Genomic DNA, 268874 nt, shown 5'->3' on the forward strand with positions numbered 1-268874 from the left:
TCTAAGCTTCCCAGTTTAACTCCAGCTTTAAATCATGAAATCTTTGAATGAAAATCAATTCTGTAAAATTCTTCTGAATTTATTAAATTAAGAATTACAATGAAACAAAATTTTGTCCAGAAACTGACTCAACTTATTGACTTTGCATGACTTCAGTTGAATATTGCTCACAAAGAAGCTGAATTCTGTATCATTTCTAGAATTTTTTGTTTCTATTTTCTGAATAATTAAAATTTTCACAGAAAAATTATTATATCTTCTGAATAAGTTTTAGAAATGAAGAAGATCGAAAATTTGAAAACTCAGAGAAACTCTTATCGTAAATTATTGGGTGCAATTTATTCATGACTTCAAGTTCGTTATGGTTGTGTAGCTTCAACAAAAATCGCAATTTATTCACTTGACATTGAACCATGATTGTGGTGAGAATTGCTGAAAATGTAAATTTTTTCCATTGAAATTCGTTCTATCAATGAATGTTGATTTCAATGAACAGGAACAAGTTTAAAGGCACAAATCAAATGATGTTTTGTTTCTGAGTGAATATAGTTTGACCATTATTTGCTCATTGTCTTTTGACCATTGATCAGAACTTTTGAAAAGAAAGAAAAAGATTTCAAAGTTTGACTGAGCAAAAGTTAAGGACAAGGTAAGACGAGAAAAGATGCTGAAGATGCAGTTGAAGATGAAGAGGATGAAGAATGAGTTTTGTGAAAATTGTTCCGGTCAAGCTGAGGTTCTGCAGGTTCTTTACCTTCAACTTTTCATCTTGAAATGAATTTAACGAAATTGACCTGAAAATAAAGAGTAAAGTGGATGGTTGAATGATGACCTGAGTTGGATGAGGTAAAATAAAAGTGGAAAGGTAAAAGTGAAAAATGGGTTAAAATGTCTAAAAATTTGGTGATGAATAAATGGTTTTTATTTTCTCAACTTTTCCTGTTTAAAGCAATTCTCTCTTTTTTTCTTGTTGTTTTCACTCTTTTTGACTTTCACTTCACATTCAACTAATATATATGAGTTTTCATCTTTTAACTTGAAAACTGTTTTTAAAAGTTAACTGTTTAAGTCTTTGTTGGACGGGAATAAAGTCAATCAGTTGGAAATGGTTTTCAAGCCAAAGAAACATTGTAATGTGTCTTAACAATGATTATGATGATGACGATCATCATCATCATGTCAAGACCCATGGGTCATTCAAAATGAGTTAAACTCAATCCTTGGAACCGTTTACATTCAAGTGTATAACTTGATTCCTTATAACCTATTATATCATATTGATTGAAAAGCCTTGTTAACTGTTTACTTCACTTTAAACTTATCAAGTTTAATAGTGGATAACAATATAATAACTACAATTTTCAAAATGATCAAAGTTAGTTGCCCATAAAATATCACTTTCCCGTCTTCAAATTCATCGTCAAAATTCAATGTTTTCTTCAACGACAATTTTTCAATTTCCAAGGTTTGTGATTAACAATTGACTCGCAAAAGATGCTTTACAAGAAAAATCTTGGACTTTCATTTTTGTCACACAAAGAAGGTCAGTTTTTAACCGTCATTCAACTCTGCTCAGATGAAAATCAAATTAATTGTTCAACTCTATTGATCTACAACTTCATTAAGCAACAATTGGCTGTTAGACCTCCAATTGTTTTATATGAGCTTACACGAGACTTCAAGAAGATACGTGATTTGAAATGAAATGCTTGGGATGAACCACTTTAACAAGATTGAACATTATAAAGCAATTTGATTCCTTTATGATTGCTCTTGTAAACAATTTTTAAATCAACTGACTTGACTTATTACCGAATTGGCCTTTTGCTTGTAAAAAGTCAATAAAAGGTGAAAAGATTGTTTTGGTAATTTCAATATTTACTGACCAATAATCATTGAGTTTGGACAATTTCAGGATTTGGTCTTTCAGGTTATTAATCAAATTAACATTGTGTAAGCATTGTTGATTAGCAAATTAGGGTTGGTTAAATGGTAGATTGTAGTCAATCTTTCAATGAACTCGATTCACATCTATAATCTTGTTCATTATTTATCATTATTTATGATTATAGAGAGAAACTGTGATATAAATAATAATCTTAATATTTTCACTCCTTCAAGGCATTACCAACTTTATTATCAACGATAAACCAAGAAAAATATATTATGATATTTATTTTTACCAGAACTTCGTTTTGTTTTGTTTATTCGTTCAACCTTTATATCCATTATTCCTGCGATTTTTTTGCTTCTCTCGTTGCCTTTCATCGGAAAATATTTACTTCAATATTTTCCTTTTTTTCCCTCTTTTCCTTTCATTAAATCAACAACAAATGTCAAATTCACTTTTCTTAATTCAATATGACTGTTGTTACTCTCTGGTAAAAATTGCTATTCATTTATTAACTGGAAATATTGATATTCATTGTAAAACATGGAAATGTTTGAGACTTTTTTTCGGTAAATTTTTTTTCCTTTTTCTCTCATTTTCCCATCTTTTTGGTAAACTGTTTCTCTGTACTTGTTCAACTTGAACAGGGATTAGCTTCGGGCAATTACAACTTTAGACTTTCATTTTGATTTGAAATAAACTTGAAAGCTTGTATTAATTTATTTTATTGCAAATAATAACCTTTATTTGAAATCTTACCTTTATTTGGGTTCTTTACAAGTTTCTTAAAAGGTAAGTTTAGCTTATTTGCTATTGAAGATGAAACTTCAGCTCAATGGGTTTCAATTGTTAGGTAAAATAAAATTTAGATAATTTCTTTAAATCAATATGATTGTTCTTCAACTAAAAATTTTCAAATCGATCCGATAAGTCCATGAAATGTAACTCAAAGTTAGATGAAATGTTGCTGGTGTTTCATTTGACGCGAAAAATGATGAAAGTTTAACCATTTGAGAAAAGGAATCTGAGATTCTTGAAGCGCTTAATTTACAGATGACAGCTTAACGACACAGTGAGAGATAATTGGCTGATTACAATCAAACTAAATTTAATTCAAAACCAAAAATAATGGAATCACAATGAATATTTGGATGTTTAGCAGCTGTTAAGGCGCCCCAATGAACGATATTTATAACGGAGAGAGTAACGCCATCTTTTGTTGGATTGTAGGTTGGAGTCATGTTAGCTTTAAATCAATCAGTATCACTTTTTGTACTTTTATTTATGTTTACATCGAGATAATTAAATCAATCAGCAAATTAATTTCTTAAATGAATGTTGATTTAATTTTGTTTATGTACAACCAGTTGAACAGTGATTTGGTGAAATTAATTTAGTTTACTTTGGAACTGTTTTGCTATTCCTCATTTTTAAACGTTTATGAGGCTTTAATTCTTAAAAGTAAGTGAAAATAATTTTTTGAGCTAATTTTTCCTCTACCATTTGTTGATTTTTTTTCAATGCGATTTGTTGGGTTGGTGAGTAAGTTCATTTTGTCTTTAAATTCACAATTCTTAGAGATTTTTGTGGGCTTGGCAATCAGCGTTCTTTTTCAATTATAGCTCACAATTAATTTGAGCCATTTTGAAACCTCTAATGAGTTCAATTTATTAAATATAGATAGCCAAAAAAGATTCATTTTTTAAGGCTATTTTTGCCAGTTTTTAACCCATCGTTTAATGTTGAGTTAGATGAGAGTTAAGAGATTAGCTTTTTACATGATCTGGTCCATTCCTTTGGAAGTCAGTTCAATGTTGTACATAAACTCATTTGGTGAACAATTTCCAGGTCCGCATAAAGGTTTTTGATTGCATTTCTGAAGGCACAAGCATCTTGCTCTACTGCATCAGGATCTGGATCTAAACCATATTCTTTTTCTAATTCACAAACTTTCACTTTAATAAGATCTAACTTCTTCTCCAATCTCTCGCGAACATCCAAGATGTGCTTTATTAAGTTTTGTCTCCTTGTTTGGTCTTCCTCGACAACTGCAGATCCTGATATCAGTCTTTCAAAGGTTGATGGCTTTAAATTTGATAGCTCTAGCGTTGATATCCCAAGGTTTGGAACCTCTAATGATGGTATCTCTAACGCTGGTAACCCTAATGTTGATGATGTTAAGGTTGGTGTCTCTAAGTTCGGTGTTTCTAAATTTGGCGTTTCTAATGTTGGTGTTTCTAAGGTTGGTGTTTCTAAGGTTGGTGTTTCTAAGTTTGGTGTCTCTAATGATGGTACTTCCAACGTTGGTGCTTCTGAGGTCGAAGTCGCCAAGGATGATGTTAAGGTCGATGTTAAAGTTGATGCTAAGTTTGATGTCTCTGGGGCTGATGTTTCTAAGATAGGTGTCTCTTGAGTTTGAATCTCTAAGATTGGTGTTTCTAAGGTTGATGGCTCTGAGTTCGAAGTCGCTAATATTGGTGCTTTTGAAGTTGATGTTTCTTGATTTTGGACCTCTAACGTTGATGCTTCTATTGCCGTCACTAAAGATGTTTCAGGTAATGGTGTTTCTAAATTTGATGTTGCTAATGTGTCCATCATCTTCGATTCTAGAGTTTGATTCTCTGGAGCTGGTGTTTCAGCAATTGTTTCTTCTTCTTTGGTTCCATTCATTTCACTGTAGGAGGAAGCAATGAAATCAATTAAATCAGTTCCTTCAGCTATTTCATTTTCGAGATCATCAGGTACATCGTTTTTATCATCAGATGTAACAGTTTCCAAAATATTTTTAGAAAAATCCAATATATCATTAATCATATCATTTTCATTTGCTTTTAAACCAACAAAGTCATTATGAACAATTTCCTGTTCACGAGGTGGTACTATTTTTGCTTCTTTTGAAGCTACCCATGACGTGTTCCAAAGACTTAGATCACCATTTTTCAGATCTAACAACTGGATCTTGTGTTTTAAATCATGGATTATATTCAAAACTTCTAAAGCATCATTCAGGAGTTGATTGGTTGCCACTATATTCTTCTTACGCAAAAAGTTAGAATTTAATTTACTCGAACTAGAGTCAAAACCTGGAAACAAAGGTAAAGTTCCATTTCTTAACCAATTCCAATCATATTTATAACGACATTTTTCACGAGATCCTCTTGGATTCTTGCATATAAAACAAACATAAACATCGGGGAGATCTTTGTCAGCTTTGATACCAAGACATGATCCATGTTGCCAAGTTAGACAACATTCGCACTGAACCATGAGACCAGATTCCTTTCTCAAATCACAGATACAGTTCACCAATTCATCAACATCATCACTTTCATGGATCTCTCGTATAGTTCTCGGATCACTGAACGGAAGAACAGGATTTGGAATAGGGTTTGATTCTTCCATGAACATCATCGATGGAGAGACACTAGAAACCTTTTCGACAACACGAACTTTGCTTGTTTTGCTTTCTTCTTTTAAACGCGCCAATTCATTAGCTTCTATTTCTGATTTTCGTTTTCGTCCTCTTTTTTTACCAGTAGGCGGTGGTTGATTTAATTGTTGCTGTGGTTGATTATTAGTTGATTTAGGTTGCGTTTCTTTTTTACTCTGTTGATTGATTTGCTCCTTTTTCACAGGAGAAGGAGTGAATAGAGTCATTGGCGGATTTGAGGTCGCTACTTCACTTGGCATTTGGATTTCCAAGGGCTTATATACATTCAAATTATTATTTAGAGGTTCATGATTGGTTTTAATTGGAATTGGAGTCTCGTCAATTTTTAATGGTGTATCCAGTGGTTTAATCGAGCTACTCTTAGTTTTATCATTTCCTTTGACATTAGATGATTTGGGTGACGGTTTGTGACAAGTATTACTTTCCTTGTCTGTGACTGGTGTATTATGTGAATCATTTTTGTCCTTTTTACTTTTACTAGGACTTTTATGTGAGTCTTTGGATGGCATTAAATTTGTCTTTTTCACTGGTTTATCTTCTATTGGCGGCGCAATCACCTCTTGAATCTTTGTTGACGTTTCTTTTAACAAATTAGATAAATCATTTTGTTTGCTAACTGGCGGTTTACTTCTCCTTTTAGATTGAGAGTTCAATTCTGGATGGTAGTGTTTAAGGTGTCCAGATAGGGCTTTCTCTTTTCTAAATGCTTTTGTACAATTTTCAGCCGGACATTTGAAATGGTTGTGATCTTCCTCGATGAAAAACTCTTTACTTGGATGTGTCATTACCGCTGGTACTACCGACACTTCCATTTTAGGTGCTTTATCGCCTTCAATTTGAATAGGAGCCGTTGTTTCCGTCACTGGCACTGATGGAACAGAACTCGGAGGTACCAAGGTCTCATTATAATCTTCTGGTAACGGTGCAATATATTTAGCTTTCACTTTCTTCCTGTAACCATCATAGAAGATGACATTATATGCCCCGTCGGGAAAATATGATGATACAATTCCCGGATAATCTTTACCATCTGACCATCGAGCTAACACTTTATCACCTAATTTATGTTGAAAAACAGGAGGCTGTGGTTCACTACTCTCCAATTGGCTCATTAGGATGAAGATTAGATCAAGTAGATTATTAATTTATTATTTAACTAGAGAACCGTAAACGTCATTGACAAATGTAACATTAATTAATTGACTAATAGGTAAACAAAAGGCTAAAAATCATCAAGTCAATTGATTGGTAGAAGGTAAACCAAGAAAAAAGGCCGTGAAAAAAAATGAATGGAAAAAAAATTTCCTTCTAAAAAGATAGTCCTCCTTGACCGATAGATGACACTATAATCGCAACTCAAATAGAAAATTTTCGTTTAAATTACTTTTTTTCTCATAGATGGAGCTTTCAGAAATTCAAAGGTAAAACAAATTGTTATCAACAAATTATAGAGCCAGTAATACTATTAAAAGCTATTACTGTAATAGCTTTTAATAATGAATTAAACATCGCATTAGATTGTCATTTTGCTCTGTTTAATCCTTGGCGAACTCATCGCCTTGGTCAACTATATCATCTGTTAAGCTCTTGGCTAATAACTGGCAACAGTCGACTACCTGTAACTGTCCGACGAAAAATGAGCGAGATTTTAAATGGTGATGGGAATTGAATTAATTGAAGTTTAATCCATGATTTCGTGTGTTGATTCCACCACAAATTGTTTATTTATCACTATACATATGTAAACACATGAGCAATGATTTGCTGTTATTTTTGACTTGATTCTTCTAAAAAATTGTAAATTTTGATAGTTAAGATATTATTAATTTTTTAAGATGGGACTTTAGCCAAGGGAAAATTTGAGACAGTCGACTGCATTATAATTTGTAGATTAAGATTATACGAATTAAGTTTCTCTACAATTAAAGCAAGAAAAAGGCCAAGAATAAACGTTTACAATTAGGGATAAAAGACTAGACATGATGGTTGCATATGAAATGTTTTGTCACTGGAGTCAATCAATATTGGACTGTCACTATTCAGCCAAACATCAATGCAATCATGATCGAGTTGATGATTGATCACTAACCATCAATTTGAATTGATCGACACCATCTTATGTTAAATGATCAGACCAATAGATGACACTAATATCTTTGTTCGAAGAAAAATTGTTTATAGAATTAATTTCACGTTCATAGATGGAGCATCCATAGAAATCTTCTTCATGTTATGAAAAATTTTGTTTTGTTTTCATATAAATATTTGAACTCAAGGGTATTAGGAATGAATGATTAAATGTAATTCTGTTGTGTTTTATTTGTAACTAAACTGTTCTTTATCAGTTTTTCTGACAATTTATCAATCTGATAAGCTATCTTAATCATCTGTTCACCTCAAGGTGAATATCTAAGATATTTTAGCAATGTCCAAGTTGCGCAAGGAAAGAATTGCCTCTAATTTAAACGAAGAAGAAGTCGCTGAGGCCTTGAGGATGGCTAACTATTCTGAAATAATCAGACAATTAGACCATTTTTATGGACAAGGTATGTTTCTTATTTAACTGTTTATTTTCCAAAGTAGTTGGTTCTCTTGCTCTTTTGTGAAACTTCTGAAGATTATGATTTTTTCAGTTGTTTAAGACATTTTTCTCCTAGTGTTTTGCTATTCTTATATTTTGAGTTGAAGTATTTACTTTTTTATTATCTTATTTGGTTTGCATTATTTATAGTCAAGAGGCAACTCCTTCAATTTCAATCACCAACAAGTGGACTATTTCCTCGTTTATCATCTGAACTACGTGAAGCTCATGTTCGAGACACTTTATACTGTTCAACTGCAATATGGGCTCTTTATCAAGCTTACACCAAACGAATTGATGACGACAATGGAAAAGCATACGAACTTGGTCAATCAGTTGTCAAATGCATGAGAGGAGTACTTTTTGCTTGGATGAGACAATCTAAGGATAAAGTAGAGATGTTCAAAACAAACCAAAATCCTGGCCATGCAATACATTCGAAGTTTGATTTGAACACTGGATTACCTTTAACTGACTGTCCCGACTATGGTCATTTACAAATTGATGTAGTTTCGTTATATTTATTGCTATTAGTACAAATGATTGCTTCTGGTCTTCAAATTATTTATACAATGGATGAAGTCAACTTTGTTCAAAACCTTGTCTACTATGTTGAAAGAGCTTACAGGACTCCAGATTTTGGAATGTGGGAAAGAGGAAGTAAATACAATGATGGTACACCTGAAATTCATGCTTCTTCAATCGGTATGGCTAAATCAGCTCTAGAAGCAATCAATGGTTGCAATCTTTTTGGTGAAAAAGGTGCTTCTTGGAGTGTTATTTATGTGGACATTGATGCTCATTCACGCAACAGAAGCATTTTCGAAGCACTTTTACCTCGAGAATCTAGCTCTAAGAATACTGATGCAAGTTTGTTACCAACCATAAGCTGGCCATGTTTTGCTACTCATGATCAATTATTGTATTCTAATACAAAAAGAAAGATTCTTAAAAAACTTAAAGGACACTATGGCTTGAAAAGATACCTTCGTGACGGATATGGTACGGTTTTTGAAGGAAAAGGTGAGATTTATTAAATTAATAATTTTATCCTTTTGCTTTAATGTTTATATCTTAATCTTTTTTTATAGATAAAACAAGACTTTATAAACCTGGAGAAACTCAACAATATGAAAATATTGAATGTGAATGGCCGATGATGATTTGTTTTCTTATTATTGATGGACTGTTCGCAAACAATATTGAGCAAGTTAATGAATACACTACGCTTTTAACCGAGAAAATTGTACATCGCGATCCAGTTTTTGGTGATTACTTAATACCTAAATATTTTTACACACCACCAGAATATATTGACGCCGAAAAAGTTGAACCTCACTCAATGCCAAAAATTGCTAGTCAAGAGGGAAGCGATTACAGTAATCTGTTTCTTATGGGACAAGCTCTTTTCATCATTACTCAACTGGTTTCTTCAGGTCTTCTGAATATTAATGAACTTGACCCTATCAGAAGGTATATGCCAAGCTACAGTAGACCCAAGAAAACTGGAAGATACTCTGCATTTCAGGTCCGTTTGTCTTGCCTTTTTTTATTAATCCTTTTTCATTAATCTTATACCTGCAATGCTAACAAAACTCAGTTTTCCATATTACCACTAAATTTCAAAACTCCTTGTCCTGCTTTGCATGATTTGCCTAAAAGATGGTCATTCTATTCTTTGCATGTTAATAGCATTAGTCCTCTAATATTAGTGTTGACTGCATTTTTTATTGTCTAATGTATTGCTCATGTTTAACATTGCATTTGACAACTTTTAGGTTGAAAAACTAAAAAATCTGGTGAAATGTAGTTAGTTTGATGCTAATTTTGTGAATCTATCAAAAAGTAATATTGAACCAGACAAGAGTAACATTCACTTTTGATATAATTAACAACTTAAATATAGTAAAAAAAGCTAATTCGATTGACAGGCAATAACAGAAAAACTTGAATTAATCTAACACATCAAAGATTATTTTCATGAAAGAATAATTGAGTTATCTTTTCGGATCTTTTATTCTGGCAAATTCAGCGCAAAGCTTCTGTAAGTCAAGTTCGCGTGTTTATTTTTAAACTACTGTACTGTAGTATTTTTTTATTTTGTTATCTAGCTATTTGGTTGACCTGGAAAACTTTGGATTTGATCTTCACAAATTGGACAAGATTATTATAAATACACTTGATAATAATGTGAAATTTCAGGATACAAAGTTTTCCAACTCGACTATTTCTTTTAAATTTTGTCAATATCATGAATCAATTTATATTTACATTTATTGTTTTGTTTATTTAGGGTACAGGCTGTGATATTGTTGTTCAAGTTGTTCTCATTGCGGAATCAATGAGACTTCAAGCAATGATGGCTACTTACGGAATACAAACTCAAACTCCACTAGAGGTTGAACCTGTTCAAATATGGCCTCCGTCCCAACTAGTCCAAGTTTATGAATTTCTAGGTGTTAATAAAAAATTAGGATTAAAAGGTCGTCCCAGCCGTCCAATTGGAGCATTAGGAACCAGTAAACTTTACAGAATCTGTGGACAAACAATTTTGTGTTACCCTTTAATTTTTGAGATTTCCGATTTTTATCTTTCTCATGATATGGCTTTACTCATTGATGACATCAAAAATGATCTTCATTTTGTTGGTAAATATTGGCGTATGTCTGGTAGACCAACAGTTTGTCTTCTTATTCGTGAAGAGCATCTGCGAGACGTTCATTTTCGTGAAATGCTTGACTTGTTGGCTCAATTCAAAAAAGGAATCCTTGACTCGTGTCTCAAAGTAAAAACGGGTCGCCTACAAAATTTAATTAGCTCATCATGCATCGAACATCTCGATTTTCTTCATCTTTTACCAAGTGATGCTTTACCAAAACTCGAATCTTTTCGACAATTGGAACACACTTATAACATTGGCTACCAATCACTTGCTGATATACCTAAAGCTTTGGTTTACAACGAACCAATGGACGTAAATATTAGGAAAATGTATGAAACTTTACCAACCTGGCCTGATATTATGGAAGCATTGAAGCACAGTGATACACTTTACTCTCAAAGTCAATTGCTTGGCATAATTTGGGAACGAGAAGGACCCTACTTTTGTCTACATGATGGACACACCGTTAAAGATAAACTTGAACGCCTTATGAGACAAGCCGGAGCCTTACGTCATTGGTCTGTTGTTAGATATTGTTCATCTGTATTGAAAAAATTGGTTGATTCTATTTCACCTTATATCACTTCAATTTTGGTTAATGGTAAACAGCTTACAATCGGAACATTTGGTGGAACAGAGCAAATTATTGACCATCCATTGACACCAAAGGAGATTCATTCACTAATTTACAGTACCATTCAGGATCCTTATGAAGCAGTCTTGCAGCAAGAAATAACTCTTTACATTGGTCGCCTTATGTCTACTAATCCTCATCTTTTTCAAGGAATCCTTAAAATACGAATTGGCTCAGTAATAGAAGCAATCAAACTCTATCTTGATTTTAAAGGAGAGAAACACCTTCAACTCGAAGCCCTTGCTCCAAGTCACCTGAGAAAGATTCTTTTCCGTTTGCTTACCGATGAAAATCTTACTGTTCAGGAGAAGAGGCAAATCGATGGTGCCTTTTGTAGGGTTCCCAGAAATTTTTATGATAAAATTTGGGAAATATTGAAACGAGTACCAGGAGGTCTTGTCATTTGTAATCATCAATTACCTTCACATCCAACTTTATCAGAAATGACACAACATGAACTTAATTTTGCATTATTGGTTGAAAAGCTTCTTGGAAGGATTTCTACGCCCGAATATCGGCAAATTTGTGTTGAGGTGATTAATCAATTGATTATTATATCTCTAAATCAATTACTAATGTTAGTCTTTTTATATTTTCAGGTTATCATTGTTTTGTATATTGTTCTTGAAAGAAATCCTGAAATTTGTTTAAATTCTAAAGTTTTTCTTGATATTGATAAGGTGAGTTATTATGAGAATCAAACATTTATTTCAATGTTACTAACATGAATTTTTTTCTTTCTTTTTTTTCAGATTATTGATGAATCTGTTGACAAGTACAAAGAAACTTGCAATAAAAGTTTGAAAGATTTTTATTCCGAGGAAAGATCTGTTACCTCGTCTTATTTTGCTCGAAGCATTTTGGACATTTTACTTAAAGTATCATCATCACAATGTAATGTCTATTGATCTTGATCTTCCCTAAAATTAAAAATCATTATCATGGTTATTAGAATCCATTAGGTCAATTATTTATGATGTAAATAATTTTAATTATTAATTAAAGAAACCAAATCATTAAGTGCAAGTTGTCACAATTAATTATTGAAATCATCTAATTTTGAATGATTTCCACTAAAATTGAAAAAGGTGAAGACCCTCACCTATTCGACTAACCAGTCTAACAGTTAAGTTAGCTAGCTAGCCGGGTGAGAGTCTTCTTGTTTTTTTTGAAACCGGTTGACTGCTTTAGTTAGGCAAGGAATTACACATTTGTAATCCTATTCTATATATCTCATATTATCATCGTGATAATACGAACTTAATACAACTTATCACACATTGTGATTTCGCAAATTTTCATCATAGTCAACTAACCTGGTAAGAACCTCGACAAACGTGTCTAGTCTCCCTTGGCATTAACAGTTGACTTTCAACATCATGTAGATTTATTCAACTTTGAACATGGATCTACCGTTAACTCTGAACAAACCAGTGTGCCAGAATCCACTGACACCTGGATTTGAACCTGGTTCCTGCTCGCGAGCTGAGAGATGTACATCGGCCTTAACAACCGTGCCACCTCAGGAACCAAAAGTTATCTATCTTAAAATCAATATAACCTTAAATCTTGTAATCTTTCTCACAATTAAATCCAAAGAAATGCTAATTGGGATGAGTTTCATGCAATTGACTTAATGATGCTGTTGAACTTATCAGTTTTTAGCTTTAATTTTGAAAATATAAATGTTATGATATATCGATTCAACCGATATAGACATCGATAATTCCTTTTGATTAGATATTAATACTGATATAAATTAATTTCTTCGCAACACAAGTAGTAAAACTCGACTGCAAAATGCTGTGCATGCCGGTATAGTATTCAATGAATTCACAAGACGAATCTATTACGTCTTCCTCATGTCCATAATTTATAGACACTTCAAATTTGAGAGCTTCCAATCCATGAAATTATTCGTTTTTTGTGATCACTTTCCTCAGGTCAAAGATTATTTGCTATTATATTTAGAAAACAAAAGAATTACGGTTAAACATGAGAATATACAGTTCTTGAAATCATGAAAGATTTCTATCATTATTCAGTTTTTCAATACAAAATGAAAATTTTTGATATTTTTTGATCTATCGATATTTCCTCTTAAATATCAGGAACATCGATATGAAAAATAACGATCATTTGTTCAAAATTAAACTTAATAAAAGTTTGCCCATTTGTTAGACCAAATTTCTCATTAATCTAGATGTTAGATCTACAATTATAATTTCGTTGTTGAAATAGAGTCGCTCAGATTGAATAATCAGAGGAAATCTCAATGATACGTTGAACTCAATTGGATAAATGATATTTTACTTTGCTCACCCTAGATGGAGCTCATTTATCCAGTTTGTAGCAAACTGTTTGTTTACCTTTAGCAATCTAAAAAAGTGGCTCAGGCTTCAATCAATTTAATTCAATTGAACCAACTTTCATTTTTATTTTTTATTTGTGTTACCAGTTGTTTTAGAGTATCAGGATATCCAGTGAATTCATCAGGTAGTTTTTTCCTAAAACTATTGTTACAAACGGTAACGATTCTAGTCACTCTTATTCGGTAATGGTTAGAGTTTATTGGATTGAGTTTCATCTTTAGTCATTATTTAATATAATTTCAATGCGGGTTTGAACAGTTTCCAAGAATGACAATCTTGACTGCTATCTAAACCATTTCATCAATGGCGATTCAAACAGAAGAAAATTGAAATCGAATCAGTGATAGAAGATTTGTAAATCAGTTATCTGCAGAGATGAATAAGCCAGGTAGCTTAGACGATCTGATACTAGTATGAAGCGCTTGAGAAATTGTTTCAGATTTTCAAGTCAATGATCATGATTTCTCGGAATTTCGTACCCAAGTCGATATAGTTAGTGGCTCAAAAAATTCAAACCAATCTGCGTTTTGTAAGAGGTGAAACATCAAAAGTGACAAATCTTGAGTTATATTTCATTATAAATTTCTGTTTTGGTATTCAGGTGAATTTACTCGAAAAGTATTTGCATTTATCAATGCAATTAATCTCGTTGGACGATCTCCCATTTTGGATTGATTCTGAATCGACAGTTCTTTCGCAAAATCTTACATCTTTGTATATCTATGCGGTCATCATGCAATTTTAGCCAATGATTTGTAAAGATGATTATTCATTTTGTATGAAATAATCTCGAGATGGAACCCATAAATGAAAGATCAAAATTTTTTAAGCTTATGAAAGATATCTGATTACTAGATCTCATTTCTTGATTGATCAGCAATTTCAAAATTTATCTTTATCCGAGATCGTTTCTCATATAACAAATCCTCAGTTTTGGCTCTGTGATCAAAACTTTTGATAAACTTAAAGTTGAAAAAAGATATCATCTTGTCATTTCAATGAACATTCATTTAAAGTAAGTGTCGATAATTGAACTGATTTTATTCTGATGTATAAAAGTCAAACCAATATACATGAAATTTTAACTTCAGCCATTATTTATATGAATAAATCTCTAATTTTATTTTAAATATTAAATATCTCTGACATCAATTAATATTATAATTTCAAAAATATAATTTTCATGCAACTTCCATCAAACGAATCTTCCACCAAAAAGCTTTGCATTCAAACAAAACATTCAATTTCATCTAATTCAGCTTAAATCTAACCTTTTATCCCTCATGTAGAAGTAAATCATTTCTTCATAAATCATAAATCAATTATATGAATCAACACTTAGACATTCAAATAAAAAATAATGATTATACATTTGAGACAGTCATATGAGCAAAAAAGCCAACATTTGCTGTTCCACAGTGAAGTATCTTTAAAGGAGCTTCACAATAACCTAAATAAACCCAAAATAAATTTTGAATTATAATGAATGTTGGATCTAATAATTAGCAGATTATAATCAATCAAAGTGACGGTAAGATTTTACCTAAAAAGTGGTCAAATTGGAAACAAAGTAACCCTTACTTGAAGCTGAAATGAGATGAAATCACTTACTATTTTGAATGATGTAAAATTGTTTGATAAAATTGAGCAAGTAAAAGACAATCTTGTACAATGAAAGCTTACAATTAAAAACAAAATGGTGAATGGGTTTAATGAAAATTTGGTTCAACGTCATTTTAAAAAAGCTGAAAAAACTCAATTATTATCATTCAAGGTCGCAGTAACCAAAGAAACCAATGTTTCCATCATCATCTTCATCATCCCTTTAAACAGTGAAGTCAAAGAGAGAGGAAAAGTGTAATCGGCGGATTAAAAGAGGAGAAAGAAGCATAAGAGAGAGAAAGAGAGAGAGGAAAGTGGGTATTGTGAAGGTAATACAAAATGAGAGATGATGAGGGAAGACAAGAGTCATCTTTAACATTCACATTTAACCATTTAACTTGTATCTTTGTACAGCAGGGTGAGTATACGGAGGATGCTCTATGCAAGTTGGACTTTCTTCCCTTTCATCTTCATCATCATTCCTCTCTTTTTTCTGGTTCCTTTCTCTTTCCTGGATAAAAAGTGGAAAGAAAGGGAAACTCGAAAGAGGCTCGAAAGAGAGGTTCGAAAGAGAGACTCGAAGAGAGACCTGGAAAGAGGATCAAAAGAAAGAAAAGAAAGGGAAAAGAGAGAAAGAGGAAAGCCAAAATGGCGTGTTACATTGGGTTAACATACAAAAATAATATCAAGTAGAGACTGATTTTTTTGCCTAATTCCTTCTCTGTGATTATATATACAAAAATATATATCTTTTCCTTTCTTTCTTGTTGTTGTTTAATTTCAAGATGAAATTAAAATTACATCTGTGCTTGATTAACAAATATATTATTGATAAATAATCATCTTGTCAACGAACAGTTTTTTTAAAAGTAAGAAGTGTGTGGAGTTATAACTCCAAACTCAATAACAACATAACAATAACAATAACATACACACAGTAAGACGAGACAAGAAGAAGAGGAAAATAAGAAACAAGGTAAACAAGAGTAAGTGTTTCGACTAGTTGATGTACATTGTATCAACGTCCTCATCGATATCGTCATATTTTTGGTTTCACTCGTCCTTTGGTTTGCGGTATAAAACTGGTTAATCATCATTTGAATGGTCCCGATCAACATCAACAGTAACAACCTAAACAAAAGATATCCACATTTTAGGTTGCCAGTCTTGTCTGTACCAAACCAGTGTGTAACCAGATCATCAGCAATAGTTCATATTTTCTGTGTCTCTCTGTGTTTCCATTCAGTTTAACAGGATTTCAAATAATCAACAACAATCTCGACTTAAGGTTTGATCTGTTTTGGCCATTGATAATCAAACTCTGTTTTTACTCTCTCACTCCCACCAAACTTTCTCACTCTATCATTCCTCCTCCTTCTTATTCATTCCCATTCTCCTGAATAAAATCGTAGTTATTTTCTCAATCGATTGGCGAAGAGTAAAACCCACACAATAGTACCAGCCCTTACTTCGATCGTTTTCTCCTCTTCGATCGAAATAAAATCTCTTACTTTCTTCCCTTTCTTTTTCCTTCATAACTCTTCCATGCTCGAACATTTCTTTATCCTTCTTACTCAGATTCTCACTTTTTCTTGCTATTTTTTTTCTCATGCCTCTCTCTCTTTTGCTAACATACTCACACTCTTTTCGCTCTCTCTTTCTCTCTCTCTCTCGTTCTTCCACCAATCCAATCATATCGACAGATAATCTACAGGCAAATAGGTAACTTTGTCTTGAGAAACTTTTCTTTGGGACTTTTCTCCTTCCAACTCCTCATTCAATTTGCTTCCTCCACCATTGAGTCCTGGTTGCTTCCTCCACTTCTTCAACTGTGGCAATCAAGGAGTGAAAAACTTTTTTGAAGTCTCAATTGAATTCCCCTGATCCAACAAGCTTCAGGTAACAAAAACATCGTTTCTCATTGACAGCTGAATCTTGAAGAGCTAGAAAATAAGAAAAAAAGATTAATAATCGAGAAGCAGAAAGATAACAAACGGAGCTTGATTGATAAAGACATAGACAACAAGAGGCATTAAAATTTCGTTTCAAAGGCCAACAGAAAGAAACAACCCTTTTAAACCTCGCATTTGTCTTTAACCCTTGATTGGATAATAAAACAGTTCAAATGGAAATGGAACTGACCTCAGATTCTCTGGGTGATGGCGCCATTAACGAAGAGGAGGTAGGATTATTTGATTCAGCCTCGAGATCACCACCACCAGACATAATAAATTTAACCGCAGCTGTAAGCAATCAAAGCGAAACAAACCCAGAAGAGGTTACTTCACAAGTATCCCTACTTGGAGATGACGACGATTATGAAACTGTAACCACGGACGTTGTTCATTCAAACCAACAATCGTGTATAATACCGAGAAGTCTAGTTGTTGTAACACTATCAACAACCCAACCAATTATCCAATTATCACCGAGCATCGTTAAATCTCTAACCGATTCCAACAGTAGTCAAACACTTTGTAGTAATAGTCTGCTTGGTAATGGTAGCGAAGTGAAAAGGAGTATCAGCTGTATCATAAATAATAACGGCAGCACAGTTAATAGCAACTTAACCAATGAAATTAATGCACTTGGTCACATTAGCAGTAATAATGGTAACACTTCCAATAACCAGATAAATAATATTGACGATAATCATAATAATATTAATGAAAATGAAGAGGTAAATGGTAATCACATTGAAAAAAGGATAACTGTTATTAGTGAAGGAAACAGATTTAGTGAGGGCAGCAGTGTCGCTGTTACCAGTGATATTAGTCGAGATGATGCAAGTGGAGTTGTTAATGTTACTCAAGAGATTGAGCGAGTAACAAGACCATCATCAATAACTAGAACAACTTCAACAATAGTTACTTGTTTATCATCATCATCGTCATCATCATCATTAGTATCACGAAGAGAGGAAGAAAACCAATCACCAAAACAACCATCTTCAATTGGTGCGACAACAACAAGAGCAACAACTTGCACTGGATTAGTTGGAGAGGAGGAAGACGAGTTAATTGGTGTTGTAGGTGAAGACGAAATAGCAGAAGTAATAGAAGAAGTTATATCAACTGAGAGAGATATACCAACAGCAACGGTAAACAACTTTAGTGAGACTGGGCTACAAAGGATCTCTGTTGTCAACAGCAACTTACATCGTATCAGTAGTTTAACATCAACAGAAGGAGTAACAACAACAGGACCAGTGACTCGATCAACAGAGACTGTTACACTACAACCACAATCAACTTCAACAACAACTGTCTTAGTATTACCGGTAAACTCGGTTGTTGTTCAAAGGCATTCTCACCAACAGCTCAATTTGCCTACAACCTCTCTAAGCCATCATAATCTTTCCCACCATCCAGATCATTTTCAAGATCACCATAGTCATCATCAACAGCAACTTTCTCAACATTTAGGTGATTCCATTGTCATAGTTGATCCTATTGATTGTTCTGTTGGATCAGTTGATTCAGTATTAGAGCCACCGGAATTATTACCCGCTCATGAGATTGTCTCAGAAATAGCAGCGGTTGCCGCTGCAACTGCTGCTGGTGGCTCATCGTCATCATCAACCAGTGAACTAGTTCAAGTAACATCACCGCCATTATCTTCAAATACAACTTCAAATAATCCAATTACCAGCGAAAGTGTTGTGCTAGTTGTTGACGGAACTGATCCTACCCTAGATGATACATTAGATAATACATTAGACGCCACTTTAGATGCTACTTTGGATGCTACCTGCGATCCTTCAGTTACTATAACTAGTGTTAGTGCAACCCATTTACCTGTGACAACAAACACCAATCCAACCTCTTCTACCTCTTCATCATCTGGCCTTCTAACTGGTCTTGATTTAGTTGAAGAGGAGGAGGTTAACGAAGAAATTGTCGGCCATATTGGCGAAGAAGGTGATATTTGTGATTCATCAGTGTTAACTCAAGTTGGTGAAGTTATTGTAGCCGTTGAAGAAGAAGAAGAAGAGGAAGAAGAAGAAGAGGAAGAAGAAGACGACGAGGAAGACGAGGATAATACTGTTGTTACACTTGACCCGACTGTTATTGATTCAGTGATTGATTGTACGCGATCACGCAATTTAACTGAATCATCATCTGTAACAACATTACCAAGAATATCTACTTTGCGTTCTTCGAGACGTCAAAATAAAAGTACCAACAGTGCTTCAGGAAAGAAAAGGCAAACTGCCAATTCATCTAAAACAAAGAAAAATACCCGAAAAGATAAAAATAATAATTGCATTACAAGTAATCGATCAGGTTCAAACGGTGACTCAATTGGACCAGTTTCATCGCCTTCGTCATCAACCTCATCTTCACCAATTGTAGACGATCAAGCAAACAGTAATACAAGTGAAACAAACAACAGAATGATTGATGCAACAGATTTCCGTGGTGTCCTCAACAATGAGCCCACTTATCAAACCCTAAACGGACGCATGACTCCGCCCGGGTTTCCAACATCATCCTCAAGCTATGCCACTTTAACACCTTTGCAACCCTTACCACCAATCTCCACCATGTCCGATAAATTTAGCCATTATGGTCATCATCATGGAAATGGTGGATTCTCATTGATGCAAAATGTAACCAGTACAGGCCTTGGGATGGGTTCAATGGCTTCAAATTCAGTTTATACAAGTCAATATGATAAGATGGTTGCCGTTGCTGCAGCAGGAATGACAATGTCCTCACCATTGAACCATTCACAGCAATCTTCACCCACTGGAAGTCCCATTATGACCGGTGGACCCAACAACAATTCAGCTTCTCAACAACAGCAACATCACCATCACCACCACCATCATCATCATACTTCACCTTCACATCACTCTAACCATTCAGCTGCAGCAGCTGCTGCTGCTGCTGCCGCGGCTGCCGCTGCCGCTGCTGCAATGATGACTTCAAGTTCATCCAATGGACTATCGGGTTCCTCTCCACCTGGAGCTGCCACAGCGGGCTCATCTTCCTCCCATCATCCTCACCACTCGAGTCACCTGCATCTTGCCAGTTCACCATCCTCGTATCATTCCAATGGGCTTGCCTCACCCACCGAGAAAAGTTTATCACCCACCAATGGTTATGATTATTCACATTCAACCCGAGGATTGGGTTCACCTTCAAGTCCATCCTCTGTAAATTTACATTCACCCAATTCACTGATAACCTCTCTTAATGGACTTCCCTCCAGTCCGACGCCACCGTCATCTGGTCACCACCATGGTGGCCAAATGACACCCTCATCACCTTCCCATCATCATCAACAGCAACAGCAGCAACAACAACATCAACATCACCACCATCATCAACAACATCAGGTTAATTCGGTTGCTGTTGCTGCAGCAGCCGCAGCCGCAGCCCTTTCTAGTGCCCAGCATCTTACTCTAGCCGGTATTCCGGTAACATCATCTCAACTCAATCATCACCATCATCATCATCATCCACACCATCAATTATCATCAATAGTTTCAACTCCAGTGGCCGTTGTTGCCACAGCAAATTCCCTCCGATCGGTAAGTTTAAAAAATAATCTTTAAATTTCATTTTATTTTTCATTTAAATTAGTTTATCTAACCTAAAAAATGTAGAACAAAACTATTCCTAAATAATATTTACTAGCCATTCATTTACAATTTACCTTAAAATTACCCTGCACTGTTCAACATTCAAACCTTCCCTTCATTTCATTAATCAAAGTCCTAATAATAACATTTGATATTTACTTTAAATTAAAATTACTCTTTTATTTCAATTGATTCCTGATGATGAGACTTTTGTTTTTCATACAATTAAACGCAAAAATATTTTTAATTTCAATTTACCATTTTGTTTTTATCATTTCCATAATTATTTCCTATTCAATTTTGTATTATGTTATTTTTTTCACAATATTTCAACAACTTAATCAACGATAAACTGAAAGTTAAATGTCACAAAAAGGTTTTTTCAAAATTGGTCCTTTTATAATACATTATTGTTGACCATTTGAATGTTTTTAATCTCATTCCCTGTTAACACGAAACTAAACCTTTTGTATGAATCATTGATTACCTCGTACATTATCATTACCTTAACCTAATGGTCTAATTTTCATCATGATCGCCATCAACAAAATTATCATTTCAGGCATCAGTTACTCCCATCCCAGCGGCAATTGCACCAACTGGTCATACCGTGACAATTGTACAAGCTTCATCCTCCGAATCAGTTGATAGTGATCTTGGTTCAGCTTTAATCTCTGCACCCGTTGCTGTAGTAACAACAGCAAATGCAATTGAAACGGTAAGCATTTAATAACCCAAAAATGACCAAAACAGTGAAAACAAAAATGGAAATGGTTAGAGGTTAAAATTAAATCAGTCGCTCATCAATCAGGAATCAATTTTTGCACCAAAAACACTTTTTAATTTTGCGCTTTAGCATCTAATAATAACATTTAATATCTATCATTAGTTTTACCGGAAAAATTATCTTACAAAATGTTCTTGAATTAACTTCTCGTTTAAATGTCAATTGTTTGCTTCAAATTTTAAAAGCTTTTTGATCTCGATTTGACTCTTTTTCAGGATTAGTTGTAAGAACTGAATTGGGATTAGATTTTTTAATCTTGATTCTGTTGATTGAATGAAAATTCAAACTTGAGTTTCAATGTTTGAAAGGGAAAAGTATTTTCTGTTTCATAAGTTGCTGGTTTGAAACTATTGAATCCAAAATTAGATTGTCATCAAATTAGCATAAAATGTTACCAAAGCATGTCATAAGAAAATTTTTCAAACCAAAATCATTTTCGGAAAATTAAACTTGAACTAATTTGTAAAATAATTTTTCCACCTAAATTACTGTTAAGATTTACTTGTAAGAATTTAAAGTTGACTTGAATTTAGAACTGAATTTTACTCCTTTTCTTGACTCATGTTCATCAGGTTGAAGAGAAAACTGTTATCCAACATCATTCCGGTAATTCTGTACAAATTAATGCAACCCTTTCACCGGTTCTTGTGACAACTGGAAATAAACGTCAAACCTCATTAAGTCTATCGATAAGCTCAAAGAGTGACAACAATAATCTTTCAGGGACTGTAATAGCACCAACAGGACTTTCTGTATCAACCTCAATCTCAGCCTCTTCGTCTACGTCAACCTCTTCCTCATCCAATAACGCCAATGCCAGTTCATTAAACAATAATAATAATAACAATAATAACAATAGTAATAATAATAATAGTAATAACAATAATAGCTCCAACAACAACGCAACTAGTAATAATGCCGTTATAACCGGTAACAATAATAACTCCAGTTCAACGGCAAACAATAATGGATCGCTTAACATTCAACAGCCCGGTTCAGTGGCCAGCTCTTCAGCTGATGAAATTGAAGAAATAAACACCAAAGAACTTGCTCAAAAGATTAGTGCAGAACTTAAAAGGTACAGCATACCTCAGGCCATTTTCGCCCAACGAGTACTTTGCCGATCCCAGGGAACCCTTTCCGATCTCCTAAGAAACCCCAAGCCTTGGAGTAAACTCAAGTCAGGCCGTGAAACTTTTCGTCGAATGTACAAATGGCTGGAAGAACCCGAGTACCAACGAATGACTTCACTTCGGCTTGCAGGTAAGTTTCACCTTCTAGATATTTAAATGAACAATTGAACAATTACCAAACAATTACCAAAAAAAAAGATCTCTAAAAAATCTCACAAGGGAAGTGACCTTGCTTGTACGATCATTTTCGATTTTTTTCGACTTTATTTTGTAGAGGACAAAAAATAATTAAACACGTATTTTTGCTTTTTTTACGCCGGTGCGCGGTTTTTGATATTTAGGTACTTGAAGTGAGGATATTGCATTGAAATCTATTGGAGTCACTGAAAAGTGTTTCACAATTTTTATTAAGATTTTTCATTTTTCTGTTTTTCATTGTTTTACTTGCTTCTCAGTGACTGCAATTCATTACTATTTTCAATTAAAAGTACCTAAATATCAAAAACCGCGCACCGGCGTAAAAAAAGCAAAAATACGTGTCTAATTATTTTTTGTCCTCTACAAAATAAAGTCGAAAAAAATCGAAAATGATCGTACAAGCAAGGTCACTTCCCTTGTCAAAACAAGTCAAGAAATTTTTTCACATTTCAAGTCAAGCTCAAAGTCAACATCGGATTGCTTCGCATTTTAATTGCCAACCAAGCAACCAATTTAAGTTAATTTTGATAACAATTTAGCTCAACTATCATTGTAATCAAATCTGTTATTTTTGTTAAATTTTTTTTGTTCAAATAAACGTTTATTTTGTTTTATTATTTTATTTTTTTCCTTTTTTTTATTTTTATTTTTTACTTTTATTTTGTTTTCCTTTTGAGATTTAATAACTGTTGATATTTTTAGCTAGCGAATGCCAATGTTGACCCTGAGGTGAGTCCATCTGACCTTTTAAAATAAGTGTTCAGCATGAGTTGAACCATGATTATCACATTAGATGAACAATTGTCTCTAATGAAAACAATCAAAGCAAAACCCTTACATTACCTTTTTTTACCCAAATCTCTCTTTTTTTTACCTAAAATTATATCCAGCAGTGAATAATATCCATTGCATGAAAAAGAAAATAATTTCACATGATTGAAGGAGAGCAAAATTGTCATCCAAGCAGAACTTATTAACAGATTATATTCTGAATGAAATTTCAGGACAAGTGACCCACTCAACTTTACATAACATCATTAGAGTCTTTTTTTTAATTCACCAAATTTTCGAATGAATAAATGTCCAGAACGATCTGAAAGCTTAGCATTTTTCATTTCAAATCCATCAACCAATCATTTCAACAAAATCTTCAACAACCTTCCAAGTTGATTAAATACGCATTTTGATTGTTTGATTTTACGTTTAAAATGCAAACCCAATACCAAAGCTGCAACAGTTACCTAATGATGAAAATGGTAAAAATAAAGCAAAGACTGTAATCGAGAAATGAATTTTTTCCTTCATGACAATACTAATGATGAAAATATAAACATTTGTGTATTAATATATAATCTTGATGATCATTTTATCGATCATTTTCATCTTCTTTTCATTTCTTGTTTCAACTTGAAATTTCAAATCCAAATTGAGCAACAAATAGCCTAAGAGGTTTGTCAATGATAATAATACAAAAACATAATGATTTAGTCTTTTCGTTCATTTAATTCTGATAAAGATTAATAGGAAAATGAAACAATGAATATTTGTACAGAAAAGTATCAACATTTTCAAGTCAATCGGTTGTAAACAATTTAATTACGTCTTTACAAATTAAATTTGAATGTTGAACAATGTTAATGTCAGTGAAAGTAAATGAAAAAAAGTTAACTCAATTGTTTGACTTATGGTTTACAATTACAAGAGTGAAGCACGCGATTTAATACAACTATTATTGGTGCTTCATGATGATGAAGATTATCGTTATTTTTGCAAAATATTAACCAGAAAAGCCTTAAGGGTCCAATTAAATGGTATACCTTTTTGGATGAAAATAAATGAAACATTTTTTACTCTTCTTGTTACCAGAAAACCAGAAATTTTTAAACATCCAATTTACCTTTTCACTTGATTCACTTGGTTCACTTAATGGTTCATTCATTTGCTTCATCTAATTGGTTTAAACTGTTAAATTGTCTTGATTGTCACATTTACTTTGTTCATTATTTAATCACATTTCTCAATGTTTCTCAGTGTTTACATTTGTCTGGTTAAATCAGCTTCCAAGTTATGTAAATGTTACATTATTTTTAATGTTTATATAATTTATCATTTATTATTGAATCGGTAATTATATTTGATCAAGTTTATCTTGGTATTTCAAGTTCATGAGCACCTGATTTTACTTTTAGTTTCTCGTTTTCACATTAAACTCAAATTTGAATGGTTTTTTGTTTATCATCAGATTGAATATCAATAGCTTTCAGTTTAAAGTTCAGTTCAGTTTATTTATTCAATTTTTGATTTCACGTTTTCTTCTGCCAACCATTTTTTCCTCCGTTTTTCACTTGCATTTGAATAATGTTTTTATCATGTAATTTGGGTTTGCAAGAAAAATAACATTAAAGTGTTGAAAGGTGAACAGGAATGGAAAGTAAAAAATAAGTTCATTGGAATAAAAGATGAGAAACAATGGAAAAGAATCACAACTTTCCTCACCTCTAACAAATCTTCCTTCAGGGTAAACACCAAACAAAAGTTTAAGGTAAAGTTCCCTGATTAACAGAGATCATGAAATTCAAGATTAAACTCTTTAATGAATCATCTTCAACCTTCAGTTAAACCGTTAAGTTATGAAATTGAGAGCTTGGAAAATGTTAGATTGAAATCTTTCAAATTACGATAAAATTAGTTCGAATGAAAATCAAGTCCAAAGTTTTTTTTTCGAATAATTCTTTGAATTTGTTTTTCCATTGAATAATGAGAGTTTTAGCATTTCATTTGAGTCATGGAAATGGTAAAATCGTAAAAATTTCCAATTCTTTCGAGTTATCAAAAGTAAATCGTACAAGAATAAGAAACACTCCCAGCTTTCACTCCTACTCTTGATATACACCTAATGAGGTGAAATAATTTGTTTCAATTCTTCTTCTCCTTCCAATGATGCTAATAAGTTGACCATTTACAGTAATTTATGGTTTTCTCAGTTTTCACCTGTAAATGTTGAATCCTGTAATCTTTGATTCTTTTAAACAGCAACTAAAAATGATTGTTTGTTAACAATAACTTTTACTTATTCTTGTCTTCACTTTGCCAACTCTTTTCATCATTCCCAACAATTGATATTAAAGTAAAAAAAAATGTAACCTTTGTTGTTGTTTGCTGTCGTTATTGTCATTATTATTGTTATTTCCAGTCTTTTTAATAATATGCATTTACCTTATTTTCAGTTGCTTTTTACATCACCATCAACTCTTTCCTACCTTTACTCTCTCTCTCTTTATATGTTATGTTTCATGTTATTGGTATCCATTGGTTTCCATTGTAAATTACTTGTTTAGCTGAAGGTTGAGAGTTGAAAGCAAAACAAAACAAAAAAACAGGTAAAAATGAACCCACAGACTTACAGGAGTAATGATGAATTGAAATGCCCATTTGCCGGGCTCAGCAAATGAATTTTTCCCCAATCAAAAAGAGTAAAGAGAAAATGAATAAAAAAGGAAAAAAAATTTTCTTCCAAGTTTACCTTTTATCACCTTAACCACCTTCATGATAATCTTATCATTTGCTTGGTAACGTAGTTAACACAACATAATGAGAACGAGGTTGAACCTTGGTTTATCCTTCAATCCTTTACTTGAGTTAAATGGTCAAAAGTCGACTGGGAGTGAAAATTTGATAACATTGAATAAACACATTTTTTCTGTTCAATTTTGTTCGCCTCATTGGGAGTGACTTTACCTTGTTAATGATAAGGTTTGACTTCAGCTGCTCTTTTGTTCATTTTTATTTGAGATTAATTTTCGAAGGGAATTTCGATGAAGGTTCATTGGAATGGTTGGTTTTGTGACGAATTTTGTTTCATCGAATTTTGAATTTTTAGGAATTTTTAAATTTCTTTTAAAAAGATTCTTAGAACTGTTCAGACACGTTTGCTGTCAGTTCATGTCTGGTTATCTGACCTTGAATTTGATCAGCTCAATGATAATGTGAAACCAGAGGGAAACTCATGAATGAATGAGTATGTGATGAAATTGATTCTGAGTAAAAATATAGGTGAACATGAGTGAGTTGTATGAAGATGTTGAATAATCGAACATTCACCTGGAGTAAAAAAAGAATTTTTTCATGGAGTGAGAATGATGATGATGATGATGATTATGATGGTCGATGGGATCGATGTGGTTGGATAATCGATATAAAGAGTTATCCTGGAAAACTGTAGCATCATCTCTCAGGGAATCTCTCCTTTAAAATTCATTCACTGTTATGATTATCATCACTTTCTGTTAACCTTGTAATTCACTTTCATCAACAGCTGATAGTCAACAACATTGTGCAAAAACCCATGTGACTATCAAACAGGTTATCCTAATTTCACAACTTTTGTTTATTCTATTGATTTTCTTCCATGACACACATTCCTATCCTGAACACACACATCACCTTTCAATGGATAATTTCAAGTCCTTTCAACTTCAAACATCTTTTCACAAGTGAAGTCAAGAATCTCAATAAATCCAAATTTACAGTTGTTAACCCAAAAATGACCCAAATTCAAGATCTTTTCAAATCGCAAATCTTCAAAAATACAACTTCGATCAAAATTAAAGTCAAACTGAAACATTCAACATCAAGAAAAGATTTTGATTTTACTTTCATAAAAGTTACTCTGAAAATCTCAGTCAAACAATCCGTTCAAATTAGACCAAAAATTGACCGAAATTTTGACTCTGAAAAATTGGATTTCGGTTCATCAAGAAATGAAAGAGACTCAGTTGGAATCAAGAATGAAAATGAAATTTGGTAAAAGTTAAACTTGAATGTTCATTAGAAGTGACTTTAAATGTTGTTGCATTTTGATTGTTTAAAATTAAATGAATAGTTTTGAATTAATTTTCAATATTTTGCTTTAATTATTTATATTGACAACAAAAGGTTGTTAAAGTTAAAGTTTATCAGTGTAAATGCAGCCTAAAAAGTCGGTAGACCTGAAAACAAGGGCAAAATGTTAATCTGTTTGTAACCTATTCTTGAATCTTATTAAAAGATTTACCTCTGAAGCCATTTTTTTGCACAAAATGTAGATCAAAATTGTGACTCTTCAACATTAATTGAGTTACCTTCAAAGTTACCATGAAGCAAAAAAGACTATCAAATAGTAATCCTGTTGAATTGAGAAAAAAAATATTTCCTTCTTTTTTTGTTACTGTCCCTGAATACAATGATACTTTGTTTAGGTTTTGAAAAGGCAAGAAAGAGAACAAGAAAAAATGAATTTTTCCCAAAAATTGTCTCACTTTTTCCTTCTCATCATCATCTTTTCAATTATAACTCTAACTAGCAAAACTTACATAAATACTACAAGTTAATTGAACTAGTTTCCTGTCAATTTTCATCTTCTTTTTCAACTTTCTATTCAATTCAGTTTCCCTGTTATCAACTCTTTCATTAACTTGAATACATTAAAAATGTAACTTGAAAAGGATGAATATAATACAAGAAATTGTTTCAATTCCTTGAGAATGAGAAGAATGGTGAAAATGAATCAAGAAAAGTAGAAAGTCTTTCATGTTCACATTTACTGTAAATTGTAACACTTATTAATTCAATTAATGTTCAACATTAGAAGCAATTTTTGCCATTAATTTACTTTTAGGCCAATAATTATTGACCTACGAAACATTCATTTGATTAACATTTTTTTCACTTTTCATTAACTTTTACATCTTGATTGGTCATCAAAGATGACAAATGGTTTACTCATTACTTGCATCCATCATGTTATTGTTACTGTGTTTTGCATTGTTTTTCAGCCTTTTGTTTCCACTGATGAACATTTTTGCTGAATCCAAATTGTTATTGAACATTTATCATGAAAGATCACCTCGCAACTTGATCTGACAAAAGATGAAACTCTTCTATTATCATGATAATCATCATGTTTTTTTCCTCTCCTCTCTCTCAATGGACCAATCAAGCCAATAAACTGATTGGTTTGATGGTTCAATTGATCATCACCAATCTTTACACTTTCCCTTTGATCGACTCATCGCCCATCATCATCACTTTCAGATTATCTGAGTTCATCTTTCATGTCGACTCAGTTCTTTCCATCAGCATCATCTAATTGTTTAATTGCATTTGAAAGAAAGAAGAAGAAAAAAGCGGAAAAAATTAAACACTTTAAATCCATTCCATCAACAAATTTAATAACAAACTTGCTTCTTTTCCTAATCAATTGATGGTTTCTCATTAACTCAAAAGGCTGATTCAATTGTTTCTCAACTGTTTCTGTTGACCAATAAAAATCTGTTGACTTTACAACAATCAACTCAATTATCTGAGAATGAAAATAAATTGTTTCAAATCTGGCCAAAGACAATTTACAACATTTTCATTTGAAAAGTTGCATCAATCATGATTATCAACTGAAACATTTGGAAACTTGAAAATCATCTTTTCATCATTTTTTTCCTGCCAAAGAGTCAAATCTTTACAAAACCAAAATGCTAAACATTTGTTGTTACTTCAACATGAATTGACCGAAAATGAGCCACGTGGACTGATGAATGCTTTAAAATGAATGTTAGTCTTTTTTTAGTGAAAAAAGTCCAATTCTCACGTACTGATGATCCTTTCAAGCAAAACTAATCAGTTGTGAATCTGTTTACTCACCTAAACATATTATCATATTAATCATTCCCAGGCGAGTTGAGAAGCTATTGCAAAGTGGGTTAAAAAGGTTTTCTGTGATTTCATGTCTTCTCTTGAAATTTAATCAAATTAGCGTTATTAATGATTTAAATTTGGACCAAAATTTTGGAGCAGAAAAAATTGAAAAATGCAAGAAAAAAAATAAAAAATGTTAACCTTTTTTTTCGTGCAACTTGCCTATTAACTAAACTCAAGCTGATAATAACACAAATATATATTTATATTCAACGAACAGTTTTATGCCATTTAATATACACAATTGGTTTTGAAGAGGAAGAATATGTTGCTATAGCAATCAATGTGTAATTTGTATCCAAGGCGATCATGATGATCATGATGAACTGTTTTCTGGTTTGTTGTTGATGAATGATCACTGCAAGAAACTGGATAAGAACGAAGACATTCCTTGTCTCTTTGGTAACGTCAACTTTAAAATATAATAACAATGTTAATGATGGAAACTTTGACCAAATAAACTCATCAATCGACTCTAAATTCAGCTTCTTTTCTCATTCATTCACCTCTGAGCTTTTCCTCATCAGAAATCTTTTTTCATTGAAACATTTATAACTTTTATTCAATAGTAATGTTTGAGCAAAGTTTTACAAAAGATTTTTGATGAAAATTTGATTCTATTCTTTATTCGTATCTTGCAAGCAAACAATGAGTTAATTATGTTGGTTCAATGTTTTCAATTATTACAAGTTTCCATGAAAATGGATCAACAATTATTTCGACGAAAAATGTGATTTTGATTTTTGCTTGAAAATGATTTTTGGTTGAGTTTAGCCATTTTGGTGAAGCTCATGTTGTTTTTAATGATGATTATAAAGGAAACTAAAGATCCCTTGAGATGTTTCATGATGATTCAATGATCCTTCATCTTTTTTTTCAACAACTTTTTTCTTCTTCTCTTTTCACCTTTTTCATGGTGAACAAAAGGTTGGGTGAAAAAAAAGATGCTGATGGATGAAACGTTTGAAGATGGTTAAGGTAAAGTCAAGTCTGGTTTCTATTGAAAAACAACACTTAATGTTGATGACAACAGTTGCCAGTCAAATGACAATTAACAGTTGAAGAGATGATGAAAAGATGAAGCCTTTGCAAAATTATTCAAAGAGTTAACACTTTTCATCTTGTTTATTGCACTAAACCATTGAACAACCAAATCCAATATAAAATTACCTTGAAAAGTAATCAGTTTGAAAAGTTTCATTAATCCGTTGAAACTTTATCAACGACTTTGCAGTTGATTTGCTTTCTTATTGTTGTTTTGTATTGTTGGTAATTAATTGAGGTTATTGTTTACGATAATCACCAATCCATCATCATTTGAGTTTGCCAGTAAATTTGCTTTTCTTTTGGTTGCGATCATTTCTGATAATTAACTTTTCTCTCTTCGTTTTCAAGCGATTCACAGATATTCCATGTATCATGTAATATATATTTTCGGTGATTATCATTATGATGATCATCTTGTTAACCAATTGTCAATGTATTAGAAGCAAACAAAAGGAAAAGATGATGATGATTACTAGCATGATGAGTGGAACAAGAAATGAAAAGGAAAAGTAATGGCAATGATTGACATTGACATGATTTGTTATCCATTTGTAACAACATTATTATCAATATTATACGAATCATCAATTGTTTCATTTCTAATTAACTAACTTGCTAATTTGGTCATCGTAATTGATATACAATCATTGTTAACCCTTCATCCCAAAATTGAATCTTTTACACTCAAAGAGACCAAAATTGATCTCTCAAATTAACTCTGCAAGTTAACCTGACAAGTTGAGGTTGTATCAAGTTGTAACTCTTCAAGTTTACAAATAACTCGATACTAAACAAGTAACAGCTTCTCATGTTACACTTTCATCCAATTTCAATTGTATCCATTTGTCGGTTAAATGTACAAATTTTACTGCATTTTGACCTAAAACAGTTTTCATCGAAACTCAACTGAAAAAAGGCTTTTCTCAAGATTTCTGTTGCTCTTGATGTTTGATGGTTTAGTGAAGGTTAAGATGGTGACATAAATGTATTGAGATTGGGTTTGGGTTTGAGTCTCTTTGTGCTTCTTTGGCCATCCTTGTTATCAGACAGGTTATTGAGCTTAGCAGCCCATGAAATTGTCTTTAACCTCCCATGAGATGCACCTAGGCCCAACAGTTATAAAGATTGAGAAAAGGGAATGGAAGTTCAGTTGAGAAGGAGAAGGAAAAAAGTTGATGTAAAAGTAACTTGTATAACGGGAAGAGCAATAACAATAATAGTAAAAAGTATGAGACAAACAACAGTAAATATCAAGTGAATATTCAGATTACTTGCGCACTTTTAAACCATTATTATTGTTACTCTCTTTATTAGTATTATTTTCATCATTATCATTATTTGGTAGGATAGGTTTGACCAACCAGGCCAAAGATCAATCAGTGTTTATATTTATCAGAATCATTACCTTTGTGACCTTTATTTTCCTTTTCCTAACAGATAATATTATTACTTATTTTCCTAACAGTAAATTGCAAGTTAAAGGCTAACAAGGAAAGAAACACAGTTGATGAGGATAATGAAGATGATAATGGATGATGAGCAAAAAGAGAAACTTTTCTTTTGATAAACACAGATAATCAGTTTCAAGTTTCATTCATGAATCACACTGGAAACTCTGACAACTCACAAAATCTCCAACAATCATTACAATCTTTGCACAGGTTTAAAGTTGAATTTTCAATAGCAAACTTGACCAGCTTTTGTCCAAGTGACTTTGATTAAAGCAAATTATTGATAAATAATGAAATTAAACAGCAAATGTTTTGCCATTTTCCGTTCACTTTTCCTCATCTACTCAACATCATTACTTTGCTAGTCCTTCATCATTCCTGTTGATATTTCATATCCAGTGAAGCAACTAAGCAAGACACAAAAAAAGGAAGCAAAGTTTAAACCTTTGTCACTTTTACTGATCCTTTTGGTCACCTCGATTAATCTGTAATTAAGGGAAGCCTGAAAATGGTTCAATCTGTTTTTATGTTGTTAACTTAATAGCAATTAACTTTCATCTGAAATAAACTTTTCAAAGTGAACAGCTTTTCTTCCAGGGACAACAAACCTTTCCAAACAATGAATGTAAACCTTGAAAACTAATAATATTAAGCTTAACAGTGATAATATTAACATATAAGATGGACAGGGAAAGTGGCTAAAGTTGGCAATTTGGGTCAAAGTTTGATATAAAAGTTAAACTTACTGATCAAGTTATGAAGAAGAGGGAAAAAAAGAGATGAATAAGAAGATGTGAGTGGAAGAAAAGGGAAAAATTGTGAGGAGAAAAAAAAGGTTGATGGAAGATGAAAGCGGACCAAAAGTGATTTACAAAACTGTTCACTGGCAGCTTATTGAAGCAATTTATTGTTGAAACTCATTTATCATTTGTAAGTTAATCACAGGCAATTCAGTGATGAACGAGTCAAACAGCAGTTTTTTTTTCTTGCTATTTGCAATTTATAATTGAGATTAAAAGTCCAAAGAGAAATGTGAAAAGTTTAATTGTTTTCCGAATGGCAACAACGGCAAGTTTAAACTCATTTATCAAAACTCACTCTTACCTCCAATTAATCATGATAATTTAAACATTATTTGATCTGGTAATTGATTGTTCAATTGTTTACTTGTACCTTTCAGCCTGCCATATTCGTGTATTGTTATTAACTTATTGTACTAAATGATTAACTTTGCGTTTTTCAATCTTTTTTTTCTTCTTCTTTTGCTGCCTTTTCCTCTTCATCCTTTTTTCACTTTTCATTTTTACAGGTAAGGATTTGATTGCCTCTCTTAATGTACCCGATATAAATTGGGACCAATGTAAGTCGTTTTTGATATTTACCTTTTGCTATTTCTTGAACATTACCTGGTTATTGATATTCATAAATGTATATTCAATACGTGCTCACAATCATTATAATCATTATTATTCAGTAATCATTTTTATCTTCTGTTTTTTGTTTTCCATCTCAAATGGTATATTTAATATTTTTTAGGACTTAATTATCGTTGAGTAAATACGTAAATGATGATTAACAGAAGTAAGATCATTGATCTTAATGGATATCATTTTTTGGGAAATACAATTTTCTCCATTCTTTTTTTTTGCTTCTCTGATTAGTAATTAATTTTGTCAACTTTGGCCAAGATTCAGGGATTGTCAGAATAGGTTCAAATTAATGGGATAATTTATGATTTGCACGTTATTTTGTGGTTTTGCATTTTTTGGGTGAATTTGTTGACTTGGGCAAATTTATTCCTTTTAAATCAAATTTCGATCATCAATTTGATTAAACAATATGTTGACTGAATTGAAATAATTATTGATTTTGTTGTTTACCATTTGTATTCAAGAATTGTAAGAAGTTGGATTTCTCAAATTTTTTTACCTTTCTCATGGAAAGAAAAGTGAAAATGAATATAAATTTAGCGTGAAAATTGGCTGATATTGAGCAACATTTGGTGGGATAAGAGTGACTCTGTTAGGTTGACCAGTTGGCTTCATCATGCCTTATTTAACCCGCTTAATCGGGTCAAAATTTATGATCAAAGTTTGACTTTTTTTTACACGTAAAACTGTCTCCTGTTTGTTACACTTGATGGGCTGAGAGTGACTCTGTTAGGTTGAAGGTTGATGTCTTGTGACCCAAGATTTGATGAGAAATGTGATGATAAATCAGGGACAGAAAATGGAAAAATTAATAAAGTAAATGATGAAGGATGAGGATAATTCGGTAACAGCAGCAGAATGGTGATGATAAAAGGAGAAAAGGATGAGAATGTTGAGAGAAGACCAAAAAAAACTGGATGAAAGATGAGGAGGAAAATGATGATGAAAGAGCAAAAAATGTATTAATTTCATTTGATAAAGTTAGTTGGCCATTGGTAAAGATGGTTTCAAAATAAAAAGGGAAAAATTAATTTGACAATTTTCATGATATTAAAAGAGTTTCACTTTATATTTGAAAATGCATTTATCCTTATATTTGAACTTCTTTTTTTAGCTTCATCTTTGATTCCTTTTTAAGACAAATGAGCAGATTCTCATCAGAATGAAGATTGTTTTTTTCTCTCTTTCTCTTTCTCTTCATCTTCACTGTGATTTTCAATTTTTCAATCCTTTACCATCTTAATTTGTGCTCTTCCCTGTCTGTAAATGTCTGTCTAAGTAAGCATAGCAATAGGATGATAATGATAATGATGATGATGCCAAATGAAAGTGTTCATCTCTCCATGGAAGTCTTAATGGTTTGGAATGAATTGCTTTGCTTGACTGTGTAATCACTGTTACTCTTATTTAGTCTTGATGATTGAAGATGATGATGATAAGAATATCGGTTGAAGAAAAAAAAAAGTTAAATAAATGGTGACAATGATGATCAACACAGTAAAAGTTGAACATTTTTTGGACGCATTTCATTTCCATCTTTAATTTGATCGGAAAACAAAAAAACAGAGTTGATATTGAGTTGATAATGATGAGCAAAAAAGTAATTCAAACATTGACTCGATTCAATATTAGATTCAATTAAACAGCACGAACTTGACGGATCCAAAAAATGATCTTTTTTGTCATTTCCATATAAATAGCATTTTAATGTTCATTTAAAGGTGGAAATGAAAAATTACTTTACTTTTCATTGACTTTTCACTCAATTTAACATTCAATATTGACTGTTACAAGATTTTGGTTGAATGTTTAAAAGTGAAAATTGAATCAACAATTAACATCTCTTGAGATAAAACAATTTGTCCAAAACAATTGTCGAATGAATTGAATCAAATTTCCTTTTCTTGTTACACATTCCTGCAAAGGGAATCCTGTTGATGTACTCATATTTGATAATTGATAAACATGAGTCTAAACCATTGGTTAGCAATTTGATTGTTTGGTAATCAAATCGCTTAATCCATTATCATTTAGCAATGTCCAGTAAATGTGTGACTGTTGGTCAAGGAGATGAACGAGATTCATCCCTTCACTCCTCATCACTTGTGATCCGGGTTTTTTGTCTTCTCAGTGTTGGTGTGCCTCTGCCTTCACCCTCTCTTGTTACTAGTTATAGGCCTTGATTCCCTGATTATTATTATAGGCAATAATGGACCCAAAAGGTTGTTACAATTCACTAATAGATTCCCTTTTCTCATTCCCTTCATCCTCATCTTCATCCTTCTCTCACCTCTGTTCAACTCAAGACCCGTTAAAAACAATTGCAGTCTAAAGAGACACAAAAAAACACTGAAACAATCTGTTTAATCTTAAAACAGATAAATGTTCACTTTCCAATATCCTAATATTCAATTGTCAAGTTTCACTCCCAGCATTCAATCCCAGTTGCTCACTCCCTGATCATTGTAAAGTATTAAGAGAATAACTTTTTTTTTCTCTCGTTCTCTTTCACATCCATCAAATTGATATTAATTGCGATTGAGGGTGAAAAGGATGTTCAACGGTTGATTCAAATTCATGATGAAAATGATGTTAATGTCGTTGATTTGATACGGAAGTTGAAACAAATATCTTTCTTGAAGCTGTTCAACATCCTTCTTCAGTTGCATTTTGTAATAACTTTGCCTTCCATTTGTTTCCATGTCAGTGAATTAACAAGATACTTGCATGATTATGATTATCCTGATTATGTTGATATCATGATATTATTAGAATGAGGATGCTGACAGAAAAAAAAAGTTTCTAAAAAATTGCCTTTTTAATATAATTTCATTTCTTTTTCTTTCTCTTACCCATTGAATGGTGAATTGTAAAAATTATGATGAATTTTGTCAAGTATGACATTTTATCTGGCTCAGGGATTCTCAATCAGTCAACATGGATAAAGAGTTATAACCATGATTGTCATTATCATTATGATTATTGTTGTTTTTATGACTATTGTTATCATGATGACGATGATACTAATGATGATGATAATGATTGAAAGTGAAGGGAGTAGAGAGGAAAGAGGAAGGAAAAGAGGAAAAGGGTGAAATGTGATGATTGATTCATTGATTACGCTTGAGCACCTATCGATTGATTATTATTATTATCGATGAATTATTCTTACATGAGCATCATCATCTTCAATTGCATTATTATCATTGTTTTCCGATTAATAACAGTGAATATTGTTCAAAAGTCTTAAAGCCTCTTTTATGGGTTAACTGACAATATTCAACTGTTCAACGAATAATCATTTTCAGATTATTTTTCATTTATTAATACAATCTGAAGCTAAACATATTTGACCATTTCTATAATCAAAGAGGACGATTAATAGATCAATAACATCTTTATTATGACCTCAGATTTGTCAAAATTCAGACTCCAAGAATGAGAAATTTTCAAATTCGCGTTTAGTTGTGAAGGAATAGACTGGGATGGCAATATTTATAAAGTTTGCTGAACGTGATATTTTGATAGCTTTGTCAATACAGGTTTTGTTGTCCAAATATCGGTATCGACCTCCACAGCAAATGTAAAGAAATCTTGGAGAACCAAGTTCTAAGTTTGGATTATAACCCGAACAGAAAAACTTTTTAAGAACTTCAGTTTTTAGGCCTTAAATAGCTATAAAAGTGAGTTCTTGGGAAAACTCGATTTCTGGGACGGACGTGATTCGTCAAACACACAAAGTCTCGACTTTTAACTGGAAAGAAAGTTTTTGCGTAAACTCTTTTGCTGTAAAGGCTTTTCTCATCCAGGATCTTTCAATTTGAACAAAAGCTAAAGATTTTATTTTGTGACGTTGTACTTGACGATGGTTTTTTCATCAGAATTCAGGTCTTTTCGACTGATTGTGTCCAACTCAGTAGAGAGTTCGGTCATGATCGAGGATTCCGTTTGTTGATTTAATTTTCGGCTTTAAATTGTTTCATCCTTTGATGCTACTGTGAGCTTCCCATAATTGCACATTTGACGGTAACTTATACATATTACAAAAGTTTTCAACATAAAATGGATTTTTGAGGATTGTATTGTATTTCATTGTATAATTGCTTGAGACGATTTAACATTTATTTAAAAAGCTGTTTTGATAAAACATTGAAGTTGAAAATTTTCTAGATTTTAAATCATTTTTTGGGTTCGAATAATTTGTGTTGATATTTTAAGATTTTTACATTTTTAGTAGCTAGGAAATTTGGAGAAAAATTTGTTTAAAATGACTAACATTGGAAGTCATTTTACTTGGTAAACAGTTTTTAATATTTTTTCATTCCTTCTCATGTTATTGTGTGTTTTAAGGCATGTTTTATTGCATGTTTTTTTGATACTGTTTGTCTGAGTCAAGATAAAGAGCTGGGAGTTTTGTTGATGACCAAATGTTTTGCAGGAGAAAAGAAAGAAGAAGAATAAGAAGATAAAATGATGAAAACACTTTTTGAAACCTTTTTATCATCATGGTTTTTGGTGTGTTTCATATGGTTTCTTTCTCACAGGCTTCAATCAGAACCTTTAGTCTATGATATAACTTACACTCCAGTTTCACTCCTACCTTTGCTTTCTTGATATTTTTGTCTCTCTCTCTCTACTCAACCTTTTCACCAACTTGCAAGACTGATTCAAATACTTAACCATTTCAGGTTAGTATTTATAGTTGCAAGGTTGAGTGTTTCAAAAATGCTGTACAATAAATGGTTAAACATTAATAGCAGTTTTGTTCAACCTTTTAAAATGCTTTTCAACACAACAAATTCAAAGCAACTTTGTGTTCATTTTAGACGAGAAATGTTTGCTTAAGTTGATTCACTTTTACCTGTTAATGTCAATGTTAATGAGACAATTTTCAAGATGCTTTTCCTCTTCAACATAAAAGATGCCAAAAATGGGTCCAAAAAAGCAGGCAAAGGACAATATGTTAACCATGAAAATGATGAAAGTGGATGAAATGAAGACGAGTAAATAGTGATGAGTGGGTGAAGACAGTCTAACAATATCTTTTTCATGTGAAGAGCCTTTTTATTTTGTAATCATCTTTTACTTCACACTGATTAAACATGTTAATGTTTATATCAATTGTAACAATTTGCTCATGTTAACCCAATCATTTTATCATGTTCACATTGGAACAGCAGGAAAAACTGGTGAATAATGAACACATTAAAAACACTGTCAATCTCTCGAGTTAAACGTTAACCTAATTTAATATTCATTGCCATTAATAGTAATAAAATGTAATTGAAATACAGTTAAAGTGAATAGAGTCGTGAAAACATTGACTTTACATACAAACCTTACAATTAATAACATTTTAGTGACCACAAAATGGCAATCACTTAACATTACAATGAAGAGTTGGGTTGAGATTTTGTTTTCAATCTTTTTCTGCTTTCTAAATCATTTTGAGTTTCATTTTGTTAATAACCTTTTCAACATTTGATAATCCTGATTTGATTGTATTCAACTTGAAATTAAATGATGAATGATGACGAAAAGGATTGTAAAGATGACTTAAGTATTGATAAATTTAAATTTTATGCTTAGGTTAGACAATAATTTGAAGATAAGTACAAAAATTGAAACAGTTTTTTTAATATGAAAACTGCTTTAACCAGCAAACTTTGTCTATTGAATGGATTAAGTTGGATATTTTAATGATCACAACTTTATCATCAGTTAATAACAATCATTATTATTTATTCATTTGAAGCGTGAATTCAATTGAAATAAATTTATACATTTCTTTCATTTTGGAGAAACATCGTCTAAATGATTTTCATCAGGTAAAGTCGAGTGCTATTGATAGCTTTATTTTGCCCAATATCATTGTTAATGATTGTTTAATTTTAATCTTTCAAAATGAATTGATTTTTTTGGCTGGCAATTAGTTAACATTGATTGACTTTAAACTTGTTGCTCTTTTCAAATATTTCATTCATTTAACTGATTGTTTCTCACAGATCAATTATGATAATTTGTTTGAATCAATGATATTGAGTTTTGACTCTTGTTAGATTTAACCTTTTCACAGCTTGTTATTTAATACAATTGATTCATTGATTTTTGTTTTAAGGCGCAACAAATTAATGGTTGGATATTTCACTTTCATTTATTCATTGGCAATTGGCAACAATAAAGAGTGACAATTCAATAGTTAATAATGATAATAACTATAGTAATCAGGTGAAATGTTGATATGAATTTCATTGGAATGAGAGAGAAAAAGAAATACATTTTAATACCTTTTTGAAGGTGTTACTGGTTATTATTGTTAATGTTGCTTTAACTTACCAATGATTAACTGGTTTTGGTTCAATATATTGATCACAATTGATTAAATAGTGAATCAATTTCATTGCTATTTTTTTATAAAATTGTATTGTTATTTGATTCATAGTGTGCAATTGGGTCAAAAAGAGTTGAAAGGAAACATTATTATAAATATCAAGAAAACAATCAGAATGAGATTGAATATCCAGTGATGAGTTATAAAGGAGAAAGATTCTGAAAAAATATCAGGAAAAAGTTGACTTTTTACAGGAATCTAACATGAAGAAGAAGAAGTCATCTTCATGATTGAATATGTTGATTAATAATCAACTTTGGTTGACTGTGATTAAATCATCATTAACTTGACGACCCATAATCTTGATTATTGTTTGTTTCTCTTTTCCCTTTGCATCACAATTAATTGGTTTCATTTTGGACTTCGTTTCATGACATAATTAATTACCGATTCAATGTTGATTTGATCATTTCTTTTGTTCAGTTTAAGACCAATCTGCGAATGAATGAAAAAAAGAAGTTATTATTGACTTTGATAGACAACAAACCGTTTTCAATTTGGTTCTGGTTACATTATTGATTAACGCAAGGTTAACATAGGTTTTAATTGAACGATGAATGGTTAATTAGTTGATTGTGATCATTAATAAATTTATCTTTTTGTTGACTTTTTTATGATTCATAAACGATTTTCAATGATTGTTCCAATGTTTCCCAGTTAGACAATCAAGTGTATAGATTTGATTTCATCTTTCAATTGGTCCATTGGTAAAGGGTTTCTAGAGTGTTCAAAATTAAGATATCGGAAACCTATATCATTGGATTAATGATGATTAAGGAAATCAGGAAGAGGGTGAGAAAAAGGAAGGAACTATTAGCAGTTGATTGTTTTTTCATCGTTTAAAGTTAAATAATATATAAGGTCAAGATTAAGTGATAGATTGTAGGTTGTTATTAATGTGGTTTGTGTGATGTGAAGTTGTTCAAATAAACAAGCTCGAAGTAAAGTTTAATTTTACTTTTCACTTTACCGCGATTAGTGGAATTCAGGTTTATCATGTTGACAGTCATGGCTATTGTGAGCAATTTTCCAGTTTTCACTCTGCTTTTTTGCCGTGCAATGAAATATCACCATTGGTAAAAGATATTTTGGCCTTTTGTTCCTCTTCTCGGTGTCAAGTGCCTTTTTGTCAACTCTAAATTTTGATACTTTTGCTTTTCTCCTTTATGATTTGATTCTCATCTTTTTTCGCCTTTTTTTCGTTATAAATGTTGATGTTTGTGTTGGTTTGCCTTTCAATTTCCTCGAATTAAGGTCTGAAAGAAATGATGAAAAAGAAAAGAAAAAGTTATATAGAGGGAGAAAAAAGACGTTAATGAAGAAAAAGATGGGAAGATGATGATGAGGGAGGAAAAAGAGGAGGAAAATGGTATAAAGAAAAGGTCTATGTTTGGTTTATAAGACTCATTTAGATTGAGAATCTTGATTGATTTTAAAAGTTGAAATTGAATGAAATGAGTGAGAAAAATAATCGGTATAATTCTGTTCATTACATTCTTTTTCTTCTTCTTTTGATTTCTTTCTACTTTTTTGTCTACTCTGTTTTTTTTCTTGCTCTCCTTAGTTTCATCATCCTTCTTTTTTTTGTACTCATCATTGTCTTCTTCCAAGTTACGAGTTAACAGAATTAACGGTAAATATCAAACCCAGATTTGAACCAAGGTCAGATACTGATGATAATGATGATGGTGATGATGATGAGAATAGTGGAGTGATGAGCGTTTACCGTCACTTTGTTTAACCTTTTCCCAATGTTGTTGTTACTGTTGAATAGAAATAATGAAGAGAAGAGAAAAAAATAACCTCGTTAATGTTGAACGACAAACTGTGGTAGAGTTAAAATAAAAAAAAGTGAAAGAAATGAAGAGATTTTGTTTGGTTGTTGATTGTATTTGAGTGAGAAGGATGATGATTACGGTGATGTTTTTTAAAGAAAGATGCAAAGAGAAGATTGAAGGAAGATTGGAAGAGCGTAAGAGTGAGTAAATTTGATGATCTAGGAAATGAAAGTATCTAAATTGTGTACTATTTATCACATTACGCATCACTTTTTTTATATAAAAGAAATAAACACAGACAAACACAGAAAATAACAGTGAGAAAGAGATGAAGAGACAATTGTAAAGACTTGTTATAAACACTTGAAGATGATGATGATGAAGGAAGGAAGAGAGTAAGAAAATGATGAGGATGACAAGTCATCTTGTAGATGTAGTAAAGCAATCACAAAACAGTGTAACACATTCACATAACTTATTAAGAGACTCGCTGTTTATTACTTTCTCCTTTGCTTTTCCAGTCGCCTTTTTTTCACTTTGAAAATGTTTTATTTCTCTTCTTCTTTTTTCTCCAAGTGTTTCTTTTTCCCTTTCCTTCGCTTTTGTGTGTTTGAAGGATTTTTTCTTTAAAACGCAGCAATGATGATCACCATGATGAGCATTGATGATAATGATGCTGCAAGAGAGTAAATCCAAGTCGATTAAGATAATCTTACAAGATATTAGAGGAGCAATCGGAAAACTTCAATTTGACAAACATTTATTTCACCTTTGAAAAAAATAAATAAAGATATAAAAAGTTAGTAAAAAAATATAATAAATTGTTGTCACACTGAGAAAGATGATGAATAAGAGTAAAGAGAGAGAGTTATTCCTCTTTATCATTGCCAGTAATTTCGATTGAAATACTATTTCTACTGATTTGGCCAATTTAATTTCAAACATGCTCGGCTTTCCTAAGCTAACTCATGAAAACACATTTAGCCAGTTTATTTTTTTCCCTTTACTTTTATCTTTTTTCATGTGTCTCAGTTTTCGTTGGCTTCTCTCTCAACACTTGTCATCATAATCATCCTTTACTGCATCATCTTAATCAGATTCTACTCAAGTTGACAGAGGAAAAAAATACTCACCTTCATCTGCATCCAAGTCAAGGTGTTACAAAGTTTCCAACGATGTTTATATTCACCTTTTTTTGCAACAAAGTTTCCCATCCTGTCTCTTTATCTCGAAGTCTCTCATTTACCTACATTCAGAAAGTTACAAAGTTTTCAATAAATTTGTCTCTTTGAAGAAAATTTTTAACTGTTAATTGGCGAAGCTAAAACTATTAATAGAGTGACGATGAAACTATGTTTCTCTCAATTTAGTCAATCTTTTTGAATTAACAAATGAACTGGAAAGTTTCTCATGTTGTTAGTGGAAACATTTTTGTCTTTTGTTTTTTACAATTTTTAGATTCTTACTTCATTCCTCTGGATAATTCATGCTGCAGCGACAATGCTGCAAGATTTGCTTCTAGTCAATCGTTAATGTTGTTAAAAGAATGCCAACCATCTCTTTAAAGTGTTAAGAACGAATTTCAATGCTTAGTTGATGAAAGCTGAACAGTAAGCATTTTTTGTTGGAAATCTTCATTTCCAAAAAATTATCAGCATCCTCAGAATATCCTAAACAGCTCTTTGGTTTGGTTTTTGCGGTTTCAGTGGATAATGAATTTTTTAATGTGTGAATATTTGATGCATGATTCCAGTGTAAAGATCACTACTATTATCTGAAATTAAAACAAAAGATAAAACTAGTTTAGTAATTGAGAAAAAATACATTAAGGTACATAAAAAGTGGAAAATTGAGAAAAATCGATAAAATTCAATTTAATTATCCTATTTTGCACGAATTGGTTGTTATTTTCTTATTCCTAGTCAATTCGTTGACGTTCACAAATTTTAGTTACTTTCCATTGTTTCATCTTCTCAATTTCTGTTCTCATTGTTGAGAATTGCACTTTTTTTTCTTCATACGAACCGGAAGGAAATCTCACAGATACTGATTGAAAGGTATCCTTGTCTTATAAATGCTTGTCTAAGCGGTTGATGTAACTATTGTTGGTGTAGGTTAAAGCTGTAAAAGGATTGCCAGATCGGAAGCTGTGTACGAGTTAAGATGGATTAGTGTAGAGTGTTTTACATGTTTTTGTTATGCGTTATATCCAAATTAAGGTCAGTAATGAAGATAAATAGCGGAAATGAGGGAGATTCTATCCCATCAACAGAATTGACTTGACTTCGATTGGTCAATATTGAAGTCTGACCTTCTATTCTTTCACTTTCTTTTGTTTCCCCTTTATTTCTTTCTTATTTCTTGAGCTGAATCTTCTTCCCAACCATTGGTCTCATCCTTCAATTTTCCATTAACTTTTACATTGTGAACAAAATAAAAGGCTTGATTGTAACTTAGCTTGCAAATAAAGTGAACCAAACCAATCAACTAGTGATGAATCGACTTTTCAGGCTTGCAGATCACTTGGTAATCGACATACGACATGATTAAGAAGAAAAGACATGAAGGAAGCTGAGGAAAGGAGAAAAAAAAGAAATAAAAAGAAACCTTTTTAGTCCTCAGAAAACTCATTGAGCTTACAATCTTTTGTTTTAAATGCAATTAGATACTGAATAGTTCGAAGAGGGTTAATAAAAATGGAGTTTAGTTGATTAGAAATAGAGAAAGTGAAGGAAGAAGAGGAAATATCCTCATAATATCGAAACTGTGAATTAGTGGTGAATTACAAGATTGTAAGTAGATTAGTCCAAACAAAATATACTCACATCAATCTCAATTGTTTTGGGTACAATTAAAATTTACAATGTTGACCTGGAAGACAAGGAAATTCTGCTGTTTTCATAATCATTATCATCATTAAGATTTGTTACAAAACAGGCAATATCAACAAAAATCTATATCCTTTTGTTGCTGTACACTTTTGATTTTCACAGAAGTGAGGGAAAAAACAAAGAGAAGAAGAGTTTAAATTACAATTTAACAGAAGATAGAAATACTTTAATACAGAAAATAAACCAAACAGTTAAACAGAAAGGGTTAACAAATTGAGATGTAAAAAATAATGACAAATCATTAGGAAAATTAACGGAAATTTTTGTAACATTAGCATTAGTTAATTGAGCATAAGTTGAACAAAAACGTTTATCACATGATGTTAAGTTAACGGCTTTTAGTGTGAATAGCCTTGATAAGTCTATTCTCACTACTATTCTCACTACCGTTTGAGAAGCAAAGTTTATTTAGTAAAGCTTTTAATATCAATTTATTTTGCTAATTTTCTTGTATTTCGGCAGTTTATTGAATAATATTCGTGTTTAATTTGAATACAGCTTTTTCTCTGAATTACCTTTCATTATTCTTGTTGCATTTATAACTGTGAAAAGTGTGTTGAACCTTTTGGACATGTTTTATTTCTATTCGTTGACAATGTTTTTGTATATTTACTGTGAACACAATAGTATGATTTAACAATTTAGTGCCTTGCCAATCATGATGGTCATTCAATCATCCGAAAGCCAAAGGGAAACTCGATTGTTGCCAGCAAGGAATAATTGATGAACCTGTTATTTCTTTTTGATTACATTGTAATGTAAAGTTACCAGAAACGTATTGTTACCACAACCATCCCTCTAGTACACACAAATAATACAAGGAGAAGAAGAAAAAACAAGGCAAAAGAAAAGGAGAAAACAATTTACTGCTATTAGCCTTGAAAGAAAATAACTTTTACTCACTAAATTTCATCCTCGTTTGGATTCTTGGTTGTTTACATGAATAGGAGAGAAATGTTACTCATGGAAAGATCATGCTACCTCTTCATTTGGTTTACTCCTCTATTTGAATTGACTCTGAAACAGCAAACGAAAGGTGAAATAATAACCTGAATGTAAACTTGGTTTTCTCGCCATCTATTTAAAGCAATTTGATGATGGAAAATGATAATTACAATTATTACCTCTATCAAAGTGTGAATTTGCCCTGCCATGCTATCCTCGTACTGCAATACTCACACATTTTTTGGAAAGGAAAAAATGAATGGAACAGTCAACACACAACAACACCTACACTGTAGATCGAGGAAAGAGAGAGAACCTGGCAATATGTTACTCTACCTTCCTCTCACACTTTATACCTTTCACTCCTACTTTCCGGTAGGCATGTGTCTCCATAGTTACCTGAGAGTTTCAAACAAACAATTCTGACGCTCCATTCTCGCTGGGAAAGCATACATTTTGTTTAAGCAAATAAAAAGACTGGATGGCAAGACTACTCTGTACGGCATCAGCTCATCACATCTATCAAGCTTACAAAAAAGAGAGTACAAAAAGTATGGAGAGCTTAAAAAAAAGTATCAAGAAGAAACTCGAAAGAGAAAGCCTGTGAATAAAACAAATTGATGAAGTCTATGGTTAAAAACAGAGGAGGAGACGGAGTTGGAGGTTGTTCGTGAATGTACTAAAAACAAGCATTGACATTATAAACAGTATATCTAGAGTCAACCTCTTGTTTTGACTCAACCATCTACCTTGTTCAGTGACTCTTCTTCACATTTTTCATCACAACACTCTTTTCTCACTCTATTACTCGTCTTTCTTTTGATTTTATTTTGCTTTTTTTTCTATTCGTCTCTTTCTTTTCTCTTTATTGATAGTTTACTCTTGAAGAAGCAAGAAATGGCCATTAGTGTACAAAAATCTAAAGAAAGTCAAAACTGAATTTCTTATTTGAAGAAAGGTTGCCAGTTTAACCAACTCGCAGGGAAAACATTTAGTCCAAGTTGTTACTTAAGAATCCATGATAACCACTGGCAAGATGAAATGAAGAAGGAGAGATGAAAAAAAAGTTTCATTGGAATCAAGACTCTTGTGCTGAATTTCATGTTTACGCCTTTATTCTTAAAGTTTCATGAGCTTTATTGTAGGTTGTTACTCACTAGATATCATCAAACTTCAAACAAAAGGATTTCAAGGAAAACACAATAGGAAGAGATGATGGAAAACAAAAATGCAAAAAAGTTCCACAAAAAAAAAAGATTCTTCTTGGTGAACAAACAAAATTGATGGATAAAATTGTAATATTTGATAATGCCTGCCCATGATGAGTCTGGAATCAAATGATAAAGTTTTCAACTAACCAACAAGGTTAACGAACTTGACATGGTTTCTCCAAAAGTTATTATCAGTTGAATTGAATTGAATCTAAGCTCTCACCAATTAAGATGATTAATGCATCTACCAAGCAAAAGATATTATTTATTGGTTTAAAATATATTCTGACGACTCTACCGGTGGCAAGCTGAAAAGATGTTATCATGGAAATGGACAAATCCAGAATAAACCAATTGACTCGATTCAACTTCAATTTATCGCAACTCGCTGCATAAATTTTAAATTGTGACCATTTAGTATTTGCATGATTATCTCACCAGATATAAGTCGAAAGAAAAGAGCAACTAGGAAACGTTATTTCATTGTTAAGTTGAACCAGTTCAACTATAATTATTGATTGAACCCTCATCATTTTCCAATTAATTTCACCCTTAACCATACGGGACTCGATATTTCATCTCAACTTCATCAAAGATTTTCTCTTCTCTCTCTTTTTGTCATCCTCTCAGTCATCATAAAGTAAAGGCTAAAGACAAGGAATGAAGAGTGCAAAAGTAAAGTTCATCATCATTTTCAATTTAATCATGTAGCACTACTCAATCAACATTTTCAATCTGGCCGACTTTACCATAGAAATACATTGACCCAACAATAATTAAGACGATACGATGTTAACCAATCCATCTAATTAGATTAGCATATTTTAATCTTCACTCAGAAAGTCAAGCTGTTTTAATTTAACACTTAAATCATGAATAATACTGGATTAATGGCTGACTATGTATCAATATTAATCCAATATAATCAATTATGAGACCAGCTGATAGACAATCTTTGACTTTACCGTTTCCATCATCTATGATTGAAAGCACTTATTTCTTGTCACTTTACCATATTGATCAATTGTGAAATTGACAAATTGTTAAGATTAATAGTTATTTGATCATCGATTAAGATAAATTAAATTTTAAAACCAGCTACTTTGTTGACTTCAATATCAACAATATTGGTTCAACAAACCATTGAACAATCAAAAGAATTGGAAACAATGAAAATAGCGTTAAAAGAGAGTCAAATAGTAAAAGGAAAATGTTCAATCTTTGAACAAGTTGAATCTCAAAGGAGAGAGAAAAAAAAGATCAGATTATTTCTCATGTCAACCTAATCCTGAATCATTCTAGAATCATTTCATGATTTCAAGTGTAACCACAGAATCAAGCAACAAAAAAAGTATCACTTTTAATCTCCTTCATTGTAAAATATCCAATCCAATTGAGATGAAATTGATCCAATAATTAAACATTCATTATGTGTACAAAACATGAAAACAATTAGATTCAGCAATGTCAAGCTTGATCAACAATTGGCTTCTAGATGCTTGATAATCATGATTGTGTTGATGTATAAATAGCAAAGCATCAATCTGATGTTTGATGGTTAAAGTTGAAAACAAAAGGCAAAGACGATTAGCAAGTGACTAACTTGTTAATAAACTGTAAAAAAAGTTGACCACTGAATTGATAGATGAAATGATCATTCATCCTGATCTTGATCATCTTTCAACCCAATGGTAATTTATCAATGTAACACCATCCAAAGAATCAATCTTTTTCTCTCTTCTTTTTACTGAACAATTCCTTCTCCTCTCTACCATCAATTCAATGAATTGTACTTTTCTTTCTCAATCATGTTTCACGATCAAATCAAGGTTTCACTTGCAAATGTGATGATGATGAAGATTGAATCTCTTAATCAATTCGCATAACCGTCATTTAATCTTGATCCTCTTTTAATACAACCAAAGGTATCATTGTTGTTATTGCAGAGCCATTTAACTCTTCAAATGAAATGCTAAATCAACAAAATTGTCAATCAGAATGGGACAAAAATGATAATAATGAACAACAACAACAACATCATCATTAAAGGTTAATATTAGATTGACAATGGCAGAGTTTTGACGAGCAAGAGGATAAAGAGAAGAGGAAATAAACGAATGATTCAATTTGAATTTGATTCAAGTCTCATTATTTTTTCATCCTTTATTCAAATTATCCTGATGAGAGCAATGATGACAGTGTTTATGATCATCATCATGATCATGATGATAAATAAAAATAAGATTTCACAGTTTTTCCTTGAAATTTTATAAAAGCAAAATTGAAAAAAAAGAAAAGGTTTCTTCGTCTAAAATTGATGAGATTTAGGCCTTTTTTTTGGGAAGCTCAAAAAAATGAGTTGAATTGACAATGAATTGTATGTTTCACTTTTCCCTGTTTTTTCTTCATGATTATTTTATATTATTATTATGATAGTTACAGTGTTATTCATTACAGTCTTTTCACACTTATTTTGACAAAAAAAACAGCGCCGTCTATTATATTGCCAATAGTAAGACGAAAGTACTAAGCTAGCACTGTTGATGCTAGGGCTAGAGTTTCGATACCAATAGATGGCTCTGATTTTTTTGTCAAAATAAGTGTGAAAAGACTGTAGATGAAGGATAAAATAATATAAAGTTTGTACATCAAGGCAATTTAATGGCTTAATGAGGTGTGAAACAGGCAAGTCAACTGTTTCCTTTTTTTCTCAGATTATGGTGGATGAAGATGGCTGAAGATGGTGAAAAAGAGAGTCAGAAAAAGATGTGTCAAGGAAAGGGTTAGAATAGGTTTTTAAGTTGATGATGATGAGGATAAAATTGATATTTTCAATGCGTGTTTATTGTCAGTCTTTTTTTTCCTCGTCTCTTAAGTGTAACACTTATTGTCTAAGACAATATCATTTATTGATAAACATTGATGACTGTAATTGTGCTTTTCAGATCAATTCATGTTCATCATGGAATAATATTCTTGTTGTTTTATCCTTTTCATCATCATTATCATCATCCAGTGATGTGAACAAAAATGAAAACAGTTCAACAGTGAATGTATAACTTGTGATAATTGTTGTTTAAATGGCACTAAATGTCTTTAGCTTTTTTTTGTATTCATTTCTGTTTGTCTTGTAATTATCATGGCAAAAGATGATTACAGTTAAAGGGTAAATCATCAATCATCACAATATGGATGCAATTAACTGGTATTGTTTATGGATAAATGTTGCACTTTTAATATTAATTTATTTTGCTTCTTTCCTTTATTGTCTTCAATCAGTTGATTTTTATAAATCAATGTTTTTTTCATTTTTAAGTCAAGTTTAATGTTAGGCACTTTAAGAGTCATTTCTGGTTTAAATGGGTTTCCAATTTAGTTTGAGATTTGGGTTTTTAATACTTTTGATGAAACAGTTTGGTCTCACTTTTATACTCATTGTTAACCCAATTTACCTGTTAATTTTACCTAATATCTGATGGCGGAAAGGGAAATTGTAATGACTTGAGGAAGAAAATTGTTGATCAGAAAAATATTGAATTAGATGTTGCATATGAAAAGATGTGTGAGAAATGGCTGATGTGAGTTAGGGATAAGGATGAGGATCAACCAGATGTTGCATGATATTTCTTTCAGTTAAAATCAGAGTTTTTTTTCTTCTTCTTCACTCATCTTTTGCTTTTTGCTGAGTGAGACAATCAAAACTCCATCATTGGTAAGATGATGATGATGATGGTAGATGAAGGAGGATGAGAGGAGAAGAGGTAAGATTTGTTGTAAAGTGTTTTGATGTTTGGTTGAAATGGCAATGGACGAGTCAACATGTTGCCATGGATGTTGACTTTGAGTTATAAAAATGAACCCAAATGAATAGATGAAGGAGGAAGAAGATGAGGATGAAGAAGAGACTCCAGTTTAAGATGTGAATTGAAAGATTAGCTTCTTCAAATGTTACTCTTTTTTTTGCCTTCCCTTTACTTGATCACATTTTTATCCTAAAGATGCCTTTCCATACAAGATGATGATGGAGGTAATTGTAAAAGATTGATTGCTTTTCATTTGTGTATGACTTGTGATATTGTTCAACATTTACCAGGTAAACAGATTTTACTAACGATAAAGGTTAACAATAAATATTGTTATCATTTATCATGTAACTTACATTCATTAAACAATTGCAACTCCAAAAAATATATTCATAATAGATTTACATTTCACTCTTAACAATCAAAAGCTAAATAAAGTCTGCTCGAGATGAGATAACCTTTAACAAGAATCTGATAATCATGAAATTACATGGAAACTAAACATTATTTTAAAAGAAAAATTCCTAAAAATCGAAAACAAAAATTTCTGAAAAGAAATTTCAAGTCAATCAAAAAGATCAAAAGATCGACCTTTCAATTCATCGAAATTTTCTGGATCTTTTTGCCATCTAAATGAGCTTTTCTGGTTCATCTGATTTGGAGTCAAGATTTCGATGATTTCTCAGTTCTGGTGTAAGAATTTAAGAAAATGTGGCGAAAAAATCGAAAGCGAAAATTCCTCTGAAGAAGTTTCAGATTCAATCAACTTGATCAGTCATTTTGAGGCTTTTAGCTTACGGAAATTTTCTGGTTCATTTGGAGTTGCGATTTTAATGAAGTCCTCCGTTCTGGTTCAATCTAATTAATAGTTGTTGTTGTTGCTTATTTGAATGTAATAACTTGACAAAAATAATCAACTAATAATGATAATAACAGTAATGATAATAATGGCTGGTAATAATAGCTTGATAGTGTGACTTTTGACACAATTGAAATGTATTATATTTAATTTTGTATTGCACTTTCTTTTTGTGGACAATTTAGATGAATTTTTGAGTAACCCAAAGTCCCATTTATATGTTTATAAAATTATTATCAAAATAATATCATTTTTTTATCAAACTATTCCCTGTGAGTTTCTATGGTGATTTTCATGTTGTTTTATTGATGTGAAAAAAAAAACACAAGCAAAATATTGTTATCATTATTAGTTTATTTTTAATATTTTTTTTCTTCTTCTTCTTCTTCATTTTACTCTGACAATTAAATGTAAATAATCAAATCTATTTCTTGCCATTAATCATAATAACAATCTGAGATAATCAGCATTAATTCAACTATTCAGGATTATTTGAAAAGAGTAAAAAAAGAAGTTCAAATCCCAGTTTTCCGATTGCTATTAACATTTAATTAATATTGTTAGACTTCATGTTTTGTGAGTTTTATGCTGATTATTATTGTTATTATATTTTATATATCAAGTAAATTTAAAAGGTAAAAGCCAAAAAAAAAGATGAAATGATCAAAAGCACTTTGATTCAGGGAAATACAATAGAAATGATTTTTTCTCCTTCAGGGTAAATGAGTAAGAAGCTAAACTAAGCTGATTTAGCTTGAACAAAAATAGGCTTGATTGGCTTGATAAAACAGGGACTTTACCATGATTCAGTAATAGGAATAACAGTAATAATAATGATGATATGGATAATGGTTAAGATGAAGAGGAATCTTCATTTTACAGACATTTTCTTATCTTCTCCATCATCCCTTCCATCATCCATTTTCATCCATTTTTATCGTCATTTTTATTCATCATCTAATTAGGATTTGTTAGGCCATAAGTTAACAATCTTGTAACCTAATAAAGTGCCTCTTGTCCCATCAGATGTAACACATTGAACCCATTTTACATGTCCAGTACTTTGTATCTTCACTACAACTTTCAAATGGATGATCAAACCTTGCAAGGAGTAAACCTTTTGGGAAAAATGCTTAATTATGATTAAGCCTTTTCTACCTTTACATCATTCCATTGAAAATATAATTTAATTTAATTTCTTAATTAAGTATATCCTCTGTTAATTAAGACAATCAATTTTTTCACCCGAAAAGTCAAACATTTTCAATTCATTGTTTTTGGGTTGAAGCTTTTTTTGTGTGCTTTGGTTTTGCTTTCAAATCTGGTTAAATTGAGATTAGTTTTTGGTTTTGTTTTTCGGATAATTTCTGGTTAATTTGATCAAAATTGGTAAATCTGAATCATTTTTGATCATTTTTGCTTGCAAATGCAATAATTTAGTGAACCGCCCAAATGAAAACAATTAACATCAATTTGAAGGATTAAACAAATCAACTTTAATCATTATTGAGAATCAGCAATTCTGCACATCGTTCAATCTAATGATATATATTTAACCCAAAAATGGGTGGATATTATCATTATAATACAAATGTATATCGTTTAAGTGAAAGTTAAATGTTGCGACTTAAAGTGATTATAAATTGTCACAATTAATTCATCTTATTTATCATTTGTCTTTACATCTCATCTTGTAATATTAATACTGGAAATATGATAATTTTTACTTCCATGTTGCCATTTTACCAATATTGATAATTGATTGTTTAATCATTGAAATCAGTTGAACATTAAGTGAAATGGCCATTGAATTGATTGCCATTTTTCAATTGAATGTCATTTGCCAATATTTATCATTATTATCCTCTTAATTGTCCTGGTTAATGAAATTAAATGTAAATATTATTCCTTTGTTTCTCAATGATCAAGAAAGGCAAATGATGCTTCAATTGTTTGCCTTTTTACATTCCCATTTGAATGTTGATGTTATTGTTGATATTTGATTTCTTGAAATTATATTAATCACAATCATTTGTCTTCTGGTTTACCTGGTTCAATTTGATTCCCTGAAGGTGAAATAAATCAATAAGTAACCACGCTTTTATGGATAATAATAGTGATTGTTGCTTGTTCATTGTGATGGTTGTTGCTTTGGAAAGTCAAGTTAGTTAATTGTTTTTCCCTTGTATTTTCAATTATCATCACGAACAAAACAAACTCAAAGAGGTTATCAGATGTTCATGATGAAGATGGTGAATGTGATGAGAAGATGAAATGTGAAAACTTAAATGGTAGTGATCTGAAAAGCCACAAAGTTCCGACAAGAATAATGGTAAACCATTGTAAAGATGAAGTCTTTTTCTTCCAGTTAAAATATCATGTAGAGAAAACTCTTTTTTATCCTTTTTCTTTTCACCTTTTATCATCATTTTATCTTCATCTTCTTCTTCTTTTTCCTCCTCATCATCATCTTAGCATCGTTAAATGTATTAAAGACAAACCATAAAGGGAGAAGATGAAAATGAATGAAATGATGATGAAAGTAAAATGCATTGCATGATGATGTTTCATTATGAAGTTTAGTAGCTTTTTTATTGGTTTTGTCATGCTATCCTAATTATCATCAACTTGATTATTATTATCAGCATCATCATCAATAACAACAACCATCATATGAGTAAAACAATTAACAAAGTTCACAATTTTCAAACAATTTCACTTGAATTTGAGAAGAGAGTAAATAATGGATAAGGTTAACATTTTCACTTCGTTCTTGTTTGAAACCGATCTCAGTCATTCCATTTTCCGTAACGTTTCCGATTTTGATTGATACATTATCTAATTTTTAAATCATCATCAATTGAACAATAAAGATAAATAATTAAAGTAAATTAATAATGAAAACAGTCAATTATTTTCCAAAAAAAGTATGATTTGGTGAAAACAGTAAGATCCATTTGTCTCATTAGATGGCATTGTTTTTGCTTAATAGTGAAAGTATGGCAGACGATCAAAGGTTTAGAAATCTGTTGAAAAAATTGTTTAATGATGTGATTGTAATTTTGTTTTATCATTTTATTGTTTCAAGTGAATCTTTTTTCTCATTAATTTATTAATTACAATATATTAATAAGTAATGTATCTAATGTATAGCTAAAAAACACTCTATACAGTTTGTATTAATCAACTAATTGTTGTTTTTCTTGTTTCTTTTCATTACATGTGCTGTTTTATATATCTGCTGGTTTTAACACACTTACACTCACACACCTATACCTTTGTGCAAAAATAATATCAACATTGTCACCACCACAACGAACACTCAATTTTCCCTCCTTCTTTATCTTCATCTTGATGTTACTTAACAACAAACCCAATCATTTCAATCATCTTTTCAACACCTAAATCACTCTATATTTTTTTGGGGATACTAATGGATAAATATAAATGAATGTCCCACTGCTGATTTGTATCATGGTTTGCTGTTGTTTTTGGTTTCAAATTATTTAGCTTGCAAACGAAAAGAGGAACCTACTCCAGTAACTAGTAAACAAGCTTCAGCACCCAAAAAACCTCGTCTAGTTTTCACTGATCTTCAACGTCGAACACTTCAAGCAATTTTTAAGGAAACAAAACGACCTTCTAAAGAGATGCAAATAACCATTTCACAACAGTTGGGTCTTGATTTATCGACAGTGGGTAATTTCTTTATGAATGCTCGTCGTAGATCACAAGATAAATGGATGGATGATGCCTCAGATATTTCTAAACACTCATCACCCCTCAACTCAGCCTCCAATTCTCCTGCCTCATCAGCCTCTCATCACATTGGTGGACCCAGTGGTAGCTCATCGTCGAGAGGCGGAGGTGGAGGAGGAAATAGTCCAACACATGGAAATAATAACAACTCTGTTGTAATTAAAGGAACCTCTTTATCTGGTCAACCCACTTCTGTTGTTACATTAGGGGTTGTTACATCGACCACATCTTCATGCACATAACAGCAGTCTTTGGCTAAAAAGTCTTTTACCTCAATGAGATTTGAATAATATCTTCAATAATCTTCTTCTTTTTATGTTAAAGGTTGAAAATTATTTGCCCCTTCCCTCGATATCTGAGGAAATGAGAAGAAAAACAAATATTTTAACCCTTTCTTCTTCTTTTTACATCTTCAAGTGCTACTAAATAATTAGTAAATTAGCTAATTTAGACTCCGCTGTAAATCTGGTTCAACATAGAGGATAAAGCGACAACAAAAGGTTTCCAGCTTGCTTTTTCATCATCTGATATGGATCAACCTAGGAAATAAAGTTTCATCTAGTCGAAATCAGAGGCTGACTTCCTCGTCTAGTCCTAGCAAGTTGAATCGTCTATTCACCGGTGAAAAACGATTGTTTCAATCAAAATTGACAATATGGTTTCTCCATCACTTTGATCACCATCTAAATCACCTCCGTTTCCTTCTCTCAAACATTCTCTGGTCTTTCTCTACTGATTTGCTGAGCTTGACCCAACCAGCAGCATCGCAATGTAATATAAATGATATTATAAGGATCGATTCCTGATCAACTGTGCAACTTACCCAAACCCTTGAAAAAGAAGATTTAATAATACAAAAACAATTATGATAATACAAAGTTATTGGTACAAAAAAAGAAATTTAAAGGCAAAGACAAGTTATATTCAAATTATAAATTCAAGTTGGATTTAATCTGTTACTCTAATCAGAGCTAACGTGAGCTGCTCAAAAACTAAAATTGAAACCGGATGAAATGGATGATACAAAAGAAATATTTAACAACCAATTTTGATTCTTCTTTTGATTACATCAATGGAAATTTAATTAATTAACTCTACCTTTCCTCTCTCTCCTTTTCTTTGTGGTTATTTTTCACCTCATTACAATTTGGAACACAAAAACCACTCACTTACATTTATAAACGCAAATCTCACAATTAATGAGAAAAAACAAATTCACCAAAAGACAACCAACATTTCACCGGAAAAATGATGATAAGAACACAATCATCTTAACTCCTCATCCAACTCATCCTCATAGCCATTCTCATCCTCATCGCCATCATTATCATCATTATCTTCATTTACATTTGTAAGCTGATAATTAATGCAGCTTGAAGTTGATTGAAAGGAAAACCAAAACATACAAAGCTGGAAAAAGATGGAGAAGTTACAAAACAAAGCAAAAAGGATAACCAGAAAATTTTAAATTATAATACGAATAATAATAATAATAACAATAATAATAATTAATTTGATTATTATTAACTTGTAATGATATATTGTATTATTATTATTGTTATGGTTTCTTCAATTATGGATGAGGGCTAAGCAAGAAGACGACAGAAAGAATCGACTTTAATTATAAACAATTTCTCGATAAAAAAACATTAGTTTTAACTTAACTAATCACTATTACTATTATTGCTATTATTATTTATTATTATTATTGATAATTATTATTATTATTACTATTATGATTCTGTATCATTGTACTTAATTGCTATTGAACTCTCATGTATATTATCTGTACGATTGAATATAGCAAAACAAAGGTAAAGCAAACCTTAACCTGGTCAAGTCAGATTGCAATCAATCTGAATTGACTAATTGATACTCAATAGCACCACAGATCGATTCTCCTTAATTCCCTTCAAACCTTCAACCAATTCCCAAATCACCATTTGATTCTTGATAATTTTCTCATTCCTTGATCTCAATTTCAATCATTCCAAGATGTGAATCCTCACTATTGTCATATTTTTTGCTTCACTTACTTTGATTAATTTTAATCACGTATTTTATGTCAACCAAATCTTTCAAAGTCACACCAATGTTCAACCATTGTTATTCATTTCCAAATTTTACCTTAATTTTGTTTCTAGTCATATGTTTGAAATACCTTTTGGTTGTATCGTTATTTTTTGTTTTTATTTTGCTGTGATTTCATTTAATTTTACCAATGTTTTCATCTTTACATCTGTTCATCATTCATCATCATTTCATCAAATTGGGATGATGATAATTCCCACTTGTTCAACATTCTTGATGATCATCTTGATTTGAGAAAAAAATGTTTAATTTTGCTTTGATGCAATAGAAAAGCAAAGACACATTAATAAAAGAATCAGAGTTTCAACATTTTATTTCTTATGATGATAAATCTAATATTATCTTTCTGTTACTCCTAATTCCGCTGACAAAGAATAAAGTTATAATACGAAACAACAATCAACTCTTTCACCTGATTTAAGTACAATCAAATGTTTCCAGTATTCAAATGGCTCATCTGTAACCTTTTATTTACATTTTAAGTTTTTCAAACCTTTGTTTTTAAATATTTATTTACATCTTTTTTTTTGTTTTTCATCTTATTTTGTTTTGTTTGTTCTGTAATGATGTGTTTAGTAGTGATTAAATTGAATCTGAGAGCAAAAAAACCAACAAAATGATAGCTTTTTGCTTGGATCGGTGGGATTTTGACCTCATAGCTTGAGTTGCAATTAATGGGTAAAACTGACCATTGAGTTTTTCCCGTCTATTAACGTCTTTCTTCTGGTGATTTCCCATGAAAATTTAACTCTAAACACGACTCTGGTAGATTCAGAGAGTAACAAAGAGATGATGTCTGATAATTCAAGGAGGAAGAAACAACTGAATTAGTGAGTTGATTTACTAGTCTATTGTTAGTGAGCTTCATCTGAACTTAAAATTTAACCATAAAAACCATTCAAAATTAAACTTCAGTGTAAATCGTTGTTTAACCCTTGATTTTGATTTAGTGAAAGTAACATTACACAGAAACAGTAACTTTACATTGCTAACGTGTTCAGAAGATGCTTTGTTATTCAACCAAATTCATCATTATTTTTGCGCTTATGGTAAGTATGCTATTTTGATTAGTAATTTTATGTAATTTTTTGAACTGAATCGTAGCTAATTTTTAGCTTTTTTGTTGAATTCAATATCGATTCAACATTTTTTTCATTTCTATTTTATGCATAATGTTGTAAAATTTTGGTAATCTCGGTTTATGTCAGATTTATGTTTTTATCTGAAATAGAAGGCTGAAGTTTGAATAGCTTGGCGATCTCATGTACTACAGTGATGAGCATATTGTAATTATAGCGATGATGATAGTCATGAAATAAGTGAAAGGATTTTCCCAAGTCTAATATTATTGTTCCTTTGTTCAAATAATCCCATCACACAATCTGACCTTGTCCACAACATTAATTTTAGTCTTGTCTTAATGTTTCGTTTTGTTTTACACACAAATTATCAAAAGTTTTACAATCTTATTCAACATTTAGCTCATGATTAACAACAAAATTTATTAACGAGAAAAAATTAACTGTGTTCTTATGAAAATTTGTATTTCTAACTGAAATATCTGGTATCTTATGTGTGACCATTTTGGTTGCTCTTAATTTAGGTTACTGTCTCAGGACGAACTTGGAACTTTTTTGCCTTAAATTCACCCAAACCATGTCAATCATCAGATGATTGTAGACGGGGTGAATGTTGCGCTATTGGTAAGTAAACAGTCTTTTATCAAGGTTATTCTTATGATGATTCAGTCCATCAATGAAACCATCCTCAACAGTTTAAATTGATATCTACTAATTACAATGTATGTCTTTTTATGTTTAAACGTTGGTGTCTTTCAATGGTGTTTCCCATATTATTGCTTCCATATTTATCAATATTTTAACCATTTTATCCTACAAAGAAAAAGATATTTCAATGATTAATAATAATTTATTTGTTATTTTTTAGGTTTTGCCAGATTCAGTGTTCCAATGTGTAAACCAATGGGTAGGATTAACGATTGGTGTTATCCAGACAATGAACCAGAAAATATGACACTTCATTATCCATATGGATCAGAGACTTACACCAATGTTCATCGGAACTTTTGTCCATGTAAACAACCTCTCACTTGTGAACATAATATTTGTAAATTTGAAAGATTCAATTATTATTAACTTTTGTTAAATTCAAATTACATGTATACATAAAGATAAATTTCATCTTGATTCTAATTTAGTTTTCTTTATTGCTCCAAAGATGGCGTAGTTTTGAATGCTTTTTGTTTTATTAACAGATTCAGAACCACTTAGGCTCAATTTTATTAAGATTAATATTCAGCGCAAATTATTACATGGACTTGTCCGCACAAATAGTTATCGTAACCAACGGAATGTTTGTTAATCAATCAAGCTGGCTCAACTATTGAAAAAGGCGCTTTGAATGATCACTAAATGCATTGTCCAATCAGTGCACACTTATCCACACTGAGGATTGCATCATTTGCTCTTTTTTGTTTTGGTCCGAAATGATTATCCCATTGCTTGTCAATTGTGAAAATTCAATGTAAATCATTTTAGATTAACTTATTTACGTCTAGATTCTCAAAAGACGCTTTTTTATCATCATGTTTACCTATATTTATGATACTTATTGATATTCTTTGGAAACATGTAAATGATCTTGATTAACCAAAATGTTTATACTTATAAATTGGTGTATATTTTTGTATTCGACTCTTCTATAGATGTGATGGTCTAATTAGTGCTCGAATTTTGAAAGACATGCGGTAAATATGGAAACCGATGGAGAAAGCTCGTCATCATTGAAACAAATTCCCTATTACAAGAAAATTGTGGGTACCAGGTTTGCTATCGATGCTTTCAACTACAAGGAATCGCCAGAAATCACCTATTATTTACTATCACACTTTCATTATGACCACTATATAGGTTTGAATGCTAATTTTACTGGTAATATTTTAACATCACCCATTACTGGAAGGTTGATTGTTGATCGAATCGGAGTCAAGACAAACCATGTTATCATGGTTGATATTCATCAACCTATTGTAATCGATGGAGTTACAGTTGTTCTGATTGACGCATTTCATTGTCCTGGCTCAGTGATGTTTCTATTTATTTTACCTGATGGTAAACGTATACTGCACACAGGAGATTTCCGGGCCTCCCCTGAAATGGAGAAAAACAATTTTCTTACTGAGAAACCAATAGATCATATTTACTTGGATACAACTTATTGTCACCCCGATTATAACTTTCCAAAACAAGGAGAGACTCTTCAAATGGTCATTGATTTAACTCTTGAGTATCTTGCCAAGGAACCCAAGCTATTAATTGTTTGTGGTGCTTACACAATCGGCAAGGAAAAAGTTTTCAAATGTTTATGTGAAACTTTGTGCATGAACCTTTGGGTCCCATCATCGAAGTTGCAAGTACTTCTCAGCATGAATGATCCCGTTATCCAACAACATTTGGTTTTAGATAAGGATGAAGCTCAAATTCACGTTTTACCCATGACAGATATTAACCATGAGGTTTGTGTAATTTTATTCTTTAAATTCTTGAAAATTTAGCCAACCCAATTTGTTCTTATCTTTATCAGTTTCTGCGAGGTTATCTTAGAGGCTGTCGCGATCGATTTGCTTCAATATTAGCTTTCAAACCTTCAGGTTGGCAAAACTATGAAGACTCATCCTCTGCAATCGTTCCAGCAATACAAGATAATGTGTACATCTACGGTAAGTGATTAGTGTATAATCTCTAATGTATCATTCTAATCAAAAGTTTGTTTCATTTCTTATCCTTTTTCCAGGGATTCCATACAGTGAACACTCAAGCTACTCAGAGTTGGAAAGATTCATTAAATTTTTCAAGCCTCGGATGATCACGCCGACTGTCTTTCACTCTGATTCCAAATTTCGAGTAATGATGCTCAGAAGTATAGCCCAATGGAAGTCAACTTATCTGCAAAATGGCGACCAACAGAGTTCAGCTTGATTATTGTTCAATGGCAATCATTTTATTATATTCTTTATCAATGATCTTAAACTTTACTTGAGTCTACCTCAATTAATCAATTTCTAGCTACAATGTGCTTGTCTTAATTAAATTATGGTCTGAGCTGATTCAAATTTCGGACTCAGACTTATATAGTCTCTGAAATTTGTGCAATTAAATTTGGCTACTAAATTTTTTAGTCAATCAATTAAAATCTTTACTTTACCTTGACTCTAAATTCTCAATTGAATATTGATTGCAAGTATTCTGCAGTCGAGTATCTGCTAAAAATCCGCTGAATTACAGCACTCCGATTTCAGCTTATCAAATATTTAGGGCTTAGATTTATTATGAGAAATAATAGGTTCAAATTTATCATTCCAAAGTTTAAAGTTTAGGTTTTTTTGACTTAATCAGAATTAGAAAATCATCAATCGTGGTGGCAATTAAAATAATTTAAGATATTATAATATTATAAAGGTGAAAAAATCGCAAAAGATTTTGATTTTCCCTCTTTTAAGTAAACTGTTACTTGGTTACAGAAGCTCACCGAAATACTGTAACTTGTTTCATATGATAAGGCTAAGTCGCTTAGGCTATTTTAAACTTGTTATCAAAACCTCTCTGATAATGAATCGAATTTAATCGTTTACTGTTAAATCGATCAGATCGGTTCTCAATCTAACTGTGCACGGATCTATTCTGAATCTATTTTTGCATTTCCCATACACTTTTTGCATTCAATCCCTTCCTCAATTGTATTGTTTAATCAAGTTTTCTATGCGGTGATTGTGATTCTTCTAAAGTCTTCAAAAATTCAAAAACCACCGAATTAAGGTGAAATGGATCTAACACCCAGCTGTCTATTGAATGTTGATGGTATCAACTATAAAATTGATTTAAAGCAGAAAAACGGGGAAAAGAAGATTGATTTGAACTGCTTACACAGACTTCTTACCGAGATTCACGAAGAACTTAAAGATTTAGATCTATTAAATAAAAATAAATACATAATAGAGGTAAGTTGTTTTTCTATTAGTTTTGCTTGTATATTTAATTTCAATTTTTGCTTTTCCCATTCAGATATTTGATCATCGTTTTCAAGAGTATGTACCAGTGGATGATGAGACTGAAATAGTCGACAAGGCTAAACTAAGGGCCAGAAGCTTAGAAATAGACTTAACAACCTCCTTAAATGGTACTGATTATATAGAGGATGAAGTACTGATAGTTAAAGATTTAGATGACAAAACCCAACTTGTCAATATTGTCTGCCAGCTTCACATGGACTTCATCAGTACACCAAACCGCAACAGAAGAAGAAAATCCAACCATGTTTTAGAGGAAAATCTCAGAATGAAAGAAAAATTCTGGGTCTCTGTTTCTGAAGAATTGGCCATTGCTAGGAATCGTAATTTCAAACCTGAACAGTGCATGACCATGTTCTTTGGCCTCCTTTCTCAATATCAATATGTTTTGAGGAAATATAAGCGATTGACTGAAGATAAAGTACAAGAGATGTGGCCCTTTTTCAAAGCTTTCCACCACAAAATTGATTGTAAACTATTTGCCAAAGTCTTACATAATCTTAAATCTGGTTTTGATTCTTGCAAGAAGGATTATAGAGGAAATAAGGATCCAAGACATCATTCAAAATCTGAGTGTTCACGTTTAGAAGAAGATTTCAATTTAATCATGTCAGTTGTTAATCGCCTCAGCTCATTTAGAAAGCCTCCTCGAGTTGCTGCATGGAAAACTATCAGTGATGATATGGCTGATTATAATTCACCTAATAGTCGGATGACCGCTTTCCGCTGGCAAAAGCGTTTTCATGAGCTACTCACAAAATATGTGCAGATTTCTAGTCGAGACTCGCAAATTGAGAAAGAAACATGGCCACTTTACAATTTATTTTCTCAAATTGATATTGACCTTTTTATGAAAGTTTCTGATAAAAACCCCAAAGAGCGAAGACCTACAAGATCTCCTATCCCGATTGACTTATCTGATAGTGAATCCGAGTTTGTAGTTATCGATGAGATTACAGCTGAAAGTGACCAAGAGGAAACGCAGATGGTCGATCTTGAAGAAGACGAAATCAATGAAGTTGTTCAAGAAGTCTTAGACTATCTAATTGATCAGGTGGAACTGGAAGTGTGAAGCGCAATTGTTCATAAAGATTTTCACCATTTTTTACTTGGTACTTTCAACTTGTCAATTTTTGATTTCATATTGTCATATTGGCCACATTCCTGTTATTCATTCATCTGATCCATATGTATATGTCCAATCTTATAATAATATCAACACCAATCGTAAACTCAATTAGGATGTCGAATATATTTTCATATGTTCCTACTTTAAAATTTAAAGAATGCCTGTAATCTATTACCAGCGCATCGAAGAAAATTTTGTTCACCAAATACTATTTCTAAGAATCTCTACTCAGTGACCGACCGTGCTGCACTAAATGACTCAGAATTTTGTTACCTCAATCCTCATTGGTATTAATTTAAGGACAAACGAATCTGTTTCGTGGCATGTGTCAATTCAGATGGAATCAACTAATACTAGGCATGATGGATTAAAATCACAGCGATTTCCTCAATTCTTCAAATTTGGTCAACAAAAACAAAATCATTGCATTCATATTGTAATCTTCATGATATAGTCATAAAAATATTTATCAATCAGCAAATGTAAAATATATTTAGCATCCTAAAATATTTTATAAATGCTGAGCACCATCCTTTGTTAATTCTCTTCTATTATCACTCTTAAATCAATCTTTGAAGTAAATTTTTTTCTAATTGATTAATCATGTGAAGTCATTATTTATCAGTTTCAAAAAGATTAGGTTTTTGATGTATCGCTGAAGTTAATCAAGAGAGTCACTTTCTCTTGTTTGAGTGTAAGCTTTGTTTTTGTTCATTACTGATTATAAAGAGTCAATTTCATTTGAATAAACAATTGCTTTTTGTTTTGCTTAATTTTTAAATTGTCTCTTAATTTTTATTTTTTCTTTTCAAATCCTGGCGCTTTAACTTTTGAAGCATGTGCAAGTACACATGAATGAAGCCGCCTTGTGTCGCCAGAAGTGTTGGTTACCATTTTGTAAACAATTTTCAGCTTAATTACTTGCTACGGCAAGAAAAACAAAATCATCTAGTTTTATTATGGTTTATTAATAAATCCAGATTATACCTCTTATTAAGCCTGAGTAAATTGGATTCATCACAGGATAAAAAATCATCATTACTTGTGTCAATCGTGCAAAGCTTCTTCTTTTTGATTCATTGGTTATGGTAAAAGAATCTGGACCAACATGCCAACAATTATTCTACTTGATGTTTCTTTATCCATGTCTAAAACTGTCGTTCTTCAGGACACTAATGAAGTACAATCGTTGAAAAATCTAGCCGTACAAGGTTTAAATCTTCTGTTAGATTATATTTCGAATAACTGCAGACTAGAATTGATTTCGCTCATGTTATACTCGTCACTTTGGGAACGCAGCTTGTCGTTCACTCGTGATTATGACAATATTCGCGCTGCTCTCAATTTATCGGATGAAGTGTTTGATAAAACAAATACCATAAACGCTCTCAGAGGAGTCCAAGAATTAGTTCATGAAGAATGGGGTAGTAATGTACCTTGCAACATTTTACTAGTAACTGATGGTAGTCCAGGCATATCATCCTACTCAGAAGCTGAAAACTTTGAGAAATGCTTGTTCAAATTCAATTTTCCTGCTAAACTTCATATTGTTAGTTTATGTTCACCAAGCGAACCTTTCGCTCAACATGCTGTTTCTTATTTCAAAAAGATATTGGAAACAGTAATGCCAGAATCTAAGAATGACATAAGTAAGTAGCATTAGATGTAGATTAGTTTTCCCCATTTCTGGTGGAAAACTTTTTAATCATAAAAATTTCAAGGTTTCATGCTAAACAATATTTTTTTCATATTAATTTTTTAGGTAATCATCTTTGGATGCCAGAAACAATGTCAATGAACTGTATAAAAAAGATTTTTCAAGATTTGGCTGAATCTAATTACACTCCCTATCGTGGAAGACTTCATTGTGGAAGTTTGAGTGGTCCAATCATGTTATTCCCAACTTTAGAAGGATATGTTCAAAATAATGATTTTGAGATAATCAATATTCAACCATCTAGTGATATAACCATTTGTGGATTCATGAATATCAACGAAGTCTCAAGTCCACCGGTTCATAGTCGCCATTTGATCTTCAGTACTCCTTTGACTAAGGATGAATTACAACGATTCCATTCAATCCTAACATTTAAAGATAGCGCAAATTTTGATTTAAATGCTTCAACAACTTTTGACATGGAAGAAGCTCTTAATTCAATACTAACCGATGAAAGCAAACAACCATCTTTATGTGTATTACTTCATGGAGCTCTTAAAGTCGAAGGAATGGTTGCCATATGTAAACTTGCACCTAATTGGTATGGTATGATCTACTCTTGGGCTGACAGTAAAAAGAAATCAAGTTTAATGTTTTCAACATTCAATGCTGGAACAGATTGTGTCTCTTGGCTTGGTAATTTATCAATGTTAGGTTTACCTCAGTTAAGTGTAAAAGGAGCAGTTCAAGAGCCTAGTAAAAGCAATGAACGTAAAAGTTATTCTTCATCGTGTGTTGTTTGGATTAAACAATCAAACCTTCAATCTGATATTCAAAAAGTTTTACGATTGGCTAAAAAATTACCTGAAAAGACACCAAACTTTTATAAAGAGCTAAATAGATTTAGAAAAGCTGCCCTTGTAACTGGTTTCTATGAAATAATTGACGGTATGGCAGCTATTCTTGAAAGAGAGTGTACATTATTACCTGGTGGATCTAATCCTGAAGCTGCTTTACAATTAACCCATGCTTCACAAGCACTTAGAGCAAATAAGGAACCAAGTTCTTACGATTCAGTGATAACCCCAATGAAAACAAGGTTCACATCAAACTAAATCAAAAAGGCTTAAATTTTTTCAGTTGGTTTAGTTTGTTGATCTTCATCATCTTGTAAAATTATTGGCTTTTTTCAACCATTCAAGTTAAATCTCCTCTTTTCCAGAAAAACAATGTATCAATATTTCTTATATTTCATAAATATTATTTTTTGTTCAAAGATAAAATTGTAAATATGCAAAGACCATATAAAACTTTCTCATTCGCTTACATGAGCTATTTGTCTCTTTTTAAAATTTTACGGAATTTTCATCGTAATACTTTCAATTTTATCAACAAAATGTAAGTATTATTTTTAACTTATTTTTCCATTTTCCATGCAATATTTTCGTCATACCAATTGGATAAATCATGAAGGATATTATAAATACTCATGAAAATAAGTAGGCAGAAAAAATCGTGTTGAATGCATTTCTCCTACTTAAGGATCTATCGTTAATGTATCAAGTAAACTGTGGGTGAATTCCCGCTTTCCCGAAGATCCTGTGAGAACAGAAAAACAAAAGATAGCTGTGATTATCATGAACAACAATGAATAAAATATTGTAAGGAAGGAAGAGAGGAACGGAGAGAGTTAACTTACCAGGCTATGAGCAGTCAGTCCTTGAAGCTTCTTCAGTTAAAATCATTTAGCACATGCGATATTCAACAACAAGTTTATCTTCAATTTAAAGACTTTAAAGTTCAACATCAACATTATCTAAATATTGTGTCTTAATCTATGACAATCAACTGTTTGGCTTAAATATAATAGGTTTTTATTATGGATCATTTTGGAATACGTTTTGTTTTGCTCTTATTTTTAATGGTAAGTTGTCTGTAACTCTTGTTTATTTGTGACTTCTCAATAACATATGATATGCAGCGGAAACTTTTCCGATATTTTCAGGGAATCGACTTTTTCCCATCATATCTACTATTTTTTTCCACTGCGTTGTCCACTTTAATCCCCTAAGCTCACCAAATGTACCAAACTGTAACCACTTTTTGTCTATGGTCAGTATGAACTTTCCTATTGCCAAGAATTGAATTTGGAAAGTGTTGGATTATTAATATTTGGTGAATGGGGTCGGGTGGACAATTTGATGCAAAAAGTGGTGGATGTGACGGAAAAAAAGTCGAACTCCTTTCCGCTAACATTGATTACAGAAAGTTTATTTTATTTTTTGAAGCTAAATGTAATATCAGTGTAGAAACCTTTAACCAAAGTCAAAAGAAATAAATATCAGTAAAGACGTAAAAATGTTTTACAGATCTTGAGCGGCTGTATCAAAACTTACGAGACTCGAAATTTCTCATATTTAGTGAACAATACTGTGCATTAAGTCATTGAATGCTTATCCTTTGATTTAAATACATGTATTTTACGCTCTCCAAGATTAAAAAATGAAAATTTCCCTTAATAGTTTCAGTTGTTAGGTGAAAGAGGCCAAAAATAGCCAAAATAACATTAAACTCAAAAATGGACTCTAATCTACAGTCAAAATATTGGTAAACAGAAACGAACTTTGTGAAATATTATCAAATCACAGATTATTAGATAATTAGATAGCTGGTTGTTGGCTCGAAAGCTATTAAATTGCATACCGTAAGTGAATATGACTACTGTTTTGACTAATGTTTCAAAACTTAATTGAGTCAGTTAGGCTAGACTTACAGACCCCACTTAACCGTTGAAATAAAGGTGGACTTGTCAGTTGCATAATGCCTGTAAGTCTAGTCTAACTGTCTCAATTGTGTCTTGAAAAATAAGTCCAAAACATTAGTAGTCATAATATCATAATAAATTGATGAACCTTGAAAAATCAACAATAATGTTTAGCTGTCTTCTAGATAATAACTCTCAATATTTTATATCTACTATGATCTCATGTACTACAGTGATGAGCATATTGTAATTATAGCGATGATGATAGTCATGAAATAAGTGAAAGGATTTTCCCAAGTCTAATATTATTGTTCCTTTGTTCAAATAATCCCATCACACAATCTGACCTTGTCCACAACATTAATTTTAGTCTTGTCTTAATGTTTTGTTTTGTTTTACACACAAATTATCAAAAGTTTTACAATCTTATTCAACATTTAGCTCATGATTAACAACAAAATTTATTAACGAGAAAAAATTAACTGTGTTCTTATGAAAATTTGTATTTCTGGTAAGGCTTTACTTTTACGGACAAAGGCGTGAACTTTAAAAATCATCCAATGGTAGACGTCTTTTAAAAGCGCTCTTTATGAACAATTGAATTAAATGAAGCTAATTAAGGCCCCAGGCCGACCTAAGCCCACCCCAACCTTACCAAACCTAACCTAACCGAACCTAACCTAACCTGACCGACCAACCAACAGCCCCTTGATCTAACTTACCTAACCAAAAAATCATATGTTTTAGTGTTCACGCCTTTGTCCGTAAAAGTAAAGCCTTACCGTATTTCTAACTGAAATATCTGGTATCTTATGTGTGACCATTTTGGTTGCTCTTAATTTAGGTTACTGTCTCAGGACGAACTTGGAACTTTTTTGCCTTAAATTCACCCAAACCATGTCAATCATCAGATGATTGTAGACGGGGTGAATGTTGCGCTATTGGTAAGTAAACAGTCTTTTATCAAGGTTATTCTTATGATGATTCAGTCCATCAATGAAACCATCCTCAACAGTTTAAATTGATACCTACTAATTACAATGTATGTCTTTTTGTGTTTAAACGTTGGTGTCTTTCAATGGTGTTTCCCATATTCATCAATATTTTTACCATTTTATCCTACAAAGAAAAAGATATTTCAATGATTAATAATAATTTATTTATGTTATTTTTAAGGTTTTGCCAGATTCAGTGTTCCAATGTGTAAACCAATGGGTAGGATTAACGATTGGTGTTATCCAGACAATGAACCAGAAAATATGACACTTCATTATCCATATGGATCAGAGACTTACACCAATGTTCATCGGAACTTTTGTCCATGTAAACAACCTCTCACTTGTGAACAAAATATTTGCAAATTTGAAAGATTCAATTATTATTAACTTTTCGTAAAATTCAAGTTATACATAAAGATAAATTTCATCTCGATTCTAATTTAGTTTTGTTTATTGCTCCAAAGATGTTTTGAATTGAATGCTTTTTGTTTTATTAACAGATTCAGAACCACTTAGGCTCAATTTTATAAAGATTAATATTCAGCGCAAATTATTACATGGACTTGTCTGCACAAATATTTAACGTAACCAACAGAATGTTTGTTAATCAATCAAGCTGACTCAACTATTGAAAAAGGCGCTTTGAATGATCACTAAATGCATTGTCCAATCAGTGCACACTTATCCACATTGAGGATTGCATCATTTGCTCTTTTTTGTTTTGGTCCGAAATGACTATCCCATTGCTTGTCAATTGTTAAAATTCAATGTAAATCATTTTAGATTAACTTATTTACTTCTAGGTTCTAAAAATATGTTTTTTTATCATCATGTTTACCTTTATTCTTTTTATTTCTGCCATTTGTATTTTTTGGCTTTATGTCGCTTTATTTGGCGTCCTTTCTGATAATAAGTGTTCAAAGTGTGATCAATGTATGATTACTAATGTAAGTATTATCGTTAATCATCATTTTCTGTTGTTATGAAAACTCTAAATTGGAACTTATCTATTATAGCTTCTCCGTAACCTCGTGGAAACATACCAACAATATCCATATGAAGAAAGAAAAAGAAGCATCATGTTTGAGCTGCGGAGGCAGATGCTGTATATACCGATGCCTATTAGATGCGAATGTAGTTCTAGAATACTTTTAAGTATTGCTAAAATAAATCAATCAAACGCTGACTTCAACCAGAATTAGCTCTTTGCAATGAAAAATTCAATTATTATTAACTTTGTTAAATTCAAATTTTACAAAGATAAAAAGGACATTTCTTCAAAGTCTGGAGCCCTTTTTGTAAAACGGTACTTTCACTTGATTCGGATTGTTTTGAATGTGAACAATGTCAATATTTATGGAACTCAGCAATGATGTCAACAATTATTTCTCGATGCATCCATTAATCCATACATCTCCATTACTTTATTAGTGCTATCATAATAACTTCCTTTTTTGCCCACTTTTCCATTGTGATTCTCTCTATCATCTTTTGACTCTGTTTCCTGTACAAAAGAGAGATCAAGGAGAAAGAGAAAATGAAAGTGTTTTTATCCCGCAACATTTTAATACAATAATGCTTTGTACGAACCATTTCGCGCTGCGAACCCCAACTATGTCTCTACAAGCTTATCCTCTTTTCCCTCCTAACCTTCATCTTTCCTCGCATAACCTTTCAAGATTTTGTTTCCTCCAATTTTGGTCTATCTAAATTCATCATAATCACATCATAGCCAGCATCTAAATGTAATTCCTATTAACCTTGATCGCTGAAACATTCCCGGTTTTCATCACATCCATTTAACTCAAAGATTATTTCAAACCAAAAGTTGGACTTACTGTTGTTTTGGCAGCTAATTATTCCCAGTTTTGGCTGCCCAAAAATTGATTCACCTTTTAGTCAACAGAAATCTCAAACATATCGGACTGATTCCAAACAATAGATTTCATTAAAGATTATATTCAACTTAATTAAAGGCAACCAGCGTCTCAACCTAAACCAACTCAGGACTACATTGGTGTTGTACATATCGGTGTATTTACCTGCTACTGAAACCAAGCCTATCTTATTTTGGCCTCTTCTTTAATATTAAAATGGGTGAACTAATAATTTCCGAATTACACCTTAAAATTTTCTTTGATCTACTTCCTCCTTTTATGCATTGGTTTATATGTAGCTACAAGGAAAAAACAGGAATATCTTTAAGAAAGGTTAGGTCTTCCGGAAGGTAACCTTACAAAAAGGGCCAAATAGTACAATATGAGGCTATGGGCTCTTCCCCTCTTTCCGTGATCTATCCTTCATCTTCTTCGTCATCACATCTTCGTCCTCTTCTTGCTTTCTTGAAAATGCAAGAGACAAACGACAGTCTAGTTAGGATGAAGAGAGATATCCTCTTTCTTGACTTCCTCTCTTCAATCTTCAACTATTTTCTTCATCTCATTTTTTCTCCTCTTCATTGACTTATTTCCCGGTCGGAAGGACTAACCTAACTCTCTCTTTCTCTGTCTTATGAATCTGGACGGAAGTAAGGTTGACCTCTTGAGGCTCGAAGATATTTACATCCTTTTGCGCCTCTAACGAACCACTGCATAAGACTTGAGTCTATCATTTGTTAATAAGGCTCATTAGTGGTTAAAGTCCATCATCAATATGTGACATCCATCTTTATGCTCCTCGTTAATAGAGTATTAATTACATTGAGTAATTGTAATACACATAATTAAAGATCCAATTATCTGGTAATCTAATTAATAGCCAGGCCGTATATCAATATCAACTATTGATACATCCATTAGTTGGTGTAATAAGGCTCAACATTTCAAGATCACAAAAATGAATGTCTTTGAAACAATATTTTGTGTAAAAAAATAAAAGGCAGTTTCATTACTGAAGTTGTATTTAAAATTTTGATTTATTGGTTTATTAATGGATTTACAAAACGATGATTTAAAATTTTCATGAAAATCGGCGTTTATTAAATAAATAACTTTGAAGATGCTGATATTTACAAAAGATGAAATATTAGAGTAATTTATCGGGGTTGAAAATCAGATTTATCGCACCATTGAATGCATCTCAAATAATTGAATTCAAGTTCAATTTCGCTTACTATAACCTGAAGATATACAATTTTTTTGTACTTTGGTCTTTACAAATGTATGATGGACCAAGTTAAATGGTCAAATCCAAATCCATGATGATTGAAGTTTAGGAGTGTTTAAACAATGTACAAGTTTTCATGGACAATAGGTGGTCACTATTTTGTTGAAAGTTTCAGCTAACAGCAATGCAGATAAAATTGTATATTTTATTATGGTTTTTCAATCAAACCAGATTATACCTCTTAAGAAAATTGGGTTCATCACAGGATAAACATTCATCATTACTTTGGTTTATTGGTTATGGTAAACCAACATTGGTTATTGGTATCTGAATCCATGTCTAAATCTTCAGGACATTAACGATGTACAATCGATACAACGCCTGGCCATGGTTTAGATCTTCACTTAAATTATATTTCGATTAACTGCAGACTAGAATTGATTTCGCTCATGTTATACTCGTCACTTTGGGAACGCAGCTTGTCGTTCACTCGTGATTATGACAATATTCGCACTGCTCTCAATTTATCGGATGAAGTATTTGATAACCTTTTGCTCAACATACTGTTTCTTATTTTAAAAAGATATTGGAGACAGTAATGCCAGAATCTAAGGATGACACAAGTAAGTAGCATTAAACGTAGGTTAGTTTTCCCCATTTCTGGTGGAAAACTTTTACAATCATAAAAATTTCAAGGTGTCATACTGAACAATATTTTTTTTTCATATTACTTTTTTTAGGTAATCATCTTTGGATGCCAGAAACAATGTCAATGAACTGTATAAAAAAGATTTTTCAAGATTTGGCTGAATCTAATTACACTCCCTATCGTGGAAGACTTCATTGTGGAAGTTTGAGTGGTCCAATCATGTTATTCCCAACTTTAGAAGGATATGTTCAAAATAATGATTTTGAGATAATCAATATTCAACCATCTAGTGATATAACCATTTGTGGATTCATGAATATCAACGAAGTCTCAAGTCCACCGGTTCATAGTCGCCATTTGATCTTCAGTACTCCTTTGACTAAGGATGAATTACAACGATTCCATTCAATCCTAACATTTAAAGATAGCGCAAATTTTGATTTAAATGCTTCAACAACTTTTGACATGGAAGAAGCTCTTAATTCAATACTAACCGATGAAAGCAAACAACCATCTTTATGTGTATTACTTCATGGAGCTCTTAAAGTCGAAGGAATGGTTGCCATATGTAAACTTGCACCTAATTGGTATGGTATGATCTACTCTTGGGCTGACAGTAAAAAGAAATCAAGTTTAATGTTTTCAACATTCAATGCTGGAACAGATTGTGTCTCTTGGCTTGGTAATTTATCAATGTTAGGTTTACCTCAGTTAAGTGTAAAAGGAGCAGTTCAAGAGCCTAGTAAAAGCAATGAACGTAAAAGTTATTCTTCATCGTGTGTTGTTTGGATTAAACAATCAAACCTTCAATCTGATATTCAAAAAGTTTTACGATTGGCTAAAAAATTACCTGAAATGACACCAAACTGTTGAAAAGATGAAACAGACTTCGAAAAGCTACCCTTGTAACTTGGGTTCTACTAAATGATACATTTATTTTACTTTATGGACTAGTTCGTATACAAATTAGCTTATGCAATGTGGTCAGTAAAAGATTCTAGAGAAAATCCTGTAAGGTTTAGAAAGAAAAGAAATAAGATTATTGTGATAATGATTATTTAATTATGAAGATGAATGCAAAAATGACGCTGATTGAATAAAAAACTTACAAGTTTACTGATGAAGAAACTCCAAAACTATTGAAATTAACACACAATTTTACAGTAAAAGCAAAGTTGTTTCATTGAAATTGATGATATTATATAATATGCACAACAGTAACATGGTAAATGTAACACGATTAAAATTGATTGATGACAATAGCTGTTGAATGACAAGAAAGGTAATGAAATGCGTTCACTTTTTTCACAATTCACTTTTTAGACGTTTCAATCTCTTTTTGCTACTGTTAGTTGATTTGAATTTTTTATCTTTCGGTGGACGTTGCTTTTTAGCCTCTTGAATAGATGCTTCAATCCATTGGAATAGGTACATTTTTTCCTGTACTTTAAGGTGTTCACGAATATTAACAACCACCGGATCTTCGGGAGATAATCCTTCATCCTCAATCAAATAGTTGATAGTTTCATTGGCACATGAACGAAATCCTTTGATAAACACTTTCATTTCTGCAAGAGAAAGATTTGAAAACTTTTTGCAAGACATTTGAACCATTTGAACTAATTACGGGTAAAAATGAAGACGCACAAATGTATGATGTTGATGGTAGGTTGAGTACAACACATCTGAAAGCGAAATAATACGCCAAAAGCAGATCCTAAGGAGAGAGACGGAGAGGGAAAGATAGAAGACGGAAGATAAGAAGAAGATAAAAGAGGCAGAAAATAGAAAGAAAGAAAGAGAAGATAAAAACAGAAGGAGCAAGAGTGGGGTGGCTATCCAGATGTCGGTCGTCTCTGTTTAAGGCCTAGGAGGGGAGAAGAAGCAAGATGAAGATTGAAAAAAAGGTAACTTTTCCTTGCATTGCTTATTCTGTTGACTGGCAAACTCCTTCTCCTTTATTTCTTGTGCCGTCTTTATGGTCATATGGTCTTAAGTTTAAATGGTTCAAGAAACCTAACAAGAAGATGAAGAAGAGAAAGAAAAGAAAAGAAAAGGTCAAAAGATGAAGGAACGTGCATAAGGTCTTAATGTGCACGCGACAGACGCGTGTTACAAACCTTTTTAAAAGAAACAAGTCTAATGTTTCGTTGAAAATGACCTTTGTTGGTTTAAACTTCTTCATATCATATGGTCAGCTTTGTTAGGTCTTGCGTAGCCTTAGTCTTTGCTTTGCATCTTTGACAATGTTTTTCCATCTTTGTCAACTCTAATTATCCAATGCCTTTAACTGCTATTCCGTTTTAATTACATTTAGACGGTTGAAACATCTTTCACAATTGACTTGGCAATATTTAAAATATGAAATTTCTGCTCAAATAAAAGGTGAAAATTTTTTAGGTTAGATGTTAATGAAGAATAGCCAGGGACCGATCAGAATTGTGCTTTAGAAGTGTGGATAAGTGTAACCATGAATATATGTATAGCTGGATTGAACGCTCCTTAAGCTTAAAATGGCCTTGATGGAGATCATTCGAGTTTAAGATGTTGCAGAGTTTAACATCTGCTCGAGTGTCCACAGGAGCAAGAAAAGAAAGAGAAGATGGAGAAAGAGAAGTGAGAGAAGAAAGATGAAAGAGAGATGAAAATGACTTGATGTGTGTTCATGTTGATGTTGCTGTTGTGTTGATCACCATCATCATCATCATCTAACCTAAACTTCTGCTGCTGCTGGCACTGGATTAGCTGTTTTTGTTAGCTGATTTCTGCTATTGCTTCAGCTTTTTCATGCTTCTTTCTTTCTTTTTTTCTTTCCTTTTCTCTTTCGGTGTAAATTTGAATTAGCTCAATGATATTGGTGACAATTTACTCATTTATTTATTGATCCCATTCCTTTTTATGCTTGTATGATCGTTTTTTATGCAACGGCAATTGTTTTGATTGCTAATTATCAGACACATTTGGGCTTTATAATGCACTTTTGCCTTGACTTTCGCTTTAGATATTTAACCTGGTCCAGCATCTGGTTATAATTAACGTCTTTGGCTCTTTGGTAACCTGCTTCTCTCCATGCACAATTATTATTAAACGTATTCCAATCTCTGTAGTGGTTTGCGAAACGAGAAAAACATATTATTAATGCTAGATTATTAACAAAAACTCCTCTGTTGATTATGAGAAGTATCAATCTTCTCGCATTCTCTAGATTCTAACACAAACTTTCCAAGAATCAACAGTTGACCTTTTCATGCACCTTTGTGCCAGTTGTATGAATTAAATATTTGATCCTATGAAAGCTACATGTAGTAATAGACTTGAGACCAAATTGTTAGGTTTGCCAAGATCATCGATATTTTGAGAACACGTAAAGCAATCGAGTAAAACCAAACTGCTTTCGATAACCTGGACCCAATCGAGTAATACTGCTTAATGCATTCATCTTTAAAAATCTCCTAAATGTTGTCTTGACACCAGGATTGAATTTCTGAAATAGAATAGATTACACTTATTCAAATGCATTACATAGCAGACTGAAGGAAAATATTACCTGATAAGTAAAGATGATATTTTTAGCATTATTACCAGTAAAGCTGATGGTCAATTAACATTATTTTAAAATACTCTGTTAATAAACACTTAAACATATCGTTGATGGTAGAATCGATAAGCTTTAATAAATAAACAAAAGACATTAAAACACAACTCAAACCTATCGTTTGGAAGCAAACAAATGAACTTTAAACTTCAATGATTTTAACGGTTAAAAGATTGACTTATGATGCAATTGTGCAATTTAAATTTTGAAGGATTATTTAAATAATAGATGGCAGTCATTTATTTTTCAATTTCACTTGTCCAATTAGAAACCCTGGAAACGGAAAGTTTAAAAGTAAAATCGCCAAACGATTTGCGAGGCTGCAACATTAACCCTCTCGCTTTGTTGAGTGCCCTGTCGTTCAGTGTTAATTAATTTTGTTCAATTCAGTTTCCTTTCTCTTAAGTGTTTTTTTGATTTTAATCAGAAAACTATTACTCTTTAACATGCCTCCAAAGAAGACCTACTATAGCGGTTATGTCCGAGAGATTCAAGGACCTCCAAGAGCTCAGCAATCTACCTCTAGAAGTGTTGTTTCCAGAGGACAAGCGCCAAGAGGAAACCAGTCTGGTATGGTTGTCTGTACTCGAACGACTAAGGTTGAAGTGACCACTCAGGAAACTTTCATCCAGTACCGTTAAAATTACCTTTTAATGGACTTGTGTTTTTCATATAGTTTCTATTGTTTCTTTGCATACTTTACCTTCTGCTTTTCATTTTCATGTTCCTAACTTGATCCAGTTTTAATTTTGTACTCTGAAGTGAGATTTTCTTGTAAATTATAATTCGTGGAATGCAGCTGATAATCACTATCACTATTATTTCTACCTCTTATTCTTATAAGTTAATCTCTGACTCTTATAATAATTGCTGTAAATCTGATTTTGTTCATCATTAATTCTTGTAAAATCTTTAAAATGCCTATCTCATTTCAACTAGAAACTCATATGAAAACCGTATTTATAAGCGGTTAATGTTGTCCAGCTTTGTTAAATGAAAAAAATTGTAATGTTCTTGAGAGCTTATTTCCCTTAAATAAACCGACAATTTAATTGTTCAGCATAAAAATTGGTCTTTTTTCAAAATTTAATCCAGGATCGGAATTATTCATGCAAAGGGTTATTCAAGTGTTCTAGTGTTATCCATGACCTTTGCTCATAGTCATTGACTAATAACTGGTGGAGATGCCATAATCATTGTCTCCTGACCAAGACTTTTCACAGCAGAGTCACAAGTCCAACGGTTTTTTGACGTCATTTGATCTCGGTTTACTTGAGCAAAATCTGTGACTAAGCATTCCATTCAAAGTGAGATTTCAAGGCACAAATGTACCAAGACTCAATGTCACATTGGGATTCTTCCAGAGCTGGATTTAATTGTAACATCTTTGCGAGCTATTTTTTCAAATCAATCAAAATTAAACAATGGTGATTGGTTAGCTCAAGCCTGGTTAAATGCAACAAAAAATGACACGAAAGCGAGTTGCATCTTAAAAAACTCAATGTCCATCTGTGTACTGATTTGGCGCTGGAAATTTGACTTTACCCTCAAAAGCTTTCAAATGTAAAAACTAAATGAAGAGCTTATAGCTTAATTGCCACATAGGAATTATGGTTAACACAATCTGTTTGGATTTGGTATCAAAATGTCAACGGCTAATTTAATCTCAAAGTTGCATCATGATCCTGGGATCGAAACTGTTGTTTTCAAGGATTATAAAATTGATTGACATTTCAATCGTTCAGCACATGAACGCCTGGTAAATGGAAAAAATATGTCAATCAGACAATATTCAACACAAAAAATGTAGCCTTTCGAAGCAAACGAAAATTTGTATAAAAAGAGTCGCTTTTCCATCGAAATAATCATTCATTGGAATAATCCAGTTTAGAATTGTTCATCGAACGGAATTCTCATCCTCAACCAAATCAAAATGCGTTTCACCATTGTCTTGGCTCTCTGCTTCATTGGAGGTAAGATATAACTCAAAGTCTTGTATCAAATATCATTTCTAACCCTTTCCATCTATTCCTTACAGCTGCCTCTGCTAGTTCATTGAACAAGCGAAGCTTCCTCGATGATATCCAGAACAACACTCAAAATGCTTTCCACGCTTTTGAACGTAAGTATCTAGCTTTATTAACCTGAGCTAGTTAAATAACGATATATCTTCTTTATAAATCTTTCAGAATTCGGCCAAACTTTCAATGAGAAGGTCCAAGAAGCCCTCAAAAACTTACTCAGCGCTTTCGGAAACAGTGAGTTATTAGACTAAAGATTATAACATGAAAGCATACAAAAATTTAATGGTTTTGTTTTTTATTCATTTCAGAGAACTCATCTGCTGAAGCTACAGTCAGTGTATCTAAGCGAGCCACCAACCCACTTGTGCTCATCAATGATCTCAGTGACCCAGCTAAGTTTGCTCAAGATTTCTTGAAGGTTCTTGCTGATATGGCTACTGGACAAGGCCGACGAAAGCGAGATATTTTTGAAAATCTCCAAAGTAAGTGGCTCATCAGATCTTTTCCTTTAATATCACGATTTTAACCTTTCTTCTCGCTCTTTGTTTCTATCAGAGTTCTCCGATGAAGCCAAAAAGAACGCTGAAGAAGCTCTTAAGAAGCTCTTTGACCTCTTTGAACAATTGAAACGTAAGTTATTCACCATTAATAAACAATGCAGAGGATATTGTGTTCAAACATGATAATTAATTTAAAATATCTCTTATAACTAGCCCAATCCAGTGAATCAACTGAAGCTCCAGTCGTTGTTGAAAAGCGAGCCACCAACCCACTCGTTCTCATCAATGACCTCAGTGACCCAGCCAAGTTTGCTCAAGATTTCTTGAAGGTTCTTGCCGATATGGCTACCGGACAAGGTCGACGAAAGCGAGATGTTGCTGAAGACCTCAAGAGTAAGTCACTCGATAGATGACTTTTTTACCATCAATATCAACTTAAAACCTAATATCACAAATTATTCTTTTCAGAGTTCGTCGATTCTGCCAAACAAAACGCTGAACAAGGTCTTGCTAAGCTCTTCGAGTTCCTCGAACAATTCAAGGCTCAATTTGCTCGTAAGTATTAATAATCAAAAAGTCCTGGAATTAAATTAACCATAAACTGTTTTCATGTGCAGATGATCAAACCGATGCTGAAAAGGTTGTTTCAAAGCGAGATATCCAAGAAACCATCGAAAGTAAGCTCTAATTATTACGCTTAGTCAATTTACTTACTAACAAAATTTTTCTTTTTTTGTATAGAGTTCAATGAATTAGCCCAAACCAAGGCCCAAGAAGCTTTCAAAAACATCAAGCAAGCTCTTGACGATTTGTTCAGTAAGTAATTCAGCAAATGGAATCAATTTTGAGTAAATCTAACTTTATTGGTTTCACTATTGAACAGAGGGAAACCCATTCTTCCAATCCATCTCCAGCCACTTCAACAATGGTGAAGATTCAACTGAAAAGACCGTTTCCAAGCGAGACATTTTTGACAACTTTGAAAGTAAGATATCAACGACATTACCAATAAGAAACTGAAATCTAATGAAATAATTTCTTTTCGTTACAGAGTTCAGTCAAAATGCTTTCGAAAACTTCAAGCAATCTTTTGAACGATTCTTCAACCAATTCTCAAATGATGACGCCGAAGCTGAATCCTCCACTGAATCCGATTAAACAACGAGATAGTTAACAGTTTTCATAGCTTCTTAGCATCTTTCTTCAGTACAATTCAATTCAGTGAAATGTTTTACACAATTTTCATTTGTAATTGATCCAGCATCAAATACCTCTGATAATTTATCTGTCAAATGTAGTATCAATAAAAATTCTGTAATCAGCATCTTCCTGTAATTTCCTCATCCATTTGCCCTCTGAATGAATAAATAAAACAGAACCGTATCAATTTAAATTGCAAATTTCAAAATATTCAACTTTTTTCAAAAATAACTTAACGAGTTTTTACGTGATTTTTTTGGAAGTGAAGATGAACAAACTGATAAGCCTCAATTTAAAATTTCATGAAACAAATCAAATTATTATTTTATTCTTAAATTAAATTGAAAAAAATTAGTTTTTTCGCTATAAACCATGAAAAAAAGTTGACCAACAAATGGTCAGAATTACAGAGTTGCAAGAAGTTTCTGATTTTCAAATTTATCTGGGGAGGGTTTAGGTAGCTTTTAAGGCGCCACCAGTGAAAGACTTACAGGGTTGATTTACCCAGTTACATACAGTTTAAATTTATATACAATTGAGATTCCTGTGAGTTAATGTAAAGTGAATTGAGGAAGGGATAGGGTTGGGGGAATTAGGGGTTGAGAGGATGGATTCTAGTTTGATTTACTGAAGGTAGTTCGTTGAGAATGATAGAGTCAATGAGTTTCTTGAAGCAATAGGGCTTTTTCAATATGATTGATGATATTTCGCTATTTCCAATTTTTAGAGAGTTTCTTATTTCTGAGTATTTCGGGCAATGACAAAGCCAGTGGATGTTATCAGCAATTTTCGAGCCACACGAGCAGTCTTTGTCTTTTGTTAAGAAATTGTATCTTCCTATTATAAATCTAATTGTGGCGTTGATTGTGAAGGTTGATCCGAGGATGTTCCATTTAGGCATAATCCATTTGAATTCTGGTCTTGTCCTGAGATAATTATTCCAAGATGTTTGCTTGTACTGTTGAGAGGACCATTTTACCATTGGATTTATGCCCCACCAGATTTGGTCAGACCGAACCGTTGGTAGAAATGGATAAATGTTGCGAAAATGTCTGCTTTCACAGAGCATTGGTATGTCATTGAACAATTGTTTAATCCCTGCTTCAAATATACTGAAGTCAAGGGGTGTTATTCCGATTAGAGACTGACTTATGCGTAGGCTATCTCGTGTCTTGATATTGTATTTTTTCCTAGTTAATTCACTAGCTAGTTTGTTGAGAGTTGGGCCGAAGGTACTGTTGTTTATGAGAGCTGGAATGAGGATAGGTGCATGGGTAATTGCGTGTGAGTATATGTATGAGTGTAAGATTAATCTGAATATCTCAGTCGGAAGTGCTTTTATGATTCTGTGATTGATTTGACTCTTGGATATTTTGTTTTCAATGTTGCTGATAAATCTGACGGTGTCTACATGCATGTCCGCTATATTTGCGGAGATGGGAAGACCTAAGAACACAGCTTTATCAGTGACATTGGTGAATCCTGCGTTGATTAGTATGGAGGCTATTTTCTGGTTGGCTACAATGACTGATTTTTGGGGAGAAACTGATAGGTTAATTGGTGTTAGTAGGTCATTAAGGACGTTAAAGATATAATTCGTCCAGTCAGGGGTCATTTCAGGATTAGTTTGGACGCCTTTTTGTATATCGATTCTTAAGAAGATGTCATCAGCATAGACAGCTAGGCCAATGCTGATTCCGTTGTCCCTCTGGAGTAAGTTAAGCTTATGTCTAAGATTGTTTATTACTGGTTGCAAACCGATTGAAAAGAGTTTAGGTCCGAGAATGGAACCCTGAGGAACGCCATTGACCATCTTTAGAGCTTTCAGTTGAGTGGATGTGGGGAAGATACAATATCTGTCCTTGAGGTAACTGACTAAGATCTTTTTCAGTTTGATGTCTGGTTTGACCCTCATGAGTTCCATTAGGAAGGATTTGTGATTAATATTGTCGAATGCACCGATGACATCGGTCTGAATAAAATAGGTGAGTGATTTACCAGAGTTGGAATTGAGGGTTTCGAGTAGACAGGTATTTATTCCTTTGTTGGCGATGTAAGCGTGTTGATGTTTAAGTTCGCTGTCTGGATATTTATTGGTGATTTCTTGAAGAATGATTTTTTCTAGAATCTTACCAAGAGTCGAGATGACTTGAATTTGCCTGACTCGAGTGTTGTCTGCTTTGGGGATGAGTACACCCTTGGTCAGTCTCCACGGCCAGGGAAAGATGGAATTGTTGAGGATAGTGTTAAAGTATCTGGTGATGATTCCTTTGCTTGATTCAATCAAACGAATGATTGAGTTTGGTGAGAGATGGTCGAGTCCAGGGGTCCGATTTGCGAGTCTTTTAGTCAGGTTAATTAGATCATCTTCAGTGACTTGGATGTGGTCATTTAAGATAAGAAGAGTGCTGTCAACTGGAATACTTGAATTTAGGTCAATGTTTTGTAGGTTGTTTAGGAGAGTGTTGGAGTTGTCATGGAATGTATCGGTAGGTGCAGTTTTTTCAAGAAGTAGCGATCTGATTTTTCTCCATGTAGCTTTAGGTTGTTTAATGTCGAAGTTTTCAGCGACCTTTTGTCTGACAGATTTGGCTATTTCTTGTTTACAATTTTTGATTTCATTGACAACATTGGTGTCATTGGGATTCTTTTTCAATAGCTTCTTTAGCCTTTTAATTTTCGTTTTTTGGTCGTTGCTGATCATGTCCCTCACCAAGGATTTTGTTTTGACTGTGATTTGACAGTCTTTCTGAGCGTTGAGTTGAGCATCTAGTAGGTTTGTTAAAGCGACGTTTATGTCATTGACAGTCTTGAGGGTACTTGGTTCAGGTAAGTTGTTGATTAATTTTAGATTAGCTTCAAAATATCTTTTCAGATTTAAACACGTCCTTTTCTCTTGTCTTCTTGAGGAGGAGAACGAGGCGATGTCCAGGTTGACTGTAATGTTAATGCTTCTATGATCATTTGTCGCATCATTGAATTTGACTTCATGTTTAGCAGGTGAGTTGGGAGTGATGTTTGTGAAAACGATGTCAATCCAGTGCTTTTTCCCTTTCTCATTTTTAAAATAGGTGTAGTTGTCCTTGTTTGGATTTGTCATGTTTAGAAGATTGAGTCTGTTGAGAGCGCTGGATAGAGCAGAGCCTTCTTTTTTGTTCCATTGATCAACTCTCCACGACCAGGTTTCATTGGTGCTGTTAAAGTCACCTTGAACTATTATTGGGAGATCTCTGAATCCATTAAGGGAATTTTCTATCGCTGAGATTTCTTCTTTGTATTCAGTGAATGTGAGTGATGGACATAAGTATAGATTGACTAAGGCGATTTTCTTATCGCCATGCTTGATTAGTGTTACCAGATTTTCTTTTCCTATTTTGTAGTTACGAATGAGGTTTTTGGTAGGGACAAGTGTAACTGTCCTACCATTCATGAGTATTGAGTGAATGTTGGTGTCGACGAGAGGGAGTATGTTGAAATTGGCTTCTTGTATTGTAATGGCGTCATTGTGATTAAGTTGAGTTATTGCTTGGTTGGTTTTAATGGTACTTCTTTGGCAATTATGAGCAAAAAACTTAAAACTCATATTCCCAGTCCGTCATCTTCTTCTGACGTAAAATTTCTTCTTGATAGGATATACATTCATGTGATTTAGGACTATGACGCATTGTTTTTCCAAACTTATTCAGACAATACAGGCAACCTTTGTCTCTTTTTTCTTTGTTACACTCTTCTTCTTCATGATGCTCGGTGCACTTCGGACAGGTTCGATTAGCAGCACAATGTTTTCTTGTATGACCGACGTTGAAGCATCTGTTGCATGTTTTTATGTAGAAGCTGTCAATGATCTTGGAGCTGGAGCTTCCCATATACACTCTACCATTTCTTTCCAATATTTCCCTGTTTTCCTTAGATAGGCGAACGATCACCCTTGTCTTGTCAATCTTATGGACGTTCTGATAGTTGGTTACCACAACGAACTTGCACATCTGATCTGCCATTAGATTGTTTCTTTTAATGAACGTCTTCTCATCTTCCATCTCATGAGTATTAAGTGTAATCTGGATTTGAGGGTCCAGTTTCTTAGCTTCAAAAGTGGTGACTCTCGGTTCGCATTCATCTAGAGTTTCTTTAATTTTCTTGATGGTCTTGGTGTTGTTGGTTTTAATTTTAATACTCTTGTCATTTATTGAAAGGGTGTCAACCTGCAGTTCGGTGTCCTCTTTGATTAGTTTTTTGACTTTATCAATGACTTCTTCATCCATCTTATCGTTGTTTGCTTTAATGATTAGAATTTTATCACATTTTGGAAGGGCAGCTTTGGCAGCATAACTCGGAGCTTGTACACTGCTTGTTATCAGGTTCTCAAGTTTGCTAAACCGATCGTCAATATTGGGACAGGTCATGTTGGTTACCAAACCATCTCTAATCTTATCCAACGAGGACATTATTAAACTACCGTGTTTGTCCTTGGCCTGTTTCTGAAGTATGCTGGGTATAAGAAACTTGAGCTTTTCAACTATACCAACTAGTTCAGCAATAGTCGGTTGGTCAGAAGCACGTGGAATGATGTCCTCAGTTGTATCCATCTTATGATGTTATTGTTGATGAGGTAGTGATGTTTTTGGTGTCAAACGATGCACAGGAACTTAGATATTTAGTTAGTTAAATGAATTTTAGTAATTAACTTAATTAAAATACTTAAAAAACACAAAAATTAATTAGGTAAAAATTCAACCGTCTGTTTTCAAATTTGCTTTACAGATGCATTTGTATCGCCATCTCTTGTAAATTTAAAACACTAACAATTGTAAGCTTAATTATTATGATTATGGTTACTCTTACAAATCGTACGATGTGTTAGAAAGAAAGATTTATTTAAGAGTTATTTTATTAATTAGCTCAGATTTTTTAGGTATTAAATTATATAATGTTATAGCCATGACAAAATCTAATGATTTCTCAATGAATTATGATTTTAGGTCCGCCATTCTCGAAATATTCAGGATCAAAGTTTCCGTCCATTGGTCAAAATCAAGAGAACTGTCGATAAATTGAAAAAAGTGTGCGATCGTTGACGTTTACCAACAACTTTTATCGACAAATAATAATTTCCAGATCTCTAACCTTTACGGTCACAGAATGAGCCGGGTTTAACTGATCTTGTTACATGAAACAAAAATTTTATCTCGCAAAATGTGAGTGAATTTTCTCGATGACCATCAAATTTGCATCAGAAAAATGATTTTAATCAAAAAAATCTGATTACACAACTGTACAAAAGGTGATCGAAGTTTCAACTTTTATCTTAAGCACTGTCGATCGAAGAAATTTTTTAATGAAACTAATGGATTCAGTTTTCATGCACCCACAAACACAGTCTCAAATCTTAATTTAAATGTTCAAGTTTCTGACCCTGTTCCATAGAGTCTAAACAGACGCGCCTTACTTCAGGGCAAATAAACAATCTACTACATATTCAAGGATTAGAATTTGTCAGATATTTTTTTGTACGAATAGGCCTTAACCCTACTTGTATTTATCTGAATGCTAAATGTTTACAAAAATCAACATTGTTTCATCTCACTCTACCTTTCTAAAGATTAAATGAATGGTTTGCCTTCTCTGGCCTCTTTTAACAACCTGGCATGAACATCGTGATATTGTTTCATAGCATAATAAACAAAACCTACACCTTGTGCAACATTTAGAGTTGAAATGAGCAAAAATGTGAGCATTATATTCTTATTGCCAATAGCTTGACCAGTTATTTTCAACGCTTCTTTGAAAGAAGCCCAATTTTTTAAGGTATCAATTGGAAGAGGAATTCCAGGGTTATGCATAGCACTGAAAAGTGATGCAAGAATCGAGTTGATAGATGGAATTAGAGCTGTACATAAGAATTGATAGGCACCAGTACGAATGAGATGACATTCGGCACAATAAACTTCACCACGAACGATTTGATTAAGTTGATTGGTCAAAATTACGTAGCCACTAATTCCAGCAAATCCTACGGTTGTTGAGACAGCAATAATCGGGTTGAATCGAATAACTTTCAATGAACTGCGAACCAAACGAAGAAAAGGTACTTGCGATAAACTAGAGACAAATATCGTCGCCCATGGACTCATAGTAAATCCATTCAGGTCAGATTGAGGTTTCCAAAGACGAGATAAATTGTCAAATTTCTCTTCACGGACTTCAGGAAGGTCATTTTCGAAAGGAAACCTAATGCAAGAGACAAATTGAAGATATTAAAAAGGTTTGTTATTGTATAAAATTAAAATTGTACATACAGATCTTCAAATTTTGTGGAAGAAGCAATGGTGGTTTTACCGACTTCATCTTTAGGTTTACTCATCCATATTTTCAGCTTTTTTTCCACTTTTTCAAAAAAGCTCGGTTTAGTTGAATCAGAATCTGAGGCCATTCTCCAAAAATGAAGAATTTAATTAACTAAGGATTTAAAAAAATTATAGTAACATTGAATAATTATTATTCAATAATACAACATGTGTTGTGATCAAGTTTACTTGAAACCCATGACAACCGAGAGCAAGATTTTTCAAACTTGGCGGTAGTTTTGCGCAGACAAAATTTTGCTTGAAAACTGTGCGGAAACGGAAGATGAGTGAAAGATTGTAAAAGCATTTTTGATTTTTGTTTAGTGTTAAGGTAAAGTTAATTGGATCATAGTTTTTCGTATTTGGGAAACAGTTTTTTACTGTAAGTTAATTATTAATGTTCTAGTTTTTATCAATTTAATTAATTTGATATCATTTCTGTTTGTTAGTGTTTAGTTAATTTAATTAAGATGGCTGTTCAAAAAGCAAAACCAGCAACCAAGAAGGAACAACCAAAGGCCGGCGGAGACGCTGCTGGAAAATCCACTGCTGGAACATCAAAGGCTCAACCAGCTAAACCCAAAGCAGCCAAACCCGCTGCTGCCAAGAGTACTGCTGCTGGAAGTAAAGGAGCTCCAGGAAAAGTCCCCGCTGTCGGTAAAGCAGCCAAAGGTGCTAAGGCCGGAGCCGCAGCCAAAGGTGCCAAGGCCGGAGCTCCAGCTAAAAGTGGTAAGCTTCCAGCTCAATCTGGTAAAGGTAAAGCTCCTGTGACTAAGGACAAGACCAAGGCCGCCGCTGCTGGTAAAGGTAAAGCTGCTGTTCAGAGCAAAGATAAGAGCAAGACCGCCGCTGGTAAAGGTAAAGCTTCAGCCAAGACAGTTTCAAAATCAAAATCGGCCGCTGCTGCAGCTGCTGCTAAGATTAAGGCTAAAGCTAAGGCTTTGAAAACCGCTAAGAAAGTGACAAAGGGTGTCTACACCAAACGTGCAAGGAAAGTTAGAACCAGTGTCCACTTCCATCGACCATGGGTTAAGCATCTTCCAAGGAATCCTAAATACGAAAGGAAAAGTGTACACAAGAGGCCTAGACTGGACAAATTCTCTGTCATTAAACATCCATTGACTACTGAATCAGCTATGAAAAAAATTGAAGACCACAACACTCTTGTTTTCATTGTAGACCTTAAGTCTAATAAGCCTCAAGTTAAGATGGCTGTCAAGAAATTGTATGATATTGGTGTTGCCAAAGTCAACACAATGATTCAACCTGACGGTCAAAAGAAAGCTTATGTAAGACTAGGTCCAGATTATGATGCTTTAGATGTAGCAAACAAGATCGGTATCATATAAACTATGTTCTTTTGGATATTAAATTAAAGATGGTTAATCATAACCCAAATTAATGTTTCCATTTCTTCCTATCCAAAACTGGCTCTTTAACTGAAACATTTTTGTGACTGAGCCATAAAAAATGACCTCACGTCAAAAGATTTAACAGGCAATTGAGCTCATAATTCCATCCATAAATGATCGTCGTGTGAAATATTAACCTGTTATCGTGTGTATTTTAGAAACTGCTAATGTTATATGGTAGTGGTAGTGGTTAGACATTTATGACATTACAGCATTCAAGTCAACGAGTAAACTCATTTCCTCGCCTGTTAATTTTATTCAATTGTCACCAATTTTTTTACTCATTGTTTGTTTGCAAGTATTGTAAAGAGAAATAGAGATCTGATTGTGCTGTTTAATTCTGTCCTTTTTTTTGTATTGCTATGTCTTGAGTACAAGCCTTTTGGATCAAAGACGTCGTCTGGTAGAAGCTCTGTCCATTAAAATTTATCTCCACGAGGAACATCGCCATTTCTCTTTACTTGACTCAACCGGTGCGCCAAGTGCTTGAAGTACTTCATGGTGTCAACTTGCCACTTGACATTAAACCTTTCAGTTTTCACATTCAGCATTTAATGTATCCAGAATAAAAATGAGCATAACTTAGCAGCCAGCATGACTGTGAAACAATTCAAAGCTTAATACATCTTTTAATAGCTGAAAGTGAATTAACAATAAGAATATTTGAAACTTTTACTTCTATTTTTGAACATTTCGATTATATTGTAGTCTCTCACTCGATCGTTTTCGGTTTAAATGTGCCGCCTTAAAATAACTATTGATATCAAGTATCATCGTTCGCAGATGGAACCAATAATCCTGTAAAGAGCAAAACAATGAGAATCTTTATCACAAAACTCGGAAAGTTTAGGAAAGTTAGAAAGTTTTAAAATTGTCAACCATAACTTTAATTGTTTGTTTTATTGTTTTGTTCAGTTTTTATTTCTTTGTCATCTTTCTCTCTTTCTAATTACTTCTGTCCCTGTTTCTTGAGTGATCAACAAGGCTCATCCATTTTCATTGTTACATTCAATACTTTTCATTAAGTTTTTTATCTCTCATCATGAATGGTCCAGTTACTAACACAGAGCAGCCAGGAATTAGCCACTTAGGAGTGTATCAAAATTGTTTCAATAAATTCAAAGATGGATATGACACCCAAAATAATGGCCAAAACTATTTTGTTGGCTCCAACCAAGTTAACTTTGATTCCTATTCCTCTGAAGGATATAATGATTATATCAACACACCAGATGCTTGGAATGGTTCGACTGCTCAAAATTATAATTCATATTGTAACCAATCTCACCAACTTAATCCAACTTTACCCATCAATGTATCGGCTCTTCAAGGATCTGAAGGAACTGGTTCCTGGTCAACATCTTTCAATGGATACATGGAAGAACGATTGGATGATGCCATAGGTGTTCTTCAGAAACATGCAGAAAGCTGTAGCTACTCTCCTCAGATTGATTGTGATGTGGTATGTTATGAATAATTAATTGATTAAGCAAATTAATAATCTTTATGTTTTCGTTTTTTCATTTTTCTCTATCTAGCCGAGTCTATCATTCCCGAATCCCAGTCAAAGCAATACCCTTAACGTTACACCATTAAGTGTTCAACCTCATGTTCTGAACAATAATAAAGAAGAAGACTTTAAACCAGTAAAAGTTATCCGGAAGAAGAAGATTAATCGTAAAAAGGAACCCAACAATAATAAAAAATCAGCCTCAGGATATGCACATTTTTTCCGAGAACGTCAAGCTCGTATTAAAGAGGAAAATAAAACGGCATCATTCGGTGAAATATCCAAAATCGTTGCTTCTGAATGGGAAGCTCTGTCGAATAATGAAAAGGCTGTCTACAAGAGGAAGGCTGAGAATGAAAAAAACAATCAATTTAAGGACATTGCCTTAAACCATGCTATGGCCGTTGCTGGTATTAAGTAAAACTTTCAAAATGTTCCGTATTTTCATGATTAATATTGATAATAACAGCTTCTAAAAATCTTTTTTTTGTGAAATTTATTAAAAAATTCAAACTAATTATCATTCAAATCCAATAATGACAATAATGATGTTAATGAACTTAATGTTAATTTTTTGGCAATAAACTAACATAAGTAGCAATTAACAGAATTAACAGATTAAAATTTTCTACCTAAAAAACTATCGACACTTAACTGTTTATGTTGAATAACCTTAAGCGGTTTAAATGATCGGTATATAGCTGTGAAAAAACAGTCTGAATAATTTAGTTTATATGTTACTATTGTGACAAACTGTTCAACAATTGATCTGAAGTCAAGCTCTATATCCCTACCTTTTTTACCTTTATCATATTTTTGCCTTCACAATTATGGCTCACAAAACTGTAAGTACTTCTGAATGGTAGAGTCGACTGTTTACTTATTTTACTGATTTTTCTTCATATTTTTTTCAGTCCAAAGATCTCAAATCTAAAAAGAAGCAAAGAAGTGCTTCGTCGAAGCTCAGCAAACAACCTGTGACTATTGTACACTCCCAATCACGACCCCAAACACGACTCCAATCACGACGAGACAACAAAGTCTTAACCACAAGAAATAATATTGGCAATATCTCACCTCAAAAGCCACAGCAACTCTTTTGGTATAAGCGTTTGGAAGGATTGAGACCGACCATTTTGCGCTCCGATTCTTGTGAAAGTTTCGATTTGCCTGATAATATTAAACCAGTGGGACCTCATATTGGAAACGATACAGCCTTTAGGAGTGTCATAAGTTTCCTACATCTTAATCAATGTCCAATTATCGGACAAACAGCTGAAAAAAGTGTCTTGGACGCGCACCCGGATGTCTTTTTGAATCCTAAACAACCCTTAGTTGAAACTATAATAATATCTGATGACGATATTCGTGAACAAGAAGAGGTAGTTAACTCACTGCGACGTGAATTGGCCTTAGCGTTGCAGGATTATGAAAATAGTAAATATTGTAAATACCAATAATCTATATCTATACCATATATAAAGTCAAAACATGAAATTTTCGCGTAAAGATTGTGGCCAAACTAAAAGGATTCTAAAGAAAAATTTTTCACAGCCTGAAAGTCATGATCAGACTACATCCACGAAAAATAGTCAGAACTTTATCGGAATTCAGGTACCTGAGAAATTGGCGTTTGAACAGGGTAGGGGAAAAAATGCAGAATCTGTATCTTTTACCATTGACTTCGGGGGAAAAATTTTTGGTTGTTCAGGTTGATTGTTGGTTTATTGTTAAATAAGAAGGATAGGTAAAACCATTTTTCGAGCAAAGAGTTAGGTAAAAAATATGTTGCCTCAACTGTTGAACCAGGTTTTATTTTATTTTTCCTCATTGACAATGGTTTTTCATCAATAATTTCAGTCTTTAAATGTGGATTGGATTTTTTGTATTCAGTGAAAAGAAATTTACGATCAGTCATGATCGTGGCTCAGCTTGTATTAATAATTGTAATGCATTGTATACAACAAAACTTTTCTGTTGAATCGACTTTTTTTTTACTTAATGTCTTTCTTATATTCAAATAAAAGTGATTTATAACGACTTGAGTTTATATTTCAATTTATTTATCGGGTTAATTTTATTTCATTATTCTCTATACAATTCTTATTGGATCGTAACTAAGACTCGGCTTTTCAATCAAAATCAATCGTTCGAGCTTTTGGCAGTACTTTTTGCATTTCATTTGCAAGTTTAACCAGAAAATTGGTTTATTTGCCAAGAAATGGTTTAAGATGAGTTTATTTTGTTCAATAAGTTGTTGCTCGTTGATTTAAAACACAAACGTCAAGACCCAAATGCGCTAATTGAAAGTTTTTAAATTGCATTTAATTATTAAACAGTAAAGAGTTAAATTGGTGATAGAATGATGATTTTGGGTACTACCATATTCGAAATATTGAGGCACAAAGTTTTAAGACCAATGGCCAAAATAAAGAGTACTGTTGTTAAATTGTCAAAAGTATTCAATCCATGATGCTAACCAACTATTTTTATGAACGCATAATAATTTAAAATGAACGATCTCTTGTTATTTTGCATCTTAGATCATTTTCGCGATTATGAGATTTATGTTACTGAATAAGTTGTTGAATATAAATATTATAATAATATAATGCTAAATATCGTTTATTATTATGCAGAGGTTTTCAAATTAAGTATTGTATCAATCAATGAATAATTTTTAAGAATTGACATGGGAATTTTGTTCGGGATTAGGATCAACAGCGCAAATTGCGAATCAAATTTTATCGTTAATAGCTTATTGTATGATTTAAATCAACAATTCTGGACCATTTCAACAAGTTTAATGTCATGGATTTCAACCGAGTCTAATTTATCAACCAGATTTTTGACAATATTGTCTTCTAATGTTGGTTTCCTTGAAAGTATCCAAACATCACCTAAAAATCATAAAATAAAATTGATATTTGAATGGAACTTTTGATTTAATTAGGATTCAGTGAAATATTAATACTTACGGGAGTTTAGGAGATCAAGGACATCGTTACATGAGACAACTAGGGCATAATTATTGTAATCAGTGTCAACAACCCAATATTGTGTGGTGAGGAAATAGAAAGCGGCTAAATTTTAAGAAACACGGAGTTAAATTTTGAATATTCACCATTTTCTGATCAGATTTTGTAAAACTTAGTGAGAGAGTATTTGGCTGTGAAGACGTTGTCTTGAACATATGACTTGGCGAATTGAACTCTTGAAACTGTTTCGTTGAAAATATCAAAGCCAGTGCTGTTAGTAACAAAGGTACCAGTAGTTGTGTCAAACTTATAGTCGGCTTGAAGACACCGTAGGCCATCTTCGAAGTATGGTTTGGTTGACTTCAGTACATACCAAATACCGAGGTACTGTTGAAAAAAGAAGACAAATCAATAGTTTAATTGTAATATGACATGACTGACTGTGTTTCATTTCAATCAAAAAATTCTCACTTGATTAAGGTCAAATGGTTGTGGAAGTCGATTGGGTTCAGGGCAATTACCAGGTTGAATACTTGTCTTGACCGATCTGTTGCATTCTTGACATTCAATCGCAAAGACTGAGGCAAATGAAAATGCAAAGACACAGAGAGCGAAAAATTGTTTCATTTTTTATTGTTAACGAGTTAACTTATTATGTTGAATAAACTGACAAATGATCTATAAATAAACAACTAATGACAAACGTCGTTCCTCACTCATCTTATGTACCTAAATCTAAATATTTCATCAAATTATTCATTCTATCATCTAACCATAGATTCCCTCATTGATACTGGTCACGGGAATAATTATCATAATAATTTGCCAATAGTTGTGATACAAGGAGCATAGAGGAGATGAACTTGTGAACCATTTGAAATTGAAGGTGTTAGGTGTGCATGATTAGATCTCTTTCACAAACATGAGCTTCATGTTATTAAATAAGTTGATGAATATAATTTCAATGCTAAGTAATGTTTATTATTATGCTTAGGTTTCAAAATACAGCATTTCTAACAACAAAAAGGATAATTTTTTTAAAGCTTGATAGGTAAGTTTTGTTCGGAGATTAGGATCAATAGCGCAGAAATATCAGTAATAGCTTATTGTATCATTTAAATCAATGAAAGGTTTGTTACGGTAGTAATCTGAAGAAGATTGCTTAACTTGCTTTCACTACAAGTTTTAAGTTCGTATCTAGGATCGCTTTCGTAAGCTATGTACCAATTTTAACTCTATTGCGAGTTCCGTATATCTCACAAGAGATGAAGCACAATTCACTGAAATACTTAGAGGTATTGGAAATACTTGAATAGCCAAATTGAAGGCTTTTATAAGCAAAGATCTGAACACTTGAGAAATGAGTTTTACTGATTTTATTAATTGAATATTTCTTAAGAAATGAAGAGTTAAGTTGAACATAAATTTAAGGTTTTCAATTGAGAATGAAATTAACTGAGGGTTGACTACAATAAAATTGAAGTGAAGTTAAAGAATGAAAAATTGGGTTTTTATAACCTCGTTGAAACAAAGGATAATTTTGGAGGGAATAAATGAAGAAAGTAAAGTGATTGTCTTTCGACAATTGTCTGGTTAAGGGTTCATTACTGGTTTTGGTTAAGATATCTTATCTTAATTTAGTATTGTTAAGGCTAGCAGCCTTTTTACCCATTACTGATGTTGAGACATATCTCTTGAGAGATAACTTTACCTTTTACAATGCATTGAGGATTAAAAGTTGAGGTGATGTACAGTTGAAAATTAACCAGAAAAAGAAAGGGATTTTCTAATCTCTTACTTTTTGTCACTTAAAATTCAACTTTAAGTTAACCTGAATTTAACCAAGATTGTGGTCAAATTTTACATGGGATTAGACTGGTTTTACGAACGGATTTATGAATTTTAAGAATAACCTTTTAGGTTTTAACAATTTAGGATAAATACAAGAATTGAGTAAATATTGTTTAAGCAATGAACTGAATTTAAATGAATTTGAAATGAAATCAAATCTTATAAAAGATATGAATAAAGAGAGTTAAAGCAAAAAATCGAAATCATTGAATGATTAAACTAAGTTAAGATTTCTACCCTTCACTCCTCTAGGTTTAAGACCTTGATCCCTTAGTTTACTCAGATTTAGGCATTTCGATTTGAAGATGCAGAATCTCTTGATGAAGATCTTTGATGAGTTGGGTAGAAGACGTGAGTCCGAACTTGAGAGGGATAGATAGTTCTTTGTGAATTGGTTGAAGATCCTGAAGATCCTGTGCTTGTGAATGAATGTCTGCTGGTTGATGAAACATTTGACATCCTTGATGAATCTGAATGAGGAAGAGGTCTGTCAGTTCTTCGCCATGGACTTGGAGGAATTGGATAAGGAAGAATTTTTCCTTGAGCATAATTTTGAGACCTGGGGGAAGAAGATGAGGATGAGGAAGAGGTTGATGTCGAATCTGATGCAGAGTCTGAGGTTGCTGAAGTTAAGGATGAAGTTGAAGATGCGGAGGAAAGTTGTGCTGGAGAAGAGTGTGGAGTGTTTGATGGCGTTTTTAATAGATCAGCTAAATATGAATAAATAGAAGAAGTCGGAGAGGCAGGCTCATTCAATTCAATTCTTGGAGGTGGAAAATCTTGTGATGATTCCTGACCAGAATAATGTCTTCGCTTTCTTTCAGAAGAAGTTGAAGACAAAGATGAAATAGCTTGAGCTATAGTGGATTGAGTGGATAGAGTGACAGTGGAAGTCTGAGAGGATGGCGGAGTGTTGGCTGGAGTTTGTGGTGGTGCAAGTTGAACTGAAGAATTGTTTGATTCATCTTCTAAATCAATCAGCGGAATGTCTTGAGGTGGAGTGTTACCTCGAGGGGCAGGAGCTTGAGGTCGATACTCATAATTGATTGACTCAATTGATGATGTTGATGAGGCAGATGAATGATATGAATGCACAGAGACATTACAATCGCTTCCGTAGTTGGAATATTCAGAAGGTGTAGGTGAATTGGCTGGAGTAACGCATTTAGCTTTGAATCCTAAATCGTTATGATGGGTGTAATATGCCCAATTAGAAGGCCAACGAGCTTGATTGTTAGCAATTCTTTCCCTGTAAATCTGCAAAAGTTTTGCAACTCTTTTGTGACCACAGGTACGAACCATATTTTCATGATGAATTCCACCCCATTTTCTTGCTGATTCTTCTATCTCTTGCCAATGAGCCATATATAAATGCATAGAAGTAATAGCTTCGATAGCTGGAGAATGGGGACCAGCTCGAAGAGTAAAGCCAGGAAGAAGGAGAAATGAAATTAATGATAGAGAGGCTGGAGAAGTAGTGTAAGGAGAGAAGTGTTGAGTAACTTCTCGGAACTTATGCTGTAAAGCATAAATTTCATCATCATGGAGATCTAGAGATCTCATGGCATTGATTAGGCCAGAGCCTACGATAGCGGTAGCGGTGAGACAAAAAGCGAGAATTTGATCTCGCACTGAAGTGAAGGACTTGGCATTCTTGATGTCTTTTTCTTTTAACCCATGGAATTGAGAATCCATGTATGTGATGTTTTCATGTCTAATTAATGATTCAAAGACAATGTTCCTAAATCCATCAACTATTACAACCCAAATGGGTCTAGGCCTTGGAGCATCTCGTTTTCCATCAACTGTCCATCCATCAACTCGACAATAAGCCATGTGAATGGAAAAAGTTGTTTCAGGTGAAGGATGCAATTCAATGTTTTGTCTGATTAATGCATCAGTTTTACTTCTCAAAGTTGGCATATTAATGACTGTTAAATTGTGGAATTCTCTGATTGCCACGTCTTTTTTGTTACTTCGATTGATTAAATGCTTAAGACTGGTAGTGGTAGGAAAGATCTGTTCCATCCTGAAACCGCGTAATGTGGGAAAGTAGTCTTTGGCTAAAATGAAAAGTTCTTGACGCTTTTCAGGGGAAAGTCTCTCAAGAGGATTGATACGAATGAATGGGGTTAAACGATTTTCAGTTTCAGGCGCAATAACCTTAGCAAATGGAGGGTTTTCTCTAGGTATTCCTCCTCGAGCAACCTTAACCCATTCTTCAGAATCGGTAAGAAGATAAAAAGGGACACGGGACCATTTGATTGTATGAGGTCGAGGGGGAATCGCTATGCGATCTATCTTTTTACCCATTATTGGTTCAAGTCCAACAATGTGTTGGATGAAACTTTCGTTTTCTGATAGAGGATGTGTTGGGTCATGAATTTGCTTTTTAGCATCCCAAAAGTTCAAGTTAAAATCAGCGAGCGATCTGATAGCTATTGGATTGAGGTATGGATCGTTAGGATTCTCTTCTTTCAAATGAGAAAGACAAGCCCAAAGGTCCATTTTCCCGTACCATTGATTTGGATGGTCTCTATGATTTTCTGGTAAGTCAAAGTTACCTTGTTGTAAATGCTCAGGCAAGAAATTTACTAAACTTTTAGGAACTTTCTTAAGTTCTTCACGAACTGTTGGGGAAACTTGGATTTCTTCAAAGGAAAAATTGAAGTAAATTTTGGCAGCAAAGATGCCTAAACGGCATTTATTTTCATGATCAAGGATTTCAGTTGGAGGAAGTTTTTCAGGGCAATGTGTTCGTCGACACTTGAAAAGAGTTTTCTTGTAAACGTCGACAGTGGAGTATTTTGATAAGGGTTGGAAAAAAGGATAATCATCCTTCTGTGAGTGATATTTGATACATTTGGGAAGGACGCATAGGAATTGGTTATGATGAGTGAGTGGCATAAGTTCCAAGATTTCGACGAGCTGTCTCAACCAATGAATACATTTTAAACAATAACATTTCTTGCATGATCTGCATTCTCTCGGCTCTAAAGCATATTGCTCACAAAAAGCACATTGAATCAGATCTTTGATTGAATCAAAATCTGGATTAAATATATTCTCTCTAACTATTCCATGAGGAATCTCAGGAAGTTTGATAGTTTTGATTAAATCATTATGATAGACATTGTCATAAATCTTGAAACGCATGAATTTGTTGAATTCATTTTTGAGGATTGAGAAAGTTTGAGCTTTCTTTTTGACCATTTGTCTAATTTCGAGAAATCTTTCATCAGATAAAAAGTCTGGAAGAGGTGCAGTTGGAAGAGGTGCAGGGTACTCGTTTTTAGCAAAGGGATAATCTGAGGGTTTTAGGTATCGATTGGGCCATAAATTGTGATTTATTTTAGGAGGAGTAGGAATTGGTTTGAAGGGAATGTGATGATACCGATCTGGAAGTTGGAAATTAAGTTTGTATTGAGGGGAATTTGTTACCGCAGAGAAATTGGTGATTTGCAATTGGTTTTCCTCGGCTGCAGCTACGTCTGGAAACTTCTTCGGGTTTGAAATCATGGCCTCGGTGAGAGTTCTTCGTAACTCGGTCTGTCGCTTGCTGAATTCATGGGCTTCTTTTGATAAAACGGTTGCCGGTGGATAAGTTTTACTACCCAGAGTTTCTCTAATTTCCTTCCTGGAATCACAATATTTTATTGCTTGGAGAGGGTCTTGCATCTGTTTCACCACTTTCATGGGAATCTTTCCCTTCTTGGAAACACTTGAAAAGTTTTCCGGATTCCACTGATTCGGTGGTTCTTGATAAACTTTATGTTGTAAAGTTTCAGGGAAAATTGATGAAGGCGATTGCGGTTTTCGACTCAATCGGACTGCTTCAATTTCATCATCGGTAGACTCGTCACTGAGCACATTTGCTTTAAAGTCATAGTTTTCTCGAGTATACTTTCGATTCGGTGGAGGCGGAGGAGGAAGCATTTGATTATCACTTTCCAAAGATGGAAGGGATGACGAACCTTGGATCATGATTGATCGGTGAACTCGTTGATGAGTGTCCATTGGAGGTTCACTTTCAGTGACTGAAGAAGGACGCTTTGGCACAAAGATTTTGACCGTTGGGTCATCACTAAAAATTGCGGGAACTAAGTCAGCGTCAGGGAACTGGTTCAATGGAACAGGAGAAGGTGATGGAGATCGGATTCGGTTGACTCGAATATGAGGAGTCGGAACTCGAATGGTTTCACCAGAGGGTAACACTTTTTCAATGATGGTTTTCTTAACCGGTTGCATTTTCACTTGAGTTGACTGAGAAAAGTTTGAACTTGAAACAATGAAATGAGGAAACTTTGAATAATAATAATCGGAAGGATTGGAAAGTTGGAGATAATTTGACTTATAACTGAAGGAATGATTTGAAATTGGATAAAGTTTTGAATATAGTTGAGGAATGAATTGAAACTGTTGATGAAACTTTCGCCAAGTGAAAGGTTGAATAAAGTTCAGGGTAAAGTTGAAAGAAAACTTTGAAATAGTTCTAAAGAACTGAAACAATTGAAATCCTTTGAGGGATAAATCAGAAGACCAAAGTGATGAGTTTGAGGAAAACTTGTAAAGTGAAAAGAATTCACGAATTTTTGGAAATAACTGGTTTGAGTTACACAGGTGAAAGTGCAATAAACAGGTAAACAATAAGTTCAAGAAGAACAAGAGATTAAGGTAATTCGGAGTTAAGATGAAACTTGAGAAAGGATTTGTGGTCAGTAAAGTAAAGTAAAGTGAAAAGAGAATTTTTGAAATGATAAAGTCGAGACTTTGATGATGTCTTAAGAGAGACGAAAATGAAAGTGAGGGAAAAAAGGATTCTTTTGTTTTAAGTTCGGTTAGATTGGTACCAGAGGGGGATGAAATTGTTTTCCCTTGATTTGGCAAATTAATCTCATTGGTTGAAAAATCGGTTGAGTCAAAGTTAGTTATGGATAAGAGTTGGTTCTCATGCTTTGATTTAACCGGTGAGATATCATAGCATAAATATAACACATAAGTGTTGGCGCCTAAATTTTGCTTCTTTGTCTGGGCTCTGGTTTGCCTCTTATTAATATCATTTAAGTGATTAAGCAAATTTTTTGATTGTTTTGAGATTTCTCTGTCTGCTGACAAATATTTTCTTTTGATTTTAGGCTTTTTAGCTTTGATTGGAAACTCTTTTTCGATATAATTTGAATTATCAGAGAATTTTGAAGTTGAATTTGGATGATTTAAAGGATTTGAATCAATATTTGAATTATTTGAAAAGCTTTCATTTGAATTGTTTGGCGTTAATATCTCATGAGAGATTTGTTTAGGAACAGTATTTTGGCTAATTGTTTTAGTTGGTTTAATACTTGAAGATAAATGCGGGCTTGATTTGGCTAATTTTGATATATCTTGAGATATGGTTTGATTGTTTAAATTTGTATCTAAATTTGAAGTTGTTTGAGATTCTGAAGAGTCAAAAGGAATTGTTAAAAATTTGTTTAAATCAAAATCATTTCTGAAAATGATTGGTTGATCTAATTGTTCTGAATTGTTTGATGATTCTTGAGGATCATTTGGAACTGAATCTAAGTCGGAATTTAAATCTGAGTTTTGAGAATTAAGATCATTAGAGTGATCAATGGAATCATTTGAGTTATTAACTAAATCTAAATCTGTTTCTGAATCTAAGTTTTGAGAATCAAAATCACTAGAGTGATGGGTTATATCATCTGAATGATTAGCAATTACTGAATCTGAATCTAAGTTAGGGAAATTAAAGTTTTCTGGTTCAAGATAAGTTTCTGGGTTGAAGAATTTTTCTTTTAACTGTTTCATTCTTTCATTCAATTCTCCTCGGTAAAGTTTGGTGTTGGAAACGTTTGTACTAAACAAACCTAAATCATCGGTTTCAAGCAATAAAATTGATCCTTTTTGTATTCCACAAACCAAGTAGGGTCCATGAAATTTCTGTCTGAGTTTCTTTGCTAAAGATGGATCGATTGATTCATTTTTAACAAATACAAAATCGCCTAAGCGATAAGGGGATCCTTTGTGTAAAGCTTTAGTTCTGCTAATTTGGTAAATTTGTTGAGAGTGGAGTCTGGCGTAGGCTAATTTTCTCGCTTGAGCGACATTGAAATTAATTTCATCAGTGAAATCTAATAGATTGTCTAATGGCTTTCTTGGATGTCGACCAAAAACTAGAAAATAAGGAGAGAAACGAGTAATCTTGTGGACTGAAGAGTTAATTGCAAATAGAGACGCTTCTAGCGTATTTTTCAGGTTTTTTGTGGAATTAGCTATTACGTACGATCTCAATCTCTCAGCAATTGTACGATTACATCGTTCAACGATACCTTGAGATTGTGGATGATACGGGTTTGACTTTTCATGTTTAATTCCATGTTCCTTGAGGAACGTATGAACGGCTTCACTAGTGAAGTTAGTTCCTTGATCCGTTTGGATTACCTTAGGAAATCCATACGTTTGGAATAGTGATTTAAGCATATCTATTACTGTTTGAGCTGTCTGATTATTAGTGAGCTTAGCAATGACATATCTCGAAAGTATGTCAACCAAAACAATTATATACTTTTTAACCTGATTGACCACAATAGGTCCTTGCACATCCAATTCGAATCTTTCAAAGATCTCTTTAGGGATAGGTTTAGTGGAAGGATCTACGTAGATGACATTTGTGGGCTTTGCAATTTGACAAGTTATGCAATTATCGCATAATTGTTTAACAAGATCTTGTAGGTATTGGCACCAAAATCTTCGGGATATTTGAAGATAAGTTTTCTCAGGGCCAAAATGTCCACCTAAGGGGCTCTCATGCTCATAGGCAAAGATATCTTTAAGGAGTTGAGAGTCAATTACCAGACGTGAACCAAATGGAGTGTTGATATCCTTTCGATATAGCAGACCATCTCTAATTAAATAGCGTTTGAGCGCTATGGAATCATTAGAGTGATATAAATCAATAAGCTTTTGAATATCTGGATTAGTTGCTTGAGTTTGACGAACTTTTTCTTTCCATTTACTGATTTCGGAGGGAGTTGAATTTGAAGAGGGTTTGATGTGATGAGTTTCAGAACTGGTTGAATAAGAAATAGCAGGTATACAATTTAAATCATTTGAAGGATGAATATCAGAACTGCATAAAAAATTAAAGCCGATATCGTAAAAGCGATTTTCAAGAGGATCAATAACGTAATCAATTAAATAAATGCGATCGAGGAATTCTTCTTCTGGGTCAATAGTTTTTCTGTGGGACCATGAATTTTGATATCGGGAAAAGCAATCGGGAGGATGAGTTGAACCTTTTCGATAAACAACTTTGAAATTGAAAGTAGAAAGCATAATGGACCAACGCTGTAATCTGGAATTTTTGAAATTGACTTTAGTTAACTGGCAAAGAGCGTGATGGTCAGTCTCGATAAGAAAGAGTTCTCCTTCGAGGAAATGAGTGAATTTGTTGACTCCAACAAATATAGCTAATAGTTCCTTTTCGGAAACAGAGTAATGTTTTTGGTATTTTTGTAATTTTTGCGAATAAAAAGAGAGTGGAAGCCAATCTTTGACTTCTTCGATTGGTGTAGCAGAATCATAAGAGGGGGATTTCGGATCTTCTTGAAGAAGGATTCCACCAACAGCATGGTCAGATGCATCAGCAGAAATCTTTCTTCGTAGATTTGGATTAAAATGAACGAGCATAGTTGTAGAGATGAGTGAATTTTTGAGGAAATCAAGAGCTTTTTTATCTTCGGGAAGGATTCTGAATCGTTTTTCTTTAGAAATGAGGCGATAAAGAGGAGCAGCTAAAGTTGAAAAGTTTGGAATGTAGCGTGAGAAATAATTATAACATCCAAGAATACTTTGTAGTTCTCGAACATTACGAGGATAAGGGAGATTTTTCAGAGCTTCGACTTTCTTTGGATCAGGTCGAATTCCTTGTCCAGAGACAAGATGTCCAAGAAGAAGTATTTCTTCAAAACCAAAATGGCATTTCTCTAATTTAACTTTGAGGTTAAATTGTTGTAGACGATCTAATACGAGTTTAGTATTAGTTAGCAATTCAGGAAAATCTTTTCCTACGACTGGAATGTCATCGAAATACCCAATGCATTTCTGATAGATTAAGCCCTCTAGGACTTTGTTCATCAGACGTTGAAAGATGAAGGGTGCACTGGCCAAACCCATTGGCATACGCTTGTAGTGGTATTTACCATCAGGAGTGACGAATACGGTTTTCTCTCTTTCACCTGGAGGAAGCTCAATTTGATGATATCCTTGAGCTAAGTCAAAGATATTGAAATATTTGCCTCCTCTAACGACTTCTAGGCAGTCGTCTATTCTGGGCATAGGATAACGGGGAACTTTGGTGATTCGATTCAATTTACGGTAATCTATTACCATTCTAAAACTTCCATCAGGTTTAGGGACCAAGAGGGAAGGTGAACCACCAGGAGCAGTGCTATGCTAAATGATGTCGTTTGCAAGCATTTCGTCAATGATCTTTTTGAATTCTAATCGTCTATGAATGGCGCAATTGTAGGGATTCTGGTTAGGGATTTCTTGATTGTCAAGATCAATTTTAACTGGGCAAACCGAAGCAGGGACAAGTCCTAAGTCATTCTTTGACTGGGAAAAACTTGTTTGAAATGATTCAATTAAATCAGTTAATTGCTCTTGCAATGGTTCTGGTAAATCTGGATTAATTCTAGCAGCTATCTTTTCTCGGAAGGGTTGAATTTTGATTTCTTTATGCTCTTCAGGAGTAATGAATTCACATTTTGCCATTAATGCGGAAGCATCTTCGATATCGACAGGGACATGAATTGGCTTATTTGGTTTAGGTTTTGAATCGATAATATAATTGTTGCAATCGGGAAGAGTTGTAGTGTTGAAAATTTGTTTAGTTTCATCAGGGGTGCAAAATCGGAAGTAAAAAGTAGGATCAAGAGGAGGTGAATCTGGGGATTCAGAGCATGTAGTTTCATAGTATTCTCCATTAGATTTTAAATTGAAATAATAAAGATGGATAAAGGCATTTCCAATCAGGCAAACTGGTTCAAATTCTTGAACAATATGCAGGCGAAATACTCGTGCTTCTCTCATAGCTGGATGCTTAACGATAGCGTAGGCAAAGCCTTTGGAATGGACGTATTGTTTAGCGGCAATTCCCTTTAAAGTTCTTGTATAAGGGATAACGTGAGCACCAAGTTCATCAGCAACATTAGCGTCAAGAGCGGATAGAGTAGAACCAGTATCAAGCAATACTCGACCTTCTCGAACTAATTCTCGAGTAGGCTTGCAAAGCTTGAAAGTAGCTTGTGGCATGTGACACAAATCTGTTTCACCTAATTTGGTTAAAAGTGGAACAGTTGGGACTGATGAAAGTGACCACATAAGTCCTGGAGTTCTTACTGCATCAGTTTGAGGTTCAGGAGGGAGAGAAGTGGCTAAATTGGAGGATGATGGAGTAGAGTTTGAAGGAGAAGTAGCACTCGGGGGTGCTGTAATTGCTCGGATATTTGGATTAGGAGGATTGTTTGATCGGTAATTAGGATTGTTTTGGGGTCGGGTCCTACATTGTTGAAGAGTGTGTCCTGATTTCTTGCAATAATTACAAGTGATAGTGTTAGAATTGGAAGTTTGAGGAGGACGATAAGGTTGAGTACGGTTGGAAGAAGGATTTCTAGAATCAGGTTTTCGTAAATAGGTATTGATATTGGAAGTTCGAGGAGTTTGAGAAGGATTGGTTTTATTTTTGTTAAAGTTTTTGTTTTGTTCAGCCTCGAAATGTTTTCTAATTAGTAAATTGGTAATTTTAGTAATATCATCGTTGAGTCCTAGAGTGTTAATCTCATGGACAATGAAATGAGGAAGATGATTGAAAAGTTCATGTTTAAAAACTTCGTCTGAATAGTTACCTACAGCTTTAGTGAGGGCAGACTTTAACTTTATCAAAAATGTATTAGGATGTTCGGAAAGATTGTATCGAAGTTGTCTCAATTGATATTGTGCAGAATACTGCATTGTAGGAGTTTTTAGGGCACTAATTAAAGCATCTAAATACTCTTTATAGCTAGTGATGTTAGAGTCTAGCGTATTAGCTACGGCTAAAAGCTCATGGGCTAATGATTTTTTGAAACAACGTAATCGAGTACTATCATCAACGTTCTCTTGGGCGAGTCGTTGTTTGGTATTGGTGATAAAGTCGAAAACATCTTCGCCTTTTTTAAATTCAATTACTTGAGGATCTGGTTTCAAGTTTGAAAGAGCATTCAATAGGAATTGGGGATTTACTTGTGGTTCGCTGGATGTAGAGGAAGGTGAAGGATGAAAGAGTGGAGGAGGTTGATTATTTGGTGGTATTAAGGGAGGATCAATATGGGCACCTAATGAGTTTAAGATATGCATAAACTTTCGCTGAGATTCAAGGGGAATAGGTACGGAAATAATATCAGAATACGTCATACGTAACATCGCTTCGCGATCTCGTCCTAATGTTCGGATGATGGTCTTGATTTCATCCTCAGTGAATCCATTGTGTCGACATTGAGTCATCCAGTCAGGAACAGTAAACGAGGTAACTGTCTCAGTGGGCAGACATTCAATGTCTTCATCGGTCAGTTGTTCACCAACAAAAAGTAAATGCGTTTTAATACAATCGAAGAGGCGTCTTTTAGCCAAGCAAGGGATAGGAACTATGACGCTCCAACCTTGTAGAGTCTCATTGATAGTCTCAAGAGTCATTTCGTGGACAATTGGATCATCTGCAGAAACATTGAATCTTCGTCTTCGTTGTACTGCCATATTGAATAAGTTGAATAGGGTTTTCACAAGAAAATATCACTTGAGTGATGGTTGAATGCGTAGGTAAAGTTGGATAGGTTGAGGAAGTTCAGAGTTTAAAGTTGAATTGAAATTATTGAAGAGTTCAGAGAACTGGAGTTTTAGTTGTTGAATTGAATTTTGAAATGAACTGAAGTTAAGTTTAAAGATGAAATGGAATCGGAAATATTCTTTGAGGAATTGAATTGAAATGTGTTGAAAGTTTTAAAGTTGGAATTGGAATTGTTCAGAGTTCAGAGTTAATTGTAATTGAAAGATAATTTGAAATTCTTGGAAGAATCGAAGTTGAATTGTGTGAAGTTGAATATTCTTAGAGGAATAATCATGCAAAGACTTGGTTTAATTTTACCTGGAAAGAGCAATAGGAATTGCTTTGAAGAGATTTGGTGATCCTGATTATGAATTGAATTTATTGAAAATAAGAGATAATGGAAGATCTGAGTTGAATTTGAAATTGAAGAGAGTTCTTGAGAACTGAAGAATCAGGCACTAATCTTGATAAAAGGCACGGCGAGTCCGATATTCTAAGGGTGAAGGCAACACAAGGATAACCTTCGAAAGGTTAAATTAAACACAAGGGGTGTATCTACGCCCTTAAAGAAACACACAAATGAGTCAGAACAGGCACAGAACTTAGCAATCCTGCAAGGTCGCCAAGTGAAAGGTTTGTTACGGTAGTAATCTGAAGAAGATTGCTTAACTTGCTTTCACTACAAGTTTTAAGTTCGTATCTAGGATCGCTTTCGTAAGCTATGTACCAATTTTAACTCTATTGCGAGTTCCGTATATCTCACAAGAGATGAAGCACAATTCACTGAAATACTTAGAGGTATTGGAAATACTTGAATAGCCAAATTGAAGGCTTTTATAAGCAAAGATCTGAACACTTGAGAAATGAGTTTTACTGATTTTATTAATTGAATATTTCTTAAGAAATGAAGAGTTAAGTTGAACATAAATTTAAGGTTTTCAATTGAGAATGAAATTAACTGAGGGTTGACTACAATAAAATTGAAGTGAAGTTAAAGAATGAAAAATTGGGTTTTTATAACCTCGTTGAAACAAAGGATAATTTTGGAGGGAATAAATGAAGAAAGTAAAGTGATTGTCTTTCGACAATTGTCTGGTTAAGGGTTCATTACTGGTTTTGGTTAAGATATCTTATCTTAATTTAGTATTGTTAAGGCTAGCAGCCTTTTTACCCATTACTGATGTTGAGACATATCTCTTGAGAGATAACTTTACCTTTTACAATGCATTGAGGATTAAAAGTTGAGGTGATGTACAGTTGAAAATTAACCAGAAAAAGAAAGGGATTTTCTAATCTCTTACTTTTTGTCACTTAAAATTCAACTTTAAGTTAACCTGAATTTAACCAAGATTGTGGTCAAATTTTACATGGGATTAGACTGGTTTTACGAACGGATTTATGAATTTTAAGAATAACCTTTTAGGTTTTAACAATTTAGGATAAATACAAGAATTGAGTAAATATTGTTTAAGCAATGAACTGAATTTAAATGAATTTGAAATGAAATCAAATCTTATAAAAGATATGAATAAAGAGAGTTAAAGCAAAAAATCGAAATCATTGAATGATTAAACTAAGTTAAGATTTCTACCCTTCATCAACAATTCTGGATCATGTCACCGAGTTTACTGCCATGAATTCCAACCGTGTCTAATTCAGCAACCAGATTTGTGACAATATCGTCGTCTAATGTTGGTTTCCTTGAAAGTATCCAAACATCACCTGAAAATCATAAAACAAAATTCGTATTTGAGTTTAAATTTTAGTTTAATTAAGGTTCAGTGAAACATAGATACTCACGAGAGCTTGCGAGACCAAAGAGGTCGTTACATGAAACAACCAGAGCATAATTATTGTAATCAGTGTCAACAACCCAATATTGTGTAGTAAGGTAATAACCGGAACCTGAATTTTAAGAAAGAAGAAATTAGATAATAATTTGAACTTTCACAGAATAATGATCAGAATTTAGTTTAAAACTTACCTAAAAAGTATTTGGCTGTGAAAACATTGTCCTGATCATATGATTTGGCAAATTGAACTCGTGAAACTGTTTTGTTAACTGAATCAAAGCCAGTGCTGTTAGTAACAAAAATACCAGTAGTTGTGTCAAACTTGTAGTCAGCTTTGATACAACGTTGACCATCTTCAAAATAAGGTTTGGTTGACTTTATTTCATACCAAGTACCGAGATACTGTTGAGAAAAGAAGACAAATCATTATTTTCATTGAAATATGAAATGAATGACTGTGTTTCATTTCAATGAAAAAAGTCTTACTTGATTGAGGTCAAATGGTTGTGGAAGTCGATTGGGTTCAGGGCATTTGCCAGGTTGAATACTTGTCTTGACTGATTTTTTGCATTCTTCACATCCAGTCGCAAAGACTAAGGCAAATGAAAAGGCGAAGACACAGAGAGCAAGAAATTGTTTCATTTTTATTGTTAACGAGTTAACTGGTTATTATGTTGAATAAACTCACAAATGATCTGTAAATAAAAAACTAATAACAAATGTCGTTTCTCACTCATCTTATATACCTAAATCTAAATATTTTATCAAATTATTTCTTCTAAATTCTAACAATATGAAATAAAAAGATATGATTACAATAGATTCCCTCATTGATATATTTTGCTTTTAACAAAATTCTCAGTAATTCGTTTACAATGATTTTTGAAATCGTTTAATTCAATTCAATTGTAGGTTGTACAGTAAAGAAAATTCTCGACACAATAAGTGTTGATAACACAATAAAATCGTGATATAATATCATTTGTTATGCCCAATCTGTAAATCGAAGCATAATAATTAATCTCTCATCCGATTCCTAATTGTTATGAAAGCATAATTATCTAATCAATACTTCCATCAAATTTCACATTCGAAGTCAGTAGATCAATTAGCATAGCACAGGTCTATTCAAAGCTATTATTGATAGATTTCTGAGAATTCCGTTGGAATGAAATACTGTAAAAGAGTCAATGTTGATATAACAATCAGTTAAACGTACCCCAAATCAATGAGTTAATCTAAAACCATTTTTATTTTATCGAGTAATCCATATCATGCTAATGAGCAAATGTATTCATTCAGTTATATCAATAGAAGTAAACAAATAAAACTTAATACTTGACCTTATTTAACCAATTATTGAGACCAATATTACCATAAAACTTGACTCTCATTGACTTTCAGTTCTAATAATGTATTCACACGAGGTTAAAGATCTGACCGCAATAGAGTTGAATCAAGTCAACAATTTTGAATCTCAGTTTGATAGAGCAATTTGAAATCGAATTGAATCATTTGAAAAATTAAAATTTGTTGATTTTGCAAACCAAATAATAAATTTTACCAGTTTTGTTCATTGGCAATTTGCTCTAAATCATTTAGCAGAATGCTCAAATTGCAATTGTATAAAATAAATGAAAAAAAGAGCAAGAAATTGACGTTGTTTCCATTTTGACAGCTATTTTCTGGAAAACTGTCTGCTCGGAGAGCTTATTTAATAGCATTAATGGACTCAGTGTTTGGGACTCCACAAACTCGCTCTGATTAGTTTACCATTAGGGCTTCTGCCAAATTGTGTTCAACTGTTTCAGATCAAAACCCTTCTTACAGAATCATAACTGGCTTGTTCGAGTCCAATGATCTTTTAGTGTTATTTCATCTCGGTTCCCTTAAACAAAATCAAATCACAAGGCATTTGCTTAACTCATACATGATTAGTTATAAAAAATGACTAAAAAAAGCCAGTTTCAACTTGAAAATACGACTTGTTACAGAACTAAATAAATGAAATGTTCATTTATGCACTGAATCAGCATTTGAACAAATCTGACTTTAAACTTTTACAAACTACTTTTAAAGATGTATTTGACTTCATAATTGATAGTAGAAAGGAACTGCAAGAATCAAAATGCGGTCTTCGTTTTTAATAGAAATCGAATTATTCATGAAAATAGCAATCCAAGTTATATGCAATGCATGAATCGATACTACATCAAATTTAACATCAATTCATTTAATGACTGTATTGTCAAACTATCGAAATACAATTGCATAAGCGTTTGATTCTTGGATGGAAATAAAATGAACGAAAACATAATTCGAGATGATTGGGTATAAAATAAAGGGTGACCTGATAATAGAGTCCGCATTTTTGAAGCTTAATTGCAATATGATAGAATTATTTAATCTATTTTTTTAAGAAAATTGCAATAGATACAAGTCTAAAAATTAGAATTTTTCATTCGATGCATGAAAATATTTTTTTTCTACTGAGTAATCTGAGTTCTTGCTTGAGTGCGGAAAAAAACTTTTGCGCAAATGTTTTTTTCGATTTTATTGAATAAATTGTTCAAAAATTTTCGAATTAATCCAAACTTTTGCTCAATTGTGTCTTTTTTAATGCTGATTCTTATGTTGTGTCCTAATCAGTCCAAAACTTTCAATTGACCTTGCTATCGGTGAAATAGGTTGCGAGAGTTTCAGCCTTTTGTCATTACTCTGTGCTCATTCAAAGCCCATTCAAGAAAAAACGTCGTATTTAATTACAATGAATTATATATTAAATTAAAGAAAATAGATTTGTGATTAAAATGCTGTATTATTTGTCTGGGTACGACATCCCTAACTTGCTGAAATTACCGAATCCTCATGAGGACTTTACTAACTGGTCGCCCTTTAGTTTCAAATTTGTCTCATAAACTTGAAACTAGGACTGATGACTTTCAAGAACTAGAAAATTGATTGAGTCAAAGCCCTTGCATCAAATGCAATTTAAACATTAGTTATGCAGCTAGTAAATTGCTTTGAACTCATCAAAATACTAAAGTAAGTTGAGTTAAAAAGAAAACTTTGTTGTGATGTTTTCAAAATAAAAGATTGAAGCATGTAATTTGCAAATTGAATATAAATGGTTTTATTGGATCATTTAGATGGCAAATGGATAGAAGTAATTACAGAAAAATGTTCAAACTACAGAATCTTTATGTATGCTTCATGAGTGATCATAAATGATTGATTTAAATCAATTACTAATGAAAGTTGTTTAGCACATTTGACTGAATTGCATCGTCTCCAGGAATAGCTCGCTTTCACCAACCTTTAAACGCAGCTGCTTCAGCAAGAACTTTTAAAAAGTCTGAAGAAAACTTGGCTATATCACCTGATTGAACATCATCGAAGAGTACAAACGGGTCGAGGGATCGTTTGCCAATAGTGACAGCGTTTGGAGATTGAGCTATTCATTATGAGAATTGAAAATTTCACATTAATTGATCATGTTTTTATATTGTGAGTAATGATAATATTTTCATTGAAAATGGTTGACTTACGTTGCAATTGTCCAAAGAAGGAAATGAGCTTCCAAAGAGCATCGTTAGCACTGTTCTTGGCAACATTGAAGGCAGCTGATGACTGACTGGATTGGGCTATTTATTTATGAGTTTAAATTAAAAGTTAATTTGTCATGTTTGAACACATTATTCTGTCAATTTTACAGTTATAGTAGTCAACTTACGTTTTAATTGTTCGATAAGTGATAAGAGCTTCCAAAGAGCATCGTCAACGTTGAACTTTGCAAAAGTGAAGGCATTTGACGATTGACTAGATTCTGATAGTTATAAAAGTTACATTACAGTTACAATTTACACTAATTCATCAAGTTTGAACACAGTGTCTTTTTGATGAATATGGAAAACTTACTTTTTGATTGTTCGTAGAGGGTTAAGAGCTTCTCAATAGCTGCTTGAGCTTTGTTTTTGGCAACAGTAAACACATCTGATGATTCACTGGATTGAGCTAGTTATAAGAGTTTTAGATTTAAAATTAATCTATCATGCTAAAACACAGTAAACTCTGAAATTTTCATCGATAATGGCTAACTTACGTTTGAATTGTTCAAAGAAGGAAAAGATCTTCTTGAGAGATTCTTCAGAGTTGTTCTTAGCATCACCAGAGAACTCTGACAAGAAAAAAACGCAAAAAATTGGTTAATTGAATATTGATCTTTAACTGAAATGATTTGACAACTTACTCTTGAAGTCTTCAGCAGCATCTCTCTTTCGTCGACCTGGAGCTACTTCAGCGAGGACTTTCAACAAGTCATGAGCAAATGCGAATAAATTACCTTGAGCAAGATCATCAATGAGTGCAAATGGGTTGCTGTCTCGCTTAGTTACGATGACTGAAGCTTCAATAGATTGGTTCTCTGAAATTGGGAGAAGAGGAAATATTAAAATATACTTGCATCTTACAATCTTATACTCTTAGAGTCTTATAACTTACTGTTTACGAGAGCACTGAGTAAGTCTTTAAGATCTTCAGCAGCATATCGCTTTCGTCGACCAGGAGCTACATCAGCAAGAACTTTCAATAAGTCTTGAGCAAATGCGACTAAATCACCTTTACCAAGATCATCGAACAGTGCGAATGGGTTGCTGGATCGCTTGGTTACAGTGACTGAAGCTTCAGTTGTTTGGTTCTCTGCAATTAAAAGAAAGAGGAAAATTAAATTTTCTGTTGCTTATGTCTTATAGTCTTATAACTTACTGTTGTTTCCGAAAGCGTTGAATAAGTTTTTAAAGGCTTCTTGGACCTTCTCATTGAAGTTTTGACCGAATTCTGCAAAATTCATAAGAGAGATATTTCTTTATTTGACTAGCTTAGCACAATAAAGTTAAATACTTACGTTCAAAAGCGTGGAAAGCATTTTGAGTGTTGTTCTGGATGTCGTCGATGAAGCTTCGCTTGCTCAATGAGCTAGCAGAGGCAGCTGTAAGGAATGGATGGAAAGGGTTAGAAATGATAGTTGATACAAGAATTTGAGTTATATTTTACCTCCAATGAAGCAGAGAGCTAAGATAGTGGTGAATCGCATTTCGATTAAGGTTGAGAATGAGAATTCCGTTCGATCAACAATTCTAAACTGGATTATTCCAATGAATGATTATTGTTATGGAAAAGCGACTCTTTTTATACAAATTCTTGTGGCTTCTAAAAGCTGCATTTTCGTATCTAATTGACATATTCTTCACATTTAAGCAGTCACTCATCTTCCGAACATTGAACTGTCAATCAATTTAATAATCCTTGAAAGTCAGCCGTGTTGGTCACAGATTTATGAGACAACTTTGATACTTGATTAGCCGTTGACATCTTTATATCTAATCATGACATATATGATCTCGTTCATATTATTTGTCCGCAAGAGTCAGATGCTTCAGTATGCTTGTATTGCGATGGTTTGATTTATTGAATTTGTTTGAAATTGTCAAATGCATTGGACATTGTTAGATCTTGACAGATCAACATGTGGATCAATTATCCCCTTTCAACGGATCACTCTGTCACAATAATTTGATGGAGAAACAAGCCATGGCTTGAGTTAACCAAATTCATTATTGATTTTCATTGCTTTGAAAAAATGTAACAGATAATTTCCAATCTAGAAGAAGCCAATGAGTCTTAGTACATTGAGTATTGGTGCACCGGTGCTTTGATTTTTAGGAAGTTAACCGAAATCAAATGACGTTGAGGTTAGATCAAGGTTTGGGTTTAAACAGTTAAACACAATACGTCTTAAGCCCCAATGGTAAACTAATAAGAGTTAATTTATGCAACAAAATTTGTTATTGAATCAGTCCATTTGAGTTAATAAATGATAAAGTTTTGTCTCAGCGTAAGCGAAGACCACAACATTTACACATTTTAGGAACATTGTGTTTGATGGAGAAGCTTTCTTGGTCATGGTTCATTGCTAGATTAACTTGCAAAAGCGTCTTCGAGTCAAAAGTGAAGAGTTTTTTGGAAAAAATCTTGTGTTTCAAATGTGCATAAAGAGACAAAAGTTTCAACTTTGTACCCAATTGTCAAGGATTGTTCATCAGAGAAATATTTCAATTAAACAGATTAGGCAAGTTTTATTACTCTACTAACAAGGGTTCAACTCTCGACTCGAATGGAAATTTGCTTAAAGAATGGTTTTTCAGTCCTTAAATGAATATTAACAATGCAACAAAAACTGGAGATTTTAACTTTGGGTTTCTTATTCTGGTTTTTTCATTTTTAGTTGTTCAATAAGTACCAGTTGAGTTGTTTAAGTTGCCATTCATGCTATAGCTTTCCGCAATTATGATTACTCTTATTAATAGTTTACAATTGGGACTTTAACCATATTGTGTTCACTGTTTTGGACCCGAACCCTTTTCACAACAAGGAATAATAACTATCTTATTCGAGCCCAAATGGTTTTAGCGTCATTTACTTGACTTGACTTGCTCGTTTACTTGAGCAAAATTAAAGCACCGGTGCATCAATACTCAATGTACTCACATTCATTGGATTATTCTAGAGCTGCATTAATCTGTTACATCTTTTCCAATCAATCAATATCAAACAATGAAATTCAATTAACCTGATTATGAAATGCTGGTATAAACAGTAAATTTTCAGATATTTACTTATTTTGGGTCCCTTCAATTTTCAAGATTATTTCAAATGTAGATTGCTTATTATGTATCTCAAAATTTTTTAAATATACAAGACATTTTCATCATATTTTGACCAATTTTGGGCTATTTTTTTGCTATTGCAATATCAAATACGGATTTATTATATACAGAAATCTTTATCGTGTTTCTTGGTCTTTTTCACGTTCGTCTCTATCATTTCTCAAGTTTCTTTGTTTTTTCGTTAGTATCTCACGAACGGTATCTAAGATCAAAAAATGATTTGTATTTTCAGAATAAACATCAAAAGTACATAAGAAGAGATTATCTGCAAAGTGATCTGAAAAGGGCAATTATCACTAATCAATTGGGCATCCTCTTTTTTGACTACAACTTCGATATCTGCAAGAGTGTTAAATAAATTATTACAACAGTTGGTTGAATAATCCTTGCTCAAAATTTAATATACCAATAAGTCGAGGTTGATACAAAGGTTATTGACAATTCAAACAATTGGGTAAGAAGCTGCCTCAGCAACACCGCACCAGTTGCTGCCTCTGTACAATCTGAAGTAACCTGATTCACCAAAATCTGTGCCCCAACTATTCTTGACAATCCAATATGGAGTACCGTTTTCAGAGCCGTAGCCAACAACAGCTACCCCATGGTTAAGTGTCTGATACCAGCTGTAACATTCACCAGTATAAATACCAGATCTGCAAAGTGATGAAAAATGAGAAAATTTCGTTTTCTTCAGATGCAAAAATTAACTTACTCATAAGACTGGAGTTTCATGGCATCTATGGCAACTGAAACAACACGTTCAGCAACTGCAGATAAAAGGCCATTCTCATCAGCTTCTGGTATATCAACAAAAGATGAGATTGAACCACCCTTGTTGGCTTCAGTATATCGACATGTGTGATAATCTTTTCCGTGACCAGAGATGTAAGGGTAAGATTTTTCAGTATCAATACCCTTGTTGTCTATGACATACGAGAAAGCATAGTCCATCTTACCACCGTCACATCCGGTACCATTGTAATTCCATGAGCAATCCAACACGTTTTGTTCTGAAAGTTCAACAAGTTTACCAGTTTTTTGAGCGTTGACTGATTCGATAGCAGCGATGGCAGAGAAAGCCCAGCACGAGCCACATTCCTGTTGATTTTTGACTTCACTAACGATTCCTTTGGTTCGCCAGTCAACTGAGGCTGGAACTTTGACGGTGTAGTTTACTTTGTGAATGAATGATGTGGATTGGCGAGCAGTGGGCTTGAATCCAAGATATTTTGCTTTGAATTCCTCGGCGGTCTGAAAGAAATTTGAATTGTTGAATTATTTGCTATTTTTAAAGTTGTTTGATGCATAAATCGAAAATTTTTAAAGTTTTGAACTCACCAAATCAGAGAACTTGTTGATTCCTTTTCTGTAGGTAACTTCACTGTTGTCTGCTCTTCTATTGTGAGCCTTTATTTCTTCCAATTTTTGGGCAAAAACATTTCGTCTGAAGGTTTCTTCTGCAGTTGATGCATAATATTTGCCATATTTAGTCTGTTGAACATCGCAATAGGAATAAGAAGTGCCTAATGAATCGCATGCTCAAGTTTGTTTTGCTTAAAATAAACTTACCTTGAATGATTCCCATTGGGAGTCAAAAGAAAGGCTAGCAGCAGCGGCCAAGGCAAATAAAGCAACGAATAATGCAGCTCGAATCATTTTGATTGGTAGTTGCTGAGAAATAATAATGGTTTCTAGCAACACTAGCTTCTGTTTTATATGCTGTTTTGTGAATAAACATCGAATAGCATTGTGATAAAATTATCAGCAATAATTATAAAAATGACTTTGTTTTAAATCAAACAAAGCAGCAAAAATCATCAGTTCAATCAAGTTTTCATTGCACGAATTAAGATAAAATTTCGATGTGAAAATATCAAGATTTTTGTCGATTTAAATTGATAATTCCATTGTTACACATACAATATTGCCTCAAAAAATCAGCAAAATTAGTTATAACTAATTTAACTGCAATACATAGCAATTCACTCTTGATTAACATGTAGTTCTATCAACTTATCAAACAATTTAAACAACATGTGCAAAATTTTAATTTTAGCTGAGAGTTGGAACTTTTTTCGTAGTGTGAGAGAAAATTGAGGGCATTTGTTGCATTGAAATATTTCTCTGGTGGACATTTCTTGACAAAATTAGGTTTAAAGTTGAATTTTTGCTTTCTTTATTTACAGTTTAACATCATAAGACACTTTTACTCGTGCTTCTATTGAGTTAAAGCCAGCAATGAACAATCAATTTAAATAACCAAGAAAGTTTTTCTCTCAAACACAATGACCCTAAAATGGGTATTTCCGAACGTTTTTCACCTTAAAGTCTTCATTTAGACTCAGACAGAAATGTTATCATTAATTGACAAACTCAAACGGACTGATTCCTTCGACAAATTTTGTTGACTAAATTAACTCTTATTCGTTTACAATTGGGGCTGCAGTCATATTGTACATTCTTGGATTTATACTTATTATGTTTAGCTGTTTTAGCCCCGAACCTTGAGTCAAATGGGTTTTTAGCAGCATTTGATCTCGGTTTACTTGAGCCAAAATAAATCACCGGTGCACCAATACTCAATGTACTCACACTCATTGGATTTTTCAAGAGCTCAGTTTAATCAGCTCAAAAATGTTAATGTTAACTTACCCAACAATATCTCAATGAAAATAATCAGAACCAGTTTCTTGTTAAAATGAAACATTTATCAAATAGATTGGAATGTGCTTAATCAGCATATTGTTGCATATTGTTCCCTTTATTATCTAAAAACTAAAACAAGTGATTAGCTTAGTTCTAGCAATGTGCACTCAGAACAATCAGAATAGACCAGTTCTGTGGATGAAAAATAAGGTCCAACTCTAATCATCAGTTGAATGAGAAAATATCTAAAGAAAAGCTATCAAAGTTTAAACAATGAACGCTTAGTTTAGTTAATTCAATGATTTTTTTCAGATTTTCACATGAATGGACCTCATTTTATGTTCTACAAACTTACCAAGTCTTTGAAATTCTTGATTAATTAGGTAACGATTTTTTGTAGATTTATTGCAAAGAATTTATTAAAATCAATATTTATTAAAAATTAAACTTTAAAGCAATCAAATAGTGAATAATTTACTCGTTTAAACTTCAATCATTTTTGGATAGTTTTTGAGCTTTTTCATCGAACTGTTGATTGAAGAGTTTGACCTTATTTTACATCCACAGAACTGATCGATGAATATTGAAGATAATATGAAATAGATGAAATAGATGAATAAATTTAAATTCAGCTCTGCATCAGGAAAATGAACTACAATTATCTTTCCTAAATGAAGCATTTATAAAACTGAAAACATACGCGTTACAATAATATTACAAACTATGAAAATGCTGACATGAAAACCCACTAAGTGTCCACTCTTAAAAAGTCAAAGTTTTTGCATTTATGTTTCGTTGCTCATAGCATGACTTTAATTTTCAGAATTAACTTAACAGATCATTTTGTGAGTTAATTGCTAACCCTAGGAAAAATTGCACAAATAATTTTCCTGAGTCTACCATGCAGAATGGTAAAATCATGCAATACAACAAAAGAAAGAAATGCTCTTGATGTCGAGAAAAAATAGAGCTTTGTACCTCTGCCTTGAAATTATTACATGCATTCTGTTATGAGTGCTCATTGCTAGAACTAAGATAATCACTTGTTTTAGTTTTTAGATAATAAAGGGAACAATATGCAACAATATGCTGATTAAGCACATTCCAATCTATTTGATAAATGTTTCATTTTAACAAGAAACTGGTTCTGATTATTTTCATTGAGATATTGTTGGGTAAGTTAACATTAACATTTTTGAGCTGATTAAACTGAGCTCTTGAAAAATCCAATGAGTGTGAGTACATTGAGTATTGGTGCACCGGTGATTTATTTTGGCTCAAGTAAACCGAGATCAAATGCTGCTAAAAACCCATTTGACTCAAGGTTCGGGGCTAAAACAGCTAAACATAATAAGTATAAATCCAAGAATGTACAATATGACTGCAGCCCCAATTGTAAACGAATAAGAGTTAATTTAGTCAACAAAATTTGTCGAAGGAATCAGTCCGTTTGAGTTTGTCAATTAATGATAACGTTTCTGTCTGAGTCTAAATGAAGACTTTAAGGTGAAAAACGTTCGGAAATACCCATTTTAGGGTCATTGTGTTTGAGAGAAAAACTTTCTTGGTTATTTAAATTGATTGTTCATTGCTGGCTTTAACTCAATAGAAGCACGAGTAAAAGTGTCTTATGATGTTAAACTGTAAATAAAGAAAGCAAAAATTCAACTTTAAACCTAATTTTGTCAAGAAATGTCCACCAGAGAAATATTTCAATTCAACAAACGCACTGATTCAATTGTGCTAAGTTCAGAGATAACGAATATGGTTTTGTTCAACCTAATAATTTTGCGTTTTATTCAAGAGCCTTAATTCCTATTATGGTCTCAACAATTGGTTAAATTAGGTCAAATATTAAGTATTGTTTACTTCTAGTGTTTTAACTGAATTAAAACATTTAATCATTAGCTTGATATGGATAAAATATAACTAGTTTTTGAATCTAAAATTGATATGGGGCACGTTTGATTGATTATTAAATCAATATTGGCTCTTTTATTGCATTCCTGTGAAATTCCCAGAAATCTATCAATGATAAATATCAATTAGTAATAACTTATTATGCTACGCTTTAATTTTACAGATGATATCAATATATTATTGTGTTATTATCAACACTTCATGTGTTGAGAATTTTCTTGACTGTACAATCTAATTAAACGATTTCAAAAAACATTGTAAACGAATTACTGAGAATTTTGTTCAAAGCAAAATATATCAATGAGGGAATCTATTGTAATCATATCTTTTTATTTCATATTGTTAGAATTTAGAAGAAATAATTTGATAAAATATTGAGATTTAGGTATATAAGATGAGTGAGAAACGACATTTGTTATTAGTTGTTCATTTACAGATCATTTGTGAGTTTATTTAACATAATAACCAGTTAACTAGTTAACAATAAAAATGAAACAATTTCTTGCTCTCTGTGTCTTCGCCTTTTCATTTGCCTTAGTCTTTGCCACTGGATGTGAAGAATGCAAAAAATCAGTCAAGACAAGTATTCAACCTGGCAAATGCCCTGAACCCAATCGACTTCCACAACCATTTGACCTCAATCAAGTAAGACTTTTTTCATTGAAATGAAACACAGTCATTCATTTCATATTTCAATGAAAATAATGATTTGTCTTCTTTTCTCAACAGTATCTCGGTACTTGGTATGAAATAAAGTCAACCAAACCTTATTTTGAAGATGGTCAACGTTGTATCAAAGCTGACTACAAGTTTGACACAACTACTGGTATTTTTGTTACTAACAGCACTGGCTTTGATTCAGTTAACAAAACAGTTTCACGAGTTCAATTTGCCAAATCATATGATCAGGACAATGTTTTCACAGCCAAATACTTTTTAGGTAAGTTTTAAACTAAATTCTGATCATTATTCTGTGAAAGTTCAAATTATTATCTAATTTCTTCTTTCTTAAAATTCAGGTTCCGGTTATTATCTTACTACACAATATTGGGTTGTTGACACTGATTACAATAATTATGATCCTAATCTCCGAACAAAACTTACCTATCAAGCTTTAAAAAATTATCCTCTTTGTTGTTGGAAATGCTGTATTTTGAAACCTAAGCATAATAATAAACATTACTTAGCATTAAATTATATTCATCAACTTATTTAATAACATGAAGCTCATGTTTGTGAAAGAGATCTAATCATGCACACCTAACACCTTCATTTTCAAATGGTTCACGAGTTCATCTCCTCTATGCTCCTTGTAGCACAACTATCATCAATTATCTTTAATAATAGCATTTGAGCTTTGAAAACAAACGAAATAATATTATCAGTCGATTTTTTTGCTGAATTACAAATTGAAATAAAAATCTGGTCAAATTATCATCTTATTTTCTAGTGTAAGTTACATCAATGTGAAATATTATCATTCATTGCCTAGCTTAAAAAAGATGCTTCAAACTCAACATAAATTGCATTGTTATCTCTCATCAATAACCCAATGGAACTTTAGCCAAAGAAATGAGTCTAACCATAAAGTCTTTAGCTTTATAATTTAAGCTTATTTAGGCCTTTTTCGCTGCAATTTAGCTGTTTTATTTGTTTCATAGTTGCAAGTCTAATAGTTTTTAACCGTCATTTGATCTCGGTTTACTTCAGCAAATTATCTAAGGCTGAATATCAAAGAGACTGCAAATGAGCTGTCAAGTCACCGTTAGTTATTTCAGCAAAATGTATGACCTTTACCAAAATAAACCAACTTATTCCCTCAGTCGAGCAGTCACCTGTATTATTTGTCCGAACCTGCGGTTTCTTTCGTACTGAGCAGGATTCCTTTTGCAACGACAAGTCATCAGTAGGGTAAAACTAACCTATCTCACGACGGCCTAAATCAATCCATTTCTATTAATAATAACAAGCTGAGACACGATCATGACTGATCGTAAATTTCTTTTAACCACCCATGCTAACCGTCTTTTCACGGTATTGTCCATGTGTTGGATTGAGTGGTGGACAATATGGTGGACAATACGGTGAAAAGATGATAAAAAACTGGTGAAAAAAGTCGGTCCCCTCTTTCCTCTTTACTCAAATGACAAAGTTTTACATAAAATCCTGGTCCAACAATCAACCATCAACCTAAATAACAAAAAGTTTTTCCCCCCCTCTCAATGTTATTGAATACTGATTCTACATTTTTTCCCCCAGTCTCTATTTCATGAATTTCTCAGAGGTCATGAGATTCTGAGGACAGGTTTCCTATTTTTTGTCGTTGTAGTTGAATTAGGGCTTTCACGCTGTGTAATTTTTTGCTCTTAGAACCCGCTCAGTTCGACCACAATCTTGACGCAAAAATTTGATGCTTTGACTTTATATATTGTATATGTATGTATAGATTATAATGATTTAACTCCTAACAAACATGGGAATGTTTGTTAAAATCAATGATCAACATCAATGATCATCAATGAAAAATCAATCATTTTTGCTGATGGTATTTTTGATTTTGGTAAAACTAAGCTCCATATTGTCAAAGATATAACACTTGATAATGATTAGAATGAAATTCTTGCTAATATTTATTTTGATGCAATGCGAAACCAGAACTAATGGTGCATCCGAAATGGTCCATAATGATGCTGGATGGTGCAACTTGTTAATCGGCGGGTAAATCTATTAAATTGATTGCAAATTAACGGTTAGAATCACATAAGGAAAAGGTGTTAATAGTGTTATGTTGTCAAAACCAAATATTTATTGATTAGATAATCAAATTTATCGTAAGGCGTTTATTGTTATTTATTGTTTGTAAATGAATTTGAAAGATAAATTAGCATAAATAAATTGAAATTTGGTTCAGTTGATTGTGTTAGTCAATGTGCCTAGTATGTCATCTTTCCTGCCGAATGAAATATACAAAATGCTATTTAAATTACCAATTTTAGTTATCTTACTTTCAACAATTAAAACAGGTAAGAAAAAGATGTCCATTTATTGACTGAAAATATAAACTCAATCAACTGCTAACAAACATAGGAAGTGCCACAGATTTGGTGGATTTACCATTAAGCATAAGTAGCAAAAGCGCTGAAATTCAAGCAACTTTAAACGATGCAGTAAGTTGAACAACCAGCCAATTGTGACTGTTTTATTATAATAACTCTTATTACATCTTAGGATGGAACCAATAAATATTTCATTCAAGAATCAATATCAGCTTCTGGTGCTAAAATCAGAGGAAAAATTGTGATCTCAGGTGAAAAGGATTCCTACAAAATCTATTATAAAACTGGTCCTAGTCTCAACAAGAAACGCTTGGTTATTCACGGTAAGATTTTAACAATAAGAATTGAAGAAATCAAAAAATTATTAATTTAAATAATAAATAACTTTCTGTGATATGTTTCCATTCGTGCGAAAATTTTTGACAAGTCTTTGTCAAGAATGAAGATTATATCATGACATTCGATATCAAAATTATCTTAATAGTAATTTTTACTTATTTAATGATATAAAGATAAAATTTGCATACCATTTACCTACAAGAATAATTGGGATGAAACTTTACCTGGAATCAACAAACGTTTAACTAATCTGATACTCTTAATGGGACCTTCAATTTTATACCGACTTGACCATTCCTCACATGTTTGGGTAAGTAACAACATTATGAGAATATTTAATCAAATTCATTTGTTGACCAACAGAAATCAGTTGAAGATAAAAACATAAGAGGAACCATGATGAAGGGTGCAACAACTGAAATAGACAAAGTATTGAATATCACTTGTTATTACAAAAGTGAGTAGGAATCAATTGATTAGTTGAACCATTCTCATTGTCATTTGCGAAAAAAATAGAGCAACTGGATGGCAATTCTGGCGTTGAAAATCCAAGTCGAATTGAATTCAGTGGTTATGATCCATCTTCAACTTCATTCAGTTACAAAGAGAATCTTATTCTTGATATTTACTTTCAACGTGAAAACAATCATGATGAACTTGCAAATGAAATTCATGTAAGTGTTTTACTTTGCTTCATTATTCGCATAAACAACTTTAAATTTGCAATATTTGACGCAATATCACAATATGAGCCATCAAGCACTGAAGAGTTTCTTATCAAACAGATTGTTTATTGATATACTTATGCATCGAAATTGCTATCAAAACTTTTCGTTACGATTATTCAGGGTTGAAATGCATGTTTCTCTCAACTTGAATTGAATTTTGACCTTTTCTTGAAGTAAAACAAACTTCATATCAAATATTGATGAGTTCAAAGATTTTCTCATCCCAACATTTTTGACTGTTAATTTTTGGTTAGCCTTTACCTGGAATCGGATGCCCATATTACTTATCCACAAGTGAGACTTCAGGCCCGAATTTGCCCGAGTTGAGAGCTGATGATGTACACTTCACTATGTACGAGTACATGAAAGGTTCAACTACTTATCGAACATTTAGTGAGGTTAGTTTATTTGGTCAAGCATTTCCAATTTTACATTCATTTTCGTTTCATTTCCAGATTTATGCATCAAGAACGACCAGATTATTACGAATAAAAGCAAATCTTCTTGGTGTGTCAACTGAAACTATTTATGATTATCCACTTGGAGTTGCTTACCTCTTTGAAGAGGACGGATCCTGTAGTATATTAGGTGCAGATTTAAATTCACCTGGAATCAGTTCTTATGGTTTCTTCAATTTAGCAAGGCTTTTTCTTGCTGATAATGCTTTCAGATATCTTGGAAAGCTCAACTTAGTAAGTGATTAATAAAAATTTGTAAATGCACGAAATTTCATCGCTAATCTATTATATTTAATCATATTTAGGGAAGTTAATAATTTAACTTCTTATGCTGAAACTTCCATCATTAATGTGTTGGGAGTGAAAAATGAAAATGATAGCTAAACTTCACTATATTCATTGTACTATTAGTTATCATTGAGTATTACAAATTGAACACTGAAAATATTTTGCCCATTTTAGGAACGCCGATCTGGATTTTCTGTAGACGCATGGGAGTTAATCGAATATAATTTTACTATCAATGGGATAAAGGCAGACAAAGCTATCATCACTCAATATTTTGTTGAATCGGTGAGTTTATCACAGTTCTAAAATTCTTGAACGTGAGATTTTCTTGTGTAACTTTATTTTTAATTTCACATTCAATTTGTGTTAAAATATTCAAATGGCTTTTAGCGAGACAGTGAAATATTTGCTGGCCATACACTCGTCAGTACCACAGTTGCCATCTATAAATTGGATTCATCGGTTAGTATTCATTCAAATGATTATGATTTGCATTTATCATTCTTTACATTGTCTTTTGCTAGAAAAAAACTTACACTTTGACTGATGAAATTACAAGGGATTACATGAACTTTGCTTCGGTTGGATTTGAAGATGAATTTCATGATATATTTACATTGAAAGAGTGTAAAGACTTGTCCAGTGCTAAAACATTAACCCTTGGTTTCATATTACAACGTAAAGGTATGTGATAGTCAATATTTAACGTTTGACAAAACCGAGTTACTGACAAGTACAAGCTTATATTATTGCAATGAATTTTTTATTGTAATAATTTTCTTTTCCAATTTCAGACGGCAATTATTCTTCCAAAAAACTCACGGAAAGTCACATTTATGAGTTGAAACAAGACTTCATTTATAATTTTATTTTACCCAAAAAAATCAGTCCACTTCGGGTCGATAACATTCAATATAATTTAAACGACGCACAAGTTGAGATAGAAGTGACATTCCTGGATTCACCTAATTTGCGGGGTAACTATCATTTGACATTTTACATTCATACAATACAATTCAATTTTTGAACTTTTTCCAGATACTTTCCACTCTAAAACTATGGATGTCAGTGAAGATACTCTTGAAAGTAGGAGATACAAAATGAAAGCAGAAGATCAATACGATTGTCTGGACAAATTATCAAATCTTCAAGAGGCAATCTCGTATATATCACCCATTTGTACATATTTTTATCCAATAGAAAACTAATTATTTTTGTTTTTCTTCATTTAGTGTAGTAATTTATAGTCCATCAGATTCTTCTTGTGGATATTTGCATTATTTTGAAGATCTCAAGGAAGACACACAAACCGGAGAATCATGCATCGTATATCACTTTCCTGTACGTAATTTACGTCGCGTTGACCAAGAATTACCACTCGATAAAATTCACAATACTTTTTTGAAAGACGCAGGAAAAAGTTACAATTTGTTACAAAGTGGATATAATCGTAAGTGTTTCTCAGCATTCAACTGAGCGAACAGAACTTATCGAAACTTCTTTTTCGATCTTTTCTTTCAAGTCGATGATTATAAATTGATTGATGTTATCGATAAAACGAAAAACCAAGTTACCTCTGGTGTCTTGCTATCCAGAATTAGAGTTGATGTAAAATTGAAAAGCGAAGATCAAGTTACAGTGACTTTACCAGATGTAAAAACCTTGGCTGATTGTTATCGAACCTGTCATAATTCCGAGCAACTTGCATGCAATACTTTCTCATTCTGCTCAAATGGTGACTGTAGAGTCAGTAGCTTACTAACTGACGAATCGTTTAATGAATCGCATGTTGAACAAGAAAAAACATGTTCTATTTACGCTTCAGAAGTTCTCAATGATTACTTAGAAGTACCTCATAGGAAATTTAAAACTCAGATTACAATCGCAGGCGAGAAACGGATTGACGCTTGTGCCGAATCTTGTCATGCTTCGCCTGATTGCTTGTCTTTCCAATGGTGTGATTATCATTGTAGTTTTGGTGGTTTTTATACAGATGCAGCTACTGAATATGATGAAGAATGCAGTGTATTTCTTCGTAAGTATTCTTCAAAATGATTAACAAGTTTTCGTTTCGTTTAATTAATTAATTTCTTTATTCGTCAATTAACTTAGCCAAAGTATTTGAAAAATACCAAAAAACGGGCAACAAAATTGTATCTGATGTTATTCACACTGAATTTAATTTGAATTTTGAACAATGTGCATCATTATGTCATGGATGGTCCGATGGTGAAACTGGATGTAAATCATTCAATTATTGTCCTAAAAGTAAAACAGAAAGTTCTTGTTCATTAACTGAATTTTCAGTTAAAAGTTCCAATACTGAAACCACAGAAGGAGGTCATTGCGTAAATTACGAGTTGAAAGTTGAATCAAATGGAAAGAAAAGCAGTGCTTCGACTGAGATAACTAAAAGAACAAGTGGATCAGGTGCTTTTGGAATAATTATTTTGTTCTTGTTTGTCGGTGGTTTATTGGGATTTGCTGCACCATTTGGTTATACAAAAGTTAAACAAATGCGTAGTGCATCAGAAGCCAATGAAAGTTCAATTTGGACAAGACGAGTAATAGAAAATTCTGACAATATCAATTGAATCTCATTCACATGAATCGGTGAATGACTTTTGACTAGCCTTTCATGAATACAATAAAAAAGCAATCAATATTTAACGACTCAAATTCTTGATGTAAAACCATGTGAATGTAAATGTGAAAAATTTAAATCTGGTTATACAGCTGAACAAAATGAAAGCTTTTTGTACAGTTGAGGTACCACTTTTTCACTTAACTCTTTACTCGAAAGACAGTTTTACATCAACCTGAATAACCAAAAAGTTTTTTCCCCAAAGTCAATAGTGAGAGATACGGCTTTTTCCTCCTACCCTATTTCGATGCTAATTTCTCAGAAACCTGAATTCCGAAGAGAGTTCGAACTATTTTTTGCGATTGAATTTTAATCATGGCTTTCATCCAGTGTATAAATTTTCTTTGGAACCCGTTTAGTTTTGCCGTAATCTTTCCATAAAAATTTGCTAGTATGACTTTATAAATTGTTTGTAAGTATGTATAGATGAATAGATTAGTGCTAAGTAACGTTTATCATTATGCTGTGGCTTCGAAATACAGGATCTATAAATGGAATAGTTTTTAAAATTTGAAAGGTTAATTTTGTTTCGGGATTAGGATTCAAATTTGGTACAAATTTCATCGATAATAGCTTATTTTGCGATTAAAATCAACAATTTTGGATTATGTCACCGAGGGCAATGCCATGAAGTCCAACTGTGTCTAATTCAGCAACTAGATTTGCGACAATATTGTCCTCCAATGTTTGTTTCCTTGAAAGTATCCAAACATCACCTAAAAATAATGCAACAAAATCGGTATTTAGAGTTGTTTTTTGATTGAATCAATGTTCAGTGAAAGATGAATACTTACGGGAGTGATCGAGACCAAGAAGATTGTTACATGAAAGAACCAGAGCATAATTATTGTATTCAGTGTCAACAACCCAATATTGTGTAGTGAGGTAATAACCAGAACCTGAATTCTAGAAACAAGGAATTAGATAACAGATTAATTTTTCACCATTGACTAATCAGAATTTAGTATGAAACTTACCTAAGAAGTATTTGGCTGTGAAAACATTGTCTTGATCATATGACTTGGTGAATTGAACTCTTTCAACTGCATTGTTAACTGAATCAAGGTCAGTGCTGTTGGTAACAAAAATACCAGTAGTTGCTTCAAACTTGTAGTCAGCTTTGATACAACGTTGACCATCTTCAAAATAAGGTTTGGTTGACTTTATTTGATACCAAGTACCGAGATACTATTGAGAAACGAAAAAATCAGATTTGCAATTGAAATATGACATTACAACTGACTGTGTTTTATTCAAATTTTATGGACTGTAATATAACCTGACTGAATATTAAGAAATTTATTCATTAATAATGAATATTATTCAATTACAGCATGAGATTTGTTTTTTTTACCATTTGTTTTTAAAACGAGTATCAAATCTGCCTATTTCTGCCGTTTCCACTACGATTTCTCGAAGATCGTATGATAGTGGACATTTTTGAATAACATTTATAGACTCATGCTTCCACAAAGTCTCTACTCTTCACTCGAAAGGAAAGCTCTTATAAGTTTATCATTTGAACGTGTTTAACTGTTTTAGACCCTTTTCACAGCAAGGAATGATAGCTATCGAGTTTGAGTCCAATGGCTTTTTAGCGTGATTTGATGTCGGTTTAATTCAACAAAATAAAAGCACAATCGGTGCTTTAATACTCAATGTATACACACTTATTGGATCTTTCGAGAGCTGCATTCAATTGTCACATCTTTTCAAATCAATCAAAGTCAAACAATGGCATTTATTTAACTCATAATGATTGGTCGCGACAAGTTATTAACAAGAAAGACAATTTCAACTTCAAGATACAAATTCAACGGAAAAATGAAATGTCCCTTTATGCACTGAATCGGCATTTGAAAAAATTTCAATCGCTCAGCACGAACGAACGCCTGCTAAATGGAAAAATATGTCATTCAGACAATTTCCAATGCAAAAAATGTAGCTTTTCGAAGCAAACGAAAATTTGTATAAAAAGAGTTGCTTTTCCAACGAAATAATCATTCATTGGAATAATCCAGTTTAGAATTGTTCATCGAACGGAATTCTCATCCTCAACCTAAATCAAAATGCGTTTCACCATTGTCTTGGCTCTCTGCTTCATTGGAGGTAAGATATAACTCAAAATCTTGTATCAAGTATCATTTCTAACCCTTTCCATCTATTCCTTACAGCTGCCTCTGCTAGCTCGTTGAACAAGCGAAGCTTCATCGATGATATCCAGAACAACACTCAAAATGCTTTCCACGCTTTTGAACGTGAGTATCTAACTTTATTAACCTGAGCTAGTTAAACGATATATCTTCCTTATGAATCTTTCAGAATGCGGCCAAACTTTCAATGAGAAGGTGCAAGAAGCCCTCAAAAACTTACTCAGCGCTTTCGGAAACAGTGAGTTATAAGACTAAAGATTATAACATGAAAGCATACAAAAATTTAATGCTTTTGTTTTTTATTCATTTCAGAGAACTCATCTGCTGATGCTTCAGTCAGTGTATCTAAGCGAGCCACCAACCCACCTGTGCTCATCAATGATCTCAGTGACCCAGGCAAGTTTGCTCAAGATTTCTTGAAGGCTGATATGGCTACTGGACAAGGTCGACGAAAGCGAGATGTTGCTGAAGACCTCAAGAGTAAGTCACTCGATAGATGACTTCTTCACCACCAATATCAACTTAAAACCTAATATCACAAATTATTATTTTCAGAGTTCGCCGATTCTGCCAAACAAAACGCTGAACAAGGTCTTGCTAAGCTCTTCGAGTTCCTCGAACAATTCAAGGCTCAATTTGCTCGTAAGTATTAATAATCAAAAAGACCTGGAATTAAATTAACCATAAACTGTTTTCATTTGCAGATGATCAAACCGATGCTGAAAAGGTTGTTTAAAAGCGAGATATCCAAGAAACCATCGAAAGTAAGCTCTAATTATTACGCTTAGTCAATTTACTTACTAACAAAATTTTTCTTTATTTTGTACAGAGTTCAATGAATTAGCCCAAACCAAGGCCCAAGAAGCTTTCCAAAACATCAAGCAAGCTCTTGACGATTTGTTCAGTAAGTAATTCAGCAAATGGAATCAATTTTGAGTCAATCTAACTTTATTGGTTTTACTATTGAACAGAGGGAAACCCATTCTTCCAATCCATCTCCAGCCACTTCAACAATGGTGAAGATTCAACTGAAAAGACCGTTTCCAAGCGAGACATCTTTGACAACTTTGAAAGTAAGATATCAACGACATTACCAATAAGAAACTGAAATCTAATGAAATAATTTCTTTTCGTTACAGAATTCAGTCGAAATGCTTTCGAAAACTTCAAGCAATCTTTTGAACGACTTTTCAACCAATTCTCAAATGATGACGCCGAAGCTGAATCCTCCACTGAATCCAATTAAACAACGAGATAGTTAACAGTTTTCCTAGCTCCTTAGCAGTTTTCCTCATTACAATTCAATTCAGTGAAATGTTTTACACAATTTTCATTTGTAATTGATCAAGCATCAAACGAACGATTTGATTAAGTTGGTGGGTCAAAATTGCGTAGCCACTAATTCCAGCAAATCCCACGGCTGTTGAGACAGCAATAATCGGGTCGAATCGAATAACTTTCAATGAACTGCGAACCAAACGAAGAAAAGGTACCTGTGATAAACTAGAGACAAATATCGTCGCCCATGGACTCATAGTAAATCCATTTAGGTCAGATTTAGGTTTCCAAAGTGATAAATGATGATAAATGATAAATTGTCAAATTTCTCTTCACGGACTTCAGGAAGGTCATTTTCGAAAGGAAACCTAATGCAAGAGACAAATTGAAAATATTAAAAACGTTTGTTATTGTATAAAATTAAAATTGTACATACAGATCTTCAAATTTTGTGGAAGAAGCAATGGTGGTTTTACCGACTTCATCTTTAGTTTTACTCATCCATATTTTCAGCTTTTTTCCACTTTTTCAAAAAAGCTCGGTTTAGTTGAATCAGAATCTGAGGCCATTCTTCAAAAATGAAGAATTTAATTAACTAAGGATTTAAAAAAATTATAGTAACATTGAATAATACAACATGTGTTGTGATCAAGTTTACTTGAAACCCATGACAACCGAGAGCAAGATTTTTCAAACTTGGCGGTAGCTTTGCGCAGACAAAATTTTGCTTTAAAATTGTGCGGAAATGAGTGATGAGTTAAAGATTATAAAAGCATTTTTTTTAGTGTAAAGGTAAAGTTAATTGGATCCTAGTTTTTCGTATTTGGGAAACAGTTTTTTTTGTAAGTTAATTATTAATGTTCTATCAACATTTTATTTAACCAACTGTGTTAAAAATTTATTTAACACTCTTGCAGATATCGAAGTTGAGGTCAAAAAAGAGGATGCCCAATTGATTAGTGATTGCCCTTTTCAGATCACTTTGCAGAAAATCTCTTCTTATGTACTTTTTATGTTTATTCTGAAAATACAAATCATTTTTTGATCTGAGATACCGTTCGTGAGATACTAAAGAACAAACAAAGAAACTTGAGAAATGATAGAGACGAACATGAAAAAGATCAAGAAACACGATAAAGATTTCGGTGTATAATAGATCCGTATTTGATATTGGAATAGCAAAAAAATGCCCCAAAATTGGTCAAAATACAATGTACGATGAAAATGTCTTGTATATTTAAAAATTTTTGAGATACATAATAAGCAATCTACATTTGAAATAATCTTGAAAATTGAAGGGACCCAAAATAAGTAAATATTTGAAAATTTACTGTTTATACCAGCATTTCATAATCAGGTTAATTGAATTGAGACTGATCAATTCATGTAAAATTATAACTCTTGTAACTTATTACTTGCAGCTCAATCCAGTGAATTATCAACAGCCTTTACTGTTTCAAAGTACAGCGCTGAAGACGCAGTTCGGAAGCTCATAAGCCTCTTTGGACGATTGCAAGGTGAGTTAGTCACTTTGAATAAAAGATTAAGCGAATGCTGTATCCAAACATCATATAAATATATTTAAATCTCTTGTAACTAAAAATAAGATGCCATCGCTAAGACATCATCGCCAAGCCGAGGAAAGCGAGCCTCAGTCCATTCGTACTAACCGAAGATATTCAATCAGGTGATATCAGCAAGTTTTTTTCGACCTTAAGCAAGCTCTTCAGGAGTTAGCTAGCAGTTTGGAGCAGTCGAACTATTCCAAGCATCTGGAGTGTTGATATAATCATTATATCCTTCAGAGGAATAGGAATCAAAGTTAACTTGGTTGGAGCCAACAAAATAGTTTTGGCCATTATTTTGGGTGTCATATCCATCTTTGAATTTATTGAAACAATTTTGATACACTCCTAAGTGGCTAATTCCTGGCTGCTCTGTGTTAGTAACTGGACCATTCATGATGAGATAAAAAACTTAATGAAAATTATTGAATGTAACGATGAAAATGGATGAGTCTCGTTGACCACTCAAGAAACAGGGACAGAAGAAATAGAAAGAGAGAAAGATGACAAAGAAACAAAAACTGAACAAAACAATAAAACAAACAATTAAAGTTATGGTTGACAATTATAAAACTTTCTAACTTTCCTAAACTTTCCGAGTTTTGTGATAAAGATTCTCATTGTTTTGCTCTTTACAGGATTATTGGTTCCATCTGCGAACGATGATACTAGATATCATTAGTTATTTTAAGGCGGCACATTTAAACCGAAAACGATCGAGCGAGAGAAGGCAATATTATCGAAATGTAAAAAAAAGAAGTTAAAGGTTCAAATGTTCTTATTATAAATTCACTTTCAGAAGCTATTAAAAGATGTATTAAGCTTTGAATTGTTTCGCAGTTATGCTGGCTGCTAAGTTATTCTCATTTTTATTCTGGATACATTAAATGATGAATGTATCAACTGAATGGTCTAATGTCAAGTGGCAAATTCACACCATGAAGCACTTTAAGCACTTGGAGCACCGGTTGAGTCAAGTAAAGAGAAATGGCGATGTTCCTCGTGGAGATAAATTTTAATGGACAGAGCTTCTATCAGACGACGTCTTTGATCCAAAAGGCTTTTACTAATGACCAGGCTAGCAATACAAAAAAGAGAAAGGACAGAAATAAACAGCACAATCAGAACTCTATTTCTCTCAATAACAACAACATCTCGCTCAGTAACACAAGGTGTTTCAGTTAAAGAGCTAGTTTTGGATAGGAAGAAATGGAAACATTAATTGGCGGTCTTGCTCTTATCTTTGCTTTGAACAGCAGCTTTACATTTACCAGCAGCGGCGGTCTTGGTCTTGTCCTTAGTCACAGGAGCTTTACCTTTATCAGATTGAGCTGGAAACTTACCACTTTTAGCTGGAGCTCCGGCCTTGGCACCTTTGGCTGCTTTACCGACAGAGGGGACTTTTCCTGGAGCTCCTTTGATTCCAGCAGCAGTACTCTTGGCAGCAGCGGGTTTATCTGCTCTGCGTTAGTAACTGGACCATTCCTGATGAGAGACAAAAAACTTAATGAAAAGTATTGAATGTAACGGTTAAAATTGATGAGTCTTTTGATCATGCAAAAAAAACAGAGACGGAAGAAATAGAAAGAAAGGAAAATGATATAGAAATAAAAATTCAAAATAAAAACAATTACAAACAATTGAAGTTTTGCTTTACAGTTCTATAACTTTCTAACTGTCCTAAACTTTACTGTGAACGGTGAAATGTCTAAAATCGTTGCTTGTAAATAGGAAGCTGTCTACAAGAAGATAGCTGAGCAAACACAGAATTATAAATTCATTCTGAATAAGGTTTTTAAGTCATGCATAATATTAGCAATTTCTGAAAATTGATAGTTTACAGCATTATTTTTTAAGTTGACTCAACGCGATTATCTGATTTTTAACGATTTTAAAAGATGTGACTCTTGTAGCTCTTGAAGAATCCAATATGAGTAATTGAGTATTGATACACCAGTGCTTTTATTTTTTTGAATTAAACCGACATCAAATGACTCAAACACGATGATACATAGCTATTCTTATTTGCTATTAACAAAAGGGTTTTGCCCTAAAGCTGTCGAACCACAACTGACGCCAAGCAATTCCCATTCTTTAAAACTATTCACTTTTTTGTAGTGAAAATTTGATCAGATTTTTACTTCAATTTGTATTTCAGTAGCAAATTAAACACGGTGCGAAAAGATTGAGTTTGGTGTCAATGAATTGTTGATTTGTAAACTTTTTTAATGTATTTGTGTGGCTTAAAAGTATGGAGGTCATTTAACATTTGATGTTGATGCTGTTAGATCATTTTTGAAACTTAATTCAGCTTTAACTTGTTTCTTGGCATAGTAGATAGCCAAGTAAAAAAATAAACAAACTATAGTGAAAATCAATATGTAAATGAGATAATCTTTTAACCCTTCAAATATTGGTGAAAATGCAATTCTATTAATTGTTAAGAAATGTGTGCATTTCATTACTGAATAATCGACACTTAATTTCTGAATAATTTTGATGTAAAAACATGAAATGCGCTGAATTCGTAAGCAAATTAAACGGATTCTTAGGAAAATTTCATAAGCAAATTCTTGAATTCACAGTGGCTCTCAAGATATTATATTGTAATTTTTATTACTGTAAATGAATAATTAAGCAAAGTGGAATACTTACTTTAACTCCATTCGCAAGATTATCATGATTGCTCTCATTTTGAAGGTAAATGCCAAGAATAAGATGTTCATAGTAATCCATTGAAGTTGAAGATGGATCCTTACCCTTGAATACAATTTGACTTGGATTTTGAATTCCGTAATCATCATCAAAATGCTCTAGTGTTTGTAAATGATCAGAATGAAAATGTTTAAGTTTGATCAAACTAATCGATTGATTTATACTCACTTTTATAATAATAAGTGATTCTCAACCTAACATTTATTAAAGTTGTCGCACCCTTCATCATGGTTCCTCTTATGATTTTATCTTCAACTGATTTCTGTTGGTCAACAAATGAATTTGATTAAAACAATCACATAATGTTATTGAAATGCTTACCCAAACAAGTGAGGAATGGTCAAGTCGGTATAAAATTGAAGGTCCCATTAAGAGTATCAGATTAGTTACAGGTTTGTCGATTCCAGGTAAAGTTTTATGCCAATTATTCTCGTAGGTAAATGGTAAACAATTTTTGTCTTTAGATTATGACAAATGATGAAAAAAGTAAAAATAAAGAAGATATTTACAAGAATTTTTAAGCGAATGTCATGAATGAAAAAAATCTTATTGACTAATTGCCGTCAGCAAAAAATTTTCTTACGAATCAAATCATATTACAGAGCATTGTATTGACATATCATATCATCAACTCTTACCATGAATAACCAAGCGATCCTTGTTAAAATTAGAAGCAGTATTATAAAAGACGCTGTAGGAATCCTTTCCAACTGATATCACAATTTTGCCTTTAATGGGTGAATCAGAAGCTGATATTGATTGCCTGCATCCTAAGATACATAGTATAAAGAGTTGAAAAAGTCAAATTTGGTTGGCTGTTCAACTTACGGCATCGGTTAAAGTTGCTTGAATGTTAACGCTTTTGCTTCTTATGCTTAATGGTAAATCCATCAAATCTGTAGCATTTCCTATGTTTAAGAATTGAATTAAAAATTGAATGAGTTTATTTTATAATAGGATTAATGAATATATTTTTGTTACCTGTTTTAATTATTGAAAGTATGATGACCCAAATTAATAATATAAAAAGCATTTTGTATCCACCGTTCGCCTGTGAAGATGAAATGTTTAGACTTGATTAACAAACACAACTGTAACAATTTCAATTTACTTATGATATTGTACACATTAAAATGAGGCGAAGAATGATTGAAACGGTCTTTATAACTCATTGACTATCGATGAACAATAAACGCCTAAAATTACTCTTTCGATTAAATTTAATCAATACATTTTATAATTTGTTTGACAATCACAACACTTTCAATATAATCTTCCTTTATTTTCAATCAATTCAATAAATCTTTCACCGATTAACAAGTTTGGGCATTCTGCATCAATATGCTCAGTTTTGGCTCCATTCTTTATCCTGACTGTTCTGTGTTAGTAACTGAATATAATGAGAGACAAAAAACTTAATAAAAAGTATTGAATGTAACGATAAAATGGATGATTTTTTAACCAATCAAGGAACAGAGGCAGAAGAAATAGAAAGAAAGAAAGATAATAAAGAAATGAAAATTGAAAAAATTAAGTTTTGGTCGACATAGTTACAGCATCAGGTATTCAACATCATGCACTGTACAATAGCAAATATAATAAGAAGACTTTGGGCATTCAATCGTAAAAGAGCAGCCCAACAATAATGAAAAATCAGCCTCAGGATATGCAAATTGTTCACGACAACCTCAAGTTCGCACTAAAGAGGAAAATAAAACGGCATCATTCGTTGAAATATCTAAAATCATTGCTTCTGAATGAGAAGCTCTAGGCAATTGATGAAAAGACTGTTTACAAGAGGATAGCTGAGAATGCCAAGAACGATAAAATTAAGGATATTGCGATGAGAAGCTTGGCCAATTTTTGAAAAGAGTGAGGAAAGCTGGGAATGTCAATAATGATAAATTCATCTTGAATAAGGTTTTCATAATAACCTGCGGTGAAAAATTGATGCCACATAACTCTGAAAATAATATGTGATATTAGGTTTTAAGTTGATATTGGTGGTAAAGAATTCATCCATCGAGTAACTTACTCTTGAAGTCTTCAGCAACATCTCGCTTTCGTCGACCTTGTCCGGTAGCCATATCAGCAAGAACCTTCAAGAAATCTTGAGCAAATTTGGCTGGGTCACTGAGGTCATTGATGAGAACGAGTGGGTTGGTGGCTCGCTTTTCAACAACGACTGGAGCTTCAGTTGATTTACTGGATTGGGCTAGTTATAAGAGATATTTTACATTAATTAATCATGTTTGAACACAATATCATCTGCATTGTTTATTAATGGTGAATAGCTTACGTTTCAATTGTTCAAAGAGGTCGAAGAGCTTCTTAAGAGCTTCTTCAACGGTGTACAACTTCAACTTCTTCATCGGAGAACTCTGATCAAAACAAAGAGCGAGAAGAAAGGTTAAAATCGTGATATTAAAGGAAAAGATCTGATGAGCCACTTACTTTGGAGATTTTCAAAAATATCTCGCTTTCGTCGACCTTGTCCGGTAGCCAAATCGAGCAAAACCTTCAAGAAAGTTTGAGCAAACTTAGCTGGGTCACTGAGATCATAGATGAGCAAATGTGGGTTGGTGGCTCGCTTAGATACACTGACTGAAGCTTCAGCAGATGAGTTCTCTGAAATGAATAAAAAACAAAAGCATTTAATTTTTGTATGCTTTCATGTTATAATCTTTAGTCTTATAACTCACTGTTTCAGAAAGCGCTGAATAAGTTTTTAAGGGCTTCTTGGACCTTTTCATTGAAAGTTTGAACTAATTCTGAAAGATTTATAAAGTTGATATATCGTTATTTAACTAGCTCAGGTTAATAAAGTTAGATACTTACGTTCAAAAGCGTGGAAAGCATTTTGAGTGTTGTTCTGGATATCATCGATACAGCTTTGCTTGTTCGATGAGCTAGCAGAGACAGCTGTAAGGAAAGGATGAAAAGGGTTACGAAAATTTCAATTTCAAATTTCAAAAATTTTTCAAATGCCGATTCAGTGCATAAAGGGACATTTCATTTTTCCGATTCTGTAATAATTTGTATCTTGAAGTTGAAATTGTCTTTCTTGTTAAAAACTTTTCGCGACCAATCATTATGAGTTAAATAAATGCCATTGTTTGACTTTGATTGATTTGAAAAGATGTGACAATTGAATCCAGCTCTCGAAAGATCCAATAAGTGTGTATACATTGAGTATTAAAGCACCGATTGTGCTTTTATTTTGTTGAATTAAACCGACATCAAATCACGCTAAAAAGCCATTGGACTCAAACTCGATAGCTATCATTCCTTGCTGTGAAAAGGGTCTAAAACAGTTACATTGTAAACACATTTCGTCCCAAGTTCAAATGATAAACTAATAAGAGCTTTCCTTTCGAGTGAAGAGTAGAGACTTTGTGGAAGCATGAGTCTATAAATGTTATTCAAAAATGTCCACTATCAGACGATTTTCGAGAAATTGTAGTGGAAACGGCAGAAATAGGCAGATTTGATACTCGTTCTAAAAACAAATGGTAAAAAAAACAAATCTCATGCTGTAATTGAATAATATTCATTATTAATGAATAAATTTCTTAATATTCAGTCAGGTTATATTACAGTCCATAAAACTGCTGTTTGGTCAAAGAATGGTTAGTTAACAGTTAGTTCTAGATAAACTTATTGATATGGATCACGTTATTGCTCTTTAATTGCATTCAAATACAATTCTCAGAAATCTATCAACAATATTGATAGTTTTCTGAGAATAGACAAATGCTAGATACTATGAATGCTGAAAATAACCCATCTAACTATTCTCAATGTTGAATTTGATTATGCTTGATTGATTGCTTAAGGAATCGGATGAAAATAATCATGAATAATAAATTATTAAACTGAGCTTAAGTTATTATACAGGGCTATTCAGCTACTTAGTATGATGTTGAACGCTAATAACACTGCAACCAAACATGCTATTGGCCTAGGAATCGAATATAGTGAGTTTGGGCGACATTCATTTTTTATGTTTCAAGGACAAGGTCATTCAAGGTCATTTTTCGGAAATCGCTGCTACTTATTTTAGAGGTCAATTCGAGGTCATAACATGATTTTTGAAGACTAAAAATCTTTTTGATCGAGTTCTGACACTCTGTAATGAACTTTGCTTAAGTTATTGACGTTTAAGTTTCCAAACTTCGTTATTTGAATTTTTATTTTTTATGCAAATTCGCATTTTTTCGCGCTCACTGGGACTTTATTGCACCTTTTTTGCAACAGGGTTGCATTACATGCTGTAAAAATTGCATTTAACCATAGAAAATAAACTTTTTAACCCATTCCATTCAAAGCACTCCTGGAGCTGATCTGTATGACCTAAATCGTAAGAAAGTAGTGATTGTTAGCTTTTGTGAATGTCTTGTCTTGCTTTCTTCATTATCAACTGTTTTTTCGAATCCACACCAATTGTCATTCAGATTATCATTTTTAAACTGAAATTTATGATAAAAAAGATGAAAAATAAATTTCGGTACTAATAAAGTTCCAGTGAGCGCAAAAAAAATGCGAATTTGCATAAAAAATAAAAATTCAAATAACGAAGTTTGGAAACTTAAACGTCAATAACTTAAGCAAAGTTCATTACAGAGTGTCAGAACTCGATCAAAAAGATTTTTAGTCTTCAAAAATCATGTTATGACCTCGAATTGACCTCTAAAATAAGTAGCAGCGATTTCCGAAAAATGACCTTGAATGACCTTGTCCTTGAAACATAAAAAATGAATGTCGCCCAAACTCACTATATTCGATTCCTAGGCCAATAGCATGTTTGGTTGCAGTGTTATTAGCGTTCAACATCATACTAAGTAGCTGAATAGCCCTGTATTTAAACAAACTCATGATTTGATATTACTGATCAGGCATAAAAGATGTGATTATACCCGGACATTATTGTGTTATTATCAACACTTACTACGATTTTAAAAATCATTGCAAACGATTTACTAAGAATTTTGATGCAATTATTAATATTATTTATTATCATAATTATTCTCGTGACCATTATCAATCAAAGAATCTATTATAATCAGATATTTTTATTTTGTATTGTTAGATTCTAGAAGGAATAATTTGATAAATATTCAAATTCAGGTATATAAGATGAGTGAGAAACGACATTCGTTATTAGTTGTTTATTTACAGATCATTTGTGAGTTAAATCGACTTCCTAAACCATTTGACATTCAACAAGTAAGGATTTTTTCATTTGAATAAAACACAGTCAGTTGTAATGTCATATTTCAATTGCAAATCTGATTTTTTCGTTTCTCAATAGTATCTCGGTACTTGGTATCAAATAAAGTCAACCAAACCTTATTTTGAAGATGGTCAACGTTGTATCAAAGCTGACTACAAGTTTGAAGCAACTACTGGTATTTTTGTTACCAACAGCACTGACCTTGATTCAGTTAACAATGCAGTTGAAAGAGTTCAATTCACCAAGTCATATGATCAAGACAATGTTTTCACAGCCAAATACTTCTTAGGTAAGTTTCATACTAAATTCTGATTATGTGAATGGTGAAGATTTAATTTGTTATCTAATTCCTTGTTTCTAGAATTCAGGTTCTGGTTATTACCTCACTACACAATATTGGGTTGTTGACACTGAATACAATAATTATGCTCTGGTTCTTTCATGTAACAATCTTCTTGGTCTCGATCACTCCCGTAAGTATTCATCTTTCACTGAACATTGATTCAATCAAAAAACAACTCTAAATACCGATTTTGTTGCATTATTTTTAGGTGATGTTTGGATACTTTCAAGGAAACAAACATTGGAGGACAATATTGTTGCAAATCTAATTGCTGAATTAGACACAGTTGGACTTCATGGCATTGCTTTTGGTGACGTAATCCATAATCGTTGATTTTAATCGGAAAATAAGCGATTATCGATATAATTCGTATCAAATTTTGAATGATTAATCCTAATTCTGAAACAAAAATCACCTTTCAAACCTTAAGACCTATTCAATTGTAAGATAAGTATCCGGTATTTTGTGGCCCCTGCATAATAATTAATATTTCTAATCATTTATTTTATTACATGAATCTCATGTTCGGGAAGATTAACAAGTCAAATGTCTAGTTATATAATTAACTAGGCCAAATCACAAAAAAACTGAAAACAAAAGCGTAGCCGATGTTATTTACACTAAATTCAATTTAAATTCTGAACAATCTGCTTCATTATGTCATTGATGGTTTGGTGGAAAAACTTGATGTAAATCATTTAATTGTCCTTAAAGTAAAACAGAAAGTTCTTGTTCATTAAATCAATTTTAAGTTAAAAGTTCAAATGCTAAAACCACAGAAGGAGGTCATTGCTCAAATTACGAGTTGAATGTGCGATCAAATGGAAAGAAAAGCAGTGGTTCCACTGAGGTAACTATCGACATAAGTGGATCATTGCTTTCGAAATAATCATGCTGTTCTTGCTTGTCGATGGTTTATTGAGATTCGTTGCACCATTTGGTTACAAAAAAAGATAAAAAATGCGCAATTCTTTAGAAAACAATAAAAGTTCAATTTGGACAAGACGAGTAATAGAACATTCTGACAATATCAATTGAATCTCATTCACATGAATCGGTGAATGACTTTTGACTAGCCTTTCATGAATACAATAAAAAAGCAATCAATATTTAACGACTCAAATTCTTGATGTAAAACCATGTGAATGTAAATGTGAAAAATTTAAATCTGGTTATACAGCTGAACAAAATGAAAGCTTTTTGTACAGTTGAGGTACCACTTTTTCACTTAACTCTTTACTCGAAAGACAGTTTTAAGTTATTGATTGAATGAATGATGAGGGTTAGCCAGCCCAGATTTCATCCTGTTGACTTGTAATAATTTTGAGGCCATTTAATACCATTTATTAATAATAACCAGTTGGTGGACAATAATTTCCATTTTAAATTAACTAAAATTAGGTTAAACTAATAGTTAAATAAGCACTAGTCCGTTTGAGCAAGCACTAGTTCCAGACATTTTCAAGTTACCACTTTGAAAATATAATCAAATAAAAGCTAGAAGACCAATTATAGTATGAAACTCAAAAGAAATCAAATAAATTTTAGTGATTTATTCATCAATTGGAATTGAGAAATTTTGAGGTATCAAAACTTTCCGAAAGACCTAATAAAATGATTCGCAGGTTGCATTTTTATTCACTGCAAAAAAGGTCGATAAGCCAGCCGAATCTATTCGTGGTCTACGTGTATGTTATCAAGGGTACCTAAAAAATAGCCAAACAGGGTTGCAATTGTAAAAAACTAAATTTTAACAGAGATTTGTAAAGTTTTTTTGAAAATAATGAAGATGCCGTCTGAGCCAGCTAAATCTTGGACCAATCATTGTAATTAAATATGTTGATTTATGTAGTGATAGTTTCAGCTCAGATTGGAAAGTGCAAAAACTGGATTTCGTTAAATTGTACTAATGTCAATGCAACACCCTGTTTGTCTATTTTTAAAAATATGATACCAACACCATATTATTCCCTATGCTAAATTACATTGATCACGCCAAGATTTTGCTGGCTTAGACGTCATTTTCATTTTTTTCAAACAACTTTGAAGAGACCAGACGAATTTGAAGTCAATTTCATCAACGATTGTCCATCTAAAAAAATTTTTAACTCAGAATTTGAGTCTTTAAATGTGGATTGAATTTATCGTACACAGTGAAAATATTGCTAATGAATTTTCCATCTTCCTGCCAATTTGCATCAGTCATGATCGGGGGCTCCCCTTGTGAATATAAACATAGTAACGCCTTTATTATTGCGTAGAGGTTTCTGAATACAGCATTTCTATCAAAAGACGGAAGGTTTGACAGGTAATTTTGTTCGAAGTCCATCGATAACAGCTTATTCTACTTTTTAAATCAACAATTTTGGATTATGTCACCGAGTTTAACGCCATTAATTCCAACCGAGTCTAATTTAGTAACCAGATTTGCGACAATATTGTCTTCTAATGTTGGTTTCCTTGAAAGTATCCAAACATCACCTGAAAATCATAAAACAAAATTTGTGTTTGAGAGTAAATTTTGGTTGGAATAAAGTTCAGTGAAACTTGAATGCTTACGAGAGTTTAGGGGACCAAGAACATCGTTATATGAAACAACTAAGGCATAATTATTGTAATCAGTGTCAACAATCCAATATTGTGCGGAGAAAATAACCAGATCCTGAGTTTTAGGATTTTCCATTTGTTATGCCTAATCTATGAATCAAACCATAGCAACTAGTCTGTTTTAATTTCTAATCATTATCAAGCCCATACTTATCTTATAAATGCTTCCAGGAAGATTTCGCATTTGAAGTGATCAGTTAAATTACTTTCAGCATTGATGGTTCCTAGTATGGGTCTATTCTCAGAAACCTATCAGTAATATTTCTGAGAATTCAATTGAAATGCAATAAAAGAGTAATAAAGTGACCATATCAATAAACTAATCTAGGACTAGCTGTTAGCTACATGTAAGTACCATTTTGAGACCAATGGCCAATATCAATAGAACTGTTGATGAATCCAGAAAAGCATCCAATAAACCATGTTGCAATATGAATTTTCAGAGAAAAATGAGTTTCAGATCATTCTCTATTATCTTCGCCAAAAGCGAAAAACTTGTCTTAGGATCGAAGGATCCTCTAGATCAGAAACAGAAAATTTTATTTCCCGAAAGAGTACATCTTCTGGTTGATTATGGAAAAATACATTAGTAAAATAAGTTTCATGAAAAAATCTGCTTTCATAATTGAACAAAAGGCGACAAAAATTTCCACTTTGACCTCGATTCTCGAAAATCGTCTGATCATTTTTTAATAACATTAATAGACTCATGCCTCCACAAAGTCACTACTTTCAACTCGAAAGGAAAACTCTTAAAAGTTTGTCATTTGAACTTGAGACGAATTGTGTTAGCTGTTTTAGACCAAAACCCTTTTCACAACAAGTAATGATAACTATCGAGTTTGAGTCCAATGGCTTTTTAGCGTCATTTGATCTCGGTTTACTTCAGAAAAATTAAAGGGTCGGTGCATCAATACCCAATGTACCCACACTCATTGGTTTCTTCAAGAGATACATTTAACTGTCACATCTTTGCAAATCAATCAAAATCAAACAATGGCATTTAATTAACTCATACATGATTAGTTACAAAAAATAATTTACAAGAAAGTCAGTTTCAACTGCAAAATGCAAATTATTACAGAATCGGATGCATGAAATGTCAATTTATGAACTGAATTACCATTTGCAAAATTTTGACCGAATACTTTTAAAGATGCATCTTACTTTATAATCACCAGAAAGATGCTAAAAGAATCAAAATCTGGTATTCCTTAGCGATTAAAACTATAATTATGAACGAGAATGGTAAGCAATCCATGGCTTGTTGCTCCATCAAATTATTGTGACAAAGCAATTCATTAAAAGTGAGATAATCGATCCAGATGCTGATCTGTCAAGATATAACAATGTCCAATTGATTTACCAATTTCAAAGTCACTCAATGCTTGTAAAGCCAAACTATTTTAACAATTGAAACACAATTGCTGAAGCGTATGGCTCTTGGGTTCAAATAATATGAACGAAATCATAATAAGTCATGATTGGCATTCCTCCCATTGTTATGCGTTCCATTGGGCGATAAACATGTAGACTTAATCTCGACATTGCCATATAAATCTGCATCCAATACTATTGATTTGGCAGGATTTTTAAACTGATTGACATTTCAATGTTCGGAAGATGGGCGTCTGTTAAATGTGAAATGTAACTTTTCGAAGCAAACGTAAATTTGTATAAAAAGCATTGCTTTTCCATAACAATAATCATTCATTGGAATAATCCAGTTTAGAATTGTTAATCGAACGGAATTCTCATCCTAAACCTAAATCAAAATGCGTTTCACCATTGTCTTGGCTCTGTGCTTCATTGGAGGTAAGATATAACTCAAAGTCTTGTATCAACTATCATTTCTAACCCATTCCATCTATTCTTTACAGCTGCCTCTGCTAGCTCATTGAACAAGCGAAGCTTAGTCAATGATATCCAGAACAACACTCGAAATGCTTTCCACGCTTTTGAACGTAAGTATCTAACTATATTAACCTGAGTCAGTTAAATAACCATATATTCCTTATAATCTTCATTTATCTTGCAGAATTCGGACAAAACATCAATGAGAAGGTCCAAGAAGCCTTTAAAAACTTATTCAATGCTTTCGTGAACAACAGTAAGTTATAAGACTATAAGTCATAAGCACCAGAAAGTTTAATTGTTTTGCTTCTTTTAATTGCAGAGAACCAAACAACTGAAGCCCCAGTCACTGTAACCAAGCGATCCAGCAACCCATTCGCACTGTTCGATGATCTTGGTAAAGGTGATTTAGTCGCATTTGCTCAAGACTTGTTGAAAGTTCTTGCTGATGTAGCTCCTGGTCGACGAAAGAGAGATGCTGTTGAAGACCTCAAGAGTAAGTTGTTCGTCAACTCTTTTCAATTTAAATATATTAATCAATACCAATCTTTTCTTAACAGAGCTCTCTGATGAAGCCAAGCAAAACTCTGAAGAATCTCTCAAGAAGATCTTTGCCTTCTTCGAACAATTCAAACGTAAGTTATCACCATCAATGAAAAATTCAGAGGATACTGTGGTTAAACATGATAGATTAATTTGAAATCTAAAACGCTTATAACTAGCTCAATCCACTGAATCATCAGACGCCGTCACTAATGCCAAGCACAACGCTGAAGAAGCTATCGAGAAGCTCTTTTCCCTCTTTGAACAAAATAAATGTGAGTGAACCACTGATCTGTTAAATAAGATGAGAAGATGTTGTTTCCGTCCATGATCATTAATTTCAAACTCTTATATCATTAATAGTAGCTAAACCCAGAAAATTATCAAAGGCCTTCACTATTGCAAAGTTCAGTGTTGACGAAGCTCTTTGGAAGTTCTTAACTCTCTTCGAACAATGCAAACGTAAGTTAGCAACTATTAATGAAAGCCTTGTTTTCAAACATTATCAATTCATGCAAAAAAATAACTTTTTATAACTTTTTATAACTCGCAGCTCAATCCAATGAATTATCAACAGCCTTTACTGTTGCCAAGTACAGCGCTGAAGACGCTGTTTGGAAGCTCATAAGCCTCTTTGGACAATTGCAAGGTAAGTCCAAAAATTGAGTGAATGTTGTGTAAAAACTTAGTCAACTAATGTAAAAATCTTGTAAATAATCATCAGATGCCGTCGCCAAGACATCATCTTCCAGCCGAGGAAAGCGTGCCCTCAGTCCATTCGCACTAACCGAAGATATTCAATCAGGTGATGTCGGCAAGTTTTTTGCAGACCTTAAGCAAGCTCATCTCGAATCAGCGTCGTATGGTATTGGGATGGCCGGACGGCAATGAATGCAATTCAATTCAGTTAAATGTGTGACACAATTTCGATTAATGATTGATCTAAAATCAATCATCTATAACTCGTGCAGCACGCATAAAGATTCTGTAGCTAACATTTTTCTGTAACCACTTCTATCCATTTGTCATCTTAATGATTCAATAAAATAAATTCATATGAATTTTAGTTGCAAATTACATGTTTCAATCTTTTCATTTTGAAAACAATCCAACAATGTTTTGTTCTTACTTTTCGAGAAAGTTATGTGTAAGTTTTTTCAAAGAATCAAGATTTTTGATTCTATTGTATCCATTAGGGTAATAAACCCAAAGTTCACTTGGTTGGAACCAACAAAATAGTTTTGGCCATTATTTTGGGTGTCGTATCCATCTTTAAATTTATTAAAACAATTTTGAAACACTCCTAAGTTAATTTCTGGCTGCTCTGTGTTAGTAACTGGACCATTCATGATGAGAGACAAAAAACTTAATGTGACTTAACCTGACCACTCAAGAAACAGAGACAGAAGAAATAGAAAGAGAGAAAGATGGCAAAGAAATATAATAAAAATTGAAGCAACTATTATTAAAGTTTGACAATTCTAAAACTTTCTAACTTTCCTAAACTTTCCGAGTTTTGTGGTTGATTTGAAAAGATGTGACAACTTAATTCAATTCCAACTAAAGAATTCAATAAGCGCGAGTACATTGAGTATCGATGTATAATACCGATTCTTCAATTTTGCTAAGTAAACCGAAATCGAATGACGCTAAAAACCATTGGACCAAACACATATTCCTTTTCGGTCAAAAGGGTTCGCGTCTAAAACTGCTAAACACTGAAGACATTCGCATTGATGAAAACTATTCCCTTTACAATGAAAAATGTAAATTTGAACACCTTTTATTTTAATTTGTAATTCAGTAGCGAATCAACCATTATTGAGGATTATATGCTGATTGAATGAGCATAACCTGTGTGGATGCATTATGAGACTTTTGCTTATGTATTTGTATGCCTTGAAGGTGTAATTTAGTCATAAAGGTTAGTTGTGATACAGGGAAACGTTGAGAAGAAGATATGCCGTTAGCAAATTGTTTTGAGCTCATGTTATCAAAATGAAAAGATTTAAACATGTAATTTGCAAGTTAAATTCATGTGAATTTGGTTTAGTGAATAATTTAGGTAGCAAATCGATAGAAGTAAGCAAAGAAAAGTGTCCACAATACAGAATTTTAGTGTAAGCTTCATGCGTTATTCAATTATTAATGGAAAATAAGTCGCAAATTTTATTGCTGTCCGGCCATCCTTTGTTTGCTTTCATGTTAAAATCTTATAACTTACTGTTTCCGAATGCACTGAATAAGTTTTTAAAGGCTTCTTGGACCTTCTCATTGAAGTCTTTGACTAACTTAGCACAATAAAGTTAGATACTTACGTTCAAAAGCGTGGAAAGCATTTTGAGTGTTGTTCTGGATATCATCGAGGAAGCTTCGCTTGTTCAATGAGCTAGCAGAGGCAGCTGTAAGGAATAGATGGAAAGGGTTAGAAATGATACTTGATACAAGATTTTGAGTTATATCTTACCTCCAATGAAGCAGAGAGCCAAGACAATGGTGAAACGCATTTTGATTTAGGTTTAGGATGAGAATTCCGTTCGATGATCTATTCTAAACTGGATTATTCCAATGAATGATTATAAATTCAATCAACTACTAACGGCCATAGGAAGTGCCATAGACTTGATGTACATTATATTTTATGTAAAATCTGAGTCTCAGCTCATTCTCTATTGTCCTCGCTAAAATTGAATAACTTGTCCGTAAATCGAAGTACCTCTAATACAGAAACTGAAAATTTTATTCCCATAATGAGTACATTTTCTGGTTGATCATTAAAAGTTGCATTAGTGAAATAAGTTCCACGAAAAAAATCAGCTTCCATAATCGAACAAAAGTCAATCAAAGTTTACTTTTACCTCTATTCTCTCGAAAACTTTCTGACCTCAGAAATTTTTTCATAACATTAATGAACGCGGTTTTTATGCCTCCACAAAGTCACTGCTCTAAGCTTTTACTAGTTTACCATTGGAACTTTTGCAGGATTGGGTTTACTGCTTCAGACCAAAACCCTTTTCACAGCAAAGAAGCATTACTATTCGAGTCCAATGGCTTTTAATTTCACAGTCATTTCATTTCGGTCCCTTCAACAAAAGCAAAGCATTGGTGCATCAATACTCAATGTACTCACACTCATTTGATTCTTTCTGGAGCTTCATCTAACTGTCACATATTTCCAAATCAATCAAAATAAACAATGGTATTTAATTAAATCATATATGATTAATTACAAAAAAAATGATTTGATTTGAAATGAAAAGCCAGTTTCAGGTTAAAATACAACTTATTATAGAACTAAGTAAATGAAATGTCCATTCTTGCACTGAGTGACCATTTGAACAGTTTTGACTTCAAACTTTTACAAACCACTTTTAAAGATGTTTACAGATTTCTGGCTTTATTATTGATAGAAAGCAATTAAACAAATCAAAATTCGGTCTTCGTTTTTAATTAAAACTCAAATTATGAATGAGAATGGTCCAAGTGTTAATGCGCAATCCATGGCTTGTTGCTCCATCAAATTATTGTGACGAAGAAGGATAATTGATCCACATGTTGATCTGTCAAGATATAACAATTGATTTACCGATTTCAAAGTCACTCAATAACTGTATAAGTCGAGCTATTGAGATACAGTTGCAGAAGCGTCTGGATCTTGAGTTCAAATAATATGAACGAAATCAAAATATGCCATAGATAGGTATAAATATGTAATCGCCACAGTCACGAAAATTACAGCATAAATCTACATCCAATACAATTGATTTTGATTGACATTTCAATGTTCGGAAGATGAGCGACTTCTAAATGTGAAGAATATGTCAACCAGATAATATTCAATACAGAAATGTAGCTTTTCGAAGCAAACGAGATTTAGTATAAAAAGAGTTGCTTTTCCATCGAAATAATCATTCATTGGAATAATCCAGTTTAGAATTGTTCATCGAACGGAATTCTCATCCTCAACCAAATCAAAATGCGTTTCACCATTGTCTTGGCTCTCTGCTTCATTGGAGGTAAGATATAACTCAAAGTCTTGTATCAAATATCATTTCTAATCCTTTTCATCCATTCCTCACAGCTGCCTCTGCTAGCTCATTGAACAAGCGAAGCTTAGTCAATGATATCCAGAACAACACTCAAAATGCTTTCCACGCTTTTGAACGTAAGTATCTAACTATATTGTCCTGAGCCAGTTAAATAACATATCTTCCTTATGAATCTTGAAGAATTCGGTCAAAACTTCAATGAGAAGGTCCAAGAAGCCTTTAAAAACCTATTCAACGCTTTCGGAAACGACAGTAAGTTATAAGACTATAAGACATAAGCAACAGAAAATTTAATTTTCCTCTTTCTTTTAATTGCAGAGAACCAAACAACTGAAGCTTCAGTCACTGTAACTAAGCGATCCAGCAACCCATTCGCACTGTTCGATGATCTTGGTAAAGGTGATTTAGTCGCATTTGCTCAAGACTTATTGAAAGTTCTTGCTGATGTAGCTCCTGGTCGACGAAAGAGAGATGCTGTTGAAGATCTTAGAAACTTACTAAGCGATTTCGTAAACCGTAGGTTATCGACTGCAAGGCTATGAGATGCTAGAATGAAAGCGTACAAAACTTATTTTTCTGTTTCTCTTAATTTCAGAGCATCAAGCTACTGAAGCTTCAGTCATTGTAACTAAGCGAGACAGCAACCCATTTGCACTCATTGATGATCTTGCTCAAGGTAATTTATTCGCATTCGCTCATGACTTGTTGAAAGTCCTCGCTGAAGTAGCTCCTGGTCGACGAAAGAGAGATGCTGTTGAAGACCTCAAGAGTAAGTTGTTCGTCAACTCTTTTCAATTTAAATATATTAATCAATACCAATCTTTTCTTAACAGAGCTTTCTGATGAAGCCAAGCAAAACTCTGAAGAATCTCTCAAGAAGATCTTTGCCTTCTTCGAACAATTTAAACGTAAGTTATCCATAATCAAGAGCATATTTTGTTGAAACATAAAGGATTAATTTGCCATCTAAACCTCTTAAAACTAGCCCAATCCAGTGAATCATCAGATTCCGTCATAAAAGCCGAAAGCAACGCTGAAGAAGCTATCGACAAGCTCTTTTCCCTCATTGAACAAACTAACTGTAAGTTAACCACTTATAACTCAAAAATTGTGAAGATGCTATTTCCGAAGATGTCCATTAATTTAAAACTCTCTTGTTAATAGCTGAACCCAATGAATTATCAAAGGCCTTCACCATGGCAAAGTTCAGTGTTGACGGTGCTCTTTGGAAGTTCATAACCCTCTTTGAACAATGCAAACGTAAGTTGACTATTATATTAATACTATCAAGGAAAGCTTTGTATTGAAACTTGATCAATTCATGTAAAATTATAACTTTTTATAACTCGCAGCTCAATCCAATGAATTATCAACAGCCTTTACTGTTGCCAAGTACAGCGCTGAAGACGCTGTTTGGAAGCTCATAAGCCTCTTTGGACAATTGCAAGGTAAGTCCAAAAATTGAGTGAATGTTGTGTAAAAACTTAGTCAACTAATGTAAAAATCTTGTAAATAATCATCAGATGCCGTCGCCAAGACATCATCTTCCAGCCGAGGAAAGCGTGCCCTCAGTCCATTCGCACTAACCGAAGATATTCAATCAGGTGATGTCGGCAAGTTTTTTGCAGACCTTAAGCAAGCTCATCTCGAATCAGCGTCGTATGGTATTGGGATGGCCGAACGGCAATGAATGCAATTCAATTCAGTTAAATGTGTGACACAATTTCGATTAATGATTGATCTAAAATCAATCATCTATAACTCGTGCAGCACGCATAAAGATTCTGTAGCTAATATTTTTCTGTAACCACTTCTATCCATTTGTCATCTTAATGATTCAATAAAATAAATTCATATTTGCAACTTACATGTTTCAATTTTTCTTTTGAAAACATTAGTTCAAAACAATTTACTAACTGCATAACTCATTTTAAATTTTACCATGTACATCTGACGCGATTATATGGTTCAAAAGGTCATCTTCTTCTCCATGTTTCCCTGTATTTCAACTAACTAATTGTGACTAAACTCCAAGGCATACAAATACATAAGTCTCATAATGCAGCCACACAGGTTATACTCAGTGAATTAGCATATAACCATCAATTATAGTCGATTCACTACTAAATTACAAACTAAAATAAAATCTGATCAAGTTTTCTTCTTATTTTAACCTTTTCACCAGCGAGAGAAGATAAATAATGTGTGTGCGTCTAATGGCTTCAGCGTCGTTTTATTTCGATTTACTTTAGCAAAATGAAAGTATCAATACTCAATTTACTCACACTGGGTTCTTTAGTGAAAGTTTAGTGAAATAACGGTGTGAATTGCAAATTTTCAGACGGTGCTATTATGCATCAAATAAAAACCTTATTCAGGATGCATTGGTCGTTCCTAGCATTTTCAGCTTTCCTCACAAGCAACGATTTCTGATTTTTTCAATTTTTATTTCTTTGTCATCTTTCTAATTACTTCTGTCCCTTTTTCTTGAGTGGTCAACAAGACTCATCCATTTTCATCGTTACATTCAATACTTCTCACTAAGTTTTTTGTCTCTCATCATGAATGGTCCAGTTACTAACACAGAGCAGCCAGGAATTAGCCACTTAGGAGTGTATCAAAATTGTTTTAATAAATTCAAAGATGGATATGACACCCAAAATAATGGCCAAAACTATTTTGTTGGTTCCAACCAAGTTAACTTTGATTCCTTTTCCTCTGAAGGATATAATGATTATATCAACACTCCAGATGCTTGGAATAGTTCGACTGCTCCAAATTATAACTCATATTGTAACCAATCTCATCAACTTAATCCAACTTCACCAATCAATGTATCGGTTCTTCAAGGATCTGAAGGAACTGGTTCCTGGTCAACATCTTTCAATAGATATATGGAGGAACGAATGGATGATGCCATAGGTGTTCTTCAGAAACATGCAGAAAGCTGTAGCTACTCTCCTCAGATTGATTGTGATGTGGTATGTTATGAACAATTAATTGATTAAGCTAATTAATAATCTTCGTTTTCGTTTTCTCATTTTTCTCTATCTAGCCGAGTCTATCATTCCCAAATCCCAGTCAAGGCAATACCCTTAGCGTTACACCATTAAGTGTTCAACCTCATGTTCTGAACAATAATAAAGAAGAAGACTTTAAACCAGTAAAAGTTATCCGAAAGAAGAAGACCAATCGTAAAAAGGAGCCCAACAATAATAAAAAATCAGCCTCAGGATATGCACATTTTTTCCGAGAACGTCAAGCTCGTATTAAAGAGGAAAATAAAACGGCATCATTCGGTGAAATATCCAAAATCGTTGCCTCTGAATGGGAAGCTCTGTCAATTGATGAAAAGGCTGTCTACAAGAGGAAAGCTGAGAATGAAAAAAACAATCAATTTAAGGACATTGCCTTAAACCATGCTATGGCCGTTGCTGGTATTAAGTAAAACTTTCAAAATGTTCCGTATTTTCATGATTAATATTGATAATAACAGCTTCTAAAAATCTTTTTTTGTGAAATTTATTAAAAAATAATGATGTTACTGAATTTCATGGCAATAAACTAACATAAGTAGGAATTATTAACAGAATTAACAGATTAAAATTTCCTACCTAAAAAACTATCGACACTTAAACTGTTTATGCTGAATAAACTTAAGCAGTTTAAATAATCGGTATATAGCTGTGAAATAAGTCTAAATAAGTCAGTTTATTTGTGACTATTGTGACGCACTGTTCAACAATTGATCTGAATTCAGGCTCTCTGTACCTACCTTTTTTTCCCTTTATCATATTTTTGCCTTCACAATTATGGCTCACAAAACTGTAAGTACTTCTGAATGTTAGAGTCGACTGTTTACTAATTTTACTGATTTTTTTCTTGGTCTTTTTTTCAGTCTAAAGATCCGAAATCTAAAAAGAAGCAAAGAAGTGCCTCGTCGAAGCTCCGCAAACAACCTGTGGCTATTGTACGATCCCAATCACGACCTCAAACACGACTCCAATCACGACGAGGCAACAACACCTTTACCACTAGAACCGATATTGGCAATATCTCACCTCAAAAGCCCCAGCAACTCTTTTGGTATAAGCGTTTGGAAGGATTGAGACCGACCATTTTGCGCTCCGATTCTTGTGAAAGTTTCGATTTGCCTGATAATATTAAACCAGTGGGACCTCATATTGGAAACGATACAGCCTTTAGAAGTGTTATAAGTTCCCTACATCTTAACCAAGGTCCAATTATTGGACAAACAACTGAAAAAAGTGTCTTGGACGCGCACCCGGATGTCTTTTTGGATCCTAAACAACCCTTAGTTGAAACTCTAATAATATCTGATGACGATATTCGTACACAAGAAGAGGTAGTTAACTCACTGCGACGTGAATTGGCCTTAGCGTTGCAGGATTATGAAAAAAGTCAATATTGTAAATACCAATAATAATTGTAATGCATTGTATATAACAAAATTAATCGACTTTCTTTTACTTAATGTCTTTTGAATATTCAAATAAAAGTGATTTATAACGACTTGAGTTTATATTCCCATTTATGAGTTAAAGTTAAACTAGCAACAAATAAAGTTATTGTTAACAATTCTAAAACTTTCTAACTTTCTCTAAACTTTCCGATTTTTGTGATAAAGATTCTCATTATTTTGGTCTTTACAGGATTATTGGTTCCATCTGCAAACGATGATACTTGATCATGATACGATGATTCAGTCAACCCTTCAACAATTCTGCGATCGTAAGAGTTAAGGAACTGATAACTTATTGTTAGTCGATGAAAATTGTTTGTGCACGTAATGGATCAAATACTTTTAACAATTTAGCAACGGTTCTTTTGATTTTGGCTATTGGCCTCAGAACTTAGAGTCTCATTATTTTGAGAAATTTTATAAATCATTGATGATTGATTAAGGAATGACGATTGCATATGATGCCATTCTCGGAATATTGAGGTTCAAAGTTTTTAGTTTTTAGAAAATAGTTATAAATAATAAATTATTATACTGAGCTCATTATATTTTAACCTGATCTAGTCAAATAACGATATATCAACCTTATGAATCTTTCAGAATTTTGTCAAACTTTCAATGAGAAGGTCCAAGAAGCGCTCAAAAACTTACTCAGCGCTTTCGGAAATAGTAAGTTATGAGATTATAACATGAAAGCAAACAAAAATTTAATGGTTTTGTTTCTTTTAATTTCAGAGAACTCATCTGCTGAAGCTTCAGTCACTGTTGCCAAGCGAGTATCAACCCACTTCAAATCCTCATTGGTCTCGATAAACCAGGCAAGTTAGCTCAAGACTTCTTAGGAGCTTTGTTTGCTATGGCTACCGGACAAGGTCGTCAAAAGCGAGATGTTGCTGAAGAACCTGAAAGCACCTGGTCCACTCATTCCTTCAGTTGCTTCAGACGAACCTTTGCTTTTCTTTCCATTTGATTCCACTTGCAACTCGTAATTTGAGCAATAACCTCCTTCTGTGGTTTTAATATTTGAACTTTTAACTGAAAATTCGGTTAATGAACAAGAACTTTCTGTTTTACTTTTAGGACAATAATTGAATGATTTACATCCAGTTTCACCATCGGACCATTCATGACATAATGAAGCACATTGTTCAAAATTTAAATTAAATTCAGTGTGAATAACACCAGATACGATTTTGTTGCCCGTTTTTTGATACTTTTCAGATACTTTGGCTAAGTTGATTGAGAATAAGAAATTAATTAAACAAAACGAAAACTTGTTACTCTCTTTGTAAGAATACTCAAATTGAAATTTGAAATTTTATGTTCGATGATTTTCGGTAAAATCATGTTCACATTGAAACTTCGACGAATGTTTTTTGCAGTTATGGGTAAATAAAGAGGTAAAAGTATACGATTATCCGTTTAATTGGTAGATTAACTTGCACTCTCCGATAAATTGTAAGAAAAGTGTAAATTTAATTGATATTAACTTTTTGCTGTTTTGTCTTTTGCCATTTTGACTTTTGCTGTTTTGAGCCCAAACCGATTTTTTACAAATACTCCTTTCCCAGAAACCTGAATGTATGTATGTATAGATGAATAGATTAAGGCTAAGTAGCTTTTAATATTATGCAGGGGCTTCAAAATACAGGGGATATCAAAGAATGGAATATTTTTTAAAGTTCGAAAGGTTTTTTTTTGTTCGGGATCAGGATTAATAATTCTGTTAAATTTGGTTCAGATTTTATCGATAATAGCTTATTCTGTGATTCAAATTAACAATTCTGGATTATGTCACCGAGGACAATGCCATGAAGTCCAACCGTGTCTAATTCAGCAACCAGATTTGCGACAATATTGTCGTCTAATGTTGGTTTCCTTGAAAGTATCCAAACATCACCTGGAAATAATGAAATAAAATTTGTATTCAGAGTTGCATTTTGGCGAAATCATTGTTCAGTGAAAGATGAATACTTACGGAAGTTAAACTGACCCAAAACATCGTTACATGAAACAACAAGAGCATAATTATTGTAATCAGTGTCAACAACCCAATATTGTGTAGTAAGGTAATAACCAGAACCTGAATGTTAAAAAACAAGAAATTAGATAATAAATTGAATATTCATCATTTATAAATATTAATAATAATCAGAATTCAGTATGAAACTTACCTAAGAAGGCTTTGGCTGTGAAAACATTGTCCTGATCATAAGACTTGGCGAATTGAACTCTTTCAACTTCATTGTTAACTGAATCAAGTCCAGTGCTGTTAGTAACAAAAATACCAGTAGTTGTTTCAAACTTGTAGTCAGCTTTGATACAACGTTGACCATCTTCGAAGTATGGTTTGGTTGACTTTATTTCATACCAAGTACCGAGATACTGTTGAGAAAAGAAGACAAATCATTATTTTCATTGAAATATGAAATGAATGACTGTGTTTCATTTCAATGAAAAAAGTCTTACTTGATTGAGGTCAAATGGTTGTGGAAGTCGATTGGGTTCAGGGCATTTGCCAGGTTGAATACTTGTCTTGACTGATTTTTTGCATTCTTCACATCCAGTCGCAAAGACTAAGGCGAATGAAAAGGCGAAGACACAGAGAGAAAGAAATTGTTTCATTTTTATTGTTAACGAGTTAACTGGTTATTATGTTGAATAAACTCACAAATGATCTGTAAATGAACAACTAATAACAAATATTGTTTCTCACTCATCTTATATACTTGAATCTGAATATGCATCAAATTATTCCTTCTATCATCTAACAATACGAAATGAAAATATCTGATTATATTAGATTCTTTAATTGATACTGGTCACGGGAATAATTATCATAAAAAATAAATTTCAATATTTGCAACAAAATTCTCAGTAAGTCGTTTGCAGTGATTTTTGAAATCGTAATAAGTGTTGATAATAACACAATAATATCCGGTTATAATCACAGTTTTTATTTCTGATCAGTGAAATCAAATCATGAGTTTGTTAAATATAATAAGATCAGTATAATAATTTTTTATTCTGTTTTCTGTTTTGAACTGATTTCATCCAATTCCTGATTGCTATGAAATCCATAATCATTTAATTAATGATTACATCAAATTGCACATTGAGAATCAACGTATGTGTTATCTTTGGCATTGATAGTTCCTAGCATTGGTCTAGCAACAAATAAAGTTATTGTTAACAATTCTAAAACTTTCTAACTTTCTCTAAACTTTCCGATTTTTGTGATAAAGATTCTCATTATTTTGGTCTTTACAGGATTATTGGTTCCATCTGCAAACGATGATACTTGATCATGATCGACGACAGCGAGATGCTGCTGAAGATCTTAACCCTTCGTTGCTACTCTTAGACGTTTTTTTGTCCAAAATAATTTTTGAACACTAATAAAATCAAAACCTTTGAAACTTGACTTCGGATCATTGTCAATCACAGGTTTGAGTATCTGTATTTATAAAATGAAGAATAAGAAAATAATAGTTCACCTGTAATATTAATATAAACCGCGATCGAACCGGTTTGAGACAAAAAAGTCGAAGAGTAGTTTTGCCTAAATACATTGCTAACGCTACAGAGCAAATAAACTCTCTTTAATATTTTTGACCACTTTATGGCTTTTGAAAAAACTTTTATCAATAGCTTATACAAGCCTTTCCATAGAAAAAGTAAAACTGGTAAGTAGGAGAGGGCAAAGGTCAAACAAAACTTTTTTGGTTTCAACTTTTCAAGTTACATCGACTAAATTTAGTTTTTGACTTCTTCTTTCCAAATTATTCGAACCAAATATAAAAACCAATCAAATTAAAAAATCAATCCATTGAATCCACCATCCAATCCAATCAAAATTGTTGAATTGTCCCCAAATTTTGATTTCAGATTATGTTGCAATAGATTATGCCCTACAAGATGATGATAGCTTTTTCGTAAAGTCTATTGCGGTTTGAATTTGAATTTGAATTGCAATTGAATCTACAAATTATAATGTAAAGAACGCTGTATCGTTTCCAATATGAGGTCCCACTGGTCCCAATTTTGATTTCGGATTATGTAAGAATGGATTATGCCTACAAGACGATATTAGCTTTTTCTAACCTATGGGCAGGAAGTTTGAGACAAATGTTTAATTGCTCGTATCTTTTTCACTTTTCACTTCAAACGATCAAAGATTGAACAACTCTTGCTGTTTGATTTGATATATAATGACCTACTATACATAGCACCATTTGATTCAAATTTTATATTTTTGGCACCCTTATGCGGTGATTGAAGTTGAATTTTTAAATTTTTTCTTATTTGTTAGACTAAATTATTGTCGTCTTAGGCATAATATCATGATTGAAATTAAAGATTTTGATAGGTCATAGAGTGTTTTAAGCGTTAGCATGTTGAAAAAGCTTTAAATATTATATAACTTCTGAATAAATGGATCTTAAAGTTAATTGATTTTTTGCAATATTTTTTTCTTATGCTGAGAGGCAAGAAATCATTCAATTGTCGCAAGAGTTAATGATTAATTTAAAATGATCAGAATATCGATGATCTTGAATTTCTGCTTGTAGATGAACTGAACTCTCTTCTCAGTCTTCTGAAAGTTTCGGCGCTCTGGCTAATCGGATTATCAAGAAAAAGCTTTACAAGTGATTTGTATATTTGTCTCAATCTTTTTGCCCATAGGTTATTTCTTTTTCTTTTTCTATTAAGGTATGACGAGTAATGTTTTGGACTAATTTTTCAAAATTCAATTGCGACTAGACTTACAGGCACCATTTAAAGATTAAAATGAAGGTACACTTTTCAAGAACATTTTGCGCAAAAATGATGAAAAATTATCGAGTTATGATCTTAAATGGACAAAGGCGTCAAAATCTGATTTTGCCTTTCGTAAAAAACCATACATTTTCAACTTCATATCAGGGTTTTGAATAATCGCAAAATGGCGGAATTTGGCCTCAGAATTGTTGAACAAGATGTAATGCGACTAATACAACTCAACATAGTTCGATTTAAAGGTTCAGATCACCATTGAAACGGAGATTTTAAGGAGAGTTGATAAAAACGAGATTTTTCGCGCATTGAAAAAGGACTTTTTGGAAAAGAGGTCTTCGATTTCGAATATTTCAATAGATTATTTACAAATAAAAGATCAGAACTTCATTTACAGAAGAAAAGTGACCTCTGCTCTTTTCATTTGGGAATAATCTCTTGAAATATTCGAAATCTAAGTCCTTTTTCAATCCGCGAAAAATCTCGTTTTTTATCAAATGTCCATAAAATTTAGCCTCAATGTTGACCTGAACCTTTCAAACGATCTATGTTGAGTTATATTAGGTACATTAATTCCCTACAAACAACTTTGAGGCCAAATTTGGCCACTTTTCGATTCTTTAGAACCCTGGTATGCAGTAAAAAATTTATGGTTTTTGACGAAAGGTAAACTCAGATTTTGACGTCTTTGTCCATTTAAGGCTATAACTTGACAATTTCTGATCAAAATCGATCAATTTTTTCACAATACGTTGTTAAAAAGTTCAGCTTTATTTCAATATTTAAATAGTGTCTGTAAGTCTAGTCTAACTGTCGCAATTGAATTTTGAAAAATTAGTCCAAAACATTACTCGTCATACCTTATTATATCTAAAGTCTATTGCGGTTTGAATTTGAATTTAAATTTGAATTGCATCTACAGATTATAATGTAAAGAACGCTGTATCGTTTCCAATATGAGGTCCCACTGGTTTAATATTATCAGGCAAATCGAAATTTGTACAAGAATCGGAGCACAAAATTGTCGCTCTCAATCCTTCCGAACGCTTATACCAAAAGAGTTGCTGTGGCTTTTGAGGTGAGAGACTACCAATATTATTTCTCGTGGTTAAGACTTTGTTGTCTCGTCGTGATTGAAGTCGTGTTTGGGGTCTTACAATAGTCACAGGTTGTTTGCCCAGCTTTGACGAAGCACTTCTGCGCTTCTTTTTAGATTAGAGATCTTTAGACTGGAAAAAAGATGAATCAGTAAAATAAGTAAACAGTTAACTCTAACATTCAGAAGTAAAGGGCGACCTGTTAGTAAAGTCCTCTTGAGGATTCGGCAATTTCAGCAAGTTAGGGATGTCTTACCCAGACAAATAATGCAGCACTTTAATCACAAATCTATGCTCTTTAATTTAATATATAATTCATCGTAATTAAATACGAATTCTTTTCTTAAATGGGCTTTAAATGAGCTCTTTTTAAAAATAGTTTGCCAAACCCATGTTAAAAACACATAGAGAAAATGAGTAACGACAAAAAGCTGAAACTCTCGCTACCTATTTCACCGATAGCAAGGTCAATTAAAAGTTTTGGACTAATTAGGACACATCATAAGAATCAGCATTAAAAAAGACAGAATTGAGCAAAAATTTTGATTCAGTAGAGAAATTTTGCAGAATTTATTCAATAAAATCGAAAAAAACATTTGCGCAAAAGTTTTTTTCCGGACTCAAGCAAGAACTCAGATTATTCAGTAGAAAAAGAATATTTTCATGCACCGAATGAAAAATTCTAATTTTTAGACTTGTATCTATTCAATTTTCTCAAAAAAATTAGATTAAGTAATTCTATCATATTGCAATTAAGCTTCAAAAATGCGGACTCTATTAACAGGTCGCCCTTTACTTACATTTTGTTGAACCATAATCGTGGAGGCAAAAATATGATAATAATATGATAATCTGTTAATTCTGTTAATTCCTACTCATGTTAGTTTACTGTCAAAAAAATCATTAAAATTTGGATTTGAATGATAATTAGGTTAAATTTTGTAATAAATTTTGTAAAAATTTGCACAAGCTGATATTATTAATAATAATCATAAAAGTTTTACTTAATACCAGCAGCTGCCATAGCATGGTTTAAGGCAATGTCCTTAAATTAATTGTTTTTTTCATTCGCAGCTATCCTCTTGTAGACAGCCTTTTCATCGATTGACAAAGCTTCCCATTCAGAAGCAACGATTTTAGATATTTCACCGAATGATGCCGTTTTATTTTCGTCTTTAATACAAGCTTGACGTTCTCGAAAAATGTGCATATCCAGAGGCTGATTTTTTATTATATTATTGTTGGATTCATTTTTACGATTAATCTTCTTCTTTCGGATAACTTTTACTGGTTTAAAGTCTTCTTCTTTACTATTGCTCAGAACATGAGGTTGAACACTCAAAGATGGAACGCTAAGGGTATTGCTTTGACTGGCATTTGGAGATAATAGACTCGGCTAGATAGAGAAAAATGAGTGAACGAAAACATAAAGATTATTAGATTTGCTTAATTGATGCTCATGGTGATCAATGGTTTTTGCAGCCAGTGATCATCGATAAAATTGCCCAGCACTAGTATAATTCATAGTCTTAGGTTAGTTTTGCTACAGGGTAACATGGAGGTCTTTTTAACATTTTATGTTGATGCTGTTAGATCATTTTTGAAACTTAATTAATTTAACTTATTTCTTGACATAGTAAATAGATAGCCAAGTCAAAAAATTAACTATATGTTATGCGATCTATTAAAACTATTAGAAATATTCACAAAGAAATGGTTTTTCTGCAAACTGACAAATTTAATGAAAAAACATCTTTAAAATGGCGTTATCATAACTCTAGTGCTTACGTACTAGAAACAAGATATAAATTTAATAAAATTCAGTTGTTTTCAAATTGGGGTAAATTAAATTCAATTTATATTCTCAGTTTGTTCATTTACTTGTCTTGTCCAACTGAAATTGTGATTGGCTCTCGAAGCATTGCGTATTTGTTTAACTTTTGTGTAGCCAAATGGTGCAGCGAATCCCAATAAACCGCCGACAAGCAAGAACAACATAATTATTCCAAAAGCACCTGATCCACTTGTTCCTTTAGTTGCTCCAGATGAACCTTTGCTTCGCTTTCCATTTGATTCCACTTGCAACTCGTAATTTGAGCAATAACCTCCTTCTGTGGTTTTAATATTTGAACTTTTAACTGAAAATTCGGTTAATGAACAAGAACTTTCTGTTTTACTTTTAGGACAATAATTGAATGATTTACATCCAGTTTCACCATCGGACCATTCATGACATAATGAAGCACATTGTTCAAAATTTAAATTAAATTCAGTGTGAATAACACCAGATACGATTTTGTTGCCCGTTTTTTGATACTTTTCAGATACTTTGGCTAAGTTGATTGAGAATAAGAAATCAATTAAACAAAACGAAAACTTGTTACTCTTTTTGTAAGAATACTTACGAACAAAGACAATGCATTCTTCATCATATTCAGTAGATTCATCGGTATAAGCACCACCAAAACTACATTTAAGGTTGCAATATTGGAAGGATAAACAATCAGGTGAAGCATGACACAATTCTGCACAAGTATCAAGGCGTGTCTCGATTGCGATTGAAGTCTGAGTTTTAAATTTTCTATGAGGTACTTCTGAGTAATCATTAAGAACCTCCGAAGCGTAAATAGAACATGTTTTTTCTTGTTCCACATGCGATTCATTAAACGATGCGTCAGTTGATAGGCTACTGACTCTACAGTCGCCATTTGAACAGAATGAAAAAATATTGCATTCGAGTTGATCGGAATTATGACAGGCTCGATAACAATCAGCAAACGTTTTGCTATCTGGTACTGTCACTGTTACTTGATCGTTGCTTTTTAATTTTTCGTTGTCTTTAATTTTGAATACAAAGGAATCTGATGAGTCACCTTGATTTTTCGTTACATCGATAACATCAATTAATTTATAAGTTGCGACTGTAAAGAAAATGTTGAGAAAGATATTGTGATAAGACTTTTTTAAACTTATAACTTTTACTCAAAATTGAAGGACTTAACATCGGCATTGAATTACTTACAATTTTCACCATTCAAACTTATTAACCAGTAACTATTTCCTACGTCTTTCAAAAAAATATCGTGAATTTGATCGAGTGGTAATTCTTGATTAATGCGACGCAAATTGTTTAAAGGAAAGTGATAGACGCTGCATGGTTCTCCGAATTTAGTATCTTCCATGAAATCATCAAAATTTGTCAAATATCCGCAAGAAGAATCTGATGGTCTATAAATTACTACACTGAATGAGAAAATGATAAAATTAATAGTTTTGAATTACATAAAAATAGTCAGAGTCGAGATATTTACTTGATGGTATCAATGAATGTCGATAATTTGTTCAGACATTCATTTTCATCCTTTGTTTTGATTATTTTCATTTTTCTAAATGTAAATGCGCTAACGGACATAGTTTGAGAGTTTAAAATATCTGTAAAAGAAAAAAAGTTCGACAATGAAATTACATTCTAATTACATGAAATGAGAAATGATAACTACATTGGAAATCAGGTAAATCCAAAAACGTCACATCAACTTGAAGCTGTTCGTCATTGAAATTATATTGAACCGTTTCGATTCTAAGTGGACTGATTGTTTCGCTCGAAATAATAAAATACAAGAAGTTTTGTTTCATCTCGTAAATGTGACTTTCTATAAGTTGTTGTGAAAAATGACCGCCATCTGAAAGAGGAAAGAAAAAAAATTATAATTACTTGAGATCAATTATTTATACATTTTATATTGAACCACATGACTTTCGTTCTCATCAATTTCAATATCGTAAGTTTGTTGAGTCATGATGTATAAACAATTATTTAAAAAATAAGATTGCAATGAGAAAAGCTCAGTTTCCATTAATATTTACTATTACATACCTTCAGGTTGTAATTTAAAGGCAAGGGTTAATTTTTTATCTTTATACAAGTATTTGCACTCTTTTAACGTGAAAATATCATGAAGTTCATCTTCTGCTCCAGCCGTTTCAAAGTTCATGTAATCTCTAGTAATTTCATCCACCCAAGTGTAAGTTTTTTTCTAGCAAGACAAAAACATGTATGGATCATGTTCAGAATCATTAATCTTTCACAATCATAATCATTTTTAATACTAACCGATCGATCAAATTTATACATTTCAATTGTGGTACTGACAAGCGTATAGCCATGAAATATTACGCTGTCTCGCTAAAAGCCATTTTGATTGTGATTTTGATAATTTAAATGAAAAGGGAAAAATTAAGTTACAAAAGGAAATCATGTTTGATACATCTCACAAGTTATGTTAGAAAAACGTTTTCACTACATTTACATTTGTTTACCTTATTTTGTAATTGAATCCATTAAAAAGTCTTACAGTCTTGTAGTTTTTCTTACACTGTTAGTTTAAAAACAGTAAAACAATCATTAAAAATATGATAAACTTACCGATTCAGCAAAATATTGACTAATGACTGCTTTGTCGACCCTTTTCCCATTTATATTAACAGCATATTTGGTTGTTTCCCATACGTCGACGGGATATCCAGATCGATGTTCCTAAGAAAATATACAAGAAAGTATTCAAGAATCGTCAACTTTACATTTGATTTCGGCTCATCCAACGATAATTCGCCTAATTCAAAATCTTTGGTTGTTGCATTCAGAGCTGAATTCCTTTCAAACTCCCTCAAAACATGATTAAATAGATTATGAATAAATATTTGTTGATTACTCACTAAATTTATCTTTCCAAGATATTTGAAAATAGAATTAACAAGGAAAAGATCATCTAAATAGAAGTGACCATTAGAATTGATTCCAGGTGAATTCAAATCTGTAAATAATATGCTACATGTTCCACCCTTTTGAAAGAGGTAAGAAAGGCCAAGGTTGTAATCATAGATAACTTCAGTTGTTACGCCAAGAACATTTGATTTTATTCGTAATATGTTGTACTTTTCTGATGCATGAATCTGAAAATGAGATGAAAATAAATGTGAAATTGGAAATATTTGGCTAAATAAACTAACCTCACTGAATGTTTGAGTATTGATTGAACCTTTAACGTACTCGTACATAGAGAAATGTACATAATTAGGTTTCAACTGTGGAAATGGAGGATCACCCATGGAAAAGTAATATGGACATCCAATCCCAGGTAGAGGCTAACCAAAATCAGTGAAAATCAATATGTAAATGAGATAATCTTTTAACCCTTCAAATATTGGTGAAAATGCAATTCTATTAATTGTTGAGAGATGTGTGCATTTCATTACTGAATAATCATCACTTAATTTTTGAATAATTTGGACATAAAAACATGAAATGCGATGAATCCGTAAGCAAATTAAACGGATTCTTAGGAAAATTTCACAAGTAAACTCTTGAATTCACAATGGCTTTAAAAATATTGTGTTATTGTTATTTTGATCACTGCAAATGAATAATTAAGCAAAGTGGAATACTTACTTTAACTTCATTCGCAAGATTATCATGATTACTCTCATTTTGAAGGTAAATGTCAAGAATAAGATGTTCATAGTAATCCAATGACGTTGAAGATGGATCTTTACCCTTGAATACAATTCTACTTGGATTTTTGATTCCATAATCATCATCAAAATGTTCTAGTTTTTGTAAATGATCAGGACGAGAATGGGTAAGTTTGATCAAACTAATCAATTGATTTCTACTCACTTTTGTAATAATAAGTGATTCTCAATCTTACATTTATGAAAGTTGTCGCACCCTTCATCATGGTTCCTCTTATGTTTTTATCTTCAACTGATTTCTGTTGATCAACAAATGAATTTGATAAAACATTCTCATAATGTTATTGAAATGCTTACCCAAACAAGTGAGGAATGATCAAGTCGATATAAAATTGAAGGTCCCATTAAGAGTATCAGATTAGTAACAGGTTTGTCGATTCCAGGTAAAGTTTTATCCCAATTATTCTCGTAGCTAAATGGTAAACAATTTTTGTCTTTGGGATTGTGAAAAATGATGAAAAAAGTAAGAATAAAGCAGATATTTTCAAGCATTTTTAAGCGGGTGTCATGAATGAATAAAATCTTATTGAATCATTGCCGTCAGCAAAAAATTTTCTTACGAATCAAACCATATTACAGAGCATTGTATTGACATATCATATCATAAACTCTTACCATGAATAACCAAGCGTTCTTTGTTAAAATTAGAAGCAGTATTATAATAGACTTTGTAGGAATCCTTTCCAGCAGAGATCACAATTTTGCCTTTGATGGGTGAATCAGAAGCTGATATTGATTCTTGAATGAAATATTTATGGTCCACATCCTAAGATGAATAGTATCAAGAGTTAAAATAGTCAAATTTGGTGGTTGTTCAACTTACGGCATCGGTTAAAGTTGCTTGAATGTTAACGCTTTTGCTACTTATGCTTAATGGTAAATCCATCAAATCTGTAGCATTTCCTATGTTTAAGAATTGTATTAGAAATTTATTGAGTATATTTTAATTATTATAGATTAATGAATATATTTTTGTTACCTGTTTTAATTGTTGAAAGTATGATGACCCAAATTGATAATATAAAAAGCATTTTGCATCTTTCATTCGCCTGTGAAGATGACATGTTTAGACTTGATTAACAAACACAACTGTAAAAATTTTAATTTATTTTAGTTATTGTTAGCGTTGAAATGAGACGAATGCTGATTGAAACGGTATTTATAACTCATTGACTATCAATGAACAACAATAAACGGTTAAGATTACTCTTTTGATTAAATTTAATCAATGCATTTTATAATTTGTTTGAAAACTACAAAACTATCAATACAATCTTTCTGTGTAAATCCTAGCCTTTATTTTCAATCAATTCAATAAATCTTTCACCGATTAAAAAGTTTGAGCATTCTACATCAATATGGCCAGTTTTGGATCCATTCTTTATCCTGATTGTTCTGTGTTAGTCACTGGACATGATGAGAGACAAAAAACTTAGTGGAAAGTATTGAATGTAACAATAAAATGAATTCTTTTTTAACCACTCAATAAACAAAGACAGAAGAAATAGAAAAAGAGAAAGATGATAAAACAATAAAAATTGAAAAAAATTAAGTTTTGGTCGACATAGTTACAGCATTAGATGTTCAACACCATGCTCTGGACAATAGCAAATAAGAGAAATTTGGACATGCAATCGAAAAAAGCAGCCAAACAATAATAAAAAATCAGCCTCAGGATATGCACATTGTTTACGAGAACGTACAAGCTCGTATTAAAGAGGAAAATAAAACGGCATCATTCGGTGAAATATCTAAAATCGTTGCTTCTGAATGGGAAGCTCTAGCAATTGATGAAAAAGCTGGCTACAAGAGGATAGCTGAGAATGCCAAGAACGATCAATTTAAGAATATTGCGATGGGAAGCTTTGCCAATTTTTGAAAAAAGTGAGGAAAGCTGAGAATGTAAATAATGATAAATTCATCTTGAGTAAGGTTTTCAATTTTATATCAAATGTCTTATTTGATGTTTCTTTGTCTTCTTTGTCTTATGAGAAGTTGTCTTATTTCTTGACAAAGACTTGTCAACAATTTTCTCATTTCTTGTCTTATTACAGAAAATTATTTATTTTTGATTTCTTCAATTCTAATTGTTAAAATCTTACCGTGAATAACCAAGCTTTTCTTGTTGAGACTAAGACCAGTTTTATAATAATTATATCAACACTCCAGATGCTTGGAATAGTTCGACTGCTCCAAATTATAACTCATATTGTAACCAATCTCATCAACTTAATCCAACTTCACCAATCAATGTATCGGTTCTTCAAGGATCTGAAGGAACTGGTTCCTGGTCAACATCTTTCAATAGATATATGGAGGAACGAATGGATGATGCCATAGGTGTTCTTCAGAAGCATACAGAAAGTTGTAGCTACTCTCCTCAGATTGATTGTGATTTGGTATGTTATGGATAATTGATTCATTAAGCAAATCTAATAATCTTTTTCTTTTTTTCATTTTTCTCTATCTAGTCGAGTCTATTATCTCCAAATTCCAGTCAAAGCAGTACCCTTAGCGTTACATCTCTAAGTGTTCAACCTCATGTTCTGAAGCTCTGTCTAATGAGGAAAAGGCTCAAGAGGAAAGCTGAGAATGAAAAAAACAATCAATTTAAGGATATTGCGATGAGAAGCTTTGCCAATTTTTGAAAAAAGTGAGGAAAGCTGAGAATGTAAATAATGATAAATTCATCTTGAGTAAGGTTTTCAATTGATGCAACATAGCTGGAGTTCAAATGGTCAACTAATATTGAATTTTCATTTGAGTCAAGAGGGCTGACGCTGTGAAGTCACAAACACTGAGTCCATTAATGTTATTGAAAAATTTCATCGGACAGATAGTTTTCGACAAAATAATGGTCAAAGTGGGAATTTTGATCATTTTCTGTTCAATTATGGAAGTCGATATTTTCATGAAACTTAATTAACTGATTTGTGAGTATCAACCAGAAATTGTCCGCATCTCAGTAAATCAAGTTTCGATTTGTGGACAAGTTAATCAATTTGAGCCTGAATAATAGAGAATGATTTGAAACTCTTTTTACATAAAACTCAATAGTGAACATGGTTAATTTGACACTTTTGGGATGATAAAAGTTCTGTTGATTTCGGCCATTTGTCTCAAAACTTAGCCTTTACATTTCGAGAATGGCATTACCTACAATCATCATTATTGGACCAATCATTAGATTTTATTATGTGCTATAATATATTGAAATATATTAATTGTGTTGTCGATACTCGTTTTAAAGACCAATGGTTCATCAAACAAGTTCCATTTTGTAATTAAATAATAAGGTATAAGTTTGTCAGTAAATTTTAAAATCTTTCATGGTGACTCGATTTCTAGACAAATTAGCACAAAATTAGACTTATTTTAGCGAAGATTTTCTTGGCCTTCATTTGATATGATATTCATTATAAAAAATAAATTTTCGATATTCAGTCAGATTATATTACAGTACATAATAAAAATAATGTTTGGTAGAAGAATGGTTAGTTATCAGTTAGTTCTAGATAAACTTATTGATATGGATCACGTTATTGCTCTTTTATTGCATTCAAATACAATTCTGGGAAATCTATCAACAACATTCAGACCAATGCTAGATACTATCAATGCTAACCCATACGTTGATTCTCAATGTGCAATTTGATGTAATCATTAATTAAATGATTATGGATTTCATAGCAATTAGGAATAGGATGAAATCAGTTCAAAACAGAAAACAAAATAAAAAATTATTATACTGATCTTATTATATTTAACAAACTCATGATTTGATTTCACTGATCAGAAATAAAAACTGTGATTATAACCGGATATTATTGTGTTATTATCAACACTTATTACGATTTCAAAAATCACTGCAAACGACTTACTGAGAATTTTGTTGCAAATATTGAAATTTATTTTTTATGATAATTATTCCCGTGACCAGTATCAATTAAAGAATCTAATATAATCAGATATTTTCATTTCGTATTGTTAGATGATAGAAGGAATAATTTGATGCATATTCAGATTCAAGTATATAAGATGAGTGAGAAACAATATTTGTTATTAGTTGTTCATTTACAGATCATTTGTGAGTTTATTCAACATAATAACCAGTTAACTCGTTAACAATAAAAATGAAACAATTTCTTTCTCTCTGTGTCTTCGCCTTTTCATTCGCCTTAGTCTTTGCGACTGGATGTGAAGAATGCAAAAAATCAGTCAAGACAAGTATTCAACCTGGCAAATGCCCTGAACCCAATCGACTTCCACAACCATTTGACCTCAATCAAGTAAGACTTTTTTCATTGAAATGAAACACAGTCATTCATTTCATATTTCAATGAAAATAATGATTTGTCTTCTTTTCTCAACAGTATCTCGGTACTTGGTATGAAATAAAGTCAACCAAACCTTATTTTGAAGATGGTCAACGTTGTATCAAAGCTGACTACAAGTTTGAAGCAACTATTGGTATTTTTGTTACTAACAGCACTGGACTTGATTCAGTTAACAATGAAGTTGAAAGAGTTCAATTCGCCAAGTCTTATGATCAGGACAATGTTTTCACAGCCAAAGCCTTCTTAGGTAAGTTTCATACTGAATTCTGATTATTATTAATATTTATAAATGATGAATATTCAATTTATTATCTAATTTCTTGTTTTTTAACATTCAGGTTCTGGTTATTACCTTACTACACAATATTGGGTTGTTGACACTGATTACAATAATTATGCTCTTGTTGTTTCATGTAACGATGTTTTGGGTCAGTTTAACTTCCGTAAGTATTCATCTTTCACTGAACAATGATTTTACCAAAATGCAACTTTTAATTCAAATTTTATTTCATTATTTCCAGGTGATGTTTGGATACTTTCAAGGAAACCAACATTGGACGACAATATTGTCGCAAATCTGGTTGCTGAATTAGACACAGTTGGACTTCATGGCATTGTCCTCGGTGACATAATCCAGAATTGTTAATTTGAATCACAGAATAAGCTATTATCGATAAAATCTGAACCAAATTTAACAGAATTATTAATTCTGATCCCGAACAAAAAAAACCTTTCGAACCTTAAAAAATATTCCATTCTTTGATATCCCCTGTATTTTGAAGCCCCTGCATAATATTAAAAGCTACTTAGCCTTAATCTATTCATCTATACATACATACATTCAGGTTTCTGGGAAAGGAGTATTTGTAAAAAATCGGTTTGGGCTCAAAACAGCAAAAGTCAAAATGGCAAAAGACAAAACAGCAAAAAGTTAATATCAATTAAATTTACACTTTTCTTACAATTTATCGGAGAGTGCAAGTTAATCTACCAATTAAACGGATAATCGTATACTTTTACCTCTTTATTTACCCATAACTGCAAAAAACATTCGTCGAAGTTTCAATGTGAACATGATTTTACCGAAAATCATCGAACATAAAATTTCAAATTTCAATTTGAGTATTCTTACAAAGAGAGTAACAAGTTTTCGTTTTGTTTAATTAATTTCTTATTCTCAATCAACTTAGCCAAAGTATCTGAAAAGTATCAAAAAACGGGCAACAAAATCGTATCTGGTGTTATTCACACTGAATTTAATTTAAATTTTGAACAATGTGCTTCATTATGTCATGAATGGTCCGATGGTGAAACTGGATGTAAATCATTCAATTATTGTCCTAAAAGTAAAACAGAAAGTTCTTGTTCATTAACCGAATTTTCAGTTAAAAGTTCAAATATTAAAACCACAGAAGGAGGTTATTGCTCAAATTACGAGTTGCAAGTGGAATCAAATGGAAAGAAAAGCAAAGGTTCGTCCTAAGCAACTGAAGGAATGAGTGGACCAGGTGCTTTCAGGTTCTTCAGCAACATCTCGCTTTTGACGACCTTGTCCGGTAGCCATAGCAAACAAAGCTCCTAAGAAGTCTTGAGCTAACTTGCCTGGTTTATCGAGACCAATGAGGATTTGAAGTGGGTTGATACTCGCTTGGCAACAGTGACTGAAGCTTCAGTTGGTTCACTAGAATGGGCTAGTTAAAAGAGATAAATTTATTTTACATCAATTAAACACGTTTGAACGCAATATCAGCTGAATTTTTCATTTGATTAACTGACATTTGAATTGCTCCAAGAAAGAAAAGAGCTTCTTAAGAGCTTCTTCAGCGTTGTGTTTGGCTTCCTCAGAGAACTCAAGCCAAATCAAGCCAAACCTTCAAGAAAGTTTGAGCAAATTGGACTGGGTCATCGAGATCATTGATGAGTTGAAGTGGGTTGGTGGCTCGCTTAAATACACTTACTGAAGCTTCAGCAGATGAGTTCTCTGAAATCAAAAGAAACAAAACCATTAAATTTTTGTTTGCTTTCATGTTATAATCTCATAACTTACTATTTCCGAAAGCGCTGAGTAAGTTTTTGAGCGCTTCTTGGACCTTCTCATTGAAAGTTTGACAAAATTCTGAAAGATTCATAAGGTTGATATATCGTTATTTGACTAGATCAGGTTAAAATATAATGAGCTCAGTATAATAATTTATTATTTATAACTATTTTCTAAAAACTAAAAACTTTGAACCTCAATATTCCGAGAATGGCATCATATGCAATCGTCATTCCTTAATCAATCATCAATGATTTATAAAATTTCTCAAAATAATGAGACTCTAAGTTCTGAGGCCAATAGCCAAAATCAAAAGAACCGTTGCTAAATTGTTAAAAGTATTTGATCCATTACGTGCACAAACAATTTTCATCGACTAACAATAAGTTATCAGTTCCTTAACTCTTACGATCGCAGAATTGTTGAAGGGTTGACTGAATCATCGTATCATGATCAAGTATCATCGTTTGCAGATGGAACCAATAATCCTGTAAAGACCAAAATAATGAGAATCTTTATCACAAAAATCGGAAAGTTTAGAGAAAGTTAGAAAGTTTTAGAATTGTTAACAATAACTTTATTTGTTGCTAGTTTAACTTTAACTCATAAATGGGAATATAAACTCAAGTCGTTATAAATCACTTTTATTTGAATATTCAAAAGACATTAAGTAAAAGAAAGTCGATTAATTTTGTTATATACATTGCATTACAATTATTATCAATATTTACTTTTTTCATAATCCTGTAGCGCTAAGGCCAATTCACGTCGCAGTTAGTTTACTTTATAAACTATAAATTTCTAGCAATTAAGCAGTTCATTAAAAGTCGGATAGTCAATCCACAGTTGATCCGTCAAAATTAGCAAAATATCCAATCGATGTACTTATTTCAAAGCCATTCAATAACTGACTTGTTAGTAAAAAGGAACAACTGACACAATTGTAACATTTATGCATAACTTGACACAAATTCTGGAAGAAAAATGGTTAAAAAAGGGTAAAAATAGATTTTTTTCAAATTTAGACTCTTTTAGTTTGTAGGGAAATCAGAGCTAAATCCATTTTTGCGTTTTAAAAGTTTCTCTGATCAATAGTTTTCAAGAAAATCGAGATCAAATTTGAAACTTCGATCGCTTTTTGTGCAACTTTGAGACCAGCTCTTTTAATGAAACTAATGTTTCTGATGTTACTTTTGATGGTTTATGAGAAGATACACTTATTTTGAGGAACAGAACTTTCCATTTTCTTTAAAGCAGATTAGTTCGATTATTAGTTAAACTGACCGCATTTTGTTACCATAAGAGTTAGAGAGATGAAACTTATTGTTTATCCATGAAAATTGTTGGTACACATAATAGATCAAATACTTTTTCAAATTTAACAAAGGTTCTCTGGATTTTGGCCATTGAAATTAAAGCTTTAAGCCTCGATATTTCGAGAATGGTATTAACTACAGTCATCATTATTTCACTAATTTAATTCTAAACTAATTAATAATTCAATTTTATTCAATAACTATCCAGCAGCGGATTTGGAGTATATTATTTGGTCTGTAAATGGTCAAGCAACATCTTATTTACAAAACAAACTCATAAAAACCCATTTCTTGCTTTTTAAACCATTTTTGCTGGTTGAACTTTGAGCTGAAATGCTATCTAGCATTGGTCTGAATGTTGTTGATAGATTTCCCAGAATTGTATTTGAATGCAATAAAAGAGCAATAACGTGATCCATATCAATAAGTTTATCTAGAACTAACTGATAACTAACCATTCTTCTACCAAACATTATTTTTATTATGTACTGTAATATAATCTGACTGAATATTGGATAGTAACCAAGACTCTACCGACAAATAAATCAGCTCATAGTTTGTAGGGTTTGGCTTTTGGAACAATTGGATCAATTGTATGAAAATATTGAGTGTTGAAGCACCGGTGCTTTAAGTTTACTAAAGAAACAGAGATCAAATGTCACTGAAACACGGTTGTTACTGAAAAGATACAATTATTAATAACACAATGAATATCAAATTGAAACAAAAACTTAAAGAAAAATACACAAAAACGACCGAAAATGATTTCTTTCAAATTTAGACTTTTCAAGTTTGTAGAGACATAAGAACTGAGTACTTTTTTGAGATTTAAAAGTTTCTATGATCAATAGTTTTCAAGAAAATCGAGATCAAATTCTAAACTTCGATCGTCTTTTATTCAATTATGGAAGCAGACTTTTTTCATGAGACTCATTATACTGATGTAAATTTTAATGGCTAATGAGAAGATGCACTTATTTTGAAGAATAGAGTTTTCGGTTTTCTTCAAAACAGATTAGTTCGATTATTAGTTAAGCCGAGAATGGTATCAACTACAGTCATCATTATTTCACTAATTTAATTCTAAACTAATTAATAATTCAATTTTATTCAATAACTATCCAGCAGCGGATTTGGAGTATATTATTTGGTCTGTAAATGATCAAGAAACATCCTACCGGTTAATCCGACTTCATTCTGTGACCTTATATATTAGCGATCTGAAACTTATTATTTGTCAGTGAGAATTGTAAACTTTTATTATGGATTAAATACTTTTAACAATGTATCAATAGTTCTCTTGATTTTCTACCATTCTTTTCTATTGATACGAACTATTGAAATATAAGACCATTTTCTGAATCTCCATCAAAAACTACATCAGGAAAAAATAGTTTAGTGAAAAAATCTGCTTCCATAACTGTCCAAAAGACGATCGAAGTTTCAACTTTGACCTCGATTTTCTAGGTAACTGTCCATCGGATGAACTATTTAATAGCACCAATAGACACAGTTTCTTTGCCCTTACAAACCTAGCCATTTTCAATTCTCAACTCAAATGTTTCAGCCTTTGGCAGTACTTTACGCATTTCAGCTCAAAGTTCAACCAGCAAAAATGGTTTAAAAAGCAAGAAATGGGTTTTTATGAGTTTTTTTTGTTAAATAGGATGTTTCTTGATCATTTACAGACCAAATAATATACTCCAAATCCGCTGCTGGATAGTTATTGAATAAAATTGAATTATTAATTAGTTTAGAATTAAATTAGTGAAATAATGATGACTGTAGTTGATACCATTCTCGGCTTAACTAATAATCGAACTAATCTGTTTTGAAGAAAACCGAAAACTCTATTCTTCAAAATAAGTGCATCTTCTCATTAGCCATTAAAATTTACATCAGTATAATGAGTCTCATGAAAAAAGTCTGCTTCCATAATTGAATAAAAGACGATCGAAGTTTAGAATTTGATCTCGATTTTCTTGAAAACTATTGATCATAGAAACTTTTAAATCTCAAAAAAGTACTCAGTTCTTATGTCTCTACAAACTTGAAAAGTCTAAATTTGAAAGAAATCATTTTCGGTCGTTTTTGTGTATTTTTCTTTAAGTTTTTGTTTCAATTTGATATTCATTGTGTTATTAATAATTGTATCTTTTCAGTAACAACCGTGTTTCAGTGACATTTGATCTCTGTTTCTTTAGTAAACTTAAAGCACCGGTGCTTCAACACTCAATATTTTCATACAATTGATCCAATTGTTCCAAAAGCCAAACCCTACAAACTATGAGCTGATTTATTTGTCGGTAGAGTCTTGGTTACTATCCAATATTCAGTCAGATTATATTACAGTACATAATAAAAATAATGTTTGGTAGAAGAATGGTTAGTTATCAGTTAGTTCTAGATAAACTTATTGATATGGATCACGTTATTGCTCTTTTATTGCATTCAAATACAATTCTGGGAAATCTATCAACAACATTCAGACCAATGCTAGATACTATCAATGCTAAAGATAACCCATACGTTGATTCTCAATGTGCAATTTGATGTAATCATTAATTAAATGATTATGGATTTCATAGCAATCAGGAATTGGATGAAATCAGTTCAAAACAGAAAACAGAATAAAAAATTATTATACTGATCTTATTATATTTAACAAACTCATGATTTGATTTCACTGATCAGAAATAAAAACTGTGATTATAACCGGATATTATTGTGTTATTATCAACACTTATTACGATTTCAAAAATCACTGCAAACGACTTACTGAGAATTTTGTTGCAAATATTGAAATTTATTTTTTATGATAATTATTCCCGTGACCAGTATCAATTAAAGAATCTAATATAATCAGATATTTTCATTTCGTATTGTTAGATGATAGAAGGAATAATTTGATGCATATTCAGATTCAAGTATATAAGATGAGTGAGAAACAATATTTGTTATTAGTTGTTCATTTACAGATCATTTGTGAGTTTATTCAACATAATAACCAGTTAACTCGTTAACAATAAAAATGAAACAATTTCTTTCTCTCTGTGTCTTTGCCATTTCATTTGCTTTAGTCTTTTCGACTGGATGTGAAGAGTGCAGCAAATTAGTCAAGACAAGTCTTCAACCTGGAAATTGCCCTGAGCCTAATCGACTTCCACAACCATTCGACATTAAACAAGTAAGAATTGTTCCACTTTAATCAAACACAGTCAGTTGTAATGTCATATTTAAATTGGAAAAATGATTTTTTTCGTTTTTCAATAGTATCTCGGTACTTGGTATCAAATAAAGTCAACCAAACCATACTTCGAAGATGGTCAACGTTGTATCAAAGCTGACTACAAGTTTGAAGCAACTACTGGTATTTTTGTTACTAACAGCACTGGCCTTGATTCAGTTAACAATGAAGTTGAAAGAGTTCAATTCGCCAAGTCTTATGATCAGGACAATGTTTTCACAGCCAAAGCCTTCTTAGGTAAGTTTCATACTGAATTCTGATTAGTATTAACAAGCTGAGACACGATCATGACTGATCGTAAATTTCTTTTAACCACCTATGCTAACCGTCTTTTCACGGTATTGTCCACCACCCAAATCCACCAAATTTTTGACCACTTTTCGGGATATGATGGTAATTAATAGTGGATGTGCTAGATGGTTTAAAAGTGGTCAACATGATTAATTAAAAAAAAATATAAATAAAATAATTTTCTCAGAATCTGAGTTCTGAGTGGTAGAGAATCTTATAAAAATTTGTTTGAAAATGTGGCGGAAAAAGTGGTGGAAAAAGCCACTCTAAAGTGATAGACAATTTTGTTGAGAAAAGTTTTTTTAAAAAGTGATTTTGTTGATTTGGTAAATGTGTTGGATTGAGTGGTGGACAATATGGTGAACAATACGGTGAAAAACCGGTAAAAAAACTGGTGAAAAAAGCCGGTCACCTCTTTACTCTTTACTCAAATGACAAAGTTTTACATAAAATCCTGGTCCAACAATCAACCATCAACTTGAATAACAAAAAAGTTTTTCCCCCTCTCTCAATGTTATTGGATACGGATTCTACATTTTTTCCCCCATTCTCTATTTTCATGAATTTCTCAGAGGTCATGAGATTCTGAGGTTAGGTTTTCTATTTTTCGTCGTTGTAGTTGAATCAGGGCTTTCAGACTGTGTAATTTTTTTTCTTGGAACCCGCTCCGTTTAGCCACAATCTTGACGCAAAAATTTGATACTTTGACTTTATATATTGTATAGATATTAAGAAAGATGAATATTTATTATCTAATTCCTTTGTTCCGCAAAATTCAGGTTCTGGTTATTACCTTACTACACAATATTGGGTTGTTGACACTGATTACAATAATTATGCTCTTGTTGTTTCATGTAACAATCTTCTTGGTCTCGATAACTCTCGTAAGTATTCATCTTTCACTGAACAATGATTTTACCAAAATGCAACTTTTAATTCAAATTTTATTTCATTATTTCCAGGTGATGTTTGGATACTTTCAAGGAAACCAACATTGGACGACAATATTGTCGCAAATCTGGTTGCTGAATTAGACACGGTTGGACTTCATGGCATTGTCCTCGGTGACATAATCCAGAATTGTTAATTTGAATCACAGAATAAGCTATTATCGATAAAATCTGAACCAAATTTAACAGAATTATTAATCCTGATCCCGAACAAAAAAAACCTTAAAAAATATTCCATTCTTTGATATCCCCTGTATTTTGAAGCCCCTGCATAATATTAAAAGCTACTTAGCCTTAATCTATTCATTCATCTATACATATTATTAATACATATATTCAGGTTTCTGGGAAAGGAGTATTTGTAAAAAATCGGTTTGGGCTCAAAACAGCAAAAGTCAAAATGGCAAAAGACAAAACAGCAAAAAGTTAATATCAATTAAATTTACACTTTTCTTACAATTTATCGGAGAATGCAAGTTAATCTACCGATTTAACGGATAATCGTATATTTTTACCTCTTTATTTACCTATAACTGCAAAAAATTCGTCGAAGTTTCAATGTGAACATGATTTTACCGAAAATCATCGAACATAAAACTTTTCAACTTGTCCAATGTATACTCAAACTAAGGTGCGACCTAAAAAGTTTGCAACCAAACAGTTTTTTAGTCATGGCTCCTCTTAAACTAGACACTTTGGCATCATTTTTATTATGCGACAAAATGCTTGTATTCAATAGTTTGAATAAATAGTTATTTAATTCGTTTAAACAATAAATTGGTACATCAATTGAATATCGTTAAATTGTGGCAGATCATGTGTCATGTCTCAACAGAGTATGTGGATCCATGATCGCTCACTCAATGAACTGCCGAGTCAATAAAATTTGAGGGTTCAAAAAGTCATGAACGCTTGGATTACTCTTTACATTGATAATTCGAACTAAAAACGAAGACAGATTTTAGCTTCTGGCATTCCTTCTTGCTAATTACAAAGTCAGATGCATCCTGCAAATATGTGAAGATATGGATAAATATGGCCAGAACAATTAAGGTTAACTGATAGCGGTAATATGCATAAACATGATTAGCTGAATATCGAATATAATAAGTTTAGAATAAAAAAATATAATAGGAAGAAATTCAAGAAAACAAACAGCATCAACAAGATTTGATTCTGTTGGATTTCGAAAAATATTGAACATTCGAAAAAAAACCAGAGATAGTTGAAACATTTAGATATTGTAATGACAAGATGCCAATTATCAAATCGATTAGAATCTAGGCTAAAATGAAGAAACTATCATTTGCTCGACTAGTATCGGTATTATCAATAAAAATTCATCTCTTGACAAGGAAAAATCACTTTTTATTATAATATAATGTAAGTACGTACTGTACTTGTGTAGTTTGTAAAAGTTGGAGGTCAAAATTTTTCAAATGCTAATTCAGTGCACAAATGGACATTTCATGTACCCGATTCTGTAATTTTTTGTTTATTAGAGTTAAAATTGACTTTCTTTGTAAATTTTTTGTTTCATGTTTGAGTTAATTAAATGCCATTGCTTGATTTTGATTGATTTGAAAAGATGTGACAGTTAGATGAAGCTCTAGAAATAATCCAATGTGTGATGAGTATTGCTGCACCAATGCTTTGCCTTTGTTGAAGGGAACCGAAATCGAATGACGCTAAAAAGCCATTTGACTAAAATAAGATATAATACTGGCGAGCACCCGTTTAAAGCAATTTGAGTTTTTCAGTATCCATCTAGTGGCTTTCAGAAAGTGATAGCGTTTAAGATTTAGGTAATGAAAGGATTTTATAAATTATAAAATAATGTAAACTTTGAAAAACAGCTTCTGGTCTAAAACAGGTAAACACAACCAATAAAAAGACAGAATTGAGGAAAACGGGTAAAAATAAATTTATTTCAAATTTAGACTCTGTTTGTTGATGAGAACATAAAAACTGAGTCCATTTGTGCGATTCAAAAGTTTCTCTGGTTAACAGTTTTCTAGAAAATCAAGACCAAAGTTGAAACTTGGATCGCTTTTTGTACAGTTATGGAAGCAGATTTTTCATCAAACAAGAAAATGAACTTATTGTGAAAAATAAAATTTTAGGTTTTCTGAATAACAGATTAGTTCGATTTTCAGTCAAACCTTCTGCATTCTGTGAGAGTTAAGGAGCTGAAACTTATTGTTAGTCGATTAAAATTGTTGATGCACATAATGAATCAAATACTTTTCTCAATTTATCAACGGTTCTCTTGATTTTGGCCATTGGCCTCAGAATTTAGAGTCTAATTATTTCGATAAACTTTATCGATCATTATTAATCTAATGAATGATTAAAGAATGACGATTGCATATGATGCCATTATCGGAATATTGATGTTCAAAGTTTTTAGACCAATGGCCAAACTCAAGAGAACCGTTGATAAATTTTTAAAAGTATTTGATCCATGACATGTGCCAACCATATTTATGGACTAGTAATAAGTTTCACCTCTCTATGTCTTATGATTAAGAATGCAGAAGGTTTGACTGAAAATCGAACTGATGTGTTTTATTCTGAACAGAAAATTTCATCTCTCAAAATAATTTTCTGGTTGACTATCAAAATTTACATCTTTAAATGAGTTGATTGAAAAAATCTGCTTCCATAATTGTTAAGAAAGATTTGCAAGAAGGCAATTGAGCTCATAATCGATTCCAACACACATTTTCATCAAAGTCAATCTCGCAGTTTTATAAGTATTATATATTTTTATTAATATTTTTATGCAAAAAAACTCAAAAAACAGGAATCAATACTGGGAATTCAAGGAATGCACTTTAAACAGTTCTAGTTTTCTCGACTTGAAGTTGCATTTTCTTACCTAAAGCTAAAACTGAAAATGGCTCTTGATCCGAACATCGTTCATTTATTTTTTGTACCCTTTATTGGTATTTATTAGCTCTAAATGATGACAATTAAATGAGCATTCAACATTAAATATTGAGCGCAAGCTTTGTGTAAATAGCTAAATGAGCTATTCTCCGATCAAATACACGTAAAATAACAGCGTTTGTTTTGGTAAATATTTTAAAAATATCTCGACTCAACATTTTTTACTCAACATTTGAATTTACAATGTCTGTTTATTTTGTTTTATTATGTAATTTGGATTACAGTAATCAAAGACAGTTTAAATATGATCTCCTACTTAGTTTTGCTACATAAAAAACGAATTAAACTTGTTTAGTAAGGGAAAGCCACAGTTTTTGATCTCAAAAAATCCCATAACATTGAAAATGGAAGTGTCAAAAAGTGAAAGTGTTAAGAAAAAGGTATTCTTTATTTGTCTAATTTAATCATTCTCTAATTTATATTTTTGACTCTACAGAAGAGGAGACTGAGACTGGAAGAAAAACTCAAGATCATTGATGCGGTTGATAGAGGTTTTTCCTATGCTGAGATTGCTTCACAGTATGGAATATCCATTGGATCAATTGCTTACATCAATAGTAATAAGCAGACTTACTTATCAGCGATAGAGAAGGGTTATAACCTGGATATCAAAAAGACACCCACTGAGGTTACCCAGAGATGTGACCAAGAAATAAAAGAATTCATCGAAAAATCTCTCAACGCAAATTTACCTCTGAGTAGGAACTTGATTACTACCGTAGCAAAAGAATCATACACTGACAATGGCAAGACCAATTTTAAAGGATCAAATGGTTATTATAACAGGCTCAAAAAGAGATTAAACTTGAAAAAATTGAAATTGCCCGAAGATGATGCTGCGGTTGGCTCGTTAAAGCTACACAAATGGAAACTTGCTTCATTTGAAATTATTAGTGAATATACGCAAAACAACATTTACAATCTTGATGAGACTGGACTGCTGATGAAAAAAAGTCCGGAATGTACTTTTTTTGATGACGATAACGACGATGAAAGTGAAGAAGTAAAGCAAAAGAAAAGAGAGAAAAAAGGAAGATCTTGGTTAACAATAATTTTTATCTGTAACATGAGTGGAGTCAAGGAAAAGTTAAAAGTTATCAACAGATACGAAAAACCAAGAGCTCTCAGACGATACAATTTTGATCATACCAAGCTTCCAGTTGATTATTATTTCAATGACAATGCCATAATGACATCGGATATTTTTCAGTCAATAATAATGAAATGGAATGAGGAGCTGAAAATTCAAAATAGAAATGTCTTGTTGCTGCTTGACAAATTAAAAGGTCATCACATTGATTTTGTCCCTTCTAATATTAAATTTTTGTATCTCCATCCTGATTCTACACCAGTGATTCAACCTTTAGAAGCCGGAATCATAAAGGAATTTAAAGATCATTATATTTCTCGCTATCGAAAGTGTTTACTTGAAGAAATGGAAAAAACTGCAACTAATATCCAATTTGCTATTAAAAAATTAAATATTGTAAATGTTATTCAATTAATCAATTTTGCTTGGCAAGATGTAAAAACTGAAACAATCTGTGATTGTTGGAAAAATGTTCTCGACCAAAAAACAAATTTTGCCTCTCTTTTTGACCACAATTATTAAAACTCTTTAAATTATTAGATTAATTTACATGAAATATTATTCATACATAAGTATTATCAAAATTCCCATATTTATTTATGGTTCCAAATCATGTTTACAGTGTAGACATTGAGTAGTCTAAAGTTGTATGAAATTTAAATTTGATCTTGGTTGAAATGTAGCTGCAGAAAATTCTTGAGATAAGTTCTGTTTGTTCAAAGACTTCTGATTATGTACACAGCGTGATTATCTTTGCTATATGGATAATTTTTGTCGTTGGAATGTTATTAAAGTAAATAATATCTAATCCTTGACAGGAAAAACAGGTTAATTGGAAAGAAAAAACAACCACTTTACAAAGTTGATTCAGCCAGATAAAACAGCCACTTGTTAGTAAAAACTCTTTTTTCATTGACTTTTTCCTTATTCACCTTTTAATAATCTTTTTTATTATCTAATAGTATTTTTAATTAATATTTAGTTTACTTAGTATTTCAATTAAACATCTGAACACTGTGACCAAAGTATTTTATTTGTGTCTTTCTCCTGGCTTCAATCAAATTCCTATACTGTACGTAAACTGAAAATAATATAAACCTTGTCCGGTTGTGCCTCTTGAAATTGACTCATTAAAAAATCTAAACGGTGTTCACTAGTGAGTATTCATCATTGGGATAAACAACAACCCTGACTTTAATCACCAAAGCTAATTTCATCAATTTAGATGGTCGTCGTTTGAAATATTGAACTGTTTAATATTTTTGTGAAACTGCTGGTGTTATATGGTAGCAGTGTGGCAATGATGATGTTACAACATTCAATTCAAGTCAAAGAGTAAACTCATTTCCTCGCCTGTTAATTTGATTCAATTGTCACCAATTTTTTTACTCATTGTTTGTTTGCAAGTATTGTAAGGAGAAATAATAGAGATCTGATTGTGCTGTTTATTTCTGTCCTTTCATTTCCGAAGGAAATCCAGTTTAATAGTTTAACAATTGGTTAGGCCTTGGTTTTACCCTCTTCATGTGGTGCCTGTTTTCTTTTTGTGTGTTCTTTAATTGGTCCATTCAACACTGAACTCTTTCCTTTTCGCTAATCAATCCACCCTCTTTAATTGTTCCTGTTTTTTGTATTGAAATTTCTACGAGACGAATCATGCAATCCTCCACAAGCAACGAATATCTGGTTAAAGATGGTCGATCCCTTAAAAAATCAGCTAGTGTACCCTCATCACCAGAATTGTCATCATCTCGACGACGTAGTTCACATGGAACTGTGTTACAGTTGAGTGAAGATAATGGAACTTGGAAAGTTGCCGGTGAAACGGGTGTCACTAAGGAAGCTGTGAAAATGTCTAAAGTTTCAATGATTCTAGAATTATCTAAAAAACCAGAGTTTCGCTATCGTATTAGTGTGGCTCTGTTTTTTTTCTGTATTGCTATCCTGGTCATGAGTACAAGCCTTTTGGATCAAAGACGTCGCCTGATAAAAGCCTTGTCCATTAAAATTTATCTCCACGAGGAACATCGCCATTTCTCTTTACTTGACTCAACCGGTACTCCATATGTTAAAGTGCATTATGGTGTCAACTTGCCACTCGACATTAAACCATTCAGCTGTTACATTCAACATTTAAATGATCAGCAACCAACTATTTGCCGTGATTGGGAGTATCGTGCTCATCTTACCATTGACCATCAACCCAAAGAGCAAGATATAAATTGTTACCGAGTCTCTTGGGAAAGCTATTCTCATACAGGACCAACATTGAAAGATTGTATCAGTTTAGGCGATGGATCGTGGTTTGGAATGGGTGAAACTTTTGGTACACCATGGCCATTGAACAAGTGGTCTCAGAATATGACAGCTTTTGTTACCAACCATAGTAAAGGGAAATTGTCACCTTTAGGCTCAGTCATTAAGCGTTACTGGATCTCTTCAAAAGGAGTCAGTATCAGTGTTCCTCTACATACTCCATTGTTTTTCAGTTTTAATTCATCTTCAAATAGTTTACCCGATCAACAGCTTTGTTTGGAAGCACGCACAAACACTTATCCTTATGATTACTCCAAAGGATCACGTCCTAATCTAGAGTACACAATTTGCACCGGACCTAATGTTAACGATCTTCATACCCATGTTTCACGTACTTGGCTGGCTCGAACTCGAAATAATTCTTCTTCGGAATCCAGTGAGCAAGTTATTCCCCAATCAATTTTCTTAGAGAAACCAATTTGGAATATCGATAGAAAAGTGATGACTTCTTTAAACCATGAAAAGTTGGAGAACTATTCAACGAAAATAGTTGATTTCGGAATTGAACCAGGTTTCCTACTGATTGATATGAAATGGGAAAGATTCATTGGTGATTTAAAAATCAATTCAACTCAATTTCCTGAACCAAATAAGGAATTCACCATTTTAAAAAGAAGAGGATTCAAAATACTTCTTTCTGTTTCACCTTTTCTCGAGTTATCGTCTCCATTATTTACCGATGCTTTCACCGAAAATATAGTGTTTACACACGAACACTTAAAAACGCCATTAATTACTCGTTGTGAACCTGAATCGACTCAACTTTGCGCTGTCATCAATCTAATCAATGCTACAACTCATGAGTGGTTTTTAAATAGATTAACCAATCTAACCGACTATTCCATCCATGGATTGTTTTTCAAAGGAGTTCAAGTCTCTCGAATGCCTCATTTTTACATTCCTGACAGCTCGAGAACAATTAATCCTGACATGTACCAAATTTATTACAAAAGTGTCGCCTCAACCAGTTATGACTTATTCGGAATGGATACTTCAGCAGGAACCAAAGGTATACCAGGTTTCATCAGGATAGCTCCTCGTGAATCAACATGGCGTTCATTAAAAACCATAATACCAACAGTTTTGTCAATTGGCCTCGTTGGTTTCCCTATTGTGAATCCTGGATCAGTTGGCGGAGATATTCCAGTTTTAAATACAAATGAAACTACTGATGAATTGTACATTAGATGGTTTGAATTGGCCACTTTTTTACCTGTCCTCCAATTATCCAATGTTCCTAGAGGTGACATAACTATTCTTAAATTGGTTAAGAAATTTATCAACATTAGAGAGTACCAATTGTTACCAATTATGAAAAACTGTATGACCGAAAATTTAACCAAAGGTTGGCCCATTGTTAGACCAATTTGGTGGTTGGACTCACAATCAGCTGAAACTTATACCATTGATGACCAGTTTGCGATTGGAAATGAGATTCTGGTTGCTCCTATCCTTGAAATGGGAAAGACGACCAGAGATATTTATCTACCTTCTGGTTGGTGGAAAGATGAAATTTTGGGTCAAACTATTAGAGGCGGTAAATGGATGAGAAATTATTCTGTTGACCTTTACAAGATAGCCTATTTTACGCGAATCAACGAGTCAACTTAAAGCAACCAAATTGATTTTTTGCCCGAATTAACCAACGCAACTTCTGTGACTTGTATTGCTCAAGCAATTGCAATTGATATAACTTTTAGTGTCAAAGATCTAGTGGCATTTGTAAATCTCAATTTTAAGTAATTGTTTTATAATTATTTTGTACTTTCAATTCAAGAACTTTTTTTCTTCAACATTGATTACTAGTGTAACAAATGGAAAAGGATTTCCAATCATGATCTCATTTTATCTAACATTAAAACAATTTCATTTTACGAACAAAAATCTTATGTAAATCTGGCCAATAATTTAATCATCACCCTCATTATCTTCGCTCAATTAGTATGGATTTAAATACGGTAGTGCCTTACTTGATGGTGACTTAATTTATCTTGGCTGAAAATGAATATAGCTATTAATAGATCATTCAATAATCAAAATGTCCGATTGTTTTATTCAAATCAAATCAACCTTACAGCCTGGTTATGAATGGAACCATGAAAGCTTACAATAGCCTTAAAAGGTTACAATTATTGAATATAACGCTAAATCATCCTATCAAATTATCCAATCGCTTAAAAATTTTCATCTTGAATTTAGGGATAGTCATGATTAGTGAGTTGATTTCTTGATTGAAACCTTTTGTTGTATTTTCAATGTTCATTGTTAGTGGTAATAAAATTGAATCTAAATCATGATGTTATCAAGTTGTTTTTTAGCTTGTCTAATTTTTTTTCAATTACATAAAACTATAAATTGTGAACCCAATAAGGCCTCAATTATGATAGACATTGGCAAGCCAAAAGAACTAATCTACGAAAAAAATACAAGAACTCCGATCGAGATATTAGCTCGATTACCTGCAAGAGGGAGAAAGTTCATGAGATTCATTCAATTTGGTAAGTTTTCCTTTTTATTGTGAATTGTTGCCACAGCTAACTGAATCTTTTTACAGGTAATATTGGTCTTGACTGGAAATATCCATAACAATGTTAATTTCCATAACAATTTTGTGGCATTTTTTCTTTGTTTTTATTTTTTCACAAATGTCCTTGTTCAATCCGTTGATCATTAACAAATGAATAAAAGATTCTTGAATAGATGATGTTTTTGATTACATTTTATTTTAATTTGTTCCAATCGCGATGAAAAAACAATTAAAACAGAGGGAACACACACTTGAAAGGGAGAAAGCATAAAAGATTTATAATTGTATAACTTTCATTGTGATCGGTTACTGATTCTTAAACCGTTTAAAAATTGAATTTACGATGAAATAATTTCGATTCAAGTAATTCATTGTCATAACAGAGAGAAACACCAACAATAACAATAACTATGATTGTAATGATAATGCATGAAGTTTGTCATCAAATTGTGAAATTTTAAACATAAATAGCAAAGCAATCGATAGATGGAGTTAGACAAAATAATCAGAGTGTAAATAAAAGTAACTAAGGTTACTGTTACTGATTACATGTACTGAAGCTTGAAGCTTCAGCAAAGTAACAGGGAGAAGTAAGTCAGAACTTATTGGAAAGAAGTTTGTTATTGAATCTGAATGGCTTGAAATTGTTTTTAACTCCACTGATCAGTTGATTAGTTTTTTTAAATCATGTCTAGTGACTCAGAATCTCCGGATAAGTATATACCAATAAAGCCTCGAACGAATATATTTCGACAATATCGTGATCCAACGACCAACAGATTTATAACTCTTTCTGCCAATGATTTTATTAAAATTTGGAAACATTACGACAATGATGGTAAGTAATTTTTCATTTTCCGATTCTTATTTTTTAGCTTGGTGTTTAATGCTCCAATTGTATTATTTACAAGCTATAATCTTATCTCAATTTACAAACTGAATCATTTATTTATCATGATTCATTGACTTTGCTGTTATTTATGAGCCATGATGATACTGTTTATGATTATTTTCCCTCTGTATATCTTATATCAGATTGTAATAAATTAATTTTTGTTCTATTGTTTAAAGGTAATGGCCATATCGAAGGACAAGAGCTGGATGACTTTATAGTTGATCTACTGGCTAGCATAATCCCCCCAAACTCTATACAAAATATTTCTAAATTATTTTTTGAAAATTTCAAGATATCTTTCATGAAAGCCTATGATGACAATGGCAATGGTCGCCTGGAAGTTAAAGAGTTAGCTCAATTGGTCCCATTAGAGGAAAATTTCTCAATTATTTTTGATGGTAGCAATCATCTGAAGTCGAGCGTTTACTTTATGAAAGTAAATTGCTTTAATTAATGTTCCCCAAATAAGTGAAACTGACGAAAATTTTCATCTTTCTATTTTTTAGCTTTGGAAAAAGTATGATGCAGATAAAAGTGGCTCAATTGATGCTTCTGAGTTTATCGTAAGTTCGACAATTCAATAGTGAAGTTCAACATCATTCAACTAATTTGAAATACATTATTTATACTTTATTTTTCAAGTATTTTCTGATTTTTTAACGTGAAATTTTCTCAAATCTTTTTTTTTCTTCACAGAGTTTATTAAGAGATTTTTATGCCAAAGTTAGAAAGAAAAATATCAAACCGGAACAGCTGCAAGAAATAGCTGATATTGTTTTGGAGATCTTTGACTCAAATAAAGATGGCAAGTTACAAATTGGGGAACTAGCTAAGTAAGTTTGGATAATAACCTTTTCTTAAAATGATTTGTTATTCTAATTTTTGTTCATTTCTACTTAAATTTTCCTTGTTTAGATTGTTTCCAGTTGAGTCAAACTATTTAAAAAGGATTAAACTGATGAAAAGTAAAAAAATCAAGACTAGTGTGATAAACCGAATTTTCAAAAAATATGACATTGTAAGTATTATAATATAAGTCTAAGGAAAACTTCAAAATTAATTATCTACCCGATTAGGATAAGTTGTTTGACAAGTTGATTGTTACCATGTATTGGTCAGAGGGTTTCCAAGGTCGTAAAAACCTTGTGGTCTTGTTTAGAGCAAAACAAGAATCTAAAATTCTCACAGCAAAACCATTAATTCTTATAATAGAAGAATAAATAATGAATAATGACCATTACAAACTATTCGTCATACTTGAATCTATTAATACATTTTGGAATTTAATGGTAATTTTTTATTCTTTATCTTTTGTAGGACGGGAATGGGCAAATAGAAAATGAAGAACTGGAAGGTTTCTTGAAAGATCTTGTCGAGCTACAAACAGATGTAAGTAATAGAAATTTAAAAAATTATTCAATAATTTAACAATATTTTTAAAGATGTTATGTTTTAACGTAATTCTGTCATTTTTTCAATTTCATTTCAATTAGGAATGCGAACTGGGACAAATTGAGGTGGTCAAAAAATTGGTCTTAAGAAGTTGTGATATGGATCGTGATGGACGAATATCTAAAAAAGAGTTGATTGTAATTCTCAATTCTATTGTGGCAGACAAAAAAGATGCATCTAAAAGACGACGGAATATACTTTTATGTTCTTGATTTATTTTAATCAAAATGACAATATATTATAAATATGCCTAAAATACAGATTTACAATGATTCATTTTATTTATACTTTTATATGATAGCTATGACGATGATCCCTAGATACATTATAACAATGATAATGAGTTATTGCACAAAATATACAAAATAACACAATCGACTAAATGAAAATGAGATTCATTTTAATTTGTCATGCTTAGATTTTATCATCTCTTTGAATTGTGATAAAATTTTACTTTCACGTTTTTGTCGTTCTTCGCGGTTAAACATAGCCAAAGCTCGCTTCTCATCAGCACTATAAATTTGATTCTCTTTTCTTAAACGAACAGCTTCCATACGACGATGACGAGAACCACTCATTACATAGCCGACATTCTCGAAAGATTCAATTTGTTCACTTGTTAAACCAATTTCTCCTCTTCTAGGGATTCGTTTACCCTCTGCAACATATTGAGCCATTGCAGCTCCTTCACCAGGTAATAAAGCACGACCATAATCCTTGGCATTTAACTGGACTGAACCTTTTGGTAATGGACCTATTTGTGAATCATCGGAATCCTGTGAAGCTTCCTCACCCTTAAGTTTTTGCTTTTCTATAACTTCTTTCAAGAATTCTTGTTCTTCCTCGTAAGGGCCAACAGGTTTCAATTCTGCATTTCTTTTTTGGTGTTGGCATTCTTCACTTTTAGACTTTTTTGATTTGTGTGCATGTTTTTTGCCTGTCATAAGAAACAAAAAGAAAAGTTGAGGCGCAAATTTTTACAAAATCAGATCAAAAATTTCAACTTACCTTTTCTTTTTTTGCTCCTTTTGCTTTGTAATTCTATTACATTATCACTAGACTTATGTTTGAGTTTAATTAAGTCTTCTTCATCACTATCGAATTTTCTACTTGGTGAAGCTTTCCAAACTTTTGAAAACCCTTCTGTACCAATTTCCTCTCTTCGTTTACGCTGAGCAGCCCAATAATCACAAATCACGATATCCTGATCACGCATCTTTTCACACTTTTGGTTTGCATAAACTGGTTAATCAATCGGTCGATTGGCTGATAAATTGATGGATGAAGCAGGAGAAAATTAGCTAAAATAACTTAAGTAATTAATAAAGATGAACAAAGAAAACAAAGTGAATTATTGACATTAAAACAGCTGATAAAAACGAGTCGTTTGTCTAATGTTTTTAATTTTAGCGCCACCAGACGTCTCTTAGCTGATCCTACAAATAAAAAACATTAGCTGTATCTTTCTTTCTGCTGATTTGATAACCATTGGTAGTTAATTCTGATTCAATGTCTCTCGGCGGTGACAGCGAAAGTAATAAAGGAGGATGGAGTTCCTCCCCACCTAACGAAGCAGAGGAAGAGTCCTACGAACGTTTATTGTACAGTATTTCGACCCATGCAATGCTCTCATCAACCCCTGACATCAAACAGTTTATCTTCTCAACACCATCTGAAAATGACAATCGTAGTGTTGTTAGCAATGAATCAGGAGGATCTCCTGTCAACAGTAGTAGTACTTCAAAAGGACTCAGTATTTTTAAAAGGAAGAAAAGTTTCACCCCTTCATCTGGAATAGCCGAGGCTTCTGGAACAAGTGTTGGTACTTCTGGAACGCCCAATGCAGGAAATGATTTTGAAATTATTCCAAAAACCGTGGTTTTAAATAGTCAAGAACCAGAAACTCAAGAATTTCTTTTACATCTAACTACAATAGCTAACCATGTAGGATTGGATGAACAAGATTATAAATGTGCATCGTGTGGACGACCCATTGGTATGATTTATGGTAAATTTCGTGTATGTGAATTTGATGGTTTTAATTATTGTACTGAATGTCATATTGATGAAAGATGGACGATTCCTGCCAGAATTGTGAATAATTGGGATTTTAAAAAATATCCGGTAGCTAATCGGAACAAGAAACGTTTGCAGTTGATTGAAAGTGAACCCTTAATCGATATCAAAGTTTCGGCATCCATTCTTTATAAAGTTGTCAAAGAGTTGCGGGAAATTCTTGACTTGAGAACTCAATTGTTTTACCTTCATGCTTATTTGTTTACCTGCAAAGAGGAACATGCAACCAATTTGAGAAGGATCTTATGGCCGAGAGACCATTTATACGAACACATTCATTTATACTCTACTGTTGACCTTCTTCAAGTAAGCGTCATCAAACCTTTAGATCATTTTCATCCATGAGAACAATGAAAAATTGAAATCAGATGCTTTCTAGATTAATTTCAAAGTAGATGGATGAAAGAACTAAACATCAAATCACATTTTAATTGATTTCTTTTTTTTCTACAGATTCAATCTGGTGCAACTCTTAGCAGTTTATTACGCAAAGCGATTCATTTCGCGAGGAAACATGTTTTATCTTGTGTTCTTTGTAGTCAGAAAGGATTTATCTGTGAAATTTGTAAATCCAATCAAATAATTTATCCTTTTGATACCAAGATAACTTATCGATGTGATAATTGTAAAGCTGTTTTCCATATCTCATGTTTCATCACAGAAACAGGTAAAAGACCATGTCCTCGGTGCTTACGTATTAATCGCCGTGAAAATGCTGCTGTGATCACTCGCCGACAGAGCAAATCTTAGCTCATAAGGCCAAATGTCCATATATCAAATGAAAAATAATTATACTTTGTTATTATTTATGATCATATAAAATAAATTTTCTATTTGAATTGTATTTATCTTTACGAAATTTCACGCTAATTTTAATAGATCAAGTCATAATAAACTAAATTTTGCTACAAAATTCACTAGTGTCTTCAACAGTAAATTAAGTAAAATCAAGATACAAGTTAGTAGCCTTCATCTTCAGATTTACATGTAGCTTGATCAGAATAATCACCAATACAAAATCCATATTACAGATAAGGCTTTTTACAGGTGAAGTCCTGAATTTCAGATACTGAGAGTTTCATTCTGTTTACTCTTTGATTAAATTCATTTGATTGATATGAAAACAATTTCAAACAGAAAAAAATTGCAGCATTTAAAAAAGTTGCTCCAAGCTACACTAGGTGGATCTGACTGCAGTGACAGCCATCAGCTCTAAATTTTTTGTTTCTCGGTGAAAGTCAAAGAAAGTCACTGATTGTTATTTAATTAATTGCTTGATTAAGAATAAAAATATTAACAAAATGTCTGCTATTGATCCACCATTGAGAACTCCGTTCAATGTTTCACCTTTTATTAGGGTAAGTTTTTTCATCCTTCCAATAATATTTAGCAATCAAAATTGTGACTTGTTCTGATTATTAATCTGATGCTTCGTCTTATATTGGCCTAATAGTTTAGTCGATGGGCTCTTTTCTTCTCTGGTATTGCTTGGGGTGTCCACCGGCAAAGAGTCAACCAAAAAACCGAAAATGATTACAGAGAGTTCATCGAGAAGATGAAACCAATTTGGATGGAAAATAAAGCTAGAATTATGGCTGAACGATCAAGAGGTATATTCAATATTTTTCACATGTGTTATCATCTCTAAACCCTACTAAACAATTGGAAATATATTGCCTCAAAATATATTTTACTAGTTCAGGAGTTACTTTAAAAGATTATAAAGTTTCACCAATACTATCTAGCTGTGTTGATATATTTCTGATGTATATTTTTGCATCGACTGACATTGAAAAAAATGAATGAGATGCTTTTGTATTACTTTTTAGCTTCTTGAAATCTATCAAACAGAAACTTTGTTTTTGTTTGAAAAAATTCACAATACTTATTAATGTTTGCATCTTTTTATTTTCACAGAGGAACTTCTCAATGTTGCTGGTCAAATCAACCATCCTGTTCCAAGTAATTTCGATGAAGCATACCCATCAAATAAAACTAAACCTGCAATTGATCCTGAGTTATTATCTGAAAATGCACTGGCTGCTTACAAAAAAGGAAAAGGTGCTGAAATCCTCAAAAAAGCCGAGTCCTACAAACTATGAGTTGATTTATTTCTTGGCCGAGTCTTAGTTACTATCCAATAAGAATTGTATAGAGAATAATAAAATAAAATTAACCCGGTAAATAAATGGGAACCTAAATTTAAGCCGTTACAAATCACTTTTATTTGAATATTCAAAAAAATTAGGTAAAGAAAGTTGATTCGTTTTGCTATATCAAATGTATTACAATTATTCATCTTTTTTCATAATCCTGCAGCGCTAAGGCCAATTTACGTCTCAGTAAGTTTACTTTTTCTTCTTGTTTACGTATATCGTCATTAGATATTATTATAGTTCCAACTAAGGGTTGTTTAGGATCCAAAAAGACACCCGGGTTCTTGTCTAAGACGTTTTTTCCAGCTGTTTGTCCAATAATTGGACCCTGGTGAAGGTGTATAGCATTGATAACACTTCTAAAGGCTGTATCATTTCCAATATAAGGTCCCGCTGGTTTAATATTTTTAGGCAAATCCGCATTTTCAACAGAATCAGAACGTAAAGTTGTCGCTTTCAATCCTTCCAAACGCTTTTGCCAAAAGAGTTGTTGTGGCTTTTGAGATGAGACACGTCCAAGATCATGTCTCGTTGTACCAGTATTCTGGGATCGAACAATAGTCACAGGTTGTCTGCGAATCCTCGATAAACCACCTCTATGCTTTTTCTTCAATTTGACATCTTTAGTCTGAAGCTAAAGATCAAGAAAAAAATCAGTAATAAGCTAACAGTGGACTCTAACATACAGAAGTACTTACATTTTGTTGATTTTGTTGATCCATGATTGTGAAGGCAAAAATATGATAAAGCTTATAAAAGGTAGGGATAGAGAGCTTGAATTCAGATCAATTGTCCTAAAACTTATCAAAATATACACATAAACTAAATTATTTAGCCTGTTCTTCACAACCTTATATTTATACCTATTATTTAAACTGTGCAAGATTATTCAACAAACATTTTAAATATCGATAGTATCGATTTTAAATATCGGTGCCGATCATATCACTACATTTTAGTCTTTATTAAATGAAATTTAATTAGTTTACTTTATTCTGTGTCCTGTTAATAATTAAAACTTCTAGCCTTCAGCGAAATTCTTGGACAATTCAGTCAGAATAATTAGCTTAAACTGTACAAAATTCCTCTGCATATGCTGTGTACTTTCTTCTTAACATATTCAGTAAAATCAACAGTTAATTTTATTCAATCATTCTGGATAGTGTCAATAAAACCACAAAGGACAAATGGTAACCAAACTGAGCTACAGAAAACTCGTTAATTGAAGTTAATTATAGATTTTTTGCTATACTTCGATTAAAATTACAAAAATATATCGCAATAGATTCAGAATGACTCTTTAATTTTTCATTTTACATGATAGTGATAATGATGATCTAAAGAATGAATGTTTAAAATTATGTTGAACTCTCGAAATCATAATACAAATGATACAATTTATTAGCAACTGCGAGATTAATCTCATTTGTCATGCTTAGATTTTATCATCTCTTTGAATTGTGATAAAATTTTACTTTCACGTTTTTGTCGTTCTTCGCGGTTAAACATAGCCAATGCTCGCTTCTCATCAGCACTATAAATTTGATTCTCTTTTCTTAAACGAACAGCTTCCATACGACGATGACGAGAACCACTCATTACATAACCGACATTCTCGAAAGATTCAATTTGTTCACTTGTTAAACCAATTTCTCCTCTTCTAGGGATTCGTTTACCCTCTGCAACATATTGAGCCATTGCAGCTCCTTCACCAGGTAATAAAGCACGACCATAATCCTTGGCATTTAACTGGACTGAACCTTTTGGTAATGGACCTATTTGTGAATCATCGGAATCCTGTGAAGCTTCCTCACCCTTAAGTTTTTGCTTTTCTATAACTTCTTTCAAGAATTCTTGTTCTTCCTCGTAAGGGCCAACAGGTTTCAATTCTTTAGGAAGAGCAGTATCAGCTTTATCTGATACATCAGAGCTTTCAGAACTATAGCCATCACTACTGCTATCGCTGCTTCGTCTCTTCTTTTTTGATCTATGTTTGTGTTGGTGCTTACTACTGACGTGTTCATCACTTCTCTTAGACTTTTTCGATTTTTTCGATTTGTGTTTATGTTTTTTGTCTGTCATAAAAAGAAACAAAAAGAGAAGTTGAGGTTTAAATGTTTTGCAAATCATGACAAGAATTTCAGCTTACCTTTCTTTTTTCTTTTCTTGCTCCTTTTGCTTTTCAAATCCACTTCACTATCACTAGACTGGGATTCAGCCTTACGTCTATGAAGTCTAAGTTTAAAATCTTCTTCATCATCATCACTATCCAATTCTCTCTTTGGTGAAGTATTCCAAACTTTTGGACACCCTTCTGTACCAATCTCCTCTCTTCGTTTACGCTGAGCAGCCCAATATTCATCCCTCTGATCACGCATTTTAACGCTTTTATCAATTAATTAGTTTGTTAGATTAATCAGATGAAAATTGGACCTAAATGAACTTAAATAAAGATGAACAAAGAAAACAAAGTGAATTATAGCAACAAAAACAGCTGATTTTGACTGTACTCTGAAATTAGCTCTTTTGCTATTTACGCAGAATATTACCGAAGAATAGCTTTCCTAAATTTTTAATCAAAGTTTTTCGTGTTTTTAATAACCATATTAACCAAACTTTGATAACTTATGTTAAATCGCCAAAAAATTTTATTAACATTGGATTTTATTGATAATTATTAAATAATAGAATATTATTTTGTAAAAAATTTTACGGCAAAAAACGACATAATAAATTTATATTTCACTGTTAATGTTACATGTTTTCAAATCAATCAAAATCAAACAATGGCATTTGGTTAACTCAAACCTGTAAACTGTCAATTTTAAGAAAATGTTATGTATAATAATTCATCAATTAAACAACCTGATTCGGAAAAATTTATAGCTAAAATCATGAAAATACGGAACATTTTGAGAGGCCGACATTATTGGTTGTTTTACTTTATACCAGCACCAGCCATAGCATGAGTTAAAGCAATATCCTTAAATTGATCGTTCTTGGCATTCTCAGCTATCCTCTTGTAGACAGCCTTCCCATTCAGAAGCAACGATTTTAGATATTTCACCGAATGATACCGTTTTATTTTCCTCTTTAATACAAGTTTGACGTTCGCGGAAAAAAGGTGCATATCCTGAGGCTGATTTTTTATTATTGTTCAGGTTGAAGTGTTTAGGTTCATTGTTGAGGTTGAACACTTAAAGATGTAACGCTAAGGGTATTGCTTTGACTGAAGTTTGGTAATGATAGACTCGGCTAGATAGAGAAAAATGAGTGAACGAAAACAAAAAGATTATTAGATTTGCTAATTTAATCAATTATCCATAACATACCACATCACAATCAATCTGAGGAGAGTAGCTACAGCTTTCTGCATGCTTCTGAAGAACACCTATGGCATCGTCCAATCTTTCCTCCATATATCCATTGAAAGATGTTGACCAGGAACCAGTTCCTTCAGATCCTTGAAAAACCGATACATTGATGGGTGAAGTTGGATTAAGTTGGTGAGATTGGTTACAATATGAGTTATAATTTTGAGCAGTCGAACTGTTCCAAGCATTTGTAGTTTTGATATAATCATTATATCCTTCAGAGGAATAGGAGTCAAAATTAACTTGGTTGGAACCAACAAAATAGTTTTGGCCATTATTTTGGGTGTCAAATCCATCTTTGAATTTATTAAAACAATTTTGATACACTCAAAAGTGAATAATTCTTGGCTGCTCTGTGTTAGTAACTGGACCATGCACCAGCAGCGGTCTTGCTCTTATCTTTGCTTTGAACAGCAGCTTTACCTTTGTAATGACTTTGTAAGTCACTAGACTTAGCTGCGTCATAGTGACTTTAGCCGTGTTAGACTCAAACTCTTTTTACACCAAAGAATCTTAACTAAAACTTTATCTTGGTCGAGCCTAATGGTTTTTTTTGCGTCATTTGATCTTGGTTTACTTGAGCAAAATTGAAGCACCGGTGCTTCAATACCCAATGTACTTACACTCATTGGATTCTTCTAGATCTGCATTTAATTGTCACATCTTTTCAAATCAATCAAATCAAACAATGGCATTTGGTTAACTCAAACATGAAAACAAAAAATACAATGAAACTCAGTTTCATCATGCAGATAATTACAGAACTAAATAAATAAGTTGTCCAACTATGCACTCAATTAGCATTTGAAAGCATTAAAATTTTGCCCTTAATAACGTCACTCTGAAACTTTTTAAACTTTAACGATGCATCCGACTTTATAATTGCAAGAAATCTGAATTATTAATGTATTATCAATAATGATCTAAGTGTGCGATTCATGGTTAGTATTATATTAGTTTAATACTAAAAACTTATCACATTTATTCCCACATTGAACAAATGCTGCAAGAAAAATAGGCGAAATCGGGTAAAAATCAATTTCTTTCAAATCCAGACTCTGTTAGTTTATGAGGGCATGAAAACTGAGTCCATTTGCACGATTTAAAAATTTATCTGATGAAAAGTTGCCGAAAAAATCGAGATCAAAGTTGAAACTTCGATCGTCTTTAGTGCAATTATGGAATAAGATTTCTTCATGAAACCCATTTCACTACTGTAACTTTCGATGATTCTTGAGAAAATGCACTTATTTTGAGAAATAGAACTTTCCGTTTTCTTTGAAACAGATTAGTTCGATTATTAGTTAAACCGACCATATACTGTGACCATAAGAGTTAGAGAATTAGAACTTATTACTAGTCGATGGAAATTGTTGTTACAAATGATAGATAAAATACTTTTGTCAATGCATCAACAGGTCTCTTGATTTTGGTAATTTACCTAAAAACTTTTAGCCTCAATATTTCGAGAATAACATTTCCTAAAACCATAATTCTTTCAGCGAACATAAGATTTCATTATGGGCTAAAACAGTACCTGACTGAATATTGAGTAAAATTTGGGCTAATTCATTTATTAATAAAGATCCTTCTAACGCATAAGATTTGTGTTTGGTAACCATTCAACTTTATAAATCAAGTATCAAATCTGACAACATAAATAACACAATGAAATAACTTTTATTTCAGGATCTTGAATGATTTAATTTTTATTACAGTATATTATTGATAGTAATGAAAGCTAATGTTTGCTTAAAGAATAAAGGGTTGTAGGTGATGTCATTCTCAGAATATTGAGGTTCAAAGTTCTGAGACCAATGGCCAAAATCAAGAGAACCGTTGTTAAATTGTAAAAAGTATTTAATCCATGATCTTTACCAACAAGCTTTATCGACAAATATTAAGTTTCAGCTCGCTCAAACTTGAGATCACAGAATGAGGTCAGTTAAACTTAAAATTGAACTTGATCTGTTTTAAAAAATCAGAAAATGTTATTTCTCAAAATAGGTACATTTTCTGATGAACCATTAAAAGTTACACTAGTGATATGAGTTTTGTGAAAAAATCTGCACCCATAGCTGCTCAAAAGGCGTTAGAATTTCAAACTTTGACCTCGATTTTCTAGAAAACTGTCCATCGGATAAATTATTTAATAGTACCAATGGATTCAATTGATTGGGATGGGATTGCATGCCCCTAGTTGGTGCATGCAATTTTCAATTCTCAACTCAAATGTTTCAGCCTTGGGCATTACTTTACGCATTTCATTTCAATGTTTAACCAGAAAATTGGTTTAAAAGCCAAAAATGGGTTTTTATGAGTTTGTTTTGTTAAATAAGATGTTGCTCGATCATTTACAGGTCAAATAATATACTTAGAATGTGCTAATGGATGATTATTGAGTATAATTGATTATTAATTAGTTTAGAATTAAATTAGTCAAATAATGATGACTGCAGGTGCTACCATACTCGAAATATTGAGATATCAATCTAACCAACTATCATAACTCTTTGATTCTAAAGATTCTCAGATTTCTTCGAGATAATAAAAATTTCTTTCTTACGACTCTTTAAGTTTGTAGAGACATAAGACATGAGTAAATTTTTGCATTTTAAAAGTTTCTCTGATCAATAGTTTTCAAGAAAATCGAGATCAAATTTGAAACTTAGATCGTCTTTTAGTCATCTATGGAACCAGATCTTTTCACCAAACTCTTTTTTATTGATGTAACTTTTAATGGCTAATGCAAATTGAACTTATTTTGAGGAATAGAACTTTCCGTTTTCTTTAAAACAGATTAGTTCGATTATTAGTTAAACTGACCGCATTCTGTGACCATAAGAGTTAGAGAGATGAAACTTATTGTTTATCCACAAAAATTGTTGGAAAAATCATGGATATAATACTTTTAACAATAGTTCAATAGTTCTCTTGATTTTGGCCATTGGACTTAAAACTTTGAGCTTCGATATTTCGAGAATCGCATCAACTACAATCATTATTCTCTGAACAAACATTAGAGATCATTATGGCCTACAACATTATATGATTAAATACCGTATAAACCCAAGCTAATTCATTTATTGATGAAGATTCTTTCGTATGCATAAGATTTGTGTTTGATAACCATTCAACTTTATAAACCAAGTCTCAAATCTATCAACATGAATCACACAATGCTTTAACTTTCTTTTCAGGATCTTGAATGATTCAATATTTCAATATATTATAGTCCATAAGAATATCTAATGTTTGGTCGAAGAATAACGATTTTAGAACGGTCCTTTTCGAAATATTGAGGTTAGAAGTTTTTAGACCAATGGCACTAAATCAAGAGAACTATTGATAAATTTTTGAAAGTATTTAATTCATGATGTGAGCTAACAATTCTTATTTACAAATAATAAGTTTCAGCTCGTCAATAGATAAGGTCACAGAATTAAGTCGGATTAACCGAAAATTAAACTTGATCTATTTTACAGAAACAGAAAATGCCATTTCTCAATATAAGACCATTTTCTGAATCTCCATCAAAAACTACATCAGGGAAACATAGTTTGGTGAAAAAATCTGCTTCCATAACTGTCCAAAAGACGATCGAAGTTTCAACTTTGACCTCAATTTTCTAGGAAACGGTTCATCAGATGAACTTTTTAATAGCACCAATGGACACAGTTTCTTTGCTCTTACAAACCCGGCGATTTTCAATTCTCAACTCAAATGTTTCAGCCTTGGGCAGTACTTTACGCATTTCGTTTCAAAGTTTAACCAGAAAAGTGGTTTAAAAACCAAGAAATGGGTTTTTATGAGTTTGTTTTGTTAAATAAGATGTTTCTTGATCATTTACAGCCCAAATAATATACTTCAAATGCGCTAATGGATAATTATTGAGTATAATTGATTATTAATCAGTTCTGAATTAAATTAGTGAAATAATTTTAACTGGATTTGATGCCATTCTCGAAATATCGAGGCTCAAAGTTTTTAGTTCAATGTCCGAAATCAAGAGAACTGTTGATACATTGACAAAAGTATTTGATCCATGATTTGTACCAACAACTTTTATTGACAAATATTAAGTTTTAGCTCTCGCATTCTTATGGTCACAGAATGCAGTCGGTTTAACTAATAATCGAACTAATAATCTATTTTGGAGAAAAAGAAAAGTTTTATTTCTCAAAATAAATGCATTTTCACGTTAGCCATCCAAAATTTCATCAGAGAAATGAGTTTCTCGGCAAAATCTGGTCGCAAAGTTCTACAAAAAGCGATCGAAGTTTCAATTTTGAAGTCGATTTTTTCGGCAACTTTTCATCAGATAAATTTTTAAATCGTGCAAATGGACCTAGTTTTTATGTCCTCATAAACTAATAGACTTTGGATTTGAAAGAAATTGATTTTTACCCGATTTCGCCCATTTTTCTTGCAGCATTTGTTCAATTTGTACATAAATGTGATAATTGTGTCTTTTTAGTAACAACACAATAACTATACAGTCAAACTATTGAAATATATTAATAATTGCAAAAGAGTCTGGCGCTTGGAGACTAAAATATGCAGGATTATAAATCGTCATGATGAGGTATAAAAATGTAAACGACTAATTTAATCTCAAAGTTGTCTCATAAATCTGTGACCAACACTGTTGATCTTCAAGGATTGTAAAATTGATTGACATTTCAATTGTTAAACAAATGAATGCCTGGTGCATCTGAATGTCAAATAATATTCAATACGAAAACGTATCATTTCTAAGCAAACGAGAATCTGTATAAAAAGAGTTTCTTTTCCATAGAAATAATCATTCATTGGAATAATCCAGTTTAGAATAGTTCATCGAACGGAATTCTCATCCTCAACCTAAATCAAAATGCGTTTCACCATTGTCTTGGCTCTCTGCTTCATTGGAGGTAAGATATAACTCAAATTCTTGTATCAAGTATCATTTCTAACCCTTTCCATCTATTCCTTACAGCTGCCTCTGCTAGTTCATTGAACAAGCGAAGCTTCCTCGATGATATCCAAAACAACACTCAAAATGCTTTCCATGCTTTTGAACGTAAGTATGCAACTTTATTAACCTGAGCTAGTCAAATAACTATATATCATGCTTATAAATATTGCAGAATTCGGTCAAACTTTCAATGAAAAGGTCCAAGAAGCCCTTAAAAACTTACTCAGTGCTTTCGGAAACAGTAAGTTATGAGATTATAACGTGAAAGCGAATAAAAATTTAATGTTTTGTTCTTTATTAATTTCCAGAGAACTCATCTGCTGAAGCTTCAGTTGTTGTTGAAAAGCGAGCCACCAACCCACTTCAACTCATCAATGATCTCGATGACCCAGCCCAATTTGCTCAAACTTTCTTGAAGGTTTTACTCGATTTGGCTACCGGACAAGGTCGACGAAAGCGAGATATTGCTGAAGACCTCAAAAGTAAATTTTTCATCAAATCTTTTCAATTAAATATCACTTTTTAACCTATCTTTTGGATTTTTTATTAGAGTTCTCTGAGGAAGCCAAACACAACGCTGAAGAAGCTCTCAAGAAGCTCTTTTCTTTCTTGGAGCAATTCAAATGTAAGTAAATCACTATAAATAAAATTCAGAAGATATTGCGTTTAAATATAATCAATTAATGTAAAATTGAAAACTCTTATAACTAGCCCAATCCAGTGAATCAACTGAAGCCTCAGTCGTTGTTGAAAAGCGAGCCACCAACCCACTTCAACTCATCAATGATCTCGATGACCCAGCTCAGTTTGCTCAAACTTTGTTGAAGGTTCTTGCTGATATTGCCACCGGACAAGGTCGACGAAAGCGAGATATTGCTGAAGACCTCAAAAGTAAGTTGTTCATCAAATCATTGAGTTAAATATCAATATGCAACCTGGATTCAACTTGGATTCTTTTTTATTAGAGTTCTCTGACGAAGCCAAGCACAACGCTGAAGAAGCTCTTAAGAAGCTCTTTTCTTTCTTGGAACAATTCAAACGTAAGTTAGCCATTATCAATGAAAATATTATTCTTGTTCACAATATGAAAACATGATCAATTAACTGCAAATTTTTATATCTTATTATATCTAGCCCAATCCAGTGAATCAACTGAAGCTCCAGTCGTTGTTGAAAAGCGAGCTACCAACCCACTCGTACTCTTCAATGACCTCAGTCAACAAGATTTAGGAAAGTTTGCCCAAGACTTTTTGAAAGTTCTTGCTGATATCGCTACAGCACAAGGCTAAAGAAGACGAAATATTCCTGAAGACAAATATTACAAACCAATTCAGTTGAATGTGATACACAATTTCCATTAATATTTGATTATCATCTATAATAACTCATGCAACAAGCATAAAGATTCTGTAGTCTGAACATTTTTCTGTAATTACTTCTAAATTGCCTTCTAAATGATTAAATAAAACAAATTCATTTGAATTCAAATTGCAAATTTAAATTATAATTTATTATAACCGGCTATAATTTACTGAATTATTAAATCATTCAAGATCATGAAATTAAAGTTATAAAGCATTGTAAAGAATGTTCATATTTAGGATTCCTTGGGAGATGCTTAACCCATGGTCGATGGAAGTGAACTCTGGCTCTAACTTTCTTTGCACGTTAGACACCCTTTTGTCACTTTCTTAGCAGTTTTCAAAGCTTTAGTTTTGGCCTTACCAGATTGAACTGATAGCTTACCATTTAGTCATTAGCTCAGGTCTTGGCCCATTTGGTTACAGAGACTTTTCCGAGTGCTCCTTTGCTTCCAGCAGCATCGGGTTTGGGTGCTTTGGGTTTAGCTGGTTGAGGCTTTGATGTTGCTGCTGTGGATTTTTCAACAGCTTTTTCGCCGGTCTTCGGTTTTTTTGTTCCTGATTTGTTTCTCGAACAGCCATCTCAATTAAATTAACTAAACTCTAACAAATAAAAATAATATCACATATAAATTAACTTACAGTAACTTAAATCTACCTTATTAGTTTACCATTTACGCTTTGGACGTGGACATAAGTCATTGGGACTTTAGCCGTGCCAAACTCTATGCGCCGTAAAGAACGATAACTATCTTGTTCGAGTCCAATCGTTTTCAGTGTCATTTGATCTTGGTTTACTTGAGCAAAATTGAAGCACCGGTGCTTCAATACCCAATGTACTTACACTCATTGGATTCTTCTAGATCTGCATTTAATTGTCACATCTTTTCAAATCAATCAAATCAAACAATGGCATTTGGTTAACTGAAACATGAAAACAAAAAATACAATGAAACTCAGTTTCAACTTAAACATACAGATAATCACAGAACTAAATAAATGTAATGTCCATTTATGCACTCAACTAGCATTTGAAAGCATTAAAATTTTGCCCTCAATAGCTTCACAAACCATTGATACTTTAACGATACATCCGATCCGTCAAAATTAACAAAATGTCCAAATCGATGTACAAAGTTCATAGTCATTCAATAGCTGAGTTGTTACTAAAAAGGCACAATTATCACATTTATGCACAAATTGACATAAATAGGTAAAAACGGGTTAAAATCAATTTCTTTCTAATTTAGACTTTGGAGGTTTGTAGGGACATAAAAATCGAGCTCATTTGCGCGATTAAAAAGTTTGTATGGTCGATAGTTTTCCAGAAAATCGAGGTCAAAGTTGAATCTTCGATCGTCTTTAGTGCAATTATGGAAGAAGATTTTTTCATGAAACTCATTTTACTGATGTAACTTTCGATGATCAATGAGAAAATGCACTTATTTTGAGAAATAGAACTTTCCGTTTTCTTTAAAACAGTTTAGTATGATTATTAGTTAAACCGACCGTATTCTGTGACCATAAGAATTAGAGAATTAGAACTTATTACTAGTCGATGGAAATTGTTGCTACAAATCATGTATAAAATACTTTTGTCAATACATCAACAGGTCTCTTGATTTTGGTAATTTACCTAAAAACTTTTAGCCTCAATATTTCGAGAATAACATTTCCTAAAACCATAATTCTTTCAGCGAACATAAGATTTCATTATGGGCTAAAACAGTACCTGACTGAATATTGAATAAAATTTGGGCTAATTCATTTATTAATAAAGATCCTTCTAACGCATAAGATTTGTGTTTGGTAACCATTCAACTTTATAAATCAAGTATCAAATCTGACAACATAAATAACACAATGAAATAACTTTTATTTCAGGATCTTGAATGATTTAATTTTTCAGTATATTATTAATAATAATGAAAGCTAATGTTTGCTCAAAGAATAATGATTATAGGTGATGTCATTCTCGAAATGTTGAGGTTCAAAGTTCTGAGACCAATGGCCAAAATCAAGAGAACCGTTGTTAAATTGTAAAAAGTATTTAATCCATGATCTTTACCAACAAGCTTTATCGTCAAATATTAAGTTTCAGCTCGCTCAAACTTAAGATCACAGAATGAGGTCGGTTAAACTTAAAATTGAACTTGATCTGTTTTAAAAAATCAGAAAATGTTATTTCTCAAAATAGGTACATTTTCTGATGAACCATTAAAGGTTACACTAGTAAAATGAGTTTTGTGGAAAAATCTGCGCCCATAGCTGCACAAGAGGCGGTCGAAGTTTAAACTTTGACCTCAATTTTCTATAAAACTGTCCATCGGATACATTATTTAATAGTGTCATTGGATTCAGTTTTCATGCCCCTACAAACTCCACCAAGTCTCAACTCTCAACTCAAATGTTTTAGCCTTGGACATTACTTTTTGCATTTCATTTCAAAGTTTAACCAGAAAATTGGTTTAAAAAACAAGAAATGGGTTTTTATGAGCTTGTTTTGTTAAATAAGATGTTGCTCGATCATTTACAACCCAAAGTTCATACTCAAAATGCGCTAATGGATAATTATTGCATAGAATTGAATTTTTTATTAGTGAAGGATTAAATTAGTGAAAGAATGATGACTGTAGGTGCTACCATATTCGAAATATCAGCGCTCAAAGTTTTTAGGTAAATGGCCAAAATCAAGAGACCTGTTGATGCATTGACAAAAGTATTTTATACATGATCTGTAGGAACAATTTCCATCGACTAGTAATAAGTTCTAGTTCTCTAACTCTTATGGTCACAGTATATGGTCGGTTTAACTAATAATCGAACTAATCTGTTTCAAAGAAAAAGAAAAGTTCTATTTCTTAAAATAAGTACATTTTCTCATTAGCCATCGTAAGTTACAGTAGTGAAATGAGTTTCATAACAGAATCTGTCAGAATCTTTGTACAAAAAGCGATCGAAGTTGCAACTTTGTTCTCGATTTTTTGGAAACTTTTCATCAGAGAAATTTATAAACATGCAAACGGACTCAGATTTTCTGTCCTCATAAACTAACAGTGTCTGGATATGGAAGATATTGATTTTTACCCGATTTCGCCCATTTTTCTTGCAGCATTTGTTCAATTTGTGCATAAATGTGATAATTGTGTCTTTTTAGTAACAACCCAATAACTGAATAGTCAAACTATTGAAATATAATTGCAGAAGCGTCTGGCGCTTGGAGACAAACAATATGATGGGAATTATAAATCGTCATGATGAGGTATAAGCATGTGTTCGACTAATTTAATCACAACGTTGCATCATAAATCTGTGACCAACACTGTCGCTCTTCAAAGATTGAAAATTGACTGACATTTCAATTGTTAAACAAATGAATGCCTGGTGCATCTGAATGTCAAATATTGTTCAATGCGAAAAAGGATCATTGCTAAGCAAACGAAAATTTGTATAAAAAGAGTAGCTTTTCCATCGAAATAATCATTCATTGGAATAATCCAGTTTAGAATAGTTCATCGAACAGAATTCTCATCATCAACCTAATCAAAATGCGTTTCACCATTGTCTTGGCTCTCTGCTTCATTGGAGGTAAGATATAACTCAAATTCTTGTATCAAGTATCATTTCTAACCCTTTCCATCTATTCCTTACAGCTGCCTCTGCTAGTTCATTGAACAAGCGAAGCTTCATCGACGATATCCAGAACAACACTCAAAATGCTTTCCATGCTTTTGAACGTAAGTATTTAACTTTATTAACCTAGGCTAGTTAAATAACGATATATCTTCCTTATAAATATTGCAGAATTCGGTCAAACTTTCAATGAAAAGGTCCAAGAAGCCCTTAAAAACTTACTCAGCGCTTTCGGAAACAGTAAGTTATGAGACTATAACATGAAAGCGAACAAAAAATTTAATGGTTTTGATTTCAGAGAACTCATCTGCTGAAGGTTCTGTCAGTGTATCTAAGCGAGCCACCAACCCACTTCAACTCATCAATGATCTCGATGACCCAGCCCAATTTGCTCAAACTTTCTTGAAGGTTTTGCTCGATTTGGCTACCGGACAAGGTCGACGAAAGCGAGATATTGCTGAAGACCTCAAAAGTATGTTGTTCATTCAATATTTCCTGTTAAATATCACTTTTTAACCTATCTTTTGGGTTCTTTTTATCAGAGTTCTCTGAGGAAGCCAAGCACAATGCTGAAGAAGCTCTTAAGAAGCTTTTCTCTTTCTTGGAACAATTCAAACGTAAGTTAACCACTATGTTTAAAAATTCAGAAGATATTCTGTTCAAACATAATCAATTGACGTAAAATTTAAAACTCTTATAACTAGCTCAATCCAGTGAATCAACTGAAGCTTCAGTCGTTGTTGAAAAGCGAGCCACCAACCCACTTCAACTCATCAATGATCTCGATGACCCAGCTCAGTTTGCTCAAACTTTGTTGAAGGTTCTTGCTGATATTGCCACCGGACAAGGTCGACGAAAGCGAGATATTGCTGAAGACCTCAAAAGTGAGTTATTTATGAAATCATTCAATTAATATCAATATTCAACCTATTTTTTAAATTCTTTTTTATCAGAGTTCTCTGACGAAGCCAAGCACAACGCTGAAGAAGCTCTTAAGAAACTCTTTTCTTTTTTGGAGCAATTCAAACGTAAGTTAGCTATTATCGATGAACATATTATTCTGTTCACAATATGAAAACATGATGAATTAATTGCAAATTTTTATATCTTATTATATCTAGCCCAATCCAGTGAATCAACTGAAGCTCCAGTCGTTGTTGAAAAGCGAGCTACCAACCCACTCGTACTCTTCAATGACCTCAGTCAACAAGATTTAGGAAAGTTTGCCCAAGACTTTTTGAAAGTTCTTGCTGATATCGCTTTAGCACAAGGCTAAAGAAGACGAAATATTCCTGAAGACAAATATTACAAACCAATTCAGTTGAATGTGCTACACAATTTACATTAATATTTGATCAAAAATCAATTATCTATGATAACTTCAGCACACTTGTAGAGTCTGTAATTACCTCTATCCATTTACCCTCTAAATGATTAAATAAAACAAATCCATGTGAATTTAATTGCAAATTTAATTTAATCTTTTTCTTTCTAAAACAATCCAACAATGTTTTGTAATACTTACTTTTGTATTTCAGTTGGAAACATTTTTTCCCTAAAATCACCTCGAGCAATTGATTTTACACAGAATTGAAAACTCTAACGATCAGATAGAAAAAGTAATGATTGTTAAACAAATGAGTAAATTATTTATGCATTTGTATAAATTATTCCTTCAGCCAGACTGAATGCATCTGAATTGGAATTGATAATAATAACTGATTGATACCAAAAGTATGACCAGGTCCGAAACTTTAATGAGGATGGCAAAGATATGTAAATGAATTATATTGAGATTATCTGTTGTTTTGTTTTTTGTTTTGATTCATCACCTTAAATCAAAAGGATCAAATTTGCCAGAGATCATTCATCATCATTGCTTTGATTTGTTATTTTTGTCTTTGTTTGAGTATTTAGAGTCTTTACGGTGGAAAGCGAGGTCAGAATGATGATTATTTTAAATTTCACTTGTTAGCTTTTTAGGAATATGAAAGTCCTCCAGTAACTTGATAATTAATTTGTCCATGATTATAATTGGCCTCAAGGTGTTGCTGTTGTTGATGAGTATGATGAATTAGATGTGCCTGTTGTTGCTGCTGCTGCTGCTGTTGCTGTAGCGATTGTTGATAAGTTATCATGGATCCAATGTTGCCTTGAACATTATTTTGTCCCATCGGAATTTCCTTGCTGTTAACTATTTGATTGTCAGTATTGTTATTGGATAAATTTGCTCCGGCAACGGTCATAGCATGAGTTAAAGCAATATCCTTAAATTGATCGTTCTTGGCATTTTCAGCTATCCTCTTGTAGACAGCCTTTTCATCAATTGACAGAGCTTCCCATTCAGAAGCAACGATTTTAGATATTTCGCCGAATGATGCCGTTTTATTTTCCTCTTTGATACGAGCTTGACGTTCTCGGAAAAAATGTGCATATCCTGAGGCTGATTTTTTATTATTGTTGGGCTCCTTTTTACGATTGGTCTTCTTCTTTCGGATCGCTTTAACTGGTTTGGAGTCTTCTTTGGTGCTGCTGATGATCATGCTAGTGTTACTGGCAGGTATGATGGACAACCTTTCTTCTTTCACCACCAACAATTGATTCTGACCTGGTTTCAATCGAGGTAACAGGTAAAAAAAGAAAAAAAAGAAACATCTTTAGTTCAACTTTATAATTAAACTTTTGCCAAACACACATTAAAGGCAGGGTTCAACGGGTTGCAATTTTTTCTTGGCCTTCAATATAATTATTTTATATCGGAGTTAACATTATTTTTTCAAATAATGGAGAGTTAGTAATCTAAGATTACTAATGAAGGTTCATTTTTTTAATCTTACCCGTTTTCATGTTAGGCATGTGAGTTGAAAAATTTGTATTAACACCAGTTAAACCATTATCAATGTAACCATAGCTGAGTTGCTGTGAGTCGCCATAATTTCCATTGTTGTTATATTGGTTATCATTACACTGGTTGGTTAATATTGAATCAACTACCTGATAGTTTAATGTATTGATATTTGTAGCAGCAGAGCAATCAGCATAATTGTTGTAATTACCCGTTGAAATAGTCACAGAATTTGGAATATCAGTTCCAGTGACCTGATTGTAACCGTAATTTTGCAAAGTAGCTTCTAAATAGGTTGCCGGTTGATGAAGTTGCTGAAGATGTTGAGCTTGTTGTTGCTGTTGTTGCTGTTGAGGTGGATGGTAAATTTGTTGGTTAATGTGATGACCATGATGGTTGATTAAGCCAGTTGTACCTTGAGTTTGTTGCTGTTGCTGTTGGGTTTGTGATGGTTGTTGTAGCTGCTGAAGTTGTGATGATGTCTGTGATGGTTGTTGGTGATTCGATTGCGTTTGTGGTTGTTGAAGGTGAGTTTGTTGTTGCTGTAAGGTAGGAGTTGTTATTGCATAATTATTGTAATAATTGTAATCACAAGTAGTTGAAGATGGAGTCCGATCAAAATAATCATTGGGTAAATAATTAGTGTCTTCCATTGGAATTAATAAAACAAAACTTTCTCTTTTGGATTCGTCACTTTAGATTTAAACAATCTTATCCTGTAATTTGTAACAACTAAATCAGGCTAACAACAAAAAAACAAAGAAACCTCTGGTTATCTTTGCTTTTGGTCAGGTCTAATGGCGACCCAACTTATTTTTTTAACAAGAAAAAACATCAACAACAGGTATGGACATAAAAGCTGACTATGGCAAGCAACGGGAGTCTTACCCAAAGACTAACCCAAAACAACTTGAGACACAAACGATGGTTTTTAAAATAACAAAAACAGTTCGAGATGATTTACAAAAGTTAAAATGTTGACTTAACGTGGTTAACAAGTTCAGAACCGGATGATAAAATGAAGAAAAAAAGATTCAAGAATCAGAGCGAGAATTCAAGAGGAAAAAAATGATGATATAGAGTTTAAAAAACTTAGAGAGAGAAAGAGAGAGCTGAAAGGTAAAAGGAGGGGATTGGTTAAAAAGAAAGGAAAGAAAGACTCAGATTGAGGAGGAATAAGAGTAAGAAAGATTCAATGAGAGAGAACGAAAGACATGAAATTGGGTTATAATCAACAGGATGTCGACAATTAATGATCTTTATTGAAAAAAACTTGGTCTTACTGTTGTAACTGTTGATGATGATTTTATTAATACCGTTGTTTTAACCGAAAGATTGAAATGTTGAAGTAAATGTCTTGATAATGTTTTTCTCTATTTTTCCTTCATAACTAGTAAATATTGAAGAAATTAACAGAAAAAAGGTTGACCAGAAGAAAGAGAAGACAAGAAAGAGAAGTGCAAAAAACTTGACCAGGCCCGAATGTCCGATGGAAACCAAAGATCTCTGGTCTCTTGTCCAATGAGAAGAAAGACAGACTCTGTGATGGCGGGAACGTTATTTAAATAACCTTTACCCTCGGTCCTTCAGTATATCGTTAACAGAATTTGATTGTTTAATAAATCAGGATATTTTTAGAGCAAAAATTGACTTTCAAAACGTTTCAACTTTTATAAAAGTTACCCAGAATTGATGAATAATTCAATTATGGCTCATTTTGAAACAACAGTTGGATTAGTTTGTCCTTTACTACAGACCCTTTTGCAAAGAGTATGACTTTTACTATTTGTCCTTTTGTTCAAAATGATTGTAACATGATTAACATGTATGTGTTTATGTAACGTGATTAAAATCCAGTGACATCCATCATATTACAGGTGATAACATGCATGAGTTATTGACGAGTTATTCTTTAGATTTTGGTTAATTTGAAATGTAAAATAGTCTTCATTTTTCTCAATAATGACATTCCTCTAGCTAATTAATTTAATCAAAGATACAAATGCAAATTTAATTGCGAAAAATTGAAAAAGTAAACTAAATGATTGGGATGGAGATGATTAAAGATCCCTTCTTCTTCTTGGCCATATGAATAAAGGTTCTCTTAAACTGAGTCCAGATTTGGTTATACCATCGAGAAATGCAACAGTCTGTAGAGAGTAAGAGTATGAATTAATTTTTTGACAAATTAGATTAAGATAAAAGAGAATATAATTTTTAAAATTGAATTATCTTAAATATCAGAGTATTTAAATCGATTTGACTAAACTTCCAAACTATAAATTGATTCAAAAGTAAAGTACCTTTGGTGATTGTAATTGTTCCGGTGTGATGCCATTGAATGCGTACAAAATACCGCCTTCTAAACACCTTCTTGCTAAAATCTGGCCCAAGTTTTCGACTGCTTCCATATCTATTAAACTGAAATAAAAAGGAAAAAGGTTAAGCAATGCACTTTGACAATTGAGGAAATTAAAAATAATAAAACAACTTCGGAAGGATTCCTAATCACCTATTAAGCTGAGATGCTACTCCATCCTCATCAGTAGACGCTCTAATTATGACGCGGCCAGAATGGTGAATAAGTTTCGCTTCGTATCGATTCCTGAATTTTTCCAACACAACTCTATTGAGAGTAATATTAACAAAGTTAGTTTCAAGCACATTGTATTAGAAGTATCATTGGAAATCTATGACTTACTTATTCCAGAAGCATTTGGCTGTTTTATCCAGTTCCCAGCCTAGAGGTTTGACCTCAAAACTCAACTGTTCAAGATTACGAGGGTTACGATTCTCTAATTGAGAAGGTGGAAAGTCATTGGGACCAGATTGACCTTTGGCAACATCTTCCGGAGTCAATTCAATATCAGATTGAACTCGCGTGATTCTTTTGGTGATGTATCCAGCGAAATAACGCCTTTGTGTATTGAAAAGGATCGACATGACGCTACAATGATTAAATCAAAAATAGGAAGCCTTATTAAATCAATACAAAACAACTCAACACGAGAAAAATTTTAAGAGCATTCAAAACATCTGATGTAGAAAGAACAAAAATTGCCAATAGATGTCACGTTAGAAGCTCTTTTTTCAACCGTTTTTGATTTTATGATAAAAAAAGTTGTAATGAAAACTATTAACTTAATTAAATATTGCCTTTGATATCAAAATTTGTCTTCCAAGCTTCTTATTAAAATAACCGAAAGAGGAATTGACGTCACTAACGTTCTAAGTTCTCGTTTTTCGTCTGTGAAATGAACAAGTCCCATCACAAGTCTCAAACCTGAAAGTCTATCGTTATTAGGTCCTTCAATAATTCCGCGTGAAAATTATGTTCTTAAGGTTACTGCTGGCTATTAATATGATTTTTTGTAAGCTACAACACTGAAGGCTGATATTATGAAGTTTTATTCAAATCACTAAAATGGTTACTGAAATATTCCATAAAAAGGCCAAAAAAGCACACTAAAAATACAGTAATTCACCGCTTCGAATCAAGAGTTGAAATTTGCTAAAAATGGCCTGTTTGGCCAAGATGAGTTGCAAATTCGTCAGAAAACTTTTCGACCCTCTTTGCTAGCATTACAGGGACTTATTTTTGAATTTAAACCTAAAAAAATTCCTTCGGGGCGAAAGTTATTGCCAAAAAATACGATTTTGTCGCCAAAAAACGACAATTTTGAAAAAGGCCTAATTTTCGGCATAGGGTGGGTCTGACGCTCTGTCCTACCGATACCAAGCCCTTAATGGTCTGATGATCAATATGCTGTAGACTCAAAAAAATCAAACCTGAAGAACATAATTTTCTCGCGGAATTATTGAATGACCTAATATATCACTTGAGAAGCTTTTTGGCGAAAAGTTTCATTTCGCTTTCTTGAAAGATTTTGTTCTCGCGTTAATTTTGAAGATTTGAAGACAAAAAGTGATAACTCGGAACTAGGCCCGATGAATATGGCAGGTAAAAGATTGTTTTATTGAAAAATAATGTTCATTTGCATTCTCATTTTATTTCAACCTCATATTTCCATATTTTTTGTCTCATTTAATCACGATTTAAGCAACCAGTCACATTAATCATGTTACAATTTGAAATATATACAAATAGTTCACTGGCGATTATTATGCTTTAGATTTGGGTTTGAGTACAGCTGCAAATTTGACACAGAAAATGGATTTATTTTCATCGTCCATCAAAGAAATCTCAATGTCAACTGGGATCGATGGATATTCATTCTTGACTGGTAAACTGATTGTCATGGTTGAAACAGAGTTGGCTTCGATTGGACATTTAACTCCCCAATTGGTACAAGCGTCAGAAGCAATGGAAAAAGGTACTTTAACAGTTCTCATTAAGATGCCCCAAATTTTGACATCAGCCTTGGCAGTTTGGTTATCTAAACAGTAAAAGTAGTTAGTTTCTTCTGATCAACCTTTTGTGAATAAATTTCAACAAAAAATAAGGTTAATTTTAAATACTTACAGGTTTGAAAATCAGCTGTCATTGAGGCTGTTTCACCTTTCACCAAAACACATTTATCCTCATCATCGTTGAATGTACATCCAGGGACAGTTAAACTATTAAGTCGACCGTTGTCAGAGCCACAGTCACGAAGGATTGTTGCCAAACAGCTGGACATAAAGCAAACAATCAACACAAGTGAAAAAGTATTATACAGATGATTAGCCATGATTATATTTACTGATGAATTGTTTAGTTGTTTAGCAAATGATGTCCGATGAAGCCACAACCAGTGAATGTTAAAGTATGAAGAATGGAGTTTATTTACAAAGAGCTTTGATCTGATTGTTATAAGGAGTTGGCTGTTGAAATCAGACCAAGTCAGCTCAACAATTAAATTGCTTGGAGAAACAAAATGTGAAAATGACAAATCTAAGCGAATCAGTTCTGCTGGCCAGAAAATAAGATGCTCATTTGCTTGATTTCAACCGATAAAACTGTTTAAGTATTGATAAAATTTCCGGTTTTTTGCTTTTTTGTCTCCTCAAAGTGAAATGAGTTTTTTGTTGCTGTTGTTTTCACTAAATAGTAGCAAATAAACTTTAATTACTTTAACCTTGTTACCAAAATGAACACTTTCAAACTGAAAACAATTCAAAGATAACAATTAAATTACGTCAGAATAGACTTTTCATATTTACAATTTTTTTTCCACGAATATGGTAAATACTAGTAAAGTAGTTGATAAACCTAAATTATCTCAAAGTAAGATTAACATCTGATTGCACTGAATTCCTCTTGATGTATATTCAAGAGTCACTCGAACTAATTAATAGCGAAATTAACTTTTATTGAGTGTTTTACATCAATATAAGATCAATAGAAAGCGTAACTGATTTACAAAAGGTCTTTTATAAGAAATTTAAGGTAATATTTAAACAAATATTTACCAGCTACTAAGATGTGTTTCACATTGTACTTAGCAATTTCATTTTCTTATAATTGGGTTAGTAATCTTCAAAACCCAACCGTAAAGATCGGAGATTACAGGCTTCAAATTGATTCGGAATTTTTTGTCAACATCATTGTACCAAGTTAAATCTATTAAGGAGCCATCAGGGGAAATCATTTGAACCTGTGTGGACTTGAATTTACCATAAAGTGATCCAAGGTTGATGAGGTTACTTTTTGGCCAGTCCAGTAAAATGGCATAAACAGTCGGGATTTCAGATATTTTAGGTTCAGTGTAGCTGTAGAATGAGAAAAATTATGATCAGTTGTGAGCAAATCTATCGATATTCCAATTACACTTACTAAATATTCTCGGTTAAGGAATCGTTTTGATAAACCCAAGGTTGAGTGTTATAAATTGCTTGGCCATTAACTGCAAGCCAATTACCCATTTGTCTCAATCTTTCTTCCATGACTGGAGGCAATGTACCTTCAGCCGTTGGTCCAATATTTATCAACATGTTACCACCGTAGCTAAATTTTGAGTACGATTAATTACGAAGGAAGCAATTAAAAATGAGATCGCCATGATAATGCAAATTTTAATTACCTAACAGTTTTGACAAGAGTTGAGATAACTTCTTGGTTGGTCAAATAGTCATTGATTGTTGAAGTACGAACATAACCCCAGGAGTTTTTATCAATTGTCATTGCATTTTCCCATTTCCTTTTTTGTAACGTTCCAGGTAAATAACGATCATCACATGTTAAGAATCCTCCATGGTTACACATTATTCCATCTCCCCAGCGATCATTGATAACAACAGTGTCTTTAACCGGACTAGATTAGAAGAGTATAAAGAATAGGATTTACAATATATAAACGCATTATTATCTTTCTCATTAAAATAATAATTTGCTATCATAAGAGTTAGCGTTAATCTAAAGTCTAAATATATAAAAAGATAGTCAACTTCAAACAGAGTATTCATATCACTCAAAGAACAGGTTCACTTGTTCTCAGCTGAAAAACTGCAATGATAACACAAAATAATTACAGTGAATAGCAGTTTTGAAAATTATCTTTACCTTTCATTATAGAGCCATGCAATAAAATCTCTGGCAGTCCAGTAAGCATCTGGTGCTCCCTGATCACCGTCAGACCAGATCACTTCTGGTTTGTAAGTATTAACAATATCGTAAAGCTCTGGGACGGTTTTTCCCTGTTAAACAAGAATAGAAATAAAATTATGAAAAAGGCATCAATTAAAGTTAAATATGACTTACATGAGAGTAGAAATTTGTAGTATAATTGTTGGCTTGATCGAGTAAAAAAAGCGGGTTGAACCATTCAAATAACGAATGATACAGTCCAAATCGAAGGTCAGTCTTTCTGATTGCAGTAGCAAGTTCACCTATTGTTTATAAATAAAAAATGGAATGAAAGGGACCGATTAAAAACCAACCTTTCACATTTACAATTTCAAACAATAGTGAACATTGTCAAGCATAACTAAATTTTTTAATTATTTATTACCAACTAAATCACGTTTAGGTCCTACATCCATTGCATTCCAATTCCAGGAGGTTTTCGATGGCCATAAAGTGAACCCTTCATGATGCTTAGTCGTCAATACTACGTATTTAGCTCCAGAAGCGTTGAAAACTGAGGCCCAATAATCGGGATTATAGTGTTTAGCGGTGAATGAAGGAGCAAACTCTGGGTAAGTAAAATTGGGTTTGAAATTTTTCTCCATGTATTGAACACAATCATCTTCTTTATTGTTTTGCCAATAGTACCAGAACCATTCACTTTTAAAAGCTGGAACCGAGAAAAGACCCCAATGGATAAAGATTCCTATCTTTGAATCGTCATACCAACTGGGTAATGGTCGAGAATCAATTGAATCCCATGTTGGTTCATATTTAGTGTTGGGTACTGCTGAAGTTTGGATTCCTATGGAACATAGCAAAACAAGTAAACCAACAAATTGTGACATTATTGTGAAGTGATGAATCCCAAGCAACTAATTCATCTAACAAATATTTCCTGGTTAAATAATACAACTAACGCGAGATATTACTTCTTATTATTAATAATTCAATCATATGTATTGTTTTATTTGTTATTGTCTATTTACCAAGAAGAACTATATCTTAAAAAATCATACAATAACACTGACAATGTGAGTGCTATCTAAACCTGGAGCGGTCCCAATGTTTTTGTCATAAGATTGTGAATCAAAAGAATTGTTTCCAAATAATTTTGATCATTACCACCGTTAAGTTATTGTTTAGAAGATCTGTTTGATTTGATTAGATGATTTAGCTATTAGTAGCAATGATAATGCCAACATTGTTCAGGAAAAAGGCTTTATACATCAATGTTAAGATTTTTAAAGATTGTTCAAATAAGATTAACAGTGATTTGAAAAGCACAGGCAATTACAAGTTCAAAGACATGTTGCTTGTTGTTTATTAAGTGATCTTTAGATTAGCATTTAAAACGAGTGATGCTATTCAAACATTAAAAAGTTTATTGTACAGTTTATTGTATTTTCAACAGGTATAGCTAATCAACTTGTTACCTCTTTTAAATGAATTATGTTTACAACCATTGAAAATAGATTGATCTGTAAAATGCAGATTTTGAAGTACTTTCATGTTTAAATTCAATTTATTATATCGTCAAAAACAAATGAATCACAGCATAATTGTAAATTGTATTTGATCATATTTGTAGTTACCCGAAGTTACAAAAAACGCGCTGATTAGTTGATGTAATGTATATCTGATTAAATATTTAACAATTGATAGTATTGAAAAGTCAGCAATAAAAATGACTGTTTGAAAATTTATTGACGCTCATTAGCTCGTTTCTAACCGTTTGTACAAATGATTAGAGATGAAGTTATCAATTCAGCTGACACTGACTTTGACTAAAGATTAAAGAGTGCTAAATAGACTCTTGAGTGTTTTTCAGAATAAGCAATTAATTAAAGAAAATGGTTTATCATTTCTATTTATTTAAAGTCGCTTGTTATAATAAAGGAAACACGTAAACATACAAAATAGGAAACAGAAATGATCATCAATACAATAGTCAAATGGTGATTAGATCAACTATATCGGAACAACATGGGATAATACAAGTACCCAACCCCAAAGATCCGAAATAATTGGATTGAGGTGGACAATGATATGCGAACCACGTTTAGACCAAACCAAAGGCGTATAACTACCATCAGCCCCGATGAAATTGATCTCTGTTTTGTTACCGTTTGCAGAAACTGCACCAAGCTCTAGATGGTTGTTTGCTGGCCAATCCAAAAATATCGCATAAGCTGATGATTCCTCCGAGTATTTAGGTTCAGTATAGCTGTCGATAAGGATAAAAAAATTATGAGTCTTTGATTGATGAAAAATTGAGCGATTGATTTCATTTTGTTACTACTCACTAAACATCTTTGGTTAAGGTATCATTTTGATATACCCAGGGTTGAGTATTGTAAATCGCCTCTCCATTAGCCTTTAACCAATTACCCATTTGCCGTAACCTTTCCTCCATAATTGGGGGCAGAGTTCCTTCCGCGGTTGGTCCAACATTGATCAACAAGTTACCTCCATAGCTGTTGAAATAATATAAATTGATTAAAGTCAATATCGATGTTTAAAATTATACTAACCTGATAGTTTTAACCAGTGTAGCAATGATTTCTTTATAAGTCAAATAATCAGCGGTTGTTGATTGCTTAACGTAACCCCAAGAATGTCTATCTAAAGTCATTGCATTTTCCCATTTTCTTTGTTGTAAAGATCCAGGAAGAAAACGATCTGAACATGTAAGGTAACCTCCGTGATTGCAGATGATTCCGCTTCCCCAACGATCATTGATAACAACCGTGTCTTTGACAGGACTATATAAATTAGAATAGACCATGATTAGTATAATGAGGTGAGTCGTTCAATTACTTTTGCTTACCTTTCATTATACAGCCAAGCAATCCATTCCTTTGAGGTCCAGTATTCATCGGTGGCATTCCAATCTCCATCTGACCAAATTATCTCTGGCTTATAAGTGTTCACCAAGTCATACAGTTCAGGAATAGTTTTAGTCTGCCATTTAATCAGAGATTCAGAGATAAGTTAAAAAATTAAACTCATATTTCAATGAATATATTATTAATAGTACTTTAGGGAATAATTGGGTACTAAAATTGTTAGCTTGGTCGCTCAAAAATAAGGGATTAAACCATTCATACAGCGAGTGGTAGAGTCCAAATCTGATGTCAGTTTTACGAATCGCAGTGGCCAATTCACCTAATCAACATTGTAAAGAAAATAAATAATTTGATACTGTGACGTGTTTAACATTAATTAACCCTACTTTTACATGCTAAAGTTGTATGAATGATTAAAATGAAATATATCAAGCTTACCAACTAAATCACGTTTAGGTCCTATATCCATTGCATTCCAATTCCAGGAGGTTTTAGATGGCCACAAAGTGAACCCTTCATGATGTTTACTCGTCAATACCACGTATCTGGCTCCAGCAGCTTTGAAAACTGAGGCCCAATAATCGGGATTATAATGCTTAGCGGTAAATGAAGGAGCAAACTCGGCATAAGAAAAGTTGGGTTTGTAATATAGTGACATATAGTCAATCAGTTTTTGGTTATTAAGTCCCTTCCAGTCCCACCAGAACCATTCACTTTGCTTTGCAGGAACTGAGAAAACTCCCCAGTGAATGAATATTCCAATTTTTGAATTATCATACCATTCAGGTAAAGGTCGCGAATCAATTGATTCCCATGTTGGCTTATAGCGGCGTGAGTGAACAGATGATCGCACAGCAAAGAGACATGAAAATATCAATAGCAAACAATATTTGCCTAACATCTTTATTAACCGGTGATTATTTGAAATTTCAAGAGATTGATTTAAAGTCACAATTAGAGATGAATTAATATTACGAATTGCCCGTTTATCCAATTTTACAGTTGTTCGTCAATTTCAACTTTATTACCAGGTAAATGAAAATAACTGTTATGTCGATGGAATCATTTTTATAAACAACAAAATTTAAAAATCCTATGGCTTGAAGAGGTAGAAATTGATTTATAGTAAATGATGGTTATTATGATGATAATGAAAGGTTATTGTAATAACATTTGATAAATAACTTTACGATAATACAAAAACAAATAAGCAATCTTTGTCAATCAATCTTGTCCAAGTTTGTTACAGTATTGTTAGAAGTGTAATGTTTTGTTGTCTCATCTCATGGATAAGATTGGTTATTGGTAAGATTACCTTTTTACAATGGAAGAATAACAAAATACGTTAAACTGACGAATTGACATCAACATTATCATTTAATTGTTTAATTCTTTCAATGACTCTTTGTTTACACTGATTATTTTATAGATAAAGATTCAAGTCACATTGATCTGTGGTCTTTGATCGACAAGTAAAAAAAGAGAGTGAAAAAAATAAATTAATTAGCAAAATTAGGCATTTAAAAGTAGCTGATTGAGTCTCTGTTTCAAACTTGAATACTAACATCATTTAACCTTTCCAGAACTAAAGTTTGCTCAGCAGCTCAGCAATGTATCGTTCGGTTAACAAGTACAGTTTGAAAAACAGATTTAGTTGAGCTGAATCTTTGTTCAGAGCTATCAGCAATCAATTCTAATTCACTTTCTTACATTTATTAGTAGCTTTTTTGAGTTTGGATTCTTGGAATTAAATTTTTACCAATAACTGTTTTGACTTTAATATTATTTTTCATTTCAAATGAGATTTTATTGTAATTCAATTGTGATACAATTGTTGAATTTCACATATGAATCCTTCATAGGAAAAATGTCGGACATTGATAAGTTTAAGAATAAAGTTTTATTTCGAGATTAATTTAGTTTGAAGTTATTTGATAAGAGTAAATTTACTTGTATTGAGTAGAGTAATAAGAATCGATAAATTGATTGGCAAAGTAAGAAATGAGTGATCTATCAGGAATACTCTGCGACATACCATAGAGAGCAGCTTGGCCATCTAATTTAGTATGTTTGCTACGATTGGCATAAAGATTTGATGCAATCTCACGAATGTCTTGTAATAGGTTATCGATAACTCCTTTCTTAGTGTGCATCAAAGTGAAACAAATGTGAAAGGCTGATGGAAATTGTAAAACATTGACGTTCCAACCTTTCTGAGTAAGATTATCACTTAATAAAAATATATTGAAATCATCTGAAGTCAAAGCTACCACAGATAATTTTGGCGAGCCACAAATCTTAAGGCCTTGAATTTTGGCAGCTTCTTTGACAAAATAACGAGTAACTTCTAAAATAGCCTTAGTTTTGGAAACATAGCCTTCATGACCATGGTACATCAAAGCAGCCCAACAGTCAGCAATAACTCCACCAGGTCGTGATCCAAGAATTGTCGGTGATGCATAAAGACCACCAGGCCAATTTGGAGTGACAAAATATTGATAACGACGAAGTTCATTGTTGGCGTACATTACTACAGAGGTACCCTTTGGTGCGTATCCATATTTGTGTGTATCAGCGGTAATACTTGTTACTCCAGGAACACTGAAGTCAAAACGTTCATCCACTTTATATCCAGCATCATTAACGAAAGGATTCAAAAAACCTCCAAGGCAAGCATCTACGTGCACAGGAATGTTGTATTGTTTACCTAGTTTAGCAATTTCTTCAATTGGATCGTAAATTCCGTGAGGAAAAGCGGGCGCTGAACCTACCAACAAACATGTATTTCCATTTATGGCAGCTTTCATTTTTTTAACGTAAACTTTTTTGGTAATTGGATCCACAGGAACATGATTAATCTGGACTTTTAGGAGCTCTGCTGCTTTATCAAAAGCAGGATGAGCTGTAATTGGCACAATGATTTCAGGATTACGGATACCCATAACGTATTTAGCATAATTACGATAAGCTTTTACAGCTAAAACAATACTTTCGGTTCCACCGGTCGATACAACTCCACAAGCTTCAGGTCCTCCTTTGTAAAGATTGCACGTCATTCGAACCACTTCAGCTTCCATTTTCCGGATTCCAGGGAAAACATCAGCGTGTAATGGATTAGTGTAAGCTGTTTTCCTGTATACGTTACTCATCAAATCCAGAAATTCAGTATCTTGTTGATCACTATAAATACCACCAGATACTCTTCCTTCCTGCCATTTGATGGAACCAATTGACATATAGTTATCCACTTGCTTCATAACTTGGTCGGCATTGGATCCGCGAGCAGGTAAAGTAGTCTGGAAAGTCCTATTTTTATAAATTCCCATCAACTCATCGTCGATGACGCCGAGAACTTTATTAATCTCTTTATTTGCAAAATATCCAAGACCAGGTATTTTCAGGATAATTCTTGTAAATTTTCGCTTACAAAGTGACCAATAATCTTCATTGACATCAGCCTTAAAGGCTGCCCATAATTTAATAATCAAGAACCAAAATAAAGATGTAATTGCGAATAATACGAATGGCTCATATTCCCCAGCAACTGCGTTGAATTTCGATCTTTGTGCTTGAAGAAAGTCCATCATTATAATATAATATGGATGGATGAATTCCTGAAAAAGATTCAATGGTGAAAATTTGTTTATGCATTTCAAAACATAAAAATTGACAGAGTAAAGTCCAATTGACAGTTAATAAAGCCAGCACATTTCAAATGTTTAGGAAGTTTTTTAAGCTAATTTTAACCTTCCTGGCACAAATGAACTCATCAGTTAATTGAGTTAACTTGGTTGAGAACAAAGACTGGCAATTTAAAATGTACAAACTTCATTGGTTATCAATATGACTTTAAAGTAGGTGTGTTTCATAGGAATTAACATAGCATAACTTACCAAAGCAATTTGACCGTATAATGTTAATTGTTCCATTTTTAAAACGAAGTTGTCCTCAAGACTAAAACCACATCAACTCATAGAAGTCAGAACGCAAAAAGCTACATCAAGCATAGGTTTACAGATGATTTTATTAAATGGAAGTACAAGATTTTGATTTGATAAAAACTGGAAAAATGGCTAATCAATCGAAGAAGTTTAGATAAGGTAAATAGGAACTTTGATCATACATTCACTAGGATAGAAAGGCGGATTATTTAAAACGAGGATAAATTCACCATGACTGAACTGAAATGAACAATTTTAATCATCACAGTTGGCCAGATTGAAATTCATAAAAAAAAGATTATCATTATAAAAATGATTTACAAATGATAGGATGAAATTGAGAGTGAGACAGAGAGAGAAAAGGGAGACAAATAATTCATAAATAATGTATACAAATGAATAGCGCGAAACCTAAAATTTTCAGAGATTAATTTATAATGAATACTTGATGACAAACATTTTATTAAATTATTGCTATGCAAATTTCACTGAATATTTTACGAAATTAAATAAGATGAAAGACTAGAACATGTATTAAATAATAATCAATGTTACCGGCTTTCTTTAGATTGTCTACAAAACGTTATAGTAAATATAGATGGTCCCCGATTAATAAAAATAAGGTTGCAATTATTTTTTTAGCAATTCAAAGTCTTGATTGTTGTTTAACGATTAGGAAGACAAAATACCTTGTAATTGAAGAAATCACAATCAAAATGTAGTTTATTTAAATCCACTTGTTGGTTCCAAGGCAGAGCCATGAAGCCGGCTAAGCATCTCTCAACACAGCTTGTGGGTTTGAAGTCACATTGCAAATAGCTTGAAACAAGACACTATAATTATATTTTGATTGTTTAATTTATACACAAATGATTCTGTTCATGGTTTACTCAAGTTTAATAATAATTGTAATGAATTAAAATCAACAAATTGTGTTTACTATTTAGTCGTGAAATGGATTAATAGTCCCTGACTTTCCGCCATTTTGGGGCTCCCATCGATTTTCTTACTCATTTCTCATTCTCTCCTTTCTGTCTATACTCTCTCCAGCTCTTCCCCCTTACTCTCCATTTCTCTCTCTTTTGCTTGTGTTTTTTTCTAAACATCTAAATTGTTTAATAAATATACATGATTGCAACAACTAATCATCTTCTTCAATTGCCAGTCAATTAAATCTTTAATCACATTGCGGTCAACAATACAATTAATTTATCTGGTCGCCAATTTTATGTCAACATGGAGCTTGTACAAGCTTTCAATGCAGAGGTAAACATTTGTGTGTGATGTTATTCTGCTCTATCTACCAATTCTCGGGTGTTGAAATTTAATTTTTCTTCTCCTAATTACAACTTACGATGATTATCATTTACCGATGGACTCTGCATCATTTACCAACATCGTTTGTGATTAGGAGAGCGTTTTTTCTTGCTTATTTTGATATTTCGATTGTCAAAGTGATAGTACATGTTCTCCCCGTTTCTTAATATTATCCGCTTGCTATACTATTTTGTACAAGTCAATCTGATACGTTTAAAATAGTTAATTCTTGTTCAATAATGATTCTAATTCTGATGTTTTTATTCTCTTTATCCCTTCTCTATTCCTCAATTTACCTGGATAGCTTTCATCGCTCTACGAGGTTAAACCTCCCATCTCTAAAGCAAAGATGAGCCAAATAACAAAAGTTGCCATTAAAGGAATAAAAATGTATAAACACATTGTCCAGAGTGTCGAAAGATTCATCGCTAAGGTATATCAAGCCATTCAAAGTTAACATCAAATTCTCCATCAATATCAAAACAGGATTAACACAAATTTCTTTTCTCTTCCATGTTATGACTTTCGTGTTTCCACAAATGGTTATTGGATATGTTGGCCTTATCTATCGGAAATAATTGAATCTTACTCATTCCACATCTTAAACTTGACATTTCAATCAACAGTGTCGACCAGAATACAAGATACCTGGTTTATATGTGGTCGATTCGATTGTCAGGCAATCTAGACATCAATTTGGAGCCGAAAAGGATGTTTTCGGTCCTAGGTTTATCAGAAATTTTAACCAAACATTTCAGAACCTTTTTTTAACTTGTCCACAGGAAGATAAGGTTATTATCCTTTTAGGTTGTCCCTATTTTGATAAGATGTAGCAGTTTTAAACGATAGACTGAAAGAAATTTGGACTGAATTGAGCTGAATTCTTGATATTCATCATTTTTGATTTTTATTCAATTTCATTGTAATGATGTTTTGAACATAAATCAACCTCTCAATGTTTCAAAGATAGTTTATGCATGTGAACTGAAAAATAGAAACTTTTAAAAATGCTAGTCTTATTATTTATTAACATTTAATATTTTCAAAAAACTCATACCTATTTATTTGTTTTTTTATTCAGCCTAAGATTGTGCGGGTATTAAATTTGTGGCAGCGCAACAACGTTTTTTCTAGTGAGATTATTCAACCTTTACTGGACATGGCAAATCCAAACGCTAACTTAGGAACAATAAAATATGAAGGTTCTCCTTCAGAAAGTGTGAACAACGACTTACCCAGTGGTAGTAATAAAACCGACTCTGAGACAAATTTGGTATTAAGTTTACATAAATTGGCAACGACGTTAGGACTTGTAAAAAGTTCAAATAATGGGACCAGTATAGGTGGCTCGTCTGCTGGTGTTGCTGATCCGGGTGGTGCACAACAAAATACTGTTCGATTCGATAAAAAATTGTTAGATTTTGATTATAGTGAAGATGAAGACGAGGATGAAAGTGAAACGCCAACTGAAGCTGAGCCCCCAACAAGTGTTGCTTCAAATAATGAGAATGCCAATGCTAATCCTCTTGCGCTGAGTATGGCTCAAAATTTATTATCTAATCCAGAACTTCTACAGCGTCTACAACAAATGCAACAAACTATCCAACAACATCAAGACTCTAATTCGCAAATAAATAGTGGAAATGTTCGAGATACCTCTGATTCATCATTCATATCATTTTTTCAACCTATCATCGATGCTAAACCAGCTTCTAGCTCACATGAAATGAACTCCAGTCATATTGATAACAATGCACCTAGAGACTCTATGCAACCCGAGAAAGCTCCAACGGACGCCTTTAACTATCAACAAAATGTTTTAAGTAGTCGTTTAAATGCCCGATTAGATCCCATTATTTCGTCAAGTGGACCAATGGTTCACAGTGAGGATCAATCGGGTTACCAGTCCAGAATAAGTCGCAATTATTCTAATGACAATAAACGTGATTATGAATATACTGGCACAGAAAGAGATAGTGACATGAGAACCAGGTCTCGATCTCGATCTCCCCGTCGCAATTCAAGGTTCCAAAGATCAAGCTATCGGGATAAAGATGAAAGAGTAAAGCGGAGTCGATCTCGTTCTCCTTGGAGATCATCTAATGATAGGAGAAACTATGAATCTCGATCACCTCGTGGTAGCCGAAGAGGTGAACGTATGAGTTTATCACCTGAAAGTAAAGAAAGAGAAAAAGAACGGGAAAAAGAACGAGAGAGAAGACGTCGTGGTTTACCACAGATGAGAAAAGGTTATCTCACCATTTGTAGTACAACATTATGGCTAGGTCATGTTCCCAAACTAGTTTCAGAGGCTGATATCTCAAATACTTTCGGTGAATTTGGTACAATTAATAGTATCGATGTAAGTTTAACTTTTTAACGCTTTTAATTTCTTTTCATCAACTTGTTATTTTTTATTTTGTAGCTCATCCCGCCCAGAGGTTGCGCATATGTGTGTATGAATCGTAGACAGGATGCTTACAGAGCATTGAATCAATTGAAAAATCTTAAACTTCACGGCAGTACAATTAAGGTAATAAATGTCTTCATATTTTACATTTTTCATCTAATAACTTATTTTAAATGTTAATCTTAGATGGCCTGGGCTCCAGGTAAAGGTATGAAAGGCAAGGAATATAAAGATTATTGGGATGTCGAATTAGGAGCCAGCTACATTCCTTATGATAAGCTAGATGATAATGTCGATATTGACCTTCTCGAAGATGGAGGCATGATTGACGAAGATACTGTACCTGAAAAGCTAAAAGGTGAGTTAAATTTATCTTACAACTTTTTTTTGTTACATTATCCTAAATTTTCAATTTTTCTTGCAGAAATTCGAACTAGAAAAGCCAAAGAAAAAGAAGAAATGCTTATACAAGCGGCAATGCTCACTCAACCTCCGCTGATACCAGTGCCACCCATTGTAGCAGTACCTGCAGTGCCAGCAGTGCCAGCAGTGGCTCCTCCAGTTCCACCTGTTCCGGCTGCGCCTTCTCCATTCGGTATGCCTCTTCCTCCTGGTTAGAAAAGTTTTTCTGGCGTATTCTCAATCAGGATTTCGTTCTATTCTAATTGCATTTTATTTTGTTTTGTAGGTTTGGTTCCGCCTGTTGTAGCTCCAGTGCCACCAGTGCCAACTTGCATAGCACAGCCTGTTCTGCCAGTTGGAATACCACCACCACCTCCGCCAGTCGTTTTAACTCCAGGCTCGAATAGTGTTCCATTACTACCACCAGTTTCTTCCATTGTAACAACCGCGAATCCGTTGTTAACAACAACTACCACAGGCGCTTTAAGTAAGTCATAAAATTACATTTCTTGTTGGAATCAATTTTTTCAATTTTTAATTTGATTTTACTTTCTACAGCAGACCCTATATCTACAACATCTAATGATCAAACAGCAGGCACTGAAGTCTCACCAGCAATTTTACCTAATCAGTTGGGACCTTTACCGTCTCAAAATCCATCTATTAGTCAATTTACGGGGGCAAGCACTCCGATTTTAACTACTTCGATAGCAAAAACAGTTTCTAGTACAAGTTCGATTGATTCGACCGGAATGATGCTTCATTCAGCTCCACCAGTTTTTCCACCTCTTAACGTTCCTCCACCATCAGTGCTATCTGTTCAAAGACCTCCTCCAATGCCCTGGTTATCAGGTCCACCGCCTCCCATCTTAGGTAATCCCGGATTAAATAGACTATCAATACCACCACCACTCCACCCTCCACCACCACGACCTCCTCTCGACAAAGGATACATCAACTCACATCGACATAGCAATCACATCAATCGGAAACAAAACTTCAAAAACTTTACCCATACTCCAAACCACAATCACCAAAATCACCAAAATCACAACCAAAACACGAAAAAATCAACTAAAAATCAGCATGTGAATTAAATTATTCGTTATTTAAAAGCTAAATCAATTGAAATAAGGAATAAAAAGTTCTGTACATAATTATTATATAAGAAATATCACTCGTGAAATTATCTCATTAATTTTTAATTCAAAAAAAAACATTCTTACAAATTTTTAACAGTCACAATTCACTTTTGACGAATTTGCATTTTGAATTTTAGGAATTCAAATTTGATATTATTTAAGCACAATTAAAATACAAGCAATCAATCAAAAAATTAACCAATATACAGCTTTTCAAGAAATAATATATGTTCATTCATTAACGAGAAAAAATTATTGCTCTTTTGTAAACATTGGACTTAATCGAGCTTTAAATCATAATTTACCTCTTCATTCAACAATTATTGAAGTGGGTCAATACAGTTTTCAACTTCATCGAGAATTTATCAAAGTCAAAGAAAGGTTGTAAATAAAGTTTGCTTATTACAATTGCAAGATATGGTTTCAATCAACTATTCATTGACTAAACCATAATTATAATTGCTCAAGATCTATAAATCATTTATTGCACTTGATTAATAAAAAAACAATCAGTAAAACCGAAACCTTTACAGCTTTACAATCGCCTTTCAAAACAAATACAATGTTTTGTTGACCGCTTCAGGATAACCATTGATTAGTATAATAATCTGCAAGTTAATGCATTTAATTGTCATAAGATGTAAGATACAAGGCTTTGACAAAAGTTCACCATGAATATTGACAGTTGAATTGATTATTTTTATGAATGTGATAACAATAAATCATCATTTATACCAGTCAATTATTAGTTAACAAAAGTTGATTAATATCACTGAAAGAATCAATAAAATAAGCCTTACCAGTTTCTGTAGATGGCCTCACCATATAGTTGAGAGACTTTACTCGACTTGTTACTCATTTTATTTCTCTCTGTATTTCTTTCTATGTCTGCCTCCTTTACTCCCTTTTTGTCTCATTAATCTTCATCCTATTCTCTTCCTTTTCTCACAAAGTTGTTCTCATCAATTCCAGGTAAACCATATGTTTTAATTATTGTGCTCATTTGAAATAATTTGTTCACTCATCTCTTCCTGTGACCTTTCCAACTAAACTGTTTCCTTTGTTATTTCCAGATTCTCATCATAAGCTATTCCGATTAGATTCTTTAATTGTCTAATTAGCTTTGAGAATTAAAGGTTCCTTAGTGATAGTTATGTGTCTATTGAACAAGCTGATTGAGAGCTTCAATTAATTAATTCAAAATTGTTCGGAAACCTAATAATATCCTGAAAATTTACATAAATATGGCAACATCGAAGCTGTTAGATAATCTTTCATCAAAAATCAGGTTTGTTATTTTGGGTTTTATGCTTGATAGTTACCTATCCACACTATTCTTGTAATTATTGTTATCTTGAACCAATGAAGATCGCCCCTTAATTCATTCGATAAATGCTTTCTTGTCTTATAACTCGATAGTCCTTGAGTCTAAAAAATATACATTTGTTGTTTCTTTAGTCAGGCAATCGTTTGACTAAACCTTCTGATATTTGTCTATCGTATTGTATTAGCTGATGATTCATTGTTTCAAATCAGCTTTTTATTGCCTTTCTCCCAATAATTACACTTCTACCTTCCTTTCTTATAAACACTTCCAACTTATTAATTCCTGTTACCTTACAGCTTGTGTCTTCATAATTTCAATCTTGCCATTCTTTTTTTGCAACAGGTATCATTAACAAGTGTATCTTACTGGTGATATTTCCTTGGTCTAACTGGATTATGAAGATACCTATGAACATAAACAATCAATAACAAGTGAAGACAAGAAAATAAGATTAGACCCAAAAATAACTACAATTTGTTGATATACTGCTCGACGTTAGAATCAGCCGTCTTTCAAGCCTTTCTTAATATATTTAACCATGATTGGAAAAGGCCAACTTCCTAATCATAGCCCGACTACTCCTGATTATGATTATTTAATCAAATTTTTGTCTCTCGGTGACTCCGGAGTTGGCAAAACAAGTTTCCTTTATCAATATACTGATGGTTCTTTTGACGGAAAATTTATTTCCACCGTTGGAATCGATTTTAGAGAAAAAAGAATTGTAAGTATTCGTGTGAATCGGGCTGATGAAAAATTTACAGTTACCTCACGGACGAAAAATTGCTCAAGATTGAATTACTTTCTCAAGACATTCTTTGTCTTTAGACCGTATTTCTCATTTTTAGAAATCTGACTTTCATAACTGTTAATTTTACCCATCATATAGTAAATACTTTAAATTAATCATCTCAGATAATCTTGAATAAGTTTTAACACAATTCATAAATATTACTTATAAATAATACTTTGATATCTTTAGGTTTATAAACCACAAAATTTAGAGGGAACTTCAAGGAGAAGTCAAAGAATTCATCTTCAACTATGGGATACTGCAGGACAAGAAAGGTATTTGACTTACAACATTTGTAACTGCATTATTGAATATTGTAACATTATTTTAATAGCTATTCTGTATCATTTTAGATTTCGTAGTTTAACAACTGCTTTTTTTCGTGATGCGATGGGCTTCATTCTAATTTTTGATATAACAAGTGAACAATCTTTTCTCAATATTCGTGGATGGTTGGACCAACTAAAAACACATGCTTACTGTAACGATCCAGATGTAATTTTGTGTGGGAACAAAGTAGATCTATTCGAGAAGAGAGTCGTTTCTGAAGAGAGGGCCAAACAAGAAGCTCAAAAGTATGGGTACGTAATTCTGACAACACTGATGGAGCTTTTTGATATGGTCAGCTATCATTAACTCATTTATATTATTGTTAACTCTTCATCCATCATATAATGATCTCAATACAAATTTTAAATCAATTATTGAAATATTGAACTTCAAGTTTTGCTACCAATAATTGAGAGCTGATCAATTGCTTCTTTGTATTTATCAATTTCCATTAATATATTTCATTTTTGTTTTATTTTTCCCAAAGTCTTCCATATTTTGAAACAAGTGCAGCAACAGGTCAAAATGTGACCAAAGCAATCGAAACATTATTAGATCTTGTCATGGTTCGGATGCAAAAAGTTGTTGAAAGTAGTCTATTCTCACCAAGTCGAGGTTTAACCGGAGGTTACGGGTCAACCCTTAAATTGGAGGAAAATAATGAGCACAAATCAAAATCATCTTGTACTTCTTGTTGATTACACTGTCTTTGTGCCTTAACCAACCACCAAATCAATCATCCAATCGTCGGATATCATACGAGCTACTGCGAATCAAAGAAGTTAAAAAATACAAAAAAAAAGATTTTCCAAAAAATGAAATTCCTGACTGGCCAAATCATCAACTAATTTCAAAGCTAAATACTATCATAAACAAAAGCAACTTGTATCAGATCAACTATTTACATGTTATCAACCCTGTTATCATCGTCATCAACTGAACAATATCACATTAATCTCACAACAATTGGTCAAACTTTTTCGCTTGAATATTTTGCGTCGATTCTAGTTAATTGTTTTGTTAATTTTCTTTCGATTTTTTTACTCACTCGAGAAAAATGTACCAAAGAAGACGAAAAGTTTGCCCATCATTTTAACCAGTGCTCTTACCATCTTATATCAACAATTTTTGATGCTAACTTCAAGCAGAATCAATCACTTCAACTGTCAACTGTCACTTCTATATCAGATTTGTTTTAAGCAATTTATCTGACTTTTTCTTGTTCAACCTCAGTGTGAATCAAATTAACAATATCAAACTCGATAATAAATACAAACAATATGCTTATAAATATAGATAATATAATATTCTGTATAGAGTAACGGATTGAATCAATTTTAAATGCTAATGGAATACAAATTTTCCAATTAAATTAACTTGAACTAGTCCAAAAACGAAAGCTAATTTAATGTCAAATGTTGTAAAAATTGATTAAAAGACAATTTAGGATCAATCGAGAAAATTTAAATAGCTATTCATTTATAAATCAAAAATAATCATTGAAATGGTTTTGATTTTGAAACAGATTTTGAAGACGAATGAAGCTTTTCAAGGATCCATTTATGATTGAGACAAAGTAAACATTTTTCACTTCAATTGTTGAACTTTCCTTACAATCAATCAAAACTGAAATTAAATTGTCGTTATTCACAAGTCTACTTAAATTGCAACCTGTTGATTGTAGGGTTCTGTATTGGGATGTGATTAGATTGAGACTATTGAGATTGCCTGAAAATCTTATTAACATTGATTTATTGATGAATGAATTGTTAGATTATTAATGAATTTAATTTAAAGATTAAGAATGATTAAGAGAAGTAATTGAATATACTTGAATTTTTTCATTTTTATACCAAATAGTGAAACAATTTATGAGTAAATGTAAATCTAAAGAATTGGGTAAACTATTGAAAAGAGTGAATATTTAATATATTACAAACAATACAATGTATTAATACATGTAATAAATTAAATTTAAATGAAGGAACTGCTAATAATAAACTGTTAATAATGTACAATATTATACTTTACTTTAATGTACAGGTGAATATCAATAGCGTTTTTGGTTGTGAGTTAATAAAATTTGTTAAAAAATGAAATTAAGTGTTATTAGTTGTGCCAAGTTAGTAAGGTTAACTTGAAAGCAATCAATCAACAATCGATGTTGTTTCAGGTTCACTTGCGATCAAAAATGGTGAACGTTAAAGTTTATAATGATGACTCTAAAGACGCAACAAGCGACTTGAACAGAGTGTTGATTTGGAAATCATCTTCCGGAATATTTTGTACCATTATTTTTAATGACGATGATGGTCCCGACGAGGTAAATTTAGAGAAGAAAAGAAATGAAGGTGGAAAGTAGAGAAGGGAAGGTGAATGAGGGAACGTGGCGATCAGGATAAATGTAAGCCTGAAACAAATTATTAAATTGAGGAAGAAAGAACTGGTGAGTGATTGTAAAGAAAAGGAAAGATTGGTAGCGTTGTTGTGGGAGAGAGAGAGAGCGAAGTGAGGTTGTTTGAAGCAAAAGTGGAAACTGAAAATTGTTGCTCATTTTTTGCTAATTTTTAGCTTAACACTGACCGAATTTTACTGTAAATCCTAATTCTTTTAAATCTTATTTGAGTTGAATCATTAAAATAGATTAGTGGTGTTGTAATAACTTGCCTGTATTACTTGCCTTTTTGCATGTTTACTTTAAACTTGATGGAGTTTGATTCTACCTTTACTTAAATCATCTGGAAACCCCATAACCTTTCGTGTGTTCAATATCAGTGAAATTAGTAAATTAATTAATTAATTAATCTTGTGTACCGTTGATTGTTAAAAATGTTGTCTCCAACTGATTTGGATGTTGATTCTCTTCTGGACTGTATCCCTGACTGGCCAAAAGGACCGTTAGATAATGCCAGGTCAAAGGCCTCATTTGATTGGAAAGTGATGAAGCTGGTTCTTGATGGTGACACTGTTGTACGTTTTAAACACAAAGTTTGGTCCACTCTGGCTAGTGATCCTATTTTTAAACGAACTCCATGGGAAGAATACGATAGAAATGAAGAGAGAAGATTGACATTTGCGCGGCTGAAAAAATTAGTTGATTACAAATTGGCTTCAGAGGAGGAATACCTTAATGAACCTCATAAGATTCCAGCTTTTGTGCAAGCAGTGGGTCAATTTTCGTGGTCGTTGATTGTAAAACGGGTTTTGAGCTACGAATATTTCATTGTTTCCTGTAAAATGGACAATGGTGATCGAGATAATAGCCTAGTCAATGACATTATGAACTTCAATGCCCTCGGGGCCATCAGTATAACTGAATTGGCTCACGGAAGTAACACTAAAGAGCTTCAAACAACAGCAACTTACGATCCAACTAAACAGTGTTTTGTTTTGAATACTCCTCGCTTGGAAGCAACCAAGGTTTGGTCCGGTGTATTGGGTCAATCAGCCACTCATGTGGTTGTCTTTGCACAGCTTTATACTCCTGATGGTTCCTGTCATGGTCTTCATTCCTTCATGGTTCCAATTCGTGATCCAAAAACATTTCAACCCTATCCTGGATTAATAATTGGTGATATGGGAGGAAAAGTCGGCCTAAATGGATTAGACAATGGTTTTATGACTTTTAAAAATTATTGCATTCCAAAAGCATCTTTAATGAATCGTAATTCAGATGTTACCTCAGATGGCAAATACACCTCAAAAGTTAAAGATGAATCAAAACGGTTTGGCATTACTCTTGGTGTACTATCTTCAGGGCGAATATTCATCATCCTTTTCAGTATAAGCAACATTCAATCGGCTCTATCAATAGCAGTTCGTTATTCAGCGGTTCGTCGTCAATTCGGTCCAACCAATGGAGAAGAGATTCCCGTTTTAGAATATCAAAGTCAACAATGGCGTTTGATACCTTACATTGCTGCTTCTTATGTTTTTCACAACTTCTTTGGATCTCTCTTCCTAGATTATGTTGATTTCTTTGTGACTGCTTTCAATGCTAATGGTGATACTCAAATGGACATGGGAGCTGAGATTCATTCATTGTCATCCTGTGGTAAGGCTGTGGCAACCTGGATGGCTAGAGATGCTATTCAAGAGTGCAGAGAATGCTGTGGTGGTCATGGTTATCTGAAAGCAGCTGGGTTTGGTGAACTTCGTAATGATCATGATGCCAATACAACCTATGAAGGAGATAACAATGTTTTGCTCCAACAAACCAGTAATTATTTGATTAAATTTTACAAAGAAAAGGTAGAAGAGGGCAAACCCATATCATCATATTTCGGTTCGGTAAACTATCTTGACTCCATCGAAACCATACTGTCAACACGTTGCCCGGGAAATCTTGATGATATACCTAAGGTGCTGGAAGCTTATCGATTTCTTGTATGTTACTTGTTAAAGTCCAGTTATCTCAAGCTACAGGAACAAACGGTTAAAATGGGCGACTCTTTTGACGCTAAAAATGCAACCCAAGTTTACTACTTACGGAGTTTAGCAATAGTCTTCTTTGAAGCTGAAGCACTTGATCGATTTCAACGATTTTTAACTGAATTTTCAGTACCTGATGAGATATCAATAGTTTTAAAACAACTTGGCCTTCTCTATGGACTGTGGTCATTAGAGAAACATTTAGCGGTCCTTTATGAATCGGGTTATTTTACATCTTTACCATTAAAACCAACTCAATCAACTTTATCTTCATCCAAGCCAATATTAACTGGTCCATCAACAAATATTAAGGAAATGATTCTTCAATTATGTAATCAGTTGAAAGATAATGCTGTTGCTCTTGTTGATTCCTATGCACCACCAGATCACATACTTAACTCATCATTAGGTGCTTCTGATGGACAAATTTACCAAAACATTTTCGCTGCATTGGAAAACAATAAAGGAGCTTTTGGTAAACCGGAATGGCTCGAGCAAATAGCAAACTCACCATCAACTTTATCCGGTCTCAAATCAAAGTTATAACCAAATAATTTGATGAAACTTTGAATCTGTAAATTGCAATTTGTTCATTGTTAAATATTTCTCATTGGTTTCCATTTCATCCTATTTCAATTTTAAATCATTAAATTGAAGATAAATTTAATTTTATACCCAAAGATATACGTAAATCATGAGATTAATCATTCAATAAAATTAAAGATGTATATTTTGAGGTTTTAAATAACGTTTTTTTATTGATGTTTAAGAAGTTGCAATACCAAAAATAAAAAAATTAACCAAAATTAATGGGCTGGGCAAGGTAAACCAGCATGAATGTTACATTTTATTAATTAGATTCCTTAGTTGATATTTTGGTCGAATTTAATTTGTCTAAATTTATCCTTTAGAAGCTCGAATGTTTCCAATTGAAATAGGATTGTTTTAAGCTGGAATTATGAAAATATCTACAAACTAATGAGTAAATTTTGCTGCTCAGCTACAACAAATCAAGCAAAAGACTTTGTTATACAGCAACTTATGATCGAGATTTTGTTCAAAGAGACACTTAAAGAGCAGTTTTGTAGTTAACCAATTTAGATTTTTTGGTTTATTGAATATTTTCTACTTCTTTTTAGCAGCATTTGGATGATATTTAACAGATTCACCTCCATTCTTTGACCATTCCTTTTCAAACTCTTCAGCAAGAATTTCAGCTCCCCGTTTACTCGTTAATCTAGTTTCATCCAGACTTAGTTCGCACATTTGCATATCATCTTTGCCTGTGAGAGAGAAAATTTTCAGTTAATTTAAATTTTTTAAATTAGTAAATTATAAAATTTCGATTAGGAATCATCAAAGCCTAAACTTACCTGCAACTAATAGGATAGGCTTTTTTTCTGGATGAATTTCCATTTGTCGAGCAATCCATTGTCCATCAAAATGGGCCCACCACCAACCTCTTTGTCCAGTTGCTGATGAAGGTCGAACGAAAGGTATCCTAAAGTATCTCTGTTCGTTGCAAGATGCTCGATTCAAAAGTCCGTCAGTTAAACCATCAATTGGTCCTGGATTGTGCATTATTGAATCTGGAGCTCGTTCTTCTTCGCTTGTCTCTCTATTGCGTGAATTTTTCAGCTTCCATGCGTGATAAACTTTCAAACGTCGATGAAACTCTTCTTTGCATGCTTCAAGAAGCTCAATATCACAAGATGTGTTGATGATATCTCTTAAGTCAGAGTACTTCCATTTTGATAAGTCATATTTTTTATCCGTTGCAGATTTTTTGATTCCATGTGGAGGAGAAGCTGGAAGAGGACTTGAGCGAGTTAAATCATCAGAGACTCCATTTGATGATTCCTGAGCCAACCTCAAAGCTAATGCATGATCAAGTCGTTCTTGTTCCACCCTTTTTCGTTGCTCCTCTAGTTCAAGATCAAGTTCCTGCTGAAGTTTCTTTGCTAACTCATAATCTTCAACTTCTTTCGATTTAACTGATGCTTCCATTTTGAATCGTTCATCTAATTCAGCTCGTTTTCGTTTAAGCTCCTCTTCCTCTGCCTTTCGACGATCTTCTTCTTCTTTCTTGCGTCTTTCGGCATCCATTTCTTCTTGTACTTTTCTCAATTTTTCTTCTTCTACTATTTTGCTTTTCAATGATTCTATTTGCTCCTTCAGCGCTCCACTTATCCTATTAACTCGAGATTCAAGATCTTTTGTATCAAGGTTCGCTGATGTGCGACAAATCTGGATTGTATCATTGATTTCTTTCTCTATTTCAATCATTCGTTTATTAAATTTATCCTTCTCGTCAGATGATTTTAATTTTTGGGTCAATTGAGACATATCCTTCAATAAATCCCCACTTTTCTTTACTCTCATGATAGCGATATACCTGAATATAAAAGTAAAGTAAAATTTACCAATTTAATAAACGTCAATCAAGTCGATTGTTGCAAACTACTTACCTAGGTCTATACTTTCTTCGAGCATTTATCATTCTTATATTCTTTTGTATGGTGACAATCATCTGTCTTCGGTAAAGAATTTTGTGCTTGACTGTAAAAAATAACATAGGAATATAGCGATTAGAGAAAAGCGAGAACTAAAAAACCTGAAAATTGATTTCGTCTCAATGACTAGTATTATAATAATATTTTAGTGGGACTTGATTTTAATGCTTGAATTAACACCAACTTACGTTTAATGACAGAAAGCGCGCACCACTGGAGCATCTTCCACCTTGAAATTGTTAGCCATTTTTCAACTTTACTAACCAATTCTGATAAGTGTTTAGGATCGCTTTTCATTAGTTGATCAAACTCAGCAAATTTACCAGATCTGAAGAAAACTTTAGACGAACCAAATCGATAATCATTCTCATTAAGTCCAAATGCTTTAAACAGAGTCCTACAAAACATTCTTGGTTCTAATCGTGATAATTTAGGAGGTAAATGATGTTTATACAAATTATACAGGTCAACAAACGATGTTCTTGATGGATAGCCTTGCTGCATCAATTCAAGAACTGAAGTCATTCCGGAACAGCGAAGCTGTGATAAAATGTGTGAACCTTCAAATTTATGAGGAATCATGTGAACATTGGGCTTAACACAACGAATAAAATGTGTTCCTGTAGATCCCAATTTGGTCATTAGATCGTTCAATTGGTTTCGGAATTTACCACCAACCGAAACGAAACTAAGCTTACCACTTGATGGTTTAGTGTGACCGTTGGTTGAAGGGTCTGGCGGGAACAATTCACGAATCAAGTCATTTTTAGCTTCTGACATTAAACTTGCCAATGAATTGTGCAAAGCATCGGCATTTTTCTCAATGAATAATCCAGTTTGATAGCAAACAGCTCCAGCAAAATGTCTGATGAGAAAACCTTCATCATCTCGTAGTTCACGATCATCTTTCAACTTTGATTTCCTGGGAACAGCAAGTCTAAAATGATCTTTATTGTGAGCAAATACAGATTCGGTAAAATGAGTGGCACTTGGCTTCGGTAGTTTTGACTCTTCATCTAGAAGATCAAAAATTCCAGTAGCTCGTCCCTCCAATAGATTGATACAATCACTATTATCAATGTAAGCAATGTGCTTCAATCCAAGTCCCTCTTTTTCGTACAAAATTTGCTCTTCCCGTAAGATTCGTTCATTGAAAACTTGCTGCAACTTTTCATTACAGTAATTTATGCAAAATTGTTCAAACGAATTGTGACGGAAATATTCAAATCCAGCAATATCTAAAACACCAACATAATAAGATGATTGGAAGGTTGGAATAGAGCGATTGATTACCTGGGTTACCAGATGATCAAATAGCTTAGAGTATAATGCTTTGGCCAAAGCATCTCGCGCTGCTGATGCTTCATGAACTTTCAGAGGAACCAGGTAAACAGTTCCTTTGTGGCCACCTTTATTTGTTTGCATGATACGCGACAAAAGGCATTGTTGCAGTTCTTCTGCCTCAATTCCAATTAGTGATGCGGCTGTTTCCAAGGAAGTCCAAGAGGAACCGGTTTTTACCTGGCATCCACCCCTGGTATCATCCGGACTCTCTTCAAAGGCAATATTACCTAAATGAAGTACCGAAGCCACAACCTTATATATTGCTAGTCTATCATTGACTCCAAAGTGAGATAAAGCTTTGTCTGTAGCCGTAAAATCAACAGCATCATCAACAATAGGATCATTTAAACTTCCCTTAGAAGCTTGTTCACGAGATTGACGTTCAGCTGGGAGAGAAGCTGATGATTTTGAACCAAAATATTGGGTACAGCCTCTATTGAGATAATGAAATTGATCAGGATTGTCCAATTTCAATTGGCTCCAAATTTCTTTTGGACTTCCAGCACACAGTTGATAAAATATATGATAATTTCGTTCGCCTGAGCTTTGACCACATATTCGTGACTTTTCAAGTAAATAATGTGAAATGAAACCTCCAACAACGGAAAACTGATTTATCAATGAAGATAAAAGAGAAAGGTAGAGACAAAAAAAAGAGAGATAAAACAATGACAATTAGATAATTGAAATCCAAGTTGTATAATAATGAAACTATGAATACAATGAAAAGAGAGGAAGAAAGCGTAGACACTTATTTTCTAATGACATTGACTTTGATAAACATTTCTTTTTTTCAAATGACTGATGTTTTTTTTGTCTGGTTCCTGTTTACCAATTTTGTTTAGGTGGTAGTACTCCATAATACTAATAATAGTTTGACAGACACACTTTTCTTCTCCCCTTTTCACCTGGGCTGACAAATTTACCTGACCACTGAAGTGTATTTCTATGAATTTGCCAAAACGACTACTATTATTATTGCGAACAGTTTTAGCGTTACCAAATGCTTCTAGAACCGGATTTGCTGTTTGTGACCGTTAGGGATAAATTGGGTGAAAAAATTATAAATTTAATCAATCGTTAAATTTGAATTAGAGTTGTTTTTTGAATAAAAGGAAAAGGACTAGAAAATAATCGAAATTGTTCAAAGCCAACTGACAGGAAATTAATCAATCAATGACGACTCACCATCAAGAATCAACCTTTCAATTTGACCAGAATTGGTTCCCCAAGATTCGCATAAATATCTTAAAACGTATTTAGTGGCTTCCGTTTTACCGGCTCCTGATTCACCGCTAACTATTATTGATTGACTTTGCTTGAAAGCTTTCATATCACGAAAGGCTTTATCCGCTGTAAGAAGAAACAATAAATAAATTGAGAAAAAAATAATTAATTCGAGCTCTTAAAATTTAAATCAAAGTGAGCAACAAGCCTTGCAAGACATTGTTTGAAGTAAACTGGTGAAACTTTGAACGTTCAATTTGATTTTTCTTGTATAAAAATACTAATTTTAACTAAATTGCTGAAATAGAGCATTTTATGAATCTATTTGAGGAATCATTTGAAACGATGCTAAAAATTTGCGTTTTAATTAAGCAAGATTCATAAAGTAACAATCTAATCAAAACCTCAATAAAGATTGGATACCATAAAATTGAATCAAAGCACGGAATTGAAAATTGTAAGTTAAATGATAATAAAAAACATTTGGCTGCAAACTGAGCATTTCAAAGTTTAGATAATGTAATTTGTAACTACTGAGACTGATATAAATATTAAATAGATTTGATGAACTTCAGATTTCAATATATCAAGTATTGTATATCTGAAACTGATCAAATACAATTGAGTCAGTCTGCGTGATGAGATGGAAGAAGAAGAAAAATTGATTTAATATACCAATAGCGAAAACATGAGGAGGAAGAACACCGAGTGATTTTCCTTGATACCGTGAAATTGCTTCAGATGAATAAAGATTTCGAATTTCAAAGTAAGGATTGATTGAGATCAGGATATTAGCCACGTAAGTCTAAAAATTAGAAAAAAAAGAAACAAAAAACAGAAAAATAGTTAATGAATGAATGCTTTTTTGCTCAAGCCTTGACCTTACATAAATCAGATCTCGTTCATAGCGGACTCGCAAATTGTTGAGAAGGGTTGCCTCGTTGAGGAACATAAGAGCACCTAAAGAAATAAGAAAAGGTCAAAATTAATCAATTATATGAGTTGAAAAGATACAATTAAATTTGGAGAAAAAATTGGCATAAATTATATTCAGATCATTCAAGTATTACTACAATATTTGTATAACTTACAATTATCGTCAACATGCTTCTCAATCTCAGGGTCTGCAGGGTAAAGGCTGCTGTAAGGTGCTTTAATTGTCTGTTGGAAAAATAATGAAAATTAATTAATTTGAAATAAATTGAATGATAAGTCACGAATAATTAGGAGTTTGTATGTTCTCGTTGATATCAGTTGGCAGTGATACCAATGATTGGGAATCATAATTTGGTTGAAGGGAAAGTGAACAGTTTAAAAATTGTTTGCCAAAATGATCAAGCAATTTTGAGAAATTTTAATTATTGAAATGATAATGAGAGGTGATTAAGTATTATAGATCATAATTTACCTGATTGCTGTTTGCACATTTAACTGTAGCAAGCTCGAAGCCAATGTCAATGATAGTTCCTAAAATATATCCATTGTCAGGATCTGGAGCCCAAACCTTTTGTGACTCCATTCCGATGAATCAAGTATTATCACACTGAAATGGTAGAGAGATGGAGAAAAAGATTTTTAGATTGTAAATGATTGTAATAGATGATTGTAACAGATTGCTGGTCAATAAAGTAATCAGAATTGGTGAAATTGGTGAACATTAGTAGATGTAAACAAAAGGAAAAGTGACACAATTGAGAAACGTGACTGTGTAAAGAATTTCTCTTTTCAGGTTCAATGAAAAGTTACAAAATAATTGAGGCAACAAGTTAACTAGTTAACTGGAAAAGTCATGTTATGTTGATTAATTCAAGTAACCAATTTTTGTTGATCTTGGTTTGTTGTCATGTAAACTTGTTTACTTGTGTGGCTATAATTGATACAGCTGACAATGAATGTTTTTCCGTTAGATGTGCAACACAACGAAACCATGAGAGCTCAATGAGTATAAATAATCACTGAATGTTACAAATTGAAGTCGAACTTTTTTTGACAATTTTGGCTATAAAGTCAATTCAAATTTTTAAACAATAGATTCACAAATAAAGTACAGTAATAGTTGATACAATAAAACTTGCAATCTCAACACCAGTTGAAACATACAATGTTTTTGACGGCAAATTAGATCAGGTCAAGTAGTAGGAATATATAATGAAACAATCAGCAGCAAAAGAAATTTATTTAACACATTCAAACAAAGAATCTACTGTTAGTAATTGATTTTAATTGAGTAATCCTGATCTCAATGGTTTCATCAAATTACTTAAAGTTGATAGAGATTCAAATCACTATGTAGAGATGATATTCACTCCAACAAAAAAAGGCAGGCATAACAATCAACAAAAGAAATGTTATGAAAAAAAAGAGTTTGACCGATGATTTATTCATAAACGAAGATGGCAGAAGAGATAAAGTAAACATCTTTGGCATTAGAAGACAATCATTTTTTCAATGATCGTCTGCTTAGCAACAAAATTTAATTTAGGATGATTGTTTGGACAGACGTTGTTGCTGCAGTCACTAAATAAATATAAAGGTACTTTTTACGATAGTGGTAATGATGGTGTCTTGATGTCTTGTTTTAATAAAAAAGTGACAGATGTAAAGGCAAATAGGAAACTTGAAAATGAAAGCAAAAGAACAAGAAAAGGTTTGAAACTCACCTAATGTTGAAAATGATTGCTAATTGTTGGTATATCAAATCTATGCTGATCTGGCAACATTTACCAAATCAAATAAACTAGAAACTTGGATGAAATAGATGTCGACCAGGTTGTGGAAGGGGATCGACATAAACAGATAGTCCGTAAAGAAATGGATCGTCGTCAATTTGAACTGATGAATTTTATGATAATTGAAGAGCAGACTTAATAGACACCAGAAACGTTAAACATAGTCAACACTGTGAATACTGTAAACACGGTTAGCACTGTAGGTACACAGTAAACATAAAGTTACAACATGACAAAGAGGATAAAAAAGGTAAAGGAGAAAAAGAGAGTCAGAAAGGGAGAGAACTTGAGGGAGGAGGAGAAGAAAAATAATCAACAGTCTTGAACGGATGATGAATAGAAGAGGAAAGGAAGACGGAGAAAGAGAGAGAGAAACAAGGTGTGATGCAAAATCGCCTTTGCGATTGTTACGGTTGCATCGGTAGAGAAAAAAGTTGTTTAAGTTCCGATTGAGTTATCATGGAGACCAGTTGATGATCCCTTTTTAAGTATCTTCTTGACTTGTTATTAGTCTCATTTTTAGTCTCTTTCCTTCCTAATTTATTACAATTGTCAATTTAACAATATTTTTCATTGGAATCATCAGTAACACAGACTTAATATAATTTACTCTTTCTTAGTCTATCCTTTTTTTTGTGCTTGTTTTTACCTCTTATTCACATCATTTAGGCTCATATTGAGCCTCCAAATTCACCCTTAACATTCAAGTTTAACTCCATCTCTCCCTCTCTTTTTATGTATCGATAAATGCTGTATAAAATCACTCTTATCATCAACCATCACCATCATCATTATCATCATTATCTTCATCATTTTTTACGTCTTTTCATGACTTTTCAATTCCATTCACCATAATCATCATCATTTTTTGTGTTGTAGTTTCTATTGATTGACCTCTTAAGGTAGTTAACCTTAACCATAAAAAAGCCTAAACAAAAATCATAATTCAATAACAATATAACGTTGGAAGTCGCGTAAATCCAATAAGTCTGTATATCGTTAGCTTAATTAGTGAGGATAAACCAACTATAAAATTTTAATTAATTGTCCCACACAGTCAAACTGATTATATATTTGATGGTAAACAACAAAAAAAACAAGTATAATAGGCGTCAAATTGGTTAAAAAAGGACAACCTGCCAAGAAATGTATCAAAATTGTGTTCACTTCTTAAACCATATTCATTCATCTTCATCTCTGTTTTGCCTCTCTCTCATCATCACATTATTAAATTATCATATTATCAATTTGTAAATTAACAAATTGCGAGGTCATCATCATGTTCATAATTTACCTATTTCTCTCCCATAAAACTGACAAAAATCAGTTTATTTGAGAAATTTTTACGCTTTGTTGATCATTTTAACTGCTTCTTTTAACGCAACCTTTTATTGTCCTAGCTGTAGTTTAATTTGCTATTCAATCTCTTCATTATTTAATCTCTCCTCTTTTACCCAGATTATCATGGTCATGGTTAAGATTCACAATTTAATTTCATTTCTGGTTACAACTTTTGTTTCATTCAAATCACAACTTTGATCGCAAACCATTAAATAATCTCAACGTTTTTTGCTATTCAATTTAAACATTAAGCTAACTATATTTTCTTGTTAAATTATTCAGCTACTTACCTTGTTTGTTTTCATTTAACTTTAAAACTGTAAGCATGCAATGCTTTGCAAAGTGCACAAATCATTCACAATCACGATAACTTTAGATATAAATCATCATTAAGATTACAAATGAAATCAGATATTTAAATAGTATTTATCTGATTCGTCTTATGCCTAAAATAAAGCTCAATATGGATTATTGATCTTGAAGCCATAAAATTTGTTTAATCTGAACAAATACTCATTGCAATTTGATATGTAACAGTAAATAAAGATTGGATTAGCGATTCATTGGATGGCAAAATATTGGTAATTTCATTTACTCAGCACTGTAAACTATTTAGATAAATATTTATAGTTGGTAAGTAAATGATGTACTTCTGATGACAGTAGATATTTCAATTCAAATGAAAAGAATTAAATTGGTGAGAAAAATTCTAAAAAAATAGTCAACAGGACTTTAATTTGTTTTAGGCTTTCGTATGAATTTGAAAAAAAACTTAAATAAAGGTATTTGGTTCATCATTTCGATAGCATATGGCTCATAGCGATAAATTATGCGCAATATCAAAAAGAAAAGAATGGCACCAAAAATAACATGGACGGCTGAATTACCCCAATGAGAGCAACACAAGATAGTCTGTAATTAAAAAGGAATCAGTTAGTTGTTTGAAAATACAAAGTTGAGAATTATTTACCTCTGATAAACGAGTTAGACCAAAAATAACAGAAAACGCAGCCAAAACTTTGGGATGAGGTAAAATACCAAATACTGGATTCTCATTACTTCGATTTTTGATACATTCTTGCCGTATGAACGAGCAGCTAGAGGAAAAAACAGAGTTTAGTAAAGAAACTGTGCACTACAGCAAATTCAGGTTGAAAGCAACCAAATTCAAATGAAATAAATCCAACTCAGATCCAAAAAAAATTCATGTCAAAATGAAAAAACTTTTTCATGTCTATTCCTGGTTATGATAAAAATGAAAATAAGTTAGTGTTGAACGACTATTTATGGACTATTTTCTGCTACTAAAGTGACGATTATTTCAATTATCATACACAAATGCAACTTAATTTTGCCTTTGTATTCCAAATGAAATAATTTATAATTTAGTAGTGCTTGATCTTAGCTGGTGATTTGCATCTTTCTGACAAAGAAATTAATTTTAGCAGCCATATAAATTTTCATTCTGACGTTGAATCATTTCATTTTGAATTAAGTCCCTTTCAATATTAATTGACTGTAACAAGCAATGTGTAAATATTAAATTTACCTAAAAAGAATGCGGCATGACATGTTAACACAGTTTGCAAGAATCAGACCAGAAGCGCCAATTAGTGAAGTAGCCAAAGATGCAACAATCAAATAAATAACTGAGAATCCAATCAGCCAAATGTTGAATTTATCGAGTTGTTCTTTAGACATCACAGCAAATGTGAAAGTTTCACTAACACCATTGACGGCAATAAAATAAATATAAATACAATGGAAGCGCATCAAAATAATTGCAAGTCCATGACCAAGATGTTTCTCGTTGTAAATCTTTAAACCAAGTTGTGAGTAGTTGAAACCGAATACAAGAACAATTAAGCCACAGAGAGACATCAATTTGAAAAGATTTCTTAAAGTTTCTACCGCCATTTTGAACTTTTTCCGGTCCTGATTTTCATGCTTGCCTCGGACGACAAGTTTACCAAAAAGGATATAGGCACTTTCTTCAATCGGTTGGAAAATAAAACGAGCAGCAAGTGATCCTAGATTGTTTACGATATCAAAAATCCCTTGATCGTCAAAAGTCATTGGATTTAGAAATGTCATGATAAATTTCTCCCCTTCAGTAAGGAATTGTTTGATAACCGTTTGTAGAAGAAAGCTGAAATTAAGTTTTAACAGACTTGTATCAAGGATGGGCTGAAAAAGAAAGTAAGAAAATAAATGTAATTAGTTGACAGTAAGTTTGTAAGGAGCATTATCGTTAATAGTTAATACCTGCATATCTCGATTAGGAAAGAAATGACTATAATAATGACCAAAACTAAGTTTGAAAGCAAAATATATATGATACATCATTGTTGTAGCGACCGACGAAATAAAAAGAGAGGACATGAAGATTATAACAGCATACATCGGATAACTCTGAACAAAGAGGGCCATAATAACACATCTTATGACGAGAGCGATTGCCTCAATGTTGATCCTAATTTTAACAAGATTTTGAAGCTGACAGTAAATGAACATCGGTTCAGATACCATTTCAATGGCAACGATTATCGGCATTAAAAGGACAGCAGTTCGATAGCCAAAAGCTTGTTGATCTGGTTGCTCTACCCAATTCAACCAGATATAAGATAAAACATAACCAAATAGAAATGAAAAGCCGATACTATAAATAAATGGAGCGAATTGTAATATTAATATGCATGTCCATAATATTGCGAAGATGGTCTTACTTCAACCAAATTAAATTAATGAGAGCTGGCCAACGATGTGATTTAGCTTCACTTATACAGACCCTCCGCATCGGCTCTCGACTTATAAATTGCGTTGTAGTATAGAGCAAAAGCAGTCTGACATTTATGACACCTAGAATATATGCTGATATATATTTGAGGATATAAATATTCAGCAAAAATGTCGAAATTCTGGTAGATATCTGAAAAAGAGAAGATGAAAACATAAAACAGCTGATCAGATAAAGTTAGTTATAGTGAAAATGAAATTTACCTGAAAGACTATGTTGAAAGATGCATGTCTCATGGCATCTGAGACTAAAGTTGAGCTCATGATTGAGTTGATAGAGTAAATTATACCAGGTTCATATTCATAAATAAAACAAATAATAACAAATCATTAAAAAACAAAAAAATAATTACACATAAATAAGATAGAAAAAATTGTGTAAATAAAATTTCTATGAGCTGAGCAAACCGAATCCATGTAAGCAGGTTGTTAATTCTGACGCGCGTGATTTGATACAAATATTTGAAAATTAATATTAAAATCTGAAATTATTTTCGTTGAGCTCAGAAGTTTCTTTGCTAAGCTATCCTTGACGAATCACTATCCAAATCAAAATTTGTAGTTAATTTGAAAAAATAAACAGTAATTACAATCACATTCCAAAACAGTTGGTTAGTATTCGTCTTTTACCACGAAAAAATCTTTACGATATGTTGTTGATGGATGTAAGTCATTATTTATATTTATAAGTTATTGGTTTTGACTGTTTGGTGAACAATTCAGGTTCAAACAACAATAAGTTAATGATTTAAATAAATATTTTCACAAAAGCTCGTAAAGTAATAACAAGGATGACAACACGGGTACATTTACACAATATGCAGTTTGACATCAAACAAGGTTCCATAGTTGGTTTTAAATCAGAGAATCAGACCATTTCTTTACGGAACTCCTTATCACGATTAATTATTGAAGCTAATTCATCTTCATTTACATCAAATCCAGATAATTCTTGAGCCAGACTTTTACGATAAGGAAATATCGGTTTTTTGCGTTTTTCACTGGATTTCTGTAGATCAAATAAAAAAACAGTGAGCAAATATAATACATAATTTTAATTTACATTCTTACCTCTGGATTGGATGAATGTTTATTGTTATGTTGCGCTAAGGTGATGGGATCGGTGAATTTACGACCACAGTCTGGATAATCACATGCATAATTTTCTAGATGAACATCTTCAACATGCTCTCTCAATTGTCCTTTGCGAACAAATGATTTTTCACATCCATCCGCAGGGCATTTAAACTTATGAGCATCTATATGCGCTACCAAATTTGACTTTTGCGTGAAGATTTTACCACAAATGTGACATTCATTCGTTTTTTTGTGAGCTGTAGCAACGTGTTTACGAAGTTCATTCCAAGTTTCAGCAACAACGTCGCAATCTTCTTGATTGCATCGAAAACCTGAATGCCGAGCACTGTGTCTTATGAGACGAGACTTCAAGGCAAAAGCAGCATCACATTTATCGCATTTGAAAGGTTTTTCACCGGTATGATGGGCCAAATGGATTTTCCACAAGAACTTATCTTTAAATTCCTTGAAACAATTTTCGCAATTGTATCGTTTTTCTCGCTTTTTCGTCGGCGTGAAATCCTCTTCAACGTTGTGAGGCCGTTTTTTATGTTTATTCAGATAAGATCTGCATGTAAATGATTTATCACATCCTTCGATGTCACAAATAAACGGGCGCTAGATAGAAGATAAACAAAGCACAAATAATGATTTTGAAACGAACATCACGAACACATGTTTGATTTTCTTACCTCTCCTTTGTGAGCTCGAATGTGACGCTGCAAACGAAAAGCACTTGGAAACGAAGCACCACACTCGTCAAACGAACAGTGAAATAGTTTTGGTTGAGCCATATTAACAATCATGCTAAAAATTATGCACATTAAACCATCTGCGAAAAATTAAAATTTTGAAAACAAATGTTTGCATACTTGAGGGGTGTTATAATAATTGTGCAAAGTTGGACCAGTTTAGGTTATGCCGGATTTGGCCATTTCAGGTTCGGTCATTTTTTCAATCAGTTAATAATTTAAAAAGGTAGGGTAGATGATTGATTGGGTAATCAAATTCGTGAATTCAATTTTTTAATGGTTAAACACTCAATCATTTCTTGAACTTTGATAATTTGCCCTGTTATTTATGCTCTGTTTTTGTGCTTTCACAGCTGTTCACAAAATCGATGTTTACAAATAAGTTTTACATTAAATCATCATTTTCTTAGTTGTTTCAAGTACTCTTTGATCTCCGTAGAGTACCAAATACTCATAATGGTTGCAGAAACCGATGCCAAAGATTGTGTTAATGGGATTAAAAGTGATCAGCAAACTAAATCACTTAAACATCAAATGAAACAACAATCCAAATTGAGACGAGATCTACTTTGTAAGCTCTTCCGCTGTGATCCATCTCAATTAAGAACTCTTCTTGGTACTGACGGAGATCGTGACCCATCTGATTTTACAAATAAAATTGAAAATGGAAATTCAGTTGAAAGTGGAATTTCTCGTGAGTCCGCGCCAATCTATACTGATTCAAGCATATTTTCTAAGGTGAGAAGACCAGTGATGTAAGGTTCAAGAAAATTTTAATCTTTCACTTTTTTCTTTATTTGTATTTAAAGGGAACTCAAAGTGCAAATCCTCACAATGATTACTGTCAACATTTTGTCGATACTGGACAAAGACCTCAAAACTTTATAAGAGATGTTGGCTTAGCTGAAAGGTTTGATGAATATCCTAAACTAAAAGAGCTCATAAGAAGAAAAGATGAGAGGATCCGTGAAACTAACACTAAACCTATGTACCTTAAATGTGATTTAAGAGAATTTTCATTGAAAGATTTGAAGTGCAAATTCGATGTGATTTTAATTGAACCACCTTTGGAGGAATATCAACGAACAAGAGGAGCTACCAACATGGACTTTTGGAACTGGGAGGAGATTGAAAAGTTAGCCATTGAAGATATAGCTGCTCAAAGAAGTTTTGTTTTTCTTTGGTGTGGATCTAGTGAAGGTCTTGATTTGGGTCGCCATTGTTTACGTAAATGGGGTTTCCGTAGATGTGAAGATATTTGCTGGATAAAAACAAACATTAAAAATCCTGGATTTTCAAAGAATTTAGAATCTAATGCAATTTTTCAACGAACAAAAGAACATTGTCTCATGGGAATTAAAGGCACAGTTCGCAGAAGTACCGATGGAGATTTTATTCATGCAAACGTTGACATAGATTTGATAATCAGTGAAGAACCTGAATACGGATCGGTCGATAAGCCAGAAGAAATATTTCATATTATTGAACATTTTTGCCTTGGACGCAGAAGATTGCATGTTTTTGGACGAGACACTACTATTAGACCAGGTATTAATTTTATTATTAAAGCAAAATCATCAACTCGCAAGATTGTAAAATTGATCTAATCTTGAGAGCGAACTTGTTATGTTGAAATGTTGATGGTTTCTCTTTTCATTATTGTTTGTTCTTAATCTACCACTAACGTCATTTTTTCTTAAATTATTAGGCTGGTTAACTGTTGGTCCTGGATTAACAAACAGTAACTTCAACGCTGATAAGTACTTGAAAAACTTTGAAACTCCAAATAGTCACTTAACTGGGTCAACTGACAAGATTGAAAGCCTTAGACCAAAATCGCCTGTGCCCAAAAACAAGAGTCAATCAACAGTTGGAAACAGACCGATTTCTCAAAACCGACCACATCAACAATCAATGCCAAGAGGTGGTAACAATAATAGGATATCAACAATGATTAGAAGATAATCAGCCTAATTGACAATTGACTCATTTTCACAAATGTATTTTCTATAGTTTTAATTAGTTTTCAATGTTTCATTTGTATTATAACATTTCCTATATCTTCATTTCTCATCAAATCCATCGCATTGGAATTTTTTTTAATTAAATTCAAAACAAAATTGTTCCATCACTCACCAAAATATTAGATTATTACAAGATATAACTAAAAGTCCCCAAGTCAACTTAACAAAGTTGATAAATTTTATTGACTTTACCGCGCAGAACAGAGTTTTTGACCTCAGTTTCTAATCTCAAGATTACTACCAGGTTAATGATCGGTAATAATAAATAATAAATAATAATAATTAAAATAAAAAGAGTCAAAGAATGATATAATCGTTGCTCGGGTCTAGAATAAACCCTAGTTTAGGGTTTAGTTGTTGTGCAGCTTGGTATCAAAAAGAGAAGTGAAAATAAGAAATGGCTAATCCCACGAACTTGCACAAGGTTTTATTTTGCTTAAGTCTTCACTTTGGTTTTATGAAGGTTTGATTTAAAGTTAAATTTCAAGAATTAATACTTTGAATTGTGATACTTTGCAATCTGAATTTATACACTCATATGTAAGTAAATCACCAGAGTATATTTTAATGAAGTGTCAGATAAAAATAAATTGCTAGTTTGACTATTTTACTGTGTTGTTTGTTTATGACTCTTGCAGTGAAACCCGATGAATCAATTGAGAAGCCGTTTTAGAGGTTGTTTACTTGGTGTTCATGTCGGTGACACATTTGGAGCTCCTTTTGAAAATGATGAAGTTATTTCAAGAAAATTATTACAAAATTACCTCAACAATTTAGTTGCTGGGAAAAGTGAGTAAATTATTTCTTGTAAATGCTACCTTTACAATTTTAGATGCTACCTTTACTTGATGTTTTACCATTCTTAAATGCAGGTAACAATCAAATTTTTCCTTTTACTGATGATACTTTAATGACTCGTGCTGTTGCTCAGTCTTTGGTGGCTAATAAAGGATTTAATGCTACAGATCTAGCTAAACGATTCGCTCAAGATTATTTCGAAAACCCTAAACGTGGATATGGAGAAAGAGTGACTGAAGTTTTTGCTGCTCTTCACATTGAAGAGTATGCAGACCCCTTTGGACCAGCTAAGCGTCAATTTAGCGGGACAGGGTCCTATGGAAATGGTGCTGCTATGAGAATTGCCCCAGTTGCCTTGTATGGAATCAATTTATCTGACGATAAGCTCAATGAAATGGTTGACAACTGCTCCAAGATCACTCATACCAATGTGAAAGGAGTAAATGGAGCTAAACTTCAATGTCATGCTATTCGAGAAGCCTTAAGAGCTAGTCAGCCATTTGATTCATTATCCTACCTTCAAAAACTGGCTCAAAAAATGGAAAAAATCGAGGATGGCTGCCAAGACAAGGATAAAATTTACTCGAAAGCTTTACTAGAAATGTTGCAGATTTTTGAAGGCAAACACAGGAACAAAGATCCTTTGCCGGCAGACATTGCTGATATCTTCGGCAACTCAGTATCAGCTCAGAGATCTGTTCCGTCAGCTGTCTACTCGTTTGTCCGAGCTCAAGCACCTACAGAATTATTCGAAACAGATAACCCTTTTCTTCGTGCCTTATTTTTATCCATTTCTCTTGGTGGTGATACAGATACAATTGCTTCAATGGCTTGTGCCATATCCGGTGCCTTGCATGGTGATTCAAAAGTACCTCCTTTGTTGATTGAACACTGTGAGGCTTCTGATAATACCATTAAACTAGCTGATGAACTTCATAAAATTGTTGATAATCAGTCTGAATCAAACGAAAAACGATAAAAGCATTCACATTATGCTCCAAAATTGAGACACAATTCGCCATTTTTTAAGGTTCTATCGTTTGGAGCTCTAGCCTGACCATAATGAAGAACCGAACTGTTTATTCCAGATCCACAGATAACAAGTATATGAAAGGAGTCGAGCTCCACCATTGTAATGACAATAATGCCGAAATAAACTTTCAAGTTGATATTCTTTCATTCCTGAGCGAACTTTTTTCATTACATCTTTATGAGCTTCGGAGCTTATTTTATCAGCATATCGCATTACTTCTAGTTCCAAAGGTGTTTTAAAAACTCTACATTCTGATATAATTAAATGAAGAATTCATCAATTTTCATTTAGCTTGAGCTTCTCAATATTTACAGATGAAATTTGAATATGAGATTTAAATTATCCGCTTTTTCAATTGACCGGTATACTAACAAAGTAACTTGTAAGAAATCAGCTGCTCTTTCGCGCGGTTTAAATGACTATAAATATTAAGAAAAACACTCGATTACAATTTTGTTATTTTTGTTTACAAACTTAATTATCATGGATTTAAGTAGTTTCCTAAATAACTGTTCCAAAGATTGTTTATTCAAATCAGATGTACCAGAAGCCACTAAAAAACAACCATGTATGCTTGGTATTGATGAAGCTGGACGAGGACCTGTGCTCGGTAAAAATTTTTACAATTTTATTGAACCTTGCTTATAAATTTGATTCAGGTTTAATCAAATGGATGAGTTTTTTCTCCCCAATCAGGGCCTATGGTTTATGGAATTGCATACTTTCCTATTGATGTTAAAGCCAAGATGGAGAAACAAGATTTTGCAGGTTTGGTTAATTTTATCACATTTGAATCTTCTGTTGGTCTAATTTTTCAATTTTTTATCTACTGTAGATTCTAAAAGTTTAACTGAAAACAAAAGAGAGGAAATATTCAATAGAATTTGCGCTGGTAAAATTGATAATTTCGGCTGGATGACAAATGTTTTATCTCCTGTCACGATTAGCAACTCAATGTTTAGAAGGTTTGTTGATTTCACATTTTCGCTCATTCGCCGTTTATTAATTTGAAATTTGGTGTTGCAGAACTAAATACAATCTCAACGCACTATCGCATGACACTGCCATGGGCCTTATTCAAAATGCAATTGACGAAGGAGTCAATGTAGAAGAAGTAAGTTGACGTTCAATACTAGAAACATACCTGTACTTATTTGAATTTACTCAATAGGTGTATGTCGATACCGTTGGTCCTGAGGCCAAATATAAAGACAAATTGAGTGCACGATTTCCAGCAATCAAGTTTACAGTTGCTCAAAAGGCTGATTCAAAATATTCCGTCGTGAGTGCTGCTAGTATTTGTGCTAAAGTTATCAGAGACAGAATCATTGCTAATTGGAGATTCTTAGAGGATGTTAAAAATCCTGAAGACTATGGATCTGGTTATCCAGGAGGTAAATAAGTTTTGCATTTAATCTTGAAACATCTATCCAACTAAATCAATTTTCATTCAATCTCTTAATAGATCCTAAGACCAAAGCCTTTCTGCAAAATAATTTGGATCCTGTATTTGGCTTTCCATCCTTTGTACGTTTTAGCTGGTCTACTGCCAACGAAATTTTGGAATCAAAAGCAATTGAATGTGAATGGTAATAAAAATTTTGAGGCCTTTGAATTTCCTTTTATTTATGCTCATCTTTTCTTTTTACAGGGAGGAAATAGACAATAAGCCTGCGAATAATAAAAACATGAATCAATTTTTTGACTCTAAGAAACAAGCATCATTCTTTAAAAATCGTTGTCTTCATCGAGTAACTGATTTATCTAAAATTTAATGTTGATTTGAAGACCATAATAAAGACTTTCTAATTTTTTATTTCATTCTCATTTATTTGCTGCTGTTTTTATTATCCAAACTGCAAAAATGTTATTGTTTAGTTGAAAATCGCATGGCGACTTGAAATATGAATTTGGTTTCCGTCTAAATCATAAAATAATTTGAATTGCTAACGAAAAAATTCGTAGCTTTATTGTTAATCATGAACTTCGTGCAAATAATAATTATATTATCTCTTCATTTTACAAGTTTTTTTCATAAAAGAAAATAAAAGTTGACTATAAAAACAGTCATAATAATAGAAAAGCAAAGAAATTGAACAGTAATTTCTTTACAAATTGTAATTAATTTACATAACTTATTTGGGAATTAAAACAACCATAAGCGATAGCTAATTACAAGCTCTCATTTTTGGTTTTTTTGTTAGATTAGTCTCAATTCAAGATAATAAAAGAAATGACAGAATCGTGAATGAATTAGCTAGCACAATAAAGGAAAACAATCAATTGTAAAAGAGATAAGAAAAACTGCTGTGTTGGTATGATAATAAAGGAGAAAAGGTTACAGTAACAAAAAATTACTGAGCTGTAACATCATTATGATTACTATTGTTATTTGAATCACTATTCATCGTTTTTTCTTTAGAAGCTTTCAACGCCTCAAAAGCTGCTATTTCTTTCATCTCTTTCTCATTATTACGAGCTAAATAATCATAACGGTTCTTAACAATTCTGTTGACTATGTCAAAAGTTCGTAGCGAATTTCCACTTGGAATAACTCTGAATTTGCCTAATTTTTTTGGTACCTGGAAGATGAGAAAAAAATGAATTAGTATTATACCTATTTTGGTTATCTGGTCAAAACTTACTTCATAAGGATCTTTTCCATTCAGGTCAGGTTTGTAAGGTGTGTCTCCATGACAGACTAAATCAACTTTGAAATGATCCATAAGATCTTGTGAAACCGTGTAAGGGGCTCCCATCACTACTTCATTGACGTACTGTAAGAGAAGGATTTTTAAAATTATTATTGAAATGTGGTAAAACGTAACTAGTATCAATAAATCAAAACCAGTTAACAATTAAAATTTTGATGACGTGATCATATAAATTTTAACTTTAATTGCGCTTTAACGGAAAATGTTATTTCGCCAACTGAAGCTACAAATTTTCCTTGATGACTAATGCAAGTAAATCTCAAGGTCTTTTAATTTCTCTTGCTCATTAATGGTTGGTTTGATTTATCAAGTTGACAGTTGTTAAACTTTGTCTGACATGGTATACTTGGTGTAAAACTAAACAATAAGTTCAGGAGAGTACGATAATTATTTACCTTGAGATAAACTTGCTAATCTAGCTAAGAACGATTTAAAATTATCCCGCGCAAAGTGGGACAGAAAAATATGATCAGTTAATTTGATAAATCGAGAAAGGAGAGTAAAAGAAAGTAGAGTAAAAAATGTAAATAGTCGTAATCATTTACCTTACAAGCAAGGACAGAGAGTACTCTTTCATGAAGGTTCATTATGGGATAATTGCTTTTATGATAACTGTTGACAACCTGGTCTGAATGGAGGCCAACAATTACGAAACCGTCAAGGGCTGCAACCTTTTCTAAAAAGTCAACATGACCAATGTGGAACAAATCAAATGCTCCTGAGACATAAATTATTCGATCGCCCGGTTTAGGAGATTTTCCCTCAGAGAATTGAATAATCTTCCTGGTGGTGGGTAAAAATTGAGATATACCAGTCCATGGTGAATGGGAAGTAGAGTCTCGGCTGATTGAGGATGCTTGTTCCCTATCAGGTGTTTTATCCGATGAATGGTGGTGATCTTTGGTCACAAGGAGCATTCTGCCTACCAAATCGGTAGTTGAAACTCCAGCAGTTCGCTCACATTCCTTATAACGACCAGCAGTTTTAACTAAGCGGTATGTGTCAAGACCCTCAGCATCAAGTGTTATATCATTTCCATGGACACAAAAATCACAATTATATTTATCTAGAGTCTCAAGAGTTGTGACATAGGGAGCACCTTCAACAACCTCATCAACCCATTTGTTGGCTCGAACCATTTTGTACCTTTCCTTTTCATTAAAAACTGGTGGTCCTTTGTGTTTTGCTATCTCTTCGTCATTATGAATACCAACAATTAAGTAGTCACCCATTTCTGGAGTATTAAGAGGAATTAGAGAGCAAAAAAATTAATTTCATAGTCAAGATTGAATTCAAGTAAGAACAAAACGAGAAAAATGAGAGAATAGATCAACACTGTAACAACATAGATTACCAGAAGGAAGTGTAAAAAGATATCTGCTTACCTTTGGCTTGTCTAAGTTGATTTGCATGTCCATAATGCACCATATCATAGCACCCATCACACCAAACTCTAACTTGTTTACGAGCTTTCTTAGAATCGTTTCCATTCATGGTGACTGAGTGATGAAATTGAACAGTAAAGCCGATTCAGATAATTTAAAAGATGTGTGAGGTGCTCCTAAGCCACAACAGACAGATGAGTGAAAAAATATGTGTTGTGCTTTCGCTTGGTGAGGAGAGTTTATTTTTAAATACAGTAAATACATTGAAAGTTGAGCCGATATATGGCTGAGTGGCTCTAGTCCACCCCCTTCAGCCATACAAAGCTTGACTAGCTTATTTATAGTATTGATTTCATTGTACAAGATTAAATTATAGATTATAATTTTTATAATATATATGGGGAGGGATTAATAGTTTTGATTATCAAGTGGATTTACAAGTAATATATCTCCCTCTGTCTCTCTCTCTTTCAATCATCTCTAAAGCCTTTTATCCTTCTACTTTTCAATGTCAGTTTTTACTTTCTTTTCATTTATTAGTCTAGTCATTGAACACTACTGATTCTGTTGCCAATTATCTTATTAAATATCGTGAAAACAGATAGGCTACTGAACTTGATTGTCCGATAACAGATGGATTAAATTGAATTTCAAGTAAAACGACCCTTTGCCCTGTTTTTCATTTCCAGGAGAGATGCATATACACAATTTTCGTCATCGAAATATGATCAATAATCATTTATTAACTCCTCGTCTAAGATATGCTATCTGAATCACCTCTTGCAAACATTAATAATTAACACGCAATATGAAAAGATAACTTTTAACAAGGCTGTATCGATTAGTCTGATCAATAACTAATGCAATAAAACAATTCCTGGAAGAAGTAGAAAGGAAAAATATGCCGACACGAGAAACACAACCAGAAAATTTCTTGATTACACTCTGAGTTTCAATTTACGGAGACACTTGAAGATGAATCATTAGGTTGATTTAATAGATCCCTCCTAAAGTTACATTATGATTACAATTAGAATCAGTAAACTCGATCAATAAACTGAAATAACTGAAGATACAAGCGATATTCAAGAATGCGAATAATCAATTCGATATCAAACATCTTACAGAAACACTTAGTTTCATTGGGCCCCACTAGATGACTCTATATATGCACTAATTTTTCGTATCAACATCGCGGTAACAAAAGTAACATTTGGATCAAAGATTAAGGTTGAAATTTGGTGAAATGTCCAAAATCGTTGCTTCTGAATGGGAAATGAATGGGAATTGGTCTAGCAATTGATGAAAAATCTGTCTACAAGAGGAAAGCTGAGAATGAAAAAAACAATCAATTTAAGGATATTGCTTTAAACCATGCTATGGTCGTTGCTGGTATTAAGTAAAGCCTTCAAAATTTTCTGTCTCTCAAAATGTTCCGTATTTTCATGATTATTATCAAATAAAAGCTTCTGGAAATCGTTTTTTGTGAAATTTATTAAAAAATTTAATCTAATTATCATTCAAATCCAATGTTAATGAATTTTGTGGCAATAAACTAACATAAGTAGGAATTAACAGAATTAACAGATTAAAATTTTCTACCTAAAAAACTATCGACACTTAAACTGTTTATGTTGAATAAACTTAAGCAGTTTAAATAATCGGTATATAGCTGTGAAAAAGCAGTCTGAATAAGTCAGTTTATATGTGACTATTGTGACAAACTGTTCAACAATTGACCTGAAGTCAAGCTCTCTGTACCTACCTTTTTTACCTTTATCATATTTTTGCTTCCACGATTATGGCTCACAAAACTGTAAGTACTTCTGAATGTTAGAGTCGACTTTTTACTCATTTTACTGATTTTCCCTTCATCTTTTTTTCAGTCCAAAGATCTCAAATCTAAAAAGAAGCAAAGAAGTGCTTCGTCGAAGCTCCGCAAACAACCTGTGACTATTGTACGATCCCAATCACGACCCCAAACACGACTCCAATCACGGCGAGACAACAACACATTTACCACTAGAACCGATATTGGCAATATCTCACCTCAAAAGCCACAACAACTCTTTTGGTATAAGCGTTTGGAAGGATTGAGAGCGACCATTTTGCGCTCCGATTCTCGTGAAAGTTTCGATTTGCCTGATAATATTAAACCAGTGGGACCTCATATTGGAAACGATACAGCCTTTAGGAGTGTCATAAGTTCCCTACATCTTAACCAAGGTCCAATTATCGGACAAACAGCTGAAAAAAGCGTCTTGGACGCGCACCCGGATGTCTTTTTGGATCCTAAACAACCCTTAGTTGAAACTATTATTATATCTGATGACGATATTCGTGAACAAGAAGAGGTAGTTAACTCACTGAGACGTGAATTGGCCTTAGCGCTACAAGATTATGAAAAAAGTCAATATTGTAAATACCAATAATAATTGTAATGCATTGTATATAACAAAATGAATCGACTTTCTTTTACTTAATGTCTTTTTAATATTCAAATAAAAGTGATTTATAACGACTTGAGTTTATGTTCCAATTTATTTATCGGGTTAATTTTATTTTCTATACAATTCTTATTGGATCGTAATTAAGACTCAACCAAGAGATGAATCAACTCATAGTTTGAAGAATTCGGCTTTTTTGAGAGTTTCAGCAACTTTTCCTTTTTTGCAAGCAGCCAGTGCATTTTCAGATAATAGCTCAGGATCAATTGTGATATCAATATTGAGATTGAAGCACCGATGCTTTGAGTTTGCTGAATAAACCGAGATCATATGACACTGAAACACGGTTGTTACTGCAAAGATACAATTAACACAATGAATAACACATTTGACACAAATGAGTAAAAACACGCGAAAATTAATTTATTTCAAATTACGACTTTGTTAGTTTGTAGAGACATAAGAACTGAATCCATTTTTGCGATTCAAAAGTTTCTCTGATCAATAGTTTTCAAGAAAATCGAGATCAAATTTGAAACTTCGATCGCTTTTTGTACAAGTTTGAGACCAGCTTTTTTCATGAAACTAATGTTACTGATGTAATTTGCAATTGCTAATAAGAAAATGCACTTATTTTGAGGAATAGAACTTTCCGTTTTCTTTAAAACAGATTAGTTCGATTATTAGTTAAACTGACCTCATTCTGTGACCATAAGAGTTAGAAAGGTGAAACTTATTGTTTATCCATAAAAATTGTTAGTGAAAATTATGGATTAAATACTTTTAGCAATGTATCAATAGTACTCCTGATTTAGGCCATTGGACTTAAAACTTTGAGCCTCAATATTTCGAGTATGGTAGAACCTGCAGTCATCATTATTTCACTAATTTGATTCTAAACTAATTAATAATTCAATTCTATTCAATAATCATCCATTAGCGCATTCTAAGTATATTATTTGGGCTTTAAATGATCGAGCAACATCTTATTTGACAAAACAAACTCATAAAAACCCATTTCTTAGTTTTTAAATCATTTTTCTGGTTAAACTTTGAAATGAAATGCAAAAAGTAATGCCAAAGGCTGAAACATTTGAGTTGAGAATTGAAAAATCTCTGAGTTTGTAAAGGAACAAAAACTGTGTCTATTGGTGCTATTAAATAGTTCCGCTGATGGACAGTTACCTAGAAAATCGAGGTCAAAGTTGAAACTTCGATCGCCTTTCGGTCAGCTATGGAAGCAGATTTTTTCATGAGACTCATTATACTGATGTAACTTTTGATGGCTAATGAGAAAATGAACTTATTTTGAGGAATAAAATTTTTATTTTTCTTTAAAACAGATTAGTTCGATTATTAGTTAAACTGTCCGCATTCTGTGACCATAAGAGTTAGAGAGATGAAACTTATTGTTTATCCATAAAAATTGTTGGTACACATAATAGATCAAATACTTTTAACAATTTAACTACAGTTCTCTTGATTTTAGCCATTGAACTTAAAACTTTGAGCTTCGATATTTCGAGAATGGCATCAACTACAATCATCATTATTTCACTAATTTAATTCTAAACTGCTTAATAATTCAATTATACACATTAATTATCCATTAGCGCATTCTAAGTATATTATTTGGGCTTTAAATGATCGAGCAACATCTTATTTGACAAAACAAACTCATATAAACCCATTTCTTAGCTTTTAAATCATTTTTCTGGTTAAACTTTGAAATGAAATGCAAAAAGTAATGCCAAAGGCTGAAACATTTGAGTTAAGAGTTGAAAATTGCTGGGTTTGTAAAGGAACAAAAACTGTGTCTATTGGTGCTATTAAATAGTTCCGCTGATGGACAGTTACCTAGAAAATCGAGGTCAAAGTTGAAACTTCGATCGCCTTTCGGTCAGCTATGCAAGCAGATTTTTTCACCAAACTATTTTTCTCTGATGTGCTTTTTGATGGAGATTCAGAAAGTGGTCTTATATTGAGAAATGACATTTTCTGTTTCTGTAAAACAGGTCAAGTTCAATTTTCGGTTATGCCGACTTCATTCTGTAACTTTATCCATTAGCGAGCTGAAACTTATTATTTGTAAATGAGAATTGTTAGCATACATTATGGATTAAATACTTTTAACAATTTATTTATAATTCTCTTGATTTTCCTCCATTGGTCTAAAAACTTCTTACCTAAATATTTCGAAAAGGACATTACCTGCAATCATTATTCTTTGACCAAACATTATATATCATTATGGACTATAATATATTGAAATATTGAATCATTCAAGATTCTGAAGAAAAAGTTACAGCATTGTATTAATTATGTTGACAGATCTGAGACTTGGTTTATAAAGTTGAATGTTTATCAAACACAAATCTTATGCATACGAAAGAATCTTCATCAATAAATGAATTAGCTTGGATTTTATTCGGTATTTAATCATATAGTGTTGTAGACCATAATAAAATCTAATGTTTGGTCAGAAAATGATGATTGTAGTTGATGCCATCCGCGAAATATCGAGGCTCAAAGTTTTAAGTTCAATGGCCTAAATCAAGAGAAATATTGAAATATTGTTAAAAGTATTTGATCCATGATTTGTATCAACAATTTTTATGGATAAACAATAAGTTTCAGATCGCTAATATATAAGGTCACAGAATGAAGTCGGATTAACCGAAAATTAAACTTGACCTGTTTTACAGAAACAGAAAATGTCATTTCTCAATATAAGACCACTTTCTGAATCTCCATCAAAAAGCACATCAGGGAAAAATAGTTTGGTGAAAAATCTGCTTCCATAGCTGACCGAAAGGCGATCGAAGTTTCAACTTTGACCTCGATTTTCTAGGTAACTGTCCATCAGCGGAACTATTTAATAGCACCAATAGACACAGTTTTTGTTCCTTTACAAACCCAGCAATTTTCAACTCTTAACTCAAATGTTTCAGCCTTTGGCATTACTTTTTGCATTTCATTTCAAAGTTTAACCAGAAAAATGATTTAAAAGCCAAGAAATGGGTTTTTATGAGTTTGTTTTGTCAAATAAAATGTTTCTCGATCATTTAAAGCCCAAATAATATACTTAGAATGCGCTAATGGATGATTATTGAATAGAATTGAATTATTAATTAGTTTAGAATCAAATTAGTGAAATAATGATGACTGCAGGTTCTACCATACTCGAAATATTGAGGCTCAAAGTTTTAAGCCCAATGGCCTAAATCAGGAGTACCATTGATACTTTGTTAAAAGTATTTGATCCATGATTTGTATCAACAACTTTTTATGGATAAACAATAAGTTTCACCTCTCTAACTCTTATGCACACAGAATGCGGTCAGTTTAACTAATAATCGAACTAACCTCTTTCAAAGAAAACGGAAAGTTCTATTCCTCAAAATAAGTCCATTTTCGCATTAGCCATTACAAATTACATCAGTAACATTAGTTGCATGAAAAAAGCTGGTCTCAAACTTGTACAAAAAGCGATCGAAGTTTCAAATTTGATCTCGATTTCCTTGAAAAATATTGATCAGAGAAACTTTTGAGTCGCAAAAATGGATTCAGTTCTGATTTCCCTACAAACTAAAAGGGTCTAAATTTTAAAGAAATTAATTTTTGCCCATTTTTCGTTAAGTATTTGTGTCAATTTGTACACAAATGTGATAACCGTTTTAATTGTTTCTTTTTAAACAACTGCAACAAAAGCTTATTAAGACTGCAAAATCAATGTGCAAAGCCTCAGGTTCATTATTAGCCATGGATAAAGTCCATACAGAAACACTGTGAACAGGTGAATCAAGATTTTGCATGCATTTAACTGAATCAAGATTGAACTGACAAACAATCTGATTAAAAATTGATACTTTTATGATACAAAAGTTATACATTTTGTTGACTCGACATTTCTCATGATTTGTTATCAAGTGAAAATTTAGCAAATGTGAGTTCAATGGATTCAGAATGAATTGATGCTTTGATTTATCAATTTGGTCAAAGCAAGTTGGTTTTATTTTTTCAATTTTTAACAAATCTGCTTTTCACTATTCAAACGATTCTCAAATAATGTCTTTACAAATTCAGATTCAATTTCATTAGCAAAGGCTTACAAGCAAAGGAAACCCAATCATTCTTAAAGTGATTGAATAAGCAGCCAGCCATTAGCAAGTTTTGTCAGCATCAATGAAGCCTGACAAAAACATTGAATTCAATTGATTCCTTAATAAAGGCTTTTCGATGTTCTCCATGTTGACTCATTTTCCCCTGAATCAATGGAATGGTGAAAGCTTGTGCTGTTTATTTGTTGCTTAGATTGTGGTTAAATGTGCCATAAGATTCATCAAAGAAGGAAAACAAAAGCGAAGAAATTAAAATGGATCCTAAAAGGACGGAATGAAAAGTAAAGGTAAAACAATTTATAAAGACTTTTTAACCTCTTTCCATCTTCACCCAGCATTTTACATGAGAAGGATGATAACTCTTTTAATTTACTCTGAAGATAAGCAAGTAATTACGAGGACAGAAGGATAATACAAAAGTGAACTTAATCAACAAGTAACAGGTTACATGTTAAAACTCCTTCAATGGAGAGGAAATTAATGAACATGTTTCACCTTCATTTGAGCAAATTTTGAGCACATTCATTAATTAGCCGAGCATAGAGATGAACCTTTACCCAAGTTTCACCCAAAATGTCAACATTGATGAAACAGGTAAAGACACTTTTGTCATTCTATTGAAAAACCATTAAATAATCATTCAATTGCTGTTTAAAATGCCCGCCTCTCAAGCTAATGCAATGTGTTAAGTAAAAAACAGTCATCAGGCCTAATAAGTAAACAAATGAATGGGAAACCTATGAAGCTTGGTGGAAAAGCCGTTCAACATTACATTAACACTCAATATATCAAATCAAATTAATTGCTGACAGCTCACCCAAATAACTACCAACACATTACCCATCTCAATGGTTAAACCAGTATGTCTCCTGCTCGTATTTGTATTCCTGTCGACAAACCTTCCTCTCTTATCTGTTCAACTAATAAACAGTTTCTTTTCTCTCTTTTTTTTCTGCCAGTGAATATCATGTGCTTATGACAAGAAATATAAAAATCACATTAACAAAACTCAGAGGGTTTCACCAGCGGACCGGATAACCGTATTTGCCTCCATTATGGAAACATCCTTTTCAAGTGTATCTTCATCCACCAACCAACACCATTACCACCGTTGCCCTCCTCATCACCCTCTCAATAGACTGGCTCAATTCAATAAAGAAGAGGACTAAATTGACTTTACACTGATTTTGTAAAGATGCTGCTGTAAACATGGTAACAACAATCCAGACTGATTTATCCAGATATCAGTGATTCAGTCATTGTCAACATTTCGCCACACCAATCAGCTTCTTCTCAATGGAACAGATGATTCACACAATTGAACTTATCAAATAATAAGCAACTTATTAATCAAAAAAACAGTTCACATACAGCTTCAACCATTTACAAGTAACAAACCAACAAATGGATTCGCTGATTCGCCTCATTTTTATCCTAAATACAGTTTCCTCATCTTTCATCCTTCATCTTTCAATTTTACCATTTACAAATGGTTATTACAATCACTAATCCCTCCATTTTTGATCCGATTTACAAGTAATTTAATGCTAATCAGAAATGTTATTTCGCCTTCCATCATTCAATCCTTCAATGTATCTCCTGTCAAGAGATGCTAATTTGACCCTTGTCATTGCTAATAATTATCATAACCCACTGCTTAAAACCTTTCCAATGCTCAAACAATTGTCACTCCTAGCAATCATATCAGCCTAATGCATTGCCATGGTTAAGCTCATCTCTATTAATACATGAAATAGCAAAAACAAGCGTAAAAAACAATTTCGCTTTAAGATATGAACACAATTTTCCCATCTCAATGTAACTCATGCAAAATTGATTAGACTAGGGCTTGTTGAATGTACACAGAAATTTTTCCTTTGTCATCAAATTGTTTGAGTTTTTTTTCCTCATCATCATCTTTTAATATATTTCATCTTATTTCATCTTGATTAATTTCAATAAGATTACTTCCAATTGTTCCTTTTTTTCTTCATATTGAATAGTGTACCTAAAACATGGAAGGAAACCTTTTAATTTGAAAAATAGATTCTTCACTTGAAATTAAACTTCAACAATTGGACTCAGTCAGAAACAGTTTGTACTCTTTGATTGTTTCACTTGAAGGTAAAGAAAGATCCTCAGGCAAAATCAGATTAAAATGACTGTTAGAATTGAAAATGTTTGAATCACAAGGAAACAAGCTTGAAACAATTTACTAACAATACTTCTAACAAATCTAATCAAAAATACTTTGAAATGAAAAGAGTTCAAAATGTTACGTTTTCCTGATAAATTACTATTTCATATGAAATTGCCTTTACATGTATTTCAATCATTTGTTTCATTGAAAACAATAAATTGTAAACATATTTATGTAATTCAAGTAAAATTAACTTTTATTTGTTTCTAATCAATATCAATTTATAAATACTTTTATATGAAAAAGACTTGAAAACATTGTCTATTTCAAATGTTGTATTGATAAATAATAAATAACTAAAGGTGACTTGGCATTAAAAAATATGTTTAATGTTAATCAGCTTGAAATCGTGATGATTATAATGTGCATTTCATGATATTATTATGAATATTTGCATGGAAATGAAAAATGTAAATAAAATTACAAACAAATACTCCAAATTGAATGAGCAAGACAAAAAAAAGTGGATCACATTTGAAAATTGATTAGCATAATGGAATCGATTGAGAATCACTTTAACAATGCTTTGTCTGCCAAAGAGTTTAAACATGCTTAACCATTTCAAGTTGAAGTTAAATTGAAGATTCACATGTAAATTAATAATTTAAATGACACTAAACCCAATAATTAATCTTTCAATTTTCAATTGCTGTGTTAATAAGATTTCATCAACACAACAAGTGAGAATATGAATAGATAATGAAGTTTAAGTGCACAGTGTTCTTGATGACTATGATCCAGATCATTTACAATCAATTTTCAATAATGAATCCTATGGAGGTAATCATAATGACGACCAGAAATGAGTAAATCACGAAATCAATTGTTGGCTTCACTTTTGTACAAACAGACAGCGTAAATCCGATATATTAAATCCAATGTAGATCCAATGTATAACAATACAAGTTTGCATTATTCAGCTGCAGAAAATGGTTCCTCTTTTTTTTTCATTTATTTCAAGCAAATAATTGTGAGCATTATTATTGAATAATAATTCCCAGTTCCTCTTCAAGTGAATTAACTCGCTTATTATCATCTCCATTACTTTGTAAGCCATCAAGGAAGAAAGAATGATTCTTATTACAGTGAATATAAATGACAGGAGTGAGAATCAATTTCACTTGTTTCCAGTTTTTTAGGTCTTTTATCATCATCCAACAAAATGCTTCAAATCTTTTGCGTTTCATCTTTCAAGAATCAACAGATTTACTCCCTGCAAGAGAAGAAAAGAATAAAAAAAGAGAAAAATAAATCTAATGAAAACTGGATTCTGAAGAGACATAACTTTACCTTTGATTTGATTCAGCAACACAATTTTCACCTTCTTTTATCTCCTTTCCTCCCTGTTTCCATCCTCATCTTATATTTACTGACAGTCAAAAGCACACCTTTACCATCTTGTCACCAAGAATGTTGCCCATGATTTTCAATCAACCTCTCGGTCCATCGATTTACAGGTGAAATAATTTACATTGAAAGTAATGAAACATCAAAAGATTAACGTTAAATCCAGAGGTGAAAAAGTAAACTCCTTTGATTTTCAATGTTCCCAGTGAATCAGGTGAATCCAAAGCTGAAAACCAGAATGAGAAAAAAAATATTAATTAAAATGGGATAAAAATGTGCAATAAAACAAAATTATCATTTGTTATGAATTAAAAATCAACATTTGCAACATCAGCTAATAAACTTCCGAGCTTCCTCTTTTCCTCATCACATCTTTTTTTTGCCAGCACACATTTTTGACAAACTATCAACAGTATCATCATTATCATCACAATCTCTCAATCAGTTCAACCAACCTTAATGAATTTATCTTAATTATCATATTGAAAAAAAACAGGGTAAAACACGAGGAAAGCACAGGGTAAGATGAAACAAAACAAAAGGCTAAACTGAACGGAGGAAAAACCAAAATTACAAGGAAAACAAATACAAAAATCTAAACTTGTATTTACATGGTTCTCTTAAAAACTAATCAATAATTAATTATCAAGCTTAAACACTAACCTTACTACATTCATCATCATCATTCTCATCCTCTTTTATCCTCCAATTTGTTTACTCTTTACCTTGTCTATCATCTTCTCATCATCAACAGACTCTTTTCCTTCCCTATTAGACTTTCAAGTTACATCTCAAGACACGCTCTCATCATCATCAACTTCATCTTCATCTTCTTCATCTTCATCTTCTTCTTCCTCCTCCTACTTCTCATCTTCCTTGTCATCCTTCACCTATAGAAAGATATTCACATTGGATAAACCTGAAAAGTGTATAACCTTATCATTGATTCTTTACCATTCAAGTTCATCTCGTCAGGTTTACCTTTTAGATTCAACAATTTGTTGCTCCTTGTTATTGTTATTTAATCAAATGTTTCTTCCAATCAACTATATTAAACTGACTCTACTGTCAACCAGTTAATCATAATAATTATCACTCCCTTTCAATAATAACCAAAATAATTGAGTTAACACCACATACAAATTAAACTATCATCAACCAAAATGATCTTTTCATAGGAAACTCATCAATCTTATTCATCTTTTTTTGGGTTCTTTTCGTTTACTTTTTGTATTTTGCTTTTTTGTTTGGTTAAGTTTTTTTTTGTTTGTTACCTTTCATCTTTGGATTAAATCAAATCACTTTGTTCTCAAGTAGTTAACAACAATAGTTATTATTATTATTGTAATAATTCATCGCCATAATCACCATCAACAACATTTTTATCATCTGTATCAGTGTACAAAAATCAAACATGGATTGCCTTTTATATTCAATCTCAGTGGTTACATTGTTTATCACGGTCATTTTATCCCAAATGATTACAATTTTTGCTCAAAGTAAGTTTACTTTTGATTAACTTATAATCATTTAAAGATTACTTTTGACATACAATACCTTAATCAATTCAACTTTCACTCCCATCTTTACAATTTTACACTCTCAAGAAAAGGGTTTACATATTCAACAAGTGATTTTCATCCATTGATTCAATCTCTTTTATCGATTACCAGAATATGTTCAGCTCTTCATTAAATATTCATATTTATTTAATCTGTATTTTTACATCAAACACTCCACAATAGTTTGAAGCTAAATAACTGTCCAGTTAACTGTCATTCAATCAAATCTTGACAAATCTCAAGATAGATTCATCTGATATTCAAATGACATCCCTGGCTTTTTACAGCTTCATTTGGTAAATTAACTGCACCATCAAAAGTCTACTGTCAAGTAAATTAAATTGCAATCAAGAGTAAATTATATAATATCAATGAATAAACACTCTTTCACATGAACTAGAGTCAATGCACTTACATTATTGGATCTGCTAATTTTGGGTAAAACAGAGCAGCATTTGAATACATTTTTTATAAACTATTATATAATGTATTTCCTTGTACTTACCACATCCAAGTAAATGTTGCATGTTTAATTTAATTTGTCACTTTAATCACATTTCATTTGATTAATTGAACCAGATTCCATTTTACCATTAATATTGACAGATTAGACAAATCAATCTTATACCATCTTCAACACAAGTTAAAACTCAATCTCTCCAGATATAACTGATTCACCATCAAACAAGACTCGTTAATTATCCAGCGAACAGTAACTTCATTAAATCCAAATAAGAGTCATTCAAAGTAGACTGTTAATCATAGTTTTAATCACAATAAATTAATTACAAAAAAAGACTAAACTCAAATTAAAAATCACTAAAACAAATAAAGGTTTAAGTCTTGAGTTGACTTAACAAATGACATGACATTTATTAAGCAATGACCGCCACTTTCATAAAAGCGCTATTTTCAAAACTCTTTGCTCTACATTGAAATAATCATAAATCAGACAAAGTAAACATTTGAAAAGGGAAAAAATTACCTGAAATAAGTGAAATTAAATTAGACGATCAACAATTTACCCTTCATTAAACTTGAATATTTTTCATAACCCTTCTTACATCCCAAGGTAATACATTTATCATTATGTTGTTGCATATAACAGTCAAAATGAAGTTTTGAATAACGAGCAAGATTATTTAATGAGCAAAGGTAAAAGCTATCATTATATTGAAAAGGCTTACGTTTACATTTGTTACAATTTTCTGGTATCTTTTTACCTGAAACTCAAATATTAAACCCATCATTCCAACGGTATCAACATCATTAACATAGATGATGGAAAAGAAGAAGAGGTAAAAACAAAGTTACTCTCATATTTATTAGACTGTTAAAGTATTCAGGTTACTTTAACATGGAATCCCATGATATTTACCTTAGAATCAAAGATATATCTTGTGAATAGACAGAGAGAGAGAGAGAGCCTTTACCTTTATTCCTTGTAATAAGACAAACAGAAGATGCTTTTTCCTTTCACCTTTATCTTCATCTTTACTCTCATCTCATCTTTATTATATTTCATGTTTATATACACACACACTGTTAATAGTGTAACCATCAACTGTCATCATCAATAATTTATCAACTTAGATACATTAATTTTCACTCGATTGTACCCATTTTCCGGTTAAAAGATTATTCAAAGGTCCCTCCATAAAAATTATGGCAGCCATGTTGATGTGTTGCATATGTTTCTTAATCATAAACATTTCACTTCATCCTAATATCAATATTTATCATTATAACCATCGTCTTAATATCTGTTTATCTTGTGTTCAATCTTAATCAGCATCAAAGTATACACTAAGATCACATTTAATTACCAACAAAACATCTGAACCACATTAAGTGTCTCTTATTGCTACTGTGTTACTCCAATGGTTTGTTTAAAGCTTAGGCCTGGACACTTTTCATGTTAAACCTTTTCATTGGACGTTAATGTAATGAATTCCCATCCTTATTGACCGTTAACCAGCCTAGTTTCATCAAAATTTATTAATTAATACCTGGAAAATGGTACATAAAGTGTTATAGCTTTGTTAGACAATCATTAATTTAAGGCGATTGTTTTATATCTCTTCACCTTTGCCATTGTTTATTCAGTTTACTTTTGTTTGTGCTGGGTTCCTATCCATTTCTACATTCATTTCATGTTCAAGAATTTAAATAATTTAATTAATTCCAACTAACCATTGCAATTACATTGAAATGAATTAAAAAATGTCTCTCTGTTTTGCCTAATAAAACAAGTATTTTTCATTTCTCAACTCATTCTCCTTCCATAACTTACGCTCAATCCATTAATCATTTAAACTTGTCAACATTTTCATATCTAATTGACTCACAACAATTATTGATTTGATT

The 268874-nt window shown here is 32.6% G+C and overlaps 55 protein-coding genes, 9 long non-coding RNA genes and 1 pseudogene across 112 annotated transcripts in view; 38 read left to right on the plus strand and 27 right to left on the minus strand.

The window, feature by feature from the left end:
* Positions 1-2982: 2982 nt before the first annotated feature.
* Positions 2983-6454, minus strand: LOC107369270 (uncharacterized). 2 transcript variants are annotated; one of them, XM_089269701.1, is made up of 2 exons: positions 4149-6454; positions 2983-4118 (listed from the first exon to the last, which is right to left on the minus strand). In XM_089269701.1, the coding sequence occupies exons 1-2, from the start codon at positions 6452-6454 to the stop codon at positions 3695-3697; spliced, it is 2730 nt and encodes a 909-aa protein (XP_089125827.1). In that variant the 3' UTR covers positions 2983-3694. The 2 variants fall into 2 exon arrangements, with proteins under 2 accessions (XP_089125827.1, XP_015792707.2); XM_015937221.3 differs by having other exon boundaries at positions 2983-6454.
* A 1227-nt stretch (positions 6455-7681) lies between these two features.
* LOC107369260 (putative phosphorylase b kinase regulatory subunit beta) lies at positions 7682-12239 on the plus strand. Of its 2 annotated transcripts, XM_015937204.3 has the most exons (7): positions 7682-7888; positions 8074-8946; positions 9015-9451; positions 9956-9967; positions 10217-11752; positions 11819-11899; positions 11972-12239. In XM_015937204.3, the coding sequence occupies exons 1-7, from the start codon at positions 7768-7770 to the stop codon at positions 12125-12127; spliced, it is 3216 nt and encodes a 1071-aa protein (XP_015792690.1). In that variant the 5' UTR covers positions 7682-7767; the 3' UTR covers positions 12128-12239. The 2 variants fall into 2 exon arrangements, with proteins under 2 accessions (XP_015792690.1, XP_015792691.1); XM_015937205.3 differs by lacking the exon at positions 9956-9967.
* A 1170-nt stretch (positions 12240-13409) lies between these two features.
* Positions 13410-14721, plus strand: LOC149093316 (uncharacterized). Its single transcript, XR_016200186.1, has 2 exons — positions 13410-14127; positions 14193-14721. It is a non-coding gene; the product is annotated as an uncharacterized LOC149093316 (long non-coding RNA).
* A 483-nt stretch (positions 14722-15204) lies between these two features.
* Positions 15205-17477, minus strand: LOC112539597 (uncharacterized). The gene is made up of 2 exons (XR_003083497.2): positions 17336-17477; positions 15205-17136 (listed from the first exon to the last, which is right to left on the minus strand). It is a non-coding gene; the product is annotated as an uncharacterized LOC112539597 (long non-coding RNA).
* onecut (homeobox protein onecut) lies at positions 17132-57685 on the plus strand. 5 transcript variants are annotated; one of them, XM_015937197.3, is made up of 5 exons: positions 17132-20732; positions 21346-21501; positions 22143-22833; positions 33438-33488; positions 54947-57685. In XM_015937197.3, exons 1-5 carry the CDS (start codon positions 17319-17321, stop codon positions 55435-55437), a joined length of 4803 nt encoding a protein of 1600 aa, XP_015792683.2. In that variant the 5' UTR covers positions 17132-17318; the 3' UTR covers positions 55438-57685. The 5 variants fall into 5 exon arrangements, with proteins under 5 accessions (XP_015792683.2, XP_015792684.2, XP_015792685.2 ...); XM_015937198.3 differs by lacking the exon at positions 33438-33488; XM_015937199.3 differs by lacking the exon at positions 21346-21501.
* LOC107369380 (uncharacterized) lies at positions 39687-45665 on the minus strand. 15 transcript variants are annotated; one of them, XR_016200182.1, is made up of 9 exons: positions 44553-44953; positions 43753-44298; positions 43194-43501; positions 42861-42973; positions 42203-42496; positions 41596-41712; positions 40908-41205; positions 40461-40698; positions 39687-40384 (listed from the first exon to the last, which is right to left on the minus strand). It is a non-coding gene; the product is annotated as an uncharacterized LOC107369380 (long non-coding RNA). The 15 variants fall into 15 exon arrangements; XR_016200178.1 differs by adding an exon at positions 45522-45665 and having other exon boundaries at positions 39687-40698; positions 41596-42496; positions 44553-45416; XR_016200183.1 differs by having other exon boundaries at positions 39687-40698; positions 42229-42496.
* LOC149093317 (uncharacterized) lies at positions 45884-47670 on the plus strand. Its single transcript, XR_016200185.1, has 2 exons — positions 45884-46239; positions 46439-47670. It is a non-coding gene; the product is annotated as an uncharacterized LOC149093317 (long non-coding RNA).
* Positions 57686-58211: 526 nt separating the features above from the next.
* LOC107369368 (astakine) lies at positions 58212-59493 on the plus strand. The gene is made up of 3 exons (XM_015937334.3): positions 58212-58335; positions 58890-58989; positions 59234-59493. The coding sequence occupies exons 1-3, from the start codon at positions 58291-58293 to the stop codon at positions 59440-59442; spliced, it is 354 nt and encodes a 117-aa protein (XP_015792820.2). The 5' UTR covers positions 58212-58290; the 3' UTR covers positions 59443-59493.
* Positions 59494-59555: 62 nt separating this feature from the next.
* On the plus strand, positions 59556-61515 carry LOC107369320 (DNA cross-link repair 1A protein-like). Of its 2 annotated transcripts, XM_025162301.2 has the most exons (4): positions 59639-60119; positions 60217-60821; positions 60890-61025; positions 61100-61515. In XM_025162301.2, exons 2-4 carry the CDS (start codon positions 60312-60314, stop codon positions 61282-61284), a joined length of 831 nt encoding a protein of 276 aa, XP_025018069.2. In that variant the 5' UTR covers positions 59639-60119; positions 60217-60311; the 3' UTR covers positions 61285-61515. The 2 variants fall into 2 exon arrangements, with proteins under 2 accessions (XP_015792770.2, XP_025018069.2); XM_015937284.3 differs by having other exon boundaries at positions 59556-60821.
* A 350-nt stretch (positions 61516-61865) lies between these two features.
* On the plus strand, positions 61866-64274 carry LOC107369307 (uncharacterized). The gene is made up of 2 exons (XM_015937271.3): positions 61866-62303; positions 62368-64274. The coding sequence occupies exons 1-2, from the start codon at positions 62127-62129 to the stop codon at positions 63442-63444; spliced, it is 1254 nt and encodes a 417-aa protein (XP_015792757.1). The 5' UTR covers positions 61866-62126; the 3' UTR covers positions 63445-64274.
* Positions 64275-64409: 135 nt separating this feature from the next.
* Positions 64410-66486, plus strand: LOC107369296 (integrator complex subunit 14). The gene is made up of 2 exons (XM_015937257.3): positions 64410-65150; positions 65264-66486. The coding sequence occupies exons 1-2, from the start codon at positions 64610-64612 to the stop codon at positions 66271-66273; spliced, it is 1551 nt and encodes a 516-aa protein (XP_015792743.1). The 5' UTR covers positions 64410-64609; the 3' UTR covers positions 66274-66486.
* Positions 66487-66801: 315 nt separating this feature from the next.
* Positions 66802-69353, plus strand: LOC149093318 (astakine-like). Its single transcript, XM_089269713.1, has 3 exons — positions 66802-67082; positions 68767-68866; positions 69099-69353. Exons 1-3 carry the CDS (start codon positions 67038-67040, stop codon positions 69305-69307), a joined length of 354 nt encoding a protein of 117 aa, XP_089125839.1. The 5' UTR covers positions 66802-67037; the 3' UTR covers positions 69308-69353.
* Positions 69354-71868: 2515 nt separating this feature from the next.
* LOC107369375 (uncharacterized) lies at positions 71869-77353 on the minus strand. 16 transcript variants are annotated; one of them, XR_016200193.1, is made up of 7 exons: positions 76222-77353; positions 75928-76158; positions 75544-75775; positions 74795-75044; positions 74302-74690; positions 73784-74242; positions 71869-73683 (listed from the first exon to the last, which is right to left on the minus strand). It is a non-coding gene; the product is annotated as an uncharacterized LOC107369375 (long non-coding RNA). The 16 variants fall into 16 exon arrangements; XR_016200197.1 differs by having other exon boundaries at positions 74322-74690; positions 75916-76158; XR_016200188.1 differs by having other exon boundaries at positions 73784-74690.
* LOC107369237 (integrator complex subunit 14-like) lies at positions 72536-73547 on the plus strand. The gene is made up of 2 exons (XM_015937166.3): positions 72536-72648; positions 72766-73547. Exons 1-2 carry the CDS (start codon positions 72624-72626, stop codon positions 73545-73547), a joined length of 807 nt encoding a protein of 268 aa, XP_015792652.1. The 5' UTR covers positions 72536-72623.
* A 793-nt stretch (positions 77354-78146) lies between the features above and the next one.
* Positions 78147-80193, plus strand: LOC107369323 (uncharacterized). Its single transcript, XM_015937287.3, has 11 exons — positions 78147-78242; positions 78308-78391; positions 78459-78527; positions 78602-78775; positions 78849-78923; positions 79007-79186; positions 79262-79348; positions 79411-79470; positions 79535-79609; positions 79677-79778; positions 79845-80193. The coding sequence occupies exons 1-11, from the start codon at positions 78203-78205 to the stop codon at positions 79949-79951; spliced, it is 1053 nt and encodes a 350-aa protein (XP_015792773.2). The 5' UTR covers positions 78147-78202; the 3' UTR covers positions 79952-80193.
* Positions 80194-83271: 3078 nt separating this feature from the next.
* On the minus strand, positions 83272-86486 carry LOC107369342 (uncharacterized). 2 transcript variants are annotated; one of them, XM_089269709.1, is made up of 2 exons: positions 86290-86486; positions 83272-86221 (listed from the first exon to the last, which is right to left on the minus strand). In XM_089269709.1, exon 2 carries the CDS (start codon positions 84577-84579, stop codon positions 83566-83568), a length of 1014 nt encoding a protein of 337 aa, XP_089125835.1. In that variant the 5' UTR covers positions 84580-86221; positions 86290-86486; the 3' UTR covers positions 83272-83565. The 2 variants fall into 2 exon arrangements, with proteins under 2 accessions (XP_089125835.1, XP_015792794.1); XM_015937308.3 differs by having other exon boundaries at positions 85218-86221.
* Positions 86487-86652: 166 nt separating this feature from the next.
* On the plus strand, positions 86653-87735 carry LOC107369334 (uncharacterized). Its single transcript, XM_015937298.3, has 2 exons — positions 86653-86719; positions 86787-87735. Exon 2 carries the CDS (start codon positions 86808-86810, stop codon positions 87684-87686), a length of 879 nt encoding a protein of 292 aa, XP_015792784.1. The 5' UTR covers positions 86653-86719; positions 86787-86807; the 3' UTR covers positions 87687-87735.
* A 678-nt stretch (positions 87736-88413) lies between these two features.
* On the plus strand, positions 88414-89869 carry LOC107369339 (uncharacterized). The gene is made up of 2 exons (XM_015937303.3): positions 88414-89211; positions 89288-89869. The coding sequence occupies exons 1-2, from the start codon at positions 88792-88794 to the stop codon at positions 89678-89680; spliced, it is 813 nt and encodes a 270-aa protein (XP_015792789.1). The 5' UTR covers positions 88414-88791; the 3' UTR covers positions 89681-89869.
* A 220-nt stretch (positions 89870-90089) lies between these two features.
* On the plus strand, positions 90090-90719 carry LOC149093319 (methyl-CpG-binding domain protein 3-like). The gene is made up of 2 exons (XM_089269320.1): positions 90090-90104; positions 90174-90719. Exons 1-2 carry the CDS (start codon positions 90090-90092, stop codon positions 90717-90719), a joined length of 561 nt encoding a protein of 186 aa, XP_089125446.1.
* Positions 90720-91904: 1185 nt separating this feature from the next.
* LOC107369238 (uncharacterized) lies at positions 91905-93016 on the minus strand. Its single transcript, XM_025162308.2, has 3 exons — positions 92709-93016; positions 92238-92624; positions 91905-92159 (listed from the first exon to the last, which is right to left on the minus strand). Exons 1-2 carry the CDS (start codon positions 92862-92864, stop codon positions 92394-92396), a joined length of 387 nt encoding a protein of 128 aa, XP_025018076.1. The 5' UTR covers positions 92865-93016; the 3' UTR covers positions 91905-92159; positions 92238-92393.
* Positions 93017-93196: 180 nt separating this feature from the next.
* LOC107369351 (apolipoprotein D-like) lies at positions 93197-107460 on the minus strand. Its single transcript, XM_015937318.3, has 5 exons — positions 107232-107460; positions 106937-107147; positions 106753-106857; positions 106549-106674; positions 93197-93356 (listed from the first exon to the last, which is right to left on the minus strand). Exons 1-4 carry the CDS (start codon positions 107385-107387, stop codon positions 106550-106552), a joined length of 597 nt encoding a protein of 198 aa, XP_015792804.2. The 5' UTR covers positions 107388-107460; the 3' UTR covers positions 93197-93356; position 106549.
* A 2394-nt stretch (positions 107461-109854) lies between these two features.
* LOC107369321 (uncharacterized) lies at positions 109855-146420 on the minus strand. 3 transcript variants are annotated; one of them, XM_089269707.1, is made up of 10 exons: positions 146308-146420; positions 146159-146242; positions 111510-111581; positions 111246-111443; positions 110995-111168; positions 110848-110922; positions 110664-110759; positions 110479-110571; positions 110294-110389; positions 109855-110199 (listed from the first exon to the last, which is right to left on the minus strand). In XM_089269707.1, the coding sequence occupies exons 1-10, from the start codon at positions 146345-146347 to the stop codon at positions 110054-110056; spliced, it is 1074 nt and encodes a 357-aa protein (XP_089125833.1). In that variant the 5' UTR covers positions 146348-146420; the 3' UTR covers positions 109855-110053. The 3 variants fall into 3 exon arrangements, with proteins under 3 accessions (XP_089125833.1, XP_089125834.1, XP_015792771.1); XM_089269708.1 differs by lacking the exon at positions 146159-146242 and adding an exon at positions 111649-111732 and having other exon boundaries at positions 146308-146400; XM_015937285.3 differs by lacking the exons at positions 146159-146242; positions 146308-146420 and adding exons at positions 111649-111732; positions 111798-111927.
* On the minus strand, positions 113846-115220 carry LOC107369326 (crustapain-like). Its single transcript, XM_015937289.3, has 4 exons — positions 115040-115220; positions 114809-114961; positions 114183-114721; positions 113846-114123 (listed from the first exon to the last, which is right to left on the minus strand). Exons 1-4 carry the CDS (start codon positions 115124-115126, stop codon positions 113913-113915), a joined length of 990 nt encoding a protein of 329 aa, XP_015792775.2. The 5' UTR covers positions 115127-115220; the 3' UTR covers positions 113846-113912.
* LOC107369373 (apolipoprotein D-like) lies at positions 118448-119252 on the plus strand. The gene is made up of 3 exons (XM_089268700.1): positions 118448-118681; positions 118766-118976; positions 119056-119252. Exons 1-3 carry the CDS (start codon positions 118526-118528, stop codon positions 119250-119252), a joined length of 564 nt encoding a protein of 187 aa, XP_089124826.1. The 5' UTR covers positions 118448-118525.
* Positions 120932-125570, plus strand: LOC107369265 (uncharacterized). The gene is made up of 16 exons (XM_015937211.3): positions 120932-121059; positions 121124-121203; positions 121265-121415; positions 121605-121741; positions 121795-121888; positions 121948-122105; positions 122414-122557; positions 122615-122851; positions 123080-123190; positions 123296-123367; positions 123430-123589; positions 123700-123882; positions 123944-124067; positions 124138-124355; positions 124428-124940; positions 125018-125570. The coding sequence occupies exons 1-16, from the start codon at positions 120975-120977 to the stop codon at positions 125497-125499; spliced, it is 2949 nt and encodes a 982-aa protein (XP_015792697.2). The 5' UTR covers positions 120932-120974; the 3' UTR covers positions 125500-125570.
* Positions 125991-126754, minus strand: LOC107369387 (uncharacterized). Its single transcript, XR_016200198.1, has 3 exons — positions 126527-126754; positions 126344-126448; positions 125991-126265 (listed from the first exon to the last, which is right to left on the minus strand). It is a non-coding gene; the product is annotated as an uncharacterized LOC107369387 (long non-coding RNA).
* LOC107369362 (uncharacterized) lies at positions 127538-144914 on the plus strand. 2 transcript variants are annotated; one of them, XM_089269711.1, is made up of 9 exons: positions 127538-127658; positions 143324-143407; positions 143482-143553; positions 143620-143793; positions 143858-143932; positions 144020-144115; positions 144204-144302; positions 144394-144489; positions 144565-144914. In XM_089269711.1, the coding sequence occupies exons 1-9, from the start codon at positions 127619-127621 to the stop codon at positions 144729-144731; spliced, it is 903 nt and encodes a 300-aa protein (XP_089125837.1). In that variant the 5' UTR covers positions 127538-127618; the 3' UTR covers positions 144732-144914. The 2 variants fall into 2 exon arrangements, with proteins under 2 accessions (XP_089125837.1, XP_089125836.1); XM_089269710.1 differs by lacking the exon at positions 127538-127658 and adding an exon at positions 143126-143258.
* On the minus strand, positions 129221-129699 carry LOC149093320 (uncharacterized). The gene is made up of 2 exons (XR_016200199.1): positions 129417-129699; positions 129221-129348 (listed from the first exon to the last, which is right to left on the minus strand). It is a non-coding gene; the product is annotated as an uncharacterized LOC149093320 (long non-coding RNA).
* Positions 138292-139859, plus strand: LOC149093321 (apolipoprotein D-like). The gene is made up of 4 exons (XM_089269883.1): positions 138292-138486; positions 138572-138782; positions 138862-138966; positions 139045-139859. Exons 1-4 carry the CDS (start codon positions 138397-138399, stop codon positions 139167-139169), a joined length of 531 nt encoding a protein of 176 aa, XP_089126009.1. The 5' UTR covers positions 138292-138396; the 3' UTR covers positions 139170-139859.
* Positions 146421-147701: 1281 nt separating the features above from the next.
* Positions 147702-149752, plus strand: LOC107369317 (uncharacterized). The gene is made up of 10 exons (XM_015937281.3): positions 147702-147856; positions 147922-148005; positions 148070-148141; positions 148208-148405; positions 148485-148658; positions 148723-148797; positions 148875-148970; positions 149054-149149; positions 149242-149337; positions 149413-149752. Exons 1-10 carry the CDS (start codon positions 147817-147819, stop codon positions 149577-149579), a joined length of 1098 nt encoding a protein of 365 aa, XP_015792767.2. The 5' UTR covers positions 147702-147816; the 3' UTR covers positions 149580-149752.
* A 424-nt stretch (positions 149753-150176) lies between these two features.
* On the plus strand, positions 150177-151337 carry LOC107369241 (uncharacterized). Its single transcript, XM_015937171.3, has 2 exons — positions 150177-150870; positions 150945-151337. The coding sequence occupies exons 1-2, from the start codon at positions 150451-150453 to the stop codon at positions 151335-151337; spliced, it is 813 nt and encodes a 270-aa protein (XP_015792657.2). The 5' UTR covers positions 150177-150450.
* A 302-nt stretch (positions 151338-151639) lies between these two features.
* LOC107369242 (methyl-CpG-binding domain protein 2-like) lies at positions 151640-152414 on the plus strand. The gene is made up of 2 exons (XM_015937172.3): positions 151640-151716; positions 151788-152414. The coding sequence occupies exons 1-2, from the start codon at positions 151702-151704 to the stop codon at positions 152331-152333; spliced, it is 561 nt and encodes a 186-aa protein (XP_015792658.1). The 5' UTR covers positions 151640-151701; the 3' UTR covers positions 152334-152414.
* A 1562-nt stretch (positions 152415-153976) lies between these two features.
* Positions 153977-155071, minus strand: LOC107369350 (apolipoprotein D-like). The gene is made up of 4 exons (XM_015937317.3): positions 154842-155071; positions 154547-154757; positions 154351-154455; positions 153977-154272 (listed from the first exon to the last, which is right to left on the minus strand). The coding sequence occupies exons 1-4, from the start codon at positions 154995-154997 to the stop codon at positions 154148-154150; spliced, it is 597 nt and encodes a 198-aa protein (XP_015792803.2). The 5' UTR covers positions 154998-155071; the 3' UTR covers positions 153977-154147.
* Positions 155072-159962: 4891 nt separating this feature from the next.
* On the minus strand, positions 159963-164908 carry LOC107369266 (uncharacterized). 2 transcript variants are annotated; one of them, XM_015937213.3, is made up of 16 exons: positions 164757-164908; positions 164601-164680; positions 164393-164543; positions 164075-164211; positions 163923-164016; positions 163695-163852; positions 163256-163390; positions 162962-163198; positions 162672-162782; positions 162360-162431; positions 162123-162282; positions 161746-161928; positions 161557-161677; positions 161268-161488; positions 160651-161166; positions 159963-160578 (listed from the first exon to the last, which is right to left on the minus strand). In XM_015937213.3, the coding sequence occupies exons 1-16, from the start codon at positions 164839-164841 to the stop codon at positions 160097-160099; spliced, it is 2943 nt and encodes a 980-aa protein (XP_015792699.2). In that variant the 5' UTR covers positions 164842-164908; the 3' UTR covers positions 159963-160096. The 2 variants fall into 2 exon arrangements, with proteins under 2 accessions (XP_015792699.2, XP_089125114.1); XM_089268988.1 differs by having other exon boundaries at positions 164601-164668; positions 164757-164903.
* A 2929-nt stretch (positions 164909-167837) lies between these two features.
* LOC107369352 (apolipoprotein D) lies at positions 167838-168930 on the plus strand. The gene is made up of 4 exons (XM_015937319.3): positions 167838-168066; positions 168151-168361; positions 168453-168557; positions 168636-168930. The coding sequence occupies exons 1-4, from the start codon at positions 167911-167913 to the stop codon at positions 168758-168760; spliced, it is 597 nt and encodes a 198-aa protein (XP_015792805.2). The 5' UTR covers positions 167838-167910; the 3' UTR covers positions 168761-168930.
* A 5495-nt stretch (positions 168931-174425) lies between these two features.
* On the plus strand, positions 174426-176750 carry LOC107369349 (apolipoprotein D). Of its 2 annotated transcripts, none has more exons than XM_089268847.1 (4): positions 174426-174655; positions 174742-174952; positions 175786-175919; positions 176466-176750. In XM_089268847.1, the coding sequence occupies exons 1-3, from the start codon at positions 174500-174502 to the stop codon at positions 175917-175919; spliced, it is 501 nt and encodes a 166-aa protein (XP_089124973.1). In that variant the 5' UTR covers positions 174426-174499; the 3' UTR covers positions 176466-176750. The 2 variants fall into 2 exon arrangements, with proteins under 2 accessions (XP_089124973.1, XP_015792802.2); XM_015937316.3 differs by lacking the exon at positions 176466-176750 and adding an exon at positions 175969-176254 and having other exon boundaries at positions 175786-175890.
* A 2305-nt stretch (positions 176751-179055) lies between these two features.
* Positions 179056-180537, plus strand: LOC107369310 (tigger transposable element-derived protein 6). Its single transcript, XM_015937275.3, has 2 exons — positions 179056-179288; positions 179345-180537. The coding sequence occupies exons 1-2, from the start codon at positions 179253-179255 to the stop codon at positions 180518-180520; spliced, it is 1212 nt and encodes a 403-aa protein (XP_015792761.2). The 5' UTR covers positions 179056-179252; the 3' UTR covers positions 180521-180537.
* A 132-nt stretch (positions 180538-180669) lies between these two features.
* On the plus strand, positions 180670-184198 carry LOC107369279 (alpha-galactosidase MYORG). Its single transcript, XM_015937237.3, has one exon. It carries the CDS (start codon positions 181655-181657, stop codon positions 183923-183925), a length of 2271 nt encoding a protein of 756 aa, XP_015792723.2. The 5' UTR covers positions 180670-181654; the 3' UTR covers positions 183926-184198.
* A 1206-nt stretch (positions 184199-185404) lies between these two features.
* LOC107369329 (calbindin-32) lies at positions 185405-187448 on the plus strand. The gene is made up of 7 exons (XM_015937293.3): positions 185405-185679; positions 185913-186172; positions 186243-186299; positions 186433-186569; positions 186652-186754; positions 187054-187125; positions 187230-187448. The coding sequence occupies exons 1-7, from the start codon at positions 185529-185531 to the stop codon at positions 187398-187400; spliced, it is 951 nt and encodes a 316-aa protein (XP_015792779.1). The 5' UTR covers positions 185405-185528; the 3' UTR covers positions 187401-187448.
* Positions 187449-187566: 118 nt separating this feature from the next.
* On the minus strand, positions 187567-188639 carry LOC107369343 (NKAP family protein). Its single transcript, XM_015937309.3, has 2 exons — positions 188197-188639; positions 187567-188125 (listed from the first exon to the last, which is right to left on the minus strand). Exons 1-2 carry the CDS (start codon positions 188402-188404, stop codon positions 187584-187586), a joined length of 750 nt encoding a protein of 249 aa, XP_015792795.1. The 5' UTR covers positions 188405-188639; the 3' UTR covers positions 187567-187583.
* A 56-nt stretch (positions 188640-188695) lies between these two features.
* Positions 188696-190108, plus strand: LOC107369311 (pleckstrin homology domain-containing family M member 3). The gene is made up of 2 exons (XM_015937276.3): positions 188696-189570; positions 189718-190108. Exons 1-2 carry the CDS (start codon positions 188698-188700, stop codon positions 190012-190014), a joined length of 1170 nt encoding a protein of 389 aa, XP_015792762.1. The 5' UTR covers positions 188696-188697; the 3' UTR covers positions 190015-190108.
* A 374-nt stretch (positions 190109-190482) lies between these two features.
* ATPsynE (ATP synthase, subunit E) lies at positions 190483-191465 on the plus strand. The gene is made up of 3 exons (XM_015937332.3): positions 190483-190622; positions 190718-190874; positions 191182-191465. The coding sequence occupies exons 1-3, from the start codon at positions 190566-190568 to the stop codon at positions 191364-191366; spliced, it is 399 nt and encodes a 132-aa protein (XP_015792818.1). The 5' UTR covers positions 190483-190565; the 3' UTR covers positions 191367-191465.
* LOC107369360 (methyl-CpG-binding domain protein 2) lies at positions 191466-192230 on the minus strand. Its single transcript, XM_015937327.3, has 2 exons — positions 192119-192230; positions 191466-192054 (listed from the first exon to the last, which is right to left on the minus strand). Exons 1-2 carry the CDS (start codon positions 192140-192142, stop codon positions 191560-191562), a joined length of 519 nt encoding a protein of 172 aa, XP_015792813.1. The 5' UTR covers positions 192143-192230; the 3' UTR covers positions 191466-191559.
* A 470-nt stretch (positions 192231-192700) lies between these two features.
* On the minus strand, positions 192701-193890 carry LOC149093322 (uncharacterized). The gene is made up of 2 exons (XM_025162305.2): positions 193570-193890; positions 192701-193495 (listed from the first exon to the last, which is right to left on the minus strand). The coding sequence occupies exons 1-2, from the start codon at positions 193796-193798 to the stop codon at positions 192843-192845; spliced, it is 882 nt and encodes a 293-aa protein (XP_025018073.2). The 5' UTR covers positions 193799-193890; the 3' UTR covers positions 192701-192842.
* Positions 193891-199610: 5720 nt separating this feature from the next.
* Positions 199611-206215, plus strand: LOC107369337 (uncharacterized). Of its 2 annotated transcripts, none has more exons than XM_025162299.2 (10): positions 199611-199707; positions 199773-199856; positions 199924-199992; positions 200060-200233; positions 200302-200376; positions 200463-200642; positions 200717-200791; positions 205450-205629; positions 205699-205773; positions 205867-206215. In XM_025162299.2, exons 1-10 carry the CDS (start codon positions 199668-199670, stop codon positions 206019-206021), a joined length of 1107 nt encoding a protein of 368 aa, XP_025018067.1. In that variant the 5' UTR covers positions 199611-199667; the 3' UTR covers positions 206022-206215. The 2 variants fall into 2 exon arrangements, with proteins under 2 accessions (XP_025018067.1, XP_089125832.1); XM_089269706.1 differs by lacking the exon at positions 200717-200791 and adding an exon at positions 205288-205362.
* LOC107369302 (uncharacterized) lies at positions 206200-209041 on the minus strand. The gene is made up of 3 exons (XM_015937264.3): positions 208874-209041; positions 207583-208571; positions 206200-207353 (listed from the first exon to the last, which is right to left on the minus strand). The coding sequence occupies exons 2-3, from the start codon at positions 208241-208243 to the stop codon at positions 206725-206727; spliced, it is 1290 nt and encodes a 429-aa protein (XP_015792750.1). The 5' UTR covers positions 208244-208571; positions 208874-209041; the 3' UTR covers positions 206200-206724.
* Positions 209042-209184: 143 nt separating this feature from the next.
* Positions 209185-210599, minus strand: mRpL18 (mitochondrial ribosomal protein L18). Its single transcript, XM_015937323.3, has 4 exons — positions 210292-210599; positions 210103-210216; positions 209894-210011; positions 209185-209740 (listed from the first exon to the last, which is right to left on the minus strand). The coding sequence occupies exons 1-4, from the start codon at positions 210531-210533 to the stop codon at positions 209651-209653; spliced, it is 564 nt and encodes a 187-aa protein (XP_015792809.1). The 5' UTR covers positions 210534-210599; the 3' UTR covers positions 209185-209650.
* Positions 210600-211545: 946 nt separating this feature from the next.
* On the minus strand, positions 211546-212343 carry LOC107369361 (NPC intracellular cholesterol transporter 2 homolog a). The gene is made up of 2 exons (XM_015937328.3): positions 212074-212343; positions 211546-211987 (listed from the first exon to the last, which is right to left on the minus strand). Exons 1-2 carry the CDS (start codon positions 212279-212281, stop codon positions 211713-211715), a joined length of 483 nt encoding a protein of 160 aa, XP_015792814.1. The 5' UTR covers positions 212282-212343; the 3' UTR covers positions 211546-211712.
* A 538-nt stretch (positions 212344-212881) lies between these two features.
* On the minus strand, positions 212882-215022 carry LOC107369299 (plasma alpha-L-fucosidase). Its single transcript, XM_015937261.3, has 6 exons — positions 214541-215022; positions 214291-214418; positions 214093-214226; positions 213614-213844; positions 213367-213537; positions 212882-213302 (listed from the first exon to the last, which is right to left on the minus strand). Exons 1-6 carry the CDS (start codon positions 215001-215003, stop codon positions 213041-213043), a joined length of 1389 nt encoding a protein of 462 aa, XP_015792747.1. The 5' UTR covers positions 215004-215022; the 3' UTR covers positions 212882-213040.
* Positions 215023-215995: 973 nt separating this feature from the next.
* LOC107369301 (plasma alpha-L-fucosidase) lies at positions 215996-218115 on the minus strand. The gene is made up of 6 exons (XM_015937263.3): positions 217443-218115; positions 217196-217323; positions 216986-217119; positions 216690-216920; positions 216462-216632; positions 215996-216382 (listed from the first exon to the last, which is right to left on the minus strand). Exons 1-6 carry the CDS (start codon positions 217903-217905, stop codon positions 216127-216129), a joined length of 1383 nt encoding a protein of 460 aa, XP_015792749.1. The 5' UTR covers positions 217906-218115; the 3' UTR covers positions 215996-216126.
* A 770-nt stretch (positions 218116-218885) lies between these two features.
* On the minus strand, positions 218886-221273 carry Sply (Sphingosine-1-phosphate lyase). The gene is made up of 3 exons (XM_025162295.2): positions 221128-221273; positions 220898-220998; positions 218886-220618 (listed from the first exon to the last, which is right to left on the minus strand). The coding sequence occupies exons 2-3, from the start codon at positions 220931-220933 to the stop codon at positions 218951-218953; spliced, it is 1704 nt and encodes a 567-aa protein (XP_025018063.1). The 5' UTR covers positions 220934-220998; positions 221128-221273; the 3' UTR covers positions 218886-218950.
* Positions 221274-221445: 172 nt separating this feature from the next.
* Isha (Insulator su(Hw) mRNA adaptor) lies at positions 221446-226231 on the plus strand. 4 transcript variants are annotated; one of them, XM_015937219.3, is made up of 9 exons: positions 221446-222211; positions 222567-222695; positions 222889-223053; positions 223344-224624; positions 224688-224795; positions 224859-225030; positions 225097-225267; positions 225361-225561; positions 225633-226231. In XM_015937219.3, exons 1-9 carry the CDS (start codon positions 222182-222184, stop codon positions 226169-226171), a joined length of 2796 nt encoding a protein of 931 aa, XP_015792705.2. In that variant the 5' UTR covers positions 221446-222181; the 3' UTR covers positions 226172-226231. The 4 variants fall into 4 exon arrangements, with proteins under 4 accessions (XP_015792705.2, XP_015792703.2, XP_015792704.2 ...); XM_015937217.3 differs by having other exon boundaries at positions 221613-222211; positions 225097-225285; XM_015937218.3 differs by having other exon boundaries at positions 221613-222211; positions 225097-225285; positions 225636-226231.
* A 736-nt stretch (positions 226232-226967) lies between these two features.
* On the plus strand, positions 226968-230042 carry Rab27 (RAS oncogene family member Rab27). Of its 2 annotated transcripts, XM_089269712.1 has the most exons (6): positions 226968-227188; positions 227290-227504; positions 227886-228267; positions 228526-228611; positions 228690-228917; positions 229154-230042. In XM_089269712.1, exons 3-6 carry the CDS (start codon positions 228082-228084, stop codon positions 229362-229364), a joined length of 711 nt encoding a protein of 236 aa, XP_089125838.1. In that variant the 5' UTR covers positions 226968-227188; positions 227290-227504; positions 227886-228081; the 3' UTR covers positions 229365-230042. The 2 variants fall into 2 exon arrangements, with proteins under 2 accessions (XP_089125838.1, XP_015792796.1); XM_015937310.3 differs by having other exon boundaries at positions 227060-227504.
* A 1063-nt stretch (positions 230043-231105) lies between these two features.
* Positions 231106-233842, plus strand: LOC107369280 (peroxisomal acyl-coenzyme A oxidase 3 pseudogene; annotated as a pseudogene). Its single transcript, XR_001570276.3, has one exon. The product of XR_001570276.3 is annotated as a peroxisomal acyl-coenzyme A oxidase 3 pseudogene (transcript).
* Positions 233828-241148, minus strand: jar (Myosin heavy chain 95F jaguar). The gene is made up of 11 exons (XM_015937203.3): positions 240842-241148; positions 239590-239724; positions 239273-239342; positions 239068-239141; positions 238857-238986; positions 238143-238307; positions 237881-237978; positions 235799-237563; positions 235566-235656; positions 234471-235492; positions 233828-234380 (listed from the first exon to the last, which is right to left on the minus strand). The coding sequence occupies exons 2-11, from the start codon at positions 239698-239700 to the stop codon at positions 234223-234225; spliced, it is 3684 nt and encodes a 1227-aa protein (XP_015792689.2). The 5' UTR covers positions 239701-239724; positions 240842-241148; the 3' UTR covers positions 233828-234222.
* Positions 241149-242958: 1810 nt separating this feature from the next.
* LOC107369290 (man(5)GlcNAc(2)-PP-dolichol translocation protein RFT1) lies at positions 242959-245432 on the minus strand. The gene is made up of 6 exons (XM_015937249.3): positions 245252-245432; positions 244978-245180; positions 244517-244910; positions 243801-244438; positions 243222-243348; positions 242959-243163 (listed from the first exon to the last, which is right to left on the minus strand). The coding sequence occupies exons 1-6, from the start codon at positions 245309-245311 to the stop codon at positions 242984-242986; spliced, it is 1602 nt and encodes a 533-aa protein (XP_015792735.2). The 5' UTR covers positions 245312-245432; the 3' UTR covers positions 242959-242983.
* Positions 245433-245703: 271 nt separating this feature from the next.
* On the minus strand, positions 245704-247002 carry LOC107369330 (transcription factor IIIA). The gene is made up of 3 exons (XM_015937294.3): positions 246817-247002; positions 246119-246742; positions 245704-246056 (listed from the first exon to the last, which is right to left on the minus strand). The coding sequence occupies exons 1-3, from the start codon at positions 246946-246948 to the stop codon at positions 245916-245918; spliced, it is 897 nt and encodes a 298-aa protein (XP_015792780.2). The 5' UTR covers positions 246949-247002; the 3' UTR covers positions 245704-245915.
* A 243-nt stretch (positions 247003-247245) lies between these two features.
* Positions 247246-249007, plus strand: Mettl14 (methyltransferase like 14). The gene is made up of 3 exons (XM_025162297.2): positions 247246-247614; positions 247686-248424; positions 248585-249007. Exons 1-3 carry the CDS (start codon positions 247333-247335, stop codon positions 248839-248841), a joined length of 1278 nt encoding a protein of 425 aa, XP_025018065.2. The 5' UTR covers positions 247246-247332; the 3' UTR covers positions 248842-249007.
* Positions 249008-249352: 345 nt separating this feature from the next.
* LOC107369325 (ADP-ribosylhydrolase ARH3) lies at positions 249353-250877 on the plus strand. The gene is made up of 3 exons (XM_015937288.3): positions 249353-249440; positions 249539-249689; positions 249773-250877. Exons 2-3 carry the CDS (start codon positions 249548-249550, stop codon positions 250675-250677), a joined length of 1047 nt encoding a protein of 348 aa, XP_015792774.2. The 5' UTR covers positions 249353-249440; positions 249539-249547; the 3' UTR covers positions 250678-250877.
* A 277-nt stretch (positions 250878-251154) lies between these two features.
* Positions 251155-252547, plus strand: LOC107369332 (ribonuclease H2 subunit A). The gene is made up of 7 exons (XM_015937296.3): positions 251155-251341; positions 251428-251499; positions 251567-251696; positions 251758-251845; positions 251903-252125; positions 252197-252320; positions 252383-252547. Exons 1-7 carry the CDS (start codon positions 251215-251217, stop codon positions 252504-252506), a joined length of 888 nt encoding a protein of 295 aa, XP_015792782.1. The 5' UTR covers positions 251155-251214; the 3' UTR covers positions 252507-252547.
* Positions 252548-252674: 127 nt separating this feature from the next.
* On the minus strand, positions 252675-255058 carry Pect (phosphoethanolamine cytidylyltransferase). Its single transcript, XM_015937278.3, has 4 exons — positions 254831-255058; positions 253991-254679; positions 253377-253508; positions 252675-253313 (listed from the first exon to the last, which is right to left on the minus strand). The coding sequence occupies exons 1-4, from the start codon at positions 254937-254939 to the stop codon at positions 253086-253088; spliced, it is 1158 nt and encodes a 385-aa protein (XP_015792764.1). The 5' UTR covers positions 254940-255058; the 3' UTR covers positions 252675-253085.
* A 1413-nt stretch (positions 255059-256471) lies between these two features.
* Positions 256472-257351, plus strand: LOC107369244 (methyl-CpG-binding domain protein 3-like). Its single transcript, XM_015937175.3, has 2 exons — positions 256472-256646; positions 256717-257351. Exons 1-2 carry the CDS (start codon positions 256632-256634, stop codon positions 257260-257262), a joined length of 561 nt encoding a protein of 186 aa, XP_015792661.2. The 5' UTR covers positions 256472-256631; the 3' UTR covers positions 257263-257351.
* A 4774-nt stretch (positions 257352-262125) lies between these two features.
* Positions 262126-263808, plus strand: LOC107369379 (uncharacterized). Its single transcript, XR_001570287.3, has 2 exons — positions 262126-262258; positions 262358-263808. It is a non-coding gene; the product is annotated as an uncharacterized LOC107369379 (long non-coding RNA).
* Positions 263809-263905: 97 nt separating this feature from the next.
* Positions 263906-267377, minus strand: LOC107369383 (uncharacterized). The gene is made up of 3 exons (XR_001570296.3): positions 267013-267377; positions 264889-265171; positions 263906-264811 (listed from the first exon to the last, which is right to left on the minus strand). It is a non-coding gene; the product is annotated as an uncharacterized LOC107369383 (long non-coding RNA).
* LOC107369314 (uncharacterized) overlaps positions 265900-268874 on the plus strand; it is a 12398-nt gene continuing 9423 nt past the window's right edge. Inside the window, exon 1 of the mRNA XM_015937277.3 lies at positions 265900-266444. Coding sequence (XP_015792763.2) covers positions 266360-266444 — 85 coding nt within the window. The 5' untranslated portion in view covers positions 265900-266359. The remainder of the gene's footprint in view (positions 266445-268874) is intronic.

Source organism: Tetranychus urticae, chromosome 3 (assembly GCF_039701765.1).
Source record: "Tetranychus urticae isolate SD_2017Ah chromosome 3, NJAU_TeUrti_SD_1.0, whole genome shotgun sequence".
Taxonomy (NCBI): domain Eukaryota; kingdom Metazoa; phylum Arthropoda; class Arachnida; order Trombidiformes; family Tetranychidae; genus Tetranychus; species Tetranychus urticae.

Excerpts from the sequence above, each read along its gene's own strand:
- LOC107369270 (XM_015937221.3), bottom strand. The coding sequence starts at position 6,454 with ATGAGCCAATTGGAGAGTAGTGAACCACAGCCTCCTGTTTTTCAACAT.
- LOC107369260 (XM_015937204.3), top strand. The coding sequence starts at position 7,768 with ATGTCCAAGTTGCGCAAGGAAAGAATTGCCTCTAATTTAAACGAAGAA. Across the intron at positions 8,947-9,014 it reads TACGGTTTTTGAAGGAAAAG|ATAAAACAAGACTTTATAAA; the intron begins GTGAGATTTATT and ends CTTTTTTTATAG. Across the intron at positions 11,900-11,971 it reads TTTTTCTTGATATTGATAAG|ATTATTGATGAATCTGTTGA; the intron begins GTGAGTTATTAT and ends CTTTTTTTTCAG.
- onecut (XM_015937197.3), top strand. The coding sequence starts at position 17,319 with ATGGAAATGGAACTGACCTCAGATTCTCTGGGTGATGGCGCCATTAAC. Across the intron at positions 21,502-22,142 it reads CAGCAAATGCAATTGAAACG|GTTGAAGAGAAAACTGTTAT; the intron begins GTAAGCATTTAA and ends CATGTTCATCAG. Across the intron at positions 33,489-54,946 it reads CGATATAAATTGGGACCAAT|CTTGCAAACGAAAAGAGGAA; the intron begins GTAAGTCGTTTT and ends CAAATTATTTAG.
- LOC107369368 (XM_015937334.3), top strand. The coding sequence starts at position 58,291 with ATGCTTTGTTATTCAACCAAATTCATCATTATTTTTGCGCTTATG. Across the intron at positions 58,336-58,889 it reads TCATTATTTTTGCGCTTATG|GTTACTGTCTCAGGACGAAC; the intron begins GTAAGTATGCTA and ends CTCTTAATTTAG. Across the intron at positions 58,990-59,233 it reads GGGTGAATGTTGCGCTATTG|GTTTTGCCAGATTCAGTGTT; the intron begins GTAAGTAAACAG and ends GTTATTTTTTAG.
- LOC107369320 (XM_015937284.3), top strand. The coding sequence starts at position 60,060 with ATGGAAACCGATGGAGAAAGCTCGTCATCATTGAAACAAATTCCCTAT. Across the intron at positions 60,822-60,889 it reads TGACAGATATTAACCATGAG|TTTCTGCGAGGTTATCTTAG; the intron begins GTTTGTGTAATT and ends TATCTTTATCAG. Across the intron at positions 61,026-61,099 it reads AGATAATGTGTACATCTACG|GGATTCCATACAGTGAACAC; the intron begins GTAAGTGATTAG and ends TCCTTTTTCCAG.
- LOC107369307 (XM_015937271.3), top strand. The coding sequence starts at position 62,127 with ATGGATCTAACACCCAGCTGTCTATTGAATGTTGATGGTATCAACTAT. Across the intron at positions 62,304-62,367 it reads AAAATAAATACATAATAGAG|ATATTTGATCATCGTTTTCA; the intron begins GTAAGTTGTTTT and ends TTTCCCATTCAG.
- LOC107369296 (XM_015937257.3), top strand. The coding sequence starts at position 64,610 with ATGCCAACAATTATTCTACTTGATGTTTCTTTATCCATGTCTAAAACT. Across the intron at positions 65,151-65,263 it reads AGAATCTAAGAATGACATAA|GTAATCATCTTTGGATGCCA; the intron begins GTAAGTAGCATT and ends TTAATTTTTTAG.
- LOC149093318 (XM_089269713.1), top strand. The coding sequence starts at position 67,038 with ATGGATCATTTTGGAATACGTTTTGTTTTGCTCTTATTTTTAATG. Across the intron at positions 67,083-68,766 it reads TTTTGCTCTTATTTTTAATG|GTTACTGTCTCAGGACGAAC; the intron begins GTAAGTTGTCTG and ends CTCTTAATTTAG. Across the intron at positions 68,867-69,098 it reads GGGTGAATGTTGCGCTATTG|GTTTTGCCAGATTCAGTGTT; the intron begins GTAAGTAAACAG and ends GTTATTTTTAAG.
- LOC107369237 (XM_015937166.3), top strand. The coding sequence starts at position 72,624 with ATGCCAGAATCTAAGGATGACACAA. Across the intron at positions 72,649-72,765 it reads AGAATCTAAGGATGACACAA|GTAATCATCTTTGGATGCCA; the intron begins GTAAGTAGCATT and ends TACTTTTTTTAG.
- LOC107369323 (XM_015937287.3), top strand. The coding sequence starts at position 78,203 with ATGCGTTTCACCATTGTCTTGGCTCTCTGCTTCATTGGAG. Across the intron at positions 78,243-78,307 it reads GGCTCTCTGCTTCATTGGAG|CTGCCTCTGCTAGTTCATTG; the intron begins GTAAGATATAAC and ends TATTCCTTACAG. Across the intron at positions 79,610-79,676 it reads AGCTCTTGACGATTTGTTCA|AGGGAAACCCATTCTTCCAA; the intron begins GTAAGTAATTCA and ends ACTATTGAACAG.
- LOC107369342 (XM_089269709.1), bottom strand. The coding sequence starts at position 84,579 with ATGGATACAACTGAGGACATCATTCCACGTGCTTCTGACCAACCGACT.
- LOC107369334 (XM_015937298.3), top strand. The coding sequence starts at position 86,808 with ATGGCTGTTCAAAAAGCAAAACCAGCAACCAAGAAGGAACAACCAAAG.
- LOC107369339 (XM_015937303.3), top strand. The coding sequence starts at position 88,792 with ATGAATGGTCCAGTTACTAACACAGAGCAGCCAGGAATTAGCCACTTA. Across the intron at positions 89,212-89,287 it reads CTCAGATTGATTGTGATGTG|CCGAGTCTATCATTCCCGAA; the intron begins GTATGTTATGAA and ends TTCTCTATCTAG.
- LOC107369238 (XM_025162308.2), bottom strand. The coding sequence starts at position 92,864 with ATGAAACAATTTTTCGCTCTCTGTGTCTTTGCATTTTCATTTGCCTCA. Across the intron at positions 92,625-92,708 it reads AACCATTTGACCTTAATCAA|TACCTCGGTATTTGGTATGT; the intron begins GTGAGAATTTTT and ends TTTTTTCAACAG.
- LOC107369351 (XM_015937318.3), bottom strand. The coding sequence starts at position 107,387 with ATGAAACAATTTCTTGCTCTCTGTGTCTTCGCCTTTTCATTTGCCTTA. Across the intron at positions 107,148-107,231 it reads AACCATTTGACCTCAATCAA|TATCTCGGTACTTGGTATGA; the intron begins GTAAGACTTTTT and ends TTTTCTCAACAG. Across the intron at positions 106,858-106,936 it reads CACAGCCAAATACTTTTTAG|GTTCCGGTTATTACCTTACT; the intron begins GTAAGTTTTAAA and ends CTTAAAATTCAG.
- LOC107369326 (XM_015937289.3), bottom strand. The coding sequence starts at position 115,126 with ATGATTCGAGCTGCATTATTCGTTGCTTTATTTGCCTTGGCCGCTGCT. Across the intron at positions 114,962-115,039 it reads CCCAATGGGAATCATTCAAG|ACTAAATATGGCAAATATTA; the intron begins GTAAGTTTATTT and ends GATGTTCAACAG. Across the intron at positions 114,722-114,808 it reads TCAACAAGTTCTCTGATTTG|ACCGCCGAGGAATTCAAAGC; the intron begins GTGAGTTCAAAA and ends AATTTCTTTCAG.
- LOC107369373 (XM_089268700.1), top strand. The coding sequence starts at position 118,526 with ATGAAACAATTTCTTGCTCTCTGTGTCTTCGCCTTTTCATTTGCCTTA. Across the intron at positions 118,682-118,765 it reads AACCATTTGACCTCAATCAA|TATCTCGGTACTTGGTATGA; the intron begins GTAAGACTTTTT and ends TTTTCTCAACAG. Across the intron at positions 118,977-119,055 it reads CACAGCCAAATACTTTTTAG|GTTCCGGTTATTATCTTACT; the intron begins GTAAGTTTTAAA and ends CTTAAAATTCAG.
- LOC107369265 (XM_015937211.3), top strand. The coding sequence starts at position 120,975 with ATGTCATCTTTCCTGCCGAATGAAATATACAAAATGCTATTTAAATTA. Across the intron at positions 124,068-124,137 it reads AATCTTCAAGAGGCAATCTC|TGTAGTAATTTATAGTCCAT; the intron begins GTATATATCACC and ends TTCTTCATTTAG. Across the intron at positions 124,356-124,427 it reads GTTACAAAGTGGATATAATC|TCGATGATTATAAATTGATT; the intron begins GTAAGTGTTTCT and ends TTTTCTTTCAAG.
- LOC107369362 (XM_089269711.1), top strand. The coding sequence starts at position 127,619 with ATGCGTTTCACCATTGTCTTGGCTCTCTGCTTCATTGGAG. Across the intron at positions 127,659-143,323 it reads GGCTCTCTGCTTCATTGGAG|CTGCCTCTGCTAGCTCATTG; the intron begins GTAAGATATAAC and ends TATTCTTTACAG. Across the intron at positions 144,490-144,564 it reads CCTCTTTGGACAATTGCAAG|ATGCCGTCGCCAAGACATCA; the intron begins GTAAGTCCAAAA and ends AATAATCATCAG.
- LOC149093321 (XM_089269883.1), top strand. The coding sequence starts at position 138,397 with ATGAGTGAGAAACGACATTCGTTATTAGTTGTTTATTTACAGATCATT. Across the intron at positions 138,487-138,571 it reads AACCATTTGACATTCAACAA|TATCTCGGTACTTGGTATCA; the intron begins GTAAGGATTTTT and ends GTTTCTCAATAG. Across the intron at positions 138,783-138,861 it reads CACAGCCAAATACTTCTTAG|GTTCTGGTTATTACCTCACT; the intron begins GTAAGTTTCATA and ends TCTAGAATTCAG.
- LOC107369321 (XM_089269707.1), bottom strand. The coding sequence starts at position 146,347 with ATGCGTTTCACCATTGTCTTGGCTCTCTGCTTCATTGGAG. Across the intron at positions 111,169-111,245 it reads ACTCAGTGCTCTCGTAAACA|AGAACCAATCTATTGAAGCT; the intron begins GTAAGTTATAAG and ends TCCCAATTTCAG. Across the intron at positions 110,390-110,478 it reads ACTTATCGAACAATTAAAAC|CCCAATCCAGTCAGTCATCA; the intron begins GTAAGTTGACTA and ends ATAAATAAATAG.
- LOC107369317 (XM_015937281.3), top strand. The coding sequence starts at position 147,817 with ATGCGTTTCACCATTGTCTTGGCTCTCTGCTTCATTGGAG. Across the intron at positions 148,006-148,069 it reads TGCTTTCCACGCTTTTGAAC|AATTCGGTCAAAACTTCAAT; the intron begins GTAAGTATCTAA and ends TGAATCTTGAAG. Across the intron at positions 149,338-149,412 it reads CCTCTTTGGACAATTGCAAG|ATGCCGTCGCCAAGACATCA; the intron begins GTAAGTCCAAAA and ends AATAATCATCAG.
- LOC107369241 (XM_015937171.3), top strand. The coding sequence starts at position 150,451 with ATGAATGGTCCAGTTACTAACACAGAGCAGCCAGGAATTAGCCACTTA. Across the intron at positions 150,871-150,944 it reads CTCAGATTGATTGTGATGTG|CCGAGTCTATCATTCCCAAA; the intron begins GTATGTTATGAA and ends TTCTCTATCTAG.
- LOC107369350 (XM_015937317.3), bottom strand. The coding sequence starts at position 154,997 with ATGAAACAATTTCTTTCTCTCTGTGTCTTCGCCTTTTCATTCGCCTTA. Across the intron at positions 154,758-154,841 it reads AACCATTTGACCTCAATCAA|TATCTCGGTACTTGGTATGA; the intron begins GTAAGACTTTTT and ends TTTTCTCAACAG. Across the intron at positions 154,456-154,546 it reads CACAGCCAAAGCCTTCTTAG|GTTCTGGTTATTACCTTACT; the intron begins GTAAGTTTCATA and ends TTTAACATTCAG.
- LOC107369266 (XM_015937213.3), bottom strand. The coding sequence starts at position 164,841 with ATGTCATCTTCACAGGCGAATGAAAGATGCAAAATGCTTTTTATATTA. Across the intron at positions 164,212-164,392 it reads AGAACGCTTGGTTATTCATG|ACAAAAATTGTTTACCATTT; the intron begins GTAAGAGTTTAT and ends ACAATCCCAAAG. Across the intron at positions 162,783-162,961 it reads ATCTTGGAAAGATAAATTTA|GAACATCGATCTGGATATCC; the intron begins GTGAGTAATCAA and ends ATATTTTCTTAG.
- LOC107369352 (XM_015937319.3), top strand. The coding sequence starts at position 167,911 with ATGAAACAATTTCTTTCTCTCTGTGTCTTCGCCTTTTCATTCGCCTTA. Across the intron at positions 168,067-168,150 it reads AACCATTTGACCTCAATCAA|TATCTCGGTACTTGGTATGA; the intron begins GTAAGACTTTTT and ends TTTTCTCAACAG. Across the intron at positions 168,558-168,635 it reads TTTGGGTCAGTTTAACTTCC|GTGATGTTTGGATACTTTCA; the intron begins GTAAGTATTCAT and ends CATTATTTCCAG.
- LOC107369349 (XM_015937316.3), top strand. The coding sequence starts at position 174,500 with ATGAAACAATTTCTTTCTCTCTGTGTCTTTGCCATTTCATTTGCTTTA. Across the intron at positions 174,656-174,741 it reads AACCATTCGACATTAAACAA|TATCTCGGTACTTGGTATCA; the intron begins GTAAGAATTGTT and ends GTTTTTCAATAG. Across the intron at positions 175,891-175,968 it reads TCTTGGTCTCGATAACTCTC|GTGATGTTTGGATACTTTCA; the intron begins GTAAGTATTCAT and ends CATTATTTCCAG.
- LOC107369310 (XM_015937275.3), top strand. The coding sequence starts at position 179,253 with ATGGAAGTGTCAAAAAGTGAAAGTGTTAAGAAAAAG. Across the intron at positions 179,289-179,344 it reads GTGAAAGTGTTAAGAAAAAG|AAGAGGAGACTGAGACTGGA; the intron begins GTATTCTTTATT and ends TTGACTCTACAG.
- LOC107369279 (XM_015937237.3), top strand. The coding sequence starts at position 181,655 with ATGCAATCCTCCACAAGCAACGAATATCTGGTTAAAGATGGTCGATCC.
- LOC107369329 (XM_015937293.3), top strand. The coding sequence starts at position 185,529 with ATGTCTAGTGACTCAGAATCTCCGGATAAGTATATACCAATAAAGCCT. Across the intron at positions 186,300-186,432 it reads TTGATGCTTCTGAGTTTATC|AGTTTATTAAGAGATTTTTA; the intron begins GTAAGTTCGACA and ends TTTTCTTCACAG. Across the intron at positions 187,126-187,229 it reads TTGTCGAGCTACAAACAGAT|GAATGCGAACTGGGACAAAT; the intron begins GTAAGTAATAGA and ends CATTTCAATTAG.
- LOC107369343 (XM_015937309.3), bottom strand. The coding sequence starts at position 188,404 with ATGCGTGATCAGGATATCGTGATTTGTGATTATTGGGCTGCTCAGCGT. Across the intron at positions 188,126-188,196 it reads AAGGAGCAAAAAAAGAAAAG|GCAAAAAACATGCACACAAA; the intron begins GTAAGTTGAAAT and ends TTCTTATGACAG.
- LOC107369311 (XM_015937276.3), top strand. The coding sequence starts at position 188,698 with ATGTCTCTCGGCGGTGACAGCGAAAGTAATAAAGGAGGATGGAGTTCC. Across the intron at positions 189,571-189,717 it reads CTACTGTTGACCTTCTTCAA|ATTCAATCTGGTGCAACTCT; the intron begins GTAAGCGTCATC and ends TTTTTTCTACAG.
- ATPsynE (XM_015937332.3), top strand. The coding sequence starts at position 190,566 with ATGTCTGCTATTGATCCACCATTGAGAACTCCGTTCAATGTTTCACCT. Across the intron at positions 190,623-190,717 it reads ATGTTTCACCTTTTATTAGG|TTTAGTCGATGGGCTCTTTT; the intron begins GTAAGTTTTTTC and ends TTGGCCTAATAG. Across the intron at positions 190,875-191,181 it reads TATGGCTGAACGATCAAGAG|AGGAACTTCTCAATGTTGCT; the intron begins GTATATTCAATA and ends TTATTTTCACAG.
- LOC107369360 (XM_015937327.3), bottom strand. The coding sequence starts at position 192,142 with ATGGATCAACAAAATCAACAAAAT. Across the intron at positions 192,055-192,118 it reads ATCAACAAAATCAACAAAAT|CTTCAGACTAAAGATGTCAA; the intron begins GTAAGTACTTCT and ends CTTGATCTTTAG.
- LOC149093322 (XM_025162305.2), bottom strand. The coding sequence starts at position 193,798 with ATGCGTGATCAGAGGGATGAATATTGGGCTGCTCAGCGTAAACGAAGA. Across the intron at positions 193,496-193,569 it reads CAAGAAAAGAAAAAAGAAAG|ACAAAAAACATAAACACAAA; the intron begins GTAAGCTGAAAT and ends TTTTTATGACAG.
- LOC107369337 (XM_025162299.2), top strand. The coding sequence starts at position 199,668 with ATGCGTTTCACCATTGTCTTGGCTCTCTGCTTCATTGGAG. Across the intron at positions 199,993-200,059 it reads ACTCAGTGCTTTCGGAAACA|AGAACTCATCTGCTGAAGCT; the intron begins GTAAGTTATGAG and ends ATTAATTTCCAG. Across the intron at positions 200,643-200,716 it reads TATTGCTGAAGACCTCAAAA|AGTTCTCTGACGAAGCCAAG; the intron begins GTAAGTTGTTCA and ends CTTTTTTATTAG.
- LOC107369302 (XM_015937264.3), bottom strand. The coding sequence starts at position 208,243 with ATGGAAGACACTAATTATTTACCCAATGATTATTTTGATCGGACTCCA. Across the intron at positions 207,354-207,582 it reads CATGCCTAACATGAAAACGG|GTCAGAATCAATTGTTGGTG; the intron begins GTAAGATTAAAA and ends GATTGAAACCAG.
- mRpL18 (XM_015937323.3), bottom strand. The coding sequence starts at position 210,533 with ATGTCGATCCTTTTCAATACACAAAGGCGTTATTTCGCTGGATACATC. Across the intron at positions 210,012-210,102 it reads GTAGCATCTCAGCTTAATAG|TTTAATAGATATGGAAGCAG; the intron begins GTGATTAGGAAT and ends TTTTTATTTCAG. Across the intron at positions 209,741-209,893 it reads AACAATTACAATCACCAAAG|ACTGTTGCATTTCTCGATGG; the intron begins GTACTTTACTTT and ends TACTCTCTACAG.
- LOC107369361 (XM_015937328.3), bottom strand. The coding sequence starts at position 212,281 with ATGGCTAATCATCTGTATAATACTTTTTCACTTGTGTTGATTGTTTGC. Across the intron at positions 211,988-212,073 it reads GACAGCTGATTTTCAAACCT|ATAACCAAACTGCCAAGGCT; the intron begins GTAAGTATTTAA and ends TTTACTGTTTAG.
- LOC107369299 (XM_015937261.3), bottom strand. The coding sequence starts at position 215,003 with ATGTCACAATTTGTTGGTTTACTTGTTTTGCTATGTTCCATAGGAATC. Across the intron at positions 214,419-214,540 it reads ACCTAAACGTGATTTAGTTG|GTGAACTTGCTACTGCAATC; the intron begins GTAATAAATAAT and ends TATAAACAATAG. Across the intron at positions 214,227-214,290 it reads CTACAAATTTCTACTCTCAT|GGAAAAACCGTCCCAGAGCT; the intron begins GTAAGTCATATT and ends CTTGTTTAACAG.
- LOC107369301 (XM_015937263.3), bottom strand. The coding sequence starts at position 217,905 with ATGTTAGGCAAATATTGTTTGCTATTGATATTTTCATGTCTCTTTGCT. Across the intron at positions 216,633-216,689 it reads ACACTGGTTAAAACTATCAG|CTATGGAGGTAACTTGTTGA; the intron begins GTTAGTATAATT and ends TTATTTCAACAG. Across the intron at positions 216,383-216,461 it reads ACCTTAACCAAAGATGTTTA|CTATACTGAACCTAAATACT; the intron begins GTGAGTAGTAAC and ends CCTTATCGACAG.
- Sply (XM_025162295.2), bottom strand. The coding sequence starts at position 220,933 with ATGGAACAATTAACATTATACGGTCAAATTGCTTTG. Across the intron at positions 220,619-220,897 it reads TATACGGTCAAATTGCTTTG|GAATTCATCCATCCATATTA; the intron begins GTAAGTTATGCT and ends AATCTTTTTCAG.
- Isha (XM_015937217.3), top strand. The coding sequence starts at position 222,182 with ATGGAGCTTGTACAAGCTTTCAATGCAGAG. Across the intron at positions 223,054-223,343 it reads CTTGTCCACAGGAAGATAAG|CCTAAGATTGTGCGGGTATT; the intron begins GTTATTATCCTT and ends TTTTTTATTCAG. Across the intron at positions 225,562-225,632 it reads AACTACCACAGGCGCTTTAA|CAGACCCTATATCTACAACA; the intron begins GTAAGTCATAAA and ends TACTTTCTACAG.
- Rab27 (XM_089269712.1), top strand. The coding sequence starts at position 228,082 with ATGATTGGAAAAGGCCAACTTCCTAATCATAGCCCGACTACTCCTGAT. Across the intron at positions 228,612-228,689 it reads GATACTGCAGGACAAGAAAG|ATTTCGTAGTTTAACAACTG; the intron begins GTATTTGACTTA and ends GTATCATTTTAG. Across the intron at positions 228,918-229,153 it reads CAAGAAGCTCAAAAGTATGG|TCTTCCATATTTTGAAACAA; the intron begins GTACGTAATTCT and ends TTTTTCCCAAAG.
- jar (XM_015937203.3), bottom strand. The coding sequence starts at position 239,700 with ATGGAGTCACAAAAGGTTTGGGCTCCAGATCCTGACAATGGATATATT. Across the intron at positions 237,564-237,880 it reads AAATACACTTCAGTGGTCAG|TTTTCCGTTGTTGGAGGTTT; the intron begins GTAAATTTGTCA and ends TTGATAAATCAG. Across the intron at positions 234,381-234,470 it reads GCCTATCCTATTAGTTGCAG|GCAAAGATGATATGCAAATG; the intron begins GTAAGTTTAGGC and ends TCTCTCTCACAG.
- LOC107369290 (XM_015937249.3), bottom strand. The coding sequence starts at position 245,311 with ATGAGCTCAACTTTAGTCTCAGATGCCATGAGACATGCATCTTTCAAC. Across the intron at positions 245,181-245,251 it reads CTTTCAACATAGTCTTTCAG|ATATCTACCAGAATTTCGAC; the intron begins GTAAATTTCATT and ends TCTCTTTTTCAG. Across the intron at positions 243,164-243,221 it reads GTCTAACTCGTTTATCAGAG|ACTATCTTGTGTTGCTCTCA; the intron begins GTAAATAATTCT and ends TTTTAATTACAG.
- LOC107369330 (XM_015937294.3), bottom strand. The coding sequence starts at position 246,948 with ATGTGCATAATTTTTAGCATGATTGTTAATATGGCTCAACCAAAACTA. Across the intron at positions 246,743-246,816 it reads TTCGAGCTCACAAAGGAGAG|CGCCCGTTTATTTGTGACAT; the intron begins GTAAGAAAATCA and ends TCTTCTATCTAG. Across the intron at positions 246,057-246,118 it reads AACATTCATCCAATCCAGAG|AAATCCAGTGAAAAACGCAA; the intron begins GTAAGAATGTAA and ends TTTGATCTACAG.
- Mettl14 (XM_025162297.2), top strand. The coding sequence starts at position 247,333 with ATGGTTGCAGAAACCGATGCCAAAGATTGTGTTAATGGGATTAAAAGT. Across the intron at positions 247,615-247,685 it reads ATTCAAGCATATTTTCTAAG|GGAACTCAAAGTGCAAATCC; the intron begins GTGAGAAGACCA and ends TTGTATTTAAAG. Across the intron at positions 248,425-248,584 it reads AGACACTACTATTAGACCAG|GCTGGTTAACTGTTGGTCCT; the intron begins GTATTAATTTTA and ends TTAAATTATTAG.
- LOC107369325 (XM_015937288.3), top strand. The coding sequence starts at position 249,548 with ATGAATCAATTGAGAAGCCGTTTTAGAGGTTGTTTACTTGGTGTTCAT. Across the intron at positions 249,690-249,772 it reads CAATTTAGTTGCTGGGAAAA|GTAACAATCAAATTTTTCCT; the intron begins GTGAGTAAATTA and ends TCTTAAATGCAG.
- LOC107369332 (XM_015937296.3), top strand. The coding sequence starts at position 251,215 with ATGGATTTAAGTAGTTTCCTAAATAACTGTTCCAAAGATTGTTTATTC. Across the intron at positions 251,500-251,566 it reads GGAGAAACAAGATTTTGCAG|ATTCTAAAAGTTTAACTGAA; the intron begins GTTTGGTTAATT and ends TATCTACTGTAG. Across the intron at positions 251,846-251,902 it reads AAGGAGTCAATGTAGAAGAA|GTGTATGTCGATACCGTTGG; the intron begins GTAAGTTGACGT and ends TTTACTCAATAG.
- Pect (XM_015937278.3), bottom strand. The coding sequence starts at position 254,939 with ATGAATGGAAACGATTCTAAGAAAGCTCGTAAACAAGTTAGAGTTTGG. Across the intron at positions 254,680-254,830 it reads TCAACTTAGACAAGCCAAAG|AAATGGGTGACTACTTAATT; the intron begins GTAAGCAGATAT and ends TTAATACTCCAG. Across the intron at positions 253,314-253,376 it reads ATGGAAAAGATCCTTATGAA|GTACCAAAAAAATTAGGCAA; the intron begins GTAAGTTTTGAC and ends CTCATCTTCCAG.